This window comes from Eleutherodactylus coqui, chromosome 1 (assembly GCF_035609145.1).
Source record: "Eleutherodactylus coqui strain aEleCoq1 chromosome 1, aEleCoq1.hap1, whole genome shotgun sequence".
Lineage (NCBI taxonomy): Eukaryota > Metazoa > Chordata > Amphibia > Anura > Eleutherodactylidae > Eleutherodactylus > Eleutherodactylus coqui.
This window is the reverse complement of record NC_089837.1, coordinates 499,656,002-499,926,179: the sequence shown is the minus strand read 5'-3', so window position 1 is coordinate 499,926,179 and position 270,178 is coordinate 499,656,002. Positions and strand designations below refer to the sequence as shown.

General features: G+C 43.3%; 1 protein-coding gene across 2 annotated transcripts; it reads right to left on the bottom strand.

The window, feature by feature from the left end:
- Window positions 1-27,347: 27,347 nt before the first annotated feature.
- Window positions 27,348-204,054, bottom strand: NOX4 (NADPH oxidase 4). Of its 2 annotated transcripts, XM_066587077.1 has the most exons (18): window positions 203,638-204,054; window positions 201,585-201,680; window positions 161,231-161,341; window positions 157,431-157,515; window positions 145,442-145,539; window positions 140,847-140,874; window positions 123,744-123,816; window positions 120,747-120,827; window positions 116,001-116,232; window positions 111,458-111,622; window positions 110,627-110,689; window positions 102,503-102,563; window positions 74,594-74,675; window positions 52,015-52,134; window positions 49,435-49,543; window positions 44,408-44,476; window positions 40,472-40,572; window positions 27,348-32,007 (listed from the first exon to the last, which is right to left on the bottom strand). In XM_066587077.1, exons 1-18 carry the CDS (start codon window positions 203,692-203,694, stop codon window positions 31,887-31,889), a joined length of 1,752 nt encoding a protein of 583 aa, XP_066443174.1. In that variant the 5' UTR covers window positions 203,695-204,054; the 3' UTR covers window positions 27,348-31,886. The 2 variants fall into 2 exon arrangements, with proteins under 2 accessions (XP_066443174.1, XP_066443183.1); XM_066587086.1 differs by lacking the exon at window positions 203,638-204,054 and having other exon boundaries at window positions 161,231-161,337; window positions 201,585-201,675.
- Window positions 204,055-270,178: the final 66,124 nt, after the last annotated feature.

The following is a 270,178-nucleotide window of genomic DNA, read 5'->3' as shown; positions in this document are numbered from 1 at the left end:
TTGTGTGCCATTTATGCTGCATGATTAACGCTGTTAAAAAAAAAATCTATGGCAGAATTAATGCTTTTTCTCTCCCTGTTATCATAAAAAAAATAATAAAAGTTTTACGATATAGCCCATGTACCCAAAAGTGGCACCCATAAAAACTACAGCTCGCCACGCAAAAAACAAACCCTTATAAGGCCGCTTCGACAGAAAAATAAAAAAGTTATGGCTTTTGAAAAATGGAGATGGAAAATACCAAAAATCGCTTGGTCCTCAACGCCAAAATAGGCCGTGTCATTAAGGGGTTAATAGCTGTCTACAAATATCTGAAGGGCTGTCACAGTGCAGAGGGATCAGTCCTATTGTCATTTGCACAAGGAAAGACTAGAAGCAATGGGATGAAACTGAAAGGGAGGAGACACAGATTAGATATTAGACAGTGAGGGTGATCAATGAGTGGAACAGGTTGCCACGGGAGGGGGTGAGTTCTCCTTCAATGGAAGTGTTCAAACAAAGGCTGGACAAATATCTGTCTGGGATGATGTAGTAAATCCTGCACTGAGCAGGGGGTTGGACCCAATGACCCTGGAGGTCCCTTCCAACTCTACCATTCTATGATCAGGTTTATAGCATTGATGTGGCCATTCATGTCTGCAGCTGACCAAAAAGAGGAGCCAAATGCCGGTGAAGCATGCAGAAAGAGGAAACAGGTTCCAGCGAACTGAAGACTGCAAGGAGAGCAGGAAGAGAGCTGTGCAGGAGAGCAGTGGCAGAAGGCTTAAAGTGACCCTCTGGTCCTGAGAGCAAAGTTTGTCCACGGACTGCAGGGGGTGAAGTTATGTCAACTGGTTATGCTAACTGGTATGTGCACACTGCTGCTGGTCTCTCTTTCCTGTGGCCCCTTGGTGGTCTTCGAATATGCCGCACCACTTTTTAGATGACTTGTGCATCAGCAGTCTATGCTGCTCCAATTGGCCTTGCTACTCATGTGGTTAAGAAATGTGGCAAATTTAGAATCAGCAGCCAAAGAATCCAATGTAGGCCTGCAGGCAGCCTCCAAAAACCACACAATATGCCAAGTGTGAACCCAGCCTTAGGGCGAGCACCCACTGGCGTTTGCGTTTTCCTCGGGGAAAAAACGCAGCGTTTTCGCCGCGTTTCCCGCGATTTTTCCGCGCGTTTTTCGCGGCTTTTCCATTAATTTCCATTGACTTTCATGGGTGCATTAGGAGAAAAATAAGGACACATATTCAACTGACAGTTCCTATGTTAAAAACGCAAACGCAACGCAAAAAAAACGCCAGTGGACAGGAACACATGTTATCTCTATGCCTGTGCAGGAAAAACGCAAAACGCAGGTAAAAAAACGCCAGTGGGTGCTCGCCCTTAGAGGGGTAGTTCCATACGAAGATTCTCTTCTCTAAACAAAAGAGGACTCACTGGAGATCCGGGTCTGACAGCTCAAGCTCCCTGCAATCAACTACAGTATTATTGCTCCAGGACACTTGTGATATTACATGTCTCCTTTTCAAAATAATGGGTGTCTATTAGAGATGAGCGAACACCAAAATGCTCGGGTGCTCGTTATTCGAAACGAGCTTCCCGCGATGTTCGAGGGTTCGTTTCGAATAATGAACCCCATTGAAGTCAATGGGCGACCAGAGCATTTTTGTATATCGCCGATGCTCGCTAAGGTTTTCATGTGTGAAAATCTGGGCAATTCAAGAAAGTGATGGGAACGACACAGCAATGGACAGGGCAGGCGAGGGGCTACATGTTGGGCTGCATCTCAAGTTCACAGGTCCCACTATTAAGCCAGAATACCGGCAAGAGTGGGCCCCCCCCCCCCTCCCAACAACTTTTACTTCTGAAAAGCCATCATTAGCATGGCATACCTTTGCTAAGCACCACACTACCTCCAACAAAGCACAATCACTGCCTGCATGACACTCCACTGCCACTTCTACTGGGTTACATGCTGCCCAACCGCCCCCCCTCCCCCCTACAGCGCACACCAAAGTGTCCCTGCGCAGCCTTCAGCTGCCCTCATGCCACACCACCCTCATGTCTATTTAGAAGTGCGTCTGCCATGACGAGGGACCGCAGGCACACATTGCACAGGGTTGGCACAGCGAGGCAGCGACCCTCTTTAAAAGGGGCGGGGCGATAGCCCACAATGCTGTACAGAAACAATGAGAAATAGAATCCTGTGCCACCGCCATCAGGAGCTGCACACGTGGGCATAGCAATGGGGAACCTATGTGCCACACACTATTCATTCTGTCAAGGTGTCTGCATGCCCCAGTTAGACCGGGCTTTTTAATTCATAGACACAGGCAGGTACAACTCCCTATTGTGAAGTCCCTGTCGACCGACAGCATGGGTGGCTCCCTGGAACCCACCGGCGGTACACAAAAATATCCCATTGCATTGCCCAACACAGCTGAGGTAGTAATGTCGTGCGTAATACAGGTGGGCTTCGGCCCACACTGCATGCCCCAGTCTGACTGGGGTTCTTTAGAAGTGGACACAGATGCATTTACAACTCCCTGTGGACCGACAGCATGGGTGGGTGCCAGGAAGCCACCGGCGGTACATAGAAATATCCCATTGCATTGCCCAACACAGCTGAGGTAGTAATGTCGTGCTTAATGCAGGTGGGCTAAAAATTTATTTGATTACACTGTAGGCGAGGGCCCACAAAAATTGCTGTATCAACAGTACTAATGTACATCCCAAAAATTGGCCATGGCCAGCCAAGAGGGCAGGTGAAACCCATTAATCGCTTTGGTTAATGTGGCTTAAGTGGTAACTAGGCCTGGAGGCAGCCCAGTGTAACGAAAAATTGGTTCAAGTTACAGTTCCAACGCTTTTAAGGCCATTGAAACTTTTAAAAATTGTTTAGAAAAATTATTTGAGTGAGCCTTGTGGCCCTAAGAAAAATTGCCCGTTCAGCGTGATTACGTGAGGTTTCAGGAGGAGGAGCAGGAGGAGGAGGAGGAGGAATATTAGACACAGATTGATGAAGCAGAAATGTCCCCGTTTTGGATGGTGAGAGAGAACGTAGCTTCCATCCGCGGGTGCAGCCTACGTATTGCTTACGTATCGCTGCTGTCCGCTGGTGGAGAACAGAAGTCTGGGGAAATCCAGCCTTTGTTCATCTTGATGAGTGTTAGCCTGTCGGCACTGTCGGTTGACAAGCGGCTACGCTTATCTGTGATGATTCCCCCAGCGGCACTAAACACCCTCTCCGACAAGACGCTAGCCGCAGGACAAGCAAGCACCTCCAGGGCATACAGCGCTAGTTCAGGCCACATGTCCAGCTTCGACACCCAGTAGTTGTAGGGGGCAGAGGCGTCACGGAGGACGGTCGTGCGATCGGCTACGTACTCCCTCACCATCCTTTTACAGTGCTCCCGCCGACTCAGCCTTGACTGGGGAGCGGTGACACAGTCTTGCTGGGGAGCCATAAAGCTGTCCAGGCCCTTAAAGACTGTTGCACTGCCTGGGATGTACATGCTGCTCGATCTACGCACATCCCCTGCTACCTTGCCCGCGGTACTGCGCCTTCTGCCACTAGCGCTGTCGGCTGGGAATTTTACCATCAGCTTGTCCGCAAGGGTCCTGTGGTATAGCAACACTCTCGAACCCCTTTCCTCTTCGGGAATCAGAGTGGGCAGGTTCTCCTTATACCGTGGATCGAGCAGTGTGTACACCCAGTAATCCGTCGTGGCCAGAATGCGTGCAACGCGAGGGTCACGAGAAAGGCATCCTAACATGAAGTCAGCCATGTGTGCCAGGGTACCAGTACGCAACACATGGCTGTCTTCACTAGGAAGATCACTTTCAGGATCCTCCTCCTCCTCCTCCTCCTCAGGCCATACACGCTGAAAGGATGACAGGCAATCAGCCGGTGTACCGTCAGCAGCGGGCCAAGCTGTCTCTTCCCCCTCCTCCTCATCCTCCTCATGCTCCTCCTCCTCCTCCTGTACGCGCTGAGAAATAGACAGGAGGGTGCCCTGACTATCCAGCGGCATACTGTCTTCCCCCGCCTCCGTTTCCGAGCGCAAAGCAGCTGCCTTTATGCTTTGCAGGGAATTCCTCAAGATGCATAGCAGAGGAATGGTGACGCTAATGATTGTAGCATCGCCGCTCACCACCTGGTTAGACTGCTCAAAATTACCAAGGACATGGCAGATGTCTGCCAACCAGGCCCACTCTTCTGAAAGGAATTGAGGAGGCTGACTCCCACTGCGCCGCCCATGTTGGAGTTGGTATTCGACTATAGCTCTACGCTGTTCATAGAGCCTGGCCAACATGTGGAGCGTAGAGTTCCACCGTGTGGGCACGTCACACAGCAGTTGGTGCACTGGCAGATGAAACCGATGTTGCAGGGTGCGCAGGGTGGCAGCGTCCGTGTGGGACTTGCGGAAATGTGCGCAGAGCTGGCGCACCTTTCCGAGCAGGTCTGACAAGCGTGCGTAGCTTTTCAGAAAGCGCTGAACCACCAAATTAAAGACATGGGCCAGGCATGGCACGTGCGTGAGGCTGCCGAGCTGCAGAGCCGCCACCAGGTTACGGCCGTTGTCACACACGACCATGCCCGGTTGGAGGCTCAGCGGCACAAGCCAGCGGTCGGTCTGCTGTGTCAGACCCTGCAGCAGTTCGTGGGCCGTGTGCCTCTTATCGCCTAAGCTGAGTAGTTTCAGCACGGCCTGCTGACGCTTGCCCACCGCTGTGCTGCCACACCGCGCGACACCGACTGCTGGTGACATGCTGCTGCTAACACATCTTGATTGCGAGACAGAGGAGGAGGAGGAGGAGGAGGAGGAGGCGGGTGCCGCCTCCATGATACTTTTGAAGGACTCCGTTTCCACAACCCTATACGGCAGCATCTCAAGGCTGATGAATTTTGCTATGCGGACAGTTAACGCTTGAGCGTGCGGGTGCGTGGCGGCGTACTTGCGCTTGCGCTCAAACACTTGCGCAAGCGACGGCTGGACGGTGCGCTGAACTACACTGGTGGATGGGGCCGAGGACAGCGGAGGTGAGGGTGTGGGTGCAGGCCATGAGGCGGTAGTGCCTGTGTCCTGAGAGGGGGGTTGGATAGCAGTGTCAGGTTGGGGCACAGGGGGAGAGGCAGTGGTGCAAACCGGAGGTGGTGAACGGCCTTCGTCCCACCTTGTGGGGTGCTTGGCCATCATATGTCTGCGCATGCTGGTGGTGCTGAGGCTGTTGGTGTTGGCTCCCCGGCTGAGCTTTGCGCGACAAAGGTTGCACACCACTGCTCGTCGGTCGTCAGGCGTCTCTGTGAAAAACTCCCAGACCTTAGAGCACCTCGGCCTCTGCAGGGTGGCATGGCGCGAGGGTGCGCTTTGGGAAACAGTTGGTGGATTATTCGGTCTGGCCCTGCCTCTACCCCTGGACACCGCACTGCCTCTTGCAACCTGCCCTGCTCCTGCCCCTGCCTCCCCCTCTGAAGACCTGTCCTGAGTAGGCGTTGCAAACCAGGTGGGATCAGTCACCTCATCGTCCTGCTGCTCTTCCTCAGAATCCTCTGTGCGCTCCTCCCTCGCACTTACTGCAATTACTACTACCTGACTGCAAGACAACTGTGTATCATCGTCATCGTCCTGCTCACCCACAGAAAGTTCTTGAGACAGTTTGCGGAAGTCCCCAGCCTCATCCCCCGGACCCCGGGAACTTTGCAATGGTTGGGCATCAGTGACGATAAACTCCTCTGGTGGGAGAGGAACCACTGCTGCCCAATCTGAGCAGGGGCCAGAGAACAGTTCCTGGGAGTCTTCACGCAGCTGAGCAGGTGTCATTGTAGTGGAGTGAGGAGGCTGGGAGGAAGGAGGAGCAGCAGACAGAGGATTCTGATTTGCAGCAGTGGACGGCGCAGAACTGCGGTTGGACGATAGGTTGCTCGAAGCACTTTCTGCCATCCAGGACAGGACCTGCTCACACTGCTCATTTTCTAATAACCGTCTCCCGCGTGGACCCATGAATTGTGCGTTGACTGTCGGGACGCCAGAAACGTGCCTCTCTACTAATCGCGCCGCAGTCGGCTGCGATACACCTGGATCAGGAGTTTGGCCTGTGCCCACACCCTGACTTGGCCCTCCGCGTCCTCGGCCGCATCCACGTCCTCTAGGCCTACCCCTACCCCTCAGCATGCTGTATTACCAGTGATTTTATTTCACAGGCAGGAAATAAATTGGCGCAAGACTGCAGGCCAAATATAATTTTTTCCCTTTTTTGAAAACGAAAGGCCCCACTGCCTCTAGTGAATGAATAATCTAAGTTTAATAACTGTGCTGTGGCCCTGCTAATGTGTCACAGAACTTGAGGGTAGCAGAGTTATTATAACTCTGGCAGAGCAGGTATTTTTTTCCCAATTAAGGAAAGCAAATGGCGAAGCCAGGAGTAAAACGTAGCTGGGTGCGTCTGATTTTTAAACGTTGCACACGCAGCCGACACGTGTCCACCGCCCTTAGGACGGACAGAGGCAGGACAAATAGAATTTTTTTCAGTTTTTTTCCACCAAAAGGCAGCACTGCGTATATTCAATGAACATGAGAAGTTTAATAACTGTGCTGTGGCCCTGCTAATGTGGCACAGAACTTGAGGGTAGCAGAGTTATTATAACTCTGGCAGAGCAGGTATTTTTTTTCCAAATTAAGGAAAGCAAATGGCGAAGCCAGGAGTAAAACGTAGCTGGGTGCGTCTGATTTTTAAACGTTGCACACGCAGCCGACACGTGTCCACCGCCCTTAGGACGGACAGAGGCAGGACAAATAGAATTTTTTTCAGTTTTTTTCCACCAAAAGGCAGCACTGCGTATATTCAATGAATAATAACTGTGTTGTGGCCCTGCCTACACAATTCTTTCCCTGCAGTATCAATGGAGGGTGCAATGCTCTGCAGAGGCGATTTTGAGAAGAAAAAAAATATGCAGCACAGCTAACAGCAGCCAGCACAGTACTGCACACGGTTAAATATGGCCCTAGAAAGGACCGTTGAGGTTCTTGAAGGCTACACTCACTCCTAACACTCTCCCTGCCTATGCAACACTTCTGTCCCTAATGCCGGGTGCAACGCTCTGCAGAGGCGATTTTGAGAAAAAAAAATTGCCACTGCTAACAGCAGCCAACACACAGCTATCAGTGGCCCTAATAAGGACCTTTGGGGGTCTTGAAGCCTACACTAACTACCAATTCTTTCCCTACAGCAGCTCCGGTACAAACAGCACTGTCCCTCATCTAACTCACAAGGCATCTGAGGCGAGCCGCGGGAGGGGCCGACTTTTATATTAGGCGGACACCTGATCTCGCCAGCCACTCACAGCAGGGGGGTGGTATAGGGCTGGAACAACACAGGAGGAAGTTGTAATGCCTTCCCTGTCTTTCAATTGGCCAGAAAAGCGCGCTAACGTCTCAGGGAAGGAAGTGAAAGTAACCCGAACACCGCATGGTGTTCGTTACGAATAACGAACATCCCGAACACCCTAATATCCGCACGGATATCAAGTTCGGACGAACACGTTCGCTAATCTCTAGTGTCTATGTAATATCTATTTACTCTGAGTCTTCCAATCTTGGTCTGAGTGAGAATGTGATGGGGGTTATAAATGGTACATACTCTGATTGGGTCATCGTTACTGGTGGGTTAACACAGGGGGCAGTATTGGAGTGGGTCTCTGTTACTAGTGGGCCTTATTCTCTTTGATATATTTATTAATGACCTGGTAGAGAGATTGCACAGTAAAATATCAATAATTGCAGATGATATAAAACTGTGTAAAGTAATTAACACAAGAGGATAAAATGCGGTTTGCAAGAGGATCTGGATAAGTTGGAAATCTGGGCAGAAAAGTGGCAAATGAGGTTTAACACTGATAAATGTAAGGTTCTGCACATGGACAGAGGAACTACATGTCACCATTACACACTAAATGGGAAATGACTGGGGAACACTGACATGGAAAAGGGCTTGGGGATTTTAGTCCACTGTAAGCTTAACTGGAGCAACCAGTGTCAGGCAGCTGCTGCCAAGGCAAATAGGATCATGGGGGCATCAGAAGAGGTCTAGGGGCGCATGACGAGAACATTGTTCTTCCTCATTACAAGTCACTGGTCAGACCACATATGGAATATTGTGGACAGTTTTGGGCACCGGAATTCAAGAAGCACATATCAGAGTTTGAGCGGGTACAGCTAAAGTAATTTAATTGAATGGGTGGACTACAATACCCAGAGTGGTTAGAAAAATTTGGGTTATTTATAGAGATGAGCGAACGTACTCGTCCGAGCTTGATACTCGTTCGAGTATTAGCGTGTTCGAGATGCTCGTTACTAGAGGCGAGCACCACCCGATGTTCGAGTTACTTTCACTTTCATCTCTGAGACGTTAGCGCGCTTTTCTGGCCAATAGAAAGACAGGGAAGGCATTACAACTTCCCCCTGCGATGTTCAAGCCCTATACCACCCCCCTGCAGTGAGTGGCTGGCGAGATCAGGTGTCACCCGAGTATAAAAATCGGCCCCTCCCGCGGCTCGCCACAGATGCGTTCTGACATACAGGAGGGAAAGTGCTGTCTTGGCGGAGTTGCTATAGGGAGAGTGTTAGGAGTATTTTAGGCTTCAAGAACCCCAACGGTCCTTCTTAGGGCCACATCTAACCGTGTGCAGTACTGTGGAGGCTGCTTTTTGCAGTGTTGCACTTTTTTTTTTTTTGGTATATCGGCCGTGCAGAGCATTGCGCCCTGCAGTAATACTCCAGGGCCAGAAGTGGTGGTTAGGCAGGGACAGAAGACATATTTATTGAATATAGGCAGTGGGCCTTTGCAAAAACATTTGGGGAAAAAAAATCTATTTGGGCTGCCTGTGACTGTCCTCAGTGTTCTGGGTCTCTGCTGGGTGTAGTAGTCCTCCTAATTCATACGCAGCCAGCTAAGTGTTACAGCAGGCTTGCACAAAATTATTTCCTGGCGTTTCGTAAGCGAAGTCAGCCTCCAACCACAGGCCAATAAGTGGCACATTTAATTACAGCGTTCTGTTTCTGCACTACTGGTAATACACCATGCTGAGGGGTAGGGGTAGGCCTATAGGACGTGGACGCGGGCGAGGACGCGGAGGCCCAAGTCAGGGTGTGGGCACAGGCCGAGCCAATGCGGTGGCCAGGGGTAGAGGCAGGGCCAGACCGAATAATCCACCCACTGTTTCCCAAAGCACCCCCTCGCGCCATGCCACCCTGCAGAGGTCAAGGTGCTCTACGGTGTGGCAGTTTTTCACAGAGACGCCTGACGACCGACGAACAGTGGTGTGCAACCTTTGTCGCACCAAGATCAGCCGGGGAGCCACCACCACCAGCATGCGCAGGCATATGATGGCCAAGCACCCCACAAGGTGGGACGAAGGCCTTCACCGCCTCCGGTTTGCACCACTGCCTCTCCCCCTGTGCCCCAACCTGCCACTGAGATCCAACCCCCCTCTGAGGACACAGGCACTACCGTCTCCTGGCCTGCACCGACACCCTAACCTCCGCTGTCCTCGGCCCCATCCAGCAATGTCTCTCAGCGCAGCGTCCAGACGTCGCTAGTGCTACTGTTTGAGCGCAAGCGCAAGTATGCCGCCACGCACCCGCACGCTCAAGCGTTAAACGTGCACATTGCCAAATTGATCAGCCTGGAGATGCTGCCGTATACGGTTGTGGAAACGGAGGCTTTCAAAAGCATGATGGCGGCGGCGGCGGCCCCATGCTACTCGGTTCCCAGTTGCCACTACTTTTCCCGATGTGCCGTCCCAGCCCTGCACGACCACGTCTCCCGCAACATTGTACGCGCCCTCACCAACGCGGTTACTGCCAAGGTCCACTTAACAACAGACACGTGGACAAGCACAGGCGGGCAGGGCCACTATATCTCCCTGACGGCACATTGGGTGAATTTAGTGGAGGCTGGGACAAAGTCAGAGCCTGGGACCGCTCACGTCCTACCCACCCCCCGAATTGTGTGCCCCAGCTCGGTGGTGGTATCTGCGGCGGTGTATGCTTTCTCCACTCAACCACCCTCCTCCTCCTCCTCCTCCTACGCAACCTCTCTGTCTCGCAATCAAGATGTGTCAGCAGCAGCACGTCGCCAGCAGTCAGTGTCGCGCGGCGTGGCAGCACAGCAGTGGGCAAGCGTCAGCAGGCCGTGCTGAAACTACTCAGCTTAGGAGAGAAGAGGCACACGGCCCACGAACTGCTGCAGGGTCTGACAGAGCAGACCGACCGCTGGCTTGCGCCACTGAGCCTCCAACCGGGCATGGTCGTGTGTGACAACGGCCGTAATCTGGTGGAGACTCTGCAGCTCGGCAGCCTCACGCACGTGCCATGCCTGGCCCATGTCTTTAATTTGGTGGTTCAGCGCTTTCTGAAAAGCTATCCAGACTTGTCATACCTGCTCGGAAAGGTGCGCCGGGTCTGCGCACATTTCCGCAACTCCAAGACGGACGCTGCCACCCTGCGGACCCTGCAACATCGGTTTCATCTGCCAGTGCACCGATTGCTGTGCGACGTGCCCACACAGTGGCCAGGCTCTATGAGCAGCGTAGAGCTATTGCGGAATACCAACTCCAACATGGGTGGCGTAGTGGGAGTCAGCCTCCTCAATTATTCACAGAAGAGTGGGCCTGGTTGGCAGACATCTGCCAGGTCCTTGGAAACTTTGAGGAGTCTACCCAGATGCTGAGCGGGGATGCTGCAATCATTAGCGTCACCATTCCTCTGCTATGCCTCTTGAGAAGTTCCCTGCAAAGCATAAAGGCAGACGCTTTGTACTCGGAAACGGAGGCGGGGGAAGACAGTATGTCACTGGATAGTCAGAGCACCCTCATGTCTATATCTCAGCGCGTTGAGGAGGAGGGGGAGGAGCATGAGGAGGAGGGGGAAGAGACAGCTTGGCCCACTGCTGAGGGTACACATGCTGCTTGCCTGTCATCCTTTCAGCGTGTATGGCCAGAGGAGGAGAAGGAGGAGGGGGAGGAGCATGAGGAGGAGGGGGAAGAGACAGCTTGGCCCACTGCTGAGGGTACACATGCTGCTTGCCTGTCATCCTTTCAGCGTGTATGGCCAGAGGAGGAGGAGGAGGAGGATCCTGAAAGTGATCTTCCTAGTGAGGACAGCCATGTGTTGCGTACAGGTACCCTGGCACACATGGCTGACTTCATGTTAGGATGCCTTTCTCGTGACCCTCACATTACACGCATTCTGGCCACTACGGATTACTGGGTGTACACACTGCTCGACCCACGGTATAAGGAGAACCTTTCCACTCTCATTGCCGAAGAGGAAAGGGGTTCGAGAATGATGCTATACCACAGGGCGCTGGTGGACAAACTGATGGTAAACTTCCCTTCCGACAGCGCTAGCGGCCGAAGGCGCAGTTCCGAGGGCCAGGTAGCAGGGGAGGCGCAGAGATCAGGCAGCATGTACAGTGCAGGCAGGGGACCATTATCCAAGGCCTTTGCCAGCTTTCTGGGTCCCCAGCAAGACTGTGTCACCGGTCCCCAGTCAAGGCTGAGTTGGCGGGAGCACTGTAAAAGGATGGTGAGGGAGTACGTAGCCGATCGCACGACCGTCCTCGGTGACGCCTCTACCCCCTACAACTACTGGGTGTCGAAGCTGGACATGTGGCCTGAACTCGCGCTGTATGCCCTGGAGGTGCAAGCTTGTCCTGCGGCTAGCGTCTTGTCAGAGAGTGTGTTTAGTGTGGCTGGGGGAATCATCACGGATAAGCGTACCCACCTGTCAACCGACAGTGCCGACAGGCTAACACTCATCAAGATGAACAAAGCCTGGATTTCCCCAGACTTCTCTTCTTCACCAGCGGACAGCAGCGATACCTAAGCAATACGTAGGCTGCACCCGCGGATGGAAGCATCGTTCTCTATCACCATCAAAAACGGGGACCTTTTTGCTTCATCAATCTGTGTATAATATTCCTCCTCCTCCTCCTGCTCCTCCTCCTGAAACCTCATATAATCACGCCGAACGGGCAATTTTTCTTAGGCCCACAAGGCTCAGTCATATAATTTTTGTAAACAATTTTTATACGTTTCAATGCTCATTAAAGCGTTGAAACTTTCACCTGAACCAATTTTTATTTTAACTGGGCTGCCTCCAGGCCTAGTTACCAATTAAGCCACATTAACCAAAGCGATTAATGGGTTTCACCTGCCCTCTTGGTTGGGCATGGGCAATTTTTCTGAGGTACATTAGTACTGTTGGTACACCAATTTTTGGGGGCCCTCGCCTACAGTGTAATCCAATTAATTTTTAGCCCACCTGCATTACAGCTGACGTTACATCAGCTGTGTTGGGCACTGCAATGGGATATATTTATGTACCGCCGGTGGGTTCCAGGGAGCCACCCATGTCGTGGGTCCACAGGGAGTTGTAACTGCAAGTGTCCACTTCTAAAGAACCCCAGTCTGACTGGGGCATGCAGTGTGGGCCGAAGCCCACCTGCATTAAGCACGACATTACCTCAGCTGTGATGGGCAATGCAATGGGATATATTTATGTACCGCCGGTGGGTTCCAGGGAGCCACCCATGCTGTGGGTGCACACGGAATTCCCATTGCGGAGTTGTACCTGCCTGTGACTATTTATAAAAAAACGCGGTCTGACTGAGGCATGCAGACACCTTGACAGAATGAATAGTGTGTGGCACATAGGTTCCCCATTGCTATGCCCACGTGTGCAGCTCCTGATGGCGGTGGCACAGGATTATATTTCTCATTGCTTCTGTACAGCATTGTGGGCTATCGCCCCGCCCCTTTTAAAGAGGGTCGCTGCCTATCCGTGCCAACCCTCTGCAGTGTGTGCCTGCGGTTCCTCCTCATGGCAGACGCACTTATAAATAGACATGAGGGTGGTGCGGCATGAGGGCAGCTGAAGGCTGCGCAGGGACACTTTGGTGTGCGCTGTGGACACTGGGTCATGCAGGGGGGGGGGGGTTGGGCAGCATGTAACCCAGGAGAAGTGGCAGCGGAGTGTCATGCAGGCAGTGATTGTGCTTTGTTGGAGGTAGTGTGGTGCTTAGCTAAGGTATGCATTGCTAATGAGGGCTTTTCAGAAGTAAAAATTGTTGGGATGGGGGGCCCACTCTTGCCGCTATTGTGGCTTAATAGTGGGACCTGTGAACTTGAGATGCAGCCCAACATGTAGCCCCTCGCCTGCCCTATTTGTTGCTGTGTCGTTCCCATCACTTTCTTGAATTGCCCAGATTTTCACAAATGAAAACCTTAGCGAGCATCGGCGAAATACAAAAATGCTCGGGTCGCCCATTGACTTCAATGGGGTTCGTTACTCGAAACGAACCCTCGAGCATCGCGATAATTTCGTCCCGAGTAACGAGCACCCGAGCATTTTGGTGCTCGCTCATCTCTAGTTATTTACTATAGAAAAGAGACGGTTGAGGGGTGACCTAATAACTGTGTATAAATATATCAGGGGACAATGCAGAGATCTCTCCCATCATCTATTATACCCAGGACTATAACAAGGAGGCCCCCTCTCTACGTCTAGAGGAAAGAAGGTTTCTACACCAACATAGAAGGGTTTCTTTACTATAAGAGCAGTGAGACTATGGAACTCTCTGCCTGAGGATGTGGTGGTGGCGAGCTCCATAAAAGTACAAAATGGGCTTAGGCGCCTTTCTTGAGTGATACAATATGATGTTATATCACTGATTACAGAAGGGTCGGTGGTCCGGGGATTTTTCCGATTGCCAGAATAGAGTTTAGGAATAGAAATAGAGGAATTTGTTTTGCTTAGGGGAAATTGTCTTCTGCCTCATTGGTTTTTTTTTGCCTTCCTCTGGGTCAACATTAGGGAGGAAATAGGCTGAACTGGATGGGCCAGTCTTTTTTTGGCCCTACATACTATGTTACATAATAAGTGATGGAGGAAAGAGCTAGGATAAGTAATGTGGGCAGCAGTTTGCATTCACAGAACATTCTGTAAATGGTTAACTCCGGAGTGTGAGCTTTCCTTTGTAGCGGTGATTTGTCCTGTATGGATGTTGCGCGGGTTTAGTATGACTTTTACCTGGATTTACTGCTGTGTTCGGGCTCTTTGATTGGCACCTCCATAGTCCATGAAGCTTGTCAGCTTTAGATTCTCTCCCACTTACTGTACTGTTTTTAGGATCTTGTATATCGGCACGTAGGTCTAACAAACACGCATCTTATGGTATTAGAGAACAATTCTGGCTTCCTGTCAGGGAGAATATGAATATTTCTTAGTTATTTTTGAACTTCACAAGCAGAAATAAATTTCCGGTACCCCTTCAAGTGGGATATTTTATATCACTGCTGTGTTTTTTGACTACGACTTGATCAACCCAACCAACTCAGACTGTCTTCCCAGTAGTGACCCTTGGCTATCCTGACCACTCGTCTACTTTGTATGTCATGTTGCTATTTGATATTCCAAGCAGGATACCTGCTGCTAATTGATGACTACTTCTAGAGCACTGACCTAGAAATCCAACTCACAGAGCATTGTCCAGCCTGGAACAATATATTTTACCTGAGATCAGGACCACCTATGGAGAATAAATCAGTCTGCAGTCCAGGCTGGTTAGCTCACAGAGCATTTTCTAGAGTGGATACCATTGTATCCATTTCTCAGATGATAGCAAGACTATATACGGACAATGTATCAGTCTGAAATCCATGCTGTTTAGCTCATAGAGCATTGTTCAGACTAAATGCAATAGTCTCAGCTGAGAGCAGGTCTAGTTATGTACAATGTATCAGTCTGGAGTCCGGGCAGTTTAGCTCACAGAGCATTGTCTACACTGGATACAATTGTATCTACTTCTCAGCTGAGAGCAGGACTAGTTATGTACAATGTATCAGTCTGGAGTCCGGGCTGTTTAGCTCACAGAGCATTGTCTAGAATAGATACAACTGTATCCACTTCTCAGCTGAGAGCAGGACTAGTTATGTACAATGTATCAGTCTGGAGTCCGGGCAGTTTAGCTCATAGAGCATTGTCTACACTGGATACAATTGTATCTACTCAGCTGAGAGCAGGACTAGTTATGTACAATGTATCAGTCTGGAGTCTGGGCAGTTTAGCTCACAGAGCATTGTCTACACTGGATACAATTGTATCTACTCAGCTGAGAGCAGGACTAGTTATGTACAATGTATCAGTCTGGAGTCTGGGCAGTTTAGCTCACAGAGCATTGTCTACACTGGATACAATTGTATCTACTCAGCTGAGAGCAGGACTAGTTGTGTACAATGTATCAGTCTGGAGTCTGGGCTGTTTAGCTCACAGAGCATTGTCTAGAATAGATACAACTGTATCCACTTCTCAGCTGAGAGCAGGACTAGTTATGTACAATGTATCAGTCTGGAGTCCGGGCAGTTTAGCTCATAGAGCATTGTCTACACTGGATACAATTGTATCTACTCAGCTGAGAGCAGGACTAGTTATGTACAATGTATCAGTCTGGAGTCTGGGCAGTTTAGCTCACAGAGCATTGTCTACACTGGATACAATTGTATCTACTCAGCTGAGAGCAGGACTAGTTGTGTACAATGTATCAGTCTGGAGTCTGGGCTGTTTAGCTCACAGAGCATTGTCTAGAATAGATACAACTGTATCTACTTGTCAGCTGAGAGCAGGTCTAGTTATGTACAATGTATCAGTCTGGAGTCCGGACTGTTTAGCTCACAGAGCATTGTCTACACTAGATACAATTGTATCCACATCTCAGCTCCCACAGAATAGTCTAGAATAGATACAATTGTATCCACTGGCTATGTACAGGTCTACTGGCTCTGAATGTAAACAGGAGTGTCCTCATTCACTGACAGCCAAAAAAATATGGAGTTGAACACAAAGTACTTGATATTGGAAAGTTGTAGAATGTTTCATTTATGTCGCGATTAAGGTTTATTTGCATAAAACTGGAAAACATTACATTTTCAGGTAGAATTATGATTTAAAAAAGGAGATCCTTTAAATCTGTGCCTACAATATTAGCGCCGGGCATCCGAGAATAAGCACAACGGTTATCGCTTATGATTACTGTTATCTTTCTGTAAAATGGCTTTTAGTTTAACAAACCTTTGATCCAGGAGAGATTAAAGTAAAGATTTATCACAAGGTGCCAGGGGTTATCAAGCAACAAGTTCGACAAACATCAGTATAAGCTGCTTACCGCTCGCAGAGCCGAAGAAAGAGGAAATGTAACCTTAAACACCTAGTTTATATCCATTTGTAAAGCATTGACATAATGCAGAGACGGTACAAATGGAACACAAACACTCCCTCCTCCTGTATATATTGAGGGGAAGCACCAATATACATCTTTATTGAAGTCTATGGAGACAGGAGCCGCAGGAGATGTCAATGGGGGTCATGGGGTCTCCATTCCATCATCCCAATTGGTGAGGTTCCCAGTAGTAGGTATGTGATAAATGTGTAAGGTGGGAATATCTTGAAATACCTAACACATTTATGACATGCCTATCTCTGGGAACCTCTCCTGTCAGGAAGATGGAATGGAGACCCCCATGACCCTCTTTCAACAGCTCCCGTCGCCCCTGTCCTTGTAGACTTCAATGAAGGACTGAGTGTAAATAGTTAAGTGGGAGGAGGCTTCTCTCCATCACCCTATTGGCCGCAACATGATCATGGCATGCAGATAGGCTGCCATGGCAGCTTGGGACCTAGTGAGGTCAACAATGAAAAGTACCATATACTGCAATACAGAAGTATTGTAGTATATGATACAAGCAATCAAATGATTGCAAGTTCAAGTCCACTAACTGGCTAAAAAAAAAAAAGTCAAAAAAGTTTTAATAACACTTTTTAAAATGCAAGAAAAATTAAACGTTCAAAAAAACCTTCCCTTCTCTAAAAACCTAAGCAATAAAAAAACATATAATTGGTATTTTTGTATTTTGTAAAATTTGAGCTACACTCATTGACAAAAAAAGCACCAAAAAGGAGTTGTTGGAATGAGATGAAGCTTTGTATGTGAATGTAATGAGGACATAGGGAAGTGATTACAATATTAGAGCGCAAGGATATGTTTATTGGTAGAGATGAGCGAGTATACCCGCTAAGGCACATTACTCGAGCGAGTAGTGCCTTAGCCAAGTATCTCCCCGCTCGTCTCTAAAGATTCGGGGGCCGGCGGGGGAGAGCGGGGAGGAACAGAGGGGAGATCTCTCTCTCCCTCTCTTCCCCCGCTCCCCGCCGCAACTCACCTGTCACCCGCGCCGGTCCCCGAATCTTTAGAGATGAGTGGGGAGATACTCGGCTAATGCACTACTCGCTCAAGTAATGTGCCTTAGCGAGTATACTCGCTCATCTCTAGTTATTGGGGGAAAGTGTACAATTCAAAGGAGGCTCTAGGACCTTGTTAGGCTGCCTCTAACCTGGATAGATGGAATATGGCTGGGCTGGGAGACATACAGGCTCTGTATGTTATTCTGCGGCACATTTGCCCGCTCGTGTTAAAACTGGAACTCTACATCCTGCATCCTGCCGAAGCTGGCATCCCAGCGGGACCCATAAATATTTGATTAGCCATAATTCTGCTGGCAGGCGAGGTCAAATAAGTGTGGCAACCTGGCAGAGACATTTCTGTGACCCCTTTGTGTGTGTGGCCAAGCATTATCCTGCTAGAAAATGCCTATTGGAAGCCCTACCATCATACCAGCAGGGGCAGTGTGCCACTCCACAGCAATGGCAGGATTGAGGTGCTCATCACAAGGTCTACATACGAGAACATGACCAATGTCAGTACCCAAACAGAACATGGGCTCGTCGCTAAAGACAATATGGCTGTAAACAAAGGCAAACTTTCTTCTGCTAAGCACTTGGTAATGGTCCGCGCAGAGACAGTTCTGTAATCTTGGTGCCACCTGTTTTTGGATGGTGGACAATGAAACTGTTGGATCAGCTTGTCCTTGTCAGCAGATTAAACAATGCTCTACTGGTGGGCTGTCTGGGGCTTTTTGCTATGGGTGCATGTCCTCACCTAACCACTGCTCCCAACACTCCCAACCCAGAATGGTCAGTATGACTCAAGTGGCAGGCAGTTCATTATATGACCATCCTGCTTCTCTCATTCCAACGATGCGCCCCCTCTACAACCCTGTTAACTGGGTAAAATGTATTTGAGTGTATCGTAGGGGCGTCTAGTGGTCAATGATCTCTCAGCAAGAGGAATGCTATGCAAAACTAGCCTTTTTATAAGGCAACAGAAGAAGCACTTTTATGGCCTTGGTGGTAATCAGACAACTGTAATGCCTGTATGTCAAGTTCTGTTGCAATCCGACATTTCTATCTGGCTGCCTTATTTTTTTGGTCAATGAATATATTAAAATAATGCAATATTTATCCCACATTGTGAACGCCAGAAGAGGAAAAAAACATTCCATCTCAAATTATTCTCAGATTTTTTATTCTTTTCCAGAAACAGCGCCACTCTTATCCATGACTATGCCTGGTATTGCAGTTTAGCCTCATTCAAGAGAAAGCTGCAATACCAGCTCCAGCCTCTGGACATGAGCGGAGCTGTTTATGGGGATTTTTTTTTTCTAATCCCATTTCTTTAATGTCATTTTCCCTTGTTTTATGGACTCTTGGTTCTCGCTGTTAGCTTTAGAACATACCTAATGTTATGTGCCCGGACTATAAAGTCAACAATCAATACCTTCTGTGAAATGAATTAGTTCTCTTCAGATGCCAGGAGTATTTCTAGAAGGACAATGAGGTTGGGGTGTCAGATATTGGACAGTAGGGATTGGGAATTTTTGTTTTGCGATTGCAGCAAGGAATAAAAATTGCAGAAAGAATGAAGTAAGATTCATAATAGGACTGAAAAAGTCAATCGCTTGCAAGTGGATTTCAGAGACTGTTGATTACCGGTCGTTTGCTGTAAGTTGTGCGATCAATAAAGAATCGCCTTGAGACCTTGTAGTAGTATATAGTAGTGGAGATGTATACAGAACGAAGCCACATGGCGTGAATACAGCTGAAGATTGACAAGGACTCGAGACCCAATTATGTTATTTGTGGCTATTTAGAGACTTTTTATAGTTATTTAGTAGAGATGAGCGAACGTACTCGTCCGAGCTTGATACTCGTTTGAGTATTAGCGTGTTCGAGATGCTAGTTACTAGAGGCGAGCACCACGCGATGTTCGAGTTACTTTCACTTTCATCTCTGAGACGTTAGCGCACTTTTCTGGCCACTAGAAAGACATGGAAGGCATTACAACTTCCCCCTGCGACGTTCAAGCCCTATACCACCCCCCTGCAGTGAGTGGCTGGCGAGATCAGGTGTCACCCGAGTATATAAATCGGCCCCTTCCGCGGCTCGCCTCAGATGCATGCTGACATAGATCAGGGAAAGTGCTGCTGCTATAGGGAGAGTGTTAGGAGTGATTTTAGGCTTCAAGAACCCCAACGGTCCTTCCTAGGGCCACATCTGACCGTGTGCAGTACTGTTGAGGCTGCTTTTAGCAGTGTTGCACAATTTTTTTTTTTGTATATCGGCCGTGCAGAGCATTGCGTCCGCAGTCTGCAGTCATTGTACAGAGTATAGGGCCAGTACTGGTGAGGCAGGGAAAGAGATATTCAGGCTATATACGCATTGGGCTTTTTCCAAAAAATTGATCGCCGTCATCCCGCCAGAGGGAAACAGTATACATAATATTATACGCTGCCTACAGTATCTATCTGCTGGGGGTAGTAGTCCTAATTAATACGCAGCTAAGCGTTACAGCAGGCTTGCGCAAAATTGTTTCCTGGATCTGCTGTCTCTGTTACATCAGCGCTGTCATCCCACCAGAGGGAAACAGTATACATAATATTATACGCTGCCTACAGTATCTGTCTGCTGGGGGTAGTAGTCGTAATTAATACGCAGCTAAGCGTTACAGCAGGCTTGCGCAAAATTGTTTCCTGGATCTGCTGTCTCTGTTACATGATCGCCATCATCCCGCCAGAGGGAAAGAGTATACATAATATTATACGCTGCCTACAGTATCTGTCTGCTGTATCAGCTCAGCATTTAAAAAAAATAGAAGCAAAATACTTAAGGCCTACTACTGGCCTTTGGCCACTTGACTGCTTCTGCGCTGTGAATTCCACTAGCTCAGTCATACGCACCTACGTCTCACTACAGGCGTGCGCAAAATTGTTTCCTGGCTCTGCTGTGCGTTCCATAAGGAAAGTCAGCCTCCAACCACAGGCCAATAAGCGGCACATTTAATTACAGCGTTCTGTTTCTGCACTACTGGTAATACAGCATGCTGAGGGGTAGGGGTAGGCCTAGAGGACGTGGACGCGGGCGAGGACGCGGAGGCCCAAGTCAGGGTGTGGGCACAGGCCGAGCTCCTGATCCAGGTGTATCGCAGCCGACTGCTGCGGGATTAGGAGACAGGCACGTTTCTGGTGTCCCCACATTCATCTCACAATTAATGGGTCCACGCGGTAGACCTTTATTAGAAAATGAGCTGTGTGAGCAGGTCCTGTCATGGATGGCAGAAAGTGCTTCCAGCAATATATCGACCACCCAGTCTTCTACGCCGTCCACTGCTGCAACTCTGAATCCTCTGGCTGCTGCTCCTCCTTCCTCCCAGCCTCCTCACTCCATTACAATGACACATTCTGAGGAGCAGGCAGACTCCCAGGAACTGTTCCCGGGCCCCTGCCCAAAATGGGCAGCAATGGTTCCTCTCCCACCGGAGGAGTTTGTCGTGACCGATGCCCAACCTTTGGAAAGTTCCCGGGGTCCAGGGGATGAGGCTGGGGACTTCCAGCAACTGTCTCAAGAGCTTTCAGCGGGTGAGGAGGACGATGACGATGAGACACAGTTGTCTATCACTCAGGTAGTAGTAATTGGAGTAAGTACGAGGGAGGAGCGCACAGAGGATTCGGAGGAAGAGCAGCAGGACGATGAGGTGACTGACCCCACCTGGTTTGCTACGCCTACTGAGGACAGGTCTTTAGAGGGGGAGGCAAGTGCAGCAGCAGGGCAGGTTGGAAGAGGCAGTGCGGTGGCCAGGGGTAGAGGCAGGGCCAGACCGAATAATCCACCAACTGTTTCCCAAAGCGCCCCCTCGCGCCATGCCACCCTGCAGAGGCCGAGGTGCTCAAAGGTCTGGCAGTTTTTCACTGAGAGTGCAGACGACCGACGAACAGTGGTGTGCAACCTTTGTCGCGCCAAGATCAGCCGGGGAGCCACCACCACCGGCCTCACCACCACCAGCATGCGCAGACATATGATGGCCAAGCACCCGACAAGGTGGGACGAAGGCCGTTCGCCGCCTCCAGTTTGCACCGCTGCCTCTCCCCCTGTGCCCCAACCTGCCACTGAGATCCAACCCCCCTCTCAGGACACAAGCACTACCGTCTCCTGGCCTGCACCCACACCCTCACCTCCGCTGTGCTCGGCCCCATCCACCAATGTCTCTCAGCGCACCGTCCAGCCGTCGCTAGCGCAAGTGTTGAAGCGCAAGCGCAAGTACGCCGCCACGCACCCGCACGCTCAAGCGTTAAACGTGCACATAGCCAAATTTATCAGCCTGGAGATGCTGCCGTATAGGGTTGTGGAAACGGAGGCTTTCAAAGGTATGATGGCGGCGGCGGCCCCGCGCTACTCAGTTCCCAGTCGCCACTACTTTTCCCGATGTGCTGTCCCAGCCCTGCACGACCACATCTCCCACAAAATTGTACGCGCCCTCACCAACGCGGTTACTGCCAAGGTCCACTTAACAACGGACACGTGGACAAGCACAGGCGGGCAGGGCGACTATATCTCCCTGACGGCACATTGGGTGAACTTAGTGGACAAGGGGACAGAGTCAGAGCCTGGGACCGCTCACGTCCTACCCACCCCCAGAATTGCGGGCCCCAGCTCGGTGGTGGTATCTGCGGCGGTGTATGCTTCCTCCACTAAACCACCCTCCTCCTCCTACGCAACCTCTGTCTCGCAATCAAGATGTCTCAGCAGCAGCACGTCGCCAGCAGTCGGTGTCGCGCGGCGTGGCAGCACAGCGGTGGGCAAGCGTCAGCAGGCCGTGCTGAAACTACTCAGCTTAGGAGAGAAGAGGCACACGGCCCACGAACTGCTGCAGGGTCTGACAGAGCAGACCGACCGCTGGCTTGCGCCGCTGAGCCTTCAACCGGGCATGGTCGTGTGTGACAACGGCCGTAACCTGGTGGCGGCTCTGCAGCTCGGCAGCCTCAGGCACCTGCCATGCCTGGCCCACGTCTTTAATTTGGTGGTTCAGCGCTTTCTGAAAAGCTACCCACGCTTGTCAGACCTGCTTGGAAAGGTGCGCCGGCTCTGCGCACATTTCCGCAAGTCCCACACGGACGCTGCCACCCTGCGCACCCTGCAACATCGGTTTCATCTGCCAGTGCACCGACTGCTGTGCGACGTGCCCACACGGTGGAACTCTACGCTCCACATGTTGGCCAGGCTCTATGAGCAGCGTAGAGCTATAGTGGAATACCAACTCCAACATGGGCGGCGCAGGGGGAGTCAGCCTCCTCAATTCGTTACAGAAGAGTGGGCCTGGTTGGCAGACATCTGCCAGGTCCTTGGAAACTTTGAGGAGTCTACCCAGATGGTGAGCGGCGATGCTGCAATCATTAGCGTCACCATTCCTCTGCTATGCCTCTTGAGAAGTTCCCTGCAAAGCATAAAGGCAGACGCTTTGCGCTCGGAAACAGAGGCGGGGGAAGACAGTATGTCGCTGGATAGTCAGAGCACCCTCCTGTCTATATCTCAGCGCGTTGAGGAGGAGGAGGAGCATGAGGAGGATGAGGAAGAGGGGGAAGAGACAGCTTGGCCCACTGCTGAGGGTACCCATGTTGCTTGCCTGTCATCCTTTCAGCGTGTATGGCCTGAGGAGGAGGAGGAGGAGGAGGAGGAGGATCCTGAAAGTGATCTTCCTAGTGAGGACAGCCATGTGTTGCGTACAGGTACCCTGGCACACATGGCTGACTTCATGTTAGGATGCCTTTCTCGTGACCCTCGCGTTACACGCATTCTGGCCACTACGGATTACTGGGTCTACACACTGCTCGACCCACGGTATAAGGAGAACCTTTCCACTCTCATACCCGAAGAGGAAAGGGGTTCGAGAGTGATGCTATACCACAGGACCCTGGCAGACAAACTGATGGTAACATTCCCATCCGACAGCGCTAGTGGCAGAAGGTGCAGTTCCGAGGGCCAGGTAGCAGGGGAGGCGCAGAGATCAGGCAGCATGTACAGCACAGGCAGGGGAACACTCTCTAAGGCCTTTGACAGCTTTCTGGCTCCGCAGCAAGACTGTGTCACCGCTCCCCAGTCAAGGCTGAGTCGGCGGGAGCACTGTAAAAGGATGGTGAGGGAGTACGTAGCCGATCGCACGACCGTCCTCCGTGACGCCTCTGCCCCCTACAACTACTGGGTGTCGAAGCTGGACACGTGGCCTGAACTCGCGCTGTATGCCCTGGAGGTGCTTGCTTGTCCTGCGGCTAGCGTCTTGTCAGAGAGGGTGTTTAGTGCGGCTGGGGGAATCATCACAGATAAGCGTACCCGCCTGTCAACCGACAGTGCCGACAGGCTTACACTCATCAAGATGAACAAAGCCTGGATTTCCCCAGACTTCTCTTCTCCACCAGCAGACAGCAGCGATACCTAAACAATACGTAGGCTGCACCCGCGGATGGAAGCATCGTAATCACGCCGAACGGGCAATTTTTCTTAGGCCCACAAGGCTCAGTCATGTAATTTTTGTAAACAATTTTTATACGTTTCAATGCTCATTAAAGCGTTGAAACTTTCACCTCAACCAATTTTTACGTTAACTGGGCTGCCTCCAGGCCTAGTTACAAATTAAGCCACATTAACCAAAGCGATTAATGGGTTTCACCTGCCCTCTTGGTTGGGCATCGGCAAATTTTCTGACGTACATTAGTACTGTTGGTACACCAATTTTTTGGGGCCCTCACCTACAGTGTAATCCAATTAATTTTTTGCCCACCTGCATTAAAGCTGACGTTACATCAGCTGTGTTGGGCACTGCAATGGGATATATTTATGTACCGCCGGTGGGTTCCAGGGAGCCACCCATGCTGTGGGTCCACAGGGAGTTGTAACTGCATGTGTCTACTTCTAAAGAACCCCAGTCTGACTGGGGCATGCAGTGTGGGCCGAAGCCCACCTGCATTTAACATGACATTACCTCAGCTGTGATGGGCAATGCAATGGGATATATTTATGTACCGCCAGTGGCTTCCTGGCACCCACCCATGCTGTGGGTCCACAGGGAGTTGTAACTGCATGTGTCCACTTCTAAAGAACCCCAGTGTGACTGGGGCATGCAGTGTGGGCCGAAGCCCACCTGCATTTAATCGGACGTTACCTCAGCTGTGATGGGCACTGCAATGGGATACATTTATGTACAGCCGGTGGGTTCCAGGGAGCCACCCATGCTGTGGGTGCACACGGAATTCCCATTGCGGAGTTGTACCTGCCTGTGACTATTTATAAAAAAACGCGGTCTAACTGGGGCATGCAGACACCTTGACAGAATGAATAGTGTGTGGCACATAGGTTCCCCATTGCTATGCCCACGTGTGCAGCTCCTGATGGCGGTGGCTCAGGATTATATTTCTCATTGCTTCTGTACAGCATTGTGGGCTATCGCCCCGCCCCTTTTAAAGAGGGTCGCTGCCTAGCCGTGCCAACCCTCTGCAGTGTGTGCCTGCGGTTCCTCCTCATGGCAGACGCACTTATAAATAGACATGAGGGTGGTGTGGCATGAGTGCAGCTCAAGGTTGCGTAGGGACACTTTGGTGTGCGCTGTGGACACCGCGTCATGCGCAGGGGGGGGGGGGGGTTGGGCAGCATGTAACCCAGGAGAAGTGGCAGCGGAGTGTCATGCAGGCAGTGATTGTGCTTTGTTGGAGGTAGTGTGGTGCTTAGCTAAGGTATGCATTGCTAATGAGGGCTTTTCAGAAGTAAAAGTTGTTGGGAGGGGGGGGCACACTCTTGCCGCTATTGTGGCTTAATAGTGGGACCTGGGAACTTGAGATGCAGCCCAACATGTAGCCCCTCGCCTGCCCTATCCATTGCTGTGTCGTTCCCATCACTTTCTTGAATTGCCCAGATTTTCACAAATGGAAACCTTAGCGGAGCATAGGTCCCATACAAAAATGCTCGGGTCGCCCATTGACTTCAATGGGGTTCGTTACTCGAAACGAACCCTCAAGCATCGCGATAATTTCGTCCCGAGTAACGAGCACCCGAGCATTTTGGTGCTCGCTCATCTCTATTATTTAGTCTTTTATTATAAGGTTAGGGTCCCACGCTGCCGAAACCCCCTCCACCCACGGTGGCCAATGATCACATGATTTTACCAGTAATACTATCTTCTAGCCATTGGCCTCCATAGGTGGGTATGGTTTCAGCTGTATGCGGTTTATGGCAGCGTGGTACCCGACCCTATGGTTCACACAACAGAATCCATATTGGATTAGGCCTCTAAAAGCGCAGTAGAAATCCGTGGCTAAGATGCAGGCTCGGACCGGCCCACAGGGACCCAGGTGAATCCTCCGATGGGCCCTGAGCTGGAGTGACCTGTGATGCTGTATGCTGCCTATTTCTACATATAATAAAGTGGGTATTTATCTATGTCTATAGATGCTTTGGCTGAGATGACATCTAGGTGCTTGGACAGACCAGCCAGTATTCTCCCATCCCGCCTTCTTAACATTGCCTACCTGTAGCCTAGCGCTAAGTGAGCATATACATGGTTATTACAAATGATCTTCCCAATTTGAAACCCTTATAATGACACTCAGATACAGAAATGTGATATCAGTGGAAACAGAAACTCAAAAGGTTTTGTTGCACAACATCAAAAGCGTTTTCCCCATCAGAGTTGATCAATGTGACCCCCTTTGTCACTCCACACATGAAACCTATAGTCAGTTCCTGCTATACACGATAAAGCGGATCACGACTGATGGATGCAATGACTTCTGTGATGCCGCCGATCATGGTGGGTGGTAAGGGGGGCATGTAGACTCTAAACCCCCAAGAGAAAACATCACAAGGCGTAAGGTCTGGGGAACGTGGAGGCCAAGGAAGACGTTCACTATCGTCACCACCTGCACGGCCGATCCATCTGTTTGATAGTCGCCTATTTAACTCACTTCTGACTTCATTGGGAAAATTATGGGGGGTTTAGGAGGCGGGTGATCCGTCCTGTTGGAAGATGAAACTTGGGATTTCCTGTTCCAGCTGCGGCAGAAGCCATATCTGTAGCATCCAGGTACATTTTATGACTGTGAATTATGAGCCAAAGCCAGAGTCTTCTCCAGAAGAATAAAGATAACCGTGTACAGACAGACTGTTTGGGGGTCTTTGCTCCTCATCAGTGTGCAGTAGGTTGCTGGGTGAGAGGTTTACGATGTGGGTCAGGAAGGGTATAGTTTCTCCTTAGTAAGAGCACATAGAAGGTGTGAGGAAACGTATAAGGCGCTGTAGAGGCATTGTTCCATCTACCATGTGCATACATTTCCCAGAGGAGCATGCATGGCCTTCTAAGTCTCCTCACTAGGCGCTCTCCCTAAGGAGAAACCATACCCTTCATGACCCACGTCATAAACGTCTCACCTTGCAAGCCAGCTACCTACTGCACACTAATGAGGGCAAAAACCCTAAAACAGTCAGTACACGGTTATCTTTTCCTTCTGGAGAAGTCAATGTTGCAAGGCTTTAAAAAATCTGACACTGACTTATGGAAATGCTGCCTTCTAATAGGTGGCGCTATAGAGACATTGTTCCATCTGCTTTTACATATTCAAAGTTGAGGGAAGTGATCAATCCTGCATTAAATGGTCAATATGCTGATTTGAAAAATTCAAGAATGAGGTTTTTTTTTAGAAGAACTTACAGTAAGACTTCTCAAGATTCCTGTTCTCACTTATAATGACAGGGAGACTATAGCGATGCTTCGGGAGCTGTGTCTCTCTCTCTGCCGAGTCCCCTCCGGTTCACCATTTCCCCTTGAGAGGATAAAAGAGATCCCCAGCTTCCATTCTTCCACCAGATCACACCTTTTACATTCCGGTGGCATTGGCACCTTTAATGACTCCACCATCAAGAGGAATTGTCATATTGTAACTCACTGACCCAACTAATGGTGGAGACAAACACAAGGTTTCACAACAGTCAAAAATTGGGGACCACTAGACATTCCACCAACATAATATATGGTATGGTTTTAAACTTGTTTTATTGAAATCAAAGCAAAAACAAAATTAACGATGTAACAATGCGGCTCAAGTAATTTAGGATCTCACAAATACTGTTCTTGCGGGTGTCTCAACGCTGTAAGAGAGGAAGAATAAAACTGAAAGCACAATTAAAGGGGGTAATGAAGAGGAGTTGAAAGGGGTCAAGTTATACAGTTATCCCCTATGCACACAATAGCTGACACATTTATGATTGTGGGGGTCTGACCTCTGGGACTTCCATCGATTCTGAGAACGGGGGTCCAGTTAGTCCCCAAGTCAATGAAGTAGAGGTCATGCATGTGTGCCATTGCTCCATTCACTTCTATGACAGCACCAGAAATGACCAAGTTCAAGCGCTTGGATACCCCATTCTCTGGATCAGTGGGGGTTCTAACAGTTGAACCCCACCCAATAAGTTATTCCCTGTCCTGTAGATAGGAGATAACTTTATTACTTGGCATGACCCCATTTTTTCATGGTGACTCTTCATACCTTTTTTATAATATGTAGCTATGGGAATCCACTGGGAGTTAGAATCCTATGGATACTAAATGGGATCCCTTTAAGGCAATAGACAAATTTGAGGGGCACATTTTTTGCACTTAAATGCATGTATTTTGGCTTAGCAGTCATTTTTGCAATAGGCTTAATGATAAATGTTGCACCGTTTTTCTTCTGCAGCTTCTACATATCACTATATACAGACACTGCAGTCACTGGAACGCTGTTCAAGCACGTAAGTGGCCAACAATCATCATATCAAAAAGTAACCTAAGGGCTCCTTCACACAGGCGTATGCACAAATGCTGCAGCACAATGTATTTACACTATGAACGAGGTAGATTTGTGTGCATATCGGCGTATTTTGATGTACTTTTTGCACATACAAGGCTTGTTCATATGTGTACAGCAGATAAACACTCCCTGATTTAAATAGCTATTTAACCTAATGAGGTCCAGATGCGTTCGTTCTTCACTGAATTGCGCAGCATATTGTGCATTTGTGCACCTCCCATAGACTTCTATGGGGCCCTTTGGTGCGCAAAAGTGCTTGAAACACAGCAAGTTCTTTGCATGCAGGAGAAAAGCACTCGCGATAACAGGAAGTGTGAATGAACCCATTGAAAACAATAGGTTCTATTGTCTATGGATGGCGCATGCACAGATACGCCCCCGTGAAGGAGCCCTTTGTCTCAATAGGCGATCTATCCGCCAGGCTGCACTGAAGCGTGGTTTCCCTCTGCTCCCTCCTTTCCTGCACTATGTATCACATGATAAAGAGAAGCATTGTTGTGGTCATACATTAGTTGATAAGAAGGTGCAGGAGAGGAGAGAACAGAAGGAAACTAAGTTGTCAGTCCAGCACATCGACGGATCTCCTACTGAAATGTAGACTGCAGTTTCTATATACAGTGATGTGTAGAAGCTGCAGAACACAAACTGTGGAAATTGTTTCATTAAACCATATTATAAAAATGATTATCAATCCAAAATACATGCATTGAAGTGAAAAAAAATACCTCCCAAAGGTGCCCATAGCCTTTAATTCTAAGGAACTAGAGTACAGAACAACCAAGGTAAAACGTCAATGGGGAATTGCACCATAAGGGCCCATTCACACGGGCATATGCAGCTGGCATCAGACAGCGAAGGACACACAGTGGACATTACAGGTCCTCTTCTCAGAAGGACCATTGGTCCATGTGAAAAAAACGCCTGTGTGAATAGCCTAAATGGCTACAATGGGTCCATGTGCTGTCCGTGAAAAGCATGGACAGTACCGTCAGCCCGTGCATATAGGTCCTATACATTATTTTATGTACTGAGGCCTCATTATGTATGATGTGGCCAAATAGAATTGTCCAGTAGGCCCAACAAACCTATTCCAGGAGATTGGGGTATCATGATAACGTGTAGTGTCCTCAGTAGCCCTCCATACGTGTATTGGCAATCTATGGAGTGGCCACAACCTATGTAACTTATGGTATTTCGTTGGCATTTCCAAATGGATTCCTGCTGTCAATAAATTAATTGAAATAGTGAAGAATGAGTCATTTTTAAGACCCTATAGCAAAACCCTGTGCCCAATAGCTAAACGTCTCCACATACTGTACACCTACAGTCATCCAAAGCTCCAATAAAACCGCAACTTAAAATAATATTATATATGGGTGTAAACAGAGGTAAATAATGCCCAAAACGTCTTCATGGTCCATCATTTGGAACATTGATCCCGTGAAGGCATATCCAGTAGAGCAACAACCCCTATTGGCCCTAACATCAAGTGTGCATAAGTAGTCCATGGTATACAAGGAGCAGCAGCTTTGTGGGTGGTCGGTGGGGGAACGGGGAGGATGTATGAGAGTGACACCCCCAGACTCAGCGCCCCAGCTTCTCTCACCACACAGCTTTGGTTTGTGAATCTCATAGGAGCTGACAAAATCTTTAAGCCATAAGTGTCAAGTTAACGTTTGCTGGATGTGTAACTGTAAGAGATTTTTTATATACGAAGCGCCAAATCCCTGCATAGACATATGGAAACATTATAACAACATGTACAAGCAAAGACTTTAAAGTCCCCCAAAAACAGTTGCAATTATTTGTCCCCCTCGGGAGTTTTCTTCTTTTGTTGCATTACGACCTGGAATCAAACGGATTTGGGGGTTTGTGGTATTTGATTCCAACAAGATGCCAAATACTTGGAAAGCACAAAATATTTTTTACTGTGACCAAAATAGTCATTAAGGCAAAATCCCAGATGCCCGTCTCTCGGGGTCTCCATTAGCCTCACACATCTGGACATTGGGATTTTTGTCCTTTCTTCCAGACAATACTGCTCCAACTCCTGGTGCCGCCTTCCTTCGTGTCTCAGGATTGGATCCAGGGAGATGTCAGTACGTTGGATCATGTGGTGCGCCCGCCTGTGTACATATTTCAGTCACTTATGGTCATCAAGTGTTAAACACATCCCTGCTGTTGGTTTACTGAAGGACTGGCTAGTGATTGACAGTCCAGCCAGCTAATCACCAACCTCATTAGAGTTGATGGACTGGCTGGGATGATTGACCATCTGCTACTTTCTTATGATATATGAACTGGCTCCTCCTTGCAGAGGGCGCTGGTTATACTCTTTGGATACCTCATTTTAACAGGCACGCCTTCATAGACATTTAACCATGGTAGCCCTGGAGGCCTTCAGAAGGCTCCTGACTGCCATAACAACTGAATGGTAGCACATTATCACATTGTAGTGGGCCCTTCAGGACCCCCGAACAATGATCGGAGTGATTATAGAGTTGTTGCTTCTGTCTGCTATCACGGCTCACGAGTCCGCTCCATATAAACTCTACACACCCAGGATGTAAATGTACACCCTGTGATGTTAAGGGTATAAAGCACCACTTTGTGGACTGCACGGCTTATAGTGGTCCGATGGACAGATCCATCTTCGTTGAGGATCTTTGGAGCGGTTTCATAATTATCGTTGGTGTCCTTATTGAGTCTTCTGTTAATGCCCTCCTTGCATGCTCTGTGAGTTTTGGTTGGAGGCCTTCTCCTGTCAGGTTTGTAGTTGTGCCATGTAATGGAGATAATGGAACTTTGTGGGGTTATTCAAAGTTTGGGATATTTGCTGCTCTAACATAATATAACCCAACCTTGATCTCTACTTCTCTAAGGCTTTGTCTCTGACCTCTTTTGAGAGCTCGTTTGGTCTTTATGTTGCTTGCTTAATGGTGTTGCAGACTCAGGGGTCTTTCAGAACAGGTCTATTCATACTGACTTCATGTGACGGATCTTGTGACACTTTGATTGCACACAATTATTAATTATTAGAATTATTCAACTAATTATATGAATTCTGAAGCTAATTTGTTGGACCAGACCCTATTTAGAGGCTTCATAGCAAAAGGGGAGAACATACACATAGAGGGTGAGTACACATAGAGGTGTGAATACCTATGGACTTACAACTTTTCAGTTTTAAGTTAGTTTTTGGTTCTTTTTTTAAGTTTTTTTTTTCTTTCCACTGTAACAATTTGGTTAATTTTGTTAGCTCCATTACATAAATCCTAATTTTAATTCCATGTTGTAACTCAAGAAAAACACCAAAGGGTGGAGAATACTTTTGCAAGCCATTGTAAAGGATAGTAAGAACACAGTAAAGGACCTTAGTGAAGAAGATAACATATCATATATGGCTAAATAATAAATTTTTGCAATAGAAATGTGATTATATACCGAACTCCACTTGAGTGGTGTCGTTAAGTAACCTGTGATGAGAACTGCATATGGCTTTACGGCTTCATAAAATGGTTTCATGAGAGAAGCTAGGTGCTATAGGAGTCTATTCACACATTACGGTCCCATAGCATTTTTTTGATGCAGTTGGTGTTTGCAAGGTGTGAATAGACCGGGTCCGTTTGAACAAACACAGTGCATGGAACAAGCCATAAGTTACGTTGTCCTGTAAATAACCAGGCTTCATCCCAGGGATCCCATCTTGAATCTTGGCTGACTAATGTTCTTTGGTTTGAGGTAATTGCACTTCAGTCCCCGGTTCCTACATTTCCTTTTAGCTAAAGGATTCTTTGTTGTATTCAAATCTGGTCCCATAGGCATTGGGACGGTTACACAATTTATGGAGATCTTTAGAAAGTCCTTTGGGTCCACAGCAGAAGACTCCAACTGATTTCCTAAGAAAATACAAAGATATGGTTATCCATGACATAGAATAATCCAAGTCCACAGTAGACCCCGCTAGGAAAGGTTGGCCTCCATCCTTGAAGTGTTACTAAAAGCACCTTGAGCGCATCTCTTTGAGGGTTCAACTTCATACATTCCATGCATTTGCAGTCAAAAAGCAAAGGGGTAAGGAGCTCCTGCAAATTATCTGTGACATTTATGGGGAACAACCTCCCCCCCCCCCACCACCACCACCACCGATGATATCTACTGACATATCGGAAGATATTTAACCCCTGAAGGACATGGCCTATTTTGGGCTTGAGGACGCACAGATTTTTGTCAGATTTTCATTTCCATTTTTCAAAAGCCATAACTTTTTTTTTTCCGTCGATGCAGCCATATAAAGGCTTTTTTTGCGTAGAGAACTGTAGTTTTTATTTGTACCATCTTTGGGTACATAGACTATAGGCCACCTGCACACGGGCGGAAATCCCGCGGCGGTATTTCCCGGGGGATTTTCGCCACTGAAAGTTTGCATAGGAGTGCATTACAATACGCACTCCTATGCAGATGGACACGGTTTGGCCGCGCAAAATCTCGCACGGCAAACAAACCGCGGCATGTCCTATTTTTGTGTGGGGCACGCACTCACCCGGCCGCCGGCTCCGGTCTGCGCATGCGCCGGCTGCGCCGCAGCTGGCACATGAAAGAGCCGGGGCCGCCAAGCGCGGGTGAGTACGCGCTCGTCCCTGCAGGCTCTCGGGTCGGGTCCCGCGGCGAGAATTCTCGCTGCCGGATCCGACCCGCTCGTCTGCAGGCGGCCATATTGTAAAACTTTATTAATTTTTTTATGATAGCAGGGAGAGAAAAGGCATCAATTCTGCCATAGATTTTTTTTATTCAGCGTTAATCATGCAGCATAAATGAAACAAAATTTTTTTCTGCGGGTCGTTACGATTACAACTATATCAAAATTCTTATATTTTTTTTAGGTTTTTCCAGTTTTCTGCAATAAAAACCCTTTTTTGGAAATCATTTTTTTTTTCTAATTCGCTGCATTCAAGGTCCTATAACTTTTTTGTTTTACAATGGACGGAGCTCCGTGGGGGCTTATTTTTTTGCAAGACGAGCTGTAGTTTTTATTGGTACCATTTTGGTAGACCCCCTTATATTATGTGTGGGGTAACAACTGGCATGCTCACCTTTTTTTATATGCGCTTATGCTATAGAGATTCCCGACTAATGCAGTCTCTGCAATTTCATCACTTGGTCCACAGGTGGATAGGGAAAAGAAATGCAGTCATTACAGGACCAGGTAAGACATGTTCATTGCCCAGGGTAAGGCCTTTATTGGGGTATATAAGCTGCTACAACACATTGAGCTGACACTGGATGACCAGGGTAGATGTGTCCATCATTCAGGTTAATAACCTTGTTGGGGTATACATGCTGCTACAAAAGTGGGCACTGGACTTTCAGGCATTGAAGTATTCCACTATCTTACCCAAAGTAATTGGACACCTAAGCAATAATAAAAGTAGTATTTATTTCCAGATGTTAATATTTAATGGGGCTCCTTGGGCCCTAATGACACCAGATACTCTCCGTGGCATACTTTCTACTAAGATGTGTTCCACTCAGCTGGTATTTGCCTACGTTCATCCTGTAAACATCTGGCGAGTTCTCTCAAAGAAGATGCATCGACCCGTCTACAATGGTTGAAGAAGCATCATCATTGGACAGGTGAGCAATGGAAGAACATTCTATGGAAAGATGTATTATGCTTTTCCATCTTCACATCAGATGGGTGTGGATGATGACGGGTAATGCCTTTTGCTAAGTGTGTTATGCCAACAGTTAAGTACTGCGGAGGTTCTGTTACAGTCTGGGGGTGTTTTACGTTGCATGGTCTCGGTCCATTGGTTGTAGTGACAAGAACCATGAACACGGAGGTTCTAGACAATAATGTGCTGCTGACGATATGGTAATACTCTGGGAATGGTCGGCCATACTTCCGACAAGATAACGCGCCTTGTCAAACATCCAACGCTCTTTATGTTGGTTTGAGGATTTGAATGTTCCACGATTGGACTGACCTGCACAGAGTCCTGACCCAAAGCTACTAAACATCTTTGGGATGAACTGCAACGTTAGGTCCATCTTCTTTGAGAGAACTTGCCAGACATTTACAGGATAAATGGAGGGAAATACCAGATGAAATGTACCAAACGTTAGTAGGAAGAATGCAACACAGAGTATCCAATGTCATTAAGCCAAGAGGAGCCCCAAGTAGTAAAATATGGAAATAAATACTGCTTCTAATTGTTGCTCAGGTGTCCAATTACTTTGGTAGTATAGTGTATTAACATGAAGAAGGGTCTAGTATCGACTCAAAATGGTTCGGAAACATGTCCACTGTTCAGTTTAAAAGCTTTAAAGGGTGCACAAATTGCTACCATGCATTTTAAATTGGATGATATGGGTGAAGCTAACTCAGTGGAGGTCGGGTGCAGAAGAAGTGAGTTAGTCCTTGTTCTAGTTAGGTATCTTGATGGTGAAGTGCCAAGAGAGGTATATGCATGGGGTGTCATGTGAAGCCAACCCAGGAAATGTTAAACCCATGGTTGGATGTATGTATGTACGAAATGGTGTAGAACAAAAGGCTTGGGAGTAGGTGTGACACTTTAATAGACGTGCACATATACAGGAGATGCCATTAAAATTTCTAGGTTTTTATTGATAGTGCCAGCCTAAATGATGTGTTTCGGAGCAACACAATGCTGCTTCTTCATTATTGCTGGGGCCACTCTATATGTATATATGTAACATAGGGAGAGTAGGGGGATGTGAGCTGAGGTACAGATATTGGGAGGGAAATGTAGAGGGAACAAAACAGTAGGAAGAAATAGAAAAGAAACAAAAAGAATCACGTATCAGAAGGTATACACAAAGTGGATGTAACAACTGAATACAAGTACTGACAATGGTAGTATAATGACTGATGCAGTATCAATCAGCTGCCCATCAGCTGCCATTCACGACTGAACTGACACCCTTCCCCTTTATCTCCCTGCTCCCTCCCTTCGATGACCATGTGGCCTTAGGAAATGTTTTGTTCGGATGGCAATAAAGTTAAGGCAGTGACAGGGGGATGTTAATTAACCCTCCTGCCGGTAAGGTGTGATAGCTCGGATGGTTCCAGGAGACATCCTGACTCCAAAATTTTTATTAAGGGAAAATCTCTTAATAAGGGTTATTAGTTGTGTGAGGGTCCTAGCCCGATATGAATTGGATTTTTGGAATCGAGAGGGGGGGGGGGGGCAGCTGAATGAAGTACATCTACACACATTGAGGAAAGGGCCCTAGGTGTCTTCGCGTACCTGGTTAGAATTTACATGTCATGCTTAATATCGCTGATGTTAGCATGCGGCAGTTTCTGGTCCTCCCGGGGTGGTGGTGTGCGGGGTCCCGCGGTCAGGGCGCGTCCCCCCGGCTTGTTGTCCGGCTGTTGGGGGCGCGGGTGCCTGGCTGGTGTGGGCGGCATAGTGCTGGTGCACCTGTGAGTGCAGCTGCCGTGCACGAGCTCCCTTTTATTATGTACTGTTGGGAGTTGGCTGTCTCCCTCTCTCCGCCCCTGGGCGGAGGCTTTTGTTGAAAGGTCGGGCAGAGACTGGCAATCATTGCCAGTTATTGGTTTCCCTCAGTGTGCTAGCTAGTCTGCCTCTGTTGGTCTCCTGCTTTTGTCATTTTGTCCGCTATACTTTGGATTATCCGCCAGGTTTTTCCATCTGCCTCAGTTCTGCTTAGTATTGTTCGTGTTGGTTAATTACATTTGCCTTTTCTGTCAGTATTCTACCCTTTCCATCCAGGTACACCAGCATCCCTTTTTCGGTCCTTAGTGAGAGTATGGACCGCCGCCCAGTTGCCCGCCTGGGGTTTGCCAGGAGTGGAGGCAAGTAGGCAGGGACAGGGGTTATGGGTGAGATCAGGGTACCTGGGCTGGCGTATCAAGGGTAGTATATCTACGTAACAGCTGAATAGACAAAATCATGACCAGAAATATGATAGGCAAATATTCCTGATGGGAGTTTCTCCTGCGGAGATATTGCCAAAATGGAGAATTGTGTTTTTTCTAGGTAACTACGCCTTTACCCCCCACCCCTCCCTGAATGAGCTCAGAGAGGGCAGGTAAGATGTGCTCTGGGGAAACCTCTAAGAACCAGGGGCTCACAGAGACCTAGTTGTCAGACTTCAGAGATATGCCACTGTGTAAGGCTTTCCCATTTGCTTCAGTCCATCCGCACAAACAGAACCTTGGGCAAATATCCTAAATCTGATATATTTCTTTATTTTCTCCTTACTTTATTTTAAAATACTGTCTGTTGTTTATACCTGTAAACCTTATCTCCATTGTAACATCCTTTCCTATATATTTTTGTATACATATAGATATTTAGCACTGCTAGTCCTTTTGAGACTAAATCTGTAATTTATTAGTCAAGCCTTGTCCATTTTAAAATGAACCATAACTTCGAAAATTGTGTTCATAATTCATAGTCTAGGTTCCAGCTTACCGGTGACATACAAGCTGCTGGTGGCAGCGGAACATGTGGGTATTGTATAGCGCTGGAGACGTTAGACCGACCAGGGGGTGATTAGATCTTTCGCTCTACATGCGTGCAGGAGCCTGGGAAAGCTGGGTACAAATCCCCCTGTATTCTAACGACTCATGCACATGCAATCCCACTAGAGTGATCAAACGAGGCCCTGCCATGACAATTGGTTGTGGCGAGCGCTCTCGGAGTAGTCGACCCGTCAAAAATAGGCAACAGAGGCAGGATCGGTCTGGGTGCCCCCTCTCTCTCCATGACAACAACCATAAGTCAGTAACATATATTAAAACTAATAATAATGAGGATAATAGAAATGATAGTAATGGCAATAATATAATAGAAGAAGATATCACCTGCTGGTATATGGTGATGTCGTTGGTAATAATACTACTGGAAGAATCTATAAAGGCGAAAGCCCTCACTGACTGACTGACTGACTTACCCCTAATTCTCTAATTTCCCGATGTCGTACAAAAATGAAAATTGGTAGGAGCATTCTTTAGGTGCTAAGTAGGAAAAGTAAAGGGATCACAACTCGATTATTCAATGCTAAGTGCAAAAGTATTGGCACCGCTATGTAATGTACCTAATCTGATTCTCTAACTTTACGGTGTCGTACAAACATTAAATTTGGCAGGAGCATTCTTTAGATCCTAAATAAGAAAAGTAAAGGGGTCACAACTTAAGTATTCAATTCTAAGCACGAAAGTAAGTGACCCCCTATGTAATGTAACTAATAACACACATCTGTGCTGCACAAACGTTAAATTTGCCATGATCATTATTTAGGAAAAGCAGAGGGGTCACAAATAGATTATTCAAAACTGTTAGAAAAATACATTTCTGGGTATTATTTTACAGGTATTTTTGTTATCTTCGAAGAAAACCCTAACCTTTTTTGTTTGATCAAGGAGTTATTATTTCATTTTAAAATACAACTGTTTGCTTATTTGTTTTTTCTAAACTGTATCTTACCTTTATTTTATATAAAGGAGACGTCGCATGGTTACCTCCACGTGGCGTTTCCTGGGTAACGCGAAGAACCATGCAAAATTGTCCACATATTTTATTCCTCGGTTCCTCTGAAGTAACCGCGACTTCATAAAATTTCCCATGCGAACAACACATATACACCTGCACCAAATTAACTTGGGCGAAGCCGGATATATCAGCTAGTGTATATATATAATAAGCATAATAATAGTAATAATAACTCCAAAGAAAAACGAACAACACTAACTAAGCATAAGCAGCATTATCCATCGTTTGCAATAGAGAAGCTAATTCTCCCTCGAAGAGGCTTGTCGCCATAATAAACTTACACTACAAGCAAATACAGACACCGCGAGAGTTCTACAGAAAACAAGAGACAACTCAGCTACATAAAGCAGTAACTTCAGCAGACAAAAACACAACACTAAACTTACACTCTTGTAAACTAGACATTACACAACATCCCAATACCATTAGGCCATCATAGGCCAAGAAGGAGCTCCGTAGTAGGCATGCCTTTCACCTCAGTCGGGATCATGTTGACAAAACTGCTTGGGGAAAGTTCTTTGGAGAAACAGAAGGGTTCATGATTGCCATATAGGATCAAGTCATAAAGTTAAAAAACTACAGAAAACACGTCCTAGAAGACACCACACTTAGTGATGCAGAAAATGCCACAAATCTAATCCTAGAATGGTAGGTTTGGAAGGGACCTCCAGGGTCATCGGGTCCAACCCTCTGCTCAGTGCAGGATTCACTAAGTAATCCCAGACAGATGTCTGTCCAGTCTTTGTTTGAAGATGTCCTTTGAAGGAGAACTCCCAACCTCCCGTGGTAACCTGTTCCACTCATTGATCCCCCTCACTGTCTAATACCTAATCTGTGTCTCCTCCATTTCAGTTTCATCCCATTGCTTCTAGTCTTTCCTTGTGCAGATGAGAATAGGGCTGATCCCTCTGCACTGTGACAGACCTTCAGATATTTGTAGACAGCTATTAAGTCTCCTCTCAGCCTTCTCTTCTGCAAGCTAAACATTCCCAGATCCTCTAACCGTTCTTCATAGGACATGATTTGCAGATCGCTCACCATCCTTGGGATAATCTGGGGATAATGTGGCTAAACATATAATTCACCAAGAGCTCGTAGACAAGCACCAACTATGAGACGCTCATATTCTATACTGCAAATACACTCCACAGACATCCTAGGAAACAACATACACAAATTGTACTACGACAGCCATAATCACAGACAAAACAATGCACCCCAACAGACCGGACATCACACTCACCGACCAACATAACATCCATCATAGGCATCTCCATCCCGAACTCACAACTAGCACAATACACGGAGAAAACCAATAACTACACCGAACTGGCGCAGCAGGTGAGACGCCAGTAGAGAATGGATGGGGTACTTATTCTGCCGGTCATCCTTTATACCACATACAGTTGGACCACATACAGTTCACAAAAGTCTAGAAACGTTACATCTAGAGATGAGCGAGCATACTCGCTAAGAGCAATTGCTCGAGCGAGCATTGCCCTTAGCGAGTACCTGCCCACTCGAGAGACAAGGTTCGGGTGCCGGCGCGGGGGAGCGGTGGGTAGCGTCAGTCAGCAGGGGGGAGCGGGGGGGAGAGAGGGAGAGAGAGATCTCCCCTCCGTTCCTCCCTGCTCTCCCCCTGTGCGCCGCCGGCACCCGAACCTTTTCTCTCGAACGGGCAGGTACTCGCTAAGGGCAATGCTCGCTCAAGCAATTGCCCTTAGCGAGTATGCTCACTCATTTCTAGTTACATCTAAAGAAGAACATATTCATGTTGCTGCAGACTAAATACACGTCGCATTGTCAGCAAGTATCTAGGCCATAATAACAACAATAAGGGCTCATGCCAATGAACGTCGTGGGATACACCCACGGATTTACGCCAATGGAGTACCGCGATATTAAAACAACGAAGGGCATGCGAGTGATCACGAAATTCCGCGGTCTCCATTAATACTACATTAAAGGAGACCCCCCGCAGCGTAAATCCACGGCAAACAGAACATGCCAAGATTTATTTCCCACTGCGGAAATCCGCGGTACAATTCTGCATGTGAGCATTGGCAGGCAGAAAACTACTAGGTTCAATACAACCTAACAGCTGCGGAAATTACGCGGGAAACGCAGTAGAAATCCGTTCGTGGGCATTCACTCTTAGGGTTCTATTGAACCTAATAGCTTTCTGGAAATAAATCACAGCATGTTCTATTTGCCGCGGATTTACGCCGTGGGAGGTCTCCATTATTATAGCATTAATGGAGACCGCAGAAATCCGCAGGCTCTTCTTTGTTTAATATCGTGGTACTCCCCCGACGTAAATCCACGGGCGTATCCTGCGACGCTCGTGGGCATGAGCCCTAATAGTATAGTGTGCGTGGGAAACTGCGAGCGCTTATGGCGCTAACCGCTGTTAATGGCGGGATGGGGACTGGACGCGTGTGTTGCTGGGAATGGATCTGCGGGAGTGCCGTCAGGAAAATGTGAGCCCGATCCTGGCGCTTGTGGCTTCTCCATCGGATCGCGCATGCGTTTGCGGACTGCTACAGACAGCAGATCCATTCTCAGCAGCACTGCCCCGGCCCACCATCTACATCGGTCTCGCATATGCGCTCAGCTGCACAAATTGAAGGTTTTGCAGTGGCTTGGTCGTCCTGCGGAACATTACAGAGGGAATCACATGTGACATTACAGCTCTGACTTTGGGTTTATTAGATAAAACTTCACAAAAGCTGCAAACAAATAGCTATTAGACTGTGAAAAAAGCATGGCAATTTCCATCCCTCCTTATCACTGAACAATACCTCCGGTTAGCACTTACTGTCTGTTAGATTTGGCAATCTCATCAAACAAAAGTTTCCAGCGAGGGCGTCCGATAATAAGACGAGAGTTCAAAGCCTGGTATTTTTCACCAATTATTTTCTGCAAGAAACGGCACAGTGGGATCCATAAGAATTTGTGAACGAAGGGATTACACATCGTGTACGGCTCCGATAACATTCACTGTATCACTGCTGCGCCTGTGTTCCCGTCTGTACGGAGGCTAGACCCAACGGGGGGGCAACCGCTAATAATGATGCTGCCTCGAGACAGTCGGTAACTATGGGCCATTGATATGAATAAAGAGATGAGCTAATACGTGTCCTGAACCCTGTGGACATGATGCTGATCTCCCCCTGCATTGATCAGTACACTTTTAGACCATCGGGGGCACTGTGGATGCTGTCCTAACGTGAACTACTGTACCGTACCACGCACTAGGGAGCAACATTATAGGCATTCACAGGTTGCCTATCTATGGTATCGGGTAAGATTCAGCCATGGCAGCATTTATGTACTAATGTAATACAGAACATTATTCCATTCCTGAGGCCTTACCTTAAAGGGGTTGTCCCGCAACAGCAAGTGCAGATATACACTTCTGTATGGCCATATTAATGCACTTTGTAATATACATTATGCATTAAATATGAGCCATACAGAAGTTATATACTTACCTCCTCCCGGTGTTGGCGTCCCTGTCTCCATGCCGACGACCAAACTTCTTCTCTGGTCGCAGGAACAGTCGCGCTTGCGCACAGAGGATTCTTCTCCTGGATGGTCCGGGCTCACGAGCTGCATCCTGGCTCCTCCCCCTTCTCAGCATCATAACATAGCTCTGCCCCCGTCACATGGTGCCGATCAGCCAATGAGGTGGCTAGAATTGGCAGTGGAGCGCAGACAGCAGAAGAACATCTATGGTGCACCATGGGAGAAGACCCACGGTGCACCATGGGAGAAGACCAGCGGCAGCCATCTTGGACAGAAGATTTTTTAAAGTTGCTGAACGGGGATTCAGGTAAGGGAATTTTTTTTTTTTAAATAACACATGGCTCTGGTTTTCCTTTACAGGTACTGGGGGACTGGGCAAAAAAAAAATTTTATCTTTCGGCGCGGGACAACCCCTTTAAAGGGTGAAAATAAAATTAGCCCCTTTTCCATATACACTGAATTGGCACTTCAGCCTTCTCATGATTGGATGGACATTACCCCTGTGACCCCGGAGTGCAGCATAAAAGCTTGTGCCAAATTTTCCGTAGATCAGTTTTATTATGACCCCTCATTAGATGGTAAAATCCTTACAGTACAAGATATAAGGAGTTCAGGTGACCTTTGAGAGGCTATTACAGCTCTTCCCGGGGGTGTCCTTCACAAGTTTCTTTTGTTTCTTGGAGGTTTCTTGGAGTACCCTGAATGTTCCGAAGGAAGAGGGCAGGGAACTTGAGGCAGTGCATCAAGATGAAGCGGCTGCCAAGTAGGAATGTCCAAGGGTTCTAAACTTAGGCACTTGCAATTGTTTGAAAGGACCCTGTGGGCGGGAACAACTCGTAGTCAAAAGTAGTCAGAAAAGGATGTCAAGAACCATACTACTAAGCAGATCCTGCACAGTCGAGAAACTGCAGCCAAATACAGGGCTGGTTGTCCAACTGACGTGTCCGAATGGACAACTCGCTTCTCCTTAGCACAGATGGGCTATAACAGCAGATGACCAGTTTCATCACCATTGCATGAAACAGAAAGATGAGACTCCAGAGGGCAAAAGAGCACAAAAATTGTATCACTAAGAACTAGAAAAACATCGCCTGGTGAATTGAATCCAGATTTCAGTTCCACCATGCTGATGGGAGGTCAAAATTTGGTGCACGCAGCATGAGTTGGTGAACCTCTTCCGTCAGGCTGTGCAGTAATGGTATGGGGAAGGTTTTCTTGGTGCACCATGGATTTACGGATAACTGTGAACGGACGCCATGAGGAATTGCTGCAGTTCTGTAGACCAAAGAAGGTCCAATGTGCTACTAGATGGGTGTCTGTAAAAAGTGGCCATTCGGTGTATATATACATAAAGTATATCAGAGTGACAACCCCCATGGCTCAGACTAGGGCCATTGGAAGATCCAGCTCAATTTGACTCAACTTCCTTATGAATGGTGTGGGCCAATGTAGGAATTCTCCAACCCATAGCATTGTTATATTGCCAAAAAATGGTTGAAGGGATGGGTTTAAAGGAGTATTCTGGTGGCAGAACAAGGATCCCATGTCCCGCGAAAGATTTTCAACATGAATGGAGTGGCAGCTCTCATGCTTGGCAATTCCTCCATTCATTTTAATGGGAGTGCCCAAGTACTCAACCCTCTAATTGAAAGCTTGTTATGCCCTGCACTGTGGATAGGGGATACCTTAATGTCACTGGAATGCTCTTTTAAGTATCACAATGTCCATCTGTTCTTCCAGAATTGCCAGTGGGGTACACAGTGGGGGGTGGATGTGGGCCAATATCAGGTAAGGTCAAAAATTTCGCTTTAGCCCAAGGGCCTGTTTACACAGATGTATTTTCATCTTCAGTCGTTTTTTTGACTAAATACTGATCCATTATATCAAATTGGTGTATTCAGACGCGAGTATTTTAGGGCTTCTCCAAACGACTGTATTTGCAAATGTTTTTGGGTGCTTAAAATATAAGCACACAAAACACGGAGTAGAACCCACTGATTTCAATGCGTTCGTTCTCATGAGCGTGTTTTGCGCGTGCATTTCGTGCTTGGAAAAAAGTAGGACCTGCTCTATTCTCCTGTGTTTTGTGCAGCAAAGGCCCCCCATAGTAGTCTGGTAAAGGTGTCCAGATACACAAGAGGAAGCGTGAAACACTGCGCAAAACTGTGGGGGGAAAAGAACACATTTTTTTGTGTATACAAATACAGCCGTCTGAAGAAGCCCCTATACGCATAAAAAATATTCCTGGGAGTGTAAAACACACGGTGAGGGCAGAGACACATGACAACGTTTTTGCGCAGTGAATGTGTATATTTTGCATGTGTGTCTGCGCAAATACACACAGCGCTGCTAGTCGACACGGGTGGGGGAATTAGTCCACCATGATTTAAATGGCTAGTAAGCCAAAAGAGATGCAGGTGTTCGCGGGTGTGCTGAACGTTTTGCGCAGACCTGCATATACATAGACCTCTGTGGGACTCTTTGGTGCGCAAAGGTGCACAAAATAAAGCAGGTTCTATTTTTTTTTGAGACATTGTGAACCGCACACGCAAAAAAAAGAAATGAGGATGAAACCATTAAAATCCATGGATTTTATCCTCCGTGTTTTTGAAGCGGGATTTTCCCATGCACAAAAATGCCCCAAAATAAGTTCATCTGAAGGAGCCCTTTGTATGGATGTTATGTAGGTATTTATCGCATTGTTTTACAAATATTGCCAGGAGACAGTGTGAAAGAAGGTGAAAAAGTTGACATCCATTGGGTCTTGCGCTGCTACTTTTTTTGTAAGTCCATGAAAAACCCCATGCATTCAGATGGGACACGCACCAAAAATGTACCAAGTACGCAGATACACATTGGAAACGGTGCGGTTTTCACAGAACCAAATTGTATACGCCCATTCGAAGGAGCCCCAAATACTGTGCAATCAGGAAGACTCATGATAGGTCTTCATCTTGACCTCAAACATGAGAACTTGCATCTTCTGAAAGGGTCACTGGACAATATACTAAGTTATTTCGGAATACCCTGATCCGCACATACTGGATGAACATCTCATGCGGGTTTCCATTTCTGTTCGAAGAAAATATCTGACAACCATGAAGACATTTTGAGAAGTAGTCTGGCCTGCAAAGGAAAACTGCTAGACACATAACACACCCAAGGATGTCATGGTCTTCTCGGAGGTCATTCCGAAACCCTATGAGGACACTTCTCTGCACCTTACCTGTATCCCGTCTGACTGGCTCAGGTACAGTTGGATATTCAGATAGTCCGGTCTGTTTTCTTGCCAAAGCTGATGCGAAGAGAGATACATAATGAGAAAAGCATTTCAGTTCCAACACAAAGAGATTACATCAAACATGTCTTATGGGGCTGATGCCCATGGCCACCGCCACCAGGCCTGGGCAATGAACTTAATGAAGTTTGGTGGGGGACCCCCACATGCAGGTGCAAATAAGTGATGGAGCACGGAGCCAAAAAATGAATAACCACTTTACTTGGCAGCTGGTTCAATGTTACAGTCACTTTACAGAAAGCAGTGGAAAACATACTTGGACTTTGGACGGTCTTTAAAAAATAAAAAAATAAACCTCGTTATTTGTATAGCGCCAACTTACTTCGCAGCGCTTTCAGTTAATTTATTTATTACCCCCCACCAAGCTGGGTACTCATTTTACCGACCTCAGGATGGAAGGCTGAGTCAACCTTGAGCTGGCTACTTGAACCACGCGGGGATTGAACTTGCAACCTTCAGGTTGTGAGCAAGATCTTAGGACTGCATTTCTGCTGCCTTAAGACTCTGCACCACACTGCATCACAGTTCTATCACACACTGCACATGTGACCATTGCAACCGTCAACACATCATCACTGGAGGCCAATATACACAGACCAGGCAAGAGTCGCCACAGTAGAGTCCGGGGATTAGGTAAGGACACTATCCTACGAAAAGTATTTGGACACCACTATTAGTAGAATGGATCGTGTCTTATTAGCAGGTCACGTGTGTTACATCATGCTACATGGTTTGCAGAACCTTGGAGGTGTCAGCCATAGTTTGTGACGGGAACTGCATGCTATTAGATATATGGGTTAGGCTGCAGCATACAAGCCATCCATCATAGAAGAAGATCGTCATATGGAGTGATGAATCGCACCACTCCATCTTCACATCAGAGGGATGTACCTGGGTGTGGAGGATGCTGGGGAATGCCTTTTACCTGAGTGTGTTGTGTCAGCAGATAAGTACGGCAGAAGTTCTGGTCTGAGGATGTGTTACGTGACATGGGCTCAGTCCATTAGTTGTAGTGACAAGAACCATGAACATGGAGGTGACCCTGATAGCCTAGACAATAACGTGCTGCCGACAAGTTGACTATACTCTGGAATGGTCGGCCATACTTCCAACAAGACAACGCGCCTTGTCACAAATGCAGCGCTGTTTTACATTGGTTTGAGGATAAGAATGTTCTATGATTGGACCGGCTGCACAGAGTTCTAACCTACTGAACATCCCTGCAATGTCGGATCAGTATTTTTTTTTTTAGAGAACTCGCCAGACGTTTGCAGGATGAATGGAGGGAAATACCAGCTGAAGTGCATTGGTAAAAACTATGCCACAGAGAATATCTGATGTCATTAGGAACAAAGGAGCCCCACTTTATGGAAATAAATACTAGTTTTGATTGCCAGGGGTCCAATTACTTTTGGTAGGGCAGTGTACGGAATAACTATACGGGGTTTCTATATTTCGTTCTCGCTGCTCCACTGAAAATCCAAAACGCTGACTAATTTACATGCACAGAGGCCGAGAAGCAGTGAAATCAGCTCATTTTTCTAGCAGTTCGTAGCTTTCCAAGCTCTTCATTTGGCTTCATCACTGCATCGCTCAAAGAATTCTACTCTTGATTCATTTAACCACCGGGGATCACGTTGGAGCCGTTCCGATTACCGGCTGCAGGGAACTTGGATGCATGATGGATGGAGTGAAACAGTCTGAATAAAGAAGTTATCAAGCAGTCGGCTTTAATAGTTGCACAGATTTTGTTCAGGGGACGTACTGATTGATGAAGGATCAAAGCAACCAAGCCCAGCTTTATAGGATTCACCTGACTTTGGGGTTGGGCATCCCACCAATATTATAGGGACTTCCAACTAATCCAGTATATAGGCAGGCGCCTTCCGTTATTACACTATAATTAATCCACCATCAAAGAAGTGCTGGATTAGCTGGTGACCATAAAAAGCATTAAATACTGGATTAAAGGAATTTTAGTGTATTTGTATTATGTAGATTGGGAACATAAAGGTGATCCTACTGCTATCTAAGTACATTGTCAGTAGGAGGAGCCATCTGAATGGGGTTACTGCAGCGCTGCCTGGTGGACCCCTGAGGCTGAGGCTGGACAAGGGGGATATTTTCTACTATGGATGTTACAGTCTGTGGACTTCCATAATGAAAATCTGCAGAAGTTGTCCGTGACTTTTACTATTGCTGAGCTATCCTCAGGACAGGTTATCAATAGCTGATTGGCGGTCGGAATCCCTGCCGATCAGCTAATCACCGGGCCCGCTGATTTTTAAGTTCAGAATTCCGTGTTGATTCATTTCATAATACTGTATATCTGCATAATGGAGCTCAGTGTTTCTGACCATTTGCAATAATTCTGCCTGCATAAAGCCACCACTAGGGGGAGCTAACTGTATATGAACTTATACACCTAGTGATGATTGAGAAAAAACATTCAGCAAAGGGGGATCCTGTGGATGGAAATAACTCATTGCTGAACGGAGTCAGAGGAGGAGGTCAGGAATTGAGCTGATGAACAATCGCTGCACTGTCAAGCAATTTGCAGCCAGATACAATGCTGCTGTTCTAACAAATGTATCCAAATACACAATTCATCATTCCTTAGCACTAGGATTTCCACCTGGCCAGAAAACCACTGGCCCAGCTGGTCATTTACACTAAAGCCCAGTGCTGGTATTAATATTTTTTTTACCAGCCATATTACTGGCTAGTAAAAAATACTTACCTGGTGTGAGCACCTCTGGCCAGGCAGCAACCCTGTCATGAAGCTCTATAAAAATGTAGTGTTAGGAGGGCGCTCCTGAGAGAATCAGATACGTAAAGCTAATGCCAGAGTAAAGAGTGGATTGGACTTACCCGGTGAATAGCGAGGCCTGGACAGACCCCACTATCACCTCCACCTCCAAGTAAGCTTGTAATAAATATTATACTCAGGTGATCCCGGTCTTCACTGATCCAGAGGGGCTAAATCCGGAGAGCTGCTGATATTGTGGGTCCTACTGCAAGGTAGGACCCACTGTGAAAGATAGATGAATAAATGCACACCAGTGCAAAAAGAAAAAAATCAGCGCTACTTAAAAATGACGGCTCCAAATGAACTGATAAGTTCCAAAAAATAGAAAAAATTTCTTTATTGGGACATATAGTCCAAAGTGCAACGCGTTTCGTCTCAACAGACTTCATCAAGCACATAAAATATACACAAAAACATAACCTTATATATATATATATGCCTAAGGATAATAATACAACAAGTACCTGCCCACACTGCTTCCTACATCTCCTCTGGTGGCCGCCATGTTGGAAAGGTCACGTGGGTGACAGACAGCATGAGGAATCATCTGATTCCGACGTGATGACAAACTGTCACGTGATCGGGATGGGCGGAGTTATGGTATTATGTCGCCGAATGGTTATCGGGCATCCTACATGCGCCCTATTAATATGCCACTGGGAATAGTAAAGACGCAATGTGGATACCTATGCATATCCTCAGAGGGTAATGTGAAGCTCCAGTTGGGACAGGACACCGCTGTAGTCCACAGAAAATCCTCACTCCTCCTCCCGATGTCTGCGCTCCTGCACATACTATGCAGTGCAGACACCAGGGGGAGGAGTAAAATCTCTTGTGACCGCTGCAGCAGTGTTACATCCCAACTGGAGCTTCACAGTAGTTACAGTACTTGATGACAGTGTTGCTGCTTGGCCAGAGGGAAGGGCACCAACAGGGTGTATTATTATTACTGGGGCTACTAAAGGGACCGATATCACTATTTAGGCCATTAAAGGGGGTGCTGTTATTATTGGGGCCAATGAGGGGAGCTGTTTTAATTGGGCCATTAAAGAGACATTATTATTCATGGGGCCAGTGAAAGGGGCTATTATTATTACAGGGCTACTAAATTGGCTTCGCTACTATTGATGTACTGAGGGGACACTATTAGTATTGAGGCAAATGAGAGTAAGCACTGTTAGTATTGGGGCCATAGGAATAATGGAGATAAAAACATATGCTGTGATAAGTCACACCCCTAACCACACACCAAACCAAGCCACCTATTTACCCTGCCAGTATTTTGGGTGGCAAAGGTGGCAACCCTATTTAACAGGGATGGACTATAGCAGCAGATGACCATTTCCAGTTCTAGAAACAGAAAGGTGGGACTATAGGGGACAAACAAAACACAAAAATTGTATCACTGAGTAGCGGAGAAACATCTCCTGGTCAGATGGATGCAGATTTTTGTTGCACCATTCTGATAGAGGTCCGAATTTGGCACAAGCAGCATGAACCGATGACCCCTTCCTGTCAGCTGATCAGAGCCTACATGTAATTTGCGACAACTACAAGAAACTTCCCGTCCGCAGGGGCCGATATTCCTGCAGGACCATTTGAACACCTAGTGGAATCTATGCCACAATGTATTGTTCGGAAGGTCAATGGAGTCCAAAGCTCTACTAGATGGGGGTCCCTAATAATGTGGTCTATAATAAATCAATGAATATCTTAGGAAATTAATCAGCACGGAGTTTTGAACTTATACATATAATGGCGAATGTTAAGATGTAGCACATTTTGGAGTCCACGTTGAGTTCTGCTCCGGAGTCCTTATGTTTCCTATTGATGTCCCTACAAGGAATTGGTCCATTTCTCCCTACGAATACATTGCCGTTTACACCTAGAATTACAGAGCATTACCAGAAGCGTGATATAATGGCGTATTGGAAATGATGTGATTACAATGTAGTGATTCAAAACCAGTAATAGGATTTCAAGAGAGTTTTGTAGGGTAAGAATAATGACAGAGCGCGGCCGAGCAGCGAATGAAAGGGATCTAAGCAAAATCTATAGTCCCTGCCTTAGAAGGGGAGGCAAAGTAATTGGCTTCATTAAATAAGCTTTCAGTGTGCGGAATCTATTGTAACAAACATGAAATTACCTTTTTATGGAGGATACACAGTAAATCAGCGAACCAGAGGAAAGCCTGGATGTCTCTACATATCCACACAAAGTACAACCTCTGCAGCTTGTATTCTCTCCACTGGTCCCTAGGGAAATAAAACCATTATTAAAGACGTATTCCAGGGGGCCCCATAAATGTGGACACATACAGTCACATACTCGGTAGGACAGAATTGTATCTTAAAGGGGTTGTGGAAGTTATACAGTCATCTCCTATGGACAGGATAGGGGATGACATTATGATCGCTGGGGGTCTGACTGGTGGGGCCCTCACCGATCCTGATGTCAGGCAGGCTTTCTGCTGATCCATTCACTTCAAGGACAGCGCCGGAGATTGCCAATGCGCTTGAACTCGGCAATCTCCAGCGCTGCCACAGAACTGAATGTAGCAGCGAAAAACCTGCAAGACCTCCACTCCAGGACTGACCAGACCCCCAATCTTGGGATCGGCAGGTGTCCCAGCATGTTAAGTCCCATTGGTGATGCAGGTTCAGAAGCTGAGCACGCTCCATCCGCAGTGGGAGTTAGGTGTTATTCTCTAACATGCCACCATTAATGTTGGAAGTGGCATGTACAAGGTTTACAGAAGGAGGGTGCTCCCTCTGTAATGTCATTGGCCCTTTGTCATGTAATTACAGAGGGCTGATGGTTTGCCATGGCAAACAGATAGCATTCAATGGCATCTGAGTGTGTCACATGGTCTGTGATTGCTACGATGAATAATAACACATTGCAATACAGAAATACTTGGCTTGAGGAAGGTCTATTGTGACCGAAACGTCGCTAATTTCTGTAATGGGGTAAATACATTTTTGCATCTTTCTACATTGCTGACTGCTGCCGGTTACTATTTTCTTTATTTGGACTGCATTCTTGGAGCCCTTCTGGTTTGGGCTTCTTTACTGGCGTTTGCATGTTTTACTGCCTGACTCTATAGGAGGACATTTGCAGTGCTGCTGGGAACCTATCTTCGTCTGCGCACAGCAAAGGCTCATGTCGCTCAACTTCTCTTCCTTCATTTCAGCCATCAGTGGGGTCTCAGCAACCGGACCCTACCTGCCAAAACTTCTGATATGTCAAAAGTTTTCTTTAAAGTGCAGTAGCTCTTACGTACCGACATAAGAAGGAGAACGTAGAAAACCAATGCAGACATCATCCTTAGTGGGATCTGAAGGCAGAAAGGACCCCAATACTACAAGATAACACTACTAACCGCTGCGCCACCGCACTGCTATCCATCCTAATGACCGCGATGACCGGATACAGAAAGGACGCACTACATGCTGGCAATAAGACTCCATCGCTTCCCCTGGTATTTACCGAGCAGCGAAGCATAATAATAATGTCCAAACGAAGAGCACAATCAATAAGATAAGTAAATACGACACGTCTTCTAAGGCCGGCTATTGAGTCTTCCGCCTCCGACTGACCCCACATAATCTGTGTAAGCAGCCAGAGGCAAAACTCAAGGGAATCCATTTAATAAAGGAAATAGCGGACTAAGAGAGTCACATCCGACTCTCCTCCGCAGCCTCACCCTAATATGACACTTGAGAGGAGAGATAATGAGGTGGGCCAGGCAGCCGGGAAAGTCTACACTTTACATCTCTACTACTTCAAATAGCCCGTCCGCCGTCAAGACTACCACCTGCTTGTGCGATGTATAAGACGAGCACAATGCAGAGGATATACATGAAAGACATGTGATTATTACTGTGAATGTACAGATGTAGCAGAGCCGGATGTGTCATTGGGGCTCCACTGTACATCGTGATGACTCCTTGAGTACAGATAACGCTGCAATGTAAGAAGCACATCCGATATCAAGATGAATTGTGCGGAATGACATACTCCGCTCTCAGCGCTGAGCCAATCAGAGGCAAGTCTCAGTCACACCCATTCATGAATTCATGAATGGGTGTGACTGAGATCAACCTCTGATTGGCTCAGGCTGAGCCAATCAGGGGCAAGCCTGAGTCACACCCCCTTCACACCCACTGCAGGACGGCCGCGGGGATCTCAGGCTGCCGGGAGCAGGTGAGTACATCCTTTTTTTTTATTTTTTCACTTTTCAGGATGCATTGCAGGGAAGGGTTTATATATTTAACCCCTTCCCGACAATTCACCCCGCGCACGCCGGAACCCCATTGCTTTCAATGGAGCGGCTGTATTGCCGCTCCATTGAATTCAATGGGCAAACATCGTTCTTCTCTGCCACAGCTGTTCCAGCTGTGGCAGAGAAGAATGATTTGTCTTCTATATGTTCTCAATGGGGTCGGTGCTGCTGCCGCCGGCCCCATTGAGCGCATATAGAGAAGAGAACAGGAATCGCAGATCGCAGATAGGTGCGATCTGCGATTTCTGTTCTCTAAGTTATCGGACGAGCGCATAAAAAGCGCTCATGTGTCCGATACCATTGCAAAGCAATGGTTTTAAAAAATCGCCCGACGCATGCGCATGCGCAAATCGCGGCAATAAACGCCCGTGTGACTGAGCCCTAATACTGCATTACGTAACAACACAGAACATAAACACGTCTGAGCGCTGGACTACATACAATAACTGGTTGAGTATGCAAGCATATGGCGTGACTCCGATCCCGCCAGCGATACATAGGCTGACCTCATAATTCAAGGCTTCTTCTGAGGGGCTACCGAAGGGTCCATCAATGTAAATCCTGTAGATACAAAAGAAAAGTGTATTTGTTATATCATGTTATGGCGATGAGAAGTATAAATGGTAGTAAATGACTTATTATGACGTGAGGCATGACCTTTGCCCTGATATTGCCTCTTAGTACCAAGGTCCTTCTAGACAACACACATGGTACAATATGGCCCAGTTTCATAAATCAACTTTCACCAATCTTTGACATAAACTGTCCCTTAAAAAAAGTGGAAAAGTGGAGCAGATGTGATCTACAAGTTTAGCCCTTTGCAATCTAATTTTGGATTCAGGGTTTCCTAGGGGGCTTTCTCTTTCTGGCATTATACAATGGCGCCGTCTGCTGGCTAAAGCCAGTACTGCGGTATTGGACATGCTAGAAGGCCCCCGATAACAGCACAGCCAGTAATATACAGTAAGAATACCCTGCTGGACATCTTCCATCAATGGAGCTGTACAGCCTTCGAACAGAATGTCTTTAAAATCAGACAGTGGATTGGAAAGGGTTAAGACTCAATAACTGGAAAGCCAAATGCAGAAATTTTGGCACAGATCTACGCTGTTGTGTAAAATTTGGCCCCCGATCTTTAAGACTTGCATTTCTTATGTCAGTCTATGAAAAAAAGAGTTTGAATAGTTTGCGACAAAATCTGAAAATTAAAGAGTAAAATTTATCACTGTATTTGCACAAATTTGGGGGCAAAAATTCCATCAAAAATTGCAGCAAATCATCTTGTGTGTGAAGACTGCACAAAAATGTAACTTTTTGAAGTTGGACAAGTTGGACTGGTTGAGCTGGAGGGGTGTGGCCTACAGCGGATTTATTAATACTGAGCCCGGAGTGTTTGTCATTTTCTGACTTTCAGGTTGCCCCACATGCACCACATTTATCAAGAGGCATTCACTTTTTAACAAAGTTGGTGCAAGTCACTTCAACAATTTTTTTCTAATATGCAACATCAGTGTTAAAAAATATGGTACTGCCATAAGAAGACACAGATTTACTCCAAATTTGTGCCATTTTTTGGTTTTCCTTTTAATAAATGTGACTAAGCTTGGAGAACAAGCTTGAACTCCTTGAAGAAAACATACCCAGTATTGAAAAGTTTTGTGTGCTGAGAAAAAGTCCCAAATATAAGGCTGCCTGTCCACGGGCATTGCAAAATCCCGCGGACAATCTCTGCCACGGGAGCCACCGCCCAGGAGCAGGAGTCGGCAGACGGATCTCCGCAGTGAGCATATAGGCTCACCGCAGAGGATCGCAGTAATTTGCCGTATGCTGCAAATTTCCGGCTGTGAGCAGAGAATCGCAATGATTCTCGTGGACAGAGGGGCTGCACTCTCTATAGCAACGCTATGGAGAGAGTTCACTGCGTTCGGGAACGCAATGAAAATTCGCCCGTGGACTGGAGCCCTTACCCAATTAAACTGAGACAAATCAAGACTTGTGGCTTGTTTTGGTGCACTTTTCAACAAAACTAGTGCAAACTGCATAGTAAATGTGGGACTCCATTTTCAAGCTTTTGGACAGCCTCAAATGAACTAAATTTATGAAATTATTTTTTTTTTTTAAGGCTGCCATATAAAACGCCAATGCTAATTGGGGTCAGTATGGTGGCAGCCATCTACCATCTACCAGCGGTCATAAATGGCTGCACAATCCAAGTGGAAGAATGTATCAAGTGGGGTACCACAAGGCTCTGTCCTGGGCCCAGTGTTGGTCAACATTTAATAAATGATCTGGAGAAGGGGATTAATAGGAAACTGATCAAATTTGCAGACAACACAAAGCTAGGAGGGATAGCTAACACTAGGGAAGAGAGAGAGCGAGTATTCAGAAAGATCTAGAAAAGCTTGCACAATGGGCGGCGACTAAGAGAATGATATTTAACAAGGGGAAATGCAAAGTCCTATATGTGGGCAAGAAAAATGAAGAAAGCACATACAGAATGGGAGGAATTGGGCTAAGCAGAAGCACATGTGAAAAAGACTTGGGTATACTAATAGATCATAGACTGAACATGAGTCAACAATGTGATGCAGCAGTCAAAAAGGCAAACACAATTCAGGGATGTATTAAGAGAAGCATAGAGTCTAGATCACGTGAGGTCATTATCCCCCTCTACTCTTCCTTAGTCAGACCTCATCTGGAATACTGTGTCTAGTTCTGGGCACCCCACTTTAAAAAAGTCAGAGACAAACTGGAGCAAGTTCAGAGACAAGATACCAAGATGGTGAGCGGTCTGCAAATAATGTCCTATGAGGAACGGTTAAAGGATCTGGGAAGGTTTAGATTGTAAAAAAGAAGGCTGAGAGGAGACTTAATAGCTGTCTACAAATATCTGAAGGGCTGTCACAGTGCAGAGGGATCAGCCCTATTCTCATCTGCACAAGGAAAGACTAGAAGCAATGGGATGAAACTGAAAGGGAGGAGACACAGATTAGATATTAGACAGTGAGGGGGAGCAATGAGTGGAACAGGTTACCACCGGAGGTGATGAGTTCTTCTTCAATAAAAGTGTTCAAACAAATATCTGTCTGGGATGATTTAGTAATCCTGCACTGAGCAGGGGGTCGGACTCGATGACCCTGGAGGTCCCTTCCAACTCTACCATTCTATGATACCAGATACAGTTATATTCCTATTAAGACCTAAGGTAAGTCTTTTGCTTTAGGATAGTGTAGGCTTAACTTTGAAAAGAGGTCCTGACTCCCACTCACAGATTTACAGTTCCAGGTCTGAGTCAATCAAGGCAAATGATATAAAAATCCTAAAAAGTCTTTACATAGACTAGGCAGTCTAGAGACATTTTTGCCCTTCTAGAAAATCAGGATGACCATAGAAATGGATGAAGACAGATGAAGATGAGATCTAGGATTTGTAACTTGCCTCTAGATATGACCGTGGGACCCTTACAGACTGCTCCAACAATGTACAGAAAAAATAGCCAAATACATATTACACCAATTGATGTAGTTATAAGGAATTGTAAGTGCCGGGATATACCATCATCACCACTTACAGCATAGGAAGAATTGTAAATATCTGTAGAGACACCATCTTCAAGAGTCCATACAAATAATCATAGAAAACATCTCGATCATGTCTAGAGCTTTATCACTGGAGCCTAAGGGTGAACTTCAGATACTTGTACTTGGCTGATTCATTGTTGTGCAGACATGAAAATTTGATGAAGGAAAGCTGTCGAATCAAAAGAAGACGAAGAAGTAGCAAGAGAGAAAGAAAGGCGACAGAAGGAAGCAGGGAGGAATAGAAGAAAAACAAGAGCGGAAGGAAGGAAGGAATAGAAAAAAAACAAGAAAGGAGATTGAGGAAAGAAGGAAAAAAGGAAGGAAGGCATATGAAAGAAGGAAATAAGGTGAAAGGAATAACAAGAAAGGCAAAAGAAGAAGGAAGGAAAAGGAAGAAAGAAAGGAATAAGGAAAGGATGAAGTAGGAGAAGGGAAGGAGAAAACAAAGAATTAGGAGAATGTAGGAAAGAAGGAAGTAAAGAAGAAAGAAAGATAAGTGATATGGAAAAAAAGAGGAGGAAGATGACAAAGCAAAAAGGAAAAAAAAGGAGGCATGAATACTGGAAAGTAATGCACTAGCACAACATGAAATAAAATAATTGTCAATGGCTTCTTCCCTCCTACCCCTTTCTTTCGCTTTCTTTTGTTTCCTCTTCCCTTCTCTTTCCTCTTCTCTTCTCTTTCATGTTTTTCTTCACTCATCCCTTTTTTTCTTTCCTTTTTTCCCTCCCTTTCTTTCCTTGTTTTCTTCCCACTTTCCTCCTCCCTTCATCTTTCCCCTTCCTATTATGTTATCCTTCTTTTCTTTTCTTTCCTTTCCCTTGTCTTTTCTGCTTCTGCAGTGACCCACATCTGAAAAACAAGCACTCTCGTAAGGCATCTTTACATAGGAAGACTGTCACTCAAGTAGGGACAGAGCAGGCTGGGGATCATTCCATCCCTTCACCTCCATTCACAGAAAACAGGTGGTCACTCAAACATTGAGAGACTCCTCTTTAGGGCTCAGTCAGCATTTTTTTTCATGCATTTAGGCGCGTGTAAGGAAACGCAAAACACATGTAAAAAAATTTGCTGATTTTTGATTATTTGGATGTGTCACATGCAGGGGTTTCACCTTGTGGTCAATGGGGCCGGTGGCAGCAGCGGCAGCCCCACTGACAACATACAGAGAAGATCGCGATCCTCTGGCACAGCTGTGACAACTATGGCAGGGGATTTCTTCATCTCCGTGGAGAGTCCCCTCAACACTGAACACTGTGACAGCTGTGGCACAGGAGCGCTATGTTCTCCAATTGCTTTCAATGGGGTGGCCACTGCTGCCACCCCATTGAAAGCATTGGGATGAAAGCCAGCCATGGAGGGATTTTCGGGGAAGAGCTTTAAATATAAGCCCTTCCCTGAAAATCATCCCTATCTGTAGATAAAAAAAAGAAGGTTACTCACCTAGATGCGCTGTCCGGCTCTACTCTCCGTTCCCGGCAGTGTTCCTTGAATTCAATGAATGGCTAAGCGCTACTTCTGATTGGCTGAGCGTAGAGGTCCAATCACAGGCAGTGCTCAGCTGTCATTCAATGGTTAAGCGCTGCCTTTGATAGGCCACAACGCTTAACCAATCAGAGACGGTGCTTTCTGGAGGTGGTGATGTTTCAATGGGGATTCACCAGGATGCAGAGAAGACTGCCGAAGACGGAGGGAAAGGCTGGACACTGCTTCTAGGTAAGTTACCTTTTTTTAATTTCTTTTTCTACAGCTACGGATGATTTTCCTGGAAGGGCTTATATTTAAAGCCCTTCCCCGAAAATCCCTACAGGGCTTACCTTCATCCCATTGCTTTCAATGGGACAGCAGCAGCATCCGCCCCATTGAAAGCAATAGGAGAACATTGTGATCCTGTGCCACAGCTGAGAGCGCTGTGGCAGGGGAATTCTTCATCCCCGCGGGGACTTCCCTTGTCACTGAACACTGTGATAGCACTGTCACAGTGTTCAGTGATGAGGAAAGTCCCCGCAGAGATGAAGAAATCCTCAGCCACAGCTGTCACAGGGGATTGCGATCTTCTCTGTATGCTTTCAATGGGGCCGCATTATATGTGCGAATTTTAGTTGCGTTTGCGAATTGCTGTCCTATTGTTTGTGACTGCTTTCACTGGAAAGCATTGGTTCTAATAGATACAAATAGCAAACGTGCCTAACATGCGTGAAAAAAAAAACGCTCGTCTGACTGAGCCCTTACACAGGGTGACAGTTGCTTGGATTTTAGTTCTGCTAAAAACCAAGTGGCTTTGAGCAATTTGTCGCTCAGTGCTGTCGGCGGCCGCGTATACAATGGACGACTCTTGTCTGAATTCGCTGTTTCCAGTGGTAATTGGTCGATAATCGTCCCATGTGAAGGTAACTTAAGTGGATAGTATATTACCCTGTGGCAGCACGAGAAATGTCCTATGAGCACCTCAGTATAAGGAAACCTACAAAGCGATATATAAAGTGGTGTATATAGATTCATGTGAGTGATATCAGGTAATCCACTAACGACTATTTCCTGTTCCTATCTCATTGTAATGCGAAGATTTTTTTCAACCAATCTATGTTTTTTCAATCACAAGCCGTATGTCGGCAATGATGAGGGGGCAAATAAGAATACAGATGAGTTGTTTAGCTCCTATCTCGGAAGTTAATGAACGGCATGTTGGTATTCATGCCTTTGAGAACAAAAACATTACGTGTAAACTCCACAAAGCGCCTCGTGTAAGCAGCAGGCAGCTGGGCCATTTGTGTTTGCTTGCATACAGCAAATAGTTATAATGGGGAAGGAGTTTGCAGGCAGAACAGTACAGAGCTCTGGCACAAGGCAAACAGACAATAGAACATAATCATCTATACTGAAATGCTGTTTCTGCTTGGCATTTCGTTACACAGGGCAATGGTACTAAATATGGAAGCAAAATGTTATTGGCACAGACAGTACTGCCTCCCTGTTTCATATTGTGAATGATGTACACATGTAAACAACTTCAACCTGACTGTGATAATTTTCTGCTACAAGTTACCTTATCCCAGGCCATTGAAAAGAGAATGTTATCTTATCTTACCACTACAAAGCAAGTGAAAGGCAATTGAAATGGTAAATCAATTATGGGACAGAAAACTAACACATTAAGAGTGAAGTTAAACTTGGCTACACTGTAGGTACATATAGTACTGCCTCCCTGCCTCACCCTCTAAATGATGGAGGTACAGATAGTACTGCCTCCCTGTCTCTCCCTGTAAATGATGGAGGTACAGATAGTACTGCCACCCCGTCTCATCATGTAAATGATGTAGGTACAGATAGTACTGCCTGCTGTCTCACCCTGTAAATGATGTAGTTTTGCCTTCCTGTCTCTCCCTGTAAATGATGTAGGTACAGATAGTACTGCCTCGCTGTTTATCCCTGTAAATTATGCAGGTGCGGATAGTACTGTCTCCAAATCTCTTCCTGCAAATGAAGTAGGTACAGATAGTAGTGCCTTCCTTTCCCTCCCTGTAAATGATATAGGCACAGATAGTGCTGCCTCTTAATATATCCCTGTAAATTATGTAGGTACAGATAGTACTGTCTCTCTGTCTCTCCCTGTAAATGATGTAGGTACAGATGGTACTGCCTCCCTATCTCTTCCTGTATATGATGTAGGTACACAGATAGTACTGCCTACCTGTCTCTCCCTGTAAATGATGTAGGTACAGATAGTACCGCCACGCTGTCTTTTCCTGTAAATAGTGTAGGTACAGATAGTACTGCCTCCCTATCTCTCCATGTAAATCATATGTGTACAGATAGTACTGCCTCTCTATTTATCCCTGTAAATGATGTAGGCACATATAGTACTGTCTCCCTGTCAATGATGTAGGTACAGATAGTACTGCCTTCCTTTCCCTCCCTGTAAATGATGTAGGTACAGATAGTACTGCCTCCCTGTCTCCATGTCAATGATGTAGGTACAGATAGTACTGCCTTCCTTTCCCTCCCTGTAAATGATATAGGCACAGATAGTGCTGCCTCTTAATATATCCCTGTAAATTATGTAGGTACAGATAGTACTGCCTCTCTGTCTCTCCCTGTAAATGATGAAGGTACAGATGGTACTGCCTCCCTATCTCTTCCTGTATATGATGTAGGTACACAGATAGTACTGCCTACCTGTCTCTCCCTGTAAATGATGTAGGTACAAATAGTACCGCCACGCTGTCTTTTCCTGTAAATAGTGTAGGTACAGATAGTACTGCCTCCCTATCTCTCCATGTAAATCATATGTGTACAGATAGTACTGCCTCTCTATTTATCCCTGTAAATGATGTAGGCACATATAGTACTGTCTCCCTGTCAATGATGTAGGTACAGATAGTACTGCCTCCCTGTCTCTCCCTGTAAATGATACAAATAGTACTGCCCCCCTCTCTCTCCCCATAAATTATTAAGGTACAAATAGTACTGCCTCCCTGTCTCTACCAGTAAATGATACAAATAGTACTGCCTTCCTCTCTCTCCCTGTAAATGATGTAGGTACTGATAGTACTGCCTCCCTGTCTCTACCTGTAAATGATGTAGGTACAGATAGTACTGTCTCCCTGTCTCTCCCTGTAAATGATACAAATAGTACTGCCTCCCTGTCTCTCCCTATAAATTATGTAGGTACAAATAGTACTGCCTCTCTGTCTCTACCTGTAAATGATGTAGGTACAGGTAGTACTGCCTCCCTGTTTCTCCCGGTAAATGATGTAGGTACAGATAGTACTGTCTCCCTGTCTCTCCCTGTAAATGATGTACATAGAGATAGTACTGCCTCCCTATCTCTCCCTGTAAATAATACAGGCACAGATAGTGCTACCTTCTTTTCTCTCCCTGTAAATGATGTAGGTTCAGATTAGTACTGCCTTCCTGTATTGCCTAGTAAAAGATCAAAACCAGTGTGGTATCCAATGTATTAGGATTTGAGAACCTTTGCATCTATTTTTATTTTAATAACTCTGATTCATCTGAAATAAAAGAACTAAAGTAACTCTCAAATAGTCAGGCTGAAAAATATCAAGCCGTTTCATGTATACAGCTTCTATGCATGGTTACAGTCTACAACCAAATTGTATAGTCTGCCCCTCTTCTTGCTAAGCCACAAGACTGCAAGATCGGACTACACATGGATTGTATTATGAATTGTAACCTCAAACACAAAAAGACCTGCAGAGGCACTGTATACACACAATGGCAGTATATCAATGTACGAAGGCTTAAACATACGGACGCATGCGCTAATACGCTCGCACGTTGGTGCATGCATCTGGGTTTTTTTTAACTATTCAAACTCTGCGCTGTAGCGGGTGGGTTTAAAAAATAAAGCAGGAAGATAGGTCCTGCCCTTCTTTCTAGAAAAACTACCGTTTCCCTGAAAATAAGACATACCCTTGTTCAGGCTTTTTGAGGATGCTTGAAATATAAACCCTACTCCAAAATTAAGCCCTGCTAACAGTTAATTAAAAAAAGTCAATTTAAATAGTGTCCAGGCAGCTATACATGTAACAAAAAACCTTTTTGAACAAAAATTAATATAAGACACTGTCTTATTTTCGGGGAAACACAGTAGGTGCGAGAAAGATGGGGCTAGTCCTATCTTGTCTTGTACGTAGTATTAACACAAGAGAATCCCAATAGTGAAAACAAAAACATTAAAATCAATAGTTACGCGTCGGACCATTTTCGGACGGCTCGCTAAACGGGACTAAAAACACGCACATCTGTTTAAGCCCTAAGAAACACATTTTGCTAGGATTACGTTTTTGTTTCTTGTTTTTGTTTTTTAAAGCTTCTCATGGAAACTACATAAGTAAAAAACAAAAAGTGGCGCACGTGATCCTACCCCAAGGAATCTTGCAATACACTTGCCTGCTGAAGCAAAGAGGAAAACATGAGAAATAAACAGAAGTAAAAGATAATAATGAATATGTGTGAAGTAAACAGGTTGTGGGCTGCATGGAAAGGATGACAGTTTACTTGACAACTAGCAATTCCGTCTGTGCTTTGCAGACGATGACGAGAAATGAGTTGGGGAAGACTTACAGGGGAGAACAACCTTACTGTGACGAGAAATCTGCTGCAGGAAGACGCTTGTAACGGGAGGTTTGAGGAATATTACCATCTTGTAATCAGTGGAGGAGCCCCTTCTGGAGTTCACATTTTATGCTATATGCTATATTTTATTTTGCAGTTTGAGTTTGGAGAAAGCCTTATATTTTTAACTTGTGCATTCCTCCTTTTGTAATGTTACTCAGCAGGGACCTATTGTACTGTGATGTGCAGTGGTTCTCAGGTATGTAGTTAACAACCATTTCCCAACTATGGCCCTTCATGGCTACATGTGACCCGAGCAGTTTCACAGGGCATCAGGAAACAGTTGTAAGAGAGGCACCCTGGTGGATGTAGGCTGGGGGTGATCGCCCTCTTTAGGTCCACCAGGTGCTGATGATCTTTTATCTATGTGTGATATCTTATGGAGCTACATGAATCATCCTTGTCCTGGCTCTCTCTCCTCTGATGTTCTGAGGCACTGCTGTCAGCCCATCGATGCCCCCATAACACAACCACTTAGTTCTACTAAGGTTTTTATTTTATGAGCTTGGTTCTGGTATTGTATCTATGTTATGAGCTTGGTTCTGGTATTGTATCTATGTATTGACCTTGGTTCTGACATTGTATATGTATTGAGCTTGGTTCTGTATTTAGGCTAAGACCTTGGTTCTGCAATTATGTTATGAGCTTCGTTCTTACCTTCAGACATACACTGAACTGTGGCTATATTTGTTATGAGCTTGGTTCTAGTTCAATATTTATGTTATGAGCTTGGCTCTGGTGCTGCATTTATGTACAGAGCTTGATTCTACTACTGTTTGATTCTGTTACTTCTGGACAGGCTGTGAGAACAACGACCTACATGAAAGCAACCCAAATAAGGGCTGGAGGAAAGAAAGGGGGGTTGGGACGTGCATACACAGCCGGACACCAACATCAAACAAGCACAAAACCAAATATGCATACAAACAACCACAAAGTCAACAGACGCCAAAATACTTACCAAATGTACTAAACTACCAGGCAGATGGAAATATCTATAAGTACTTATGAGGAACTGGTTTGTATTTTGGCCAGAATACGTAAGCTCACAAGCCCACGTCAAGAGTCTCTACTCTAAAACCACAAAAAGGGAGCCCTGCGTACAAGCAGGGCTATTGTACTAATAGAGACATCCCCACACTGGGCTCTAGGGACATGGCTTATTCTAGAAGGTAATATGCAGGAACAACAGACAAGGGAAATATACCATACATACTGACCAGGACCCTGTTCACACCAAGTGTAGTCCACACTTACATACATACTCTGAACAGGACCTTGTTCACACCAAGCCTAGTACACACCTTCAAACATACACTGTACAGCACCTTGTTCACACTTAGTGTAGTCCACACCTTTAGACATACACTGGGCAGTACCTTGTTCAGACCAAGTGTAGTCCACATCTTCAGGCATACACTGGATGGACCTTGTTCACACCTAGTGTAGTCCACACCTTCTCTGGGGAGATGCGGGCGTTGCTGTGCTCCTTCTAAGTCAGTGGGTTTATTGTTCTGCACTTTTCATCAGCACTGTAGGAGTTAATCCTCCCCAGTGCTCTCAACCCAGCTATAATAGGCTATTACCCTCATATTTAGCTGAGCTGGGGATCCTCCTCCTTGCCTGAGTATTGGTGTGAGTTTGTCTCATTCGCCTTGCAAAGGTCTTTGCTTCAGACTCCTGTGTCTGACCTGATCCAGGGACTTGCTACCTGGGTTACGTTTTTACTCTGTCTGCCCCGACATTGGACCGGACACTGATTGTAGTTCAGACTGTTTTGTGGTGTGTTGCATTGGTGTCTCTGACTCATGTGGGTCAGCTGCCAATTACATCGGGACTACTCCAGGAGGTATCACCCTGCTTGGGTTCCCACAGCAAAGTACATATCACTGTACAGGGGTTAAAGGCTGCATACCGGGGAACTATCAGGATAACTCCCTTGGGATTAGCCCAAACCAAACTGGTTAGTTGGCACAGTGGGTCCACACTCGCTGTCCACAACAGTATACTCAGGCCATGGACCCCGCTGATCCCTCCCATAGGGGACTCTCGAAATTGTTCCAAGAGATGGCTCAACAGTGTGAATGCCAGTAGCAAATACTGTCGTACTTGTACATGGTGAACGCTCTCCTGAACTCCATAACAACTATTGCAGCAGCACTGCAGCCCTACTCAGCAACCGCAACCCCAGTAATGTCCCCATAGTTAGCCTCTGTGGCAGTATCTGGCCTTTGGTTATCTGCCCCTCCACGTTATAAAGGAGATCCTGAGCAATGTCATGGATTCATTAATCAGTGCTCTTTACACTTCGAACTATTGTCTCACCTGTTCCCTACTGACCGCGCCAAGTGGCTTTTATGATGTCTCACCTTTCCGGACAGGCGCTGCCTGGATAAACCCTCTCTGGGAGAGAGACAATCCTGTAGTCAATAGCCTAAGCATGTTTATGGAGATGTTCTGGAGGGTTTTTAATGAGCCTGGTTGTACAACTTCTCCCTTTTGCGTCTACATCAAGGCAGTCTCACTGTGGGTCAATATGCCATTCAATTTCATACCCTGGCCTCGGAGTTGGGCTGGAATAATGGGGCCATGGTGGGAGGGCCTGGCAAGTCGCATTAAGGACAAATTGGCAAGTTGTAAGAGTCCATCTTCCCTGGGCACCTTGATCTCTCTGGCTACAAGAATAGATCTTCAATTCCAGGAAAAGATCGAAGTGACGGACCAGGAGAGATCTATCCAACTGGCACACAAGTTCCAGATGCCACTTCCTACCTCTCAGACTTCCTCCTTGGCTATTGGTCCAGAGCCCATGCAAGATTGATAGGCTCAAGATAACAGAGGAGGAACGCGTGCTCAGATGTTCCAAAAATCTGTGTATGTACTATGGAGCCCAGGGGCATTATGTCCGTACTTGTCCTCTTAAGCCGGGAAACTCTCAAGCCTAGGGTCAGTAGGAGTGGCTAGGTGAAGATCAGTCCTCTCCAAGATTGAGTTTACCCATGACTTTGTATGTCTCAGGTACTCAGTTCACAGTTTTAGTCTTCGCTGTCCCTAGTAAAGACCTAGTTCACACCCAGTGTAGTCCACACCTTCAAACATACACTGAACAGAACCTTGTTTATACCTAGTGCAGTCCATATCTTCATACATACACTGAACAAGTTATTGGGCTGGTTATGCTCTAGCTGCATCAGTACCTGCATTACAGAGGGGAAAAGCTTCTTTCCCGATGCTTGTTGGATGTCAGAGTGGTACTGTTACAGGGCTCGAACCCGAGACCTCTTGCGCTCTAGCTGGGAACTCTCTCTACAGAGCTATCTAGGCCTCTGGACAAGTTCCCCTGCATACCTTGACCTTGTTTCCAGATCCTACTATCCAGCCTCTGTTTTAGCTCTGCTGGTTCCTGTTTAGGACTTCCTATAAAAGGCTGGCCCTGATACTCCTTCCTTGTGTGATTATTGAGCTTCAAGCTCTACTTCTGCCTGCTCCTCTGCTATTCAACTGAGATCTCCTGTTGCTGACCCCTGGCTTCCCTTCTGACTACGCTACCGGATTCCCTTATCTGTACTGCAAACTGAGACCTCCCGTTGCTGACTCTTAAGACCTACGGCTACTACACCTGAGCCTCTATTCTAGTGCCTGAAACCGCTACGCACTGGCTCCTTGTATCTTCTAGGAGAGGAAGCTTCTCTACCACCTAAGCACCATTCAATTCTCAAATAAATACCACCATACAGTGTTCAAATAATACTGACAAGCAGTGACCAAACTACAGCTCCATACATAAAGAAGTATAATAGAAGTGCTATACAATGTCTAAAAAATACTTCTATGCAACATTCCTTGTGGCATCCCCTTCAGCAAGGACTGTTGCACAGCTTGGAAACCCCCCAAAATGGACTGTCCAAACACAGACTTTTATTCTTCTAATGTCTCTCCCCATATCTTGTCATTTGGGTCACTTCAGAGTTTCGACCAGCTATAAAATACATTCATTGTGAACGCTGAGGCTAATAATACTGCTAGTAGTATTATAATGGTGGAGAATCAGCCTCGGTATTTAGATATACATCCTATTCACATTCTCCGAGTGGATTCCTCTTCATGTTAAAAATAGCTGTAGGAAGTAATCAGTATGGGAGGAATTTCCACCGTGTTAGTCCTTCAGTCTCCGGGCACGCCGCACCACAGAGACGCTTTTTTTTTAATTATTAGGCTTGTCTTCAAATGACCTCCTAGGTGACCGACAAATGATGACTGCAGAGCGTACAACCTTTCAGCTACATACTGACTTTGCTTTAGTCTTGCAGAACCATTAGTCATCAGCCGCATCAATATTCATTGCTGTTATCTTTGCTTTTTATGCATATTTATATTTTTTGTAATTTTTCTCTGGCGGCTTTCCAAATGTGATGTAACTTGTACATTGCTTATACTATTTTCAGATTTTTCAGGCAATATAACAAGCACTTAACTAAAAAAAAATTCCAAATTTTTGCCCAGCCCATGAGGCCTTAGATCACCTCACCCTCCCCAGAACATGGCGATGAACAGCTTTCAGCATTTTGCGTTCATCATGGCCATACTCATAACCTCATGGTTGTAGAGCCTAAGATGGCCAGATTTAGTGCAAAATTATTGAACCCTCTAGAAAGTCAAGAGACAAAAGGTCTTCAGACTAAACTCTTCAGTTTGGAGTCACAATGGCCAACAGCTGATTTTGGTGGGGACGCAACAGTCAACCAGATATTTTCTAATATGAAATGCATAGCCCTCAACTTACAAAGAATGAAAAGAGGGATCCATGTGCCATAGCAAATATTTCTCTGATAAGCCACACTTCTAACCCTATCTAAAGGTTTCCCCAATAGTACCCTTAAACACAATCAAGGTGTCATCAATTGTGCCCCCAAATGTAGTGAAGGTGCCCAAGGTAGTGCCACAAAACGCAGTATAAATGCCCTAGTAGGGCCCCCAAATGCAGTAAAGGTACCCCCTAAATGCAAGCCCACTCTATAAAAATATCTCTGGTAGTTCCCACATCTCAGTTAGGATGCCCCCAGTAGTGATCCCTTAACTAGTTAGCTCTTTTCAACTTTTGGCATACTCCATGGAAGCACTACTCCGCTGTCTGACATCAGAAATAATTGTGGAAGGACGAGCAGGCAACACCAGGGAGACACTATGCAAGCCCTGAGCCAAGTGTGGGGTGCTCAGGGTACTGTGTAATGACTCATATGGGGACATTGTTGACAGCGGCCAACATAGCCTAGGAAGAGCGCCAATGGTTGAAAACCTGGACTGTTCCACTGAAACTGGGATAGTTAGGAGCTTGTAGTATTACATTTTTGTTAGCCGTTTAGTCGTGGACGACCCTCGGTGGCCCTAAAGACGTTTTCGGTTTTGCACTGCTTCTCAGTTATGTGATATCCATGCCACTATCAGCTTTGACAGTATTGGCCATTGTGCTCTTTGGGGACCGGGTCTTCTTTTGCTGCTGATCTGTCCAAGGATTATAAATTTTAGTGACTCTACATGCTGCTCAGAACAACAGTTCTCTCCTCTGGCTCACCAAGGGACGTCCCGAGTGGTGGACCAACCTTTATGACTTACATGGACAGCGGTTTTCTCCATGAGAGGTATTTTTTCACAAGCTTTGTGTACTGTTTGGCTGAGACTTTCACCTATTCCTTCCAGCATATTCATTCCATGTTGTTTAGGGTGACTTGCTGAGGTTCGCAGTCTTCAGACAGTGTCACGGATTCCAGACGTTGACTTGGCCATTGTAGAACATTGATACTTTGCTTCCCACCCGCCATATTGCTATGGCCTTGTGCTTAGAGTGTGAATGAAGCCTGATACATCAGACCTTTCCTACTGTCCATTCACACAGTTCCCAGTGCTAAACTGGCTGTACCAACCACAACCTTTTCAGTTAGTGCCTTTCATCAGTGTGTATCTCTCCATATACTGATATCCAACATGCATGTGGCACCTCCTGTTCTAGATTTCCTTATTTTCAGCATTTTCCTTTGTCAGTAACTGCTAAATGCACAGCAACAAACTGCTTGGGCGACGAATCCAAGAGAAAAAAAGACAGACGGAGTGAAATGTTAAAAACAGTTGCAGCTGTATTTAATTAAAGCCCAATCTTCCCCATAATAATACATTTCCAACATGGCCTTGTTCTCATGACATGAACGCAGCTGTCGTCAAATGGAGATTTTTTTCCCCTTCTCCACTTTTAGATGCAGCTGCAGTCAGTTCTGGAATTAAGAGAAGGAACCTCGTCAATGACTAAGTGTCTGCATATCAAATGCTTCCTCTTGTCTCTGCTTTTTCTTGCTAACCCCCTGGGCTCGGAGTCTACAGCTTGAGCTGCTATTAAGTTGCTTTTATCAAATATCGCTTGAAATTAAAAAAAGAAGGGAAAACATACTAGTTTACATGGCACCAAGTGTAACACTTGCATCGATTCTAGAAGAGTATTTAAGGGGCTGTCCACTGCTCCTTTCAGCTAGAAGGAACGTTCTAAGATCAGCTTATCATAGAGTTCCCCAGTAATCAGTTGTAATTGGTGGACGAACCAGGCAGGAAGTGTATAATTTCGCAGCAGCGCCACCACTGGGAAAATTAAGTATTACATGGTTGCCATTGAAATCAGTTGGCTGTTTTTTGTAATGCTTGGGGTCAGAGGAGGATGTCAAGAGCTGTTCTGACCAACAGGTACTGTATAGTCAAGCAAGTCATAGCTGAGTACCATGTTGGTGCTCCAACTGTGGTTGTAGAGGCCAAAACAGGTCCAATACTCTACTGGATGGGGGTCTCTAATAAAGTGTCCATTCAGAGGACTTTTTGAGTATCCCATGAATCTCTTCTTAGGAGACCACATAAGAATATTGGCGAAACAGGGATAGCCACAGTGCCCATGGCATATAGCCATTGTTCCTCACAAACATCAGCCACAATGACCCCATACATGTCAGCCTTATTGCTCCAATAGTCACAAGCATAGCGGATACATGTTTGGTGATAAAAGCAGTAACCCCGGTGATACACATCAGTCAAAATCAATACTGTAGATCTCTGATAAGTCTACTGTCAGGATCGGCTACCCTCGTATATATGGTAAATAGTCAATGTGTGCTATGAAAAATACAAAATTGTTCACACGGGGGAGGTGAAGAGGGATATCTCTGGTAAAATTCTCATTATAACCAAAATGTCCATCTTGTCATCATGTCAACCTACACGGCCATACGGCTCTTCTCATCCACCATATGAGCGGCTCTGACAAAAAGCTTCATCTGTTGGCATACGAAATATGTAAATTGCAGCTAAACTTTTAAAATACACTCCTAAGAGAGAATGATAAAAATAGTCCAAGTGATATTAAGAAGAAAACTGTCCAAGTAGCAGGTTACTAAGCAACTTGGTATAAATGACACTAAGTCCTCCTACACTTGTCAATATGGCTCATTCTCAGCGTTCTGTTGTTACATATAGCTCTGTCACGGTGTGCCATATCAAGTGCATTTCGTTAAAGGGGCCTCTCAGGTAAGATATATGCACAGTAAACAAATATTGGAATAGACAAGCTATACTGCAGGCATTCTTAGGTTTTACTAAGATTGGTCTACGGTTACTAGGGGTTCTCTGCATTGGACAATCCTTACCTGTTAGAAGAGTTATTTGACATTAACCAGTTCAGAAAGCATTATCCCCTGCAGTGATAGTAAGTGTTAAATTTCCCTGCAGCACCCCCACAGGGAAAATTAAGTATTACACAGTGTCCATTTACATCATTGATTAGTCGTGCTAATGGCAGACAGGAAGGGTTCTCCTTGTAACCGTTCTCCGATCTGACCAAGAGATGAAGACCTCAGAGAAACCCTTTTTATATTCCCCAACATGGTGTATAGAAGTAGGGTTTTCTAAGCTGTAAGGTAAAGTCCCCTGGTCCAAGCACCGAGTCGTGACCGACTCCTAGGATGACACCACATTGTAATGTTTTCTTGGCAGACTGTTTTTTTTTTGCAGGGTGGTTTGCCATTGCCTTCCCCAGTCATCTTTACCCCCCAGTAAGCTAGGTACTCATTTTACCAACGTTGAGCCAGTTACCTGAACCATTCAGGGATTGAACTCGCAACCTTCAGGTCATGAGTGAGAGCTTAGGATTGCATTCTGCTGCCGTAACACTCTGCGCTCGGTGTCTGTACATTGCATAGTGCCTGGTATTTCAGCTCAGTTCCACTCACTTGAATGGGGCTTAGCAGTCTCAGACCATGTGACGGATGAATGTGATGTCACATATTCAAGAAGACTGTGCAGTAGTGCACACACATGACCACCACTCCATTCATTTGTGGGCATTTGGGACCCCTGTTCTCATGATTCATGAAAGTTTCAGCAGTTGGACCTTCACCAATCTGATACTTATAAGGTCCTACTCATGGGACCTTAATCTCAAGATCAGTGGGGTCCTCCTCCAACCAGCCAGTTATTTGGCTTCTTTTGGATTCATATGGAGCTTGACTGAGAAAAAAACTTCTGTTTACCTCACTATGAAATTAGAGGCATAAGGAGGTACAGTAAGACCCCGTACATCTCAATAGTTACCCTTTTACACCATCAAATAATATGCAGACACAGCACAACCATGTAGAAGAGTGAACAATATAGAACTTTGCGTGACTGGACAATATAGAAGAAACCATGACTGGGTACTTACTATTTTGTATATGACCTTTTAGTAAATGGAACAATACCCTTTTGGAAAACTACTGCTGGTGGAGTGCCAGTTGTGTTTTGATGTTACAGCAGGCTATCGTAGACTAAAATGTGTTTTGAATATTATATATCGGTTTTAGGAGTACATCAAACTCAACGGTTACATCGCTGACCCAGAATTTGACTGCGATGTCTATCTGCTATCTATCTTTAAGGCAATTTATTTCATGGTAGCCCAATAAATAATGGTCCTCAAGAATGGCCTCGTAGGTCTGCAGGCTATTCAACTGTGTGTTCCAGTCTCAGTCCATCTTGATGTCAGTCATCATCTCAACTGTGTCATAGATATGCCTTTGTTTTAAACTGGGTCATCATCTTGTGTACACAGCCAATAGCAGAAAGTAAAAGTGAGATATGAACAACTTCGGATACCGTTACTTGGCAAGGATGAAAAAAAAACACTCTTTAAAAACTAAAAAGACAAAACTTCAAAGATGTAGGAAGAGTTTTTAAGGGTAGAGTCTACAACAATCCCCTCTCTAAATAGTTTTTCGACTTTAGACATCTATGGCATCTCTACGGGATCTGCTAAAATTCTGTGATAGGTGAGGGTCCTAGAGATAGAAGGTCTATCCAGAGATCCCATAACCACTATTCTGCAGCCTTAATCTTGCTCATCTATTTCCATAACTCTCATAAACGTTAACTGAGATGTAACACCCAAAGACGCTGTGTGCTGCAGTAGAGGGCAACCGAGTCCTGATCAGTATGGTTGGATGAGGAGATTTTGTCCTAAACAGGAAGAGGGACATAGTGGTAGTTAATATAAATGTCAGAACTCAAACCTCGGAGCTCTTGTACTCTAGGCATCACTTCTACCTGCTGAGCTATCCAGTCCTTTGGATAGCTCCTCTGTATGACTTTTTCCATGTTTCCTGCTCCTGATCCAGTTTCCTGTTTGGCTCCACCTTGTACTTCAAGATTGGACATCCTATAAAAGCCTGGCCTTTCCACTTCCTCATTGCATGATTGCCTATAGTCAAAAGCTCCACCACCTGCCTGATCCTCTGTACTGCAACTGATACTACCCATTGTACGGACCTCTGGCTTTCCCTGACTATGCTACCTGCCTGTTCCTCTCTACTACAACAGATACTACCCATGTACTGACCTCTGGCTTCCCCTGACAACGCTATCTGCCTGCTCCTCTGTACTGTACCTGATACTACTGTTGTACTGACCTCTGGCTTCCCTTGACCATGCTCTGCCCATATTGGTTGCAATACTAAGGCTTTGAACCCCGAAATGGACGGTTACAGTAAGAGTGAGAAGAGAGAGTGTGAGTAGGAGATTCATTTCCAGAGCGGAGTTACCAGAGTAGTCACAGTGCAGAACTAGAATAACAGTACAAGAAGATACAGCTTTGAGGTTGCAAGGCAGAATATTGTCTGTGAAGTGTCAAAGTAGGTCGAATACTGGAGCTACTGGTATTAAATGGAGAATGTCATGTTACATCACTACTGCTCCCCTGCTTCACCTGTCTTCAGGCGCCCCAACATGCATGCCGTGCTCTGTCCTCCTCTCCGCCCCTGATATCTGCATGTAAGACTCACATGCACACCCGTCCCCTCTTTTAAAGGGCCAGAAGCGGTCCATAGACCTGACTCTGCAACAAAGACCATATCCTGTTTGGAGAGGTCAAGGGTGAAAATTGGGGTTTCTGAGGTGCTGCTTCTCCAGTTATCCTAAAGTGAAACCAGTGTGTGGCAAGGTGGATCAACATTCATCTGCCTGACAGAGAACAAAGAGCTAATTAAATAACCATCAACATCAGCACTGATGGGAAAGAGAGGCAAGTCACATGCTCACAACTGACATCTGCAGAAAGGGCACCTGGTGCATGCAAGAGCTGTCGTTGTATAGTGACAAAAAAATCTGATTCAGTGTTATATTTGCATTTACAAGCTGCTTCCAGAGTCTCCTACATTTGCCACAGTTTAAGTTAGTTGCCAACATTTCTTCAGTGAAGCTAGAGTAAATGCAATTTCCTTGTAGTGTGTCACAGTCTACCGGCATGTGCATATGTAGGACCATTGGATCTCCTTCTAGAAGCGGCCACCACTTCAGCTTCTAGAACACATTCAGTTGAAGCCAAATGGAGATATGATTGTTCATTTGTTCAATCCTCTTCATTATGTCTATAAAAGCTACAAAAACGGCCAAGTAAGGGACCCGTCTTTTTTGATAGGCGGTAAGCCCCCAATCGCCAGTGGGAAAACCCCTTAAATTTTCCATTAACCATACAAATACACATATTTAAAATGCTTTAGCTTTAGGACTAATTTCTATTAATTGCAGTCATATTTTGAGGTGGTTAAAGAAAGGAAGGCATATTCTAAATGTCTTCCAATGTCCTTGAATGAATAGTATAATATGCAGAGACAAGTTTAAAGTCTTCACGGGTCCGGTGCCTGAGGGGAGTTTGGTGGGATGAGCGATACAGATAGATTACAAAAAATCACTTTCCATATTTCAGATAAATGTGAACTGTTAGAATCCGTCACAACTGCTTCTCTATGGATCTGGGTCATTAGAGAACAAGACAAGCTTGTAGACAAACCAAAATTAAAAAAGAAATCTTACTATTCCCATTGTAATGGCAGTTTTCTTCCTGGAATGCATGAGTCTAATGTGAGGTAATGAAGCGAAACGAGGAGATTTGATTCATCTTTTTCAGTGTAACTGGTTGCATTGCTTTGGGGAATTTATGCAACATTTAAATGGGTTGTGTGGAATTGGAAAAACTTAGCTATTTTGTTCCAGAAACAGCGCCACAACTGTCCATGGTCCATGGGTTGTGGTTGGTATTACAGTCAATGAAGCTGACATTAGAAGGGCAGTTTGAACCTCCTGGGTTCCAATGCAAAATATGTACCAAGACCCCCCATTCAATGTAACATTTATTATACCGGTGTCTTCTAATATGGAAAAAGGGCCTAGAAGCTCCTCAGTGGCCAAGCCAGGGTACAATCACTACATATGCCACCACTATAGCAACGCCCCTGGCTGTGGTCATTATTGCACCCTTGGCTTTTTGCACAAGGCAACTGTATTTTAAAACTTTTTACAGAGGCATTAACTCTCCTTGACTGTGTTGGGTCGGAATACATCGGATTCAAGGCAATTTTAGTGCCAGGACCAACCGAACTCCTACTGCTTTTGGTGTTGATAGTGCTATGTTGATGATTGCCGTTCTGTAACTGTATGGCTATGGCTGGTCACATGAGGCATTCAGACACTGGGACCTACATGCAAGATAAAAAGAAGCGTCAGTATTCCAATGCTCTCTTTTGTCACCAGAAGCTCTGCATGCCACAAGGGAATACGTATCAGGCCGTCTGGTCATGGCCAATGTCACCCCCTGGCACAATGGTGACCTAGTGGACTAGTGTTTGAAACCAGGGTTGATTCTGCACCACTAAGAGGCCTCCTCATGTGCTCCTCTCCCGTTCCTGGTCACCATCAAGCCTGTCTCTGAATCGGAAGACCTGTTGTGGATGTCATGCCTGTGAGCTTTTCCTAACGCTGTTAATAAATTGTTCGCACATTGGACATGTCTGAGTTTTTTAAGACATCATCTCGACAGATGCCCCTCTCTAAAATAACCAGGCCCAATAGGCTTAGCACAGCCTAGAGTTCGGTACCCATGACACTGTGACCCTGACTTCAGACGACCCTCCAGTCAAAACCTTGCTGGCCCCCAATTACAAGATTGTCCATGGCCCAACCATAAACCCATGGGCCCATTTTTTGTGACAGCTAGGCTCTTCCTCTCTCCCTGCACAGTAGAACCCAGCAGCCTACTGAGCATGCTCACAACAATCTCCAATAGATGTTAATAGGTTGTTTTCTGATGTCCAGGTCCCAGCTGGAGGTGGGAACTCACAGCTAAGTGCAGCAGTCGAATCAATTTGGATAACCTAATACCATGCAATAAAGAACATTTTCATAATATTATATGTTTTGCTAAAAGTCTCAAATCAAATGTTCTGCTGGGAAATGGGGGCGCTGAGGAAGATTTAGAAACCAAAAATGGTTTGGGAATATCAATAATACTGGAAAGCATTAGGTACAGGGCAAATAATTGCCAAGTGGTTTAGGCCTACAAGACTATCGTGTCACCATCACATAAAAGATGTAGAAATGCTGTAACATGAAGGATATCCTGAGAGTAAAACCTTAAAAGCAGCAAATTCGCATTAAAAAACATTGTCGATACCAACACATGAGCTTTTTGGTAAAATGAAGTGAAGCTGAATCCATGCTGAGAGAAGATACTGATTTCTCATTACAATGGACAACTATGCATTGTGTCACACTGCGGGGCAAATCTAAAAAGATTTTCAACCAGGGTTAAAAAACATGCATCTCTACTACAAGGGAACAGAGGCGCCATCGAGTCGTCACTTCTGCTCTTCATGCCCCGTACCCATTGACGGGAAGTAAAGCAAAATATATTTTAAAAATGTACATGTAAAAGCTCACAATACTCTCCTGTCGATTCTACTTACTTTGGGTTTTTCCTATGCTGAAAAATGGGAATTATTTCCATTCCCAGGTCACACTGCGGTGTCAGTAGATTGTATAATCTCTCTGTCAAACAAGCAAAAATAAAAATCAACAAATTAAAAGAATTGTGACACATACACAAAGCAATATATACATTCATTGTATATGCCTTCAATGTGTGTGTGTGAATATAACTACTATGGGACGAAGGGGATCAATGATATAATTCCGATCACTATAGTGACAATTAGTACCAATAAGACAATACAGTATATAACTACTATAATAATGCACTAGAGAATATAACTACTATAATACTGCCCCCTATGTACAAGAATATAAATACCATAATAATGCTCTAGACAATATAACTACTATAATACTGCCCCCTATGTATTAGAATATAACTACCATAATACTGCCCCCTATGTACGAGAATATAACTACTATAATACTGCCCCATTTGTACAAGAATATAACTACTATAATACTACCCCTATGTACAAGAATTTAACTACTATAATACTGCCCCTATCTACAAGAATATAACTACTAAAAATACTGCCCCCTATGTACAAGAATATAACTACTATAATACTGCCCCCTATGTACAAGAATATATCTACTATAATACTGCTCCCTGTGCACAAGAATATAACTACTATAATACTGCCTCCTATGTACAAGAATATAACTACTATAATACTGCACCCCATGTACAAGAATATAACTACTATAATACTGCCCCCTATGTACAAGAATATATCTACTATAATACTGCTCCCTGTGCACAAGAATATAACTACTATAATACTGCCCCCTATGTACAAGAATATAACTACTATAATACTGCCCCCTATGTACAAGAATATAACTACTATAATACTGCCCCCTATGTACAAGAATATAACTACTATAATACTGCCACTATGTACAAGAATATAACTACTATAATGCTGCCCCTGTGTACAAGAATATAACTACTATAATACTGCCCCCTATGTACAAGAATATAACTACTATAATACTGCTCACTGTGCACAAGAATATAACTACTGTAATACTGCCCTCTATGGACAAGAATATAACTACTATAATACTGCCCCTATGTACAAGAATATAACCACTATAATACTGCTCCCTGTGCACAAGAATATAACTGCTATAATACTGCCCTCTATGTACAAAAATATAACTACTATAATACTGCCCCCTATGTACAAGAATATAACTACTATAATACTGCCCCCTATGTACAAGAATATAACCACTATAATACTGCTCCCTGTGCACAAGAATATAACTGCTATAATACTGCCCCCTATGTACAAGAATATAACTACTATAATACTGCTCGAATATAACTACTATAATACTGCTCCGTATGTACAAGAATATAACTACTATAATACTGGCCCCCTGTGCATAAGAATATACCTACTATAATACTGCCCCCTATGTACAAGAATATAACTACTATAATACTGCCCCCTATGTACAAGAATATAACTACTATGATGCTACTCTTATGTACAAGAATACAACTACTATAATACTGCCTCCTATGTACAAGAATATAACTACTATAATACTGCTCCTATGTACAAGAATATAACTACTATAATACTGCTCACTATGTACAAGAATATAACTACTATAATACTGCCCCCTATGTACAAGAATATAACTACTATAATACTGCCCCCTATGTACAAGAATATAACTACTATAATACTGCTCCCTATGTACAAGAATATAACTACTATAATACTGCCTCCTATGTACAAGAATATAACTACTATAATACTGCCCCCCTGTGCACAAGAATATAACTACTATAATACTGCTCCTATGTACAAGAATATAACTACTATAATACTGCCTCCTATGTACAAGAATATAACTACTATAATACTGCCCCCTATGTACAAGAATATAACTACTATAATACTGCCTCCTATGTACAAGAATATAACTACTATAATACTGCTCCTATGTACAAGAATATAACTACTATAATACTGCCTCCTATGTACAAGAATATAACTACTATAGTACTGCCCCCTATGTACAAGAATATAACTACTATAATACTGCCCCTATGTACAAGAATATAACTACTATAATACTGCCCCCTATGTACAAGAATATAACTACTATAATACTGCCCCCTATGTACAAGAATATAACTACTATAATACTGCCCCCTATGTACAAGAATATAACTACTATAATACTGCCCCCTATGTACAAGAATATAACTACTATAATACTGCCCCCTATGTACAAGAATATAACTACTATAATACTGCCCCCTATGTACAAGAATATAACTACTATAATACTGCTCCTATGTACAAGAATATAACTACTATAATACTGCTCCCTATGTACAAGAATATAACTACTATAATACTGCCCCCTATGTACAAGAATATAATTACTATAATACTGCCTCCTATGTACAAGAATATAACTACTATAATACTGCTCCTATGTACAAGAATATAACTACTATAATACTGCCCCTATGTACAAGAATATAACTACTATAATACTGGTCCCTATGTACCAGAATATAACTACTATAATACTGCCCCTATGTACAAGAATATAACTACTATAATACTGCCCCCTATGTACAAGAATATAACTACTATAATACTGCCCCCTATGTACAAGAATATAACTACTCTAATACTGCCCCCTATGTACAAGAATTTAACTACTATAATACTACCTCCTATGTACAAGAATATAACTACTATAATACTGCCCCCTATGTACAAGAATATAACTACTATAATACTGCTCCTATGTACAAGAATATAACTACTATAATACTGCCCCCTATGTACAAGAATATAACTACTATAATACTGCTCCTATGTACAAGAATATAACTACTATAATACTGCCCCCTATGTACAAGAATATAACTACTATAATACTGCCCCCTATGTACAAGAATATAACTACTATAATACTGCTCCCTATGTACAAGAATATAACTACTATAATACTGTTCAGTATTGCATGGAGTCCATTTAAATCATATACCTCAGACGTGCGAGTAGCTACATATATAGGATACATGGTGACTCCTGTGGATACCTTCTGTAACATGACCTATATTTTTCACAAATAAGATATGCAGACTCCATTAGCTGTGAATGATTAACTCCCATCCTCGTGAGGAGATAGACTTTCCTGGGAATTATTCCTAGCATCTAACTTGGAGAAGCTGGATGTGTCAGGGGCTCATAACCTCATTAGCTTCAGGAGATAAATATTTTCATCAGGCGCATGCAGCTGTGACACAGTCAGGATCCACCGTCTTGTACATGCAGGTATATACAGCTATATAGGGAAGCTATGAGATTGGTTTACTCTGTCTACAAGGTTCATATATCAGTTCCAGTTACACGAACTAAGAATTTCTGTGAAATTCTCATCAGTTTGACCATAATTCTTACTCTACAGAAACACAAAATATTCACTGGTTGGAGCGAGCACTTGGCAGTCAGGTATTTCTGGGCTAGCACAGACGATAGCGCCAGTACTGGATCTCCATCAGAAGCTTACTTAGATTACTTTCCGTTCTACTGGCAGCTTTATCCACACAGCTGGTTAAATGGCTACTGTCATTTAATCAGAAGTTGTTTTATTTCAACAGAAGGATGCAGCAACGTTGACTTTATCCCTCAAAGGGGTTGTCCGGTTGTAAATCAATAGTATATTGGCGGGTGTCCCCTACCTATGACATCCTGCCAATAAGCTGATTGCCAGACCGCCAAGCTTATCCACTAAGATGATTTCTGCAGGAAGCAAACTGCTCCATTCTTACCATAGTGGCTAGGTTTGGTGTTACAGGCAAAGTTCCCATTCATTTCAATATGGACTTGACCTGCAATACCAAGCCTGTCCATTACAGTAAGAATGGAGCTGCCTGCTTCCTGTAGCAGATGAGCATACCAGCCTGGCTAACAGCTGATCGGCAGGGGGCCCAAGCAATGGAGCCCCCACCAATCTTCTATTCATTGTTTATCTTAAGGATATGTCATCAGTAGTTACAATCCTTTAAAGGGGTTGTCCAGAATTAGAAAAGCATGGATACTTTCTCCTGAAAACAGCACCTGTCTAGAATTTGTGTGTAGTATTGCATTTTACCCCATGCACTCTTATGGGGCTGACCCACAATACCAGATACCCATGAACAGCTGTGCAGCCATTTCTAGAAGAAAGCACCTGTGTTTTTCGAGTCTTTGCCCCTTTGGGACAGCTGATGGTAAGTTTACACCGCTGCTGCCTGAGCACTATGCAGCAGCAATGTTAATTTATGTCAGCTATTTCGCCAGCAATCGCGGCCCTTCCAAACAGGTAAAACATCTGAAAGGGGTTGTTTCTAACAGCCTGTTCAAGTGCCATCATTGGGACCTGATTGGTTCAGGTTCTGATGACGTCATCAGTGACAGGCAATCACGGCGGATTTCACTCTTTCAAGTGTTATTCTCCTTAATCCGGATTTACAAGGGCGTTTCTTGAGCAGAAATCACATGGAAATAGGATCTGCTTCCGTTTTTCTGTCTCTCACCACAGGTACAAGAGGAAAAACGCCTGTGTAAATGAATCCATTGGAAATAATGAGGTAATACACTGTGTGAGTTCTGTGTGCTGCGCAACTGTACGGAATTTTCATGATTTTTTCAGACATGTAAATATGCCCTTAAAGTCACACGTGCCAGATTACCAATATTTGGACTGGTCATTAATTAAGTCATAAACAGGATTGGTCATAAAGGGGTTAAAAGATTTCAGAGATTCAGAAAAAAAAATTGGGGGGATGAGATAACACTGTAAAATCAAGTAAAAAATATGCTCACCTTTCCAGTGTACCCTCTTAGGAGTGTATCTAGCCTCTGCTGCTTGAGGTAAACTATTAAAAAACAACTCCCTGGGTGCATTTGCCATGAAGTGAGTGGAGTCGCTCACCTCAAGCAGCACCACCAAAGCAGGCATGCTGTAAGTGAAGACCATTTGTAAGCAATGGTACATATACATTGCAGAGGTACAGGATGAGTATGAAGCAGGCTTGGGAATTGAGCATGCTTCATATACCCGGTTGGTTTTGTAAAGTATAATACACTGTAATACTTCTGTACTGCAGTATACCGTAGAACTGATCAAGCAATTAAAAATTAAAATTAAGTTAATAATATTTTTTTAAATAAGCAAAAAATTAAAATATCGATGCATGCAGTGATATTTCATCTTGTATTTTAAATGAGAAATAAGCAACTGAGCCTACAAAATGTACATCCAGTGCTAATATGAACTAGCCTTAAGGGGTTGTCCCGCGAAAGCAAGTGGGTCTATACACTTCTGTATGGCCATATTAATGCACTTTGTAATGTACATCGTGCATTAAATATGAGCCATACAGAAGTTATTCACTTACCTGTTCCGTTGCTAGCGTCCTCGTCTCCATGGTGCCGTCTAATTTCAGCGTCTAATCTCCCGATTAGACGCGCTTGCGCAGTCCGGTCTTCTTTCTTCTGAATGGGGCCGCTCGTGCTGGAGAGCTGCTCCTCATAGCTCCGCCCCGTCACGTGTGCCGATTCCAGCCAATCAGGAGGCTGGAATCGGCAATGGAACGCACAGAGCCCACGGTGCACCATGGGAGAAGACCTGCGGTCCACCGTGGGTGAAGATCCCGGCGGCCATCTTCGCAAGGTAAGTAAGAAGTCACCGGAGCGCGGGGATTCGGGTAAGTACTATGCGGTTTTTTTTTAAACCCCTGCATCGGGTTTGTCTCGCGCCGAACGGGGGGCTATTGAAAAAAAAAAAAACCCGTTTCGGCGCGGGACAACCCCTTTAAGCAGCAATCCCAGATACAGCTCCACCAATTAGAACCCCTTCTCCAAAAAGTTGTGAAATTGTGTGAAATGTAAACAAATGTAAAGAAGAAAAGAATGCAATGACTTCGAAATCTCCTATAACAGAAGACATATCAGAAGGTGAAAATGAAATGAATTAAAATGATTAACTGATTTAGCAAATGATGGCAGCAACACATCTCAAAAAAGTTGGGAAAGGACCATGTCTACCACTGTGCAGCCTCTTGAAAACACAGGAAATGGCGTCTAAGGTTTCTAAAAAAAATGTCAAATTTTGAGTCATTTGACCACAGAAGAGTTTTCTATTTTGCCCAAATCCATTTTAAATGAGCTTTGGCCCACAGAAGACGTCAGCATTTCTGGATTCTGTTAATATATGGCCTCTTCTTTGCATGATACAGCTTTAACTTGCATCTGTGGATTTCACAGCAAACTGTGTTCACAGACAATGATATCTGGAAGAATTCCTGAGCCCATGCAGTGATTCACATTACAGAATCATGCCTGTTTTTAATGCAATGACACAAACTAGATCATCCACTATTGGCTGTCGTCCCTGTCACATGTTCACATTCATTTCCTCAGATTCTCTGAATCTTTTGAGATTTTACAAAGTCTTTACAATTTTACATTGAGGAACATTTTCCAGAAACCGTTTCACAGATTGGTGAAGCTCTGACCATCTTTGCCTCTGAGAATCCGTCTCTCTAACATGTTCTTTTTATACACAGTCATGTGTAGAAAATTGACCCTCCAGCTGCACCACATACTTTTCCAACCTTTTGTTAAATCTCTCCCAAATTTTTGAGATGTGTTGCTGCCATTTACTTCTAAATAAGTTTTTTTTTTAATGAAATGGAAAAATGTCTCACTTCCAACTTCTGATTAGTTTTTTTGCGTTCTGCTGTAATTAAAATATGGTTAGATGAGATTTCCAAAGCATTGCATTTAGGGATGAGCGAGTATACTCGCTAAGGCACTACTCGCTCGAGTAATGTGCCTTAGCCGAGTATCTCCCTGCTCGTCCCTAAAGATTCAGGGGCCGCCGCAGCTGACAGGTGAGTTGCGGCGGGGAGAGGGGCAGAGCAGGCGGGAGAGAGGGAGAGAGAGATCTCCCCTCCGTTCCTCCCTGCTCTCCCCCGCAGCTCCCCGCGGCGGCACCCGAATCTTTCGGGACGAGCGGGGAGATACTCGGCTAAGGCACATTACTCGAGCGAGTAGTGCCTTAGCGAGTATACTCGCTCATCCCTAATTGCATTCCTTTTTTTCTTAACATTAATTTACACAGCGTTCCAACCTTTTTGGAATTGGGCTTGCATTGACCAGTTTATACTAGTGATCGATGGAAGTACCAGTTGCCACATCTCTGTCAGCACATGGTTTATTGTTTGCCAGCTCACCTAGCTTTTGTAGGTTCTATCCAGACTTGCCAGGGTTAACAGCTCCTGTGCTTTCTAGTCTAGGTTAATTAGTCCTGCTAGTGTTTGAGAGGTGTGGCTGGTGATTGACACGTCTGTCAGCCAATCGGCTTATCCCTCCTCCCTATAAGATCCAGCTCTTGCTGCCTTGGAGTTGCCGATTAATTTTCAGTGATCCCTGAGCAGTCCTCCTGTTCAGACCTGCTGTGTCTGGCTCCGGTACTTTGGTTTGGTCCCCGTTTGTGTCTATTGTTTGTCTGTCCTTGTTCTGTTTATTTCTGTGCTCTGTACCCCGCGAGTTCAGGCCTCCCTGTTAGGGTTTGGTAGTGGCCTAGGCACGAGTGTGGTTCTGCACCTGTCGGAAGCGATCGGCCTGCTGAATAGGCACAGCTCCCTCCCGGGATAGGGGTTTGCAGGCATAGGTTTTCCCTTAGTTTATTTTGCATTTTCATTGCACGGTTGAGATATAGACACCTTCACCTTCCTGCAGAGGTGCTCCCTGTCCGTGCTGCATCTAGCCACCTGTACCAGCGCTTTCCCGCGCCTATCTTGGCTGCCCCCCGTATCCTGTTTGTATTGGCAGTCCAGGACGAACGTGACACCGGTGGTCTACAGTTGGACTTGTCCACCAGAGTACTAGACAATATTCAATCGGCCCAAACTCCCACACAATAATGGGTCCTTTATACAACAGGATCCCAAAGGTGCAGCAGATGACAACCCAATTAGGAGTGGACTTTGGAGCCACTTACTATTAGATCTATTACTTAAGAGATAATCTTGAATAAACTATTAAATCTTATCGATGATTCACCTTGTGTGTAATTAGAATATTAAATTATGCCAAATTACAAGCCCGGCTCGGATCATTGGTTCAGACTTCAGTAAATTCAACACAAAAACACCTAAATTCCACAATATGTTCATATGAAATGTTACCCTATTGTTGTTCAGGGGCCAAAGATATACCGCATCCCCAATTCTTACACCATTGTAAGTCACATACTTTCAGAAAGTACCTCTTTCAATTCCAAGTTGACTTTAACTATAAAGTTATTCCCTTGTACACTGAGCAGAACATTCAAAAAGTTTATTTCTTTCCTAAATCAATAAGACGAATCACGGCTTACACAGAGTAAACACTCAGGCATTTTTTCAATTTCGTGGAAAGGATAGAACAGCCGATGGAGGGAAAAAAAAAAATTCATCACAATGGCCGGGGAATGTGAAGCCGCCATAAATGTATGAAGAGCGTATTGTGTGATTTAGGGATAGGCAGCAGATAAGCACAATAAGGGTATTGATTCAATATGTTGAACTGTTTACAGCCGTACAGAGTCGTAGACTTTCCTTCGAGCATTGAGCAGATAACAGAATTCACCCTGAGCCTTACAAGAAATAAAGGAGACAGAAGAGAAGTCATTAAACAAGGAGGCGTTCATTTCTTAAAGTGATACCGTCCTCTCTCCTATATCAAGTACTGCTAGAACATGAAATAATCATGAATTGCTATAACCGATCTGTGCCTGGCATAAAGAAGCGTTTAAAGGGCTTGTACATGGTTAGAAAAACATGGCTGCTTTCTTCCATGTGTATTACGAAATTAATGAGTGCCAATCAGATAATAAGAATAATGTCATTATGCTAAGGGAGACAGTTCTGCATGTTAGGGGGTAGTGCCATGAAGCAGGTGTAGTCAATCAGATCATGGGAGTAATTTAAGCAGCAGAAGAGTCAACCGATTTTGGGGGAGGCTGTGACTTGTCACCTTGTACTGTTCCACCAACACCAATTGGTCACCTGAGCAAGAATCAAATGTAGCATTTATTTCCCGATGTTAATATTTAGTGGGGCCTTCTTTGGTCTTAATGACATTGAATACTCTCTGTGGCATACTTTCTACTAACGTCTGATACACTTCAGCCGGTATCTCCTTCCATTCATCCTGCAAATGTCAGGCGAGTTTTCTCAAAGAAAATGGATTCTGTTCATATTTCTGGATCCAACATTCCAGTTAATTCTAAAAATGTTCAGTAGAGTTCAGGTCAGAACTCAGTCCAGTCCAATTTGGGAAGATCCATATCCTCAAGAAAATGTAAAACAGAGTTGGATCTATGACAAGGCGCGTAGTCTTATTGGAAGTATTGCTGATCATTCCCAGAGTATTGCTACATTGTCAGCAGCATATTATTGTCTAGGACAGCAAGGTGTTCTTGGTTCTTTCCATTACAACCAACGGACAAAGACCACACCTTGTAAGACATCCCCAGACCATAACAGAACCTCCTCTGTACTTAACTATTACCACTACACACTCAGGTAAAAGGCATTTCCAAGGCATCCTCCACACCCAGGTACCTCCATCTGATTTGAAGATGGACCAATGTGATTCGTTACTCGATATAATTTCTTCCATTGCTCAACAGACCAATGGCGATGCTGCTTGTACCATTGTAGACGGGTCAATGCATCTTCTTTGAGAGAACTCACCATACGTTTGCAAGACGAATGGAGGGAAATACCAGCTGACGTGTATTAGACGTTAGTAGAAAGTATACCATGGTGAGTATCTGATGTCATTAGGGCCAAAGGAGCCACACTTTGTATTAAGATGTCTAAATAAATACGCTTGCTTCTTGCTCAGGTGTTGTGACAACTTAAGGGTCGTTAGCTCATCAAATCGCCAGATTTCCTCCACCATAGAGATGGTCGCACACCAGTAAACCACATCCAGGCCTGGAGTTTGGTACAAACATAATAAATCGGTCCTTAATGTGGTACATCAACAGAACTCATTATACAGTCTTCACACTGTTGTTATTCGTCACAGTCTACACAAATATGTGCATTTCCCCGGTCGTCTGGCCACTCCATAACATAGACTTTACACCGTCTACAATACAAGCCTGGTGCCTCAAAGGCATCACGAAGTCCATCACCTTATACCCAATCTGAGTGTCAGTCATCTACCCTTGTCAGATTTGTGGTTCTCCCACATAGCAGGAGGAGTTCCACACCAGACCAACAATTGGTCTCCAATGGTCCTATCAAGACACAGTGCTGACGACCTCCTGTTTCAACGTCGCCAGCAAATAGCCCATGAAGGAAGTAACGTGCTGGCTTGGGGCAAACCCTCTACTGGAACAGTCTGATTGCCATTAGGGAGTCGGGAAGGAATTTTTCCCCCAAAAGGGCTAATTGGCTTCTGGCCTTGGGGTTTTTTGCCTTCCTCTGGATCAACACAGTAGGTAGACAGGCTGGACTAGATGGACAATGTCTTCATTCGGCCTTACATACTATGTTACTATGTTACTATTGATAGCCTATGCTAAGGACAGGTCATAACTAGTTTACAACTGGACAACCCCTTTAACTAACCAATCATTTCAATCTAGTGGGGTTTTTTGGAACCTCCTGATGTGTCCCGCAGTCCATATGACCAAGATCGGAGGTTAGTTTCCAAAACCCATAAAAAAACAACCAAGAAGTGCGATATTGAATAAGTGAAGTATTCTTGTCCCTAGTACTTGGACAGTTAATTTTCCTTTTCTTTCGCTTGGCATGAAAGTCTGCAATTCATCTTTGACAAACGTGTCTGAGATTAAACTGAAAAGATTTGGAAAGCAGAAATGATAGCTTCAGTTCACGGCCTCCTGTGGTATCTTCTGGCACAATTCACTGCAGCTGACAGACCCCTCCGTCCCAGGAGACGGCGAGGGAGAGTGACACATTGGTTCACTTCGATGACTGCAATCTTCAATATCGCAGTAAAAAACTGGCTGGAAAAAAGAAATCCATCGTCCGCAGTTAGTTTTAATTGCAGATGCAGCTTTGGGGGTCATTCCACAGACATGCTGGAAGTTAGGCTAACGCCAGACATATGCTACCAGTCTTATTATGTATTGTGTGATAGAACCATTCAGCAGTAGATTTTGACACGGCTGCACATGACAAGCCAAGGAAATCTAAAGAACACGATGTTGAATTTAAAGGGGTTGTGAGAGATTATAAAAAGAAGCAATCTCATTTTTGATTCCCAGAAACAGCGCCACGCTTCTCCTTGGGTTGTGTCTGGTATTGCAGCTCAACTCCTTTGATGTCAAATGGTGTTTCCCACTAATGACATTTATCCCCCATCTACCACAAAGGGGATAAATGTCTGGTCGCTGAGAGTCTGACTGCTGGGACCCCAAACAATACCAAGATTTGGGCACCTCGAATAACCCATGTGAATGAAGCAGTGGTACATATGCTTGACCACCATTCCATTCACTTCTATGAGATGGAGGAAAATTGCTGAGTGCATAGATCTACATGCATCCCATAAAAGTGATTGGAGGGGTGGTCAAGCATACATATCGCCATTCCATTAAGAAAGGGCATTCAGAGGAAGCAGATCTCAGAATTGCTGGAAGTCCCAGCACTTGGACCCCCTGCGGTTATACATTTATTTGCTATTCTGTGGATAGGGAATAGATTTAATTAATGGGAAACTCCCTTAAAGGCCAATTTACATCTGTGTTGGAAGTTCTGTTTGGAGCCTCCAGTGCAGATCTGGCAGAAAAACTTGAACCAAATAGCACTAATTTATTAGGCAAAATGCCAGTTGGAATGCCAGAAGCTAGACAGACCCCATTACAGTCAACTGGGTCCGTTTGGTGCCATTTGGCTCCGGAATGTGTCAGATCGGGGGGTTCTGGTATTTTCAATGTTAGACTCCAAGGATGGAGCTGAACGACAGAAATCGGCCAGAGCTCCAGGCACAGATGTGATTGGAGCCTAAAGAAGCTGACTGAAGTACCGGAAATAGACTGTTTACAAGAGTGGCACTGTTTCCATAATCAAGTAGTCATGTTTTTATACAAATCCTCTCAAAAAGAATGTTTTACCCTAGTTTTGTTATAAACATTTTTTATTGCATACTTTAAATTTAATTTTGCTTACATGACTATAGGGGCAGCCATGTTGTGCGAGTCGCTGTTATGTTAGTGTCAGAGATTTGCTTTAAAGGGGTTGTCCCGCGGCAGCAAGTGGGTCTATACACTTCTGTATGGCCATATTAATGCACTTTGTAATGTACATTGTGCATTAATTATGAGCCATACAGAAGTTATCAAAAGTTTTATACTTACCTGCTCCGTTGCTGGCGTCCTCGTCTCCATGGTGCCGACTAATTTTCGGCCTCCGATGGCCAAATTAGCCGCGCTTGCGCAGTCCGGGTCTTCTCCTGTCTTCAATGGGGCCGCTCGTGCAGAATGCCGGCTCCGTGTAGCTCCGCCCCGTCACGTGCCGATTCCAGCCAATCAGGAGGCTGGAATCGGCAATGGACCGCACAGAAGAGCTGCGGTCCACGGAGGGAGCAGACCCCGGCGGCCATCTTCAGCAGGTGAGTATGAGGACGCCGGACCGCCGGGATTCAGGTAAGCACTCTCCGGTTTGTTTTTTTAACCCCTGCATCGGGGTTGTCTCGCGCCGAACGGGGGGGGGGGGGGGGGTTAAAAAAACCAGTTTCGGCGCGGGACAACCCCTTTAAGTCAGGCCATAAGTAAACTAAACAGGAAAATGACCTATGCCTATATGACTTATTGACTTGTATGGGAAAAACCAAGGCACAGTCACTGGTCAGAATAGACAAATCTGAACTAGAACACCAATGACCAAGGCACACTGACTGGACAGACTAGACAAGGCTAGACTAGAACTTGGTACTGGGAACTAGAGCAAGGAATACTGGATAGAAGGATGACTCTGTCTAAAATACTATCCCTGAGAATAAGAGGTCACTAGGCCCAGACAAGAGGCTAAAGAAGCAAGTGCTGGAATGACCCAGGGTAGACAAAAGCAAAGGAGGGATTAGACAAATTTCAACAGACTGGACTAGAAAACCAGGGAGTAAGACACACTCACAGGACAGACTAGACAAGAACTAGGTACTAAGGACAAGAACAAGGAATACTGGAAAGAATAAATGTTGTCACAGCTATCAACTATACCACACTGCTGAAGCCAAAAATATTTTTACAAGAATTAACTCATCAGATACTCCTATGAGTAGTGTGGCCCCCTGATCCACTCCAATAGGTCATAGCAACTATCCCAACAACAACTTTGAAAGCAAAATATAACAATGCAGCAAGATTTTTTTCTGCTGATTGTAATAAAAAATAGGTTTACCATTAAAAAAATGATTTAAACAATAGGTCAATTTCTCATGATAGATTTTATATTACAGCTCTGAACTGCAATACCAGACACATCCTGTGGACAAGAGTGGCGCTGTGCCTAAAAAAAAAACTTCACATCCTTATAAAAGCAAGTTCCAAACCAGTAAATACTATATGTTGTCCTATTCACTTGTCACAGCAGTGGGCTTGGTCCTCACGTATGTTGCAATAGCACCGATCCTCTGGGATTAGCCGTTGGTCAATAAGTTTATTTGAGTTAACCAGGGGAAAGAAATGATTAGCTTTAGTCATACATTTGTATGTAATTGCCATCAAGAAATCAATGTGGCGGCCAACGAAGAATAACTCTTGTAGACAGAGGGGGATCTGCAGTGTAATTAGAGCACGACACCACAGTATCATTATAGACTTTACCCATCAGCTTTTATATTGTCCCTGTAAAAAGTTATCGATCGCCAAATACTTTGCAATAACTGAAATAGCTTATTCCTATGGAAACAGGAAGATTTCATGATGACTAAAGAAGAACAGATACTCCAAAAGCTTCTATGTAGAGACAATAGACCCAGTTATAGTCTGTGCGGAGTGCTTTATAGCATAGCAGCAATAGGGAGTTATTGCAGGCACCCAGACATAAAACACTTGGGAAATGACCTATTGACTTCTATGGGACAGTGTAGTGGGCATGCTCCGTGCCATGTTCTCATGTAGTCCATGCTGAAATGACATTGAATAGAATACAAGAAGCAGATTATTGAGTTGTAGCAAGTGCCTGGACATAAGAAAGTCAGAAAACAACTTTTTAACTTTAATGGAGGGCTGTAGTGAGCATGCTCTGTGACATGTCCTTAGTAAGGCCTCATGTCCACGCATGTGTCGGATCCCGCCTGCAGCGGGAGCCGACCATGCCTGCGGCCGGGGACATTTTTTACCTGTCCGGATCTTCTTTCTTCTGCACTGTGATGCACCGGCCGCCGCAATATACTTTTTTTTGTTTTAAGCCTGCTTTCCTGCGGATCCGCGGCACGTCTGTAGTGTCAGCTGCGGGTGTGCCATGGATCTGACGGTTTCCATTGACTTCAATGGAAGCCGTCAGTGCTGGATCCGCACAGAAATGGAGCATGCTGCGATTTTTTTTCCAAACCAGAAGGTCCACAAATCCAATCCGCATGCTTTAATTAATTTGCGGACGCCCATGCATCCCGGCTTCATTTGCGGATCTCCTGCACGGATTCCACATATCCTCCCGTGACATGAGGCCTTATAGTAACAGAAACACAAGCCTCAGCACTCATACGCATTTAATATCTGAATAGAATTGTACAACCGTTGTTTATACTAATGGTATAAAAAAGGCAAGGTTCATAGCGCACATTTTGGCTAAAACACGTGTGCCCAACCACCATGTCCAGGCGATCCTCATTGGGTGGGTTCCTAACGCTATAGACACCTCTCATTCAGCAAAAATCCTCCAAATGAATAGGAAAGCTGGATATCTGGCTATATACTCTCACTGAAGCACCCGGGATAGATGGCGGTGGGGAGGGTGCGGCACGGAGAGGCAGCCACTCCTACACAAACGCACATGCAACTAAAGAATATGCAAAAAAACAAGTACAGTAACAGAAACATGCTTCAGCACAGTATGGAGTTGCCATGTATAGCCCAGAATTTACTTAATTCACGGCTCCACAGCCAGTAGACCAGATTATTGCAATTTTTAGTAAATATTTATTTTTTAGCATTTTGTTTTTTTTTTATATATATATCTACAGTTGTTATGTCCAGTATAAGGCCGGCTGCACGTGAACAAATTTGGACTGCGTAAATCCGCGGTCGTCGTCCCCATCGTGGATCCACAGCAAATGCTGTTCATAGCATGCAACGGGAAAATCACTTTTCCTTCCAGACCCGCGGAATCGAATTGCGACTTCCGCAAGTGAAGGAAGAAAAACGCAGCACGCTCTATTTTTTCACGGATTCTGCGCAGATGACTTCCTTTGAAGTCAATGGAAGTCATTCGACCTGCAGCCCTTCCGCAATTGACATTGCAGAAAGGTCGTGGTTTCTGAGTTATTGCCTAGCAACGGCACGGGAAAAGTAAACATTTTTACAAAATCTGTAATGCACATGTGCGACGGCGGCTCGCCGCGTTCATCCGCACTACAGCGAAGAAGGAAAAAACACAGGTAGGTGCGGATGTCGGCCGGGCATAGGGTCGGATTTCACTGCGGGCGCCCGCTTGTGGAATCCGAGCCGTTCGTGTGCAGGCGGCCGAATAGTTTATAGTTTTATGTCGGAAGAAGCGTCTCCAACAAGATGCCTTTAGAATTGTCAATTTTGACCTAAGCCTCAATATTGATACAAAACCTTTATAGACCACAAATGGTGCAGCATGCGCACTATACATTATACTGTATATACACTCCATGCACGCATCACCCGTAGAAGACACTAACTCTTACTACTACATAGAGTACTAGAGACGTATCAGATGTGCAGCCGCCTTCCATCCAGCTCACACCCGACGTTCACATTAATGGACTTTATTTAAATGTCCTTCATAAATGGTAATGGAGCCGGTAAGTCACCCGGAGGGGTGAATCACACTAACTAGCATCAATTAAAATATTTTTGCTCTGGTAAACAGAAAGTGCAACCAGAGGGCAGAAGACTGCGGTAAAACATTTGTTTTAATCCACTATCACCTAAAATATTCATGACGGCTGCTGTTTTTGCAATGTTTACACTGTTTCCAGAGATGACATTGTGACTGAGCGAGACGCGCCAGAAGTTCTTACTGAACAATATAAATAGGTTATTTATTTATTTTTTAGGTTTCTTATCTTCATTCATAGAGGTTGTTTTTCTCCTGCAGTTTACATTGTAATCAAGGGTATTTCTACTGTGCACCTCATGGAGAAACAACGGGGGTGTTCAAGGACTCAAAAATTGATGCCTATCACTAGAATAGATGATCAATGTTTGATTGGCCGGGGACCAAGCCTGGGCACACTAGCTCATCTGTACGGACCTGGTACTGGAACTCCGTCCTATGCATGTGATTAACCCCTTATGTGATTGTTCTCAGCAAGAGAAACCAGGTAATCTTGTAGATATGAGACCTTTTAATGGCTAACAAAAATACATGATTTATAGCGAGCTTTCAAACCTTGTTCTTCAGGCTAGAGTATCATATCTATCCACTATCCTATCCGCTGCTTTGGGGGTCAAACTGGACTTTACCCCCGACATCCAACCTCTGGCCCGAACATGCCACCTGCACCTCAGGAATATTGCTCAAATCTGCCCGTTCCTCACCACGGACACGCTACAGACACTCATCATCGCCCTCATCCATTCCCGACTTAATTATTGCAACTCCCTGCTCATCGGCTTTCCCCGCACCAGACTCTCCCCTCTCCAATCCATACTAAATGCGGCAGCTAGTCTCATCTTCCTATCCTCAGCTTCTCAGATGCCCCCGCACTATGCCAGTCATTGCATTGGCCGCCCATACACTAGAGAACTCAATTCAAACTCATCACCCACAAAGCCGTGCCACCATACATCGCCTCCCTCCTGTTCCTACACCACCCAGCCCGCACACTCCGATCAGCCAACACATTGAGAATAAACACCCCTCTAATCTGAACCTCACACGCTCGCCTCCAGGACTTCTCTAGAGCAGCACCGATCCTCTAAAACGCTCTACCTCTCGGTGGACCGCAGGGCTTCTGTGTGGTCCATTGCCGATTCCAGCCTCCTGATTGGCTGGAATCGGCACGTGACGGGGCGGAGCTACACGGAGCCGGCATCCTGCACGAGAGGCCCCATTGATAAAAGAAGAAGACCCGGACTGCGCAAGCGCGGCTAATTTGGCCATTAGACGCCGAAAATTAGTCGGCTCCATGGGAACAAGGACGCTAGCAACGGAGCAGGTAAGTGAAAAACTTCTTATAACTTCTGTATGGCTCATAATTAATGCACAATGTACATTACAAAGTGCATTAATATGGCCATACAGAAGTGTATAGACCCACTTGCTGCCGCGGGACAACCCCTTCAAAGAAGCATATCAAACCTCCTGATCCAATCCCCCACTCCCTCAATATGCCCCGTGACCCTCCCTATGGCTCTCCTCCCCTTACACTCTGCCTATGGTATATGTCCTCTGCCCCCGTGCCTATTTATCACCCAGAGCCCGCTTGTTCCCTAATAACTTTATACCAATTATCGTACTGTCTGTGCTCCCCGTGCCTCATCTGCTGCCCCCGTACCTCCCGTATCACCCCCACCCCGTGTCTCATCTGCTGCCCCTGCACCTCCCGTATCACCCCCACCCCGTCTGCCTAATAATTGTATACCACATGTATATGTCGTATGGTTTGTGTTCCCCCGTGCTTTGAAATTGCTGTGGAGTAAGTTGACGCTACAGAAATAAAGATTATTTATCATATCTACAAGATTACTTGGTTTCTCTTAATGAGAACAACCATATTTTGCTTGCCAACACCGTACCAATCTTTTTTTTCTATTAACCCCTTAATGACATGGCCTTTTTTTGTTTGTTTGTTTTTCCTCTCCAGTTTCAAAAAACCCTAACTCTTATTTATCCATTGAAATAGCTGTCTGAGGACTTGTTTTTTACAGGACCCATTGCATTTTTGAAAGGTACTATTTAACCGCTTAACGCACCATGATGTAACCTTACATCATGTGGATAGCGCAAAATCAGAAGAGAACTCGCGCCATCTGACAGCGGCTGCAACAGTGGGAGTGCATAAGGACAGCGACCCACCGATGTTACCCCTTACATGCCATGATCTATGTAGATTGTGGCATGTAAAGGGTCCACAAAGGTAGGGCGCCCCCTCTATGATGTCATCGGACTGCCGAGATGTAATCGCGGAGGGCCGACAGGTTGCCATGGCAATAGGACGCCAGCTACAGGCATCCTGCTTTGCCATTGCCTATGATTACAAGCGATAAGTCCTGCAATGCCTTACCATAGCCATCATTGCTGCTATGAATTAGGTCACTATCAGAGACATTAACAGTGACGAAAAAAATTGTGCAAAAAAAAAAAAAAGAACCCTTTTTTGCTCATTTCCCCTATTTATATGAAAAACCCCACATCCTGTCCGTAACAACCTGCACTATAACTTGAGCACGCTAATTACTCTGCGCACCAAAAACCTTGAAAAATACAAGGGCAAAATGCTTATTTTATTCATTTTACCTCACAAAAAGCGCAATAAAAGTGATAAAAAAAATCCATATGTACACCAAAATGGTACAAAAAAGATTTGCAGCTTGTGACGCAAAAAGCACGCCCTCACAGAGCTCCAATTATGGAGAAATAAAAAAGTTATGCCACTTTGAAATCAACTATGTAAAAATAATTATAATTTCCAAAAAAAGGGTGTTTTATTGTGCAAATGTGGAAAAACCTGAAAAAAATTATGTTTTTGGTATCGGTGTAATCGTAGCGACCCACAGAAAAAATGTATTGTGTCATTTGTGCTGTACGTAAAAAGAAATTCAAAAACAATGGCAGAATTGATGTTTTCTCTTCCTGCTCTAAAAAAAAAAAAAAAAAATTAAAGTTTCACAATACTTTCTATGCACCCAAAAATGGTACCAATAAGACCTATAGTTTGCCACAAAGGAAACAAGCCCCTATACTATACAAAGGGGTTTTCCAGGACTTAAAGGGGGTATTTTGTGTGCTTTCTCACCGACGACCTGTCCCCTGGATACGCCATCGGTAGTTGATGGATCCCCATCGCTCAGCTGATTGTCTGGGCTGCTGTCACTGCAGCATGCAGAACATATGTAATCAGTGGACATAGAAAGCAGGGGCAGCGTCGGCTTCACTCATATTGAAATCAATGGGAGTGCTGCACTGTCCCTATACTTCCTGCCAGGGCAGGACATGACGTTCCAACTATGGTCCTGAGCAGGAAGTATAGGGGTAGCATGGCACTCTCATTGACTTCAATGAAGCCAACACTGCCCCTGCTTCCTCTAACCACACTCTTGAGTGGTCATCAGTAAAAAAAAAAAAGCTTTAAAGGTTATCCAGTCTTAAAACTTTTTAAAACTTAGGGTGATGGGTATAAAAGAAACCATATTCACCTCACCTGTTCCCCTAGCACTTTCATCCCACTGATGCCTTGTCCCCCATTGCTCTCTGCTTTCTACCACAGCGATGACGTCACAGATACCAGGGACATGGGACTGCTGCAGCCAATCATTGGCTCACTTCGGCTAGTGATTAGCTGCAGCAGTCACATGTCACATTATGGAGACGCCATTGATGCAGTGTGAAGTGGAGAGCAGCAGGGGATCAGACGCTGTTAGAAAGGGAGCAGCGGGAGGAGAGTATGGCTTCTTCTCTGTTTTTCCATCACACTAACCAAAAATGTTGAGGCTGGATAATCCCTTTAAATATGGACAAGTTATTCTCAGAATCGTTCAGCAATATCAGATTAATGGAAGTTGAACTCCTAGTGCCCCCAATGATCAGCTGTTTGAAGGGGGCCGCAGAGCTTGAGTGAGGCATGAGGCCTCTTCTTCAGGCCTATAACATCATATTCATCAGTCATAAGGCTTTCTTTAAGTGAATGGGATTCTGCTGTGAAACTAAGCACAGGTACTAGAAAATGTACAACACCGTGCTTGATATACAATACAAAGGCCATAGTGCTCATGAGAATACCACGGCCTCTCAAACAGCTGATTGGTGGCTTTACCGGGAATCGAACCCTCACAGAACTCATATTGATGACCTATTTAAGCATAAGTCATCAATATTAAACCCCTTTATTAGGATTTATGGCCCAGGGGTGGCAATGTTTCCCTATGAGGGTGTAGGGAGTCTTCTAGACCATGCAACGCTCCCTGGGAAAAAGTGAAGCTATAATTGATTGCATAATCATCCAAAGTGCCACCTACTCGTAAGTAGCTACCCTATAACTCAATATCCGAGTGTGTTACACATCTTCAAACAAGACTAGGGATGAAGCCAAACCAGAATCCCCAAGCACATACAGCTGATTCGGGTTACTTGCCTTTCATCAGTGCACCGTAGGTTTATGGTTGGCTAAGTGAGAAACCATCAATGTGATTCCAGGGAGGGTTAGGGGTGGTAATGTTTCTCCTTTTGGACAGCACCACAAGGGTGTAGAGAGAGCGCTACCTTCCAATTGGTGCGGCTGGAGAAGACTGTTCCATCAATCATTTACAAGATTTGTGATCACAAGTCTTGAGCCAAACGTTTGGAACTCTAAATATCATGGCCACATTACTGAAATGATGATGATCGAGTCCATTATTTGATTTTGGGAGCCCTACTTGGAATCTCCGACATCATCATTGATGTCGGAGATTCCAAGTAGGGCTCCCAAAATCAAATAAGAGTACTGTGAGTTCCCTTAAGGAGAGCCATGTCAAGCTTTCTGGATTCACTCCCATTCTGGAGATGTACATATCTCACCATCAAAAGACTCCTTGGCCTCCCCCTGACACTCTAATAGCATCTAAGTTTTGTTAACAGTTGCAGATGACTTAATTAAAATGAATATTATCTCCTGCATATATTACGTGGGAAACCATTATCTCCCAAGAATCATTAAATAACCATGAAACCATTTTAATTGAAATAATACATTCCTTAATTATTCTCTCCAGGATTAAAAGACAAAAAAACTTTGCCCCAGAAGGACGGCTTTGATAAGGCACTGAAGACATTTAGGAGTCAGTAATTAACTGAGGTGCAAGTATATTGCTTCAGAGCGGAGAGCTGCGTGGTGTGACCTATAAACACGCAGAGCCCAAAACTCTGGAGGGTTTAATTGTGAGCTTATCCCCCTGTTCACTTATTAGTAGTCATTTTACAGCTTACTAGCATACAAAGGAGAAAGGTGAAGAGCAGCATGGGCCGGTGCTGAGTCTCCACAAATAGATGGGAGAGTTTATTTTATCTAAGATTTCAAAATGCAAAGTGGAAAATCTACATAATTGTTTATTTTGGACAGTATTAGTTCTATTATTACACATAGGGGGCAGTATTATAGTAGTTATATTCTTGTACATAGGGGCAGTATTATAGTAGTTATATTCTTGTACATAGGGGGCAGTATTATAGTAGTTATATTCTTGTACATAGGGGGCAGTATTATAGTAGTTATATTCTTGTACATAGGGAGCAGTATTATAGTAGTTATATTCTTGTACATAGGAGCAGTATTATAGTAGTTATATTCTTGTACATCGGAAGCAATATTATAGTAGTTATATTCTTGTACATAGGAGGCAGTATTATAGTAGTTATATTCTTGTACATAGGGGGCATTATTATAGTAGTTATATTCTTGTACATAGGGGGCAGTATTATAGTAGTTATATTCTTGTACATAGGAGCAGTATTATAGTAGTTATATTCTTGTACATCGGAAGCAATATTATAGTAGTTATATTCTTGTACATAGGGGGCAGTATTATAGTAGTTATATTCTTGTACATAGGGGGCAGTATTATAGTAGTTATATCCCTGTACATAGGAGCAGTATTATAGTAGTTATATTCTTGTACGTAGGGGGCAGTATTATAGTAGTTATATTCTTGTACATAGGGGGCAGTATTATAGTAGTTATATTCTTGTACATAGGGGACAGTATTATAGTAGTTATATTCTTGTACATAGGGGGCAGTATTATAGTAGCTATATTCTTGTACATAGGGGGCAGTATTATAGTAGTTATATTCTTGTACATAGGGGGCAGTATTATAGTAGTTATATTCTTGTACATAGGGGGCAGTATTATAGTAGTTATATTCTTGTACATAGGGGGCAGTATTATAGTAGTTATATTCTTGTACATAGGGAGCAGTATTATAGTAGTTATATTCTTGTACATAGGGGGCAGCATTATAGTAGTTATATTCTTGTACATAGGAGGCAGTATTATAGTAGTTATATTCTTGTATATAGGGGAGCAGTATTATAGTAGTTATATTCTTGTACATAGGAGGCAGTATTGTAGTAGTTATATTCTTGTACATAGGGGGTAGTATTATAGTAGTTATATTATTGTACATAGGAGCAGTATTATAGTAGTTATATTCTTGTACATAGGGGGCAGTATTATAGTAGTTATATTCTTGTACATAGGGGGCAGCATTATAGTAGTTATATTCTTGTACATAGGAGGCAGTATTATAGTAGTTATATTCTTGTACATAGGAGGCAGTATTATAGTAGTTATATTCTTGTACATAGGAGGCAGTATTGTAGTAGTTATATTCTTGTACATAGGAGGCAGTATTATAGTAGTTATATTCTTGTACATGGGAGGCAGTATTATAGTGGTTATATTCTTGTACATAGGAGCAGTATTATAGTAGTTATATTCTTGTACATAGGGGGCAGTATTATAGTAGTTATATCCCTGTACATAGGAGGCAGTATTATAGTAGTTATATTCTTGTACATAGGGAGCAGTATAATAGTAGTTATATTCTTGTACATTGGAGGCAGTATTATAGTAGTTATATTCTTGTACATAGGGGGCAGTATTATAGTAGCTATATTCTTGTACATAGGGGGCAGTATTATAGTAGCTATATTCTTGTACATAGGGGGCAGTATTATAGTAGTTATATTCTTGTACATAGGGGCAGTATTATAGTAGTTATATTCTTGTGCATAGGGGCAGTATTATAGTAGTTATATTCTTGTACATAGGAGCAGTATTATAGTAGTTATATTCTTGTACATAGGGGTAGTATTATAGTAGTTATATTCTTGTACATAGGGAGCAGTATTATAGTAGTTATATTCTTGTACATAGTGGCAGTATTATAGTAGTTATATTCTTGTACATAGGGAGCAGTATTATAGTAATTATATTCTTGTACATTTGAGTAGTATTGTAGTAGTTATATTCTTGTACATGGGGGGCAATATTATAGTAGTTATATTCTAGTACATAGGGGTAGTATTATAGTAGTTATATTCTTGTACATAGGCAGCAGTATTATAGTAGTTATATTCTTGTACATAGTGGCAGTATTATAGTAGTTATATTCTTGTACATAGGGAGCAGTATTATAGTAATTATATTCTTGTACATTTGAGTAGTATTATAGTAGTTATATTCTTGTACATAGGGGGCAGTATTATAGTAGTTATATTCTTGTACATAGGAGGCAGTATTATAGTAGTTATATTATTGTACATAGGCGGCAGTATTATAGTAGTTATATTCTTGTACATAGGGGGCAGTATTATAGTAGTTATACTCTTGTACATAGGGGGCAGTATTATAGTAGTTATATTCTTGTACATTGGGAGCAGTATTATAGTAGTTATATTCTTGTACATAGGGGGCAGTATTATAGTAGTTATATTCTTGAACATAGGGGGCACTATTATAGTAGTTATATTCTTGTACATAGGGGGCAGTATTATAGTAGTTATATTCTTGAACATAGGGGGCACTATTATAGTAGTTATATTCTTGTACATAGGGGGCAGTATTATAGTAGTTATATTCTTGTACATAGGGGGCAGTATTATAGTAGTTATATTCTTGTACATAGGGGGCAGTATTATAGTAGTTATATTCTTGTACAAAGTGGACAGTATTATAGTAGGTATATTCTTGTACATAGGGAGCAGTATTATAGTAGTTATATTCTTGTACAAAGTGGACAGTATTATAGTAGTTATATTCTTGTACATAGGGGGCAGTATTATAGTAGTTATATTCTTGTACATAGGGGGCAGTATTATAGTAGTTATATTCTTGTACATAGGAGCAGTATTATAGTAGTTATATTCTTGTACATAGGGGGCTGTATTATAGTAGTTATATTCTTGTACATAGGGGACAGTATTATAGTAGGTATAATCTTGTACATAGGAGGCAGTATTATAGTAGTTATATTCTTGTACATAGGGGGCAGTATTATAGTAGTTATATTCTTGTACATAGGAGTAATATTATAGTAGTTATATTCTTGTACATAGGAGGCAGTATTATAGTAGTTATATTCTTGTACATAGGAGGCAGTATTATAGTAGTTATTTTGTTGCACATAGAAACAGTATTGTAAGTGTGAAATATACGTCCATGATAGGCAATATTATAGTACCTATATTGTTGTCCATAGGGGACAGTGTGTTGATGTGATTGCCTAAAGTAATGCCTTGTCTCAAGAGTTTCTTTAAGATATTTGTTTGCCCGCAGACTGCCTAACATTAAAAAACCTGAATGGGGCCTAAAAATAAAAGAAGTAAGAGAGGGACTAATTCTATTAATCAATTAATAAACCAGATGAGTGTAATTTTAAATCCAACAGAGCAGGTAACATGGAGAATGAAATCAAACTCTCTGATGAATCAGAGCAAATACTCCCCAGAACTTGCATAAAAAAACAGAGCTCAGTTTCTTCCCAAACCTTTAACACAGCAGGATGCAACTCCTCTACAGAATGCAGTTTTGCAGTTCTTCAGACGATACCAGCACACACAGGGCAGCAACGCATGGGATCCCTATTAAGTATCCTTCACAACTGCAGTATGTGTGATTTCTTTTTAGTGCTGGTGTGTCTGGAGCCAATTAAACCACAGCCTTCCCTTAGGCCTCTTCACACGGCCGTAGGCATTCCTACGTGCGTCTGCCGGCGCCTTAAAAATGTTTGAATGGGTACACAAATGCAATGTTTGTGCGCCCGTCAGACGGCATGGGCCCCGGCGCATATACGCTGAGGCTGCAATACTGTTGCCTCCTTTCCCTTCCCCCTCGCCGGCTCACCTCCTCTCTTTTTCCTGCAGCTGTTTGCAATGGGACTGGGCGGGATGGGGGTGGAGCTAAGCACTCACCCCTCCCCTTGTCAACAGACAGCAATGTTAGGGGATGGAGCTTATCTTTGCCCCCGCCCTCTTCCATTGCAAATCAGAGGGGAGGAGAAAAGAGGGAGGGAGTTTAGCAGTCATGCTGCTAAATTCCCTCCCTTCTCCGCCCACTGTCATTGGCTCCCATAGGAGACCATGCAGCGGCCGACATATTCTTGCCAGAAAGATAGTTCCAGGACTATCTTTTCGGCCCGATGTGAAAGCGCCCGGCACTATATTGGCCCGGCCAGGCGCTTTCACACCGCTTTTACAGCGGCCAATATACGTTCGTGTGAAATAGCCCTTAAGCTGAAACCCACAGTTGGGTCCCCTTAAAAAAAATCACCTTTATTGATATTTAGAAAAATATATTACAGCAACAAGGAATTAAAAATACAGTATGATTGAGTGTAATATAATAGACAAAACTGGCCTAGGAAAAACAATATCTTCTCTTGCTAATATATGCAAACATTAGGGTCAAGTCTGTAACACTTGCTGCAGTTGGTGTGCGCTACCTTCCAGCAATACACTGCTATATACTAAAGATCGGTCCCTGCATTAACGGCCAGCATTGATGGTAAGATGCTGCCGGATAAACTGTCTGATATAAGCTTAGCAGGATAGACTACTACTGAGGCTCTGTGCTAAAAGACCAGCTCCCCCAACATGTTTCACCAGATCTCTGGGGTATAGGAGCTATAGTTGAAGCCCGACTTCTTACAGGAAATAATAAAGGCGGCCAATGAGATGACACAATGTCATAATGACTGAGCCAATAAGACTCTGGATTCATTGTCTGACATACTGCTTCCACAGCCAATCACAACAAACGTTTGCAACAGCCAATGAGGCGGCATCTAAGAAACACCATCACTGCATTGGAGTGTGCCCTAAAAAAAAAACATAGGGGCTGAATGAGTGTGTGAAGGGTTCACACCCATATGATAGTCTGATGGTGGTAAACTGGTTTTCTTCCCACAGTTTTCTTTTCGAATTAAGGCCTTAAGGCGAAGGAACATGAATTGTCTCAAGATGAATTCAAATTCCTCTTTAATCCTGCTCTTACCATTGCCAGTCTTTATGCCTTACCCAAGTTGCATAAAAGAGTGTTTGCTATCCAAGGACGGCCCATCATTTCTGGCGGCGACAATCCTACAGCATAGAATGGTAACGTTGGAAGGGACCTCCAGGGTCATCTGGTCCAACCTCCCCACTCAGTGCATCAGACATCACATGCAAGCACATACATAGACACAGTTCTCCATCCTTCGTGAGGTCTCTTACATCATATTTACAAGATACGAAGGACACGAACAGAAGGATTCAGGATATTTTTGTCACTGAGGGAATGGTTCTGGCCACGATAGACCTTGATGGGAGAGGACATCGAAGAAAGTGCAAAAAGTGCCTTGAAATAAGCAAGCTCATTAGGTATGGATATGGCCTTGTTCCCACCATTGTTGGTGTTTGCATTGGGAGCCTCTGTCCCTGATTTCCACAAAAATGTTGTACAAAATAGCGCAGCAAGCAAACAACCTTGGCTCCATCCAGGGTGAGGATGCTGGAACCATTGTCATCCTTATGTAACCTACACCCATGATTAAAATCAACTGGTAGAGAGGTGTGGGACAACTTGCAGACTCAGTGCGGATGTTGTCCTTGGTCAGATTTGAACCCAGCACCCCAGAGCTGCAGTGCTAACCACTGAGCCACTCTGTTGTACATGATGATATTAACTACACACCTTCTGCATTAACACTGCTTCCCTTGCATGTGACTGCTTTGCGACTTCTAGGGTATGCTCACATGTAACAGAAATGCCGCAGATTTTCCAAATCAGACTTGTCAACCTGATCTCCTTTCGCATGTCTATTTGGTATTGATATTGCTTATGTTGTTATTGAAATATGCCACCCTCTTGTTAGATGCGATACTTCACTTATTGGCGTCCTGTCATCTGTGCTCATTAAAAGAGTTTTCTTGGATACTCAAGATAGGTCATCAGTAGTTGATTGGTGGGGTCCACCAGTTGGGATCCCCACTAACCAGCTGATTGAAGTGATACTGCTGTCTTCAGTTCATACCAGGCACAGTGCCATACATTGCATAGTGGCTGTACAAGATATAAAAGCTCAGTCCCATTCACTGGAATGGGACTATACTGCTCTCAGGCCGTGTGACCAATGAACGTGACCTCACATGCCTGAGAATAGACCACAGCTCAAGTGCTGCAGTCTCTTCGATGAGCCAATTGGTGGTGGGGGCATCTTGAGCGGTGGACATTGCTAATTAACTATTGATGACCCAAGAGGGACAACTCACTACTACACTGATGTACCTACAAATTAACTACATGTATATAGCATATCAATAGGCATGTGTGATTTTTAGATTTGCTGTATAAGGCATCCTGAGCAGCATTAAGCTTATTATAAAAACAAAGGTTATACTGGAAACGGGTTCATTGAAATAAAAGACCAATCAGCATTTCTGTCAAACATACCTGTCCAGTCTCCCACTATTTTTATGTGAACTGCAAACGTGGCTTTTGTCATCGTAGGACACTAAAATATGAAAATACAAAAATCAAATAATATACTACTAAATATTTGTGCTAAAAAGCACTGCTATCCACTAGCTTTACAGGGGTTAATAGTCTTCTTTACTCAACTGCCTTTTCCAACATGTTATAAAGGACTCGTTTTATTACAAACTATAGGACCAATTGTGTTATAATATCTGAAGAAAATGTAGCTCAGGGGCGGGACTTCATAGATGTATCAATAGACAGCCTTGAGCCCCGCCTCAGCAGAGCTCTGAATCAGTATAGAAGCCTAGAATAGGAATAAAGAATGCAAACTATTTCTGATTCCTCCTTGGAGGAGGGGGCTTCAGCACCACCTCTGCACCTACATAGATCCTCGGTGCAGTTGGCCTATCCAACAATTTATAGAATCTGTTGTAGATGGGCCCTGCTTTATTGTCAGAACCTTTGAAAGGCTTTTAGTACTTTTTAATTTTTCTGTCAGCTTAGTTGTTTGAGGACTTTTTTTTAGAACTATTAAAGCCATTGCTATTTACATTATTTTGCAGTATGTAAACAATGTAGAAAAATGTGATACAACTTTTTGCTATGTCTGTGCATTACAACAGCCTATTGATTTTAATGGGCACTTTGTAATACTTAATTTCACCAGTGGAGGTGCTGCAGGAAAATTAAATCCTTTTACTAGTTTCCCCACGCAGATTATAGCTGTAGGTCTCAGTATCTTATTTTTGAACAACCCCCTCTATCTAAAAGGGATTGTACAAAATCGAACAGCTTTCATTGGTACCATTTTGGTATACATATAATCTAGTGAATAACTTGTCTAATTTTTTGAGGGGAGGAATGGAAAAAAAATGAAATTCCACATTGTTTTTGTGTTTTAACTTTATTCAACAGGTTAGGATTGTGACGATACCAAATGGTTTTTTAAATTTACGATGAAATATTTAAGCCATTAAATATTTTTTAATCATAAAAAGGATTTAATCGTGTTTTGTGGAGTAGAGGACTTTTTTTTTTTTTTTTTACTAAAATCTATTACAATAAATGTAATCACTATAAATTAAATTGACATTTACTGAATACATGTAACAAGCTGCAATAGTATTTCAAATCATTTCTGTCTGTCAGTGTGTATCTGTCGGGCCTTAGTGCACATTCCACTACATCTTTCTGATTTTTAAAGGACAATGTGTAATACCTAATTTCACCTGTAGAGGTGCTGCAGGAAAGCTAAACACTTGTGCTAGTTTCCCCACACAGATTATAGCTGATCACTGTATGCATCAGCATTAGAGATGAGCGAACGTACTCGGTTCGGGTGTTTTTGGACTCAAGCACCGCTTTTTCAGAGTAACTGACTGCTCGGACGAAAAGATTCAGGGGGCACCAGGGGTGCGCGGGGGGTTGCAGAGGAGAGTGGGGGGGGGGAGAGAGAGAGCTCCCCCCTGTTCCCCACTGCCATCCCCTGCTCCACCATGCCGCCCCCCCCCCCCCCCGAATCTTTTTGTCCGAGTAGTCAGTCCAAAAACACTCGAACCGAGTACGTTCGCTCATCTCTAATCAGCATCTCATTTTTGGATAGCCCTCTTTATTAAAAAGGGATCGTTCAAATTGGACAACGCTTATTTTACTACCTAATATCAATAGATTGATAATCCGACATTTCAGGTTCTGGACCATCAGATGACTAGCGTAGGTTGCAATTCAATGTAATAAGTAGATTTGCGTCTCCTTAGCAAGTTTTTATGAGGTTGCAAATCAACAATTTGATTATGTTCTCCAGTGGATTACACATTTGTAGCATCTATTTGCTCCTAAAGAGGAATAAATAAAACATTTCTACTGCAATCTGACATAATAGAAGTAATAATGCTGATTTATGTTTGAGCCGTTTTCAGTTTAATTCCCTTTAAAAGAGGCTATAAATGTAACCCCTACTGCCTGTATTAAGGATGGGAGAATGTGCCGTATTATTCTAACGGCAGGCCGCAGAACAACCCGTGTTCTTGATATCCTAGAAGAAAACACGTCCAGCGTGCACATAAGTGGCTTTTAAATCAGAGCCTCTTGCAATTAGCGCATGTTTGATTATGCAAATTGGCCAGACATGGAAAGCAGATGTTTGCGTTTTTACAGAAAATCTATCATTCTTCGGGTAGTCACTTTTAATGCCACTTTGCCGGGGAAATTTACAGTTTTGGCATACAAGAACTGAGAGACCCATTCTTTCATATGAGCAGTAATAGCAAAGGCAATTGTTAGCCCGGTCACACAAATTAGGCAACTGACGGGGAGGAGAAAATATTTAAAGCCACAATCCATGCAAACTCTAAAAACTCAGCTCTGGCTACAGTTAAAGGAGTTAAGCCCTGTCCATATGGATGTCATATAGAAGGTTCTCCTGCTTCGGAGCCCCCATTATAAGTCAGATAGGAGAGCCACTAACTGCAAAGAGTGTCTCCTGCTATGGAGGACTCTGTATTACATATCCTGTTTCCCAGAAAATAAGACAGTGCCTTATATTAATTTTTGCTCCAAAAGATTTCATTTTTTACATGTATAGCTGCCTGGACACTATTTAAATTGGCTTTTTTTATTAACTGTAATTGGGCTTATTTTTGGAGCAGGCCTTATATTTCAAACATACTCAAAAAGCCTGAAAAATCATTCTGCATCCCTAAAATTCCTGAAAAATCATGCCATGTCTTATTTTCGGGGTATGTCTTATTTTCAGGGAAACAGGGTAGTTGCACATTCGTTTGAACGATACCGTGCAATACAATATTACTCCTGTAGTGGCCACTGTAAGAAAGCTCTGCCGATCTGCACCTTCCATTAATGATAACAGCTGATCACTGTGAATCTTAGGTGCCAGCTTGTGGTGGTGAACGGATTACCCCTGGTCCCAGCCCTGCAAAGTAAGCAGCACTTTGCCTTTAAAGGATGAGGATATATATGTAAAAAGGCTAGGGAATGGTTAGGAAGGGGGCAATAGGGGTAAATTAAATTAATGATTTCCTTCAGCAACCAAGGGAGGTGGGGCATATGATGTAATGCCCTGGGCAACCCAACAACTTTCCCCACCCAAGCCCGGAGGTACTTATTTAAAGGGGTATTCCCCAAGTTGACTTTTATCATCTATTCATTGGTTCAGTGATAACAGTCTGATCGTGGGGCTCTCATTGTTGAGACCCCCACTGATTCTGAAAACCAGGGTCCTACTGTATGACACAGACCTTGATTCTTGGGATCGGTAGGGATCTCAGCAAAAGATCCCTACCGATCCCAAGACCTATGGATAGATGATAAAAATCTATTTTGGATTGCCTCTTTAAAGAACTCCTTTGTTTCTCACCCATAGATGTTCCACATTTGTAAGGAATCCCCTATCCAGAGGATAGAGGATAACTTGCACGACCAGCACTCCATTCAGTCTTCTCGTCACCGCTGGGGGCGCAGTAACCCCGCCATGAGGAGAACAGGGAACATAGGATAGGGAATAACTTGTAATTGTGGTAAAACCCTTTAAAATTATAGAGTAAATCACAGGAACCCATTGTAGTTCCAGTTATATATGCAAGTTATCGTGCTCCTTGTGAAATAGTTGATGAAGTCCCTTCCGTTGAGGTTATCATGACCAGAGGGGTCATAGTGGGCACAAGGATAGCCATAGAAATGACTTAAGGGTGTGATACCATCAAACAGCACTATAAATCTCAGCTAACTGTGAGTAGGAGTTGTGGGAATGTTTGATATAGTATGTGTGGGACAAAAGCGTAACTTGAAGCCGGTGTGCCCCAATGCAACATTTGTGACAGGGTTCCCACCTATCATATGGCATAAAGACTACTGGTGTCTTCTTCTGTGGCAGAAGGGCCTTTGAGCACCATCAGGTACCAGGGCCCATGTATAACTGATACGTCTTGGGGGTTTGCCTTCCTCTGGCTCAACAAGGAGGTTGAAACGAACTAACATACTATGTTACCTCTACACCGCCTAGTTATGGCCTTGGTTTTAGGACATTTGACAAAGTTGAGTGAACCTAACTAAAACTCCAGAATGTCACGTCATTGAGGAAACCAAAACCCATATCGGGATGTATAGTTTAGGGAGTACAACTCTTGTATCGGATTAGCAAAACATGGCTGGTTTCTTCCAGAAACAGCATCACTCCTGTCCTGGGTATGGTACTGCAACTCAGTTTCATACATTTGAATGAGACTCACATGCAGTACCAAAAACAGTCCATGGACAGGAGTGGCACTATATTTGGAAGAAACTAGCCATGTTTTTCTAACCAGAAACAACACATGTAAATGGTAGTCTATAACTTGCTGAACCAGAGTCCGGGCAACCTGAACTTCAAATGTCGATGCGATTTACTACAAAGTGTTGGCATTTATGGAGAAGCATTAAACAAGTTGCCCCCTGAAGACAACCCCTTTTCTTAATGAGGATTGGCTGATGATCAACTGATCACTGCGAGGTCCATCTATGATCAGCAAGGCAACTGCAAACAACCATGCATGTCTCCTGCAGTGGCCACTGCAGGAGAAAAGTGGTATTACATGACTCTCCTTTAAATGAATGGGCAACTATGATCGCTCTGGGTCCTCCACTCTTTGTAGCAGCTCTCCTTTTTGACTAATAGAGTGGGGGGTCGTCAAGCCAATAGGGATACTAAATGCTCTAATGCAACAACCCCTTTAAAAAAACAAATACATATCTCCACCATTGACCATACATAGAAGAACTTTAATCTCCCAACCTAAACATACCCTTCCTAAAAATAATTTTTCAAAAGTCAATTTATTTTTTCGCGATTGTGTTCCAAGATCCATTAGTGTCAATAAATGTCATTGGTCCATTACATTTATATATTTAACACGGCGGGATGTCTCCTGTAGAATACATGTAATCACTCAATGCTTTGTAGCAGGTTACTGTGTAATGAGCAATACCATGACGAATGGACTGTCAAAATTGTTACCTAGTGCAGCCTGCGGGCAAACAATGACCTATAAACAACATCTGGAAGGAGGATTCTTTCTAAGATTCGAAATGGGATCTGGAAATAGCAGTAATTACATTTTCTAAAATTCACTATTCATTATCAATTAGGCAATGGTTCCATGCACCCGGCATTAATAGTGGGCTAAATGACTACAAATGACAAATGCTCAGTGTTCTCTTTATAACAGGGGGCATTCATTCTGCATGCTTAGTACATTATGACTTTGGGGTTTCACTCCAGTGTATAAATGGCATATAAATAATACAGATATAAAGTGCTTCTATTAGTTATCAATGCAGAAAGCCAGGGAATTCCAAAGGTGTTTGCTTATTTTTCTTGCAACTGTAGATGCCAGTGTGAAGAGAACTCTATTATAGGAGGAAGAGATGCAGGTGCCTTATGGGAAACTTACAGGCAATGCTCCATGGGAAACATGTATGAGGCGAATTAACGCTCTAAGGCCTCTTAATTTTTTTGGGGGGGGGAGTAGATAGAAGCACGGGACACGTTTTAGAAGACGCAGGCATGCTTCGGGGGTGAGTGAGACAAATGGCAGCATCGTCCAGCGCACAGAACCCGCCTGACAGTGGCTGGAGAACAGCATGTCATCATCCGTTTTCTTCACCTGCATGGAGTGGCACCCATCGACATTAATCGTTAGTTCAGTGAGACCTGAGGTGAAGGTGACATGGAGGTGAAAAATGTGTGTTCATGTGTGTGACACTTCAAAAAAGGCCAAAACTTGTGTGACAACAGACCCAAGAAGCCTTGGCCACACACCAGCCGGTCCGAGAACATGATTACACGAATAGAACAAGTGGTTATGGCCAAAGAAGAGGTTGCCTACAAAGTCTCCATTTCTGTGCATGAAGATCTGAAGATGCAGAAAATTTCCTCCAGGTGGGTGCCACAAATCCATTCAGACAATGCTCCTCCTCATCGGGCGGCCCTTCATGACAACCACTTTGAAGAGGTTCCTCGTGCTCCTTACTCACCTGTCCTTGCACCTAGTGATTTTTGCTTTTTTCAAAGATGAAGGACACTCTCTGTGGTCACATGTTTTCCAGTCATACCACTCTTACATCAGAATTTTTTCAATGGGCAAAACAGGCGCCTAAAGAAACATTCACAGTTGGCCATGCAATCATGACGTCAACAGTGAGAAAAATGTGTATGTGAAGAGACAGACCATGTTGACAAGTGACAATACTTTCAGCTTTTTTGTCTTTTTAGAAAAAAAAAATTAGGAGGCTTTAGAACTTGTTTAGCTTGCAAAAAAAAAAGGGTGAGAGAAGACTTAATAGCTGCCTACAAATATCTGAAGGGCTGTCACAGTGCAGAGGGATCAGCCCTATTCTCATCTGCACAAGGAAAGACTAGAAGCAATGGGATGAAACTGAAAGGGAGGAGACACAGATTAGATATTAGACAATGAGAGTGATCAATGAGTGGAACAGGTTACCACAGGAGGTGGGGAGTTCTCCTTCAGTGGAAGTCTTCAAACAGAGGCTGGACAGACATCTGTCTGGGATGATTTAGTGATCCTGCACTGAGCAGGAGGTTGGACCAAATGACACCTTGGAACTACAGGTATACTTACCAACATTTGTATGCCATCCCAGTCCAAAAGAAAACCCAGTCCACCCCAAACTGCCCTGTTTGCAATCCCATCCCTTTCTGTGATTTCCCATTTGTGGGACAGTGAGGTGAAAAGTGTGATTGTCGGGAAGTATAACTGCAAGGATGAATTGTAATGTACCAAGAAACCTCTAGGTTCAATTCAATGCATTCCAAGGGTTGCAGAGGTAGCAGCAGGCAACTAGGGCCAATAACCTGTACAGCCCAAGAAACACACACCACTATGAGCTGCATATTCATGACTAAGTTGGAGATCATGATGATGGAATCATCTGCATAGAGTTATTTCACTATATATACAGAACGGCCACATTATTTGAGTCACGGTCTCTTTCACAATTGGCGCTTCCCTGTATGGTAATCCTCCCCGTGACTCCGGAGTGCGGCATAAAGTCACATGAGAAGTTTTCCGTGGATCAGTTTCAGTGTGAATCCACATTAGATGGGAAAATCCGGCGATCTGAGTGACTTCCAACGAGGCCGGTCATCGGTGGTAGACTAGCCGGGGGGGGGGGGGATGTCACTGCCAACCTTATGGGGTTTTTCGTGCAGCGGTGTGGAGAGTATACAGATAATAGCATGATGAGTGAAAAGGGATTCTATGAACGGAAACAACTCATCGTAGAAAGGGGTCAGAGAAGGATGTCATGGATTGTAATAATGAACGGGAAGCACAAGCAAATTGTATCCAAATACAACGCTGGTGATCCAACTAACGTGCCTGAATGCACAACTCATCATTTCTTAGCACAGATGGGCTATAACAGCAGACGGCCAGTTCCAGCACCATTGTGTCAAAGAGAAACAGAAAGGTGAGACCCAATGGGGCAAAAAAGTGCAAAAATTGGATTATTGAGAAGCGGAAAAACATCTCCTGGTCAGATGGATCCAGATTTCTGTTGCACCGTGCTGATGGGAGTCAGAATTTGGCGCAAGCAGCATGAATCGATGACCCCTTCCTTTGAGGTGTCAGCAGTTCATGTAATAATGTGGAGAAGGTTTTCTTGGAACATCCCGGGACCTCTGATACCGGTGGATGGACACCATAGGAAATTGTTGTGGTCCTGTAAGCCAAATGAGGTCCAGTGTACTACCAGATGAGAGCCTCCAATAAAGTGGCCATTGAGTATACTGTAGATACCGTATAGTGTGATATCATTGTATATGGCACATGTATAGTAAAGATATACAGTATGTCATACCTGCCAACACTTCCATTTTCATGGCATTTATCCCACAAATTACATTCCAAATGAGGTGGATTTATCCTTTTTGCATACCTTTACCTGATCAGGAAGAACAAGACCTAAAATGTCCTATACACATCTTGCGAGCTATGTACAGTATAAGTGGTTCGGTGGGTGTTAGGGAGCATAAAAGGCATTCAAACAGTCAATCTCTACAAAAGAAAAACATGCACTTACCATTGTCAATGTAAACGGATGGTTTTCCAGTGCAGACACTCTTGGGCATTGCAGAATGATGTACTAAAGGACAAAAAGTACACAGAATTACAGGGCAATAAAGGTGCAACTAACAACTACAGCAATACTGCTCGTGCAGGCAGTCCCATACTGCCTCTATTGCTGTAAGGTCCTAATAGGTTCTGTACAATAAATTAAGATTCAGATCTTCAAGACAGTAGATGGGGGGGGGGGGCTGATTGATTGTATGTGTCATGTCCAGATCGGATAATATCGCTTATAAGTATTAGAGTTCCTTTTTCTTGATACAAAAGTCGCAATTCTGTTTCACTTAACAGAGCCATAAATTTGGATGATAGAATTGTGACATCATTTTATAAGATCGGAATATGCCTTTAAAGTGACCCTCTGGTCCTGGACAAACAAAGTTGGCCACACCACTTCTCTAACTCCCCGATGCCCTGGGCATTAGTACTGACTGGTAATCTAAGACATTACATGCTACTCTAACTGGCCAGTGCTGCTCACAGTTGTAAACTGGTCATCAGGGTCTTCTTGGTGTGTGGTTCCTTGACCCATCTGGCTTCCTGTTATAGGGATACGCTGCTCTCTTGGCTTGTGCCGCTATTAGTCTCTCCAGCCACCACTTGTCCACTCCCCCCAACATGGGGCTTTGCCCCCTCCCGCCACTTTAATGTGGCCTCTGCCACTTTAAAGCTCCGCTTTCTCTCTTTCCACCGGCTATCCTGCTGCAGAGAGCATAAGACATAATCTGTCTTTTATACCTTTTGGTGATATATAGATGAATGGTTAGGGTTCTCTTTCACTCACCTGGCCTGGCTTTGCTTTAAAATGATCTTTTATCATTCTGATTTCGATGACATTACAAGGATGGTGTATAACGGAGGTGATGGTCACTGGCTTATTGCTCCGGAAGTATCGATATAATCGTTCAGCGCAATACAAGCATAAAGGTGCTGAAATCCACAGCCATGTCTAAGGAGAGAAAAAAGAGCTGAAGGAGTTTCATCAGATAGTCAAGAAAATAGCATAGTGGGAATACGACAATGAAACCCCTTATACGATAAGCCCGCGTAGGAAATGTTGGGTATAGAGGAGCAATCAACTTAGAGACCTTTGGCTGGTGCAGACAGTTCAGTGTGATTGTAGTCATCTCTAAAATGCTATCAATTAAAGAAACTTGTCATAGTGACTCATGGTCAAAACACTTTATCTAAATCCGATGGTGCTACTAGTTGGGTAACAGTCACACCCGAGGAAAACTGGAAGCTCCTAGAAATACTGCACAATGACAGCAGCTTAGGCGATCAATCAGATGAGCGTCAACAACTATCACTCTATGGGGGGTATTTCTCCAGATCCAATGGTTAATTTAGCTGGAGGGCACAAATTCTATCACTTTGAGCAATTGAAAAACTGCAGAAATTGAGCTAAAAGCCGGAGAAGCTGAGTGGAAAGCAGATACCATTATAGTGAATCGGGTCTGTTCGTCGCTGTTCCGTTTCATCATAAGACGGAGCCATTTGGCCAGGGGATTCCCCTTTCCTGCTCCACAAACAGAGCAAGAAAATGAAACCCCCCTCACTTAAGTCCCCAGGATAGAAGTAATAGCTGTGGGTCATTTAAGGCATCCTGTCCGCAGGCGAAATTCCATTGCGTTATCTTTAGCGATAATACACACGTGGGTAACGCGATGAACGCTTTTCATAGGATAAGTATGGAAAGTGCAGCCCGATGTACATGAGCGGAAAATTGCAGCGATTTATAAAAATCACGGCATGCCGCGATTCGGGCACGATTTTCCGCGAAAATCATCTCGGAAAATTGCAGTGACTTTAGCGTTATCCTGCAGTGGAAATCCACTTCGGAAAAACGCTACGCCCATGGACAGCTGGCCTAAAAAGGAGTAGAAGTGTCAGAAGCTATCAGTTGCATGGACATTATTCTGGTGACAGCCAATCCTAGATTGTCCTACTTTTTAGAAGAAGCACCCTAGTCACCTGACTGGTTGAAGATCAAAGTCATAGAAATTTCAGTAGATTCGACCGAACGTATTGCAATTTGCAGACAAGCTGATTTTTAGGGACATTCGCCAATGATTGGAAGGAACCAAGGATGCTACAAGGTCAATTTAAATCTTACCCTGTTGGTTCTCCTGATTCAAGTGGCTCAAGATGTGTTCGGCAGCCTCTTAGATCTTACTTTCTATTAAAGAAATATTTAGGCAAGCCAAGCCAATTGTGCCTGTTCACAGAAGGATCGAGGTTGGGAACTGTTGGCCAAATGACTATTTTGGTTTATGGCCAGTTTTAGTCAAATCCAGTTCACATATGAAATTTCATAGGTATTTAAAGGGGTTGCTCCCAGAGCACAACACCTGTTCACATGACATATTAAGGAATATGACCAAGGGCGTAACTAAAGTGTAAAAGTTTATCTTGGGGCCCCCAACTTCTCTTAATCTCTTAACGCAGAGGTGTAACTTGAAGCTCCTGGGCCCCAATGCAAAACCTGTAACAGGGCCGCCAACTATAATGCTTTATTCATAGTACTAGGCTCCCTATATGGAGAAAAGAGGCCTTATGGGACCCTAAGGCTCCTGGGCCCGGGTGCAACCGCATCCCCTATAGTTACACAAGTGCATATAAGCAAGATAGAGCGTGGTTCCCCTTTTGGAATGTCCCTCTGTGAGCCAGAACAGAAAGCTGCTCTGTAGAAGCGGCTCCTGTTTTGGTAAACCTTTTGCCATTCAGGGATTACAAGATGGCCATTCATGCCATTACAACGAAATGTGTAGCCAGCCATGGCTGCTGAGTATCAAAAGCGGGAGCCAGGGCATTCAGCTGTTCACCCCAACTCCTACTTTCTAGGAGTGGTTCTGCCACAAGGAAGATAAGAAACAAGCAGCGATCACAGATTCCATAAAAGGTAGTTTTAATCCATTGTCTAGAAAAATAACATGGTGGGCACACACAGGTGCAAATACTACCGTAGCAGCAGCCATTTTTTTGTGGCATTATGCTTCCTCTAGCCTTGCCTTTACTTAAATTGGTAAGTGCTGCTCGTTTCTTCTCTTCCTTATAGCTCACCAAGAACTTATTTTTAGGAGCTGGGCACCACCAATCCATTATGCTGGTCCTTTCAATCTCCAAATGTACCAGGAAGCGTTGTCGACCTACTTCTCTTCCTTTTTCATGTGATGGTTTTGTGAGGGATTGTGCTTGTTGGCAAAACCCCTTTAAGGATCAATTAACCTACCAAACTTGATTATTATTCTCCAATACTTCTACAGTTGTTGAATTCAGTAGACCTACAAAATTGTAACCTGAAGCCAACATTTGGTGCAGCTCTGACTCTTCCCTCCTGGGCTCTTCTCTAACTTCAATTAAAAAGTCTAGCCACTTTGCTATAACCAGAAACGTCTTTACACTAAGCTGTTCTCATATGTAATCAAACATGAAACAACATCTAAAGTCCTGGAACGGAGCTTAGGAAAGTTCTCTAAAAGAGCTAATTTCCCACTATCTGATTGTACAACGTGCCTCTTAAGCTCCCAAATTAACTTTTTGACCTCAAGAATCGAATTGAAGTCAGTTCAATTTAAAGTACGTCAGAAAGATCACACCAGAAATTAGTCTAATTATTAGAAGTGGTTGGCCTGTAGTCCATATCTATGGAACTTTTCTGCATGATAATAATGGGCACTTTATTGGAAAAGAAAACTGATGTGATATAAACTTGAGTCCGACCAAGGATGGGCAGCTGGTGGTCTCACCCTGCGGCTAGTTGCTCCCCTTTTCCATGTGGCCGCTATTTTTTTCTTTATTTGTGTGTGGTTATAATCAACAAAACTAATGAATTTTCCAGTTATATACCTTTATGGTGTAATCAATAAGACACACCATGGTGTATCGTTAAGACCCTGACCAATCACAAAAACTGGGAACATGTACATTGTCCGAAGCTAAGGTGGAGACCAAAAGCTAAGGTGGAGACCAAAAGCTAAGGTGGAAACTTAGATGGAGAGCAGTGAGGAGGAGCTTGAATGGGGGTGATGACTAAAGCATCCATGTTCCTGCTCCATTAATTTTCAGTGGGACTGTTGCAGATAGCCGAGTGCAAGTGCCCGGCTATAGCTCTATTGATATGAATTGATTGGCACTGCGCTTGCTCAGCTGCTGCTCCATTCAAATGTCTCCTCACTCCAGAAGGTGCAGTGAGCAGGAGAGAGAAGTAGGGGATTTCCATTCTTGGGATTGGTGAGGGTCTACCCTTACCACCCCCCACCCCCAATCTGAGTTTTATCACCTATGCTGTGGATAGACCATACAATATGATTCTGAGACAACTCCTTCAAAGGGGTATTTAAGGCTTTTACTCCTGAAGATCTTTCCTCAGCATAGGTAATCAAAATTTGATTGGTGGGGATTTGCCACTTGGGATCATCGCCGCTAAGCTGGTCCTCTGGCCCATTCTCAGTGCAGCGGGCCAGATGTCATCATTGGTGGTCAGGGCTGGAAGTGTAATAAAGCCTCATTCCTATTGAAATCAATAGGAGCGATGCCTCCTATTATATTTCCAACTCTGACCGCAATAATGAGCTAGTAGTGTAATAGGAGAAATCACTCATAGTTTTCACTTCTGATCCTGATCATGGATGATGACGTCTGGCTCCACTGCACTGACAGTGGGCTAAAGAATTTGCTGGTCAGCGGGTAAATGAGCTGCTACCAGACTTAGGAAATCCCTCATACATATTAGATATTGGTCAGTATAGCTAAAAATCGATGGGTTCAGATTAACTTTAGCCATGTGTATGGCCAGCTAGAGACCTGAACAGCTGGATCTAAGCCTTTCTTCTGGCTGACAGGTGGCAAGTCCAGAGCAACCAGTTCAGCTCATATTGCTGAACCCAACACAAACCCAAGCCAAGATTTTGGCTAAGTTCTACCCGAAACAGGGTTCTACTGGTTAAGTTTGCCCAACACTCGTCCTGTCCTGAACACTCAGTGTTTTCAGAGCTTTGATGGCTCTTCGTGTTATATACCAGTTTTAGGGGTTTTGGGGAACTTACAGTTCAGTTTGAACTAATTTGGACTGAACCAAACCTTTTCCAAAAGTTTGGTGAAGCGGCCAAACTGAACTTTTCATAAGTTTGCTCATCACTAATTGCCGAGGTTGCTAAAGTTGAACTGGAATAGAGCAAAAGCAAAAATGGGGCAAGGAACACTAGAGGATCTCAAACAATGATTTTCTCTTACTTTTATGGCCTTATTAATCAGATTTTTGTAGGAAGAACAAGTAAAGAACAAGTTTATATATACTTTAAGCTAAATCTTACCAACAGTCTTACCTCTGGGAAATGGGGATGGAATGCTGGGTCTTTGGTGCATATCCTAAGTGTGCTATTGTTAATTAAAAAAGCTCCATGTGCATTAGAGGGACTTGCGGACACTTTTTCTGTATTAAGCAAATATGCCTCTCCATTAAGCTCAGTAAGTGGAGCGTAATACTTCATGGTCCTGTTTAGCTGGAGGCAGCCGGGAGGATGTTCTTCTAAATTAGTCTGATATTTTAGCACACCTCTAGAAAAGAAATAAAGATGGATGAGGGCTGGAATCAGTACGCTCAAGTGCTAATTAACTTCAACTCAAGAGGACTTGAAATGCAGGTTACTCTGGTGATTGAAGAACAAGTGTTTGGGGAATTAAATGTCTAATAAAAAGTTCACTGTGTACTCGGCAAGTCGCTGTTCACCTTCCAATCAAAAAATGTTCCAGCGTCATGTTTAACGTACTTTATCCTCTCTCAAACAAATATTTTGCAGTTGGATTTACTAAAAAGGTTGAGCGACTCTGCTAAATATTTTGCTGTTTTTGAATAAATGTTGTTTTTGTCTCCATGCGCACAAAAGAAACGTTCAAAATTCTGCCATTAGAAATATTCATCTGATAGGCTCCACCCTAGTGTCAGACATGTGACCTAACCTCCACCTATCTTAAAGGGCTTGTCCGGGGACAGAAACTTACCTAAATCCAGTTGAGGCCCAGCAGCGCTAGAACCTTCCCTTCCAGCCTGGCTCCAGCACTGGCTCACATGGTATGGAGTCTTCTTATCCCTACTATTGGTGATGTTCCTGCAGGGGCTGGTTGACTAGCTTCTTTCAATAACTAAGCCAGTGTCTTTCTCTGTCTTTTCATCGGCCATGATAGAGAAGGAATTAGTTAATGAAAAGAGCCAGTCAGTCAGCTCCTTGTAGGCAGGTCACTGACCCAATGAGGAACAATCTATACCACATGGCCCGGTGTAGGAAGGGACCTGAAGTGGAGGTGCTGGCACTGCTGGACTCAGACTGGATTCAAGTAAGTTTCCTTTCCTGTGTAAGAGGGGTGAACAGTGCCCTGCTCCCCTCTTACTTATGATTGCAGCTCGGCCACTGTTAGCCACTCTTTGGCATTCTGGATGAAGCTCAATATTTAAACTGCAGGCTGTGCTGTCGAAGCTGGCTATAAGAGGGAGCTCCAACATAAGCAGAGGTTATTGCTAATAGAAGTGAATGGAACTATTAAACGGTATTGAGAATTTTCCAGAAAAGAGCTATGATTGGCTGTGTAGCTCCATGTGATGGACAGAGTTGTAGTTATACTGGTGGAAACCATGCCTAGGGACAGTGCAGTAGGCAGTTTGTCCATGCTAAGGAGCTGACAGAAGAGAAATTGCTAGAGACCAAAAGGGCCCTGATGACCCGGAGGCTAAAGAGACAGCTGAATTGTGGACTGGCTGGATCACCGGGGCAAAGAACCCTACAGTGCAGGGAGAGCAAGTCTCCTTGTCTGCAGATGCCGGATGCTGAGGCATTGGTGTTGATGTGTGACAGAACTGTAAGCACAAAAAAGACCAGCGTGATGGCGAACGGTATGTTGCACAGATCTAAGTGTACTTGTTCCCCTGGGACTGTGTAATACAAAATCCCTGGCCAAGGTGGGAGATTTGTACTTTAAGGGACTGTGACATGCCAGCTTGCAAGGAGAAGTTTGGTGCCATGGTTTAATGTATGGTGCAAGGCCTTGCAGTTTTGATATTACATGTTCATGTATAATGTTTGCTGCCTCCATATCCACCGGTCACAATAATGGGGGCTCAGTCTGATCTTTGTTATGGGGTCCATTTTTTTCTATGTGCAACATTAATCAATGCTTTGTTTCTTGACCTAATACCAAAGCCAGATTACAGGAGATGCAAACCAGGCAAATGTCATGGGGCCACCATTACCCACGTTAAAACAATACAAGTCCCAGAAACGTGGTTAGAACATGTTATCTGAGATGTATATTGTATTGTTGTAGCATACAATATACATAAAAACACTAAGGAAAGAGAAGCACAATCTTCAGTGGTTTATACTGTAGCTTGGGTCTTGGAAATCCGACCAAGGGTAACATCTACATAGGCACACCAAATTGAATATTCACTCAATAGCTGAATGGATATGCCCGCTGGAAACCGGCTTTGGATGCCTTAACTGTTTGCAATCCAATTTTGGATTCAGGGTTTCCTAGGGGACTTACTCTTTCTGTCATTATACAATGGCACCACCTGCTGGCTAGGGCCAGTACTGCGGTATTGGACATGCTGAAGAGGCCCCTGACAACAGAGCAGCCAGTAATATATGGTAAGAATACCCTGCCGGACGTCTTCCGACATCGGAGCTGTACAGCCTTCAATCAGAATGTCTTTAGATGTCAGACAGTGGATTGGAAAGGGTTAATCCTCTGCTGTAAACTACTTCAATAGGTCATATAAATGATTGATCTGTATATTGTACATACTGTAGATTTTGCGTAATGAAGGCGCCCGATGCATCAGGGTATTATTTATTTATTATCATTAGCAGTCGCAGACTAAGGGCTCATGTCCACGGGGAAAATATGATTTAGGATCCGCAGCGGATCTCCCGCATGCGGATCCGCATCCCATAGGGATGCATTGACCACCCGCGGGTAGATAAATACCCGCGGATCGTCAATAAAAGTGATTTTTTAAAAAATGGAGCATGAAAAAATCTGGACCATGCTCCATTTTCATGCGGGTCTCCCGCGGGGACGGCTCCCGCGGGCTTCTATTGAAGCCTATGGAAGCCGTCCGGATCCGCGGGAGACCTAAAATAGGAATTTAAAGCATTTACTCACCCGCAGCGGGCCGCGAAGCTCTGCTCTTCCTCACGGCCGCATCTCCCTTGCTTCGGCTCGGCGGATGTGCCCGGCGCATGCGCGCGGCACGTCGACGACGTGCCGCCGGCGTCAGGAATTCATCCGCCGGCCGAAAATGAAGATCCGGCCGTGAGGAACAGCTGACCTTCCCCGCCCGCGCCGGATAGGTAAATGCTTTTAAATTGCTATTTTCGGCGCTCATGTCCGCGGGGCAGGAGGGACCCGCTGCAGATTCTCCATGGAGAATCTGCAGCGGATCTGATTTTCCCCATGGACATGAGGCCTAAAGCATTTACTGTAAGGTCAATGATTCTCCAAATAATTGACAATAATGAGTAATGTTGAGCGAACCAAAACAGTTGAACTCTGTTTTGGATCAACCTTGTTAAAAATTCGGTTCGGCATGAACTCGAACCTCAGGAGGTTTATCTCAGCCAAACCCACAAAAATTATTTTTTCTTCTTCTCCTTCATAAAAATATATGGGCTATACAAATACAGGTGATTATTACCATAAAGAAGTAACCCACAGAAATACTAGAATGTACAGATGTTGTGCGGGGTCAGATTTGAACCTAGAACTTCAGCACTGCAAAGAAACTGCTAACAACTGAGGAGGAAGAAGAAGTATTGGTTGCTCAGTAGTTACCGCTGTTGCCTTGCAGCACTGGGGTTCTAGGTTCAGATCTGATGAAGGACAACTTTTGCATGGAGTTTGTATATTCTCCCTTTGCTTGTGCGAATTTCTTCTTCATAATAATTACCTTTAGGGCTTATTTAAACGACCGTATATTGGCTCGGTTTTCACGCCGAGCCGATATACGGTGTCCTTGTCTGCAGGGGAAGGGATGGAAGAGCCAGGAGCAGGAACTGAGCTCCTGTTCCTTTCCCACCCCTCACCACTATTTGCAATGGGAGAGGCGGGGCATGGGGAAGAGCTAAGTGCCGGGGCTAAGCCCCGCCCACTTCTATTGCAAATAGTGGCAAGGGGCGAAGAGGGGGCGGGAGCTCAGTTCCTGCTCCTGGCTCTTCCATCCTCCCCCCCTCCCTGCAGACAAGGACACCATATATCGGCTCGGCGTGCAAACCGAGCCGATATACGGTCGTCTGAAATAGCCCTTACTTATATAGTGCATACATTCATTAAGGAGAAAGAAAAAAAGCCGAAGGAGGGGAACAACTTTTATGGTTCTTAGACATTGTTATACAATAGTTTTAGTGGTACTGATAACTTTTCGGTTTCTTTCAATCTAAATCTGCGAATAAGCAGAACCAGACGTTTGAAAAGTTTGCTCTACACCAATAATACGTTTTTCAGTAATTCTTTTTTTCCTTTTTCTGGCACAAAGTGTAAAAATAACAAGCTGTCACATATACTTTCCTTACTAGTTCCATACTAGAACCATGGAACCAGTGCTTTGTATGGCCCCCTGGTTATTGGGTCCTTATGTGAGCACTATGCTGTCCATAGTGTGACATCATTTGACCATGGCTGCCAATTAGTGGTAACAGCAGTGATGTGTCTGGAGATTGGCTGCCATAGTCACCTGATGTAGCCTAAGGATGCAAGATAATGGAAGACGGGGATAGGAGAAAAAAAATATTATAGTTAAAAAAATCCTGTGAAAACTCGTTAATTTTCAAAAAAACGGATGGAAAAAAATAATGGGAAGAAGAAAAGGATAAAACTTTTTACTTTTTGGAACAAGGAACATCATCACTGCTGAAGATATTAGCAGAACACCGCAGTGCTGGGGCCGGGCCACGGACAGCAGGATTCATCTCCCAGACTGTTCTCTAAGCTGTTCCGTTTGGATGGAAATATTTAGTGATTTTTTTTTTGTTATTTTCTTTGTTAAAATGCTGAAAATATTCAGTTCTGGTACTTACCCCGAGGCGTGGACCAGGAGGAGCAGGTAGAAGATAAAAAACAGGTTGTGAGTGTGTAGGAAGATATCAAAATTAGAAGCCCTGTGGGGAAAACAAAAACAGTTTATATATAGAATGTTATTATTTGTTAGATTACATAAAGACCTTCACTATAAAGATATATTCAATCAGAGGCAATACTCAGCTGTCATACAATGACTGCGGGGCACTGCCTCTGATTGGCCACAGCGCTCAGCCAATCAAGGCAGCGCTTTTTGGAGGTGGTGATTTTTCAATCCCCGACCTCCAGAACAGAGAAGAAGCCTGCTGGGGCCGGAGGGAAGAGCCGGACGGCTCTTCTAGGTGAGTTAATCTTTTTTTTTACAGCTTGCTATGAATTTCAGGGAAGGGCTTTTATTTCAGGCCCTTCCCTGAAAATCATCGCTGCAAACCCACTGCTTTCAGCAGGGCTGCAGCAGTGCCGACCCCATTGAAAGAAATGGGAAAGCATCACTGACTTCTGCCACAGCTGTCACAGCTGTGTCAGGGGAGCGCGATGTTCTCCCTATTGTTTTCAATGGGGCCAGCACTGCTGCCACTGGCCCCATTAAGAAAAATGGGCGATATCGCCCATTCTTCTTTGCGATGTGAGATTACGTTGAAAACATCGCAAATGAGAATGAAACCATTGAAAATCATTGGTTTCATTATCATGCGTTTTCACTCACTCTCACATCGCAGGGAGGTCGGATCACCAGTGGGTGCGAGCCCTGAGGCTGCATTTACATGGCCCGTAGCAAGTTTCTCAGTGCAACTCACATGACACAGACCACGGACACCACATTCATGTCCTGTGCCATATGTGGGTAACTGCGCATCTGCATGTTCTATTCTCCTGCGAGGGTTAGATGCAAATAGGACATGCTGCAAATTTATTGTCCTGCAGCATCCCTGCTAGAGAAGAATGGCCATGTAAAACCATGGTTTACAAACACCGGGTCCTATCTTTGTGCATCTCACAACACACACAACCCACGTGAGAATAGCAGATGTGTGAACACGGCCTAAGGGTGGATTTACATGCTGCAGAAATGCTGCCAACTTTCAGCGTGGAAAGAGTTTAAAAAATCCCACATGCAGTGGAAGAAAATCTAAACAGAAGTGTGGGAATGCTAATTCCCAATATGTAAATTCTGCCACCTGTGGATAGTAAAAGTAAAAAAAAAAAAACTTTCCAAAAGATCGGTTCAGCTGGTTCATCAATTTCGGTTTGGTCCAAATTAGTTAGAACCAATTCGGAAGCTCATAAAAACAACAAACACTAGTATTGACAGTGGTGGTGCTGGTGGTTCTACTTTAATGGTTAGTACGGCCTTGTAGTGATTAGCTCTAGGTTTGAGTCTGACCAAAGACAGCATCTGCATAGAATTGGAAAACTCCATGCAGGTGTGTCAGATTTTTTTAAGCTAGGACTCCAGCACTACAAGGCAACAGTGCTAACCACTACACCACCATGCTTCCTCTGCCGAGGGATGAAAAGAAGAAGGAAAAGCATAAAGAGAAGATACAAACTCCATGCAGATGTTGTTCTTGGCCAGATTTGAACCTGGCACTCCAGTGCTACAAAGCAATAGTGATAACCACTAAGGTGCTTCTTTTTTTCCTCCTCCCCCCTCTTTTTTCTCAGAATCTAGGAACGCAGCACTGCAAGGCAACAGTCCTAACCACTATGCTATTTTGTTCTCCCTTCCTCCAGAGGGGAGAAGGAGGAGAAGGAGAAAAAGAACAAGGGGGAGAAGGAGAATAGGAAGAAAATATTCTTCTTCTCCTCTTTCTCATTCTTCTCTATATCCTTCGCCTCCTTCTTCACTTTCATCTTCTCCAGAAGGAGGAGGAAGAAAGAATAAGAAGGAGTAAGAGGAGGGAAAGGATGAAAGAAGAAGTGTGGTGGCTAAGTAGAAGTATCTTCTTCTTATTCACCTTCTCCTTTTTCTCAGTCTTCTCCTTCTCTTTCTTTAAAGGAAGAAGGAGGAGGAAGAGTACAGAGTGGCTCAGGGGTTAGAGACTGTTGCCTTGCAGTGCTGGGGGGCCTAATTTCACATCTGACTAAGAGCAATATTTGCATGGATTTTATGTTTTCTTTGCATTTCTTGTTATTCTACTCCTTTAGACAACAAAAAGAAGCATGGCAGCTCAGTGGTTAGCATTGCTACCTTGCAGCGCTAGAGGCCTACGTTCAAATCTGACCAAGGACATCTGCTTGGAGCTTGTATGTTCTCTCCATGTTACTTTTTACTGTTCTTCTCCATCTCCTCTGGAGAACGAAGGAGCATGGTGGTTTAGTGGATAGCACTGTTGCCTTGCAATGCCGTAGTCCAAGGTCTAATCTGACCAACGACAACATTTACATAGAGTTTGTATGTTCTTCCCCTTCCTATCCTCTTTCAGAGAAGGAAGATGCAAGGTGGCTCAGTGGTTAGCACTGATGCCTTGCAGTGCTGAAGCCCAAGGTTCAAATCTGACCAAAGACAATGTCTGCATGGAGCTTTCCAATTGCATGGATTTGTTGTCCTTTGTCAGATTTGACCCAAGGACCCCAGCACCGTAAGGCTTAAAAGCTACATCCATTGAAGAACCTCCACCCTTCCAGAGTTCATCTTCCTTTGTCAGGGTTCTCAGACAGTGCTCAATACTAGCTTTAGAGGATTTTTTTATTGCTCCCGATCCAGCAACAAAGAACCACCTGAGGTTTGGGTTCTCTCTAAACGAATTTTTAGCAAAGTGCGACCTGACTTCAGGTTCTGAAAACTCAGTTCGCTCATCTCTACTGAGAAGTTTCAATCTTGGGACAACCCCTTAGACCAGAGAGCATTTGGTTTTCTAGGTTTCTTTATACTAAACTCTAAAAAGAGATTTTTAAATGTATTTACTTTTATTTTAGGGCAAAATTACATAAAACTAAATGCAAAAATGTTGTGTGTTGTGTATGTATGTAGGGTCTGTAGTTGGTTAATTTACCTTATAGATGCAGTGGAAGCCGTGGACATTAGAAACAAGATGAGCACCATCAAGACTCCAGTAATCCCGGGAACTAAAATGAAAATGTAAGCAGAAATCACTACTACATTACTGGGATAAACGGCAGGAACAGTAAAATAATATGACTGATTTATAAAAATCCCAATCAAAATAAGGTAATATCTGTAAAATCATGAAGATATGCGTGAACGAGTTAGTCTAGAGGATGAGCTTCCAAAACAGTTACTTAGACCTAAGATGTAACTGTATAGTGGTTGCTTAATCCTTTCCAATCCAATTTGTATCCTGGTTTTCCTAGGGGGCTTACTCTTTTTCTGCTGTTATACAACGGCGCTATCTGCTGGCTAAAGCCAGTACTGCATGAGGTGACACGTTGGATAGGCTCCGACAGCAGAAAGGCTGGCAATATACAGTAAGAGAACCCCGACGGACGTCTTCCAACATCGGAGCTGTACAGCCTTAAATCATAATGTCTTTAGGCATCAGACAGTGGATTGGAAAGGGTTAACCCCTTTAGTAACACGCCCAGAAAATTTCCTTCCTCCAAAATTTGGAAATTATTTTCCAAAATTGTTATAATATATTCTTTCATTACAAAAAAAATGTGATTGTTGCATTCCTTAATAAATACTTGCGAGATTAAATTGCATTGTGGACTCTTATTTAAAAAACCTGCCCTGCCACTGAAGGGGTTAAATGTGGTCACTTGATAAGTGTCGTACGTGATGTCCTCATAAAAGAAGAAAAATGTGTAAAGATATTTGTCACTCACATAAATAAAGAAACCATCAAAGACGTTGATACCGTTGGCTGAACATTTTTCTTAAGATTTGTGGAGATAAGTATGGTGGTCTATGAACCTTTGGTTTATTCCAATGTCGGGGGCTGCGATCTTGCATGCAGTCCGCTTCGCAGGGAGTCCGAATGGATTTACCTGCTTGGTAGTCTATCCTCCACAGGCCTGAATGAGGAATTGCTCTTTACTGGCTTCTATAAAGAATAGCCTTCTTCTCAGCTTTTGGTGAATTCTTGTTTTGTTTCATCCTTAAAGGGGTTGTCCCGCGCCGAAACGGCTTTTTTTTTTTTTCAATAGGCCCCCCGTTCGGCGCGAGACAAACACAAGGGATGGGTTAAAAAAAAAAAAAGTTTAGTACTTATCCGAATCCCCGCTCTGCGGCGACTTCTTACTTACCTTACCAAGATGGCCGCCGGGATCTTCACCCACGATGCACCGCGGGTCTTCTCCCATGGTGCACCGTGGGCTCTGTGCGGTCCATTGCCGATTCCAGCCTCCTGATTGGCTGGAATCGGCACACGTGATGGGGCGGAGCTACGCGGTGACGCGCAGAAGGGGGCGGAGCCAGAACGCCGCTCGTGCCGAGACCCAAGAGAAGGGAGAAGACCCTTCTGCGCAAGCGCGTCTAATCGGTAGATTAGACGCTGAAATTAGACGGCACCATGGAGACGAGGACGCTAGCAACGGAACAGGTAAGTGAATAACTTCTGTATGGCTCATATTTAATGCACGATGTATATTACAAAGTGCATTAATATGGCCATACAGAAGTGCTGAACCCCACTTGCTTTCTCGGGACAACCCCTTTAAGTTTGTTTTTTGCTGCCTGTGCTTTACCTTGTGTGGTGAATCCTCTTTGCGTCATCATCAATGGGAAGAGATGGATTTGCAACCCATGTATTGTTTCGCCTCACCTTGTCTGATCAAATTTCAGCAGTCTTTAGTTTGGAGAACTTGATATGTAGCCCATTTATGGACTTGCTGGAATCTTCATAACAGGCATGTCCTCCGAGATCCTTAGACTTGGATGTACTGGGATTTTGAGCTTCCCACATCTGGGCTAACAAGCCTTTTTCTACCTACTTGCAATTACCTTTTTTGACCTTGTTTATCCTTTTGTGGGACTCGAACGTCTTTTTTGACGAACATTGTTGATCAGTTTACATGTTTGTAAAATGGAACACTATATATATATATATATATATATATATATATATATATATATATATATATATGTATACAGACCTTCAGTTTTATGCACAATTGATTGATAGCGCATCAGCAAGGGTTTATGCCACTCAAAGTAGAATCAACTCCCCCTTCCCCTCCCATCAGATAGTATATTTATTTATGTGAGTGTCGCATAACTGTACATACAAGAAGAAAATAATATAGTTTGTCTGTATATAGTACGCTGAGCACCTATTGCTTAGATTGATGGTCATACCTGCCCATATATGGTTTATGGTGTGACGTCATCACGGCACATTGGAGGTGGGTTACGTTGGTGTTATGATCAGAGCAGTGAATCATCATACTTGCCAACTGTCCCAACTTTTCATGGGATTGTCTTGCAAAATGAACTTTAGACTCTATGCAAATGTGTCTTACGATGGGTATTTCAAGGAATTTTTTTGAGGAGATTCTAGGGTGAATCTTGGACAGGGACTAAATGTTCAATGGATAGGGATTTCAATGTTTGGAAGTATGAAGAATCGCAGCGCAAGGCATTGTGTAAGCACAGGCTGGGATTCTTCTGGTTTTGGGGGCAGAGAGGAGCATCTATGGCAGACAACCTGGGGAAGGGCACACAGATGGCAAAAAGTTTAGGGGTATGAGGTTGTAATATTTGGGATTACATGTGACAGACTCTCTGGAAGGCATCTCCATGCCAAGCATTTTGTGGCACATCTGAGGAACTTATGGTGCATTGATGGCTGGCACACACTGTTAAAGCCATGACCCAGAAAGTAGAGTTGTCTATAAAAACACCTCCCATTCTGATGGACTCAAACAGTCATTGTATTATATGGACGGCCATAATGACTGCCAATACATGTTTTTACTGTGGCCACTCGGGAACCTTAGGCTATGCTGCCATAAAAACACAGTGGCCTAGTCTAAGGTTGGTACAAGAGTGTCGTGCTCAGAAGAGCCGGGGTTTGGCTACCTACTGTAAGCCAGACTCCTGCTATAATGGCTGAGAGTGGAGAAACCTCCAATCCTAGCCATTTAACCCTTTATATGGCAGTTGACAGGAGGTGGGCATTCCCTTTGACAAGCATTGGCATTCTGAGATGAAATTGCAGTAAGCCAATGGAACACCATGCTAACTGGAGGACATATAAAGGCCTCTGGGTTTGCCATGTAAGCCAGTCTATTAGACTTTCCCTCCAGCACAATCTAATAGGAGCGCTGCCAAAGGCATAGTAAACTGTACTGCATAAATAATTCAGTGTAGTATACCAGTGACCAAACAAATGCATCTATAAGCCCCTGTGAGGGACAGGAAAGTATTAGAAAAAATTAAATAAAGTTTAATAAAAAAGATCAACAGTAAAAAACACAAATCCCGCTCTTATAATGAAAAAAATAATAACAGACATTTCTGCATTCATAATCACCCAAACGGCATAAACATATAAAAAACTCAATAAACTCCGTGATAAGCAAGACCTCACATAGCTCAGTTGCAAAAAAAAATAAAATGTTATGGGTCGTGGAATGTAGCGAGGCAAGGGTATAGAATTTCTGTAGTTTTTTTATTGTGCAAAAACAGTAATACACAAAAAATTGGGCTGCGTTACTTTGGCTTAAAGGGGTTGTCCCGCGAAACAAAGTGGGGGTATACACTTCTGTATGGCCATATTAATGCACTTTGTAATATACATCGTGCATTAATTATGAGCCATACAGAAGTTATTCACTTACCTGTTCCGTTGCTAGCGTCCTCGTCTCCATGGTGCCGTCTAATTTCAGCGTCTAATCGCCCGATTAGACGCGCTTGTGCAGTCCGGTCTTCTCCCTTCTGAATGGGGCCGCTCGTGCCAGAGAGCGGCTCCTCGTAGCTCCGCCCCGTCACGTGTGCCGATTCCAGCCAATCAGGAGGCTGGAATCGGCAATGGACCGCACAGAAGACCTGCGGTCCACCGAGGGTGAAGATCCCGGCGGCCATCTTCACAAGGTAAGTCAGAAGTCGCCGGAGCGCGGGGATTCGGGTAAGTACTGGACGGTTTGTTTTTTTTATGCCTGCATCGGGTTTGTCTCGTGCCGAACGGGGGAATATTGAAAAAAAACAAAACCCGTTTCGGCGCGGGACAACCCCTTTAAGTAAGGTGGGAGGGAGAGGTTTGTATTTCTTTTCCACTTAATAAAAATTGTTTGGAGGGGAAGAAGAAGAAGAAGACAGGGGAAGAGGAAGAAAAGGATTAATGAAGAAGAAGAAAAAGAAGACAAAGCCGATGAAAGGAGACGAAGAAAAAAGAATGCAGAGATGAAGGAAAAACATGAAAGATCATGAAGACGAAATAAGAAGACAAAGAAAGATGAAGAAAGAAGATGAAGACAAGGAAAGAAGAACAAGACAGACGAAGAAAGAAGATGAAAGAAGGAAGACGAAAGACATGGGTGTAAGTCTTTGCCCTGCACACAGTCCATTTTACCAGAGCTATAGCTAATTCATCATATAGTTTAAAGAATTCCTATATATCGTCTCTGTCCAGGCCGCCAATGATTTTCCCTGCAGGTAACCAGCAACCTCAATATACAAATGTCTGCAACTTCGGGGGAAAAATGTGATATATATATAGATCTGGCATTTGATTTGTTTCACTTGACTAGGTCCGGATTACCCATCTGTAAGACGATAGGAGATTTTCACACAACCTTCATATGTGTGAATTCATGGGGAGATTTCTAGACAGCAATTATCCGTCGCATTGGCAGTGCGGGTAGAGTTTAAAAGTGAACTCCGCACTTTTATGTTCTTATCTATGATTAAGAATATCAGCATTTTCACTGTGATGTTCAGTTTCCTGCTGTCCAATAAAAAGTTTATGGACTATTGGATTGTACACCGTTTATTTAGAGGGAAGACTAGGATATATTATACAGAGGCAAGGGTCTTCATATCATAGAGGCAGATCATAAGGGATCCTTGGAGGGGAGGAGCCCAGCTCTGGTTCAACCCATTCCCATCACTACTGGGTTACAGCTCTGCCCTCCCTAGAGGAGCTGCATTGCAGCAAGAGGAGGGTAGAAAATTGGTACAAGGATCATAGAATGGGCGAGGAGGGGAAATGAAAACAAGATTCTACAGTCTTGGGTAGCAAAATGCCACACCGTAATAATGGACATTTTTTTTTACTATTTTTACTGCATTTTTCAAACATTTTGTAACAAACATTTATAAAAGGAAATAAAGTGATTTTCCAGCAAATAGCAGAGTGTATGAGTTCGTTCCTGTGTCTGACAATACAACTCTAGGGGGAAATACAGTAAAGCAGTCAGCAGAAAGACTAGTTGGCGAAATAGAGGAAGCACAAAGAGTAACATAACTGTTAAGAATAAACATGGGCTGTCTGCCAACACATCTTATATGATATCACCAAACCTCCTGTTGTAGTTCCCAGATGGCTATACTAAGCAACATAAAGTGGCTAGGCCTCAGTTTAAAGAGACTCTGTCAGCTACTTTAAGTCCGGTAAGCTAAGCTTATGGGCTCAAAGAAACTGACTCACTGAGTCCGGGGATGTAAGTTTTATACTTACCTTCCATGCCATTCCCTAGATGTCAGCACTCTGGGCGGCGTGCTAAGTAGTCCTCTCATTCTAAACTTAGAATGGGAGGACTACTTGGTGTGCCACTAAATGCACTGGAGGAGCCGGGTTCAGTACTGACATCAGGGAAATAATGGGGAAAGTAAGTATAATACTTACATCCCAGACTCGGCAGGTCAGCTCATAAACTTAGATTATAAGGCTCAAAGTAGATGACAGATTCATTCCCTTTAAAGCTTTGGGCTTGTGGGCACACACCCATTATGAGATTGTAGAAGGAAATAGGATAAGAGAGGGACTGATCTGGACAAGCATCATCAATCATGTAGGGGCATCAGTTGCCAACCAGACATGGTACTCTTCATGAAGCATCAATGGATCTGCTGTCATATCCAGCGAGAGAGCAGAGTAATGAAAGAGCTCCATGTAGCAAAAAAGTTTTCAACTCTCGATTCTTGGTTTTACGTTGCTTCCACCTAATTCATTCACTTTTTGAAAAGACAACATCTCCTAGAACAATTTAGAAGTAATTGGTTGGAGATGAAAGCAGCCCAAAGAGTTTCTGCATAAGAGAAGAAACTATCCCCTCATCAAGATTACAGGCAAGTAAGTCCAGAGAAGCGGAAGCTGCCAGAGCAGAGTTAATGCCACCAGGTTTAAAGAGCTGTCCATGGCCTAGCCCTTGAGGCAGGTTGTAGACCCTAAGCTAAAGACACTTGAGGCCTTACAGGCCAAAGACATCACGTCTGTATCACGGAGGTCCCATTTGGGACTAGAGAACTGAGTTGAAGGAAGAGAGCCAGGGTAGAACAAGGGCACCTGGTGTAAGAGGCAGTTAGCAAAAGAAAGCACAAATACTAATATTAAGAATGCTTTTGAGCTGAATACCGCTATGCAGTACTTAATTTTCTTGACAGTGGCCGTATCAACACATGGCAAAATCAATTATTTCCTGCAGGTCTTGGTAGCTCTCTGTCTGAGAGGAAATAATCACACCCGTTTCCTATGCAAAATTCCTACAAGACTATTTAGGTCAAGGGTAACTTTTACTATTGATGTTACTGTCACTAGGTCCCCTCGACGATCAGCTGTTTGCCAGACTCATTGTCAGTGCGGACAGCATATGAAACAGCCCTATCTGTATTGGCAGTCCAAGTTAGTATTGCAGACAACGGCTCCCATTGAATTCAATGCAATACCAACCTGGGCACTATTGACAGTGCTATCTGCTTCCTGCTCTTTCAAAACTGACAGTGGGTCTGGTGATCAGTGGATCAATGATGATCCTGAGCGGACTGACCCCATTGATCAACCATTGATGACCTATCCTGAGGATGCAAACACTACTGCTAGGAACACTACAGCCTCAGTGACCGCTAAAAGGAACTTGGAAGGAGCAGTGGGCAGTCAGGTGCAATAGATTGGGCATGTTACCACTCAGCCACTCACAAGCTCCAGCAGCCATAGAAGAATCACCGCTGCAGCCTGTGAGTGGCTGAGCGGCTACGTGCACAATGAATAGCACATGACTACCTACCACCTCTTCCAGCTTCCATGTGATGGGCACTGGGGCTATTGCACTGGATACGGATCCGTTGGGATAGGCGAGTATTCAATTTCTCTTTGTTTTAAGCCCTTTTAACTTCTTGTTGTCCAAGAAAACCCCTTTAAGCAAGTTTCTTTTAACAGAAACCCCCTTTAACTGTCTACCTTTCTGCATTACCAGACATTTATTTGATATCTAATGTATTATATTGTATTCCCTATCGTACAGTATATGTATCGTATTCGGTGCCCTTGTTTTCCTCTATTTTCAGCACCATGTATGATGTGCAGCGATTTGATGCCTCAGAACATTGACTTGCAGCAATGGGATCAGACAGGTTGAACATTTTGCTCTCTCACATAATGAGATGCGTTATCCGTGCACAATCATTTAATAAGTAATGCTGTGATAATATGAGGCAATGGATGTGAGCAGCAAAGAATGATGGAAGTCGCTGCAGCACTGACACCGGCCTTGTGTCGTGAATGTGAGAACACGGGTCATATGCTCCGGAGCAATTACCCAACACACAAGGACTTTCTAATGATGAGGGATATTCTAATTATTGAGAACATTTCTTGGCCAAGTGCAGATATAACGCTGACCTCAATAACAGCAGAAGGTAAATAACATCTGCAAGGGGAAACTGGGCGCTTGTGTGAGGACACGGGAAACACTGTGTATACATAGAAGTCATAGGGAAGATACATAATAATTCATTCTAATATTATCTCACATCTATTTATCTATCCATCCATCCATCCATCTATCTATCAAATCCATCTCATATCTATCTATCCCATATCTATCTATCCATCCATCTATCTAATATCTATCTAATGTCTATCCCATATCTATCTCATATCTATCTATCTCATATCTATCTCATATCTATCTCATATCTATCTATCTATCTATCTATCTATCTATCCCATATCTATCTATCTGTCTCATATCCATTTATCTGTCTCTCTATCTATCTGTCTCATATCCATCTATCTGTCTCATATCCTTCTATCTGTCTCATATCCATCTATCTATCCCATATCCATCTGTCTCTCTATCTATCCCATATCCATCTGTCTCTCTATCTATCCCATATCCATCTGTCTCTCTATCTACCCCATATCCATCTGTCTCTCTATCTACCCCATATCCATCTGTCTCTCTATCTATCTCATATCTATCTATCTCTCATACCTATCACTCATATCTATCTATCTATCTATCTCATATCTATCTATCTATCTATCTATCTATCTATCTATCTATCTATCTATCTATCTATCTATCTCATATCTATCTATCTATCTATCTATCTATCTATCTATCTATCTATCTATCTATCTATCTATCTCCTATCTATCTATCTATCTCATATCTATCTATCTATCTCATATCTATCTATCTATCTATCTATCTATCTATCTATCTTATCACTCATATCTATCTATCTATCTATCTATCTATCTATCTCATATCTATCTATCTCATATCTATCTATCTATCTCATATCTATCTATCTATCTATCTCTCATACCTATCTTTCATATCTATCTCTCAATCTCTCATATCTATCTTATATATATCTCTCTATCCATTTCGCCGCAGATCCCTCCTTTTCCGTAGACATGAGGCCAGAAAATCCTTATTACTTACCTGTCCGGACGCTGTGGATCATCCCTACGTTGCGGCTGGATCTTCTTTCTTCGGCCCGGCAGCGTGTTGTGCACATGCGCTGTGCACATTTTTTTAAAATTCCAGCTTTCCCGCGGTTCCACGGCAGAGCAGAAATTCAGTTGCGGGTGTGCCGCGGATACGGACAGCTTCCATAGGTTTCAATGGAAGCTGCGGAAGCAGTCCGTGCGGTAGACCCGCAGGAAAACGGAGCATGCTGCGATTTCTTTCCGTGCGTGTGACCCACACGCCGGGAAGAAATCCCATCCACATGCTTTTAGCTGCCCTACGGATGCTAATGCATCTTTATGGGCACCAAGACACATGGATCTCCCGCGCGGGGGCCACACCCGTGGACATTGGGCCATAATCTATCACATACCACATGACAGAACATAAAGTGATACATTTGCAGACATCTCCCAGTCTCATGCAGACATTAACCTCTCACTTGCTGCAGCTGTGCAATCCACATAACAAGAGACTAGACAGTTTGTACAGCGCATCTACACAAAAGACATTACATGTATGACATTTATGGAGGGGCCAGGAATAGACATGCGGGGCCACTACATCTCTATCTAATCTTAAAACCCTGTATGTAATAGCGCCTAGAGATAAAAAGCAGTCAGAACAGGAAGGGTAAGTATACGGAGGTGTATTATCTAGGGTCTCAATACTTATTAGGGGGGTTTAATTTCTTGTAACGTAGGCATGGCCGGCATTAGCTACGTCGCACAGAGCAACTGTCACCAGTTTGTAGGAGGCGGCACAGGCGGATGAAGGCTGGGGGCAATATCCTCTTAGGTCTGCCAGGCCAAATGATCTCCTTCCTCTGTGTAGCAGTGTCCTGAGGAGGTAGGGGAATCCTCCTAGCTTTGTTTCCACCGTGTTATTATTTTGAGGCGCTGTTGTCAGCCTATTGACTCTCCTACAACACAGTCGCCTAGTTCTACTGCTGCATTTAAGTTATGACCTTGGTTCTGACACTGTATTTATGTTATGTTGGTTCTAGTACAGTATTTATTCACTGAGCTGTTCTGGTGCTGTATGTATGAGCAGTACTTGGTTCTGGTTTTGTATCAATGTCCTGAGTTTGTTTATGAAGCAGTATCTATGTTACGATCTTGCTTCTGGTATTGTACTTGTTAGGAGCTTGGTTCTGGTACTGTATAGCATGAGGTTGCTTTCGATTATTATGCATTTAAGTTTTTAGCTTCGTTCTGTTGCTATATTTATGTTATGAGCTTAGTCCTGGTGCTGAGCTGTTATGGAGCTGTATTTATTAATTGAACTTAGTTCTGCTGTATTAATGTCCCGAGTTTGGTTTTGGGGCTGTATTTATGTTACAAGTTCAATTTTGGTATTATATTTGTTATGAACTCAGTTCTGGTGCTGTATTTATGCTCTGAGCTTGGTTCTGCTTAGTTCTGCTCTATCTGTGTCCTGAGTTTGGTTTGGGGGCTGTATTTATGTTACAAACTCAGTTTTGGTATTATATTTGTTATGAACTCAGTTCTGGTGCTGTATTTATGCTCGGAGCTTGCTTCTGGTGCCGTATTTCTGTTTAGAGCTTGGTTCTGGTGCAGTATTTATTCACTGAGCTGTTCTGGTGTAGGTATGTCTCCCAACCATCCCAGATTCCGCCGGACAATCCCATATTTGAGACACTGTCTCATAGTACCAGGTGCGAGGTCCAACATGTAAAAAAAAAAATTATATAGAATGTTATACTCGCTTCATCTTTTCTGCTGCCTCTCCACTCTGGTTACCATCCCTTCCAATTCGGCTGATTTACACTAATTTCTCTGCAGCCATTCACATCCTACTGCAATCCTTAGCTTTAACCTTAGCATGACTGAGGCCAGTGATTGGCTGCAGCAGGCATGTGCCATCAAGAATGTGATCAGCTGTAGGGACTCAAGCCAAGAAAGGCAAGTGGAATCAGAGGAACGGCGAGCGGAGAGGCAACGGAAAGCTGAGGTGACTAGGGCCACCAATGAGGAGTCACTATTACTACTGGGGCTGCTACCTGAGGAGATTATAATTACTATGGCCACAGCTGTATTTACACGGCTGATAGCTAGTTGCGCCTGAGAAGGAGGCAGCATAAGGAGACACTGCACACTGCAAGTCCTATTCTAGCAAGAATCACACCAAAATAAGAACTGCTTGAAGACTTGAAGATGCGATCATTTCATTGCTAGTTTACTACACTGCACTACTTAAGCACTTGTCCCAACCATCCTGGATTTGACAGGACAGTCCCAGATTCGGTCACTGTTACTGTGAGGGGGGTCAATGAAGGGTAGTATTATAAGATACAAAGGGATGTGGCTTAACAAAAAAAGGGGTGTGGCCTGGCATAAAATTGTGCGCACCACTATCTTTCACCCTCTTTTCACTGCTCAAAAGTTGGGAGGTTTGTACTATGTATCATTTATAATACTGTAGTCTCCTTATGTAGTAGAGGACAATTAGTCTCGCTTAAAGGGGTTCTGTCACTAAAAAAGAAAAACGCTCTACTTATCTATGCCTCCACCATCAGTCTACTTACAAGATCTTCACCTCCCTTATCTTCTCCTGTCTCCTGCAGTCCAGAGGATCACTTCACCTCCAGCTACCTGATTCTTCTCCTTCCTATCAGGTTACTACATTAGGTTGGCAGTCTGCCAATGTACGTTATGTCACAGCTCACAGGCCAACAGGAGGACTGCCTATCTTCTTCAGAGATTGCTCAGGCGAGCTGTCTCTGAAATAGATTACAATTCCTTCCTAGGCAGTGAAGCTACAGCACAGGGATGTGACCTTCACTGACCCAGCAGGAAGGAGTTTGTGATAAGCAGCCCTCATAACAAGCTGGTCCCAGCCTGCAGTGAGCTGACCTGGGGCACTGGAGAAGCTCAACCAGAAGAAGATGTGATAAGGAGACAGACAGGGAAGGAATAGGTAAGTTTAGATAATTTTTTTTTTTAATGACAAAACCCCTTTAAGCACCAGGGTCAATGGCTACCTTCATTCAATCACCAAAGTCAAGTTACATTTTAAACAGCCATGACAACTTTCAGAATTTGCGATACGGAGGCAGCAGAGATGAATTAGCCATTTTCCTCCATGTGACTGCTTTATTGGTGCATGCTGGCAGCTATGTGCCAGAGGTTTGTCTGCAGTCCTATGTAAAACTATAGATTGCACAATATGATATCCCCATGGGACGTGTCACATGACATACTCAGCTCTGCTACATCTGTAATTACTGTGAGAACAATAGCTGGACTATAGTATACATCATTGTGTTATGCCTGATGCCAAGGCCATGCAGTAGAGCATGTCATCCCTGTGTCCCCAGATGGCTGGATTCTAATCTACCCGCTGTGTAGGAATGGAATGCAACAGTCATAGAAACCACTAATAACCAGTTAATAGGACGCCGTCTGACACATCCCTGTAGCGGCCGCTGATATCATAACCAGCGCCATGTCACTTCTCCAGGAGCTTCTTTTTTCTCCATACATATCTAAAAAACATTTCATTCCCACAAAGTATGCGAAGTGAGAATCAGAGGTCAAGTGCCGCGACCAGAAAACTTAAATAGGGTAATTTCCTACCAAATTGTTTTTTAGCAAAACGGTGAAGTATCCAAATAGCTCGTTACTAGTCTGCTGTTTATTTACTGCAAAAACGGGTAAAAACATACCCAGGGGCCGGAATATTGCTTGTATATAGGGGGCAGTATTATAGTAGTTATATTATTGTACATATCGGGTAGTATTATAGTAGTTATATTCTTGTACATAGGGGGCAGTATTATAGTAGTTATATTCTTGTACATAGGGGGCAGTATTATAGTAGTTATATTATTGTACATATCGGGTAGTATTATAGTAGTTATATTCTTGTACATAGGGGCAGTATTATAGTAGTTATATTCTTGTACATAGGGGGCAGTATTATAGTAGTTATATTCTTGTACATAGGGGACAGTATTATAGTACTTATATTCCTGTACATAGGGGGCAGTATTATAGTAGTTATATTCTTGTACATAGGGGGCAGTATTATAGTAGTTATATTCTTGTACATAGGAGCAGTATTATAGTAGTTATATTCTTGTACATAGGGGCAGTATTATAGTAGTTATATTCTTGTACATAGGGGGCAGTATTATAGTAGTTATATTCTTGTACATAGGGGGCAGTATTATAGTAGTTATATTCTTGTACACAGGAGGCAGTATTATAGTAGTTATATTCTTGTACATAAGAGCAGTATTATAGTAGTTATATTCTTGTGCATAGGGGGCAGTATTATAGTAGTTATATTCTTGTACATAGGAGGGCAGCATTATAGTAGTTATATTCTTGTACATAGGGGGCAGTATTATAGTAGTTATATTCTTGTACATTGGAGCAGTATTATAGTAGTTATATTCTTGTACATAGGGGGCAGTATAATAGTATATTCTTGTACATGGGGGGTATTATAGTAGTTCTATTCTTGTACATAGGGGACAGTATTATAGTAGTTATATTCTTGTACATAGGAGGCAGTATTATAGTAATTATATTCTTGTACATAGGGGGCAGTATTATAGTAGTTATATTCTTGTACATAGGAGGCAGTATTATAGTAATTATATTCTTGTACATAGGAGGCAGTATTATAGCAGTTATATTCTTGTACATAGGGGGCAGTATTATAGTAGTTATATTCTTGTACATAGGGGGCAGTATTATAGTAGTTATATTCTTGTACATAGGGGGCAGTATTCTAGTAGTTATATTCTTGTACATAGGGGGCAGTATTATAATAGTTATATTCTTGTACATAGGGGGCAGTATTATAGTAGTTATATTCTTGTACATTGGAGCAGTATTATAGTAGTTATATTCTTGTACATAGGGGGCAGTATAATAGTATATTCTTGTACATGGGGGGTATTATAGTAGTTCTATTCTTGTACATAGGGGACAGTATTATAGTAGTTATATTCTTGTACATAGGAGGCAGTATTATAGTAATTATATTCTTGTACATAGGGGGCAGTATTATAGTAGTTATATTCTTGTACATAGGAGGCAGTATTATAGTAATTATATTCTTGTACATAGGAGGCAGTATTATAGCAGTTATATTCTTGTACATAGGGGGCAGTATTATAGTAGTTATATTCTTGTACATAGGGGGCAGTATTATAGTAGTTATATTCTTGTACATAGGGGGCAGTATTCTAGTAGTTATATTCTTGTACATAGGGGGCAGTATTATAGTAGTTATATTCTTGTACATAGGGGCAGTATTATAGTAGTTATATTCTTGTACATAGGGGGCAGTATTATAGTAGTTATATTCTTGTACACAGGGAGCAGTATTATAGTAGTTATATTCTTGTACATAGGAACAGTATTATAGTAGTTATATTCTTGTACATAGGAGGCAGTATTATAGTAGTTATATTCTTGTACATAGGGGGCAGTATTATAGTAGTTATATTCTTGTACATAGGGGGCAGTATTATAGTAGTTATATTCTTGTACATAGGAGCAGTATTATAGTAGTTATATTCTTGTACATAGGGGGCAGTATTATAGTAGTTATATTCTTGTACATAGGAGCAGTATTATAGTAGTTATATTCTTGTACATAGGAGCAGTATTATAGTAGTTATATTCTTGTACATAGGGGGCAGTATTATAGTAGTTATATTCTTGTACATAGGAGGCAGTATTATAGTAGTTATATTCTTGTACATAGGAGGCAGTATTATAGTAGTTATATTCTTGTACATAGGAGGCAGTATTATAGTAGTTATATTCTTGTCCATAAGTGGCAATATTTGTTAGATTTTTTGATACTGCAAAACTTATTCTTCTGGCATATTCCAAAATCTGCAGGTTAGAGGTCGCTGCTTTAGAGGATGTTGCGAAGACACATTTTTTTCACACTTATATATAATATTCATTCTGCATGTGAAAGTAGTAGAATGCACTGGCAGACATTAATGTTATAATAATGAATTTTGTATAATTTATGTCAATCCATTCCATGTAGCCAAAGTTAAAGAGTCAGCCAATTCTCAGAAAGGTCAGAACATTATTAAAATTTTCTGGCATCTATAGCCAGTACCAGATGGAATATCACCGTCCTAAACTGTGATTTGAAGGACCTGGACCTTTAATCCCCTATATATAAAGGAGCAGAAAGACCGTTCAGCATACCCTGACAGCCACAAATTGGGGAGCACTATTCTATAGTCATATAAAACTACCAAAGTCACCGATAAAGTACTAAAAAAGTATAACTCCTAGTATACAAATCACTATAAATACAAACAAAACAAAAAAAAAGTTAAAACGGGCTGTCTTACAATGAAATATTATAATACTGTGCTTGATCATGCAAAGTATATCTCATTAATTGGAATTACTCCACTGCCCAAGTACATGCGGGCACAACGATCTATTGACTCCCTGGCCCCATTTTCGGTCTTCCAAGATTTCTATTGTAACCACCTAATGCACACAGTGCATCGCTAGTCCAAGGCATGTCAAACTCCTCCCTAATTGGCCAGCGCTGATCATGTGAGCAGCACTGGCCAATCACAGAATAGGTTTAGGGCATTGGTAGTCTAGCACACTGCCAATGCATGTTTGGACTAGCTAATCAGAGGATTGCAGCTGCCATGTTTGGAGGTGTATTTTGGCAGGTAATATTAGTATCCCTCTGGTTCCTGGACATAATTTTGTCATCAAAGGGTGATTTTAAGGGCTTTTTCACACGGGTGATACACTTTTACACTGCAGCCGAAAATTGTATGAATGGAAAAAAAAAGCCGCAATCGAGTCGCGGCTAAAATTTGTGTTTTCTCGTCCACTCATACAGCCGCGTGTGGCGGATATATGGCGGCGCCTGGAATTACATCGGTTGGCATAAATTCTTGGAATTACTTCTAATGCTTAAATAGAGGCTCCTGTCATGTTTTCGCATCACTAGCAGCTGCTAAACTCTCCCCTCCCTGTTTTATCAGCTCCCATAAGAGTCTATGGGGGCTTGCAGTATATATCGACCAAAAGATAGGGGAACACCTAACTTTTCCGGCTACGTATGCAGTGGCCGGTGTTCTAACTCTTTGGCCGTGGCATTTTTACGTGGCCATCTGAACGAATACATTGGAAACCGATTCTTCAGATGGGCATGATTAAAAAACGCTCATGTGCATAAAGTCCAAGGTTGTATTTACACTGGCGGGTTTCACGCGCCAGATCTGTGCGTGAACAGAACCCATTATTTTCATCGGATTTATCTACATGAGCGATTTTTCATTCACAGCCATTTTTGCAAGAACGAAATATAGCAGCCTGTCCTGTTTTTCGGCGATTGTGTTGAAGAATTGCCCATGATTTCCTCTGGGTGCGTGATAGAATCACATCACTCCCACCAAGCGCAATGTATTTTTTCCGTTTACAGGCTTATGCAGACAAGCATTTTTGTGCACGTTTTGCCGAGCGCAAAATCGCTTGAGCAAGCAGCGGGTAATAGAACGCATTAATTTCAATGGCTTCCCTCATTCTGCGTTTTTGGGCTCAATTTTTGCGTCCGCTTAAATATATGCGACATGCTCTATTTTTGTGCACCCATGGCGCCATAGGATGAAACTGAGACTAATAAGCCTGCTCAACTGGTTAAGTCATGACGCGGGTGTGTCTCAGAACGGGTAAAAAGGTACAGTAAACAGCTAGGTGTGCGACAGCATGTGACAGTGTTCCCTTCATAGCGCAATAACGTGTGTATGTACATCTACGCTCGTCTGCAGGAGCCATAAGTTTTGGAATAACATGCAACTTTTTTTTCCCGTAAAAAACACGTAAAAAAATTTAATAAAAAAAAAAAAAATTCACATTTTCAGTGATACGATGCGATTCTCTTGCAAAACGCAATGCAATAGTGTGTGAAATCACAGGTTTAAAATTGCGACATCAGTTCAATTATATCAGACCGATATCCCACTCTCCCATGTATATGCAACCTAACAAGTCGGCTCTGCTACATCTGTTGAGCCGCACGGTATCTCAGCGCTCGCACTGGATGTACGCGGGTAGCAGCATAATTGTAGCTTAATCCTCTGTCAGCGGCAAACAAGGCAGAGTGACAAGGGGTCCGATTTCAAATTTTCACATGCCGCCCTATGGCCCTTAATTACCTGCTGGCGGCGTAGAACACAAGCGCCAATAGTCTATACCTTCAGCGTTAATGTGTAATTTCCCATTTACATCAGTGACACTCACCCGAAGTGAAGATTATTTTCCTCGGATCCTGAAATGAAAAAGTAGAAAAAAAAAAAAAAAAAGTCAGCACAATGGAGGCGCCGGCCGGAGATTTCTACGCTAGGAATTAAATGTGAGACTCTGTAAACTGCTTAACTTTAATTATGAAGATACAAAACACTGACGAGGAAAACAGTGACAAATAGCAGATCATCCGTCATGAAGCTTCATTTCTGCGGCTGCGGGGTCCTTGATCTTCTGTCATCTCCGGAATAAAATATGTGACGAATATTGCGCACTCATTCCGCTTGATGAATGAATTTGGTGAAATGAATGGACGCTCCCTCGTTTTGCCTGCATTAGACTGTGATGTCTATATAAAACGTATTTGCAGGCCCGGGCACCAAGGCCATAATGGGATTAATGCTGCAGCAATCTGCTAATACATCCCTATAGTCTATCAATATGCGGAACGGCATCATAAATTATACTGCGAGCTCTTGAGCTGCACTGCAATATACAGAAATCACCTGCAAATTCGATTGCTGGCGCCAATTATACATTTAGCGAGGACCACCCCCGTTGGTGCCCGAGGCAAGGGTTTCCGAATGCACACAACTAACTTTAGTCAACCGTTCATTTAATTGTCCCGTCTTCTTATTGCTATTGGAATTAATTGTATCGCATCCCCTTAAAGTGATTCCATCACCAGATGTGTCCGTGAAAAACTGCTGACAGATCTACGTGGGAGCAGCGTACCTTTATTAAAGAACTCAACAGCAGCAGCAGCAGGAAATTCAACTTTCAACTGCTGGCAGTGATGAGCTTAGGTGAGATGGCACCCTGGGCAGAAAGCAGCAAGATAGCAGCATAACCACACCAGAACAGCGCAGGGAATAAATACAGTACCAGAACCAAGTCATAACATAAAGACAGCAAGAGAACCAAGCTTATGACTAGAGATGAGCGAGTATACTCGGTAAGGCTAACTACTCGAGCGAGTAGTGCCTTAGCCGAGTATCCTCCCGCTCGTCTCTAAAGATTCGGGTGCCGGCGGCTGGCGGGGAGCGTCGAGGGAGAGCGAGGTGGAACAGAGGGGAGATCTCTCTCTCCCTCTCTCCCCCCTGCTCACCGCCGCAACTCACCTGTCACCTGCGCCGGCAGCCGAATCTTTACAGACGAGCGGGAGATACTCGGCTAAGTCACTATCCGCTCGAGTAGTTAGCCTTAGCGAGTATACTCGCTCATCTCTACTTATGACATAAATACAGCACCAGAATCAAATTCAGTACATAAATACAGCACCAAAACCAAGTTTAGTATGTAAATGGAACACCAGAACCAAGCTTCATACAGAAATACAGCACCATGAACCAACCTCAGTACATAATATATATACTATATACCTTAATATAATACAAGAACCAAGCTAATAACATTAATATGGCCACAATACCAAGCTCACAACATAAACACAGCAGCCAAACTAAGCTCATTATATAAAATATGCATGCTTTATTCTTAGCACATAGATCCAATACCAGAACCAAGTCGATAACATTAAATCCGGCACCAGAACCAAATTTATAATATAAATACAGCAACAGAGCCAAGCTAATAACAAATGCAGCTAAAGAACAAAGCTCAAGACAGAAATACACCACAAACTAACCTCAGTACATAGATACAATACCAGAACCAAGCTCATGACATAAATACACTAGCAGAACTGTGCATTTGTGATGGTGGCATGGGTGACAGCGGTGCCTTAGAACATCAGAGGGGAAGAGCCAGAGCCAGATGGCAGATTATTCATGTTGCTCCACAAGATGTTGACACACTGAGGAAGATCATCTGGCCAAGCGGACTTAAGGGGGGAGGGGCAATCTCCTTCAACCAACATCTGCTTGATGTCCCCCAAAAAGCTGGTGGCTACCACCCTGTGTGACCTCACATGCCTGCTGTGGTGCGCCCACTTTGAGTGTTTTGTGGGTGGAACGTCTTCCTTCTCTGTCCCATCAAGAGATTGCTACAGCTGCCAATCATTGCTGCAGAGTATCTCATTGGATAGAGATGGAACCCATTGGAAATCATGTCACTCAAAGAGCACTAAAAACTGAATTTTGTGTTGATGTGACTACTGATATCTTTAATAAAGGTATGATGCCTTCCTGCTCCCAGGCCCCTACCTAGATCTGTCAGCAGTTCTCGAAGGGGCAAAAACTGCTGACAGAATCTATTACGTTGTGCGCTAGTTATCCAATTCCTTCTCAAGCCTTGGTTGATGCTTTCCTGCTCATCAAGGTTAATCGCATTACATGAGATTGACTTGGCGAGGTCTCTCCTTGGCACTTGGACAAGTTAAATCTACTCTCATAAAACCTGTATTTCCACAAAAACACATATTGAACGGCCAGTCGCCCAGAATTGAGACTATAGGAGGTCTCATCATCATCAAGAACACACCGATATATCTTGGAAATGGAGCATTAGAATGAATAAAACACAAAGCAGAAGTGTAGGATTTCACGACAAGGAACTTCAGAATGTAGATGATCTCTGCAGGTCCAATTTCCTACATGCCCCAGTAAACAGCTGATTTTACCAGAAGAAGCCTTGTCTGGTCAGACATTTACCATTCAGCGGTCACTACAAATGTAGCATGATGTGGTGAACATTCATGGCTATCCATGTAATGTATGCAAGGCTGGAGTCCACCAGAGTGTAAGTCAATCCTATGGGTTAGTCTTCTGTTCTAGTTCATAGAGCAAGCTCCTGAGCATGGCGTCCACCTCTATGATGTCTATATGCCCAATGAGCATGGCGTCCACCTCTATGATGTCTATATGCCCAGTGAGCATGGGGTCCCCCACTATGATATCTATACACCCAATGATAAAGCGTTCCCCTCTATGATGTCTATATGCACAGTGAGCATGGCGTCCCCCTCTATGATGTCTATATGCCCAATAATAATGGCATCCCCCTCTATGATGTCTACATGCCCAATGAGCATGGTGTCCTCTTTATGTCTATACGCCCAATGAGTATGATGTCCCGCTCTATGATGTCTATACGCCCAATGAGCATGGCATCCCTCTCTATGATGTTTATATGCCCAATAAGCATGGCGTCCATCTCTATGTCTATACGCCCAATGAGCATGGTGTCCGCCTCTATAATGTCTTTACACCCAATGAGCATGGCGTCCCTCTCTATGTCTATATGCCCAATGAGCGTGGCATCCCCCTCTATGATGTCTATATACCCAATGAGCATGGCGTCCCCCTCTATGATGTCTATATGCCCAATGAGCATGGCGTCCCCCTCTATAATGTCTATATGCCCAATGAGCATGGCATCCCCCTCTATGATGTCTATATGCCCAATGAGCATGGCGTCCCCCTCTTTGATGTCTATATGCCCAATGAGCATGGCGTCCCCCTCTTTGATGTCTATATGCCCAATGAGCATGGCGTCCCCCTCTATGATGTCTATATGCCCAATGAGCATGGCGTCCCCCTCTATGATGTCTATTTGCCCAATAAGCATGGCGTCACCTTTATGTCTATACGCCCAATGAGTATGATGTCCCGCTCTATGATGTCTATACGTCCAATGAGAATGGCGTCTCCCTCTATGATGTCTATATGCCCAATGAGGATTGCGTCCCTCTCTATGATGTTTATATGCCCAATAAGCATGGCGTCCCTCTCTATGTCTATATGCCCAATGAGCATGGCGTCCGCCTCTATGATGTCTTTACGCTCAATGAGCATGGTGTCCCTCTCTATGTCTATATGCCCAATGAGCATGGCGTCCCCCTCCATGATGTCTATATGCCCAATGAGCATGGCATCCCCCTCTATGATGTCTATATGCCCAATGAGCGTGGCATCCCCCTTTATGATGTCTATATGCCCAATGAGCATGGCATCCCCCTCTAGGACGTCTATACGCCCAATGAGCATGGCGTCCCCTTTATGTCTATACGCCCAATGAGCATGGCGTCCCCTTTATGTCTATACGCCCAATGAGCATGGCGTCCCTCTCTATGATGTCTATATGCCCAATGAGCATTGCGTCCCTCTCTATGATGTTTATATGCCCAATGAGCATGGCGTCCCCCTCTACGACGTCTATATGCCCAATGAGCATGGCATCCCCCTTTATGATGTCTATATGCCCAATGAGCATGGCATCCCCCTCTAGGACGTCTATACGCCCAATGAGCATGGCGTCCCCCTCTACGACGTTTATATGCCCAATGAGCATGGCATCCCCCTCTATGATGTCTATATGCCCAATGAGCATGGCATCCCCCTCTATGATGTCTATATGCCCAAACAGGTCATATGGATTGTTGGTACCTTCATGAGAAAACCCCTTCGAAAATAAGAGCGTGCATTGTGTGCAAACAACTGATGATAGGCGAAATGTCGTTTGATGCAGTCACTGTGTATCCAGAGAGCCACCGATTTCCTCTGTTGCAGTGGTTAATAGTCCTGAGTGTTAACCCCTTGTCAATGCCTTAACAGAATAGTTCCAAATACCTTAAAATTCCATGAAACAAACAAAAATATGCAGAAAATCGACGTCACTGTAGTAACTCTTACCTCATTTTTGTAGCGAGCAGCATTAAGTGCAATATATTCACTGTGGTAGTTTGTAGAAAAGTGAACAGCATTAATGATGTGCGCTCCGACGTGTACAGCTAGAGAGAGAGGAGAAGAGTCTGTCACTACATTGTCATATAGTACTGAAATAGCAGGAATGAGACTGACATTTGTGGTTTTCATAGGACTGCTGGCAGTGTAAGCATTATATCAGATGGCACTCTGTGCAAAAATTCTTTTTGGCGACCTCTGTCATAAGATAAAAATGGTATAAATTGCATTGATAGGCAGTCTGCCTGTAGTCTACATGTGCAGAAAGCAACAAGATACTAGCATACACACAGCAGAACAGAACAGTGTACCAGAACCAATATCATGACATAAATACAGCACCAGAGCCAAGCTTGGTACAAAAAGACAGCACTAGAACCAAGCTCAGAGCATTATCACAGCACCAGAACCAAACTCTGAGCATACATACAGCACCAGAACCAAGATTATAACATAAATACAGCATCGGAGCCAAGCTTGGTACAAAAAGACAGCACCAGAACCAAGCTCAGAGCATTAATACAGCACTGGAACCAAGCTCAAACCATAAATGCTCTTTCCTATTTGCACCGGGGGGGGGGGGGGGTATTCTCTCTGTTTTCTCGTATTCCTTTAGTTGAGTTTAGATAATATTTTATACATTCTTTGTTCATTTATAATACAGAATGTACTTCCATGTAAACCTTTCATACAGTTTTGCAAATAATCTAATATTTAGCCACAAAAGATTTTGATTCTAAGGCCGCCTGCAGACTGCCGGGTCGGATGCGGAACCTGCGGCTCACCCGCTCCCGGCATCTTCATTCTCCTGCCATGCGCCAGCTGCTGGCCAGCCGGCTCATGCGGAGAGTGGAGACGGCGGGTCTCTACTGACATTTCTGTGTGGGCCTCTGCAAGACTCGCACAAAAATAGAACATGCTGCGATTTGTTTTCTGTGTGTGCTTTTTTACGCGGACAAATCGTGGCTGTGTGCATAGGATTGCCTTATCTAATGGAAATTCCACTGCAGAATTTCCGCCCGTGTGCAAGGGAGCCTAAATGGTTTAATTTACTTGTTGATTTATTAAAAAAATAAATAAATAAATGTAGAATTTAAAAATGCAGCACCAGAACCAAGCTCATAACACAAATACAGCACCAGAACCAAGCTCATAACATAAATACATCACCAGAACCAAGCTCATAACATAAATACAGCACCAGAACCAAGCTCATTACATAAATATAGCACCAGAATCAAACACATACGATAAATACAGCACCTGTACCAAGTACATAATACATCATAGAGATACCACCATGTGAAAGTGAAACCATTAAATTACTAATTTAACCCTGCTGCTGTATATCTATTTCATATTTACTATGAATGTGGGCGACCTACAATACAGGCTTTTTAAGGTTATGTCCACACATGGCCGTCAAAGTCTCAGTAGAAGATCTGTCAGCGAGGCTGGACTAACTGCTTGGGTTTTTAATCTTTAGGCCGGTCTCCCACGACCCGATTTAAATAGTGGATTCTGCGATCGACGTCCACAGTAACACGTGAGCATTCAAAGGCATGCACTTTCAATTTTTTCATTCACACTCACGGATATGCACTGCGTATTCCGCGAAAGCAGAAGAAAAAAAACACAACATGCTCTATTTTGCCGCGAAAGTTGCGCAGATGGCCTCCATTGATGTCAATAAAGACGTTCGACCTGCAGCCCAAACGCAATTAACATTGTATATAGGCTGCAGGTACCCGCGCCATTACTTAGCAAATGAGAAAGCAAACAAAAAAACCTGTACTGCCCCTGACCACCTGCGAGTGTCCTTGGTCATCCGCAATACAGGTTAGTACCGCATGCAGGGTCACCGGGCCGGGCTCACAGCCAGAATCCGCTGTGGGCCTCCCGCATGTGGAATCTGACTTGTTGGTGTTAGCTTGGCCTTACCTTTCTTCTCCTGCAGCTTCTTATCAGCTAATTCATGACAACAGCAAAGAAAAACTTTGTTGTGGTCATAAACAAGCTGATAAGAAGGTGCAGGAGAGGAGAGAGCAGAGGAAAACTAAGCTATCAGGTCAGCCTCAATGACGGATCTCCTACAGAGACTCAGACTGCAGTGTCTATATACAGTGATATGATAAGAAGGTGCAGGAGAGGAGAGAGCAGAGGGAAACTAAGCCATCAGGTCAGCCTCAATGACGGATCTCCTACAGAGACTCAGACTGCAGTGTCTATATACAGTGATATGATAAGAAGGTGCAGGAGAAGAGAGAGCAGAGGGAAACTAAGCCGTCAGGTCAGCCTCACTGACGGATCTCCTACTGAGACTTAGGCCTCATGTCCACGGGGAAAATCAGGCCCGCTACGGATTCTACATGGAGAATCTGCAGCGGGTCCCTCCTGCCCCGCGGACATGAGCGCTGAAAATAGGAATTTAAAAGAATTTACCCATCCGGAGCGGGCGGGGAAGGTCTTCTTTTCCTCACGGCCGGATCTTCTTTTTCAGCCAGCGGATGAACTCGTCACGCCGACGGCACGTCGCCGACGTGCCGCGCGCATGCGCCGGGCACATCCGCCGAGCCGAAGCAAGAAAGATCCGGCCGTGAGGAAAAGAAGACCTTCCCCGCCCGCTCCGGATGAGTAAATTCTTTTAAATTCCTATTTTAGGTTTCCCGCGGATCCGGACGGCTTCCATAGGCTTCAATAGAAGCCCGCAGGAGCCGTCCCCGCGGGAGACCCGCACGAAAATGGAGCATGGTCCAGATTTTTTCATGCTCCATTTTTTTAAAAATCACTTTTATTGACCATCCGCGGGTATTTATCTACCCGCGGGTGGTCAATACATCCCTATGGGATGCGGATCCGCGGGCAGGAGAAGAGTTCAAATCCGCTGCGGATTTTAATTCTTCTTTTGCCCGTGGACATGAGGCCTTAGACTGCAGCGTCTATATACAGTGATATGTAGAAGCTGCAGAAGACAAACGGTGCAACATTTTTAACTAAACCCAACTGCAAAAATGATTGTCAGTCCAAAATACATGATTTTAAGTTAAAAAAAATTGCCCCCAAAAGATGTGTAGAACCTTTAGCAATTCACAAGATCTATATGACAAAGTCTAAAAGTTATTTGCCATAAGTACATCTCGGGGAAAGCAGGTTGTCAATATTCACTAGTCTCTTTATGAGATAATTGCACCTCTCCCCGGACTTCGAGGTCTCACAAGAACAATTTCTGAGTCACGTCTCTTTCCTGTCCATGAGCCGCGGTACAATAGGAGCATCTGTGGGTGAATGACATCCAGCACTACACACATATGGCTGCTCTATGGAAACCCACTGCAGAAATGAGATGGAGCTGCTAGAAAGGCCTCGGTGGGAGATCAGCGACAATAAACAAGAAGCCACGGGTCGGGAGGAGGAGGGGGATGCTGCTATATTAAACATAATACATGTGTTAGCGTGATGGTGGACAGGGAGCTGCGTTATCACATGACCGTCTGCGGAGAACTGACTTCAGGATCAACCACAAGATAATTGCTAATCGCGGTTTTCCCATCTGCTGCAGACGCTTCGCCAGACAATGACATCACCTACAATCTGTAAAAAAGGTTGACACAGGCAAACGAAGGGAAAATTAAATCATTTGTAATGTCCATTCGCATACGTTCTTCCGCTGCCAAGTCACAACGTCCCAGCGTGCGAAAGAGCATCGGGTCCATGACATTCGGTCACCGCAGCTCATTATAGGGGGAGCTTATTTGGCACGGATAGATAATGTACTTTTTCCATATAATATAGCAGAAAGCAAATGCATTTTTATTTGCAATGGTATCGCTGGGGAAGTGGAGAATGTAACAGCTAACAATCCGCTAAGTTGGGGGGGGGGGGGGAAGCATGTGGCTAGGAAGGGGGCTTATCACAATGTATAAATTTACCTCCATTACTTCAGTGGCACCCCCCTCTCAGTGGTCCTTGTAGTAACAGCACCCCCCTCTCAGTGGTCCTTGTAGTAACAACACCCCCCTCTCAGTGGTCCTTGTAGTAACAGCACCCCCCTCTCAGTGGTCCTTGTAGTAACAGCACCCCCCTCTCAGTGGTCCTTGTAGTAACAGCGCCCCCTCTCAGTGGTCCTTGTAGTAACAGCACCTCCCTCTCAGTAGCCCCTATAGTAATAACGCCCCCCTCAGTGGCCCTTATAGTAATAATGCTCTCTCAGGTGGCCCCTATAGTAATGTTGCGCTCTTTCAGTGCCCCCTATAGTAATAATGAATAGCATAACAAGTGGGCATCCCAAGAAATACAGATATGAAGCATGTGCCAATCAGCACAGTGAAAACACAATGCAACTAGGATCTCACCATCACATGACAGGGGCAGAGGTGATCGCAACCGGATGGTGAGAATGATGCCAAATATAACCAACCAAATCAATGGAAAAAAAGGTTGACCCTAACATCAGCTTTCCATACATCTCTCCCTGACCCTGTCTCTTAAAGGGGTTTCCTGCATGCAAGGCAACTTTTTAAAAATTCACCCAGGCCTGTTAAACAATAAAGGGAGGGATATTTATTTAACCATCCTCTGCCCCAGTGATCCAGCACTGCAGCTTTGCTGTCCTCTCAGTCTTTGGTTGCAACTGGCAGATGGCTTCTGTTTCATAATAATCAGAGGCCGCTGCAGTCAGGTACCATTTTCCTAGTATTATGTCTCCCTGCATCTAAACGGTGATGCCAGGGGAATGGCACCTGACTGCTGTGGCCTCTGACTAGCCGGAGCGATCTGGTGGATCCCATTCTACAATAAATATTGGAAGGCTTGCAGGACTGTAGTGTTGGATTGCCTGCTTTTATGCCCATGCTTTTATTGTTTTAACAGGTCTGGATGAATTTTTAAGAAGTTGCTTTGCATCTGTGCAACTCCATTGACACCAGACACCACTGTCCCTAAACAGCCCTAATTTGTCTCTAAGGATGATGACCCTATCTAGAACACTATTCCTGAGAACAAGAAGGAACCAGGGCCCAGACAAGAGGCTAAAGAAGCATAAAGCTGAAAAGCCTCAAGGCAGACAAAAACAAACATGGGCAAATTAACAAGACACACTGAACAGACTAGAGAGGTTTGGACTAGAAAACCAAGGAGTGACTAGACAGACTGAATAAGCCTGGATTAAAACTAGGTACTTGATATTATAACAAGGAAGACTGGAAAGTACACATGTTGTCACAGCTATCAACCACACCACACTGCAGAAACCAAAAGTATTTATAGAGAGGCTAACCAATTACACTCTCCTCTCTGGAAGGAGGCTGAAAGGTGTGGTCTGCTAATCTCCTCCACCTTGTTGTAGCAACTGCCCTAACAACTTAGAAATCAGGAGATAATGATTCAGAATGAGTTCTTCTGCTGATCATAACACATGTATTAAAAAGTGAAATTGCTATTAACTACTGGTGGTACTTCACATAACCACTAATGTCCATGCTCAGAAAGGAAGTCCTGGCATTTGTCCGACTTCCCATTGATTGTAGGAGAAAAGGGTGGTGTAATCTTTGGTGGGTTTCTCCTCTCAAGTCCCTCATGGCTTCTCATGCAATTTGTAAAGGAGAAAGGGGCCAGTCTTATTCGGGGCCCCTACATTGATTTAGAGCCCATGGCTCCTGCAACTGCTGCCTCTATGATGTACAGTGTTTCTAGGCCAAATCCTGATATAGACTAAAGATTCAAATTCATTTTTTGTTGCCAATTACTTACAAAAACTTTTGAAAAGCTTGAGTCTAAAAACAAGAAAAACACATTAAATAATTGTGGCATCCACAGGAATATCTTGAGCTACCTGTATATCTTATTCTGTCTGTTTCCATGGCAATTCTTTCTGTTATTTAAAATCCTGTTCCAGTCCTCTCCTTCCCATGAACCGCATCTTGTTTGCTGACTAAGAGGCCCAGCAGTGCAATAAATATAGTCAGGATTGTGTAGGAGTTGATAAGGGAAGCCTGGAACGGTCAGCCACTATTTTACATTGCATAGTATATATTATTACTCCTAGGAGGCCCAGCCTTTCAAAAACTTGCATATTCGAAACGTCTTTGGAAGCTAATGTGATAAACTGTCATCAAAGTGCAAAAATGGAGATGTAGAGGATGTGACCATAATGAAGAAGGACAAGAAACGATTAATCGGGAGATGGGAAAGGCAGGTTTAGGCTATAGGGATATACTCTATCCTACCAAAAGTGATTGGACACCTGAGCAAGAATCAGAACTAGTATTTATTTCCATATGTTACTACTTACTGGGGCTCCTTTGGCCCTAATTTCATCAGACACTCTCCACGGCATACTTCTACTAATATCTGATACACTTCAGCTGGTATTTCCCTGCATTCATCCTGCAAATGTCTGGAGTGTTCTCTCAAAGAAGATGGATGCTGTTCATATTTCCTGAACCTAAGTCCCAGTTTGTCCCAGAGATGTTTAGTGGGTTGAGGTCGGGACTCTGTGCAGTCGGTCCAATCATGGGACATCCATATCTTCAAACCAACATAAAACATTGGATCTGTGACAAGGCACGTTGTCTTGTTGGAAGTACAGCCGATCATTCCCAGAATATTACAACATTGTCGGCAGCACATTATTGTCTAGCGTATCGGGGTACAGCTCTATTTTCATGGTTCTCGTCACTACAACCAGCGGGCTGAGACCATGCCACGTAAGCCATCCCCAAACCATGATGGAACCTTGGTCATACTTAACTGTTAATCTGCTGTGAAGATGGAGTGGACTGATTTGTCACTCCATAAAATATTCTTCCATTGCTCAACTGTCAAATGACAATGCTCCTTGGAGACAGGCCAATGTGTTGCCCTTCATGATGGATGGCTTGTGTGCAGCGGTATAACCTGTATACACAATAGCATGCAGTTTCCAACCCCAACTATGTCTAACAACTCCAAGGTTCTGCATCTTATGTAGCGTGGTTAAGAACACGTGACATGATAATGAGACATGTTCCATTCTACTGATAGGAGGTTACAAATACTTTTGGTAGGACAGTGTGATACTTTTTTCATGTCATGCCTCACAGCACAAATGGAGCCAATCATGGTTCAAGATGCTTGATACAACTCTCTTGCGTGTGACACCTTTAAGTGAGCACACACATTTTGGTATCTCGCATTACTTCCACCCTTGGGACTATTACTACTCTGATGGGTGCACTACCTATCCAGCATCAGACAATGCACATGTTTTTCAACAGATTCTGCAAATTTTGATTGGTTTATAAAGCCACCCCGACTGCTTTCCCCAATGGCTAGAATAGAGAGAAAGAGGGATAGGGCAGATGCCTTATCATACTGTTTCCCCATAGTAATTGGCCCCATATATCCCTGTGAACCACTTCTCTCCACCTTCAAGACATATGGTCTTGTTTTACGGGGGATTTGAAGGATAGCCAGTGGTCAGTCACAATGGGCACCCTTCGCCACGTTCCACGATCATTGTAGCACGTATCATTGATTTTATCGCTTTGTTGCACAGTGCAGTGCTAGCGTGTAGAAGGATAATACCCTTGGCTCCCTTTTTTCAGTTGATTATTGTTTTATTATTATGCCGGTTTATGTTTCTGATAGGTCAGGTGACTGTAGTTGTTTTAGTGGAAATGGATGTTGCAAAAGATATATAAAGTAGACAGATGTGTTTCAACCAGTGAGAGATCCCAGTGGAAAAAGCAGTGGGAAAAGGTCAATCGCCCCATCATGGAGTAAGTATCAGAGTTCTAACAGGACTCGAAGAAGGGATTGAGAAAGGCATTATTCTGCGGTGTCCAAACACCCAAGAACCGCCTGCACGGTCCACTGTCTACAGTGAGTGACCAGCTGAATTTTGGACATACACGACCTGTGATTTAATTGAAGTTCCATTATTAAACTACCATTCTGTGGTAAAAGATGTGGTTTGGAAGTAAACAATATTAATCATTCGGGAGGCCTAGCCTTGTGGCTTGCAACCGCAACTTTTTTTTAGAAGGCACCACCAAGACCACCAGGAGTGGGCTCTTCCCGCAGCCGTCCTAAAGTAGCGATGCGGTCCCTAGAGCCCCCGGGTGAGATGCTGGCAACAGGTAAGGCCTTGGCTAGTGATCATCTTTCCATTTCTCCTCGTAAGTGGGGCCCCATGCATTAGAGGCCCTGTTAAAGGCGCACAACAGCAGGGTGTACAAGTTGCATCCTCTTCAACTGTCTCCTTAACTTCGGTTCCTCTAGTGTTCTGAGATACTGAAGTTGAGGAGATGCCATACTTAGCAATGAGGAGATGAAATCAATAATGCATGAGGTCCAGCAGGGGCAACAGAGACTATTATTCTAAGGGAGGGGGGAAGATGCACAGAGAGGCTATTATTAAGCCGGAGTGGGAGGATGCACAGGAGTATTATTATACCTGGTGGTGAGGACACACATAGGAGCTATTATTGTTACTAGAGGGGAGGACTCGCAGAAGAGCCAGTATTATTCTTAGGGGGGAGGGAATGCATGGACGAGCCATTATTACTCCTCGGGGGGACACAGAGGAGCCATTATTCCTATGGAGGCGCACAGAGGGACCATTATTATTCCTGGGGAGGTCACACAGAGAAGCCATTTTTATTCCTGTGGGGAAATACACAAAGGGCCACAGAGGGAAAAATGATACTTTGAGGGACCACTATTACTCTTTGGTGCAGGGGCATATAGAGGGACCATTATTACTTAAGGGGTATGAACAAGGGGACCACTATTACATTTTAGGAGCAAAGGAAGACCACGCTGACTTTATGGTTGCACAGAATAACCACTATAGGCGTGCCAGAGGGGGCTTATGATTTTGGAGCACAAAGTGGGTATTACTGGGTAATCTCACAAATAGGGGCAATAGGGAAGGCCAAGCCAAATCTAGTGGCCCAGAATGTATATTCCTGGCGCCTCTATAAATGTCATACAGGTAATGTCTTTTGTGTAGATGCACTGTGCAAACTGTCTAGTGTCTTGTTATGTGTACTGCACAGCTGCAGCAAATGAGAGGTTAAAGGAGATGTCCCGCGCCGAAACGGGTTTTTTTTTTTCTAAACCCCCCCCCCGTTCGGCGCGAGACAACCCCGATGCAGGGGTTAAAAAAACCACCCGCACAGCGCTTACCTGAATCCCGGCGGTCCGGCGTCTTCATACTCACCTGCTGAAGATGGCCGCCGGGATCCTCTGTCTTCATGGACCGCAGGGCTTCTGTGCGGTCCATTGCCGATTCCAGCCTCCTGATTGGCTGGAATCGGCACGTGACGGGGCGGAGCTACACGGAGCCTGCATTCTGCACGAGCGGCTCCATAGAAGATTGCAGAAGACCCGGACTGCGCAAGCGCGGCTAATTTGGCCATCGGAGGGCGAAAATTAGTCGGCACCATGGAGACGAGGACGCCAGCAACGGAGCAGGTAAGTATAAAACTTTTTATAACTTCTGTATGGCTCATAATTAATGCACAATGTACATTACAAAGTGCATTATTATGGCCATACAGAAGTGTATAGACCCACTTGCTGCCTCGGGACATCTCCTTTAATGTCTGCATGAGACTGGGAGATCTCTGCATATGTATCAATATTTGTCTAGTCCCGTGTTTTTTGTTTTTTTTTTGTAAATCAGTTTTTATTGAGTTTTCTTTTACATTCAAAACAAGCAGTAAACATATGAAATGACGTAGCCGGATTTCTGTGCTGCACTTAAAGAAGACATTTAGAAGCGGACCTAACCAGAGTATATTTCTGGACATAAATCTTTTTCGTGGTAAGTAAATCTCAAGTAAGGTCAGCAAGTGCATAGGCTAAGATGCAAACCCAAATATGAAGTAAACAACTGACAAACTTTAAAAGAAGAGAAGAAAGAAAGAAAGTGAAGAGGGGCAGGAGGGGGTAGGGGTGAAGGAGTGGGGGGGGGGGAGGGGCTTTTAAGATCATCTTCCGAATACCAGGCGATGAACCAGCTAGTTGTAGAAAACCCGCGTGTCACTGCTCAAACATGTTCAGGGACCTCACACTCAGCCATGGGTTTCATATCTGGAGGAATTTCTCATGAGTATGCTGCTTATTCCAACTGGGGAGTTCTTCTAAATTATAAAGCATATCTACCTTCTCCTTCCATTGACCCAATCTGGGTGGGGTTTTTTGCTGCCAGAGCAAAGGAATTAAGACTTTTGCTGTGTCCACTAGTAAGGCAATCAGCCTATTCTTCAGGGGGTGGAAGGAAGTGGATGGTTTCCATAAGAAAATTATCTCTGGCGACAGCGAGAAGTTTGGAGAAATTTTTTGAAGTACTTTCTCTACTCCATTCCAAAAGGGTGTCAGGGTTCTGCATTCCCACCATATGTGGAGGAAGGAGCCTACTTGATTATCGCATCTCCAGCATCTTCCATGAGGTGCTAATTTGTAGGCAAATAGCCATTGAGGAGTTTTATACCATCTAACTAAGATTTTATAGTGGGATTCCTGTGAGAGGACACATGGTGAGAGGCCAAAGGATGTGTTTAGTATTAGTTAGTATCATTCTCTGAAAGATGCATACCTAGTTCTTTCTCCCAGGAAATCAGGAATGTAGGTTTGACCCCTGATTGGGTTGAGATAAATTGCTTACGAAGGTAGGCAAGTTTCCTAGCTTTATAGTTTGTCTCTTTCGCGTTTTTTTCAAAAGGAGTCAGGGGTGTGGTAGACTTGTATGTTTCTCTAAAGTCTCTGAACACCTTGATTACTGAAGCCCTGGGAAGAAATGATAAATTATGTAACGGGAGCAAAGACTGAAGAATGTTCTCCGGAGCTATGTGGGCTACCATTTGGAGGTCTCTTACTGAGATGACGGTTTCGGTGCTAGGTTATCGGCTAGACTGTCCCACACTTCACAGGGGCCTCTGAGAAGGAGGCTGAATTTTTTGGATCTATAATTTTTTTTTGTTAGGGAACCATAGCTCTTCCAACGCAGAGTCCCCTCCAGTAGTCACATGTTTTGTGTAGTCAATAAGTATGAGTGTTTTGGGTGTGGTAGAGAGTCAGCCAGTCTGTAATCTTCTACGGTTAAGAGTGGAGTGGAGTACCGGTAACATGGGGGTACCTTCAACCCTCATGTGGTGAAGAGATGGTCCTGAGGGTCCATATACCGTGAATGAAAGAAAGCGAAAGAAGCAAGAGAGAGTATGAGAGTGAGTATGTGAGAAGTGAGAAGGCTGAGATCACTGTGCAGAGGTACTATACCCAAGAATGTCTGTGGAGTGACCCTACCCCTATCCTCCTCTGGAGAGTTCCACTACCAGGAGTGGTTCCTGTCAGATAACTGAGACTGCAGGACCTGTATTATCCTCTGTTTCCTCCCTGACCTCCAATTGGCTGTTTTGCCTGCACGGCCATCTTTTGCATTTGTGCCTTGTATCACGTTTATCAAGTCAAGTTTTGCCAGGCCCTGACTGTTCCCAGGGACCTGAGGTAAATTACACAGTCCGCGATTCCTTTATTTACCACTGAGGGTCATTCCAGTGGGTAACGGAACGGTGGCGTCACCCGTGACAATGTTATCTCCTGTTCTTATGTTTATTGGCCATTCCTCTCCTAGGGGTGTCTGAAAGAGGTCCAGCGCTGCTCCAGACGAGGCTGCATGTGTCCCTCCGGGAGGGAGCCTGTTAGGTGCCACTATTACAAGTGACCACTCTACTCTCCCAGCTCCTCCACGTATGCCCTGTGTCCTGAGTTACCCTACGGGATGCTGCACAAACATTTTCACCAGGACCCGTGAGCCTTTTGCTATGTTCCTGAGGATTGCTTTTAGGTAACTTATGTCTAGGGTCAAATTTAGATTGTACGTGAACATAAAGGGATTTCCTGTATCGATGAAGTAAGAACAAAAACAACAACCATATTATTAAGGTTACTGTACCTGAAAAGACACATATGGTGATGCCACAAGCTGCGTGAAATGATTTGTACTTATGCAGAAGCCTTCTGGTCTTCCTGCTTATGATCTGTATATAAAAATAAAATATACAAATTTAAAATATCCAGATGATGGCAGCGACAGATGAGTTACTATGGTAACGCTAGAGTTCAGCTCAAAACTCGTATCAAGCATACAGATGTAGCAGAGCCGAGTCTGTTATCACAATGCGTTATTTTCTATAGGATGGCAGGAAAACCCAATGCATCAGAAACAATTAGATGACATATGATGTGGGGTCCACATCGGCTCTTCGGTGAATTGGATTCGGTATATTGCCCTAGTTCTGTATCTAAATACCTTGGCAAGGAAAAATGGCTTGTTTGCACCACTTCTGCATCAACCTCTGGGGTACATATTCCCCAACTTGCCACACCTTGTAGAAAATATCACTAACTGGATAATAAACTTGGGATTCCTGTGAAATGCAATACAAGTATGCAATTTAACTATTCTTCAGAAGCAAGAAAGCTGTCTCTGTAAGATCAACTAAAGGTAGAAAAGAGAAACTAATTTGCATATGTCTTCCCATGAAGCATTGTTCACATGATTCCATAGCTCAACTGGACCTCCTCAATGAGAACCAGTCCACCCCCTCAGAGATACATTATTCAAGTACGCCTATCAGGCATTCGCTACTAGAGACCTGTAAGATGACATTTGTGCAAATGTATGATGTTGAGTTTCATGGAAAGAATAAGAATGGTGTTACGGCAAAAATATATGGCCGTTTAGGGAAAGCTGAGTGTACCTTGTGAATGACGTCATATGACCCATGCTACGGCGATAGCCTGCTGAGGGACAGCAGAGTGTACCCTGCGACTGAAGTCCAGGTGGCCCGTGCAGTAGGGCTGCCACACCTCGACTTCAGTACGTCATATGACGGAGGAATTAAATGACAGAGCCCACACAGTTATGGATTCATCAAGGAATTCCCACCCAATCGATGTCAGGCTTCTTTATTTATAGCTCCCTTACATTGGGGTGCCACAACATCATTGGTCAATTAACTATGCAAGTTTATTGGTTAGTTTCCAATCCAACACCCTTCTTCGTCCATTGGTTACATCTCATTATTCTAAGAAATATCATAGTTTTTGGTCCGTTTCTCAATCCGACCTTTGATTGGTTAATTCTTAGACATCACATGGCATTCATTGGATACATTCTGACTCTTCATTTGCATACCTTCCAGAAACTATTAAGTCACAGTAAATAACCTCTTGATGGAGTGCTGGGAGCTCAAAGTTCTTATCTTATCTCAGCATATGGTTCCCTTAGCTAAGAATATGGTCACGCGATTTGTTCAATACATTTCAGGATGATTCTGTGGCGTAATATTTCAAATATCCCTTATATACATATATCTATATACATATAGGCATACACACATGCATGTACACACACACACATATATATATATATATATATATATATACATATACATATACATATACATACACACTCATATATATCCAGTTCATGATTACTTTTATAACTTTGTTACATCATTCCATCGAAATAAAGGACAAGGACAAGACAACAGCAACGAACAAAACCCAACACACGTGCTCATAGGTGTCACAGTGTTACCACACGGGAAGTTTTCAGAGTGAGACTAGATTCATACGTCTCGGATATAGCTGCATAAATCTCGTACTATATACTATGTACTATATCTCGTGCTGTAAAAACTTCCCGTAAGAGAGACCGATATTTCAAATTGTATCCCGTATAGATCTGGGGTGTTGTAGTGTGATCGTTTTGGGGTCACACCTCAACGCAGTCTATTATCCCAGTCTATTTTTTGGTTTGGTTGAGCACTTTAGTTTATTGATTCAATTTGATGGACTGACCAAACACTTTTTTCACAGTTCATATAAGACTTAGCCTAAATGAGCAAATAGTTCCACACCCTAATGGGTAGATATAATCAACAACTAGATCAATTCAGGATTCAAGGACCCTCGACTTTTCAAGAACCAGGTGGTCAATAGTCTAAGATGTATTCATAGGTCTGTCCGTACAGGAACTTGGCAGACATATGACTGATGACATCAAGATAGATTTATCTAGATAATTGATTCTTTAATAAATGAATGAAGATAGTTACTAATATATCCTGATCTTGGTGGATAAAGGATTTGAGAACTCAGGAATGGGTGAGTGAGAGCTGCCTCTGATTGGTGAGGCTGTGACCAATCAGAGGCAGCTCATTCAGCAGGCGGGGATTTAAAATCCCTGCCTGCTGAATACTACACAGAGGAGTTCAGGAGAACTGCCGGCCGGATGCGGCTGAACTCCGGCTGCAAGAAAAAGGTGAGTATACTTTTTTTTTTTATATACATTTTAGGATGTTTTTCAGGGAAGGGCTTATATTTTTAAGCCCTTCCCGAAAATTCATCCCGCGCTCGCCGGCAGCCCATTGCTTTCAATGGAGTCGGCTGTATTGCCGGCTCCATTGAATTCAATGGGCGAACATCGTTCTCCTCTGCCACAGCTGTGGCAGAGGATAGCGGGCAGTGCTGGGCCGTTTCGCCGAAAACGCTGCTAGCTGCAGATTTTTCAGCGAATCGTCGGCCCCGGTCACGCAATTTGCGGATGCGCATCCGTTATGCGATCCGCAAATTGCGGGAAAAAACGCCCGTGTGACCGAGGCCTAAGGGTGTGGTAATTTTGCTATGTCTTTCAAGGTATCAAAGGATAACATGAAGCTTCAGTCTCAAAAAAGACTATGAAAATGTAATATTTTAGAGAAGAGGAGACTTATTAGCTGTCTACAAATATCTGAAGGGCTGTCACAATGCAGAGGGATCAGCCCTATTCTCATCTGCACAAGGAAAGACTAGAAGCAATGGGATGAAACTGATAGGGAGGAGACACAGATTAGATATTAGACAGTGAGGGGGATCAATGAGTGGAACAGGTTGCCATGGAAGGTGGTGAGTTCTCCTTCAATGGAAGTGTTCAAACAAAGGCTGGACAGACATCTGTCTGGGATGATTTAGTGAATCCTGCACTGAGCAGGGGGGTGGACTAGATGACCCTGGAGGTCCCTTCCAACTCTACTAGTCTATGATTCTATGAATATGAGAGCAAACTAGAAAAAAACAAAAAGACTTCACTATGGCTGCCCAATTTTTGGTTCATCTTCAACTTTTCATAACTTTTTGAAGTAGACTCAATCTTGTTGGAAGACGTACTATGTGATTGAAAATTGGAGAGCCATGGCAGCTATGCAAGATCAGTTTTAGGAAAGAAATTGACAATTTGTGATTGCCATCAAAAATATCAAAAAGCCTGACAGAAACCCACAACCCAATTGTGAATAAAGGCTTTTTCATACCAGATGATCGAATAAGAACAATTCCTAGAAACGTTCTTTTACCCTATCATCAGGCCATTCGTTGGATGATCACATCTTCAATGTGGCAGAAAAAATTATCTTTATCAACAGCTCATGTCCTTGTGTGCATGGGGGATGTTCGGCCAACAAAAATTATGAAGCTCCATGGGAAGACAAATGATTGCAGGAATGATTGTTCATCACCTAATAGAGTCTTCATTAGTCTGTGCATAGGCCCGGTAGATAAGTGCCAATTTCGTTGATCGGCAATCGGTTTTTTATCCTTTCATGGAAAAGGCCCCTAAGATAAAGATGTAAGTAGCACCACAAATCATCTACTTATGCAGTTACAAGTCATAACAGTGAAGAACAGTATAGAGTTATATAGTGTACTCACTCTTTTCGAGGTACGGACCACAGCGAGCATAGACCGGCACATCGGCAACAGAACCAAACTGCAGTTGAAGTTGAGGACGGAGGCCGAAGCTCTGCTTATACACAATCCTAACTGGACAAACAGAGCAAGCATCAGAGTCAAGTAGGATCAATAATTGGGCAACAGATTTAGGTAACCAATGCATGTTGACTGAATGGTGAGCACTGCCGAATGACATGAGTTTGAATCTGAGCAGACCAGAAAGACGGTATGTTAAAGGGGTTGTCCCGCGGCAGCAAGTGGGTCTATACACTTCTGTATGGCCATATTAATGCACTTTGTAATGTACATTGTGCATTAATTATGAGCCATACAGAAGTTATAAAACGTTTTTTACTTACCTGCTCCGTTGCTGGCGTCCTCGTCTCCATGGTTTTGGACTAATTTTCGGCCTCTGATGGCCAAATTAGCCGCGCTTGCGCAGTCTGGGTCTTCTGCTTTCTTCAATGGAGCCTCTCGTGCAGGATGCCGGCTCCGTGTAGCTCCGCCCCGTCACGTGCCGATTCCAGCCAATCAGGAGGCTTGAATCGGCAATGGACCGCACAGAAGAGCTGCGGTCCACGGAGGAAGAGGATCCCGGCGGCCATCTTCACCGGTAAGTATAGAAGTCACCGGAGCGCGGGGATTCAGGTAAGCGCTCCGGTAAGCTTTCTTTAGGTCCCTGCATCGGGGTTGTCTCGCGCCGAACGGGAAGGGGGGGGTTGAAAAAAAAAAAAACCCGTTTCGGCGCGGGACAACCCCTTTAAGGCCATGGAAGTAAAACTGAAAATCCGGAAGAGGGTAAATAAGGCCATGAAGAGCATCCTATCTGTGATATGTTCTCAAGTTTAAATAATGATGGGAAGACAGAGGTAAATAGACAAATTACCCTACCTGATATTCACTCTTGCTCTTTGATATTTTCCGAGACTGGAACAAGTTATGCTCATGAGTTTTACATATCTCCAGTCAAGGAGAACTTGACGAGCAATTGTTAACTTTTAAAGGATCTTCTCTTCCTGGAGTTTAATTATGTTTGGGAATGCGAGTCTGTCAAACCGACATTGTGGAACGCGAGTTACTGACCCACCGCCGAGAATAAACATACCATTGTAATGCTGATCCTGTGAATATTGCACACGGCGGAGGAGAATCTTTATTACTTTGTTGTCAACAGCTTTTAATTTCAAGAAAGTGTTTGGGCTTTTAAAGATTTCTCAAGTGAAATATTACTCATATTATTGACTGCGTCTTTTTGTTTTCGGGCTTTTAAAAAGTTGGAAACAGCCAAGATATCCGCTCCATATTACATCTACACTGAATGGTTACTGTATTAGAGACTCACCTTTGGTAGAGCGTTGGACATCCTTTGACCTTTAGGCCTCATGTCCACGGGCAAAAGAAGAATTAAAATCGGATTTTAACTCTTCTCCTGCCCGCGGATCTGCACCCCATAGGGATGCATTGACCACCCGCGGGTAGATAAATACCCGCGGATGGTCAATAAAAGTGATTTTTTTTTTAAAAATGGAGCATGAAAAAATCTGGACCATGCTCCATTTTCGTGCGGGTCTCCCGCGGGGACGGCTCCCGCGGGCTTCTATTGAAGCCTATGGAAGCCGTCCGGATCCGCGGGAGACCAAAATCGGAATTTACTCACCTGCTCCAGATCTTCTCTTCTTTGCGGCTTCATCTTCTCTCCGTCGCGGCCGGATCTTTTTTCTTTGGGCCGGCACATGCGCGCGGCACGCAACCGACGTGCCCTGCGGATCCGCCGGGCCGAAGAAAGAAGATCCGGCCGCGACGGAGAGAAGATGAAGCCTCGGCGAAGGGAAGATCCGGAGCGGGCGAGTGGTAAGTTAATTCTTATTTTTATGCCTCATGTCCGCGGGGCAGGAGGGACCCGCTACGGATTCTACATGGAGAATCCGTAGCAGGCCTGATTTTCCCCGTGGACATGAGGCCTTAGAACTGCAGCAATTCGCCAAGATTCCACTAGGTGTTGAAATGGTTCTACAGGAATACTAGCTCATATGGGCAGGAGAACTTTTTGCAATTGTCACAAATTAGATAGAGGTAGTGACATGCTCTGAACAGCTGACAGGAAGGGGTCATCGATTCATGCCGCTTACATCAAATTCTGACTGTCCCATCAGCATGATGCAACAGCAATCTGGATTCATCTGACTAAGCAATGTTCTTTCACCACTTAGTGATCTCGTTTTTGCACTCTTTAGCCTCCTAAAGTCTCATTTTTCCGTTGTTCTTAGTCAGTGGCACTAGAACTAGTCATCTGCTGTTATAGCCCATCTGTGATAAGAAATACAGAGCTGTATTTTTGGCCACAATTGCAGCACCAGTGTTGTATTTCACTGCAATTTGCTTGATTTTGCACTTCCTGTTCAGCAGAACAATTCTTGACATCCCCCTCTGACCCCTTTCATCGACATGTTGTTTATGTCCACGGGATCCCCTCTCACTAGATGTTCTTTCTCAATTATATCACTCTTGAAATACTCTGCACACCACTACACAAGAAATCCCCATTGCTGAGGTCAAGGTTGGCAGTGAAGTGCTGGCCCCGGCTAGTCTAGCCCCGATGACCAGAAGTAACTCAGATCACTTGATTTTCCAATCTAATGTGGATTCACACTGAAACTGATCCACGGGGAACTTGTCACAGGATTTTATGCTGCACTCCAGAGTCACGGCTTTAATTTCCATACAGGGAAGATCCATTCGGGAAAGGGTGAGAGTCTCTAATGAAGTGGCCATTTAAACTATATATCTCAAATCTCTATTTCATACCTTTATTTTGATGGTCATCTATCAACAAGATCACAGTGTTATCGTAATGAGAGCCATGGAGTGGGACGCAGGTTTAGCAGAAGAGGCGGCTTGATGGGGGTTTAAAAAGGAAAGGGAGCAACGGGGGTTAAGGGGTTTGTTAGGAGGAAAGGAGAAAGGCTTATGTGTGCAGGGGGTACTGTAGCTTTAAGAGGAGAGTTTAGTATGGGTGCTTTGGAGGGATGCAAGTGGTTGGGGTTTGGGAATGATTTATAAACGTAGGAGAGGTGAGGAGAGCACATTTAAGGCATCAAGAAGAGTTGTTCTACTCATCCACCCAATTCTTAGTGATAGTTGAATATTGAGTTACGTTTTTGGGTTGATGTAGCGAATTAGGTATTATTCATTTGGGCGGGAAATCATCCTCGGAGGTAATAATATTGGGAGTCAGTTTATTACTTATAGAAATTGGATTGTAAAATATCAGTTGTATTTGGGGGCAGCTGTGCTTGGGCCTCTTGGTGGTGGTTCCGGGCCTCAGGAGTTACATGCAGGCAGGGCGACATTGCTCAGGATGGGTACCTTTAGGTCAGGTGGTTGCCAAGGCTAAAGGAGTTTGGGCGTGCTACGGGTATGGTGGAATAAGCATCTAAGATACCAGAGTTGCCTCCAGGAACTCTTCCTAAACTTCATGTTTCTTGAGGAATGATTATTTCTATGTTACTATATACAGTATTATCTAATAAGCTATTGAATTCTACTGCGTAATGATTGTTTGAGAGTTGACTTAATAAACGGTCGCTGCTGCGGCCTTATCGATCAACTAAGGCGTCGGTGTCCAAGAGGAAAAGGGTTGGGCGCTCAGGCTGTGGTTTGGATATCAAGGCGGGTATAGCAGAGTTATGTAGTCGCACGGAGTGATGAAGCTAGCAGCAGCAGCGTGCAACATTAGAGGTTTTATGGATAATGCAAAGTAAGATAATAACACTTTACATAGAAATGCACAATTCAGAAGGTACAGCCAGCTCTACAGAAATTATTGATCCCTCCTAAAGCAAATGATATCTCATCTTCCCACCCCATACGTCGTAGCACAGTCATGCATGTTCTTCCATGATGTCAACGGCTAATAACACAGTCATTGGCTTCCAAGAAACGCGGCTCTATAATCAATCACAACCTACTCTGGAAAATCACTGTTTGAGTTTCCTGTGTGACAAGGACAAGGATCAATTAGGAAGAATCAAGTATAAAGGCTTTGTAATCTGAAGTCACTGGTTTATGGGGCGCAACAAGACTTCAAATGGAACAATCTAATAAAATGTTTGTCTTTTACAAATGGGAAGAATTCTGTTGTTCTCCTGAAAAATAGACATTCGGGGCCAGTTATTTAGACCAGTATGTCATATGCCGGTCTAAGTAAACTCCACACTGGTGTTACTGTGATAACTGTATTAAGAGGCACAAGACTCCTAATATGTTTGTCCCATCTGCTAGCACCTCTGTGTGACCATCCAGCCGACAGATACCACTGCCTTACAAGTGTGTTATTTTACATATTAGGTTACATCGATGTGTAAGGGGCTTAGATGAGGTTTCCCTTGGATGGTATAAGGGCAACCTCTACATCACTGCATTTTGTGTATTCCTCTATGGAGAGTTGGCTGCAGAGATCAGTTGGGAGGTCTGGAGGACTTGGGATGATAGAGAGGTGCACGGAATCGAGGTGTTCAGGCAGCGCTCTCCCTCTGTGAACCTTTTACATGCTGCATGTAACACTGATCCCCGCTGTTGCAGTGGGAGGCCAGCTGTCAATCACACCTGGCTCCTGCTGCGGATGGCGTGAGTTCAGCTTCTAAGCCCATGCCATCCATAGGATGTAACTGGAACCCCATCTCACCCAGGGCGTAAATGTTCGCCCTAAGGCAGAAAAGGGTTAAATAAGTAGAAAACTGATAGATTGGAGTGTGACTTCAGGATCAGACTACGGATGGGATTTGTTTGTAGTCTGTTACCATAGAGACACAAGTCTGCATAGGGGCTGTGTAGACTAGATGGTAGGAGATTTTTAGTCAAATCTATTTGTAAAGTGGAATATTTTTTCAGGACTCCCTTCTCTAGTGGAATATACTTTCAGTGCTTGAATTACAGATGACTGCTGCGTAGTACAATGGAGAGTAAATAAAGTATCACACATTTCACCAATTTCCTTTTTTTTTTTCATAGGACAAATCTCCATAAATCAATTTCCCGAGGATCATACTCGATCATCACTGCTTCTATGGACGCAGGACTAAAGGGTTGACCAGGACTTTAACCATTGATGACCCGTCCTCAGGATAGGTCATCAATAGTTGATTGGCAGGGGTCTACTGCTTGGCATCCCCACTAATGAGCTGATCGCTGGGCTAACTGTCAGTGCAGACAGTGATGGAAGCAGATAGTGCTGTCAACATTGCAGCGGCCTGATTTAGTACTGCAGGCACAGCCCCCATTGGGAGCTGTGCCTGTACCAACAAACCAGGCTGTTGCACTATAGACAGCACTGCTTCTAGCAATATCTGCACGGACAACGTTGCGAGGAATTAGCCGATTGTGGGGATCTCCGGCAGATCAACTATTGATGACCTATCCTGAGGACAAGAGTGGTAAAAGTCCTGGAAAGCCCTTTAATCTGTGAAAATCCATACTGTCGTTAAACAGTTCACAAAGTATTGATTTTTGCTCACATATCTGGGATTACAGGTCTCTGGGCCAGATTTTGTCATCAGACTATTTCTGTAGCTAGGTATTAAATCATGATGAAAACTGTAATGGGAAGATGCAGATACATAGTTTGCAGCTTCTGCGCCTCAGTGTGAAATCGGTAATGGCGCTATCACACACATTGGAATATTTTGCGAAGGTCGGCACCAAAATCCACATGTCCAATGTGGGGATTCTACCAGCAAATCCATGTTCATATCCTCATTCACACATGAAGATTTTGGAGGGAATTTTGACAGCTGATTGTTGCACAATGTCCTGAGAAATATTCCAGTGTGTGAAAGCGGCCTCAGGGTACGTTCATACATGACGAAAATGTGAGTCAGGTGAGAAACATCAGAGAACAGACAGAACACCAAGCTGGAGTGGCAGTGTTAGGGTCTGAAGAATTTTTTTGTGGCACTCCCTGGGCCGCTCATCCATGTGGAAGGCATCCTGAACCAATTTGGTTATGAACCCATCCTTGCAAATTCCGTACCCCCATACATGCTGTTTGCCTTCCCCAGGTCAGATGGGATATTCCAGCAAGACAATGCGATATGTCACATGGCTAAAAATGTCCGACATTGGTTGGAAGAGCGTGTTTAAGACTACCAAACACCTCGCTGACCCCCTAATTCCACAGACTTGAACGCAATTAAGCATCCATAGGACCACCTTGTCTTGTTTACTCTATGGATCCCCCATGCACCCTCCGGCAACTGTGGGATCCACTACAGTCAGTACGGCCCCAGATACCCGAGACCAGCTACCAGCACCTTATTGAGTCACTCCCAGCCCATTTAGCTGCTATCTGTGTGGCACACGACCGTTACTCTGCATATTAGCTGATGGTCATAATAATGTGACCCAATTCTGTATATTCAAGACCCAAAAAAAGGTAAAAGTTTTTAAAGAAAAGATACATTGTGAATGTCCCTCAGAGGTCTTAAAGGGGTTGTCCCGCGCCGAAACGGGTTTTTTTTTTTTTTCAACCCCCCCCCCCCGTTCGGCGCGAGACAACCCCGATGCAGGGACGTACAGAAAGCTTACCGGAGCGCTTACCTTAATCCCCGCGCTCCGGTGACTTCTATACTTACCTGTGAAGATGGCCGCCGGAATCCTCTTCCTCCGTGGACCGCAGCTCTTCTGTGCGGTCCATTGCCGATTCCAGCCTCCTGATTGGCTGGAATCGGCACGTGACGGGGCGGAGCTACACGGAGCCGGCATCCTGCACGAAAGGCTCCATAGAAGAAAGCAGAAGACCCGGACTGCGCAAGCGCGGCTAATTTGGCCATCGGAGGGCGAAAATTAGTCGGCACCATGGAGACGAGGACGCCAGCAACGGAGCAGGTAAGTAAAAAACTTTTTATAACTTCTGTATGGCTCATAATTAATGCACAATGTATATTACAAAGTGCATTAATATGGCCATACAGAAGTGTATAGACCCACTTGCTGCCGCGGGACAACCCCTTTAAGTGACGTCATGGGGAACACAAAGGTGGAAAAAGAGTTACAAAAACAAGTTAAAAAAAATTACGCAATAAAATCAAAATATGTTTAAAAGAAAAAAAACGAGCCCCCACCAACATAAACCTAAACCATCGCCATATCTGCCTCGTAATACGAGTCTATACAAATCATATTTCACAACAAAATGGCAAACCCCTTCCTGCACTTTATTTTAACATAAATATAATAATTTTAAAAACTGAAAACATTTCTGTGAATAAAATTAAAAATTATTGATATATGTGCGGAAAAAAAACAAAAGCAAGAATAATTTGAATAATTCTATGAATAAATGCCTTCATAGCCAGTTTGTCAAAATGCGGTATAGTGTAATACTGTAATATTACATTATACTGTATGAGCAATCAAACGATCCCAAGTTCAGGTCCTCTGTAGGGCCTGAAAAAAAAAAAAGTTTAAAAAGTTTTTCTTTAATTATTTGAAAAAAATAAAAGGAAGGAAAAGTTAAGAAAAAAACCTTTTCTCATATAGGTTAAATATAAATAAAAGCATATTTTGTATCACCGCGTCCATAAAAGTCTGATCAGTAACACATAATTTATCCCAAGGGATAAACAGACAAGCGCCAGAATTGCGCTTTTTGCGTCATGCTGTCTTCAAGACAGAAATGTAGTAAAAGTGATTAAAAAGTCACACAAATTCCAAAATGGTACCAATAGAAACTACAGGATGTGCCACAAAAAATGAGCCCTCATACAACTATATCGACAGAGGAATAAAAACTGTACGGCTGTCAGAAGATGGCGGCAGGAAATAATTTTATTTTTTTATATTTGTATTTTTTTTCAATTAGTACAGCAAAATCGTACTGTCCCGCTGAATAAAGCTATCATGTCGAAGACCTGCACATTTCACTCCACATAGAAATTTTTTTAAGTCTCCCAGTAAATAATCATGTGGTAAATTAAATAGTACCGATGAAAATACAACTCGTCCCATAAAAAATAAGCCCTCATGTAACTAAGTAAGTGGAAAAAATAAAAAAGTTAGGATTTTTTTGAAAGTGAGGAGGAAAAACCACAAATGAAAAAGAGGGCAGTGTCTGTAAGGGGTTAAAGGTTCTTTTGTAACGGTTACCATGGTTGCGTGAGATAAAAATGGATTGCAATCACGTTAAGCAAGTGCAGCCCGTTGTTTTTATTCTCACCCACTGACTTGGATGGGCGATTTTCGTTCGAAAATTGCCGCAAAATGGGACCTGCTGAAATGTATTTTAATTTTTTTGCTGAGACTATAAAATAAAACGTGTGAATAAAACCATTTATAATAAATCTGCTTGATTTTTGTTCAATTTTGGTCCAATATTTTTGGTCTGAAAATCAGACAGAAAAATTCTTTGTGTGAATACATCCTAAAGTTTAAAATGCGTCAAGTTTCTCAAACGTCGCGGAATGTTTATAAACTTGTTGTCTCTCTAAATACGTCTAGAGACGTGGGGTCACTTTGTACGCCGACCGGCTGCTGGACGGAGAGGATGAACAGCGGTTGTTTTTGGTGCAAACAATAGTAAATCTGTCTACATTGTTTTGCGCCTCCAAACAGGCGCCACCGATGCCAGAATTGTGGTTACTATTTGGTTTTATTTTTAAAACCTCTCATTTTAAAGGCGAGAGTTCCGTAGCCACACATGTCAAGCGGCAGTACGTTGCATAAAAGTTGCGAGACAAAAAAAGTTGCGTGACTTGTCTGTGACTCGCTGCTGCATGACTGTTTCAGAGTTGTGATTTGGCTGTTAAAAAGTAGCCAAACTCCAGGAGAGTTGTAGTCACTCCCAACTTACATTCACGTATGTAGTGGAAAAAGTGGCATACGATTTGCAACCAGAGTTGGATTTTCTGCGACTGTTGTGTTGCACATTACAATGCAACACCATTGACAAATTCTAAAAAGACATTGCGCTTTACACATGGCGCTGTGTAGTGCCAGTCTAATTCCTCTTTATCTCCATGATCTGTGCCGGTTGTCAGTGAGCAGGACGATTCCAAACCAGCAAGGCCACACCCGACCTCTCTTCGCCCATGTGAAGCAGAATCGGACACCGTTTGTACCACGCAAGGCAGCAACTATCAAAGACTGGGATGGCAAATTACTACAAGAAGATCAAATTAAGCATAGGTGGCGAGAATATACAGCAGAGCTGTATGCAGGTGATCGAAAAGACAACTCGTTGCATCAAGTAGAACAAGAACAGAACATTCTGGAGGCAGAAGTCACATGGGCCCTGAAACAACTACCAAACATGGAAGCTCTGGACATTGATTACATACCGGCCGAACTGCTCAAACAAGTGACAGTCAAGATCCTAACCGACCTATGTCAAAAGATCTGGAGCTCCAAATTGTGGCCCAAAGATGGGACAAGATCTGTCTTCATCACACTTCCAAAAAAAAAATTGATGCTCGAGAATGTTCCATTTACCGCCTATCGCCCTCATACCTCATGCTAGCAAAATTCTTTTAAAGTTCATAGACAAACGCATCGCAACAATTGTTGAACTGGAACTGCTGGCTTCTGCAAAGGTCGTAGCACCAGAGACCAAAACGTGAACATGCGCTGGATCATGGAGAAGACCCAGGAGTATCACAAGGACTTGTACATGTGTTTCATCGACTACAGCAAGGCATTTGATTGTGTCGAACATGACAAGCTTTGGAAGTGTCTGAAGCAGATGGGCGTCCCAGAACATACTGGACAGCTTATACGGGCGCTTTACAACAACCAATAAGCAACAGTCAGGACTGTTTATGGAAACACGGATTGGTTGGGAATCGAGAAAGGCATCCGGCAAGGCTGCATTCTATCACCAGTCCTTTTCAGTCTGTACGCAGAAACGATCGTGAGGTGATACAAGTTGGACAAATCAGAAATCGGAGTCAAACATCAGTGGCAGAAATGTCAACAACCTCCGATATGCAGATGACACCACCCTGCTTGCGGAAAGTGAAAGGGACCTGGAGTACCTTATCCCAAGGGTGCAAAAGGAAAGCAAACCCATGGGACTGTACCTCTGTAGTGACCCAGTACTTTATCCTGGTCCCCTCCATAAATGTCATACATGTATGTCCTATGTTGATGCACTGTGCAAAGCTGGCTTGTCATTTCCAGTATGTATGTTGCACTGGTGCAGAGCTTGAGAGGTTAATGTCTGCAAAAATCCAAAGCCTACATGTAAATGTATCAAGTCTGTCATGTCATGTGGTATGAGAGGAGGTTATAGAAGTGAGTGCCTGAGAGCGGGAAAAGGTTGATGTTTTCAGGAGTGTTGCTGTTCAGAAGGTCCAGGTAAATGGGGGCACTTTCAGCCCTCATATGCTGAAACATGGAAGAGGAGAAGAGATTGCTTGCGAGCTGGATGGAAGAAGAGTGAGCCCCTGGAAAGAGAGAGAGAGCATCTGTAAATTCTAATCTTTGTTTATGCAAGACCAGTGTAGAGGTACTTTCTCTTCTTCTTTTTCCTACGCAGCCATCTGAAGTCTGGATCACCGCGTAGAGGTACAACCTTTCTTTGTCACATCCACGTGTCTCCAAGGCTAGGTGGAGGTACTACGAGTCAATAATCTCTGTTCACTCATGTGCATCTTTAAGTCTAGAAGAGCCATGTGGAAGTTAATAATCTTTGAAGTCTGTTCAACTACCCGCACTGTGAAGACTTTTATTGAACTGCCTTGTATTGTTTCATTTATTATTATTCAAGTAAAGTTAATACTGGGCTCTGACCGATCCCAGAGACCCGTGGTACTAAAGAACTGTCTGTGGCTGCATTTCTTATCCGCCGAGGGTCATACTGGCATATACAGGAACGGTGGCATCACTCGTGACAACTACAACCCCTGTACTCCAGTTTGGTGGGCATTCCCTATCCTAGGGGTAACCGAGGTGGACTGCAGTGATACTCTGGCCTTGACTGCATGTGTTCCCTCTGGGAAGGAGCATGGTGGCAAGTCAGCACTCTACCCTCCTAGCTCCCCACGTATCTCAAGTGTCCGAGGTCTCCCTATGGGGTGCTGCACCTCAACAGCAAGGAGACGAAAGTCATGACCACGGTAGGTAATGGTACAGAGAACATAATTAACAACAAAAAGTTGAGTCAGTCCAAGATTTCCTCTTCCTCGGATCCAAAATCGATTGCAACGGGGCAATCTGGACCTGAGATCAAGAGATGGATCACACTTGGTAGGAATGCAATGCAAGAAATGGAAAGATCTGGAAAAGCAAGGATATTAGCATTGCAACAAAAGCCAGACTGGTCAATCCAATCGTCTTTCCCATAACGATTTATGGTTGCGAAAGTTGGACGCTCAGGAAAACAGGCAGAAGGAAAATTAATGCATATGTACTATGGTGCTGTAGGACAATGCTACGGATACCTTGGACTGCCATGACAATGAACAAGGTAGTGTTAGATTCCGTCAAACAGACAATATCACTAGAGGGCAAAATCATCAAACAGCGTCTCTCTTTTTGGTCATGTAATGTGCACTAACTCACTGGAAACAGTACTGATGCTCGGTAAGGTCAGTGTGAAGAGCAGATCAGGATGACAAAGAACGAGATGGCGAGTTACAATCAAGGCCACCACCAACATGTCAATGGCGGAACTGAAAGAAGCCGTGAAAGACAGGAACGCGTGGAGAACATTGATCCATGGAGTGACCAAGGGTCGGATGCGACTGAACAGATAATCATCATCATCATGATTTACAAAGGACAAGCACTAGACATAACACAATGTATCAGTTTTGCCCAATGTTGCTTTTAGGCATTATTCACATCTTCGTCGGAAGCTCCGTTCAGAGCCTCCAGCGCAAATCCGGGATGAAATGCCGAATAATAAATTCATGCATGCAGGACTTTATCATCCAGTAAAAATACTAGACAGGTGCAGGAACCAAATGGACTCATTATAGTCAATGGGGTCCGTTCAGCACAGTTTGGTTCCATTATAAGATGGATCCATTCATCCAGGGAATTCCATTTTCCTGCTCCCATGAAAGTGGACTCTCTGGCGCAGGCATGAATTTAGCCTTATTGGCACGTCTTGGGGACAAACTATGATAAGTATTACAGAAGTAAGAATGAATCAACCGGATGTGTCCTATGGAGCGTCTACATCCTGGTTCCACATGGGAACACATGCTTGAAAGTGAAGTAGTGCCCGGTTCTAGCTCACAAGAATGCCACTTACCAGTTCTGAAAAACTGGACACAAGTTATCAATCCCATGCAGAATCAGGGTGACATGAAGGTGGCGCCACATACGGACCTGACAACGGTGTGACTATTGCTGGGCACAAGGCGGGATTTACTGAAGACTCGCAACCCTCCGATAGTCTGTAGCAGCAGTGCTCCGCAGCAGAGGCGCCGCATGTATTAGGAGGCGCACTTCTTTTAAGGAATCTGGCGCATCTCTGGCCAGAAAAGCAAATTCATACCAACTGAGAGCCGCCATAGATTTAACCCCTTAGTGACCAGCCTATATTGCGCCTTGAGGACCAAGCGCTTTTCATCGTCACATTGCAAGAGCCATAACTTGTAGACATAGTCGCATGAGGACTTGTGTTTTGGGGGACAAGTTGTATTTTTTAATGGCACCACTTTGCGATACATGAAATATATTCTATAACTTTTATTCCATTTTTTGGGGATGAATAGATGGGAAAAGGTCCACATTCTGGGAAAAATTCTGCCATTGTTTTGGGGTTTTGTTTTTACAGTGTTCACCCTCTGGTAAAAAATAACACAATATCTTTCTTCTCTGGATCGGCATGATTACTGCGATTATTAGGTTCAGGCTGGATTCACAAGGGCGTATACCGACTGGGTTTTCACGCCCGGCCAATATACGCTGCCCCTCTGATGCATTGGTTTACAATGCATCAGTGCAGAGGGGAGTATTTCCACGGCGTAAAAGCACCTTGCCGGCCAAGATTTTTGGCCGGGTGCTTTTACACCAGCGACTGCATAGACTCCTATGGGAGCCTATGAGAGCTGCCAGAGAAGGGAGGTGGGAGGGAGTTTAGCAGCGTGACTGCTAAACTCCCACCCACTTCTTTGCTCCTCTCTGCCCCTTTCCGGCTGTTTGCAAAGGGAGGGACAAGTCAAAACTAAGCTCCGCCCCTCCCCTCCCATTGCTGGCTGCAACAAGGGGTGTAAAAGGGGTGGGAGTTTAGTACACTAGCTCCTGCCCCATCCAACCTCCTCACCTTGCAGAGAGCTGGTAAGGGGGAGAACAGTTTAGCCAATGGCATTGCAGGCTTGGCTTATATGCAGTCTGAACGGGCGCACAAACATTAGCTTTGTGTGCCAATGGCCGTTTGTATAAGCCCTTAGGGCCCCTACTCAAATGTGTTTTTTTTAATGCTGCGATATCTAAGCGTTTTTTTTACGCGAATGCCAAAGGGACTTTCTAATGTTTAAAAAAGCATTGCAAGTTTGTTCTTTGCGATTTTGTACAATGCGTTTTTAACATTGGAAAGTCCTATTGACAATCGCGTTAAACGCATGTGGGTAGGAGCCCTCAGGGCTATGGTCCACGGCCGGGTTTCTGCTGCGTCTATTAGGCAGGTAGGTCCTAATAGTTACATAGCAGACATGGGGGCCTTTGTCAGGCTGCCATTGGAATCCATTGTAACCTTGAGATTGCACTGCAGAGTGCTGATAGGTGACAGAAAGAGCCCCCCGCCATCTAATTGCATGCTGCAGTAGCTATTAATTGTGGCATATAAGGGGTTAAACTGTCAGGATATGAGGTTTCTCCTCTCCTGGCAGTTAGAGCAGGAGCCTAATCAGCTAAGCCATCGCCTTAAAAAGTCGTATGTGTAAGTAAAAAGGGGTAATGGTGGTCACTAAGGGGTTAAAGGGGTGGTCTCGCGAAACCAAGTGTGGTTAAGCACTTCTGTATGGCCATATTAATGCACTTTGTAATATACATCGTGCATTAAATATGAGCCATACAGAAGTTATTCACTTACCTGCTCCGTTGCTAGCGTCCTCGTCTCCATGGTTCCGTCTAAATTCGCCGGCAGCTTGCTTTTTTAGACGCGCTTGCGCAGTCCGGTCTTCTCCATTCAGCACGAGCCGCTTCAGTGTGCTCCCCGCTACAGCTCTTCTGCGCATGCGCAGACGAGCTGTCACTGCTCGGGAGCGCGCTGGAGCGGCCATTCTGTACCTTCCTCTGTTAGAGGAAGGTGCAGAAACTGGAGCTGCCCAGCGGAGAAGCCCAGCCCAGCCCAGCAGCCCCGAGAAGCGTCCCAGGTAAGTGATGGGTCGGGGGGGGGGGGGGGCTGCCGCTGCGCCGGGGGAACTAGCGCTGCGTCGGGGGAACTAGCGCTGCGCCGGGGGGGGCTGTCGCTGCGCCGGGGGGGCTGCCGATGTGATGGGGGAACTAGCGCTAGGCCGGGCGGGGCTGTCGCTGCGCCGGGGGGCTGCCGATGTGATGGGGGAACTAGCGCTAGGCCGGGGGGGGGGCTGTCGCTGCGCCGGGGGGGCTGCCGATGTGATGGGGGAACTAGCGCTAGGCCGGGGGGGGCTGTCGCTGCGCCGGGGGGGCTGCCGATGTGATGGGGGAACTAGCGCTAGGCCGGGGGGGGCTGTCGCTGCGCCGGGGGGGCTGCCGATGTGATGGGGGAACTAGCGCTAGGCCGGGGGGGGCTGTCGCTGCGCCGGGGGGGCTGCCGATGTGATGGGGGAACTAGCGCTAGGCCGGGGGGGGGCTGTCGCTGCGCCGGGGGGGCTGCCGCTGTGATGGGGGAACTAGCGCTAGGCCGGGGGGGGGCTGTCGCTGCGCCGGGGGGGCTGCTGCTGTGATGGGGGGGGCTGTCGCTGCGCCGGGGGGGCTGTCGCTGGGGGGGGGGGGGGGCTGCGCCGGTTACCTTCTGCCTGGCGGTGGGTGACTGGTCGGCGGCTGCGGGGCGTCCGGTCGGCGGCTGCTTGGCGTCCGGTTGCCATGGAGACACAGCTGGCAGCGTCTCGGGAGCGCGCACGTCGGGCTGCAGCGAGCGACGGGGAAAGAGCCGGCGGCCATCTTGGGGAAACTTTTATAAGTTGCTGAAACGCTGGAACGGTAAGTAGAAACCAGCTAGGAAAGTCATTTACAGGGGTAATTAGTAATGTATGTTTAATTAGGGGGACTGGGCAAAAAAAAAAAATCACTGCTTCCTCGAGACATCTCATTTAAGCTATAAACACTAGTCAATAATGAAAATGTTTCCAAATTAAAAAATAGTCAATTCTTCTCGATGTCAAAAAAATGAATATTACATCTACGAGGATTATCTAAAAATTATTGGCAACACTGCGCTACATTTGCAGTGTAAGGCCCCATTCACGTGGATGATGCGTCTCTACGCCGGCCGCATCGCAGCTGAAAATCTCATCAATGACCAATAGTTGCGATCGAGTCCTGAGATTAATTAGTGTTTTCTCGTCCATTCACACGGGCGCATTGTGTGAAAAATACGCTGCAGAGCGAAATTCTGTCGGGCAGCAGTAATCCTTGTAATGACTTCTAATGCTTAAATATAGTTTGTTGTCTTCTTTCCCGAGCGCCGGACGCAGGTAAACTCCCTCCCCTTTTTTAAAACTCCCATAGGAGTCTATGGGAGCCTCAAGCATTTTTCATACAAAGATAGGTCACGCCCTATCTTTTGACGCAGCATGAAAATTCAGCTACCGAAAACGGTTGCCGATTTTTATGTTTTGAGGTTACGATTTTTTCACATGCCCGAAAATTGCCCAACATTTTATAAATGGCCGCATAAAAATGCTTGTGTGAATGAGGCCTAATAGTTCGAGAAAATGGGGTGTATAACCTAAAAATATAGGTAATGAGGGTTATCTGTAGTATCGATCATTCTTCTTCCGCCAACTGGAAGGTGTCAGCACCCGTCAAACGACGCCAACTCACCATGTAACGCCCTATGTTAATGTTCTCTCGACGTGAACAGACTTAGTTCGTCAAAATTCAGGTTGCTCGTGGTAGGAACGCATAAACATGTTACTATGGCCTTCAAGAAGTATGTGGCGAACAGGTACTACCATACTGGAGTGTGGAGAGATGGGTAGAGGCATTTAAGGAAGGATGTAAGCGTGTCGAACTGGTCAGAAGCTGTGTCGTGTCTCCTTAAGGAGAGCACCCAGAAAGGGGGTGGGGACACCTGAAAGCTAAGTTATAAGGCAATGCTCCTCTGGGAAATTTATGCAAATTAGAAAGATGGAAAAATCCTATAGGACACTCATGCTATTCTTGTGCGATATATCTGTGAATCTTTATGCTGTCTATAACAGGAGATAATCCAGGAGAACATCTATGTGACATATGGATGATCTTTGTGCGACATTTACGCAATTTTTGTGGAATACTTTTGTGGTACGTTTGTCATATTTATGATCTTCTGCAATGCTTATGCGATTTTTGTAGGATATCTAGGCAATAATTTTTGTGATATTTCTGCGAATATGTATGCGGTTTACAACAGGTGATAATCCATCTAAGACACTAATGTGAACTGTGTGCATGTTTTTCCATTTACACTAAGCTAAAGTAGATTCTATTTACCTTCATGCACTGAAATCTGAGAGCAATGTGTGTCTGTATAGGGTATAGGCTCAGGGCGGTGGTAGAAGGTGTGTGCATAGCTAATGGGATAGTGACCTCTTTGAAGTGGGGCAGGCATTTGGCTTTAAAGGCTTTTAAGTTTGTATGTGATAGTGCTGTTAGGCTGTGAGAAAGGCCTTTTAATCGCCCGAAACGCGTCCAGCGGTTCTATCTGTGTCCCACCATGTAATAGGAGAAAATAATAAAGGAAGAAAAATCTTTTTAGCACTGAGAAACCCGGCTTACGTATTTATCCTGGAACGGGCAAATTTGTGGTGGCCACAGACAAATCTCACATTGCTCATGGCCGCCTGCTGCTGGAAGAAGACTGATGAAGGATCGGTGAAGATTTGGCTGTGGAGATAAACATTTCATCCAAATCTGTGCTTACAACTCTGACAATACACCTGAAAATGTATAAAGGCGCTGGCAGATGGGTTCCACATAACCTTTACGAGGTTCAAGCTTGGCAATGAATGGAAGTGTCTATGGCCCATCTGGCTTGATATGAAAGAGGAGGACAACCTATTCTGAGATGCATTCTCCCAATTGATGAGTTATGGCCCCCGAGCTATGAGTCAGAGTTGAAACGACACGAGAAACCTGAATTTTCGTTAAAGAAATCTGCTCATGTTGAGAGAACATTAGGTTATAGAGCGGTAATTGGTGAGATGGCGTCATGTGATGGATTCTAACACCCTCCGGTTGGTGAAGAAGTATGAACGATACTATAGATAAGGCCGTCTGCACACGGGCAGAAATCCTGAGGCGGGATTTCTGCCACTGAAAGCCTGCATAGGAGTGCATTACAATACGTACTCCTATGCAGACAGCCACGGTTTGGCCGCGCGAAATCTCACGCGGCAAACAAACCGCGGCTTCGGTCTGCGCATGCGCCGGCTGCCCGGCAGCCGGCACATGAAAGAGCCGGGGCCACCAGGCGCAGGTGAGTACGCGCTCGTCCCTGCAGGCGCTCGGGTCGGGTCCCGCGGCGAGAATTCTCGCCGCCGGATCCGACCCGCTCGTCTGCAGGCGGCCTAACACTCATGACCTCTAAAGCTCCTAGGAATGGTACTTCTACAAGGGCAGATAACACTGTCTTACAAGATTTGTTCTCTGTCCGCCAATGTTCTCCCTCGGAATATTCCAGCAGTAATCGTCCGACATCGCAGGCATTCACTTTCCTTCATACCATATTTCAATTGCACGTATGTCCTGGTGAAATCTTTCACTATGCTCATCTGATAAGTCACCTCATATCTCAGGGAAGTAGTCAAGGTGCGAGTGCATGAATGTATTTGAGGGACATGTTGCATCCTAAATATTTACATGATTTCAATATGTTGGTCACAATCTGTTGGAAGTAGTTTGATCTAGCTTTCCCCAGACATTTCTCTCTCACATTCTTGAGTGCTATCCAGGCAGAGTTTCCTTTGCTTGTTTTGTCACATTCTTTGATCTGATCACAAAAACACCCTGTTTAAAACTTTGCTTCTGAAAGATGGGTAAATTTGGTCTGGAATTAGGCAAATCTTATCCAATTTTTATCCATTGCCTCCACAAACTGTTTCATAAGATCTAATGGAGGAAGCAGGACATCTTCAGAGGACACAAGACTTACCCGTTGAACACTTTTGCCCCCAACTCTCCAAATTCTGGCTGGCCAGTTCTTTCGTATGTAGTGAGATTGCCTATCATGGCTACCGCACACAGAAAAGAGGAATACTTCATGCCTGCATTCCCAACATGACAGCAATGACCTCCAAGTCTCCACAGATATTCCACATATGTCCAGAGTATTTGAGAGAAGCATATGCTGCAGCATTCATAGGACTCCTTTTCAAGGCTGGCATAACTGCCTGGATCAGAATGCGGCACATTGCCATTATGAAGGAAACTGCTTTCGAGTTGGTTTAGAGACGTTTATGAAAAGCCTTCACTCTTGGACATCTTAATCTATGGGCAGCAGAGATAGATTTACTGTAAGACAGTTTTGATAAATGAGGCCCTCATTGGTCAGTATAGTGTATCAAAATGGTACAATACCGACAGACAATTTTGGTTGCCATATTTGGATTCAGCACCCTGGATATAGGCAAGACCCTGATTATTACTCAGGAATATATACCCGTGTAATATAGTGCCGGCGCTATTGACCACTGACCCACAATAAGCATGTCAGTAAGCGCTTGTTAGCTTCATGTACAGGGCAGAAGGTCGTTAACAAGATCAAATTGTCCCCATACAGCTATTGAGGGGCTCAATTACTTCTGTTGCAGCCATAGTGGCAGCTTTGGGGCCCACATTTCACGGGGACCCCCCTAACGCTGCACACTAGCATAATTCTATAAATAAAAAAGATTGTATACTTACCTCTGCATCCTGGTGTTCTGTCCTCTCCTCACTTTTCAGCAGCCGGTTAAGCTGCTGACAATCCCCAGCCTCAGCCATATGAAGTCGGGGAATGGGAAGCAGGGAGAGAATAGAGAAGCAGGGACAGCGGAGCTTAAAGGAGTCAGAGCTAAGTTTGAAGTGCTTTTTTATTTTACAGCATTATGCCAAAAATATTGAGCAGGGTATGGGAGGGGGCTGATATACGTACTACTCTTTTTTGGGACATTATTAATTAATATATAACACACTAAAAATGGGAAGATTGTGTGTAGCGTTGTGGATAATGTAAGGAAGGTGCTGGAAAAGCAAGGAGCCAAAGATGTATGTTTGTCCAATTCTGTAGAGACAATTTGTGGCGGAGAGAAGTGATCATGGTGGTCTGGGTTAGAGGAAGGAGACAGGAAAAATGAATGACCAGTCAGAGAGGATATTACCTTGATCACTTGATATAATGGTATTGTAATCACTAATGCGGTCTGCAGAGTACATATGTAGAGCTGCTATTTACCACTATATGTTCAATGTTTATGCTTGAGAAAGAGCCCCATTCAAAATGTTGCTATGGGCCAAGCCTTTTCTAATTACAGATCATTCTTGCTCTCTGTTTCGAGATATAGTTCATTTAAGATGATGCAGGGGTATTAATGGTAAATGCTAGGCAATATGTTCTTTTACAGGAATGATGAGTCATTGAATGTGAAAGGTCTTCACACTTCAACAGGAAAGTCTGGCCTCCAAGGAAACATTTGTGTCTCGGGGGGAAAAAAAATGTCAAACACAAACCTCTGCTGGTTGATCGCAGCAGAATTATTCCGTCAGCTTAACGCATAAACTCGGACTAGGGAAGAACTTTGTGAAGGCAAAGATCAGAGATGGAGAAGCTTTCAAGCACCTCAGAACAAAATTTCCACTACTGAGTGAAGCAAAAGTTAAGGAAGGTTTCTTTGTTGGTCTCCAAATTTGTGAAGGATGAAAACTTTGAGCGAGTTCTCTAGGGTAATGAGAATGCAGCTTGGGAAGCCTTTAAGGGTGCAGTAAGCAGTTTCCTGGGTAACAGAAGAGCTAAAGGCTATGCTGAGTTTGTAAACAACCTTCCAAAAAAGTATCACCAATTAGGCTGCAACATGTTCCTCAAAATCCACTTTCCTGACTCTCATCTGGACGTCTTCCTTCCCAACTGCGGTTCAGTTCAAGGAACATTTCCCCAAGGACACTTCAGTTCTGGAACAAAGCTATCTGGGTAGGTGGGACACTTTTATGCTTGTTGACTACCGTTGGACATGAACAAGAGATGTCCTAGAAGATTACAACAGACAAGCAAAAGGAAGTCATTCTCGGGAATAGGCCACTATATGAAATAGTACTTTCGGTTGCTGTATGTCATTTTGTTTGGTAATTTCTTGCAATGGACTGAATTTAAAAAAACATCTCCTTGTTTTTATTGTCGGAGTATGCTTGTATGGTACACAAAACAGTAAAACAATATAATGTGTGTGGCTCACCCACTCAAACAGTTTCCCAGCTGTATGGGAGGAGAGGTTGGAGCTCTGACCTGCTAATCCGCTAGCTCCAAGCGGTGTTAAAGGCATAAGGAAAAGAGATCCAAAAACAAGTCGGCTTCTTCAACCAAACCTTCCTCTGTATTATTCCAAGGTTGAAAAATGGACAGTCACCTAATAAAGAGGAAGTTTTGGTTGAAGAAGCTGACTTCTTTTTGGATCTTTTCCTTATGCTTGTATGTTACAGTAGTTTTAAGTAACCAATGCTTCCCTAGATCAATTACTGTAAATCTCTTGCTCTGGATCACCGAAAGCCTATTATCGCATCTTACCGATACTGGATTGGAGCCGGAGGTGTAGTAGCCGAGCTAGTCACTGGAGAGTAGCCAAAATAGCCGGCAGTCATTATCGGGGACTCATGGTATACAGAACAAATGGATGAGACAGAAGCGTAGTCAATGGAAGCCAAAGGTCAGCAGCAGTAGGTATCGGTATGCAGTACAAATCGATGAGACAGAAGCATAGTAAAGGGAAGCCAAAGGTCGGCAGTAATAGGTATGGAGGAGACGGAGGAAGAGGAGCTTGATCAACGTGGTAGAACACAATAATCACGCACTGAAGGAGTGGCAGGGCTAGGCTTATATAGGAAGTGCAATCAGGAATAGGGGCGGAGTCAGGACCAGGAGGTTTTAGCAAAGGAACTGTCCAAACCTGGAATAGTCTAGCAGAGAAAGCTGCCGACTGGAACACAAGAGGTTGTGGGTTCAAGCCCTGACAGTAGCCCCCCTTTTTGAGGATGGCCTCCGAACATCCCAGGTGCTGGTTTCCCTGGGTATCTCCTGTGAAACTCCTTTGTGAGCCTCAGAGCATGCATGTTTTTCTTTGGCTCCCAGGAGTTCTCCTTTGGCCCATACCCTTGCCACTTCACAAGGTACTTTATTTTACCTCTCTGAAATCTGGATTCTAGAATCTTCTCTACTACAAACTTGTCCTGGCCCTGAACTTTCACAGGAGGAGGAGGCGGTTGATGTCTTCCCACAAAAGTATTCTCATGAAATGGCTTTTGTAGGGAAATGTGAAAGACAGGGTGAATCCTCAGGCCGCCCGGGAGCTTCAGTTGGAATGCCACCTGGCTGACCCTTGCTGCAATTGGAAAAGGTCCTAAGAATCTTTGCCCAAGCTTGGGAGAGGGTACATGCACCTTCAGGTTCTGGGAGGCTAACCACACCTTTTCTCCTACCTGGAAGGAGCTACTTGGCGATGACGGTCGGACACCTTCTTATAGGTATTCTGGGCTTCCTGTAAGGTTTCTTTTAGTTGCTTCTGTGCTTTTGCTAACGCCGTCAGCCTCAGGAACATACATTTGGTGTTCTCACCTCCAAAGCCCTTCTGTAAAGGAAAGCTTCACATCCTTAGAAGCTCGATTCATGAATGGGTCCTTTTTGTATCCTCCCTTAAGCTTTATTAGGAGGTCATCTGAGTGTAAGATGCCCCAAAAATTCTTTGGGGACAAAATTGTGTCGTCTGTATTTGTCCTCTCTTCAGACTCTGCACATATCTCGGAGAATGCATCTGCCTTGCCATTCCATAGGATACATGTCTACAAAGGATATATTACTGCTGGTGTGAAAGCTTGTATACCGAGGTTATATTGGAGGGATCAGAGAAAGTTGCTGCATCAGATTTATATTCCTATACAAAACGTGGTCTACACATTGGGAGAGGGGATATTTCTGCCGCCGTCAATATACATAGCAGCAAAGCAGGCAGACAAAATATGCCTTGGTGTGGGAAATATTGCAGGCATTGTTCAAAATTGCCAGTCCGGTCACTAATATTATTATTTTTCCTCCGAAGGGAAAGATGAGGTTGGGAGAGTGCACGTAATTAGCCCTCCACAGGCAATGTGTACCCAGGGGGAAACAAAGGTGCCAGCTCCCAGTGCTCACTGTGACAGAGTCCACTCAAGAGGAGAAGAACGATAAAGAGGAAAGGAGAAGGAAGAGGAAGAAGTACTTGATCTAACATGGAAAGGCAGGGAGAGTCATCATAGCAGCTCGCGGGGGGAGGAGGAAGAGGCGGACCTTGTGGGGCATCAGTCTGCCAAGGCAGCAAGTAGGTTGTTACAGAAAGACAAAAAGTTACTAGTCAGAGCAGCAACAATGTCAGGCCCACAGCTAGGTCTGCTCACAGGACTTATGCAGCCTGGGCATTCTCTGGAACCACTGGTGATGACGGAAGAGCAGTCATCTGTAAGATCTGTGGTAAGTGTTTAAAGTGTGGCAAGAATGTAAACAACCTCAACACAACGTGCATGAACATTCATATGAAGTCCCACCAACTGGCTGTCTTGGAAAACCCACCTAGACCAGAGGGCAAAGAGTCAGCCTCATCCTGCTCCTTTTTCCACTGCTGTAGCTGTCTCTTCCTCGATCTCCTCCCTGTTCATGTAGTAGCCTCCGAGCACAGAGAAACAGTATCGTGTAGGGGGCAGTAGCACGCCTACTTCAGGCCTCACCTCTGCAATTGATGATCAGGCTCCAGGCTTCAGAGCCAGGAGTGGGAAATGGAGAGCAGAAGTTGAGCCTTCACCATCATTACCACCCTTATCGACGTTATTTGCACAAGAGGAGGAGGAAAGGATACCAATCTCACAACTGTCTGGCCAGTGCTGCTGCTCTCCCCCTACTTCCTGAAAAAATATGTTAATATGGAAATACGGAGTTACAGCTCTCAGGTTTCCACAAGGAGCACCCTCTTGTTGCTGGTGATGCTGCTCTCCTGCTTTCGCCATGTTTCCTCCTCCTTTTCCAAAAATGAATATTTCCTAAAGTACAAGAAACAGCTATAGCTGCCGAGCTTTTCCTTGGAGAAGGCCCGTGCTCGGCTGTTCTGTTATCATTTGCAAACTTTCTGACTTTGCTTTTTAAACAAGCGTCACATCTGCTATCTTGTGTAGGCAACTTTTTGGTCTCTCTAGAGCTGTTCCTTGGAGCAAGTCCGTGCTCCCCTGGCAGAATGTCTCCTTGTAAAATTTTTGACATTGCTTTTACCCCTTATGTACGCACCTGGACTGATCAACGTTGTTTCGCACCAGGGGTACCTGGGTACCCACTTGCGTTACAGATAGAATTCGGGGGTCACGCATACACGCTCGCTCGGAGAGGACTGTAACGGACGTTCATTGTATTTCGAATTTTCATGCGTAAACTCATGTTCTCTTACAGAAATACAGGAATTTATTGTTATAGTTTTCTCCCGTTTTTACTGAAATGAGCTTTTAAAATGTTTCTTTTTTCATTATGATATCAAATACAATTATATGAATACAATGCATTACAAATTCTATTTCATCAGGAGTCCAACCGCGTTCTGTTGTGTGTGGACTTTCAAGTGAGGTTAGGCAACCATGGAAGAATTATAATAAATACAAAGCTGGTGTCGACACGATGGACCAAATGTTAGGCAGACATACCAAGCAGCGGCGTACAAATAGACGGCCATTAGCCTTTTTTCACAACATTGTCGACATTGCGAGTTCAGCCGCGTACATTATTTATCACGAAAACAATACAATGATTCCAAAGAAAACTAACCGGAGACGGCTTTCCTTGAGACGGTTGAGTGAAGAGCTTGCAGGACCAATAATGGAAGATCCTTCTGGAAATCAGCAAGGATCCCGAAATTATAAAACCAAATTGGCAGTTGAACGCGTTCTTGGCCAATCGGTTTCCACAGTTTCATTACTTTCAACAACTCTGTCACAGTTAGATCGAACTGGTCGAAAAGTTGTGGTTGGTTCTTGCCACGTTTACTATCAACAAACTATCAGAAAATGACGAAAAGCAAGAAAATCTTCTGCGAATTGTAGTAAACCCGTATGAGACGAACACGCCGTAACTATAACAAAATGTATCGTCTGCGAGAATGTTGTTACTCAATAAGCATAGAATTAGTCATTCTAATTAAACACTTGAAATAAAAGTTCTATATTATCATTAAAGGATGTTTATAAAGGTTTCTTTTATTATCCTTCCCATTTTAGAAAGCTAAAAATACGCATGTGTACCCGGGTACCCGGGCGGCCACTTGGGAGCGCTAGTTTTAACTCCATTCTTTAAAATGATTGCATGCTTTAAATATTTTGGTAAAACGATATTTCCATCAAAAAAGGTCGAATCGTGAGGGTCTAAAGTCGCTCGAAGAAATCTTTGCACAAACAAGAGATCATAAATAAGCGGCTAGTGGGTACCCGGGTGCGGACATAAGGGTTTAAAGAAGTCTGACATCTAGTGTCTTGCTTGGTGCAATTTCTTTCAGTGACACCCCTGTGCTACGATTGACCCCTACACCGCTATACACTATTTTGACCAATTTTTGGGAGGATCACAGTGTACCCCAGATGCGTGGCTTTTGTATGAGTGGTATTCCCATTTTCCATGCAATTCGGGGGGGGGGGGGGTCGCCTGTATTGGGAACATTCTGGAGAGCAAATTAGTGAACCCAATTTTTACTCCCATTGACCTCCAACTTTGGATTCCGGGTTTCCTAGGGGTTTTTCTCTTTCTGCCATTATACAATGGCGCCATTTGCTGGCTAGAGCCTAGTGCTGCGGTATGGGATATGCTGTGGAGGCCCCTGACAACAGAGCGGCCAGTAATCTACAGTAAGAATACCCTGACGGACGTCTCCCGACATCAGAGCTGTAGAGCCTTCAATCAGAATGTCTTTAGACGTCAGACAGTGGATTGGAAGGGGTTAATGGGAGTTGGAATTAACCGTCCCGATTCGCAATTATGTTTGTGAGATCAGAACGATTCTGAAACAAACCCATTATTTCACTAATCGCTCATCACTAGTTATGTTGTAGATATACTCGTAGGCTGACGCTGATGATCATGGCCACTGTCTAGCTCTAGCTTTACACTGCAGACACTGGAAAGTAATCAGCAAGCACTAATCCTGGACTAGTCTTGGAACAAAGTGGAACCAATAATGGGTTTGAAACATACAGAATACATGGACAAGCATGGCCGGCCTTAGCAATGTGTGACCCATCCATGTAGTCACACAGGCTGCTGACCACCAGTTTATGGGAGGCGGAGATAGGCAGATGTAGGCTGGGGCAATCGCCCACTTTAGGTCCACTCAGTCAGATGATCATCTTCCTCTGTGCGGCAGCATTTTATAGAGCTTTGTAAGTCACATTGATCTGCTTCTTCCTCTTCGATTAAATCTGCTACTGTATTTATGTTATGGGCTTGGTTCTGGGGCCACACTTATTATATAAGCTGGTTTCTGGAATCATATCTACTATATATACTAGTTTGGGAGCTGTATTTATATTATGAGCTTGGTTCTGATATTGCATCTATGTACTGAGCTTGGTTCTGGTGCTGTATTTATGTACGGAGCTTGGTTCTGGTGCTGTATTCATTCACTGAGCTGTTCTGGTGTGGGTGTACTGCCAACTTGTTCCTTTTGCAGAGGCGACTGCCTATCAATGCAATTTTTTTTCCTAATGATGAGGAAGCGGCCAAATTGTTTTGCACAGGTTGCCATCTAACACAAGACGGCACTGTTGACAATACAGAAGCCTATGCCTCAAATGCTTATTGCATGATGCAGTCTTTGTGTATGAGGCTTCCTAGGGTGATCGTTAATGATGCTCCTTGGAAGCCTCATACACAAAGACATAATATACTTGTGTCTGCATACATGTATGCACACAAGCATATTATCAGTCAAACTGCAAGCGGATAGCATGGGAATATCCATATGTCAATCTAGAATATTCTGTACACAACACCGGAAGGGCCCCCCGATGACCAGCACAGGCAATTAATTCTTCTGTATCAAACATTACTTGCTTAGATCTGTGGGAGACCGAAGAAACTACAAGCAGCTCCCTAGGTGAGAACATCACAGTGTTTTGACTCCCTTTGAATAGAGGAGAAGGAATAAGATTAATCACTATGGCAAAAGCTCTTCTTGTGCAACTGCAATGTGACAGAACCTCACTGGGGAGAGCAGAAGACAGCAAAGGAGGTGGGAGGGGGGCTAAACAATGGAGGCAGCATCACAGGGAAGAGCAAGAAGCATCACAATCGGTTTTACCGGCAAGCTTGTAACAAACAGACTAGATGTTGCAAAAAAAAGTAAGTGAACCCTTTGGGATAACCTGGATTTCTGCATTGATTACTTTAAAAATATATGTGTTCTGATGCTTACAGTTGTAGACAAACACAATGTAACTAGAACACGCAAATAGTTGTACTGCAGCACCAACTGTTCATTCGAACCAGCGAGAGCCCGCAGCAGCAAGTGTTCGCTTGAAGACCGCCGCATGCATTTATGTGCATTCATTGGAGTCAGCAATCAATGCAAGTGCATTGGGCAGGGGTCGAAATTTCAAATGCTCGCCTGTCAAAGACCTTCACACCCCCTGACTAGTTGCTGAACGATATTTTGGCCCATGTAGGTGTTCCCAATGACTGACCAACGAAGTGACCAACAATCCTTGTAAAAGCACACAAAGAACAGTTGTTCATACGCTTTAGTGACTATTTCGAGCGACTATTCGGACGATAGTTATCCTGCATAAAGCCACCTTAAGTCAGCAACCTGCGAACAGAGATATTATGGCTATACAAATAGACTGTTAAAGGGCTTTTCCAGGCAGCGACCACTGGGATATACTAGGGTAGGAGAGGATGCCACTGCTCCGACCCCGTTGTAGTGGCTGGCACTTGTAATTGCAGATGCAGCTCTCATTGAAATTAAAGGGGTTGTCTCGCGGGTTATACACTTCTGTATGGCCATATTAATGCACTTTGTAATATACATCGTGCATTAAATATGAGCCATACAGAAGTTATTCACTTACCTGCTCCGTTGCTAGCGTCCTCGTCTCCATGGTTTCGTCTAAATTCGCTGGCGGCTTGCTTTTTTAGACGCGCTTGCGCAGTCCGGTCTTCTGCTCTGAGCACGAGCCGCTTCAGTGTGCTCGCCGCTACAGCTCTTCTGCGCATGCGCAGACGAGCTGTATCTTCTCGGGAGCGCGCTAGAGCGGCCATTCTGCTACCATCCTCTCTTAGAGGAAGGTGCAGAGCCGCCCAGCAGAGCCGCCCAGCCCAGCCACCCAGCCCAGCCGCCCAGCCCAGCCGCCCAGGTAAGTGATGGGTGACGGACTGACGGACTGACTGCCGCTGTGGCCCCGGAGCCTAGCGCTGTGGCCCCGGAGCCTACCGCTGTGGCCCCAGAGCCTACCGCTGGGCCCCGGGGCCTACCGCTGGGGAGCCGGAGCCTACCGCTGGGCCGCGGAGCCTACCGCTGGGCCCCGGAGCCGACCGCTGGGCCCCGGGGCCTACCGCTGGGGAGCCGGGGCCTACCGCTGGGGAGGCGGGGCGTACCGCTGGGGAGCCGGGGCATAGCGCGGGGAAGCTGGGGCTAGCGCGGGGGAGCCGGGGGCTAGCACTGGGGAGCCGGGGCCTAGCGCCGGTTACCTGCTGCCTGGCGGTGGGTGACTGGTCGGCCGCGTTCAATCCCGGGGTCCGGTCGGCGGCTGCGGGGCGTCTGGTTGTCAGGGAGACACAGCTGGTAGCGTCTCGGGAGCGTGCACGTCGGGCTACAGCAAGCGACGGGAAAAGAGCCGGCGGCCATCTTGGGGAAACTTTTTATAAGTTGCTGAAACGCTGGAACTGTAAGTACAAACCAGCTAGAAAAGTCATTTACAGGGGGGCTTAGTAATGTGTGCTTAATTAGGGGGACTGGGCAAAAAAAAAATTTCACTGCTTCCTCGAGACAACCCCTTTAATGGGACCCCAGCCTGCAATTAGAAGCGCTGGTCACTACACAGGTTGGAACAGCAGTTTCCGCTCCAAACCTGGTGTGTCCTGGCAGTGACAGTGGGCACTGCCTGGAAAACTCCTTTATCCCATTAATGCCCGAGCACTGTAAATTTACAGCACTTGGTCCCGGGCTTAAAGCTTAGCCGTATGTAAAATTACGGCAAGGGGATTAAAGCCTCCTGCTTCTGCAATCAATCAGAAGCAGGAAGGGTTGTCAGCTGTTAGTGACAGCTGATAACCGGGAGGAGGAGCTCTGCCAGTGACTAATGTCACTGCAGGAGAGGTTTCCCTTTAATTGGGGCTCCTATGGATGCGGCTCCTATGGATGCCCCAGCTACAGGGGCAAAGTATCAAATAAAAACAAACAAACAGGTGAATGTTCCCCAGAGGTCTTATATGACGTCATGGGGGACAAAGATAATGAAAAACAAAATTACATACATAATTTTTTTTAAATTACAGAATAAAACAATATATACATTAAAAAAATAACCCAAAGCCGACGATAACCAAAACCGTCGCTATAAGCGCCCTGTAATACAAAACCATACATATTATATATCAAAACGTCCAAAACAAAACGAGAAACCCATTCCCATACTTTATTTTAGCGTAATTTAAAAAAACAATAACTATAAATGTTTAAAAAAAACATTTTTTTAGCTTTTTACCCCCAATAAAATTGAAAAAAACTGAAAAAAGTCAGTGAAAAATATATTTAAAAAAAGCCCTAAATGTCATGGGAAAAAAATGCAGCAAAAATAATTTTGGTAGCTGAAAGAAAAAAAAAATAGGGCAGTAAAACCGCCACATGGGTAAAATCCCTACAAAGTGTCTGGTCCTTAAGGTACAAAACAGCCTGGTCCTTATAGAGTTAATGTCTAGGATGGAGTCAGGCTGTGACATCGCTACAAGAGGTGAAGAGGTAGCATGTGCACCGGGGCTCCTGATGCTTGAGGGTGCTCAAAGACTGTTATGCCACATAAGAGGACACCAGTATTGTCAATGGCACATGGTAGGTTGCAGATCTAGCTACAAATTTTGCATTGGGACATACAGGGGGTTGACAAAAATATGGAAACACGAAATACAAAATGCATGGCATTTTAACCATTAGCACTGAGCTGCCAAATTTGTGTTTACTTCACCTCTTGCCCTGCTCTGTGTGGTTTTGGGAGCCGGCTGGTAACAGCAGCTTGGTTGGTCTAACCCCTGACCATTGGAACCTTGTTGCTCGGGCAGATGTCATATTACCTCCACTTAAAATACATGGGATTATAAATCATATTTCAATAAGACAAGTAGAGACCGATTTTAAGGCATGCATTTCGTACGGTGTTTCCATAATTTTGTCCACTTCCTGTAGAAGCGTCAAGCTATCGTTTTGGCTGTGGCTAATGTAATGATTGTCACATTGAATTGTCACCCAACTTTCCTAGAATCGGATACATAACTGCTGGGTAGAATGGGACGGGTAATTGATTCTAGGAGAAATGCTTTTCATAGAAGCCATTGGCCCGCTAATACTCCAGATAGGAGATAAATAACCAATAATTCATTGCAAAGTAGAAGAGGCTGCAGATATATTTCCTCTGCTGTATAACGGCTTCCTAATTACTAATTGTGCTGATATAATGCGGATTCATCGTTAGATCTCAATAATGTTCCAGACGTGTAAACAAAGTGATAATTTCCTAGAGAGGAGAAAACACTATTAATCAACAGGGCCGTCATTAGATAGTGAGAAGTGTGAAGCAAACAGTCAGCCACCCACCTCCTCATTCCGAAATATATATGGATGGCTCTAATGTGCCAATTACTCTGCGGGTATTAAAGGGGGAGGGTCATTAATCGGAATGATTCATGGTCTATGTATAAAAGACGTGACAATGATGTCAGGGCACCAAGGCGTTGGAAAAGATGAACTACCCCGGTGTAAGCTGCTCATATATATTAGATAAGGTGACTAGATTTTCCCAGGGTCAAAGCAGGACAGAGGGGTGTGGTCAGGGGCGGGGCTTATCATGACATGTGATTTTACCTCCGCCGTTATAAAAAGTACGGGGCCATTTCAAAAGAGACAGGGAGCAAATCACGCAGCGTTTCCGCATCCAAAGAACAGTCAAAATCCGTACCATTGGTTTGGATTTGACTGGAAATACTATGTGGCGCTCCCCTTCAGCTTCCCGCTGTCAGCTCTCCCCGTACTCCAGTTTCCAGCGACCTGTAGTGGCCTCACCTGACCAGGCCACTGGGAACTGGAAGCCAGGGAGCGCTCACATCGGGAAGCCTTCAGAGGAGGTGAGGGGAGCGCTGCATAGAATGTAATCAGCTGCAGATTTGAGGCTGATTTACAGTCAAAATCTGCACCAATGGTATGTACTTTGACTGTTTTTTGGATGTGAAAATGCCGCGTAATTTGCCACGGAAATTACCGCTACAGAAACTCCCCAGCAATTCCGCCACGTGTAAACATACCCTAGTCAGCTTGAGTATGCTGCCACGTAGTAATAATGTCCCCTATATTGGCCTTAGTAGTAACAGTGATCCCCACAGTGGCCTCAGTAGTAACAGTGACTCCCACAGTGGCCTCAGTAGTAACAGTGACTCCCACAGTGGCCTCAGTAGTAACAGTGACCCCCACAGTGGTCTCATTAGTAGCAGTGACCCCCACAAAGGTCTCATTAGTAGCAGTGACCCCCACAGTGGTCTCATTAGTAGCAGTGACCCCCACAGTGGCCTCAGTAGTAACAGTGACCCTTATATTGGTCCCAGTAGTAATAATGACCCCCACAGTGGCCTTAGTAGTAACAGTGACCCCCACAGTGGCCTCAGTAGTAATAGTGACCCCACAGTGGCCTCAGTAGTAACAGTGACACCCACACTGGCCTTAGTAGAAATACGGATCCTTATATTGGCCCCAGTATTAATACTATTACTACTGGGGCTGATATAGGAGACAGTATTACTAATAGTACCGCCTGTATCGGACCCAGTATTAATAGTGACCCCCACAGTGGCCTCAGTAGTAACAGTGACCCCCACAGTGGCCTCAGTAGAAATACTGAACCTTATATTGGCCCCAGTATTAATACTATTACTACTGGGGCTGATATAGGAGACACTATTACTAATAGTACCCCCTATATCGGACCCAGTATTAATAGTGACCCCCACAGTAGCCTCCCTGAGACCGATATACTTACATCCTCTTTGTCTTCCAAGCAAAATACCACATGCTGTGATTTTTTTCTCGCGAGGGAAAAATGTATGTCTGAATACTCCAGTGCAAGTGAATGGTGTTTAAGTTGTCCACGTTACGCACATAAAAAACCACATCTGTGTGAGTCTTTATATACGGCCCCTTAAAGGCAATCATAATGCTAATGTAGCCCTCGGTGAAAATCAGTTTGACACCCCTGATCTAATGTGTATGGGGGCCTCCCAACTTTCCTCTGACAGAAGGGGGAAATAAGGATCAGGCAGTTGGATGTCAACATGCCCGATCGTACTATTCTTGGGAAGATAAGCCGCCAGGGCTCAGCGAGCGTGTATAGGTATACTGTGAACCGGAGGGATGGCGGTTGGCTGAACGAGCAGATGGCCAATAGGTATCTCACCCTGTTGGATTGAACTGGGAGAAGTGCCGAAGTATACCAGGACGTGACTAAGAGGGGGCAATTGTCTTGGTTCCTCTCTTTGCACTGCACACATGCTATATAACGAAAGAAAAGACGATTCTAGAACTTTCAAACATATTTTGTGATTCAGTTTTCCATCATTTTCAGGTGCTATTCCACACCATTTTAAAGAAAATCCGTTGCCTACCTTTTGTCAGTATGAGGAATCTATTGTTACGGCTGTTGTGTTTCACTGCAGCTTCATCCTCCAGATATGGGCCTTTATTTTTCTGCCCGCACACTATATGCAAACGAGCAGTGGAGCGTCCAATGGGCAGTCCACCTCTGGTGCGGTCCAGCTCTCTCCCTGCACCCATTCCCACTGGAGACGTCATGCGTTCCACTATCGGCGCACTGAGCGAGCAGTGAATCCTACGACCCAGAACATTTTTACTTTTCCAGCAGCGCAGCTGTGCGAGGGCTTCTTCTTTATGGGAAGAGCTGCCGTTTTTATCGGTTTGACGCTAGGATTGCTTTTTATTGCATTTTTTGGGAGGTGAACAAAAAAAAAAAATAGCAATTCTCGAATTACTTTTTTAAATTATTTTATGGTGTGTTTACCAAAAGAGATCCGTAAAAGCATTTTTTCATTGTTCGTGTCGTTACAAACGCGGTAATACCCATTATGTACTGCTTTTTAGAAAAAATATTTTTGGTATTTTTTTTCCATTTAAAAAGGGATTTTTTTTGGCCTATAACATCAATCCATTGGACCCTGCCGGAGGCCGTGTTGCATGTCAGACATGGAGGAGTTTGTCAGTCCCCCAGCTGCCATGGGACCCATTGGTATTTTGCGATCGCATTGCAGGGTGCAGATGGGTTACAGGAGAAATGCCTCGCCCTGTCATCCGCTTATATGCTACAGTTGCTATTTATTGTGGCATGCAAGGAGTTAAACTGCCAAGATCTGAGGTTTCTCTGTTCCTGGCCGTTACAAAAGGAGCCTGGCGGTCAGTAGTCAGCCAAGTCACTGCCTTAAAAAGATGTACATACTGGCTTAAAGCCCATTACTGGGGTCAGTAAAAAGGTGCGTTGGCCGTCACTAAGGGGTTAAAGGGATATTCTTCTTTGATCCCCATGATGAGACATTACCACTCCTAGCATTATCAATGGTCTACGCCCTTTCTGAAATGCGAAGACCCGGAGGCATTTCCTCTAAGCAGCTGTGCGATCCTTCTCCTCTTATTATATGGCAGAGGCCCCAGAGGCCGTCACCCTATTAGCGCACCATAGAGTCAGGAGGCGACACATTTCTAAAAAGTTCATTTTGTTTCTCACCAATTGAAGTGTAATAGATTAGAAAACAAACTTCTGTGAGGCTCTAACTAAAGATACGCAGAAAGGGGTTACATTTGTGACTCGGTACTATTGAGATGTGTTCTAACTTCTTTACCTTTTATAGGGGGTTTGACTATTAATTGATGGTGGCGCTGTGACATAGCAGTGTGATTCCATTCACTGGTTAGGGGGTTGTGTCTGTGACTGCGGAGGCAGGTTAAATCCCTGGTTGTGCCCCTCATCTTGCACCCCTGTGATGTTACATGTTTCTAGGAGGCGGAGTGATAAGTAATTTTGGCATTATGGTTTGGGGGATAGCGGGACGGTGTTAATAGCTCTTCCTCCTGCGGGTGGTGCTGCTTGGTGGTGGTACAGTTGGGCATGTTACTTTCTAATCCCCCTCCCTCTTCACTGTAAATTAGCATGATCTGCCCCCCCCCCTCCCGCATGGTGGTTCTACCCATTGTATTATTACCCCCCTTAGCATTCTCCTTTTTCTTCCTTCTTACATATCCCAGCTACACACGGATCCCAAGCCCGGATATATAGGGAGGGGTAAGCAATGGAAAACTACTCCACTACCACTGCCTGAGTCGAGTCGGTCCAAGATTTCAACTTCCTTGGATCGAAAATCGATTGCAACTGGCAGTCTGGACCCGAGATAAAGAGACGGATTATAATTGGTAGGAATGCAATTCAAGGAATGGAAAAGAAAGAAAGGTGTTTTTTTTAAAGGGGTTGTCCAGTTGCAAACTATTGATGGCTTATTCTCAAAATTGGTCATCAATAGAAGGTTACGAGGGACCCTGCTGACCAGCTGTTCACATCGCATTCATGCATGGAGCTGATTTCTGCAGGAAGCAAACAGTTCCGTTCTCACTGCAGTGGCCAGCATTGGTATTACAGGCATTAAAATGAATGAGAACTTGGCTTGCAATATCAAATCAAGCCACTGCAGTAAGAATGGAGCTATTTGCTTCTTGCAGAAAACAGTTTCTAGCACAAGTACTGCAGCCCAGCAAGCAGCTGATCAGTGGGGGGCCCAAGCGATGGACCTCTGCCAATCTACTATCTATCCTGTGGATTGGCCATCAACAGTTTACATCTGAACATCCCCTATAAGGCATCTCCTTTAGATTATACTGAGAGATGGCTTAAAGGTAGACTTGCCTGTTGGAGTTGATGGCTGTCATATTGCTTCAGGTTCGCTCCGGTTGTGATGTTCTAAGATTTATGCGAGTTCTTTTACAACCTTTGATGCTGGAATTTCAGACAATTAGTAAAGTTGTGGCCGACCCCCACCCACCAAAGAAGAAATTGTGCTTTGTCTTTCTGTCGATGAATGGGGGGCAAGTGGGGGAGGTTTATGGCTCAGTGTTTTGGTTATGCTCTCTGCATTAGGCCTCCTGCACACGGGCATATTTGCATTGCGGAGTCCGCGGTGGGCGTCCGCCTCCGGACTCCGCAGCAGATAAAGCCCATAGCATTCAATGGCAATTTCATCTCCACAAGCGGAAATCGGTGATTTTCTGCTCGCGGAGAATAAATCACAGCATGCTGCGAATTTGTGTGGGTTACACATGGCCGGCTTCAATTAATTCAATAAAGGTCAATGGAAGCCATCTGTCCTGTGGCACTTCCGCAGTGAGCACCACAGAAGTATCGCGGGATATGCGTCACCCCCCAGTGCCGGCGGCTACTGCACATGCGTGACAGAGTGCCGACCCAGAAGATCCGCAGCGTGTGCAGAGGCCGACAGACAGGTAAGCTGGGGTCACCGGCCATGCATTGGGTCGAACTCCGCTGCGGGAATCCATGTGCAGGAGGCCTTAACCAGGAGCCTCAGGATAAACCCTAAGACCCAATGTCCATGGTCGGATCTGATTTGTGGTGACCTGCGTGGAAGATCCGCAAATCAAGCCACCCTTAGGGATACATGAGCATCCGCAAGTGAAATAAAGAATGCAGATTTGATTTGTTGACCTTTTGGTCCAGAAAAAGAAAAAAAAAAAACACAGCAAGCTCCATTTCAGTGGGGATCCCTCATTGAAGTCAATGGAAGCCACCCGATCGGCGTCCTGTCCATTATGGAATTACAGACAGAACAAGGATTACGGGGAAAAGCAAGAGTTAAAAAAGAAACTCCACTGCGCAGAAGACCTGCAGAAGCCCTGGACAGGTAAGTAGAATCCCTGTGTGTCCTCGGCCGCGGGCAGTGTTGGATTCTTCTGCGGGCTCCCGATGCGCCCATGGACATGTGGCCTAAATCTCCCAGAAAAGTGAATACTGTGGTCAGGGCTGGCCTTAACCCTTTAACGGCACAGTACGTAAGTTTACATCCTGGCTGCCTGTGACTGATATAGTCGGCCTCCCACTGCAACGGGATCAGTGAGAACTCCGTCCTCGCTGTTAGCCCCTCATATACCACTATCAATGTTGATCGCATCCATCTGTGATGTTATTGGTCCGCCGCAATGTCATTGCAGAGGGCCAGTGGGTTGCCATGGGAACCGGATGCAATTTCCTGGCTCTTTGTCAGCCGGTAGCCACCCAACCTAACTCAGTATAGGGGTAAGATGACGTTCTAGACTATTGCACAACCCATTAATAAAGGCTCTCAGTTAGACAGTGTCAAGCAGGGTCGGATAAGGGGGCTCACAAATATGGTGGCATGCAATACAGCAGGAACAGAAGACGAGCGCTCAGCCATCACACAGGACGCTATACAGACGCTTAAACAACTTGTACTTGTCAACTAAAACAAACTGGAACACTCAAACAGTTCCTTTTCTGGCCGCGGGTGGAGTCATTCGAGCCACCGATGCACAGGGCAGGAGAAGCTATCGCCATACTCTTGCCATACACCAAACTTGTAGCTGTGAGGTTCACCCTCGTTGGTCCCGCTTCAGAGACCTGTGCCATGTGGGCTAAGGCTGGCCTTGGATGTGGTGCAGGAAATTGTGGGAGGATATATTAATTAAAAGTGACTGTCAATTGAAACAGGACTACATTTTTATGGAATTACAATCTATTGACCACCATACAAGGATGGACCTATGATAGAGGCCAACCATGTGGGTACTATGGGGGCCCTTGGAGAGAGGGGGCCCCGCTCTGATTTGTCCCATACCCATTACTATTGGGAATCTGTGCAGAGCCCCTCTATAGGCTTATTATGTTGTTTGTAATTAAGTGATTCGGAAATTGGTTCAACGATCATGGAAAGGATGGAGAAAGGAACACTAGACCCTTTGGTCTTAGATGGGCAATACCAGGCCATATTGGGGGGTAACTGTAATCTCAATATGAGGCCCACTTTATGCCACTGCCTCTGTAATATACTGTATTAAGTCTCTGTAAAGCGCTTTCAAACCGTCTATAGAGAGATCTGCAAAACATAATAAATCTAGAAAGTTTCTTGTCAAATGCAAAATATCCGTTGCGGTCAATTCTGTCATAAAAAATAGTTGTTTTCAGCAGAATATCATTTCCTAGATCTCTGTGTGAAGTTCTTTGAAGGTCTTCTCCTCCCGGTAAAGGTCAGCAGAGTCGTTCCTGACAGCCTCCATGTCCGTTTTTGCCTATTTCGCACACAAGACATTGAGAGGCTCTCACGTTCTCGCAGCCGGGAGGTGACATCCGGCCAAGAAGCTGTCACAATCACTTCCTCAATCTGCTGCAGTCTACATTTATTGTGGGGGGGATTAATCGGGAGCCTTGGACAGCGATGGACGCAGTTTCTGTGCTAGCCGTACTTCAGAGGGATGACAAGGTTTTCATCATCAACCTCAAGGAAAGTCAAATAAATAGAGGAAACTGCAAGGGAGTCAATGTTCAGAGCAGTGAATGATCAAGTTTTTCCAGAAACTCACGGGGGTAAAGGTTTTTTTTGGGGGGAGGGGGGGAGGGGGCGGTATCAGAAAATCAAAAGCGATAACCAGAAAGAAATTTGAGCTTTCATTAATAGGAGTCGTCCCAATGGAGAGACCCTCTTTATGACTTCTATATGCCCTTTGTCTATATATGCCCTGTTGGGACATATGTACACGATAGAGGACAGTCCCTGCTTGGAATTGCTCTCCATGAACCAGAATTGAGAGCTGCTACAGTATGCATGAGCAGCTCCCATTCTGGTGGTCTTGAGCTGTCCTTGTCTATGAAGTAAGGCCAATCTTCTCAATAGTTTCCACATAATACTGCAGGGTAGGTGCCTGGCTGTTACCCCTTACCATGACAAAAATCATCTTTTTGACAATGTGCCAAGAACTGATTGACCAATCGCTCCAGGGGGCACATTTTGAAAGGGATGGCTCAGTGGTTAGCACTGTTGCCGTGCAACGCTGGTGTCCTGGGTTCAAATCTGACCAGGGACATCTGCATGGAGTAAGTAGGCGCTCTCCATGTTTGTATTTGGGCTTGATTCTAGTGCTGTATTTATGGTATGGGCTTGGTTCTGGTGCTGTATTTATGATATGGGCTTGGTTCTGGTGCAGCATTTATGGTATGGGCTTGGTTCTGGTGCTGTATTTATGGTATGGGCTTGATTCTGGTGCTGTATTTATGGTATGGGCTTGGTTCTGGTACTGTATTTGTGTTATAAGCTCGGTTTTGGTGCTAAATTTATGTTATGAGCTTTGTTTCGGAGCTGTATTTATATACAAAGCATGGTTCTGGTGCTGTATTTATTCACTGAACTGTTCTGGTGTGGGCTTGCTGCTATGTTTCTGTTTTCTGCATAAGTAGAACACAGGCTGATTGCCTATCAGTGCAATATACAGTATAGTGTTTTGTTTTTTTTCAATAACGGGGGAGAGGGGCGTTAAAAAAAGAATCCCACACGGAGTGCCTACAACTTAAGGCCGGCACTGCCTTCTACACTCCAAAAACAAAGTAATAGGTGAATCTGGAATTTAGGATGTGAGCCCCCATGGGGACAGGAACTGATGCGAGTGATGACAATCTGTGTACAGCGCTGCGCAATATGTATGCGATATATAAATACAATAAATAACAGAACATATGGAGAGAACTTGTCTTAATTCAATGACCCCTTTAAATGTTTTATACATTCCTGGCCCTATGAAACATACTGTACACCGTTGGCGAATTCCAATACATTATTCAGCAAGTGAGAAATCAGCTGCTTCGGCCCTCTTGGTTTTCCCCATGGCTGGTAATGGAGGGGTGTAATCACACAATGCCCTCTATTAATTCAGATCAGCAGTACTACATCCGTCCTACCTGCCTGGAAACTAATTGAGATCCCACTGCTTCCTCATTCCACAGGCTGATAGTGGAAGGCTTAGCGGACCCCCGGCAGCTATGCTGAGGGGGGAAGGAGGGGGTCTCTAGCAATCTGTCAGTTCATTCAAACTCAGCCAGAGGCAGCAACTAAGCAAACAGCGGCTTTTGTTCTTTACTTGTCAGCTTTTCCACTGCAGCAGGACAATGTCTGTCACTGGAGGTGCGAGTGCAAACAAATGGCGGCATCCAAAAACATGACTTACCCCCAGCACCCGGTGCAAACACATGGCGGCATCCAAAAACATGACTTACCCCCAGCACCCGGTGCAAACACATGGCGGCATCCAAAAACATGACTTACCCCCAGCATCTGGTGCAAACACATGGCGGCATCCAAAAACATGACTCACCCCCAGCATCCAGTGCAAACACATGGCGGTATCCAAAAACATGACTCACCCCCAGCATCCAGTGCAAACACATGGCGGCATCCAAAAACATGACTTACCCCCAGCACCCGATGCAAACACATGGCGGCATCCAAAAACATGACTTACCCCCAGCATCTGGTGCAAACACATGGCGGCATCCAAAAACATGACTTACTCCCAGCATCCGGTGCAAACACATGGCGGCATCCAAAAACATGACTTACTCCCAGCATCCGGTGCAAACACATGGCGGCATCCAAAAACATGACTTACCCCCAGCATCCGGTGCAAACACATGGCGGCATCCAAAAACATGACTTACCCCCAGCATCTGGTGCAAACACATGGCGGCATCCAAAAACATGACTTACCCCCAGCATCTGGTGCAAACACATGGCGGCATCCAAAAACATGACTTACTCCCAGCATCTGGTGCAAACACATGGCGGCATCCAAAAACATGACTTACCCCCAGCATCCGGTGCAAACACATGGCGGCATCCAAAAACATGACTCACCCCCAGCATCCAGTGCAAACACATGGCGGCATCCAAAACATGCCTTACCCCCAGTATCCGGTGCAAACACATGGCGGCATCCAAAAACATGACTTACTCCCAGCATCCGGTGCAAACACATGGCGGCATCCAAAACATGACATACCCCCAGCATCCAGTGCAAACACATGGCTGCATCCAAAAACATGACTTACACCCAGCATCCGGTGCAAACACATGGCGGCATCCAAAAATATGCCTTACCCCCAGCATCCGGTGCAAACACATGGCGGCATCCAAAAATATGCCTTACCCCCAGCATCTGATGCAAACACATGGCGGCATCCAAAACATGACATACCCCCAGCATCCAGTGCAAACACATGGCTGCATCCAAAAACATGACTTACACCCAGCATCCGGTGCAAACACATGGCGGCATCCAAAAATATGCCTTACCCCCAGCATCCGGTGCAAACACATGGCGGCATCCAAAAATATGCCTTACCCCCAGCATCTGATGCAAACACATGGCGGCATCCAAAACATGACATACCCCCAGCATCCAGTGCAAACACATGGCTGCATCCAAAAACATGACTTACACCCAGCATCCGGTGCAAACACATGGCGGCATCCAAAAATATGCCTTACCCCCAGCATCCGGTGCAAACACATGGCGGCATCCAAAAATATGCCTTACCCCCAGCATCCGGTCCAAACAAATGGCGGCATCCAAAAACATAACTTACCCCCAGCATCTGGTGCAAACACATGCCGGCATCCAAAAACATGACTTACCCCCAGCATCTGGTGCAAGTAGTAGTACTGCGGGCCGCTGTAGTACTGGCTGAAGGTTCTCCAGAATAGTAGAGTATTGAGGGCCAACCAGGAGAACTGGGGAAAAAGAAGCGAGGCTTAATAATAGACAATAGGGTTCATTTGCAAGATATGACAATTTTGGATTGTGCATCTAACCAAAGGCACAATTGGACGTTGTAACAACTGTAAGAGCGCCCTGCCACCTACCATGTGCCCTTCACAACACTGGTGTCTTCTGGGCAGAAAGGTCTTTTGGGTCCCAACATCTACACCTGCGCCCCTTGTGTCTACCTGAGGCATTATACCCTCTGTTGTATTACAAACCCTTATACTACTGGTAGATAATTTGGCAAACCTCTGCTCCACTAGTGAACCTCAATGTGTCTCCTAGGTAGATGAGACATTCCACTGCTTGCTGTATTATGGTGTTCTGCCCTAAAACTTTGATTCTATAGGAGAATATAGTGCTATATGGCAGCATGCAGAGTGTTTAGGACTTCACAACTGTGCAACATAGGGACTCGCCATTATAACAGACATGTTGGCATCAGAATGTCTCAGTAGTGCAGCCTCAGGCTTCAGGACTATGATAGCAAGCAAAGACGCAGAAGATAGAAGAAAGACAGACTGCAGCCAAGAAGATGCTAAATAACTGGTACCTTATATAAATGTATCAATGTATCACATGTGTAAACTATTAATGCTACTAGAGGGGTATATTCCCACAGGGAGAATTTGCTGCAGAGTTTCCGCAGCAGAAAATTCCGCAACAATATCTGTGCCTTTTCACGCTAATTTTTACTGATTTCTTTTTTTGATTCGCTATAATTGAAGAGGTGAAACCTGCTGAGGATCTGCATCAAAATCCACACAAAGTGGTGAGGATTTCTATACGGATTTTGGAACAGATTTTCCCAGTGTCGAAACCTAAGTCCATATGGGCCGGATACACCGCGGGAACATTCTGCAGCGAATCTGCAGCAATCTGGGAGGAAGCAAGACTAATCGGAATTTGGTACTGTGGATTTTACTGCGGATTATGGAAAAAAAATGCTTTTAGAAAAAGTAAATGGCTTTGCAATCCGATTTTGACATCAATGTGAAGAATTTACAACAGATCTGCACACAATCCATAGCATTCTTTTGAATGGTTTAATACACACGTGCGATGCAATGCGGGAAACAAATCACAGCACATCCTATCTTTGGACATTCCTCCGCGTCACAGCACCCATTGTTTCTAATGGGACCGGCGGCAGCATCCCTCAATATGCTAGGTGCACGCACTGCAATGCGATGTCCCCCCATTGAAAACAAAGGGAGAAACTCCACGCTCCTCACTTTGGGGAAGTAGCAATTCTCTGCCATTGCTTACAGCTATTGCGGATGAATCGCATCTTCCACGAAGTAATGCGAAGCGGTTTTGATATAATATATATCTGCGACACACAAATCTCACGCGATTTTATCACCCGTGTGAAGCCGGCCTTAAGCAAGAATAGAACATACAATTATTTTTTTCTATCTCAGACTATTGGTTAGAGAGAAACTTCACTCATTGGTTAGAGAGAAACACATAATTGAAATCGATTGGTCCTTTTCATGCACAGTCTCTGACTATATGGCAATTGTGTGATAATCGCCCATGTGAATGCCCCCTTAAATACCTATGGATTTAGAAAACTGCAGCAGAATATCTGCTTTAACACCTCCAATGTGGATGTGGACTAACAGTATTTATCCTCAAAGGCTGTAGAGTAAACAGTCATCCTCAACTGGTTACTCTACAGCCTTTTGTAGAATTGCAGCTCCTCACATAATGGGAACTGTAGTCTCATTAAGTTACGGGTTGGGGACGGTCATCAAGGGGTGTCACTAAAAATGTTTTTTAAAAAAAGTCATACATTTACTATAATACATTCACAGCGCAAAACTTTTCAAAGTTCCTAAAAGTTTCCTGCAATAACATATAATAATCACATATTTAAAAAAATCTTTCAGATGGTGGAAAACAATAGAAAATCCCTCCTACCAGAAAGAGGTGCTTGAAGCCTTCATTGTAGAGCCAGCTGTTACAAGGTATAGCCATCCTGCTGTCTTGCTCCAGCAGTAGTGTAATCAATCCACAATGGTCAATGCTCTGGCCCCAGCTGCAGGAGACTGCTTCCTGTGTTCTCCCCTGTGATCTTCATGTCTATATATTCCCAGCCCTGTGTAACGATCACCATCCCCAAGTCTCACCCTGTGGTTAATGGTGTGGGAAAGGCAGCATTGTCTACAAAAGGGAATCATCAGCAGCCGTCACTGCACTCAAACTGCAAACTTTGTTTAGCCAAACTGTTTGAAAACTGTCAGGAAAAGTTTATAAAGTTTGGAGATTCCATGGTAGACACAATGTATCAAGTGTAAGAAAGTAGTCAACATAGATAGGCTAGAATGTTGCCCATAATCGCAGGAAACCAGCCCTCATCCAATCTTTCCATATCTCTGGATGGCTGGCTAACTTTTTCCATTCAGATATAGTTTAACAAAGAGGAGGGATAAGGAGAAGGGGGGCCACCAGCTACAGAAGCCTTGAGGGTTCAGTTTTTTTGTACAGATGTATGCTTTTCCCCAGCTAAAAATAAAGACTTCGTTCTCAGTACAAAAGACAAAACAGGAAATGTAAGTAATAATAAAAATAAACATAGAAATATATGGTAAGGTAAAATACAAAGGTTCAGATACATGAAATGAGTATAAAATACAATAGTAATACAATTCGAAAAGTGTATACATAATTAGATGTGAACAATAAAAAAGGCATTCAATATAAACAAAAAAACTACTGTATGATTCTGCACCATATGTACAAAAATATAAATACTATAATACCCTGTTATGTACAAGAAAACACCTACTATAATACTGCCACCTAAGAACAAGGATATAACTACTATAATACTGCCTCATATAAACCAGAATATAACTACTATAATACTGCCCCCCTATGTACAAGAATATAACTACTATAATACTGCCTCCTATGTACAAGAATATAACTACTATAATACTGCCTCCTATGTACAAGAATATAACTACTATAATACTGCCCCCTGTGTACAAGAATATAACTACTATAATACTGCCCCCTGTGTACAAGAATATAACTACTATAATACTGCCCCCCTATGTACAAGAATATAACTACTATAATACTGCTACTTATGTACAAGAATATAACTACTATAATACTGCCCCTATGTACAAGCATATAACTACTATAATACTGCCTCCTATGTACAAGACTATAACTACTATAATACTGCCTCATATAAACCAGAATATAACTACTATAATACTGCCCCCCTATGTACAAGAATATAACTACTATAATACTGCCTCCTATGTACAAGAATATAACTACTATAATACTGCCACCTATGTACAAGAATATAACTACTATATTACTGCCTCCTATGTACAAGAATATAACTACTATAATACTGCCCCCTATGTACAAGAATATAACTACTATAATACTGCCTCCTATGTACAAGAATATAACTACTATAATACTACCCCCTATGTACAAGAATATAACTACTATAATACTGCTCCTATGTACAGGAATATAACTACTATAATACTGCCCCCTATGTACAAGAATATAACTACTATAATATTGCCCCCAATGTACAAGAATATAACTACTATAATACTGCCCCCTTTGTACAAGAATAAAACTACTAAAATACTGCCCCCTATGTACAAGTATATAGCTACTATAATACTGCCCCCTATGTACAAGAATATAACTACTATATTACTGCCCCCTATGTACAAGTATATAACTACGATAATACTGCCCCCTATGTACAAGAATATAACTATAATAATACTGCTCCTATGTACAAGAATATAACTACTATAATACTGGCTCCTATGTACAAGAATATAACTACTATAATACTGTCCTCTATGTACAAGAATATAACTACTATAATACTGGCTCCTATGTACAAGAATATAACTACAATAATACTGCTCCCTATGTACAAGAATATAACTACTATAATACTGCCCCCCTATGTACAAGAATATAACTACTATAATACTGCCTCCTATGTACAAGAATATAACTACTATAATACTGCCACCTATGTACAAGAATATAACTACTATATTACTGCCTCCTATGTACAAGAATATAACTACTATAATACTGCCCCCTATGTACAAGAATATAACTACTATAATACTGCCTCCTATGTACAAGAATATAACTACTATAATACTGCCCCCTATGTACAAGAATATAACTACTATAATACTGCTCCTATGTACAGGAATATAACTACTATAATACTGCCCCCTATGTACAAGAATATAACTACTATAATATTGCCCCCAATGTACAAGAATATAACTACTATAATACTGCCCCCTTTGTACAAGAATAAAACTACTCAAATACTGCCCCCTATGTACAAGTATATAGCTACTATAATACTGCCCCCTATGTACAAGAATATAACTACTATATTACTGCCCCCTATGTACAAGTATATAACTACGATAATACTGCCCCCTATGTACAAGAATATAACTATAATAATACTGCTCCTATGTACAAGAATATAACTACTATAATACTGGCTCCTATGTACAAGAATATAACTACAATAATACTGCTACCTATGTACAAGAATAAAACTACTAAGATACTGCCCCCTATGTACAAGTATATAGCTACTATAATACTGCCCCCTATGTACAAGAATATAACTACTATATTACTGCCCCCTATGTACAAGTACATAACTACGATAATACTGCCCCCTATGTACAAGAATATAACTATAATAATACTGCTCCTATGTACAAGAATATAACTACTATAATACTGGCTCCTATGTACAAGAATATAACTACAATAATACTGCTCCCTATGTACAAGAATATAACTACTATAATACTGTCCTCTATGTGCAAGAATATAACTACTATAATACTGCCTCCAATGTACAAGAATATAACTACTATAATACTGCTTCTATGTACAATAATATAACTACTATAATACTGCCTCCAATTTACAAGAATATAACCACTATAATACTGCCCCTATGTACAAGAATATAACTACTATAATACTGTCCCCTATGTACAAGAATATAACTACTATAATACTGCTCCCTATGTACCAGAATATAACTACTATAATACTGCCCCCTATGTACAAGAATATAACTACTATAATACTGCTCCTATGTACAGGAATATAACTACTATAATACTGCCCCCTATGTACAAGAATATAACTACTATAATATTGCCCCCAATGTACAAGAATATAACTACTATAATACTGCCCCTCTGTACAAGAATATAACTACTAAAATACTGCCCCCTATGTACAAGAGTATAACTACTATAATACTGCAGCCTATGTACAAGTATATGACTACTATAGTACTGCTCCCTATGTACAAGAATATAACTACTATAATACTGCTCCCTATGTACAAGAATATAACTACGATAATACTGCCTCCTATGTACAAGAATTTAACTATTATAACACTGATCCTATGTACAAGAATATAACTACTATAATACTGTCTCCAATGTGCAAGAAAATAACTACTATAATACGGCTTCTATGTACAATAATATAACTACTATAATATTGTCTCCAATGTACAAGAATATAACTACTATAATACTGCCCCCTATGTACAAGAATATAACTACTATAATACTGCCCCCTGTGTACAAGAATGTAAGTACTATAATACTGCCCCCTATGTACAAGAATATAACTACTATAATACAGCTTCCTATGTACAAGAATATAACTACTATAATACTGCCCCTATGTACTAGAATATAACTATTATAATACTGCCTCCTATGTACAAGAATATAACTCCTATAATACTGCTCCCCCTATGTCCAAGAATATAACTACTATAATACTGCCCCCTATGTACAAGAATATAATTACTATAATACTGCCCCCTATGTACAAGAATATAAGTACTATAATACTGACCCCTATGTACAAGAATATAACTACAATAATACTGCCCCTATGTACAAGTATATAACTACTCTAATACTGCCCTCTATGTACAAGAATATAACTATTGCAATACTGCTCACTATGTACAAGAATATAACTGCTGCAATACTGCACACTATGTACAAGAATATAACTACTATAATACTGCTCCCTATGTACAAGGATATAAGTACTATTATACTGCTCCCTATGTACAAGAATATAACTACTATAATACTCCTCCCTATGTACAAGAATATAACTACTATAATACTGCTCCTATGTACAAGAATATAACTTCTATAGTACTGACCCCTATGTAGAAGAATATAACTACTATAATACTGCCCCCTATGTACAAAAATATAACTACTATTATTTTGCCCCTATGTACAAGAATATAACTATTATAATACTGTCCCCGATGTAGAAGAATATAACTACTATAATACTGCCCATATGTACAAGAATATAACTACTATAATACTGCCCCTGTGTACAAGAATATAACTACTATACTACTGCCCCCTATATACCAGAATATAACTACTATAATACTACCCCCTATGTACACGAATATAACTACTCTAATACTGCCCCCTATGTACAAGAATATAACTACTATAATACTACCCCCTATGTATACGAATATAACTACTATAATACTGCCTCCTATATACAAGAATATAACTACTATAATACTGCCCCCTATGTACAAGAATATAACTACTATAATACTGTCCCCTATGTACAAAAATATAACTACTATAATACTGCTCCCTATGTTCAAGAATATAACTACTATAATACTGCCTACTATGTACAAGAATATAACTACTATAATACTGCCCCCTATGTACAAGAATATAACTACTATAATACTGTCCCCTATGTACAAGAATATAACTACTATAATACTGCCCCCTATGTACAAGAATATAACTACAATAATACTGCTCCCTATGTACAAGAATATAACTACTATAATACTGTCCTCTATGTGCAAGAATATAACTACTATAATACTGCCTCCAATGTACAAGAATATAACTACTATAATACTGCTTCTATGTACAATAATATAACTACTATAATACTGCCTCCAATTTACAAGAATATAACCACTATAATACTGCCCCTATGTACAAGAATATAACTACTATAATACTGTCCCCTATGTACAAGAATATAACTACTATAATACTGCTCCCTATGTACCAGAATATAACTACTATAATACTGCCCCCTATGTACAAGAATATAACTACTATAATACTGCTCCTATGTACAGGAATATAACTACTATAATACTGCCCCCTATGTACAAGAATATAACTACTATAATATTGCCCCCAATGTACAAGAATATAACTACTATAATACTGCCCCTCTGTACAAGAATATAACTACTAAAATACTGCCCCCTATGTACAAGAGTATAACTACTATAATACTGCAGCCTATGTACAAGTATATGACTACTATAGTACTGCTCCCTATGTACAAGAATATAACTACTATAATACTGCTCCCTATGTACAAGAATATAACTACGATAATACTGCCTCCTATGTACAAGAATTTAACTATTATAACACTGATCCTATGTACAAGAATATAACTACTATAATACTGTCTCCAATGTGCAAGAAAATAACTACTATAATACGGCTTCTATGTACAATAATATAACTACTATAATATTGTCTCCAATGTACAAGAATATAACTACTATAATACTGCCCCCTATGTACAAGAATATAACTACTATAATACTGCCCCCTGTGTACAAGAATGTAAGTACTATAATACTGCCCCCTATGTACAAGAATATAACTACTATAATACAGCTTCCTATGTACAAGAATATAACTACTATAATACTGCCCCTATGTACTAGAATATAACTATTATAATACTGCCTCCTATGTACAAGAATATAACTCCTATAATACTGCTCCCCCTATGTCCAAGAAAATAACTACTATAATACTGCCCCCTATGTACAAGAATATAATTACTATAATACTGCCCCCTATGTACAAGAATATAAGTACTATAATACTGACCCCTATGTACAAGAATATAACTACAATAATACTGCCCCTATGTACAAGTATATAACTACTCTAATACTGCCCTCTATGTACAAGAATAAAACTATTGCAATACTGCTCACTATGTACAAGAATATAACTGCTGCAATACTGCACACTATGTACAAGAATATAACTACTATAATACTGCTCCCTATGTACAAGGATATAAGTACTATTATACTGCTCCCTATGTACAAGAATATAACTACTATAATACTCCTCCCTATGTACAAGAATATAACTACTATAATACTGCTCCTATGTACAAGAATATAACTTCTATAGTACTGACCCCTATGTAGAAGAATATAACTACTATAATACTGCCCCCTATGTACAAAAATATAACTACTATTATTTTGCCCCTATGTACAAGAATATAACTATTATAATACTGTCCCCGATGTAGAAGAATATAACTACTATAATACTGCCCATATGTACAAGAATATAACTACTATAATACTGCCCCTGTGTACAAGAATATAACTACTATACTACTGCCCCCTATATACCAGAATATAACTACTATAATACTACCCCCTATGTACACGAATATAACTACTCTAATACTGCCCCCTATGTACAAGAATATAACTACTATAATACTACCCCCTATGTATACGAATATAACTACTATAATACTGCCTCCTATATACAAGAATATAACTACTATAATACTGCCCCCTATGTACAAGAATATAACTACTATAATACTGTCCCCTATGTACAAAAATATAACTACTATAATACTGCTCCCTATGTTCAAGAATATAACTACTATAATACTGCCTACTATGTACAAGAATATAACTACTATAATACTGCCCCCTATGTACAAGAATATAACTACTATAATACTGTCCCCTATGTACAAGAATATAACTACTATAATACTGCCCCCTATGTACAAGAATATAACTACAATAATACTGCTCCCTATGTACAAGAATATAACTACTATAATACTGTCCTCTATGTGCAAGAATATAACTACTATAATACTGCCTCCAATGTACAAGAATATAACTACTATAATACTGCTTCTATGTACAATAATATAACTACTATAATACTGCCTCCAATTTACAAGAATATAACCACTATAATACTGCCCCTATGTACAAGAATATAACTACTATAATACTGTCCCCTATGTACAAGAATATAACTACTATAATACTGCTCCCTATGTACCAGAATATAACTACTATAATACTGCCCCCTATGTACAAGAATATAACTACTATAATACTGCTCCTATGTACAGGAATATAACTACTATAATACTGCCCCCTATGTACAAGAATATAACTACTATAATATTGCCCCCAATGTACAAGAATATAACTACTATAATACTGCCCCTCTGTACAAGAATATAACTACTAAAATACTGCCCCCTATGTACAAGAGTATAACTACTATAATACTGCAGCCTATGTACAAGTATATGACTACTATAGTACTGCTCCCTATGTACAAGAATATAACTACTATAATACTGCTCCCTATGTACAAGAATATAACTACGATAATACTGCCTCCTATGTACAAGAATTTAACTATTATAACACTGATCCTATGTACAAGAATATAACTACTATAATAATGTCTCCAATGTGCAAGAAAATAACTACTATAATACGGCTTCTATGTACAATAATATAACTACTATAATATTGTCTCCAATGTACAAGAATATAACTACTATAATACTGCCCCCTATGTACAAGAATATAACTACTATAATACTGCCCCCTGTGTACAAGAATGTAAGTACTATAATACTGCCCCCTATGTACAAGAATATAACTACTATAATACAGCTTCCTATGTACAAGAATATAACTACTATAATACTGCCCCTATGTACTAGAATATAACTATTATAATACTGCCTCCTATGTACAAGAATATAACTCCTATAATACTGCTCCCCCTATGTCCAAGAATATAACTACTATAATACTGCCCCCTATGTACAAGAATATAATTACTATAATACTGCCCCCTATGTACAAGAATATAAGTACTATAATACTGACCCCTATGTACAAGAATATAACTACAATAATACTGCCCCTATGTACAAGTATATAACTACTCTAATACTGCCCTCTATGTACAAGAATATAACTATTGCAATACTGCTCACTATGTACAAGAATATAACTGCTGCAATACTGCACACTATGTACAAGAATATAACTACTATAATACTGCTCCCTATGTACAAGGATATAAGTACTATTATACTGCTCCCTATGTACAAGAATATAACTACTATAATACTCCTCCCTATGTACAAGAATATAACTACTATAATACTGCTCCTATGTACAAGAATATAACTTCTATAGTACTGACCCCTATGTAGAAGAATATAACTACTATAATACTGCCCCCTATGTACAAAAATATAACTACTATTATTTTGCCCCTATGTACAAGAATATAACTATTATAATACTGTCCCCGATGTAGAAGAATATAACTACTATAATACTGCCCATATGTACAAGAATATAACTACTATAATACTGCCCCTGTGTACAAGAATATAACTACTATACTACTGCCCCCTATATACCAGAATATAACTACTATAATACTACCCCCTATGTACACGAATATAACTACTCTAATACTGCCCCCTATGTACAAGAATATAACTACTATAATACTACCCCCTATGTATACGAATATAACTACTATAATACTGCCTCCTATATACAAGAATATAACTACTATAATACTGCCCCCTATGTACAAGAATATAACTACTATAATACTGTCCCCTATGTACAAAAATATAACTACTATAATACTGCTCCCTATGTTCAAGAATATAACTACTATAATACTGCCTACTATGTACAAGAATATAACTACTATAATACTGCCCCTATGTACAAGAATATAACTACTATAATACTGTCCCCTATGTACAAGAATATAACTACTATAATACTGCCCCCTATGTACAAGAATATAACTACAATAATACTGCTCCCTATGTACAAGAATATAACTACTATAATACTGTCCTCTATGTGCAAGAATATAACTACTATAATACTGCCTCCAATGTACAAGAATATAACTACTATAATACTGCTTCTATGTACAATAATATAACTACTATAATACTGCCTCCAATTTACAAGAATATAACCACTATAATACTGCCCCTATGTACAAGAATATAACTACTATAATACTGTCCCCTATGTACAAGAATATAACTACTATAATACTGCTCCCTATGTACCAGAATATAACTACTATAATACTGCCCCCTATGTACAAGAATATAACTACTATAATACTGCTCCTATGTACAGGAATATAACTACTATAATACTGCCCCCTATGTACAAGAATATAACTACTATAATATTGCCCCCAATGTACAAGAATATAACTACTATAATACTGCCCCTCTGTACAAGAATATAACTACTAAAATACTGCCCCCTATGTACAAGAGTATAACTACTATAATACTGCAGCCTATGTACAAGTATATGACTACTATAGTACTGCTCCCTATGTACAAGAATATAACTACTATAATACTGCTCCCTATGTACAAGAATATAACTACGATAATACTGCCTCCTATGTACAAGAATTTAACTATTATAACACTGATCCTATGTACAAGAATATAACTACTATAATACTGTCTCCAATGTGCAAGAAAATAACTACTATAATACGGCTTCTATATACAATAATATAACTACTATAATATTGTCTCCAATGTACAAGAATATAACTACTATAATACTGCCCCCTATGTACAAGAATATAACTACTATAATACTGCCCCCTGTGTACAAGAATGTAAGTACTATAATACTGCCCCCTATGTACAAGAATATAACTACTATAATACAGCTTCCTATGTACAAGAATATAACTACTATAATACTGCCCCTATGTACTAGAATATAACTATTATAATACTGCCTCCTATGTACAAGAATATAACTCCTATAATACTGCTCCCCCTATGTCCAAGAATATAACTACTATAATACTGCCCCCTATGTACAAGAATATAATTACTATAATACTGCCCCCTATGTACAAGAATATAAGTACTATAATACTGACCCCTATGTACAAGAATATAACTACAATAATACTGCCCCTATGTACAAGTATATAACTACTCTAATACTGCCCTCTATGTACAAGAATATAACTATTGCAATACTGCTCACTATGTACAAGAATATAACTGCTGCAATACTGCACACTATGTACAAGAATATAACTACTATAATACTGCTCCCTATGTACAAGGATATAAGTACTATTATACTGCTCCCTATGTACAAGAATATAACTACTATAATACTCCTCCCTATGTACAAGAATATAACTACTATAATACTGCTCCTATGTACAAGAATATAACTTCTATAGTACTGACCCCTATGTAGAAGAATATAACTACTATAATACTGCCCCCTATGTACAAAAATATAACTACTATTATTTTGCCCCTATGTACAAGAATATAACTATTATAATACTGTCCCCGATGTAGAAGAATATAACTACTATAATACTGCCCATATGTACAAGAATATAACTACTATAATACTGCCCCTGTGTACAAGAATATAACTACTATACTACTGCCCCCTATATACCAGAATATAACTACTATAATACTACCCCCTATGTACACGAATATAACTACTCTAATACTGCCCCCTATGTACAAGAATATAACTACTATAATACTACCCCCTATGTATACGAATATAACTACTATAATACTGCCTCCTATATACAAGAATATAACTACTATAATACTGCCCCCTATGTACAAGAATATAACTACTATAATACTGTCCCCTATGTACAAAAATATAACTACTATAATACTGCTCCCTATGTTCAAGAATATAACTAATATAATAATGCCTACTATGTACAAGAATATAACTACTATAATACTGCCCCCTATGTACAAGAATATAACTACTATAATACTGTCCCCTATGTACAAGAATATAACTACTATAATACTGCCCCCTATGTACAAGAATATAACTACAATAATACTGCTCCCTATGTACAAGAATATAACTACTATAATACTGTCCTCTATGTGCAAGAATATAACTACTATAATACTGCCTCCAATGTACAAGAATATAACTACTATAATACTGCTTCTATGTACAATAATATAACTACTATAATACTGCCTCCAATTTACAAGAATATAACCACTATAATACTGCCCCTATGTACAAGAATATAACTACTATAATACTGTCCCCTATGTACAAGAATATAACTACTATAATACTGCTCCCTATGTACCAGAATATAACTACTATAATACTGCCCCCTATGTACAAGAATATAACTACTATAATACTGCTCCTATGTACAGGAATATAACTACTATAATACTGCTCCCTATGTACAAGAATATAACTACTATAATATTGCCCCCAATGTACAAGAATATAACTACTATAATACTGCCCCTCTGTACAAGAATATAACTACTAAAATACTGCCCCCTATGTACAAGAGTATAACTACTATAATACTGCAGCCTATGTACAAGTATATGACTACTATAGTACTGCTCCCTATGTACAAGAATATAACTACTATAATACTGCTCCCTATGTACAAGAATATAACTACGATAATACTGCCTCCTATGTACAAGAATTTAACTATTATAACACTGATCCTATGTACAAGAATATAACTACTATAATACTGTCTCCAATGTGCAAGAAAATAACTACTATAATACGGCTTCTATGTACAATAATATAACTACTATAATATTGTCTCCAATGTACAAGAATATAACTACTATAATACTGCCCCCTATGTACAAGAATATAACTACTATAATACTGCCCCCTGTGTACAAGAATGTAAGTACTATAATACTGCCCCCTATGTACAAGAATATAACTACTATAATACAGCTTCCTATGTACAAGAATATAACTACTATAATACTGCCCCTATGTACTAGAATATAACTATTATAATACTGCCTCCTATGTACAAGAATATAACTCCTATAATACTGCTCCCCCTATGTCCAAGAATATAACTACTATAATACTGCCCCCTATGTACAAGAATATAATTACTATAATACTGCCCCCTATGTACAAGAATATAAGTACTATAATACTGACCCCTATGTACAAGAATATAACTACAATAATACTGCCCCTATGTACAAGTATATAACTACTCTAATACTGCCCTCTATGTACAAGAATATAACTATTGCAATACTGCTCACTATGTACAAGAATATAACTGCTGCAATACTGCACACTATGTACAAGAATATAACTACTATAATACTTCTCCCTATGTACAAGGATATAAGTACTATTATACTGCTCCCTATGTACAAGAATATAACTACTATAATACTCCTCCCTATGTACAAGAATATAACTACTATAATACTGCTCCTATGTACAAGAATATAACTTCTATAGTACTGACCCCTATGTAGAAGAATATAACTACTATAATACTGCCCCCTATGTACAAAAATATAACTACTATTATTTTGCCCCTATGTACAAGAATATAACTATTATAATACTGTCCCCGATGTAGAAGAATATAACTACTATAATACTGCCCATATGTACAAGAATATAACTACTATAATACTGCCCCTGTGTACAAGAATATAACTACTATACTACTGCCCCCTATATACCAGAATATAACTACTATAATACTACCCCCTATGTACACGAATATAACTACTCTAATACTGCCCCCTATGTACAAGAATATAACTACTATAATACTACCCCCTATGTATACGAATATAACTACTATAATACTGCCTCCTATATACAAGAATATAACTACTATAATACTGCCCCCTATGTACAAGAATATAACTACTACAATACTGTCCCCTATGTACAAAAATATAACTACTATAATACTGCTCCCTATGTTCAAGAATATAACTACTATAATACTGCCTACTATGTACAAGAATATAACTACTATAATACTGCCCCCTATGTACAAGAATATAACTACTATAATACTGTCCCCTATGTACAAGAATATAACTACTATAATACTGCCCCCTATGTACAAGAATATAACTACAATAATACTGCTCCCTATGTACAAGAATATAACTACTATAATACTGTCCTCTATGTGCAAGAATATAACTACTATAATACTGCCTCCAATGTACAAGAATATAACTACTATAATACTGCTTCTATGTACAATAATATAACTACTATAATACTGCCTCCAATTTACAAGAATATAACCACTATAATACTGCCCCTATGTACAAGAATATAACTACTATAATACTGTCCCCTATGTACAAGAATATAACTACTATAATACTGCTCCCTATGTACCAGAATATAACTACTATAATACTGCCCCCTATGTACAAGAATATAACTACTATAATACTGCTCCTATGTACAGGAATATAACTACTATAATACTGCCCCCTATGTACAAGAATATAACTACTATAATATTGCCCCCAATGTACAAGAATATAACTACTATAATACTGCCCCTCTGTACAAGAATATAACTACTAAAATACTGCCCCCTATGTACAAGAGTATAACTACTATAATACTGCAGCCTATGTACAAGTATATGACTACTATAGTACTGCTCCCTATGTACAAGAATATAACTACTATAATACTGCTCCCTATGTACAAGAATATAACTACGATAATACTGCCTCCTATGTACAAGAATTTAACTATTATAACACTGATCCTATGTACAAGAATATAACTACTATAATACTGTCTCCAATGTGCAAGAAAATAACTACTATAATACGGCTTCTATGTACAATAATATAACTACTATAATATTGTCTCCAATGTACAAGAATATAACTACTATAATACTGCCCCCTATGTACAAGAATATAACTACTATAATACTGCCCCCTGTGTACAAGAATGTAAGTACTATAATACTGCCCCCTATGTACAAGAATATAACTACTATAATACAGCTTCCTATGTACAAGAATATAACTACTATAATACTGCCCCTATGTACTAGAATATAACTATTATAATACTGCCTCCTATGTACAAGAATATAACTCCTATAATACTGCTCCCCCTATGTCCAAGAATATAACTACTATAATACTGCCCCCTATGTACAAGAATATAATTACTATAATACTGCCCCCTATGTACAAGAATATAACTACTATAATACTGACCCCTATGTACAAGAATATAACTACAATAATACTGCCCCTATGTACAAGTATATAACTACTCTAATACTGCCCTCTATGTACAAGAATATAACTATTGCAATACTGCTCACTATGTACAAGAATATAACTGCTGCAATACTGCACACTATGTACAAGAATATAACTACTATAATACTGCTCCCTATGTACAAGGATATAAGTACTATTATACTGCTCCCTATGTACAAGAATATAACTACTATAATACTCCTCCCTATGTACAAGAATATAACTACTATAATACTGCTCCTATGTACAAGAATATAACTTCTATAGTACTGACCCCTATGTAGAAGAATATAACTACTATAATACTGCCCCCTATGTACAAAAATATAACTACTATTATTTTGCCCCTATGTACAAGAATATAACTATTATAATACTGTCCCCGATGTAGAAGAATATAACTACTATAATACTGCCCATATGTACAAGAATATAACTACTATAATACTGCCCCTGTGTACAAGAATATAACTACTATACTACTGCCCCCTATATACCAGAATATAACTACTATAATACTACCCCCTATGTACACGAATATAACTACTCTAATACTGCCCCCTATGTACAAGAATATAACTACTATAATACTACCCCCTATGTATACGAATATAACTACTATAATACTGCCTCCTATATACAAGAATATAACTACTATAATACTGCCCCCTATGTACAAGAATATAACTACTATAATACTGTCCCCTATGTACAAAAATATAACTACTATAATACTGCTCCCTATGTTCAAGAATATAACTACTATAATACTGCCTACTATGTACAAGAATATAACTACTATAATACTGCCCCCTATGTACAAGAATATAACTACTATAATACTGTCCCCTATGTACAAGAATATAACTACTATAATACTGCCCCCTATGTACAAGAATATAACTACAATAATACTGCTCCCTATGTACAAGAATATAACTACTATAATACTGTCCTCTATGTGCAAGAATATAACTACTATAATACTGCCTCCAATGTACAAGAATATAACTACTATAATACTGCTTCTATTTACAATAATATAACTACTATAATACTGCCTCCAATTTACAAGAATATAACCACTATAATACTGCCCCTATGTACAAGAATATAACTACTATAATACTGTCCCCTATGTACAAGAATATAACTACTATAATACTGCTCCCTATGTACCAGAATATAACTACTATAATACTGCCCCCTATGTACAAGAATATAACTACTATAATACTGCTCCTATGTACAGGAATATAACTACTATAATACTGCCCCCTATGTACAAGAATATAACTACTATAATATTGCCCCCAATGTACAAGAATATAACTACTATAATACTGCCCCTCTGTACAAGAATATAACTACTAAAATACTGCCCCCTATGTACAAGAGTATAACTACTATAATACTGCAGCCTATGTACAAGTATATGACTACTATAGTACTGCTCCCTATGTACAAGAATATAACTACTATAATACTGCTCCCTATGTACAAGAATATAACTACGATAATACTGCCTCCTATGTACAAGAATTTAACTATTATAACACTGATCCTATGTACAAGAATATAACTACTATAATACTGTCTCCAATGTGCAAGAAAATAACTACTATAATACGGCTTCTATGTACAATAATATAACTACTATAATATTGTCTCCAATGTACAAGAATATAACTACTATAATACTGCCCCCTATGTACAAGAATATAACTACTATAATACTGCCCCCTGTGTACAAGAATGTAAGTACTATAATACTGCCCCCTATGTACAAGAATATAACTACTATAATACAGCTTCCTATGTACAAGAATATAACTACTATAATACTGCCCCTATGTACTAGAATATAACTATTATAATACTGCCTCCTATGTACAAGAATATAACTCCTATAATACTGCTCCCCCTATGTCCAAGAATATAACTACTATAATACTGCCCCCTATGTACAAGAATATAATTACTATAATACTGCCCCCTATGTACAAGAATATAAGTACTATAATACTGACCCCTATGTACAAGAATATAACTACAATAATACTGCCCCTATGTACAAGTATATAACTACTCTAATACTGCCCTCTATGTACAAGAATATAACTATTGCAATACTGCTCACTATGTACAAGAATATAACTGCTGCAATACTGCACACTATGTACAAGAATATAACTACTATAATACTGCTCCCTATGTACAAGGATATAAGTACTATTATACTGCTCCCTATGTACAAGAATATAACTACTATAATACTCCTCCCTATGTACAAGAATATAACTACTATAATACTGCTCCTATGTACAAGAATATAACTTCTATAGTACTGACCCCTATGTAGAAGAATATAACTACTATAATACTGCCCCCTATGTACAAAAATATAACTACTATTATTTTGCCCCTATGTACAAGAATATAACTATTATAATACTGTCCCCGATGTAGAAGAATATAACTACTATAATACTGCCCATATGTACAAGAATATAACTACTATAATACTGCCCCTGTGTACAAGAATATAACTACTATACTACTGCCCCCTATATACCAGAATATAACTACTATAATACTACCCCCTATGTACACGAATATAACTACTCTAATACTGCCCCCTATGTACAAGAATATAACTACTATAATACTACCCCCTATGTATACGAATATAACTACTATAATACTGCCTCCTATATACAAGAATATAACTACTATAATACTGCCCCCTATGTACAAGAATATAACTACTATAATACTGTCCCCTATGTACAAAAATATAACTACTATAATACTGCTCCCTATGTTCAAGAATATAACTACTATAATACTGCCTACTATGTACAAGAATATAACTACTATAATACTGCCCCCTATGTACAAGAATATAACTACTATAATACTGTCCCCTATGTACAAGAATATAACTACTATAATACTGCCCCCTATGTACAAGAATATAACTACAATAATACTGCTCCCTATGTACAAGAATATAACTACTATAATACTGTCCTCTATGTGCAAGAATATAACTACTATAATACTGCCTCCAATGTACAAGAATATAACTACTATAATACTGCTTCTATGTACAATAATATAACTACTATAATACTGCCTCCAATTTACAAGAATATAACCACTATAATACTGCCCCTATGTACAAGAATATAACTACTATAATACTGTCCCCTATGTACAAGAATATAACTACTATAATACTGCTCCCTATGTACCAGAATATAACTACTATAATACTGCCCCCTATGTACAAGAATATAACTACTATAATACTGCTCCTATGTACAGGAATATAACTACTATAATACTGCTCCCTATGTACAAGAATATAACTACTATAATATTGCCCCCAATGTACAAGAATATAACTACTATAATACTGCCCCTCTGTACAAGAATATAACTACTAAAATACTGCCCCCTATGTACAAGAGTATAACTACTATAATACTGCAGCCTATGTACAAGTATATGACTACTATAGTACTGCTCCCTATGTACAAGAATATAACTACTATAATACTGCTCCCTATGTACAAGAATATAACTACGATAATACTGCCTCCTATGTACAAGAATTTAACTATTATAACACTGATCCTATGTACAAGAATATAACTACTATAATACTGTCTCCAATGTGCAAGAAAATAACTACTATAATACGGCTTCTATGTACAATAATATAACTACTATAATATTGTCTCCAATGTACAAGAATATAACTACTATAATACTGCCCCCTATGTACAAGAATATAACTACTATAATACTGCCCCCTGTGTACAAGAATGTAAGTACTATAATACTGCCCCCTATGTACAAGAATATAACTACTATAATACAGCTTCCTATGTACAAGAATATAACTACTATAATACTGCCCCTATGTACTAGAATATAACTATTATAATACTGCCTCCTATGTACAAGAATATAACTCCTATAATACTGCTCCCCCTATGTCCAAGAATATAACTACTATAATACTGCCCCCTATGTACAAGAATATAATTACTATAATACTGCCCCCTATGTACAAGAATATAAGTACTATAATACTGACCCCTATGTACAAGAATATAACTACAATAATACTGCCCCTATGTACAAGTATATAACTACTCTAATACTGCCCTCTATGTACAAGAATATAACTATTGCAATACTGCTCACTATGTACAAGAATATAACTGCTGCAATACTGCACACTATGTACAAGAATATAACTACTATAATACTTCTCCCTATGTACAAGGATATAAGTACTATTATACTGCTCCCTATGTACAAGAATATAACTACTATAATACTCCTCCCTATGTACAAAAATATAACTACTATAATACTGCTCCTATGTACAAGAATATAACTTCTATAGTACTGACCCCTATGTAGAAGAATATAACTACTATAATACTGCCCCCTATGTACAAAAATATAACTACTATTATTTTGCCCCTATGTACAAGAATATAACTATTATAATACTGTCCCCGATGTAGAAGAATATAACTACTATAATACTGCCCATATGTACAAGAATATAACTACTATAATACTGCCCCTGTGTACAAGAATATAACTACTATACTACTGCCCCCTATATACCAGAATATAACTACTATAATACTACCCCCTATGTACACGAATATAACTACTCTAATACTGCCCCCTATGTACAAGAATATAACTACTATAATACTACCCCCTATGTATACGAATATAACTACTATAATACTGCCTCCTATATACAAGAATATAACTACTATAATACTGCCCCCTATGTACAAGAATATAACTACTATAATACTGTCCCCTATGTACAAAAAAATAACTACTATAATACTGCTCCCTATGTTCAAGAATATAACTACTATAATACTGCCTACTATGTACAAGAATATAACTACTATAATACTGCCCCCTATGTACAAGAATATAACTACTATAATACTGTCCCCTATGTACAAGAATATAACTACTATAATACTGCCCCCTATGTACAAGAATATAACTACAATAATACTGCTCCCTATGTACAAGAATACAACTACTATAATACTGCTCCTATGTACAAGAATATAACTACTGTAATACTGCTCCTATGTACAAGAATATAACTACTATAATACTGCCTCCAATGTACAAGAATATAACTACTATAATACTGCTTCTATGTACAATAATATAACTACTATAATACTGCCTCCAATTTACAAGAATATAACCACTATAATACTGCCCCTATGTACAAGAATATAACTACTATAATACTGTCCCCTATGTACAAGAATATAACTACTATAATACTGCTCCCTATGTACCAGAATATAACTACTATAATACTGCCCCCTATGTACAAGAATATAACTACTATAATACTGCTCCTATGTACAGGAATATAACTACTATAATACTGCCCCCTATGTACAAGAATATAACTACTATAATATTGCCCCCAATGTACAAGAATATAACTACTATAATACTGCCCCTCTGTACAAGAATATAACTACTAAAATACTGCCCCCTATGTACAAGAGTATAACTACTATAATACTGCAGCCTATGTACAAGTATATGACTACTATAGTACTGCTCCCTATGTACAAGAATATAACTACTATAATACTGCTCCCTATGTACAAGAATATAACTACGATAATACTGCCTCCTATGTACAAGAATTTAACTATTATAACACTGATCCTATGTACAAGAATATAACTACTATAATACTGTCTCCAATGTGCAAGAAAATAACTACTATAATACGGCTTCTATGTACAATAATATAACTACTATAATATTGTCTCCAATGTACAAGAATATAACTACTATAATACTGCCCCCTATGTACAAGAATATAACTACTATAATACTGCCCCCTGTGTACAAGAATGTAAGTACTATAATACTGCCCCCTATGTACAAGAATATAACTACTATAATACAGCTTCCTATGTACAAGAATATAACTACTATAATACTGCCCCTATGTACTAGAATATAACTATTATAATACTGCCTCCTATGTACAAGAATATAACTCCTATAATACTGCTCCCCCTATGTCCAAGAATATAACTACTATAATACTGCCCCCTATGTACAAGAATATAATTACTATAATACTGCCCCCTATGTACAAGAATATAAGTACTATAATACTGACCCCTATGTACAAGAATATAACTACAATAATACTGCCCCTATGTACAAGTATATAACTACTCTAATACTGCCCTCTATGTACAAGAATATAACTATTGCAATACTGCTCACTATGTACAAGAATATAACTGCTGCAATACTGCACACTATGTACAAGAATATAACTACTATAATACTGCTCCCTATGTACAAGGATATAAGTACTATTATACTGCTCCCTATGTACAAGAATATAACTACTATAATACTCCTCCCTATGTACAAGAATATAACTACTATAATACTGCTCCTATGTACAAGAATATAACTTCTATAGTACTGACCCCTATGTAGAAGAATATAACTACTATAATACTGCCCCCTATGTACAAAAATATAACTACTATTATTTTGCCCCTATGTACAAGAATATAACTATTATAATACTGTCCCCGATGTAGAAGAATATAACTACTATAATACTGCCCATATGTACAAGAATATAACTACTATAATACTGCCCCTGTGTACAAGAATATAACTACTATACTACTGCCCCCTATATACCAGAATATAACTACTATAATACTACCCCCTATGTACACGAATATAACTACTCTAATACTGCCCCCTATGTACAAGAATATAACTACTATAATACTACCCCCTATGTATACGAATATAACTACTATAATACTGCCTCCTATATACAAGAATATAACTACTATAATACTGCCCCCTATGTACAAGAATATAACTACTATAATACTGTCCCCTATGTACAAAAATATAACTACTATAATACTGCTCCCTATGTTCAAGAATATAACTACTATAATACTGCCTACTATGTACAAGAATATAACTACTATAATACTGCCCCCTATGTACAAGAATATAACTACTATAATACTGTCCCCTATGTACAAGAATATAACTACTATAATACTGCCCCCTATGTACAAGAATATAACTACAATAATACTGCTCCCTATGTACAAGAATATAACTACTATAATACTGTCCTCTATGTGCAAGAATATAACTACTATAATACTGCCTCCAATGTACAAGAATATAACTACTATAATACTGCTTCTATGTACAATAATATAACTACTATAATACTGCCTCCAATTTACAAGAATATAACCACTATAATACTGCCCCTATGTACAAGAATATAACTACTATAATACTGTCCCCTATGTACAAGAATATAACTACTATAATACTGCTCCCTATGTACCAGAATATAACTACTATAATACTGCCCCCTATGTACAAGAATATAACTACTATAATACTGCTCCTATGTACAGGAATATAACTACTATAATACTGCCCCCTATGTACAAGAATATAACTACTATAATATTGCCCCCAATGTACAAGAATATAACTACTATAATACTGCCCCTCTGTACAAGAATATAACTACTAAAATACTGCCCCCTATGTACAAGAGTATAACTACTATAATACTGCAGCCTATGTACAAGTATATGACTACTATAGTACTGCTCCCTATGTACAAGAATATAACTACTATAATACTGCTCCCTATGTACAAGAATATAACTACGATAATACTGCCTCCTATGTACAAGAATTTAACTATTATAACACTGATCCTATGTACAAGAATATAACTACTATAATACTGTCTCCAATGTGCAAGAAAATAACTACTATAATACGGCTTCTATGTACAATAATATAACTACTATAATATTGTCTCCAATGTACAAGAATATAACTACTATAATACTGCCCCCTATGTACAAGAATATAACTACTATAATACTGCCCCCTGTGTACAAGAATGTAAGTACTATAATACTGCCCCCTATGTACAAGAATATAACTACTATAATACAGCTTCCTATGTACAAGAATATAACTACTATAATACTGCCCCTATGTACTAGAATATAACTATTATAATACTGCCTCCTATGTACAAGAATATAACTCCTATAATACTGCTCCCCCTATGTCCAAGAATATAACTACTATAATACTGCCCCCTATGTACAAGAATATAATTACTATAATACTGCCCCCTATGTACAAGAATATAAGTACTATAATACTGACCCCTATGTACAAGAATATAACTACAATAATACTGCCCCTATGTACAAGTATATAACTACTCTAATACTGCCCTCTATGTACAAGAATATAACTATTGCAATACTGCTCACTATGTACAAGAATATAACTGCTGCAATACTGCACACTATGTACAAGAATATAACTACTATAATACTGCTCCCTATGTACAAGGATATAAGTACTATTATACTGCTCCCTATGTACAAGAATATAACTACTATAATACTCCTCCCTATGTACAAGAATATAACTACTATAATACTGCTCCTATGTACAAGAATATAACTTCTATAGTACTGACCCCTATGTAGAAGAATATAACTACTATAATACTGCCCCCTATGTACAAAAATATAACTACTATTATTTTGCCCCTATGTACAAGAATATAACTATTATAATACTGTCCCCGATGTAGAAGAATATAACTACTATAATACTGCCCATATGTACAAGAATATAACTACTATAATACTGCCCCTGTGTACAAGAATATAACTACTATACTACTGCCCCCTATATACCAGAATATAACTACTATAATACTACCCCCTATGTACACGAATATAACTACTCTAATACTGCCCCCTATGTACAAGAATATAACTACTATAATACTACCCCCTATGTATACGAATATAACTACTATAATACTGCCTCCTATATACAAGAATATAACTACTATAATACTGCCCCCTATGTACAAGAATATAACTACTATAATACTGTCCCCTATGTACAAAAATATAACTACTATAATACTGCTCCCTATGTTCAAGAATATAACTACTATAATACTGCCTACTATGTACAAGAATATAACTACTATAATACTGCCCCCTATGTACAAGAATATAACTACTATAATACTGTCCCCGATGTACAAGAATAGAACTACTATAATACTGCCCCCTATGTACAAGAATATAACTACTATAATACTGTCCCGATGTACAAGAATATAACTACTATAATACTGCCTCCTATGTACAAGAATATAACTGCTATAATACTGCCCCTATGTACAAGAATATAACTACTATAATACTGCCCCTAAGTACAAGAATATAACTACTATAATACTGCCCCCTATATACAAGAATATAACTACTATAATACTACCCCCTATTTACACGAATATAACTGCTATAATACTGCCCCCTATGTACAAGAATATAACTACTATAATACTGCCTCCTATATACAAGAATATAACTACTATAATACTGCTACTTATGTACAAGAATATAACTACTCTAATACTGCCCCTATATACAAGAATATAACTACTATAATACTGCCCCCTATGTACAAGAATATAACGACTATAATACTGCTACTTATGTACAACAATATAACTACTATAATACTGCCCCCTATGTACAAGAATATAACTACTATAATACTGCCCCCTATGTACAAGAATATAAGTACTATAATACTGCCTCCTATATACAAGAATATAACTACTATAATACTGTCCCCTATGTACAAGAATATAACTACTATAATACTGCCCCCTATATACAGGAATATAACTACTATAATACTGCCCCCAATGTACAAGAATATAACTACTATAATACTGCCCCCTATATACAGGAATACAACTACTATAATACTGCCCTCTATGTACAAGAATATAACTACTATAATACTGCTCCCTATATACAAGAATACAACTATTATAATACTGCCCCAATGTGCAAGAATATAACTACTATAATACTGCCCCCTATGTACAAGAATATAACTACTATAATACTGCCCCTATGTACAAGAATATAACTACTATAATACTGCCCCCTATGTACAAGAATATAACTACTATTATAGGGCCTCCTATGTAGTGAATGTATTAGTTTTTCTATGTGGTAGTTGCTCTCGCTGTATTACCCTCCTATCTTTTCATTTGTGTATCTTCTATGTTCAAAGTGTAAATTACATTTTTATTTTCCGGAATGGTTTGGCGCTTACTTCCTAATTAGAATCTCTCCCTAATGTTGTCAGTGAGTCCTCGGGCTTGAGCAGTAATTGGAAGGCTATGGACATGGTAGGTTCTGATGTCTGTATTTAGAGGTCTGTTCCAAGTCTCATATTCGATTGATCATGCACAGTTATGTCTGCAGCTTACGGAGGACAGAAGGTCTCGTTACTGTTTTTATTTTCCTGTGGCTTAGGAGGTTTTATGATGTCCTGCTTGAAGTCGCCCTTTAATTTCCTTTTAAAAACTCCGTATTAGAATTCTCATGAGATATTTGACCCTTAGCAAACAGGTAAATCAATGTGATTATCCAGGCAGTGCTGAACTACAGCTCTCAGCTTCTCCTTCTAGATTCTATGCTACCAATGCTTTGATCATACAAGATCATTACAATATAAGTATTATATGTAGAAAGTGACTCCACCAGCAGAATAGGGAGTGCAGCTCTGGAGTATAAAACAGGATGTAACTCAGGATCATTACGGGATTGGTAATGGATGTACACAGCGATTCCACCAGCAGAATAGTGAATGAAGCTCTGGAGTATAATACAGAATGTAACCCAAAGCTTGATGAAAAATTCTTCTCAATTTCCTCTTTACATAGAAGCTGTAACGACTGTGGATGTGGAACCACTGTGTCAACCTACGGGGTAGGTGATGATCCAGTCCAGCACGGTTGACAGCCGACCCCAGCGTGGGAGGTAAGATACCAGATGTACGAACCACGTATGCAGATGGAAACTAGGGAAGGTATCTTGCCCTGAACTAATAACCAGGAGAGGGAAACCCCTCCCTGTAAGCGCATTTGTCCCAATAAGGACGACCCCACGGTCTTCTTCTAGGCGCTGATTGACCCTGACAGGACAGAACAACTATAAAACAAGTGACAGAACAATACCTGAACGTACAGGAACAAAGGAGGTACAGACTGACAAGGATAAACAGAGAAGCAGACTCACGAGGATAACAAACACTTGGATACACAAATGAAGGACACAGAACACAAGCAGTAGACAAGGTAGCAGGGAAACTGCCGGAGCAGCAGCTAAATATGGAGTTATGGACATGAATCACACAACAACACTACAGCACTGACTGAAAGGCCCAGGGCAGCTATATAGGGTGCTGATTAGAAAAGGTGCATTAGCTGAGCAGAAGGCCCAAAAGTAATTAACCCTAGGAGTGCTGGAAGAGAATAAATGTAAGTTCAGTGAACAGGGAGAGCAGGATGACGCCCTCGCCTACCAGACACAGAAGCAGAGGATTGTGTCTGACCAGTGCACCTAACAGAAGCAATGATCGTCCCTTATTTTACTCATTAACTTATTGTGAACTCCAGTTCTTAAACTGCTTGGCCCAAATAAGATATTTAGCTTTCATTTGTGGAGGGAAAAACTTCTTTATTGTGGGATAATAAGCTTGGTAACCTGCATTGCATCCTTCTCCTCACAGTCCTACAGCTGAACTTTGTCCTATTTGCAAAACAAATCACAGAAAGCTGCCATATACTAAGGGCTCATTCATATGAATGTCAATATGGTTTCCTATGGGTTCTTTCATTGCCCTGGTGCCCGAGGGATTTCAGGGCTGCGGCGTCGCGGAGAATAACCGCAACTTGTGCAGCGTCCGATGAGCGGGCCCCAGTCTAGAAGACATCGGGGTAGAATTTGGGCCTTGTCACGGAGCTCTACTGTTTCCCACCCTGAGGTTAGCACAGAACCTGTCCAAGAAACCGACGGCAGGCTATTAAAAGAGTAACCCAAACTGTGCTTTACCATAAGTCCTTGTCACTTGTGACGCCACCGATCCATCCTCTGCGGTGAATCCAGCAACTTTTCAAGGCTGAAAGAACAACTTGATAACAGTCCAAAACAATTTTATATCTACCGTCAGGACACTGATGCAGGAAGATTAGTGGTGTGACAGGGAGGAATCACGGGATGACAGACGAATCCCGAGGCCAAGTTATCTGCGGGGTTCTGTACCCCGCCACTCTCCTTCTCACTCTCTAACTCTCTACCAGTACACACTCACGCTTAAAGATAGTCACTCAGCGCGGCACAGTTGGCTCTCACATATTTGCGGTTCTCCAAGTTCTTAGCATAGAGGCCTGCGTAGGTAGGGCCCAGGACACACACATAGCAATTGGTCAGCTTCTTTCATCTTCTCCGCACACAGACTGAAGGTGTCTGTGTGCAGGCTGACTCTCCTCTCGCCAACTCCACTCACAGAAGAGACTGAAGGACAGAAGACCCTCTCATGAACCTTGCAACCACATATATAAAACAAGATCACATGACATACAACAAGATACATTTTCTAGCCATAACCCAGACAGTAACCAATTCAGTGCTGCAGCTATGCAATACACATCAAACTAACTCACATAGAAGACACTGACAACACAAGACATACATAGATCACATAGAAACATCTAGAAACTTCTGCATACTAACTTCTGTACACTGCACTTGGTTGCAACCATTCATGCGATTTAATGCATCGATAGTCTGCTGTTTTAGCGTGGCTATCGTTAGGCTGCTTTCAAACGGGCTACAAAATAGCACGATTTTCTCGCGATGCGACAGCACTACAAAACACATGTATGTGAAGCCCATGCTTTGTGATGGGTTTTTTCACATCAGCAATGTTTTGTAGGCTGCTACATTACGAGAATACAAAATCCCGGCATGTTCTTAACAATCGCTATTTGAATTTTTTTTTTGTAGCCCATGTTTTCCTATGGAGCCTCCTTGTTTATTGCATTGCATCGCACAAGCTTGCGATTTTCGCGCGATGCAATGTTAACCCTTTCCAATCCAATTTGTATCCTGGTTTTCCTAGGGGGCTTACTCTTTTTCTGCCGTTAAACAGCGCTATCTGCTGGCTAAAGCCAGTACTGCATGAGGTAACACGTTGGATAGGCTCCGACAGCAGAGAGGCTGGCAATATAGAGTAAGAGAACCCCCGATGGATGTCTTCCAACATCGGAGCTGTACAGCCATAAATCACAATGTCTTCAGAGGTCAGACAGTGGATTGGAAAGGGTTAACATTAGAAAGTCCTATTACCTTGTGATAAAATCACAGGTAGCAGCAACACAACGCGAGATTTTTTTCACAAGAAAAAGCATTACTGATGCTACAAAATCTTGGGTACAAAGCTGCAATATCGCAGAGATTTTGTAGCGCCCATATCGCTGTTGCGCACAAGAAAGAGGCTTTAAATTAACGCTTCTGTGAAGGAGCCTTTACTGATATACTGATACAAAAGGGCAGGTAAAGACAACCCATCCTTCTACATGCAGACAGAAAAACTGCTAGATGGAGGAGCAATAGCACAGAAGAAGGCACTGATGGACCACCACTCACACACCTTACTTATATTAGGGGGGCGGCTGCTTAGTAGTATTCCTGCATAAAACATATATTTTGCAGTTTGTCTGTCTGCATGTTGAGGGATGGGTTGTTTTTACCTGCCCTCTTCTATTAGTATATCAGTAAGTATATACATAGTAACATAGTTTGTAAGGCCGAATGAAGACAATGTCCATCTAGTCCAGCCTGTCTATCCTCCTGTGTTGTTGATCCAGAGGAAGGCAAAAGAAAACCCATAGGAGAAGCCAATTAGCCCTTTTGGGGAAAAAATTCCTTCCCGACTCCCTAATGGCAATCAGACTGTTCCCTGGATCAACTCCTAATAGTTCCTACCTGCCTGTATACCCGGATTAACAATTACCCTAAGGCCTCGGTTACACGGGCAATTTTTCGCGCAATTTGCGCATGCGATCTGCGATTTTATAGAACCATTGCTTTGCAATGGTATCGGACACATTAGCGCTTTTTGTGCGCTTGTCCAATAAATTATAGGACAAGAAATCACAGATCGCACCTATCTGTGATCTGCGATTCCTTGTGTTCTCTATATGCGCTCAATGGGGCCGGCGGCAACAGCGCCGACCCCATTGAGGACATATACTACACAAATCATTCTCCTCTGCCACAGCTGTAAAAGCTGTGGCAGAGAAGAATGATGTTTGCCCATTGAAAGCAATAGGCTGCCGGCGAGCGCAGGATATATTTTCGGGAAGGGCTTAAAAATATAAGCCCTTCCCTGAAAATCATCCAAAAATGTGTAAAAATAAAAAAAATATATATACTCACCTTGTCCCTGCAGCCGGAGTTCAGCCGCGGCCGGCCAGCAGTTCTCCTGAACTGCTCTGAGTAGTATTCAGCAGGCGGGGATTTAAAATCCCCGGCTGCTGAATAGGCTGCCTCTGATTGGTCACAGCCCTCACCAATCAGAGGTAGCTCTCACTCACCCATTCATGAATTCATGAATGGGTGAGTGAGTGCTGCCTCTGATTGGCTGAGCGCGGTCTTGATAGTGTCTAGAAATATTAGATATAGTGGCCTAGCTTAGTTCCCTTAGTATCCTTGGGTGTATTCCATCTGGGCCTGGCGATTTATCGATTTTAATCTTCTTTAATCGGTTCCGCACTTCCTCTTGCATTAGGTATGACATATTTTGTGATGGGTTCATTTTATTCCCCTGCATCTCGTGTGGCATTTCCTTTTCGTTTGTGAATACACTTCAAAAGAAACTTGCCTTCCCTCCATCATCTTCAATGATTTCTCCTGCATTATTTGTTAAAGGGCCAGCGCTCTCGGTGCAGATCCTTTTGCTGTTAATATAGTTGAAAAATAGTTTCGGGTTGTTTTTGTTCTCTTTAGCGATCACTCTTTCCGCCTCCTCCTTAGCAATTTTGATCTTATCTTTGCATACTTTGTTTTTTTCCTGAACGATTTAGCGTTTCTTCGCTGCCTTCTTGCTTTAGTAGTTTGAACGCTTTCTTTTTTTCGTTTATTGCCCCTCTTACCGTCTTGTCGAGCCACATTGGTTTCCTTTTAGTATTTAATATGGTTGGTTTCTGTGATTTTTTTTTTTGTCAGTTTATATTTCCCTTTTCTGTGATTTTTGATTGATGTTAGTATAGGTTAACGTGGACCCTTGACGTATTTATCGGTATTGATCAGTATGTATCAATAACATTCAGTACAGCTTTGAACGCTGGGGGAGCCCAGTGTGCCAATGCCAGCGTGGTTCGACTCTGGGATGCAGGGCAGCCTGCTGGATTTAAATATGGCATCATTTACTCCTTAGTGAGCACCCATACGTGTTTTTACATCCTGGGTGTTTTGGTTTTATTCTACAGGGCCGTAAAAACATGCCAACCCTGTAGAGTAAAGCTGCGAAGTCTGTGAGAGTGACAGCTCCTTGCTGTCAGCTACCAGAGATACCGAGAGCCAAGGGCAGTCACTGTGGGCTGCGTTATTAGACCCCCAATCATGCGATTGCCGTTATCCATAACATAAAAAGTAAAAGTAAAAAAAAGTAAAAGTAAAAAATAATGGAAACAAAGTTTAAGTTTCTTCTCTCCTCACAGATCCGAAGAAACTACTCACCTCCGGGCCTCTACGATGTCCTGTGGCATAATCCAATGCCTTAGTAACCAAGCCTGTTTGCGCCTTAATGACCAAGCTAAATTTTGGAAATCTGACATGTGTCACTTTAACATTGATTGATCCATGTATCACCGCAAATCAAACGCATGCAGAATCCGCAATTTCTATCCAGTTGTGTGAGACCAGCCTAAGGTAGATCGCCACTTTTTTATCACGTGACTGGGGACCGCTCAATTAGGCTACCAGTCATTGCTCCAGGCTCTTGGCTACAGAAGCAAGGAGATTTTACATTTCCCAGGCCCTCTCCGTCTCCGTTGCATGTGTCTGGCATTTTGCCAGCGGGCATATGTACAGAAGTTGGGGAAGGTCTGTGGAGGAGGATCGCGTCAGGGTTCAAATGTGAAGGCCTCCATAAGAAATTTCATCTCATCTCTCCGATCGCATTAGAGAAAGGAGATTAAACTTCAACTTTTTTTTTAACTTTTACGTGATCCAATAGATAATGGTGATCACGTGACCGGGGACTGCTCACCATGGCTCCAGACTCTCGGCTACCTTTAGTAGCTAGGAGCAAGAACAATTTAAATGTACCCAAATTGATCCATTGGATAGCGGCAATCATGTGACCGGGAACCGCATACAGTGGCTCCCCGGTGACATCTCCCTGCTATCAGCTACTTATGCCAGCTAGGAGATATTAAATCTCCTGGGCTCCCTGGCCTTCTATGCATGCACCCGACATTTTATGTCTGCCGCGCATGTGCAGAAGACGGCGCCAGGTCCTGGAAGGACAAGAACATCGGGGAATATCCCGGAGGACGGAGGTGAGCAGTTTCAGCTCCCCTCATGGGGGAGCTGAAACATTAACTTTTTTTTACTTTGTATTTACAATTTTGCAATCACTGTTATCCATTGGATAACAGCAATCGTGTGACTGGGGTCCCATATCACGGCCCCTCATGACAGCTCCAGGTTGTCGGCTACCTCCGGCAGCCGACTACAAGGAGCTGTCACACTCAGAGTCCCCAAGGATTTAATCCACAAGGCAAGCAAGTTTTTATAACCCTATGGATTAAAGCCCAGCTAGCCAGGATGTAAAAACACATATGGCTGGTTACTGAGGGGTTAATAGGCTGTAAGCCTGTCCGATGCACTACACGTACTATGTAGCCTGACATCCTGTAGACACCCTCTTTTTGTGCAATAATAGTACTAAGCGGTCGCCCCCTCCATATAAGGAGGGTGTGTGAGTGGTTGTTCATCAGTCCCTTCACCTGTGCTGTTGCTCCTCCATATGGCAGTTTGTCTGTCTGCATGTTGAGGGATGGGATGTTTGTACCTGCCCTCTTGTATTAGTATATCAGTAAGAATATATCCGCCGTCTGTGATTTATTTATTTTTTTGCTGATTGTATTTCTCTTTTCTGGGATTTTGCTCCATTTGCAGGTGAAACTCTTTGGAGCGAGCGTTCTGATTTTTCCGGCACAGTTTTAAGGATAAATCAGTCATCTCTAGGTTTGGTGATTTGTTTCCTTCCACGGCACCCATTTCTGTTCACCGACAAGTCCTGACCCAATTTGTTGTTTCATCCGGGACACAACTGTTTGCTTGACGAATAATTTCCTACCTATTTCAGATTAAGATGGGCAAAAGAACACAGACATTGGACAGAGGAAGACTGGAAAAAAGTGTTGTGGACGGATGAATCCAAGTTTGAGGTGTTTGGATCACAAAGAAGAACGTTTGTGAGACGCAGAACAAATGAAAAGATGCTGGAAGAATGCCTGACGCCATCTGTTAAGCATGGTGGAGGTAATGTGATGGTCTGGGGTTGCTTTGGTGCTGGTAAGGTGGGAGATTTGTACAGGGTAAAAGAGATTCTGAATAAGGAAGGCTATCACTCCATTTTGCAACACCATGCCTTACCCAGTGGACAGCGCTTGATTGGAACCAATTTCATCCTACAACAGGACAATGACCCTAAACACACCTCCAAATTGTGCAAGAACTATTTACAGCAGAAGCAGGCAGCTGGTATTCTATCGGTAATGGAGTGGCCAGCGCAGTCACCAGATCTGAACCCCATTGAGCTGTTGTGGGAGCAGCTTGACCGTATGGTACGCCAGAAGTGCCCATCCAACCAATCCAACTTGTGGGAGATGCTGCTAGAAGCGTGGGGTGCAACTTCACAAGCTTACCTCAACAAATTAACAGCTAGAATGTCAAAGGTGTGCAATGCTGTAATTGCTGCAAAAGGAGGATTCTTTGACGAAAGCAAAGTTTGATGTAAAAACAATGTTATTTCAAATACAAATCATTATTTCTAACCTTGTCAATGTCTTGACTCTATTTTCTATTCATTTCACAACGCATGGTGGTGAATAAGTGTGACGTTTCATGGAAAACACAAAATTGTTTGGGTGACCCCAAACTTTTGAACGGTAGTGTACATAAGAAAGAAAATAACCCAAAACCGACGCAAACCAAAACTGTTGCTGTATGTGCCCAGTAAACCAAAACTAGAGATGAGCGCGCACGCTCGGATAAGCCAGTTACTCGAGCGAGCCTGGCTCTTCTTGAGTAACCGCATTCTTGTCCGAGCATGCTCGGGAGGCAGCGAGAGATAGCGGGGATAGTGGGGGAGAGAGTGAGAGAGATATCTCTCTCTCTCCTCCCCCCTCCCCCCCTTCCGCTAACCCCTACTGCCCCCCGAGCACGCTCGGACAAGAATGCGGTTACTCGAGAAGAGCGAGGCTCGCTCGAGTAACTGGCTTATCCGAGCGTGCTCGCTCATCTCTAACCAAAACCATACATACTATATATCAAGATGCCTGAAACAAAATGAGGAACCCGTTCCCATACTTTATTTTAGTGGAAATATACTAATTTTTTTAAAAATAACTAGAAATGTTAAAAAAAATCATTTTTTAGCTTTTTACCCCCAATAAAACAAAAAAATGTCAGCGAAAAATATATTAAAAAATTGCTCTACATGTCACGGAAAAAAAAAACTGTGCAAAAATAATTTTGGTAGCTGAAGGAAAAAACATAGGGCAGTAAAACCACCAGATGGGTAAAATCCCTGAAAAGTGTCTGGTCCTTAAGGTGCAAAACAGCTTGGTCCCCAAGGGGTTAAAACTACTTCTCTGACTTTGGACTGTTATTTGGTCTGGGTGCTCGATCACTGGGAATAGGCTCTGGCAGATACGCAGCTGATCTGCACCAATAGCGCGGGTTTACACTCAATCTAGGTTTTGGAAACACTGAGGAAATTCCTTAGCATTTCCACTATGTGTAAACATCCCCGTTATTGCCCACTGCAACCAGAGCTCAGCTTTCATTTATTACACTGCTGAGGTAAAATGAAAGCTGTGCTGTGATTGGTTGCTATGGGTTCTTACACTCCTGCGATAAAATGAAAGCTGTGCTGTGATTGGCTGCTATGGGTTCTTACACTGCTGAGGTAAAATGAAAGCTGTGCTGTAATTGGTTGTTGTGGGTTCTTACACTCCTGGGATAAAATGAAAGCTGTGCTGTGATTGGTTGCCATGGGTTCTTACACTGCTGAGATAAAATGAAAGCTGTGCTGTGATTGGTTGCCATGGGTTCTTACACTGCTGAGATAAAATGAAAGCTGTGCTGTGATTGGTTGCTGTGGGTTTTTACACTCCTGAGGTAAAATGAAAGCTGTGCTGTAATTGGTTTCGTGGGTTCTTACACTCCTGGGGTAAAATGAAAGCTACACTCTGATTGGTTGCTGTGGGTTCTTACACTGTTGAGATAAAATGAAAGCTGTGCTGTGATTGGTTGCTGTGGGTTTTTACACTCCTGAGGTAAAATGAAAGCTGTGCTGTAATTGGTTGTTGTGGGTTCTTACACTCCTGGGATAAAATGAAAGCTGTGCTGTGATTGGTTGCCATGGGTTCTTACACTGCTGAGATAAAATGAAAGCTGTGCTGTGATTGGTTGCCATGGGTTCTTACACTGCTGAGATAAAATGAAAGCTGTGCTGTGATTGGTTGCTGTGGGTTTTTACACTCCTGAGGTAAAATGAAAGCTGTGCTGTAATTGGTTTCGTGGGTTCTTACACTCCTGGGGTAAAATGAAAGCTACACTCTGATTGGTTGCTGTGGGTTCTTACACTGTTGAGATAAAATGAAAGCTGTGCTGTGATTGGTTGCTGTGGGTTTTTACACTCCTGAGGTAAAATGAAAGCTGTGCTGTGATTGGTTGCTATGGGTTCTTACACTGTTGAGATAAAATGAAAGCTGTGCTGTGATTGGTTGCTGTGGGTTTTTACACTCCTGAGGTAAAATGAAAGCTGTGCTGTAATTGGTTGTTGTGGGTTCTTACACTCCTGGGGTAAAATGAAAGCTACACTCTGATTGGTTGCTGTGGGTTCTTACACTCCTGGGGTAAAATGAAAGCTACACTCTGATTGGTTGCTGTGGGTTTTTACAATCCTGTGGTAAAATGAAAGCTGTGCTGTGATTGGTTGCTATGGGCAACAAAGACAGTTTCTCTTAGACATGAGGCCCAGTGTATATAAGCACTATATTAGGGCTGCTATGGATCCAGACGGTCCTGTATTATATTATAATTAATATATTAATAGATTATATTATATTCCCATCATCCAATCCCTGGCAGAATATATATTGGATAAAAGTAGTTCTAGCTGATGAAGGATAACTGACCTCCACCAGGATCCATATCAGCTCTTTACATGGATTTAGCACAATCCGAGACCCAGCGGCCTGCGCCAGGCAGGCAGGTGCGGCTCAATCAGATGTTAGTGGTCTAATCAGGCATGAAGAGACTCGTCCTCTCCGAGCCGGGCGGTGCATAGAGATACATTCCTCAGTAATCCGGGGAGGGGGCCGACACATCTTTAGAATACTTGGAATTTAGTGCATCTTCTGTTGCGTCCGCCAGTCGGATGAGCTGCGGTCTCATCACATCACTGCGGTCTCATCACATCACTGCGGTCTCATCACATCACTGCGGTCTCATCACATCACTGCGGTCTCATCACATCACTGCGGTCTCATCACATGACTGCGGTCTCATCACATCACTGCGGTCTCATCACATCACTGCGGTCTCATCACATCACTGCGGTCTCATCACATCACTGCGGTCTGACTGCCTGTATTAGCTGCCTGGGTGTTTACTGCTGGAGACATTATAACTCAGCATGACTACCTGGTACACACTGATGGCCACTTCATTAGCCCCCGCTTATTAGTACACACTGATGGCCACTTCATTAGCCCCCGGCCCGCTCACGATTAGAGATGAGCGAGTATACTCTGTAAGGAAAACTACTCGAGTGAATAGTGCCTTATTCGAGTACAAGCCCGCTCGTCTCTAAAGATTCAGCTGCCGATGCGGGTGACAGGTGAGTTGCGGGACTGAGCAGGGGGAAGCGGGAGGGGGGGGGAGAGTGGGGGAAGCGGGAGGGGGGGAGTGAGAGAGAGAGATCTCCCCTCCGTTCCTCCCCGCTCTCCTCCGCCACTCCCTGCCCACTTCTATGGAAGCGGAAAAAAATGGAGGGGGGGGGGGGGGGGGGGAGTATAGCATCATCCAACGCCAGGAAAGAAGACAGCCGGCTCTATTTAAATACTAGCAGTCGTTCTGAGGATTTCTGCAGCATATTTTCCTGCCATCACGTGGCAGCCGCCCATGTGAATGGCCAATAATACGCTAATTAAGATCGGCACTTGATCGCGACTATTCTTATTTTATGCAATTTTTTATTCATCACATATGGCCGAGCGTAAAACACATGCAGTCGTGTGAAAGAGCCCTCCACATGAATCCAGCGATCAGAGTGACTTCCAACGACGCCGGTCATCGGTGCTGGACTAGCCGGGCCGGGATGTCACTGCCGGCATTGTGGAGTTTTCTCGAGTAACAGTGTGGAGAGTATACCGAGAATGGCGCAATCGAGGGGGTCCTGTGGATGAAACAGGTGTGAGATATGAGGCCGTACTAGAAAGGCTTTACACAGGTTTACTAAGTAAACAATACTTTACAAAAACATTGGTAATGTAAGTTTCTCAGGACCCTCATCACTTGTTAGAACGATACTTGTTCAATCTAAAAGCAGGCAAATATTATTGATGACGTATACTCATTAATTTTAACGAGATCTGCGCCTGCAGTTACAAGCGCCAGCTCCATACCCCCCTAGGTAGCACTGGCAGCGGGCGCCTGATAAGCTGATTGGTCTGGATCCAGAGTGGTGGACCCCAGGCGATCAACTATTGACCTATCCTGAAGATGCAACATCAATAGTATTTGGCTGAAAAAACCCTTTATGGATAATTAGCATTGAAACAGCTTCAAATACGTTACATGGGTTTGTATTACAGAAAAAAACAATATGCGTATGCATCTGGATGGATATATAATATAAACAGATACATATGCATATAGCTTTTTATATATAACTAGCTGACATACCCGGCTTCGCCCCAGTTAATTTGGTACTGGTGTTTATCTGGTGTTCACACGGAAAACCTTATGAAGTCGTGGTTACTTTAGAGATACCGGAAAACATGTTCACAATTTTGCATAGTTCTCTGCGTTACCCAGGAAACGCCACGGGGAGGTAACCATGCGACGTTTCCTTTATATAAAATGACATCAGGAAGTGAGAGAATTAAATTCCGTACGTAAAATGTGGACGCTAATTCTTTTGCGCTTAGAATTGAATAATCGAGTTGGGACCCATTAACTTTTCCTATTTATGACATAATCAATGCCCGTTCCAAATTTCATGTTTCTATGACACCAAGAAGTGAGAGAATTAGATTCCGTACGTAAAATTTGGACGCTAGTTCTTTTGCGCTAGAATTGAATAATCAAGTTGGGACCCATTAACTTTTCCTATTTATGACATATTTAATGCTCATGGCAAATTTCATGTTTCTATGACATTGGGAAGTGAGAAAATTACATTCCGTACGTAAAAGTTGGACGCTAATTCTTTTGTGCATAGAATTGAATAATCGAGCTGGGACCCATTAGCTTTTCCTATATATGACCTAATCAATGCTTGTGCCAAATTTCACATTTCTATGACACCGGAAAGTGAGAAAATTATATTCCGTACGTAAAATTTGGACGCTAATTCTTTTGTGCATAGAATTGAATAGTCGAGTTGGGACCCATTAGCTTTTCCTACTTATGACATAATCAATGCTCGTGCCAAATGTCACGTTTCTATGACATTGGGAAGTGAGAGAATTAGATTCTGTATGTAAAATTTGGACGCTAATTCTTTTGCACATAGAATTGAATAATCAAGTTGGGACCCATTAACTTTTTCTATTTATGACATAATCAATGCTCCTGCCAAATTTTAAGTTTCTATGACATTGGGAAGTGAGAAATTTGGACTATGCATGTTAAATTTCGGCGCTAATTCTTTTACGCTAGAATTGAATAATCGAGTTGGGACCCAATTACCTTTCCTATTTTGGAGATAATCTATGCTTCTGCGAAAATTCATGCTTCTACGACATCGGGAAGTTGGAGAACTTTTGGCAAGTCAGTCAGTCAGTCAGTGAGTGAGTGAGTCAGTGAGGGCTTTCGTCTTTATATATATAGATAGACACGCAGAACGTTTTAGACTGATGAAGGGCAAGTACCCTGAAACAGCTGGCTGTACATGGAGTCTGGCTTTGCTGTTAATTCCCAGTCATTGTACAAGGCTTGTATAAAGAGTCTGACTTTGGCTTGAAGGAAAGCTGTCTTCCAATAGGTGGCACTGTCGAGACTTTATTTCATCTCCCTTATTTGCATATTACCCAGAGGAGTGTGCATGGCCATTTGAGTCTCCTCACTCACCATCTAGATACTCTCCCTAAGGAGAAAAGTTAGCGACCCCCGACCTTAATCCATAAACTGATATATAAATCACATCACCTTTGACTACAGACTGATGTCCAGAGGGTCACCTTTCTAAGAATTGAGGGTCTTAGGGTACCTTCAGTCTGTTTCTGCCCCTACCTTGTTGATCCAGAGGAAAGCAAAAAAAAAAGGCAGAAACCAATTTAGCTCCTTTGGAGAAAAAAAAGTCCTTTCCAACTTCATAATGGTAGACAGAATAATCCCTGGATCAACGTTTAAGTTCTACATGACTCCAAGACCCAGATCAACAACCCTACTGGTCACCTAATGTTGGGGGTGGGGTGTTAAGGTGCCTGTCAGCGGATTGGAGAGGGAAGATATGGCTGGCTCCTTGGATGAAGTGCCAGCTTGGGAGCGGGGCCGGCAGCATTGGACAGGAAGAGTCAGTATCCCTGGAGGAGCAGACAAGGGTAGGAGGGCAACAGTCAGCTCATCTGGCGATACCCAGTCAGGGAGCGGACCTGTCATCAGGAAGTTGCACCTAGGGCTACCATGAGCTTGGAGGAATACACCAGGGATTGGTGGAGGTCCGGATTAGAGGAAGAGGAGGCTGGGGAGAGTAGTCGAGTGTGGTCAGCAGTGTTCGTGCCGCAGATGGACAGGCAGTAACGTGGCCCTGGAGAGGTCAGTAATTTGGGATGGATGACATCCGAAAGCCTGTTCTGGTATCAGTGGAAGGAATTTACAACAGAAACGGTGAGGAACAACATGATCGGCTGTATCCGCTGTGGACGGCCGGTGGGCTCACATCTCCCATGCGACCAGGTGAGCATAATTTCATGTTGCGTTTGTCTAACATTAACAGTGTTAGTCATGCTAGGAGGGAGGATAATGGTACAGTTAGGGGAGGGGATCCAACCTAAGGGGGTGCAATCGGGCATCGGGGGGGGAGGGACATTCAGTTGTTGGGTAGTATGCATGAGTTATGACCCATGGCAAACAAGGGATGGGGGTGGGGAGTCAGGTTTATCCATCGCCGGTTGCGGCCTGGTTGTTTTCAGGAATGTCGGGTAATTTACAGGATGGGGGGACTATATTGGGGAGTCAGTGGGTGGCGACCGCTTCGGGGATTTCAGGGGTGACAGTAGCAGTCCAAACTGAGGACAGGATGCGATTCGTTTAGATGACAAGGCGAAAGGGTCGGTTTACGTGTGCTTTGAGGGACCATTAGGGGCGCAATTAAAGAAAAACTATGGCATGACGAGTATGTGAAGATTTTTTTCCCTCCTTCTGTTGGAAAAATTAAGTTTGGAAAAGGGAAAATAGGATGGACTCAAAAAAGGAGGAGGAAAAAAGAAACAATGGTGCTTAATTCCACGGAGTTTTAATAATTGGTTGCAGGCTTTTGCAATTTTGGCATTATCAGGGAAAAAGTGACAGAGAATTGATGCAATAGGTGAAGCATAACGTACGTATGGTGGACAGACGGGGCTCCGGTAGGACAAACAATTTCGTCAGAGGAAGGCAGTTAGACCTAACATTAGGTGAGATCATAAGGACATTGGTTTATGGTTGAATGATGGCACCTGTTTGTTATGGGCATCCCTTTTCAGGGTATCACCGGCTCAAGTACAAATACCGGAGTTGCTCAACAGGTAGGACAGTCAGGGGTTGGGGGGGGGGATAAAAAGCCGAAATATGCTGGCAGTTCAATGAGGGAAAATGTAAATTTAGATCTACATGTAGATTCAAGCACGTCTGTTTGGTGTGTGACGGCACGTCGCACGGTTTGTCCCATTGCTTTTAGGCAAAAAAAAAAGGAAAAGACAGTGGGGTTAATGGAAAAAGGGACGATGCCGGTGAATCTTCAAATGATGGTCCCTTATCTAAATAGATACCCAAAAGCGGGATAAAGCACTGATGTTGTCTGAGGGCTTTAAGGAGGGTTTTCGCATACCTCCTCCAGCGCACCAAGTTTCTTTTTCATAAAAAAATGTGAAATCGGCATTACAACACGAAGGGGTGGTGAGGGAAAAATTGCACAAGGAGGTGAGTTTAGGATGGATGGCAGGTTCCTTTGTTTCCCGTCCATGGAGTGATCTTGTCATTTCCCCATTGGTGGTGGTGCCCAAATAAGAGCAGAACAAATTTTGGCTGATTCACAATTTGTCGTACCCAAAAGGTGCGTCAGTGAACGATGGTAAAGACTCTGATCTTTGTTCGGTGGTTTGTATGCCATTCGACGAAGCAGTGAATTGGGTGCGGATTTACAGGCCTGAGACATTGTTGGCAAAAACCAATGTGGAATCGGCTTTTCGTTTACTTCCAGTTCATCCGGGCAGTAGTCGCTTGTTGGGATGTTATTGGGATGGTTCGCCTTTTGTAGACAGGTGTATGCCAATGGCTGTTCAATTTCTTGCATATTTTTCGAGACATTTAGTTAGTTTCAGGAATGGGTGATTTGTGACTTAGCAGGAGTTCGGACGGTTATCTATTATTTGGATGATTTTTTTAAAAGTCTCAGCCCGGCTAATTTGTCCACTTGTGGTTCATTGTTCGCGACTGTGTAGTGGGTTGCCAGACATTTTGGCGTGCCATTTTGTTCCAGAAAAATTGGAAGGGCAGACTACATGCCTGAGTTTTTTAGGTATCATGATTGACACAGAAAGGATGGAATGCTGGTTGCCACAAAAAAAATTAGTATTGCTAAAACAGGACCTTGAGAAGGCGTGATCTGTCAAGAAAATTTCCATTCAGAGTTTGCAATCTTTGTTGAGGAAATTGTTGTTGCGTTCAATAACGTGCAACCACAATAACATAAATCAAAGGCACAACTGTGCAAAAAGGAAAACAAAAACTAAAGGGGAATGCTCTCCCTATCGTCCCCTAACCCGGGAGGGGACCCTGCCTACTCGGCAGACTAACCGCGCTGAAAAGTGCGAGCCCACACTCGAACCTGGGCCACTGACCAGTCCCTAACTGGGAGCCCTAGCGCAAAACAAAGGAGAACAAAACCAAACCAAAAACAGCAAAGGAATTAGCTTGTCCAGCAGAGCTTCCAGCACACTATGTTGCTCCGTCGCTGTCCAACATGGAACTGCAGAGAATCATTGACCAGCACTGGAAAAACAGTTAGCACTGCTTAAGTAGCAGCAGAGCTACCTAACACCAGGTGCTGACTGACATTAATCTTGCCACCACCACACCTCTCAGCTCCAGGAGAGGCAGGAATGCTGCTAAACCCTGGTTTGGCCTGGAAGCAAGGCGGGAGCCTCAGGACGGCTGCAACAATTGAACTTTGCGTGCAGAATTATGCCCTTGGGCTGCGGTATTTTTTGTCGGAAATTGGCTGAGGCAACAGTTTGGGTAAAATCGCCTCATCATTTTATCAGGCTGACGAGAGGATTGAAAGCAGATTTGGATGTATAGCTCATGTTTCCCAAAAAAATACAATGGGTGGTCAATGTTTATGTCCAAGGGGTTGGGCAATGTTGAGTTTGAGCTTTATATGGATGCAGCAAGTAGCACAGGACTCGGGGCGTTTTTCAAAGGGCAGTAGTGTGCGGCTGCCTGGCCCACCAAATGGGTGGAGGCTAGAGATGAGCGAGCACACTCGTATAAGTCAGTTACTCGAGTGAGCCTCACTCTTCTCGAGTAACTGCATTCTTGTCCGAGCGTTCTCAGGGGGGAGTGTCGGGGAGTAGCCTATCAAATCACTAAGCAAGCCCTTGCACTAACTATGTCACAATTACATCCACTCACTTGCATTAGCCGGTTTTGGGCTGTCCCATGAGGTCCAAAACTGCGACCCTGGCCAGGGATTTAGTTCATGACAGAGCCTGGGAGGGAATGTGTAGTCGCCCGAAACACCTATTTCTGGCCCCTGCATAAATGTCCTACATGTCATGTCTTTAATGTGGATGCACTGGGCAAAGTGTCTTGTCTTGCCTTTTCAGCAGGCCTTCTCTTCACCTACACATTCCTGCAGCACAGTTTTTTACGGGCCCCTCATTCACTCGCTCTGGACCTTTTTGCCGCTCCCCAGCATAGGGAAATGGCCACTATGTCCCTTTGCTGTAACTGGCCTCTACCACTTTAATGGTCTGCTTTACTGACTGGATGGAACTGATTAGATGGGGCTATCTGGCTGCCTGAGACCTTCTACTCTTCTTTTTATCTCTAAAACCTGCTGAGTCGCTCTCTTCCCTGTGCTTTCTGAAAGTCCTGAGTTACTCTCCTTTCTGCGCTTTCTAAAACTACTGAGCCGCTCTCCTCTCTCTGAAGGTCCTGTAAGTTAGATACACGCAGTGCAAGTAACATTAAATGTCCACAGCCTAACCCTTTACAGATTTTACCGCACGGCGGAATATTCCGCAGATTGTTACAGAATATTCCGAAGCGTCCTGCAGCATATTCCATTTCTTGTGAAAGCCCTGAGGCTTCCATCACACATGAGGCGATTTGGGAAACTATCTAAGTGTCCCGGATTTTGGTGCAGATCCACATCACAATCTGCACCAACAGTTTTTGCAGCGGATCTTGGTGCAGATTTTCGCTGTTTGGCTGCATGTAAATCTTCCCTAAAAGCGCATTGTACCTGTCATCTTCCAAGAGCAGCACAAGACCTGTTTAGATGCCAGGGGCCACATGGGTAGTTTTTCTTTTAGGCCGTTTTCTACATCTAGTAGTGTCCCCTTATATGTAGAGGGGATTGTTTTCAGTATAAACAGGGGGGGGGGGCTTTCCATCGTTCTCCCCGCCGTGTGCACTCATCTCATCTGGAAGCAGCAGTCAGGTGTCTCCTTTGTGTTCGCCTCCGCATCAGCCTGGATATTGGTTGTGGAGCCCGCAGTGTGCTGCTTACCTATGTGCTCAGAATCCTGAGTAATCCTGGGAGTCAGGAGGAGTTTTCAGGCTTTGGGAAGACCTCATGTGTCTCCTCTGTTATTACATCCAAGAGGCATAACCACCAGACGCAGCACTAAGCGTTGTTCGGAAGCGCTGCGGCACGTTTCTATCTAATTCCTGCAGTCATTCTGTTTAGGAGACATTGTGGAAAACATCATAAAACTCATCACACAAAGGAACAGAAAGCAGCAAGAACTCAATGTTCGGCAGGAGGTTTTTGCTGAATTTGGGTTGATTTAAAGAAAAATTACAGGCAAATTTGAGCATGACTCAAGAGGCGAGGTTTAGGGACCTTTCACAAAGGATGGAATAGGTCGCACCATACACCGCAAGCCGTAGTGAATTTCACACTTAGGGGGCCTTCACTTGAGCGCATTTCTGGCCGCAAAATCTGTGCCCACAATGTGCAGCTTATTCACTTCAATGGGTTCCTTCACATGTGCTTTTTTTTCTCGCATATTCCAAGCATGAGGAAAAAAATGCGCCAGGCTATATCCTTCTGCACAATTGCGCACGGAAGGCCCCTGTTTGCCCGAAATCGCGCTGTGAACTGCATGATTTTGCGGGCTTAAATCAAAACACCTGGGCCTAGCGGGCCCATAAGGCCTCTATTCTACATATTGGGAACCCAATACTATGAAAAAAGCATTATAGTTGGGGGCCCCGTTACAGATTTAGCACCAGGGCCCAGAAGCTTCAAGTTACGCCTCTGCTTATGATGGATCAGTTCTGGAGATTTTCTGCCTCTATGGTCAGGCTTTTTCACTGTCGCAGCATATGGGGTAGCCTCAAAGGACCACTCGGGACACGAGGCTAACGCTGAGGAGCTTGAAGAGTAGAGGTAGCTCCTGTCACGGTGGCACTTACCAGACTCCTCCTCGGAGGGATACATGCTACCTCAGCCCAAGTACCACTAGGCCTCTTCCGGACACCCTTGGAACAGTGATGGCCTAAATATGTGAAGTGGATTTAAGGATTGTCACATGACGCCAATGTTCCTCACTCACTGGAATGAATGTCCACTGAGAAATGAAGGTAATCCACACACGGTTAACTTTGTAGTACCTCAGTCTCTGGGAACGGTCAGTAATGTGCAGCGTAAAAACACACCAGGAAGGACAGGAAACTTGAGGTCAGGGAGGAAACTCTGGATGATATCCTGCAGTGCAAGTTACCTGTCCAGTACCGCTCCTGCAAGGGTTACTCTGCAGAGGAGGATGGGGGCAGGGACGCTCCACAGACACTCACTTGTTGAGGACCTGAATCTCTGCACGGCGTACGCTTCACTTCGCTCTCTTCTCTTTCTCTAAAGGCTCCTGGAATTGGGGACCTCATGTGACCTCTCTTTCTCCTCGATCACTCTTCACCACATGAGGGCTGAAGGTACCCCCATGCTGCCGGCACTCCTCCCCACTCTACCGTTGAAGATCATGGACAGTGTATCTACACAGAAGACATGACATTTATGGAGGGAGACAAAAATATAGACTTTGGGCCACTACAGTAGGATCAATATAAAATAAAAAAGGTGTCTTGATTACCTGGTCATTTGTCCACTGTTCCAGCGCCACCGAAGTGCTGCTCCTCTCCGGCGTTGCAGAAATGACATGCCACGTTATCCAGGCGACTGCTGCAGTCAGCCAATGAGCTCAGTGGTTGTGCGGGGAGTCCTACATGTCATCGTTGCAGAACTGGATAACAAGGGTGAAGCGCAACACAGCAGTGGCACTGAAACAGCGGGCGCACAAACAGGTGAGTGATGCTTCTTATCGAAAGCCTTTATTACATTATTGGGGAGTCTCGGACAACCCCTTTACTTCTGTTGCCATATTCTGAGACCCATACCTTTATCCCATCAATGAAGCTATGTGAGGGCCTGTTTTTTGCAGGACGACTTGTGGTTTACTTGGTACCATTTTAGGGTACATACGGCTTTTTGATAACTTGTTGTTCAATTTCTTTTAAGAGTATGGTTGCCCAGAAAAAACACAATTCTGGCATGATGTTCTTTTTTTCTTATGAAGTTCATTGTGTAGGATAAATAATAATATACAGTATTCTAATAGTTCAGACTTTTACAGACACGGTGATACCAATTATGTTTATTATATTTTTGGGGGAAAAGGTTTTTGTTTTGTTTTTTAATACTTACGTTTTTTTTTTTCTTTTAGTCCCCTAAAGGGACTTGAACTTGCAATAGTTTGATTGCTACTACAATATACTGCAATACTTCCGTATTGAAATACATGATATTTTAGCGCCTATCAAGGCCAGAAACATGTAGAGGTTAAAAGACTGCAATACATGGCAGCCCTGGGAGCCTTCACTAGGTGTCGGGCTACCATGCAAACCCATTGGCACACCACAGTTATATTCCAGGAAGCCAATTGAGCCCCGGAAAGAACCCCTCTTCGGCTGGTTGCTTAGCTGCGATGTCAACTTTGACACCAGCACCAAAGAGTTAACAGTGATCAAAGCTAGCCCTGATCATTGCAGGTAGATATCAGTTGTCATAAAAAGTCTACACCTGTTTGGTAGCTTGCTCCATATACCCAAGACCGCCCTCATATTTATTGTACAGTGGATGGCCTTTAAGCAGTTAACAGAGCCCCAATGGGCCCTATTATACGACAATGAGGTCTGGCGCTCATCACTTGGATCGCTTGTACGATGGATTTCTAACAGTCATGGCTTCCATGTGAATGGAGCCTTAAATAAAAGCATTGGGCATATGAGTGTTATAAATGAGTGCATTTGGGGTCCGTTACAGTGTTGGTTCTATGTTTCTATAGAGGTACAAGTGGACCCAGAGAGGGTATAGATAGTGTGTATATATATACAGTATAATCAGTAAAGTCTGCAACTGGAAATGCAAGGATGAGGAGAAGAAAGAGGAACCGCGATACACTGAACAGATAGACCGGTAGCGGGATGAAGTGAGGAGTGGACAATCTTACTTCTCACTTCATCCCACTACCGGTCTATCTACGCAACGTGCCGTGGTTCCTCTTTCATCTCCTCATCCTTGCGTTGCCGGCAGGAATCCCAGCATTGCCCGGACAGAGGCGGCAAGGGCTGCCCGGTTGTGCCGTGAGTACAGCAGATTTAGGTGAGCGTTCCTACTCTTCTCCAACATATTTCTTCTACGTACCCAACATATTGGAGCACTTTTCTTCCTATTGCTAGATTGGAACTGGAAATGGACAGTGACATCACCAGTCCTGCCTAGATACTTTTGCCCAATCCTGCGTCTTTTTCAGTGATACAAGGGTGCATTAGGGGCAATATCTCTGGATCGGTGGGGGCCCCAGCAATTAGACTCCCGCCAATTGGAAAGTAACTTGCCAAGATAGAATTCCCCTTTCAAGATAGCCAGATGGCTCTCATTAGAGTCACAAAGCCCATTGAACCCTTTAAGAGCAACGTCTATAGCATGCTGTGGTGTCAAAGGAGTAGCGTCTTGCAGGGAAAAGATTACTTGGCACTACTGACCACCATAGCGGTAAGGTCTAACTGTGTTATTACATAGGGAGGTCAACCAGACTCTTTCTACTTCCTTCCTCTGGTCTGATGAGCAATGAAGTGTGTTATAGGACTGCATTCACTCTATAAGCCGTGAAATCCCTTTAAGGAGCAGGAAACCTGAAGAATCGGAACCATTGTACACAAATTTACACTATGTTCCCCTTTTTGCCAAAACACAAGTCTCTCTGTAAAATCTCTGATGAGTCACTGACAGTTTTTGAGGAGGAATCTACTTTTTTTTTGCAAATCTCGTCGACAGGCCATTAATTAGGCATCTCATCTACGTACCCTGTCATCGAATGGTTTGACTTTTGGAACAGCAGCTGTGTTGTCATTAAAATGCAGAAATTCTGACAAAATCTCATGTCTGTTCCTTTCATTAGAGAGCAGGAGAAGCGGCACGGCACATAGCTCACCCTTGGCAACATATCCTGACATACTGGGGAATTGTCTTTTAATAGATGGTAAGGAAAATGTGAGAGATTTCAGCAGGCACCATGTAGCTGTACAAATATGAGAAGCCCTGGGAACCTAACTAAAAAGGGATGACCGCGCAGCATGGCCTGGACTCTGCGCTGCGCCGGGCTTCCAATCACCGGTCACTGGAGAGATTGGCGTTTGGTAACCCGCAAGACATTTATATTACAGCTAAGATTAACACTTCTTAGCCAGGTAGTAGGTGGTTCAGGCACCGCATGGAACAAACCAAAGAGGATTAAAACAATGAAAACTGTTTTTTCTTCCTATCCTGCAATCTCTGAGCCTTAAAGAGAACCTGTCATGTCCTCATGTCTACAAGGGTGGTGTAATAGCTTCGAAGCCACAGTCCCACAGACTCCAACAATGCCTTTGTTTCAGTTCTGCTCACCCCATTCCGTTGTATAGGCTTTCTTTAGATACAGCTCCCGGTATTGTGAATGTGTCAAGTAGGCGGTCCCCACCGCTCACTGTCCATCAAGCTTGACGTCACCCGCTTTTCTTTAGTGGTGGTATGCTACACAGGTTACAGGATACAACAGGAATGATAGAGTTATGAAAATGGAAACTATTTTTTATTTGAAACAACTGAAAACGAACAATGTTATGTAATGTAGGAGGCAGTTGAAGAACCAAAGAACTTGTATGCAATCCTGCCTAGCAGTAACTATGGAGAATCACAGGACTACATACTTTGTAGGGTGTAATTTACAATGTAGCAATGCCCAATATTTAAATCTCAATTGGTAGCTCACTATACGAGTGATGTAACTTGGATTCTCACTGGTCTTCGTTGGTGTGCACACCAGTGTTCAATGGGGCCGGGCTCACTTACAATCTGATGCAGAAGAACTCCCGAGTATCTACTCCTAATCCTGGAGCGATTGCTTGGTAATACACTCCCATGCTCTATTAATTCTTTTAAATTGCTCCGATTAGGATCCTGGCAAACTCTCTATGAGGGCTCATTCACATAGGCTACAAAATCGTGCAGAAGTTATCTGCATTAAAAAAAATTGCAGTTAGCGTGGCAGAAAATCGTATGAACAGATAATTTTCACTATCAAGTCTCGAGCTTAATTAGTGGTGAAATTTGCCCATGAACACGATTAGGAACTATGATTTCCTGCAATAGATAGGTCAAGACCTATTTTTTCACGCAGCAGGGAGTTTCAGTTGTTGAATCCTGCTGCTGATGTCCTATCTTTAGTTTTTTTGACAAAAATAAGACCCTGTCTTATATAAATTTTTGGAAAAAGAGGCACAGGTGTCTCATACTCATCTAGCAGGCGCCGTCCGCGTCCCTCCCGCTGGCCTCTGGCAGGCTTCCGTGTGGCCTTTAATGCCGACGGAGCATCTCTTGTTGGTAACAGGGCTTGAATACCCCACCTCCAGCAAGTGATTGGTCTGATTGGTTCATGAGCGCCGCCTCAGCCAATCAGAGCCAGCTCTTGATGAACCAATCACAGCCATTCATTGAATCACATCATACTAGGTGAGTATTATTTTTTTTTTCATGTAGTGTAGCTAGGGATTATTATTGAGGTAGATCTTATTTTTGGGAAATATAGAAGAAATCGCTCATCTGAAGGTTTCCCTAGGAAAGCATTGGTTCTATTAGTAGGCATCTTTTGAAGCATGTAACGTAGTTGCAAAACATTGCCTATGTGAAGGAGTCCTGAGACACTGTCAAGTTGTTTTGGCAATCCTCTAGCTCCCTCTCCTCTGCGGGTCTTTCCTCTCTAGCAGCTTCTGCACAACTCTGGATATACTCTGGCTCTCACCTCCAGTGTCCTTGGGGCAATTCCTGCTACTCTGCCCTTTCTGCAGACTGCATGTCAGGGCTTGAACCCACAAGCTCCTTGCACTCCAGTTGGCAGCTCTCTCCATCCAGGGTTTTGGACAGTTCCTTTTCTGAAACCTAGCCTTGTTTTCTATTCCTCCTGATCTAGTTCCTGCCTCTCTGTCCTGGCCTTGCCCTGACGCTAATTGAGACTCTCTATAAAAGCCTGGCCCTGCCACTCCCTCCTTGCATGATTATTCTGCTTCACAGCACTGTTTGGTCAAGCTCCACGGCACCTGTACCTCCACTATTTCTGCAAGACTACCCGATAACGACTCCTGGCTTCCATCTGACTATACTTCCGCCTCACCCATTGTACTACAATTGTGACTGTCTGTTGATGACCTCCAGGTTCCTCCTGACTACTCTCCGATCCTGCACGGGGGACTACACCCATGGCTCCTATCGAGCACCGGTAAGACGTTACACTGCAGCTCTGCATTTACTGCTGTTCCCTGCATTCACTCGTACAGTCTGTGACGCAGCTCACATCTTTCTTTTTAGAGTGCTTAGTAAGTTCCAGGACCTTTCTGGTTAGTTGAGACTTCCCTCTGCACTCTATTCCCAGTTTCACATGTTACATAGTTGCCAAACTTTCTGCTGACAATGCAGTGACAATCAGGGCTCAGTCACACAGGCGCCGATCTGCCCGTGTTTCTGCACTGCAATTGCGGATGACTCTCCGCACCGGCCGGAAGATAGAACACATGGCTGCCAATGGAGCCGGTCATGCAGAGAGTTGTCCGCACGCGCTGCGGCCGTCTTATCGTGCAGAAACACGGGCGGATCGGCGCCCGTGTGACTGAGCCCTTAAATTGTATTGCTTGTCACATTCCTTCTTAATATGAGCTGCTCTATCCTTCTTAATGTTATATTCCTCCATAGCTTGTGTGGCTCAGTCTACTGCATCTCATTGGAGTCAGCGGGGCCACAGCTGCAAAGCTGACAAGAAGACGTGACAGGTCCCGTAACCTCTTCCCGCCCCATGATGTTACCACGAAAAGCCGCATATTTACAGCATGTAGATGAGGTGGGCTCAGAAGCTGAGCCAATGCTGTTCGCAGTGGGAGCACATTGTGACTGATGACCAGGGTCCCACTGCATTAGCGGGGATCGGAGAAAAAACAGATCCCCGCCCTTAGCTCCTTACAAGCATTAACATTGATCACAGCATGTACAAGGTTGGTTCTAGGTCTTTGAATGCAGCCATGCAAAAAATATATATATTTTCCAAAAAAGGGTTATTGTGCAAGAGTGGAAAAACCTAAAAAAAATATACAATTTTGCTATGTTGTAATTGTAGTGATCCAAAGAAAAAAGTTGTCATGTTGGTTATACTGTATAGTGGATGCCATGAAAAAACCAAAACACAATGGCAGAATACATGAGTTTTTCACCCTGCCCCCTAAACTAATAAAATTGGAGCTTGCAACTCAATGAGTTCTCATATGGGCATGTTGATAGGTAAATAAAAAGTTATATATTCTTGAGGAAAATACCTGAGGAAGACCCCATTCAAGGGTTGAAACGTGCAGTTTTATATTTGTGTGGGGGGTTGAAGTGGGTAGGTGTTCCTGGTCATAAAAAAGTGACCTTTAATAGGAAACAAGTCTGACATTCTAATTATCAGTACTTGAAGAGTAGCGTCTTTATGTGTTGGATTCCTTTCTGCTACAAAATATCGTTGCATCTTATAATACTAAACTAGTCACATCCTTAAGGGGTTACCCACCTAAGACCACCAGCCCTAAATTTATGGCAAGCCATCTCAAGCAGTGAAAAAGATCAAGATTTGGTGGACTGTCAGCAGTCTAGCAAGTTGAAAGCACAAAAGTTGTTGTCACACAAGTGCTAGGGAGATGCATACCACTGCGAAACCTTGTTTAGTATAGGTGGTAATGACTATCACAGTTGGAATTTCTCCTGATTTGCTGGAAGTACTGTAATTCAGCTGCTGATCGATGATTGTCATTGTGCTGGGACTTCCCGCTGAGAGAGTGGAAGAAAGAGCTGCCTCGTTCAGAGCCATAAAAAGTGCTGAAATGAAAAGAAAAAGCTGACTACTTTAAATTGGACTGAGAGTTGTTCTCATGAACACTACATGTCGTATGATTTTTTTAAATCACTTATTTAGAAGATTTTTTTGTGTTTTCAAGTTGTGAGTATTTAAAGATTTAGACGCTTTTAGAACTACAGTGTAGAACAATCGATCTGGAGGTACAAACTATGAACTTAAAAAGCTCCAGGACAATCATTGCTTCTATACATGGTTCTTCCTGCACCAAGCAGGGGCGTAACTATGGAGGATGCAGGGGATGCGGTTGCACCCGGACCCAGGAACATTAGGGGGCTCATAAGGCCTCTCTTCTCCATATAGGGAACCCAGTACTATGAATAAAGCATTATAGTTGGTGGCCTTGTTACAGGTTTTGCACTGGGGCCCAGGAGCTTCAAGTTACGCCTCTGGCACCAAGTAATAACCAATAAGTGTTCACATGTGGCAGATCTGCAGCGTATTACAGTAGCAGCAAAGTGAATGTGATTTGGGGGAATCCCCTTAACATGTAGCTAACATAATTCACAGTGTGCGCTGACTTTCAGTGGGGATTTTTAAATGCCTCTTCAAATGGCAGGTAAAATCCACACCAAAATCCGCATTAAATCCACATCTTAAATTCATGTTTTTTGCTGCAGAAAATTTGCTACATATGACCATATCCTCGGTGCTGCTTGCAGGGTTTAGCGTGCCTACAATTGCCCCTTTGCTAGATTCTGCATTTGTTTGCCTTCAATATGGTTTATGGCTCATGGTCCCGATGTAGCTTCTGCTGCCATTTCTGGTCCAGGAACTCATACTTGCATTGAATTTAAAAGGCCAGTATACAGTTTCTGGAAACAGCGCTGTTCTTTTCCATGGACTGTTTCTGTTATTGCAAGCAGAGCTGCAATACCAGACATGGCCTACGGATAAGAGTGGCGCTATTTCTGGAAAAGATGTAGATTATTGTATTTTGAATCTCCTACAGTCCCTCTAAAGGGGTTGTATGCCTTATTAAAATTTTAGCACAACAAGCTTCCCATGTGTAAAAGTAACAAATCAGCTTATACTCACTCCTGGTAGTAGGTGCTTAATTTGCATGCAGCGCCATCCATAGGAGAAATGAAGGCCATTGAAATCAGGGATGTACCAGGTCTTCTAGAGCGAGAGACACTTTTTGTAGATACTCATGACTAGTGTTGACTGAACCAAACCAGTAGAATCCCGTTTTGGATAGAGCTTTGCTAAAAGCTCAGTTTGGCAGAAACCCAAAACCAAGCTTTCAGCAAAGTTCTACCCAAAACCGGGTTCTACTGGTTCGGTTCGCTCAACGCTAGTCCTGAACACTGGTATATAACACTGCCTAAGGGCAAAAACACACAGGCGCAGGCGCAACTATGCTCAACATGCATAATGGGACTAAATCACCCCCATGTGAAGAAGCCCTAAGAGCCTTAAAAGCCCTGTATAACACTCTTAGAGCATTGTATGGGCTTTTATGGCTCTTAGAACTTCTTCACACGGGCATATGTGGCCCACATATTACACACATATTTTTATCACCATACACATGTATTTGTTGCCTATGTTAAATCCCATGGCCTATACTGGTGCTCACTGCGTATTACACGCGTAAAAAAAAATATGTGTGTAATACGCTGGTGACCTAGGAGGGAGCCCTTAGAGAGTGTTACCAGTTTTAGTGGTTTTAGTGAGCTTCCGATTGGGTTCCAACTAATTCGGACTGAACAGAACTTTTTGCAGAAGTTTGGCGAACCGGGTGAACCAAACTTTTCAAAAGTTCGCTCATCACTTCTCATGACACCAATGACATGAAACCTATATACAGACTACGGCATTTTACGTCAAAGTGGGGGAATATATCTGGAACTGGAGCTGTTTTATGTAAAAGGTGATGATCGACTTGAATACGATAAATGAGCGCTGATTGCATGAGCCGGCTATGTGATTATTAATTTAGTCTCTAATTTTCAGGTTACAGCACGGAATGAAGAGAAATAAAGCGCCATATGGCAGATGCTTTATATAGGAATGCGGGACGAATGTGATGGGTATGTGGCTGCAGTTAAATTGCTATACCTTGTATACCTTGGCTCTCTGCATTTTAGAACTGGCTATAAATGAGTAAATCTAAATTTAGCTCTGCCCTATTTTTCGGCTGACTTTTTCTGTGCGGCTCTGCTGGTATTCTACTGAAATGATCCATTCCTGAAGATCAGACTGTGTCCCACTCTAATATGGCAATTCTGGAGACGACCACCAAAAATCACTGTGAAATGGGGTCTTCTAGAAGGTGGTCCTCTCTGAAAAGAGGCCGATGTGTATAAGAACAGAGAATCACCCAAAAATCCGGTCTACACTATGTTGACAAAAGTATTGGGACACGTATAGAAGGTGATGAAATTCGATTTTATTCACACTTTCCAATGCGGTGTTGGGCCGCCTTTGGCCTCAATTACTGCATGAACCCCCCAGGCATGCTTTCCACCAAAGCATGTGCAGAGGGATTTGCCTACATTCCTCGAGGAGGGCTTGAGATAGTGATGCAGAAGAGGATGGGCGTATTGGACATGCATGGATACGGAATCCAGTTTGTATCATTGATGCTCATCCTAGGATATGCCTATGTTATGTTCTCCTTTATGCCTAATAATCACAGACCCCTTTGCATTTTCCCTTTTCCTGACAGCACAGGATTGATGGAGGTTTCAATAGTTGTGTCAACATATTGTAGATCACAGGTAGTCTTCTCCAAGAGGTCATCTTTTCGAGAGGCTTCACTGTACTCTTCTCAATCTTCCACCATTCATCCAGTGTTTGGTTATTTTCCTGGCATGCATTCAATCACCTGTGTTATGGATTTAGTGGATCCACTGTGTTGTGTCTCTCTGCCAAATGGAACCACCTGGCAGGGAAGACAGTTGACACTTATGTGACGGCAGGACAAATGCAATAACTCAGTGCAGGAATAGAAATGGGTCTTACCCTGATCTAGACAGATGAGGTGTCCCTGTCCTGGAGGTACTCAAGATGGTAAAGAGGTCCAAGCCACCTTTCCTGAGCATGGCTCCTAGATGTCTCTCCCTACCTGGTGGTGAGGGAATCCAGGGTCACTGCACCGAACACCCAGGTATGCAGGAGCAAACATTAAGGGGAACCAGAAGCAGACCTGAGCAGTGATAACATATATAAGGTATAGACAGACAGATAGAACCCAGAAGTAGGTACACAGGAATCTGGGAAAAATACTCATAGACAGTGCACTGGCTAGGTGCACAACAAACTGCATTCAGACAAAGAGTAAGACAGGAGCTAGCAAGCAATCACAGGAAGGGACAACAACAGCAGGCATTGTGGATGCAAACTGCAGGGTTTACATAGGAGCTTGATTACAAATCCTTCCAAGCTGAGTGGAGGATCTAGCCACAGTAACTCTGTGACTGCTGGAAGAAACAGAATAAGGAGACCGGACGACACCCAGGTCTCCTGGACCTAACAACCGGCCTTGATGGTTCTGTACTGTGCATGCTAACCACATCGGTAAAGTCATTGATGGGCTGCAGCAGTCATATGGCATATCATTCCTCCAGGAAGATGAATGAACATCATCCGGGCCCAATAGAGCATTGGCTCTAGAGCAGCAGAGAATTTAATAGGTGAGTGATGCTTGTAATTTCACAAACTCTTGGACAACCTTTTAATAAGCAGTTTTTTTCTGACCTTTGCTCTTGTATAGAAAATGGCTGTGGAAATTCATGTCTATAAACCCCTTCCCATATCATGCTGTAAGGCTGCCTGCCCACGAGTGCTTCTGAATTGCGTTTAGGGATGCCCAATAAACTGAAGAACGGGAAACACTTGTCACACGTGAAGCTACTGTTACTATATATGCCAGTATGACCCTTGGCGGATAAGAAATGCAGCCACAGACAGTTCTTTAGTACCACAGGTCTCTGGGAACTGTCAGAGCCCTGTAAAAACGTTACTTAAATATAGAGTGACACAATACAAAGCAGTTCAATAAAAGACTTCACAGTGCAGGTAAATGAACAGATTTCAGAGATCATTAACTTGCTGTACCTCCACACGGCTCTTCCAGACTTAGAGATGCATGTGTGTGAACAGAGATTAATGACTCGTAGTACCTCCACTCAGATTTAGAGATGCGTGGGTGTAACAGACAAAAAGGGTGTACCTCTACACGGTGATCCAGACTTCAGACAGCCGCGTAGGAAAATAATAAACCGGATAGTACCTCTGCACTAGGCCTTGTAGAAACAAGTTAGAATTACTGATGCTCTCTCTCTTTCTAGGGGGTTATCGCCATTAACATCCAATCACATGCAGAATGGGAAATCTCTCTTCCTCTTCCATGCTTCAGCACATGAGGGCTGACGGTGCCCCCATGGGTATTAGTGTATCTTGACGCCACCGGAAGTAGTGGTGGAGTCAAGATACAAGCTGTTGACGCCCCTGCTTCTGATTGGCTCTCACCCGTTCTCGGGCTCACATGTCCTCCCAGCAGAAGCACAGCGGTCTCCGGTTCTTTATTCCCCCGTGCTCAGGAGCGGCAGCGAAGGCATGGCGGGGGAGGAGTCCCTAAGCTCAGCAGTTTGTTGCCATGCAGAAGCGGGGAACATCAATGGTGGGGGGACACAGTTTAATGAGGCAAGCACTCTGGCAACACCGGGGGCCAAATAGCCTATGTTTGCTGCCTACAGGAATCCCACCCCAGCCAAAATGCAATAAACAGGCTGCTGCTAGGACCTACATCAAGGCAGCCAATCGGGAGCTGGGGGTGTTTCCCTGTCAAACCCCTAGCTTCCGGTGGCGTCAAGATACACTAATACCGCCCCCATGTACCCGGGCCTCTTGTACCACCAAACTCCCTGAAGACATGGACCCTTTCCCGCTCCCAATCACTGACATTTATAACCTCCTCTCGTACCACATGACATAACATAACAGATACATTTACATGCAGTCTTTGGATTTTTGCAGACCTTAACCTCTCAAGAGCTGCCGTTGTGCAACACACACTGGGAATGACAAGACAGCTTTGCACAGTGCATCAACACAAGACATACATGTTTGACATTTATGGAGGGGACCAGGATGATGTACTGGGTCACTACGGATGGATGGATGGATGGATAGATAGATAGATAGATAAATATGAGATAGATGTATAGATAGATAGATAGATATAGGATAGATAGAGAGATAGATAGATAGATATGAGATAGATGTATAGATAGATAGATAGATAGATATGAGATAGATAGATAGATATGAGATAGATATAGGATAGATATGAGATAGATATAGGATAGATATGAGATAGATATAGGATAGATATGAGATAGATGGATGGATTTGACTTTAACAGTCTATAGATATGTGTAAACATTGTACGTTGGGATACACTTCTGGAATATTCACTACTGAGTACGTATCACAGGTGTAATGTGAGCCTGGCCTAAAGTTGCCAATAAAGTTTCTACTTCAGAGTTTGCAGAGAATCACCTGAGGGTTTCTTCCGTTTGCTCGGTGTTCTTGCAGTTTCGCTGACTTGGTCCTTTTCTGCGCTTCATGCCTTGCAGATAACATTGCTTCTCCCCCGACTCTCTGCCCTGTTTTGGATTCAGGCTGCTGCGCTGCTAATCTCTGCATATTCCACCTCTCCATTGTCTGGCACACGTCCCAACTTTGAAGAACTCTCACAGAAGTGTTTGTTTTAGACACACATTGCAAATTTCAGCGGAGTATGGCCCACATCTCTGAAAAATCAAACATCACACCTTCCTCGCCTCTAATGTTTGCTTACGGAATCGTGTTCAGGCGGCGGCGCCTTTTTGTACTCTTAAATATTTAAAGAATGTGTATAAGAAAGAACTTTGAGGATTTCTCTGTTTATGTCTATGGGAGTTACGGAAACAGTCAAACGTCTTTTGAATGGATGTATGTGGCCACCCCTCTAATTTCTTTCAGCATGTAATCATTATTGACGTTCAGGGGCATCTTTTCTTAGGACTTCACATTGAGCCGTTCCTCTGGTATTCCTCCTGAAAGTGTAGGAATAAATTGACAATTGTGTGTTACCATTCTACTTGGCAATAGGGTTTGTCCCCACACAGTCTGACACTGTCAGCGCTCATTGGACAGAGAGTGGAAGGCCACGCCTCCAACTTGTAACACCCATTTGTTCATTTATTCATTTCCAGTTGCACAATGCAGAACCCTAAGAAAAGACACTAAAAGAACATTGAACTTTAGATTCTACTTGCTGATGAAATCATTCTGTAGGAAAATCGGCCCCTGCGGACAGGAAGCTTCTTGTAGTTTTCGCACATTAGATGGCATTCCGTGCTAAGGAACGATGAGTTGTGTGTTCAGGCATCTTATTTGGAGCACCAGAGTTGGTTGCTCCTGACTGTGCAGCGCCTGTTCATCAGAATGATTCTTGACATCCTCCTCTAACCCCTTTTGGTGATGAATTGTTTCCGTCCACACAATGCCCGTGACTGGGGACACTCTACTAAACCCTAAAACAAGCTCCCATCCCAATAACTTGATCAACACACTTTGCTGGCTTTTAAAATGTGGGTAGGCCACAGCTTTATTAAAACGTTATAATTAGAGATGAGCGAACGTACTCGCTTTTTTTGAGTAACTGACTACTCGGGCGAAAAGATTCAGGGGGCGCCGGGGGTGAGCGGGGGGTTACAGAGGGGATTGGAGTGGGGGGAGAGAGATAGAGCTCCCCCTGTTCCCCACTGCTACCCCCCACTCCACCACGCCACCCCCCACCCCCCGAATCTTTTTGCCCGAGTAGTCAGTTACTCGAAAAAAGTGGTGCTCGATTGCGAAATCACCCTAAACGAGTACGTTCGCTCATCTTTAGTTATAATCAAAATATTTTAATCATCCACAACTAAAGATGAGCGAGCACCAAAATGCTCGGCTCCTCGTTATTCGAGTCGAGCTTTTTGTAATATTTAAGAGCTCTACTCGAGTAACGAACCCCTATTGAAGTGAATGAGGGACCCGAGCAGTTTTGCAATGGACCCACCGGTTGCCGGGCTTTTCTCTCTCTCTCTCTGGAAATGGTAATGCGGGGAGGGGTCAAAACAGGGAGGGGTTGAACACAGCGTGGTACTTGCTCGAGTAACGAGCACCATCGGGTGTGCTAATACTTGAACGAGCAGCAAGCTTGGAAGAGCACGTTTGCTCATCTCTATCCACAATCCTTTCCGTGATTCTCGAAAAAATTGACTTGTTGAAACTGGAAAAATGTAGAACCAAAAAACAAGGCGTGAGAAAGCCGCAGAATGGCCTTGCAAAGCCACCTTCCACTCCATTGCTGGCAGGGAAAGTCCCAAAAAATATGCCAAACTATCCAGCTGTGACAACTTCTCTCTTCTTTCCATGCCCCACTGTCTCCTCCTCTTCCTCCTCCTCCCATTTTATTCCACCTACCTATCTCTGGTCGCTTATCCCACCCTTTATTAAGTCTAAATCCCCGTGCCCCAGTCCCTAGCAGCTTCGTTATGTACTTTGCTGCTTTCTATTACTGGATGTTTTTCTATGATCACACCATGTCAGTGTGATTGCAACGATCCAAAACGGGTGTCATTTTTTTGCTGTTCAACTTTTACCAAATAAAATCTCTTTGGGAAAAAATTATTTTCTGCTTCCGTCTTAAGACAGCCATAACTTTTTTTTTTTACGTCGGCATATGGAATGGCTTGGTTTTCTGTGTGACGTCTTGTAATTTCTATTGGTACCATTTTTGACGACATATGACTTTTTAATCGCTTTTTATTAAATTTGTTCTTGTGATATCATAGTATGACATTATACCATGGTCTGACAGGTAGTCCATCAAGCCATTACACAGGCATGACTTCACAGGCAATCTGCAATGGCAGAGCTTCAGAAGTTGTCATTTAAATGGTTTATAGCTGCAATCAGCATGAGCGCTGATCATGGCTACTGAGGGGGGATTTCGGGTGTCAAAGAGCCAGGAAAGACAAATATAAGCCTGTTTGTTTGATGATGAGGTCTTGACTTTAAAGAAAAGAAATGTTGGACAGCCCCTTTAATTATCTACTCAGTCAGCTTAATTTTACAAAAAACTAATGGTGGGACAGTAAGCCATGCAGAAGGTCCAGCCTCAGGACACGAAGTCACAGACTGGAGTTGGCCATACATCTTACGCTGCTTTCATACATACTCGAATTTGCAGCCAAATCTGCATGTATAACATACAGATTTTGACATGGAATTCCACATGGCTTAACTCTGCCTCATCAAAACCGCATTTAGACATGTGGATGTCAGGGCGGGTTTCTGCGGCGGCAAACTGTGGTATGTGCTAAAGCACCCTTGAGAAGGTACAGGCTCATAATATGGAAGAATCTGTCTCAAAATGGCCACTAGATACAAAATGGAGCATTACAATATATAAATAAGCTTGTGTGTAGTGAAACAATAATTCAAGCAGAAACAACTTTAGAGCATGAGATACGGTACAATGTTTTTTTGACATTTGTTTCTATTATTCCGAGAACCAAGCCTGGTACAATTGTTATCAGAAGAAACTCCCCCATGCCCTGAGGTTTGGAAAAAAGGAACGAATCGTGCTAATAAGACGCTGCGACCATCCAAACTCTCAAGGGAGGAAACCAGATAACACCAGGAAAGCGGATTTTTGAAGGACATTTTATATATATATTCTCACGCTATGCTGCTGCTGAACAATGCATGATTCTTAATGTTTGTCTAAGTCAATGAGATTAACGCCGTGACTAATGACGCATTCCTTTCCTGTATTAGAACTATACAAAGTCAATAAACGCTCAGTGTACGCGCGCCTTAAGCAGAGTGAGCTGTATATCTGCCGCGGCTCAACTCTACGTATCTGTGGGAACTGAAAACTAACTCTGTCTAGTTCTTGGCCTCCCTGGTGCACCCAGATACGAACTAATTTGGACCTCGAGACTTGAAAGGTTATGTGGCCGTGCAGCGATCCTTAACACCCTTAGTTGGCTTTTCTCAGCCAGCAGCTATTCTTCTCAATCCCCCATACACATGCATGTTCGATGACAACCAGCACCAGTGCATTCTATGCTCCACCACACATGGCGCCCTAACGCTGGCCAGTATAAGGACATTATTTGCACTGGCGCATAGAGCTGAAGAGGAGCCGGGCTTGCAGAGGTGCAGTCAGGATGAGGAGTATCAATGAAAAAAAAGTGACCCCCTCCATGTCACTGTGAGACGAGCCACAGCGCAGCTGTGAGAATTAACTAACATAATGCAATCTAATTAATATCCATTGCATTTTGAGTAGTCATGGGCCCCCTGGAGCCGGACCCCAAGTGGCCACCCAAATGGCCCACATTATAATCTGTCATTGTTGGCAGGCACAATTCACGTATAAACACTGCAGACATGCATAAATATACACATGCATATATACATGCACACCATACACAGTATCCACATTTCTCTTTCCCTCTTCTTTAGACATCACATATTACCTCCTTTCATATACATATTATTTTGCAGCCCCTCACCAATAGGTGCTGTCTAATAGCCTGCAGTCAATCTGCCGTTATCACCTGCTTCTTATTGGGACAATATAGGGCTTTCTCTGAGCTGCTGCTCCTTCATGAAGAAGTTTAAATAGGGTTATGTGATGGGATCACGTGACCATAGCTCAAAGATCTTTCAGCAAAGCCTTCTACATTTTTGTCCACTAGGATGATTGCAGGCTGCCCAAGCAGTGCTTCACCAGGATGACGCCAGTGAGTCATAGCTGCACCCAAAGCATATGCTCCACCTGCCGCCCTCTAAGTATGGCCCTGCCAATGGTAGAGCTTAGCAATTGAACACTGATCTCTGTTATTGGCTCCAGTGCCTGACGTCCCGTAAACTTGGCGGGACCTTAGCTCGTAAGCAGACACAGGCACGGTGGACCCAACAGCAGCACAATGTAACTGCATGGGGAAGGGGTTGTACCAAAACCCTACAACTCAGACAGCCTCTTTACTTTATTCCGTGAGTCAATGTGATTACAGAGATACCAATTTTTGCCTCATGTGGTTGTCTTGACATGATATCTGTATCAGCTCTTGTCTGTCAGTGAAGTAATACTAAATAGCCTTGTGTCTCTGTGTTGAGTTTACAGCTTCTACAGTAGATTAACTGCTTGACAAAAGTCCGTAGAATAATACAGTCTGTAGCGGATCCTGATCACTAATGATCACGAGAAGTCTCTGCTGACTCTGTTCTCTAATAATCATGAGGGGATTATACAGATGCTGATCATTAATGTTCATGAAGTAACTCTTGTTGACCCTGTCCACTAATGATCATGAGATCACTCCGCTAACCCTGTCCTCTATTGATCATGAGATCATTCCGCTAACTCTGTTCCCTATTGATCATGAGATCACTCTACTAACTCTGTCCTCTATTGATCATGAGATCACTCAACTAACTCTGTCCTCTATTGATCATGAGATCACTCTACTAACTCTGTCCTCTATTGATCATAAGATCACTCTACTAATTCTGTCCTCTATTGATCATGAGATCATTCCGCTAACTCTGTCCACTAATGATCATGAGATCATTCCGCTAACTCTGTCCCCTAATGATCATGAGATCACTCCACTAACTCTCTCCACTAATGATCATTAGATCACTCCATTAACTCTGTCCACTAATGATCATGAGATCATTCCGCTAACTTTGTCCCCTATTGATCATGAGATCACTCCGCTAACTGTCCCCTATTGATCATGAGATCATTCCGCTAACTCTGTCCCCTTTTGATCATGAGATCATTCCGCTAACTCTGTCCTCTATTGATCATGAGATCTGTACCCTAACTCTGTCCTCTATTGATCATGAGATCACTCCACTAACTTTGGCCTCTATTGATCATGAGATCATTCCGCTAACTCTGTCCACTATTGATCATCAGATCTCTCCCCTAACTTTGTCCCCTATTGATCATGAGATCACTCCGCTAACTCTGTCCTCTATTGATCATGAGATCACTCCGCTAACCCTGTCCTCTATTGATCATGAGATCACTCCGCTAACCCTGTCCTCTATTGATCATGAGATCACTCCGCTAACCCTGTCCTCTATTGATCATGAGATCACTCCGCTAACTCTGTCCTCTATTGATCATGAGATCACTCCGCTAACTCTGTCCTCTATTGATCATGAGATCACTCCGCTAACTCTGTCCTCTATTGATCATGAGATCACTCCGCTAACTCTGTTCTCTCTTGATCATGAGATGGCTATGCTGATGATAACAAGTAAAAAAGCAAGCGCCCCATGTGTAGGGGTGTTAAATTAAAAGTCCAATATAGGGTTCTAAACTAATGTACAGGTAGTAAAACACACAGATAAGCGTGACAGCTCCCATCTCTTCCATCCGGACAGGAAGTATTTCCTCCATGGATAAACAGCAGAAAGTGAAGAGTGGAGGGTCAGGGTGCGCTGACACGGGGCAGGCAGGTGGCCCCCAAAGTAATCAGGTTCATTTCAAGACTTCCTTGAGAAGGGCAATGTGTTTCAGGGGCCAGAATGACACCTTCCTCAGGCCAGATACATTGCGGCTGCACTAGATATAGCGAGTGATGTCATTTGGTCACCCGACCACTTACAATGACCAAGTGGCAAAACACAAAACTAAAAAAATGAACTTCTACACTAAGATACATTAATCGGTACATAAAAATAAGAAAAAAAAATGTTCAAATAAAGGAAGAGTTTGTTAGAAGATTTAAAAACCTATTTACATATGCAAATTTTTATTGGCTCCTTTCTCATGCCGGTTATGAAAAGCAGCGGAGGGGAATTAAATCATCCATCACAAGCAGAACGACAAGACATCTAATGTCATGAACAGCCTTCCCTTCATAATAATGACAACTATAAAAATCATTAAAAGCACAAAAGCCAAAATAAAAACATGACAAAAAATAAAGTTCAGAAGGAACAAAGAACAATCCCACAGATTAAATATAAATGTCAGATATATAAACCACTGGAGTATAGAAAAGCAACAGGAGAAATGTAGAATTCGTCAAACAATAATAGTTAATTAGTAAAAAGATATAATTAAAAACCAGACATACTTTATACATTATAGAAATTTATAGAATAGACATATATTATATATATAAAGACGAAAGCTCTCCCTGACTCACTGACTGACTCACTAACTCACTGACTTGCCACTAATTCTCCAACTTTCCGATGTCGTAGAAACATGAAATTTGACACGAGCATTGATTATGTCCAAAATAGGAAAAGTTAGTGGGTCCCACCTTGATTATTCAATTCTAAGCGCAAAAGAATTAGCGTCCAAATTTTACGTACAAAATCTAATTCTCTCACTTCCCGGTGTCACAGAAACTTGAAATTTGGCACAAGCATTGATTATGTCAAAAATAGGAAAAGTTAATGTGTCCCAACTCGATTATTCAATTCTAGCGCAAAAGAATTAGCGTCCAAATTTTACGTACAGAATCTAATTCTCTCACTTCCCGATGTCATTTTAAATAAAGTAAACGTCGCATGGTTACCTCCATGTGGGGTTTCCTGGGTAACGCAGAGAACTATGCAAAATGGTGAACATATTTTTTTCCCGGTAGCTCTAAAGTAACCACGACTTCATAAGATTTTCCGTGTGAACATTAGATAAACACCAGTACCAAATTAACTTGGGCGAAGCCGGGTATATCAGGTAATATATATATATATATATATATATATATATATATATATGTATATATGTATATATATATATGTATATATGTATATGTATATATGTATATATGTATATATATATATATATATATATATATATATATATATATATATATATATATATATATATACAGGATGATGCCAAGCAGCAAAGAGTGGAGGGTCAGGGCGCGCTCACGCAGGGCAGGAATTAGAAAGTTAGTTAATTATTAAGGACTATTAAAAGAGAAAAGGAGAGATTAAAGGGAACAGGTCGTATCAAACACTAATTTCAATGGTTTTGATCAGCCCTTTTAGAAATAAAGCACAAAGTTTGGACCGTATATACAGAAAGACTCGCTTTGTCGCAATCTTTGAAATCTATTGGTACGAAGAGATCAAATTTGCTGAATAAAAATAATTCTTAATTTGCTGTGATCTGAATTATGTGTGGTTGGAGAGTGTCTGGATACACGAATGTATTAATAGTAATTGATCTATGTTTGTTCAGATGGTTCCGAAGAGATTGGACCGTCCGTTCTACATACTGGAGGTTGCATGGACCGTGTAATTAATATATTACATAATCAGACCTGCAGTTGAGTTGCGACTTAATAGTGAATGGCCCCTGAGGAATCAGCGAGTAAAAACTATTTATCCGATGAGTGATGGTTTGACAGCACAAGCAGCGATTCTTGCCTGCCCTGTGTCAACGCGCCCTGACCCTCCACTGTTCACTTTCTTCCACTAATGATAATGGGAAGACTCTACTGACTCTTTCCACTAATGACATGGCTAGAATGGCACTGTTCACTAATGATGACTTTGTCCTCCAATGAGCATGAGATGACTCTGCTGACTCTCCAGTAATGGTAATGAAATGACTTATCTGACTCTGTCCTCTAAAGATTATGAGATGACTCTGCTGTTCATTATTGATCATGAAATGGCTCTTCTGACCCTGTCCACTAATGATAATAAGATTACTGCTGACCCTATTTACTAATGCACATAAGATGACTGCTGACCCTGTTCACTAATGATTATGAGATGACTCTGCTTAATCTGCCATCTAATGACCAAAAATGACTCTGCTTATTCTACCTTTTAATGATAATGAGAGGACTCTGCTGAAATAGTCCAAAAATGATCATGAAGTGACTCTGCTAACTCCGTCCGCCAATGATCATGAGAAGACTCTGCTCTCTCTGTTCATTATTGATAATGAGATGACTGTTCTGACTCTGTCCTCTAATAACTCTAATGACTCTATCCTCTATTGATCATGAGATGACTGCTGACCATGTCTACTAATGATCATGAGGTGACTCTGCTAACTCTGCCCACTATTGATAATATTATGACTCTGCTAATGCTATCCTCTAATGAGTATGAAGTGATTCTACTGTTCAGATCCTCAAGTGACCATGAGATGACTCTGCTGAGCCTATCCTAGACTACACAGCAAAGCTGAAAATTCAGCTGTAGAAACTGTCATCCTACTGTGTGACCTCCAGTGACCAATCTGGAACTTTTAATACTTCAGGATTCTTTATACAGATAGTCACAATTCAGAATAAAACATCAGTTTTCAAAACATTTTTTTGTAAAGCACAATACATCATTTTCTCACTGAGGATTTCCAATCCATAAGCCCAATGTAGGATCAGATTGCTAAGTGCTATTGCTGTTACCTCCAAGATTGTCAGAGACATTAAGCACAATATACCAGAATCAGAATCCATTACTACTTGGCAGAAGTCCACACATTGTAGTGAAGGGTAAGGGAATATATTCATTTGTGTTACATTTTATCTTGGCTGCCTTTTTTCTGTAATACTTGTCACTTTTCAATTTGGTGAAGATGGGAAAGTGCCACTTATTTCACTCTATGGTCCCCACTGAGACCTTGAAATGTGTTGTACGTCTTGGCTCTTCCCTTAAGTACATGTGTTTCTTCACTTATAATAGAATAAAACACCCAAGGTATGTGCCGAGGAAAGGAGCTCAATGATGATATTCTGCAAAGCCGAAATGGCTCTGAGTAAAGCGAAATCTGATATCTGTTCCTCCTGTAGATGGCTATCCTGTAAGTCAGTGTTCAACCCCTCGAACATCGATAGCATATCTACACTGTATGGCCACTCTATTAGAGGCTCCAGTCTAGTAGTGCGTTGGCCCTCCGTGTATTTTCTACCGTTCACACAAGTGGCTGCTGCGTATCGGAAAAAAAATACACTACAGCGTGAAAATCCCTCGGTCGGCAGAAATCCTTGGAATGACTGCTAATTAGAGATGAGCGAGTATACTCGCTAAGACAAACTACTCGAGCGAGTAGTGCCTTAGCTGAGTACCTGCCCGCTCGTCTCTAAAGATTCGGCTGCCCGTGGGGGGCGGGGAGCGTCGGGGAGAGCGGGGAGGAACGGAGGGGAGATCTCTCTCTCACTCTCTCCCCCCCGCAAACCACCGCTGACCCGCGCCGGCCCCCGAATCTTTAGACATGAGCGGGCAGGTACTCTAATAAGACACTACTCGCTCTAGTAGTTTGCCTTAGCGAGTATGCTCGCTCCTCTCTACTGCTAATGCTTAAATAGAGCCGGCTGTCTTCTTTTCCAGTGTTGTACGCAGGGTAACTACTCCCCTTCCTTTTTTTCTGCTTCCATAGAAGTCGATGGGAGCTTCCTGTGTATATAGGCAAAAGATAGGGCAAGACCTTTCATTTGACACCCCATATAAAATTGACTACCGAAAACAGTTGCCAATGTGCTATTTTTCCCAGTACGATTTTTTTTATGCGCCCAAAAATCGTTCAACTGAATGAACACATTGGAATCCATTGCATCACATGGTCACGATTTTAGGGCGATTTTTTTTTTT

Excerpts from the sequence above, each read along its gene's own strand:
- NOX4 (XM_066587077.1), bottom strand. The coding sequence starts at position 203,694 with ATGGCTATACCTTGTAACAGCTGGCTCTACAATGAAGGCTTCAAGCAC. Across the intron at positions 52,135-74,593 it reads CAGCATAGGAAAAACCCAAA|GATTTACATTGATGGACCCT; the intron begins GTAAGTAGAATC and ends TTGTATCTACAG. Across the intron at positions 49,544-52,014 it reads TGCATACTCAACCAGTTATT|GGACCAGTGGAGAGAATACA; the intron begins GTATGTAGTCCA and ends TTATTTCCCTAG.